This window comes from Dipodomys merriami, unplaced genomic scaffold (assembly GCF_024711535.1).
Source record: "Dipodomys merriami isolate MVZ:Mamm:240054 unplaced genomic scaffold, mDipMer1.0.p SCAF_1, whole genome shotgun sequence".
NCBI lineage: Eukaryota > Metazoa > Chordata > Mammalia > Rodentia > Heteromyidae > Dipodomys > Dipodomys merriami.
The window spans coordinates 27,019,862-27,308,219 of record NW_027202270.1 but is presented as its reverse complement, the minus strand read 5'-3'; the positions used below and the strand labels follow the sequence as shown (position 1 = coordinate 27,308,219).

Here is a 288,358-nt window from a genome sequence, read left to right as displayed (position 1 = left end):
AAAACAGAAGTGAAGATGTGGCTCAAGTGATAGAGCACCAGACTTGAGAGAAAAGGCCAATCAAGAACACAAGACCTCCAGGAGATGGAACCAAGAGGTTTCTTTTTACTTTTTTGCTGTTTTTGTTTTCTTTTCTTTTTGTCTTGTTTGTTTATCTGTCTTTGGGAATATAAAGGCAGACATAGAAATGGAGTGACAAAGGATACAGCAATGGTACTCACTAGATACTATGTTGACATAGAATTATACAACTTGTGGGGAGGGACAGGAGGGAAAAACTGGGAGAGAATGAAGAGGTGACATTGACAAAGAAAAATGTACTCTTTACCTGAGTTATATAACTGTAACCACTGTATATCACCTTTATAAATACAATTTTTAAAAATTATTCAATAAACATGCCAGGTGCTGGTGGCTCATACCTGTAATCCTACGTACTCAAGAGGCTGAGATCTGAGGATTGCAGTTCAAAGCCAGTCCAGACAAGTCTGTGAGACTCATCTCGAATTCAACACCAGAAAACCAGAAGTGGTGCTGTGGCTCAGCGTGGTAGAACACTAGTCTTGAGTGAAAAAGCTTAGGGACAGCACCCAGGCCCTGAGTTCAAGCCCCATGAGTGACAAAAATATACCTAAATCTCAAATATACTTAGAACTCAAAAAACTAGATCCCTCAACAACAAATCCTCAAAGAAACAACTGTGTAATAAATAAGTGGGCTAAAGAAGCTTCTCTGAAGAGGAAATAAGAATGGCCAATAGGCCCGGTGCTGGTGGCTCATGCCTGTAATCCTAGCTACTCAGGAGGCTGAGATCTGAGGATCGAAGCCAGCCCAGGCAGGAAAGACTGTGAGACTCTTATCTCCAATAAACCACCAGAAAACCGGAAGCGGCGTTGTAGCTCAAGTGGTAGAGCCCTCGCCTTGAGCTGAAGAGCTGAGGGACAGCACCCAGGCCCAGAGTTCAAGCACCACGACCGACCAAAAAAAAGAATGGCCAATAGACACAGACACATGAAGAAATGCTCAACTTCTCTAGCCATAAAAGAAATGCAAATCAATCTCTGCCCATGAGATGTGAAGAAGCACAAGAGACCCAGGAAGAAATGACTCCCAACACTGATAGTCTGAAAACTGAAATGTCAATTAAAATCGTTTTCCAGGCTTCCCCTTCCCACAGAAATGGTGGGACAAAAGGTGAACCAATTCAACAGTGAGACCCACTAGAAACTACATTGAAAATGAACTAGACACTGTATTTGATGTCAGTGCCCTGCATCTTATATGTACATTTTTCTAATTTGGGGAGGGGAAGGGAAATAACAAAATGCTGAAACAAGGATACAGGTTGACTCATTGTAACAATGAGATGTACAAGATACTATGTAGAAAAGGAACTTGGGGGGGGGAGGAGTTAGGGAGGGAAGGGATAGTAGGGGAAAAACAAAGGAAGGGGTAATGCTGGATAGGAAATGTACTCATTACCTTACTCATGTAACTGTAATGCCTATGTGCAGTATTTTTACAATGAAAAATATAAAAAATAAAAAATAAATGGAAGGAAACAAAAAAAAAAAAAAACTGTTCGCCACAGTTCCAAACCTATTTCTTATTTCCTGGGGCAAATAAAATGGTTTTTTAGGGAAAAACAACAACAACAAAAATAAGAACACAAGACCCTGGGTTCAATCCCCAGGACCTGCACAAAAAGAAAAGAGGAAAAAGAAGAAATGTGTAGGGATTGCAGAAGACCCTAAATTTAGAGGCAAGTCAAAGCAGATCCTCAAGGGTTAGAGCATTTAGGGATGAACCAGCAACTGTTTGAGCAATTCGATGTGTTGAACTTCTCAAAGGAAAGATAAACACTAAAAGGAGAAAGTGGAGGTCTTTTGTGTTTCTGACCAGCCAAGCTTCCAAGCTGGGCGCTCTGCGTTGTGTGCATCATCTTCGCACCATCGATCATAGCAGTCGGCGCATTTTCTGAAACCATCCTCTGTGTCTGTGGGTGAAATTGTTCCCCCAAGAAAAGTGGCCCAAACTCCATCACAGGAGCCCCATAGCAAGATGAGAAAAGACCCTCGAGGGAACTCTCTGTGGAGGGGGAGGGAGGACAAGGTCGCCTGGGAGCCTTGCACCCTTCCAGCCTCACCTCTGTGATTCGGCTTGGAGGAGACATGTCTCCTGGCAGGTGTGCGGGTGAAGCAGCCCCCCTCCCACGGCCCTGGCATGGGGGCATCCCGCGAGGACACACGGGCCTCCGCCCCAGGTTTCTGACCGGTGCATCAGGGTGACCCTGAGCAGCCTGAGCCCAGCCTTCGGCAGGCCCCTCGGCTGATGGATTGCATCCTGTCACGGTATTGATCCTGATGAACTAGGGGACCCCTGGCTATGATTAAATGAACCTGAGCATAAAGAAAAGTCGTGAGCTGTAGATGATTCCACGTCACTTGGGACCTGTGGCCAGAAGATCAACTCCAAACGGCGCTAATGGAACGTGATGGCGGCCCGAGGCCCACAGGCCACGACTCCATCATCCTGAAGAAGTCGCATTCACTGGGTCGCCAGCGAGGACTCTCGGTGTCCGTGCATCGAAAAAGGACAGCTATGGTCAGTCGTGGGGCTTGAACTCTGGGCCTGGGCGCTGTTCCTCAGCTCTTCAGCTCAAGGTGAGCACTCTACCACTTGAGCTACAGCATCACTTCTGGTTTTCTGGTGGTTTATTAGAGCTAAGAGTCTCATGGACTTTTCCTGCCCAGGCTGGCTTTGAACCTCGATCCTCAGATCTCAGCCTCCTGAGTAGCTAGGATTACAGGTGTGAGCCACAGGCAGGTGGCAGGAACTCCACTTAAATCACAGCAGGATTGGAAGTAACACCATCACATGCACATTCTAGAAAGTCCTTTCGTACTGCCGGCATGGAGAAGGCTGGAGGCAGGGTGAGCAGGTAGGAGAGGGTGCCCCACTTACAGGGATGCACTGGGAGGTGAGAAGAGACACAGCTGGAGAGAAACCCCCAGTTCTCTGGGAGTAGAAAAGGCGCAGGGTGGTTCCCAGGTCAGACCTTTGAAAACTTCTACTTCTCAGGGGCAAAATCAAAAGTGTAGAGAGGCAAAAGAACTCTGTCCAATGTCAGAGCAAAGGGCAGAGCCGGGCAAGTGCCCAAGGCTGATTTATTCTAGACTCCCTGAGCCATTCTGCAACTCTGCTTCTTGAATACAAGGCACAGGGATCATTCCTCCCCCATGACACTCTCCTGGTGATTGTAGACTCATTCCTCTATTTCATTGTGATCTCACTGAAGGAATTAAAATTTCATAAAGCAAAACTCAAACCTAGTTCTATACGCCTTGCTATCTAAATGCCATCTAGCAAGTCATCCAGTCTTTCAGGGTCTGAATTCACCAAAGGCTCCGTTTGTGAGTAAAACACAAGAGCGAGGGATTAGAGAAGGAAATCACAGAGATCAAACTAAGAAATTGGGAGTGGGGAAGTGTGCAACACTTTCATGTTGATCTTCTGAAGCATTCTAAAGGGCTGAAGGCAAAACCAACATTTGCTTTTTAAAAAACATTTTATATATACACATATATACATGTGTACACATATATACATGTGTATCACATATACATATATATACATATACACACATACATACATATATATATATACATATATGTATGATGTCACATATACCCCTTCTCTTTTCTTGTCAGTTGTGGGGCTTGAACTCTGGGCCTGAGTGTACTCCCTGAGCTTTTCATCTCAAGGCGAGTGCTGTACCACTTGTGCCACAGCGCCTTCCCACCTTATCTCCTTAATAGGCCACAAAAGGAAAAGTCTGAGAGGGGGGAAAAAAGTATCCAGTGAGACACTCAGACTCCATGTGCCCTGTATGGGTTGGTGGTGGCCAGGACTAGATGTTTTCCTGGACACTATAAGCCCTTTCCAAAGCCTGCTGGTGAAGGCCTTTTCGCCTCCCTCCAGTGCACAGGCCTGGAGCGCCACCTAGTGCCTATCACCAGCATTAACACTCTCCAGGAAGTACAGCTGGCTGGGCTACGGGTGTGTTTGCTCCATAGTGTTTGATAGGACTGACGCTAGAGTACTCTCAAACCTTTGTTTCTCTCCCATCTTCACTGTGGTCAGTTCAGAGGATCTGAAGTCTTTTTCAAAAAGATCGTCGGTGGTCTAAGCACATTCCCAGAGAATAAGGACTACAACATACAAAAACGACTCCAAGAGTGAGCAAAAACCCCTTAAAAAGCTGCACAGACCTGGAAAGAAATCCAGTGTCTCAGGAAGAGCTAAGCAAAGGACATTCAGAGAGAGAGAAAACTGAAACTCACTGACCTTAAATACCCCATCCATCCCAGCCTTGCTGAGAGAGAACATTCAATGAACTAATATTTTCCCATTGCAGGGCAAAAAGGCAAAAGGAAAGGAGAGGAAAGGAAAAGGCCTACGTGTGCCCGTTGGGAATACTGAAGAGGGTAATAAAAACATGGAAAGAGAATTGTGTAGGATCCTTCGTGGAAATGGTAGAGGGCAGTGCTTGACTTGAGATTCAGTTGAGACGGGAATGATAGAATTTCCCTCGGTACCCAGCTTAAGAGTAAATCAGTCCTGCAATGCACTAGAGAAAGCAACAAACACAACATTGCCTTCTCCCACATCTCTCATGCAAAGTGTCCCAAAGAGGCTGGCAGAATGGAACTGAGCTGAGTCGTAGTGAGAAAGCATATACGCTATAAAGGAACACTCGATATAGAAGCAATCAATCCAAGGTGATTCATGCAATCAGTCAGTCAGAGGTGTAAATCCCACGGGAGGCATGAGGTATGCGGCTGGCCTGGATGCCTATTTTCTAAGGACGATGAATGAATGGATTTCTCCCTCCTTCCCAGGCTCCAATGCTTTTAGCAATTGGCACTGTGGCAGGATTTATACCATGGTTCTTGTAAATTGTACCTTCTCCCTCTCTCTTTTTCAAAGGTTCCTTTCAATAAAATGCAGATGGAATTGTTTGAGAGCTGCTTTTCATGTGTTTATAGGTTACTTCTGCTCGGCTGCTTATGCAGGTGTGTGTCTCTAGGCCTCTTTGTTTTTTATTTTCTCTGCCTATTAGGGAAATGGAAACATATGGATTCATTGTTTGGGCCCAGTAGACCTTCTAGAATAGTATCCCTGTCGCTTTCCTCACACTTCTTCCTGTAATCATATGGCTCTGAATTAGCCTCTTAATCCCTCAGTGGAAAAGCCATAATAGAGGGAAATTCAATAAAATGTATATGCGTTCTGAATACCAAAGTCTTTACAGAGTAGATGGGAGCAAGCATGGTCATCTATGCAATGGTGTGAGGGATGTCATTGCTGGTAGTGGTCACCAGACAGGCTCAGCAGCAGATCTTCAAAATGGGACCTGTGTCTGGTATTTGGCAAAGTAGGATTTTTAAAGTCCAGTCAGGAAAAAAAATGGGGGGCTTGGATATAGATCTGAGCCTCCAACATTAAATGTTTCCAGGTTGCATGAGTCGTTTGATAGAGAGATTCTGCAAATGTTCTTTACCTGAAATTCTGAAGAAGAATCTAGAAAGATATGTATGTTCTCAGAAATTCAGGGACAATTCATCAGGAATGCCTCCTATAGGTAATATCTCCATATGATGACTTTTGTTGTAAACAAATATTTACCAGTGGTGTGTGTGTTTAATTAAAATGCCCCACTCCAACCTTCTTGGGAGAGGAAGTAAGTAAATGTTTTACCCAGGTCCATCGGTCCCAGTGGAGAGCTTATTACAACTAATGGGAATACATAATGTCTGCATCACTAAAAATTTCTAAAGAGGCTGGAGATCATTGTTTTGCAGACCTTGGTCCATGCTGCCAAGGGACTCCTAGCCTCCTTAGCAGGAAGGCAAAGAGGTGAAGTAGACAGATGTGAGACTCGCCCACACCTGGACAGAAAGATAAATGCATCCTGTGAGGGTTAAGCTTACAGAGCTGCACAAGTGATCCCAAATGATGTTTCAGGGCTTCAGCCAACACTGGATGGGTTCCGTGAGCTTCCCTGAGCCCTAGGGAATGATGACCAAATGACAGTCTCGATCTAGTCACATCATGAAGCCCTATAGGCCAGGGCCTCCAACTATACTCCCAAAACAATGGCTGTGTGCTCATCTGGATGGAGCAATTAGATTGGAGAGAACCGTGACTTTCTTTCTTTCTTTCTTTCTTTTTGATCAGTCATGGGGCTTGAACTCTGGGCTTGGGCACTGTCCCTGCACTCTTCAGCTCAAGGCAAGCACTCTACTGCTTGAGCCACAGCGCCACTTACGGTTTTCTAGTGGTTTATTGGAGATCAGAGTCTCACAGACTTTCTGCCTGGGCTGGCTTTGAACCGCGATCCTCAGATCTCAGCCTCCTGAATAGCTTGGGTTATAGGCATGAGCTACCGGCGCCTGGCTGTGACTTTCAAACCTCATAAACCCTTCCCCAGACAAGATAGGAAGATAGGGCCCTTGAGAACAGATGCCAAGCTAACTCCCTCTGGTGGAAAATCTTGGTAATGAGCTATGTTCTTGATTCAATGGTCTTTTTCCACTGAACAGAATGAATGGAGTTGGAAAAAAGCATCTGTATAGCAAACCTTGACAGATGATTTGCATGCCTGCAAGTTGGTTTTATTCCTCTTAAATTCCAGAGTCTGGTTCTCTACCATCTCCTTAATCCAAAGAGGGTAAACAGAGTTTAGCTGTAGGGGCCCTGACTAGCAGATTGACATGCCCCAGCTCAGCTTTAAATGTATTATCTTAAGCAAACTGTACAGCATCTGAAGCCTCAGTTTCTAAATCTGCAAAATGAGAAAGTGGGCCAAGCGCTTTCTGAAATCACTTCCAGTCTTAACATTCTAGGATTCTTCATATTACAATTCATGTTTGAAGGACTTGCCTCTCCCCTCTTCGCGCAATCTTTTGATGTATCTAAAGATGGAATATGAAGAGTTGATTCCTGCCTTATTCCCCCAGGTCAAGCAAGACACCAGGTGCACACAAACAGGTTTGACCACATGCCTGTCTGCAGATAGGTTATTCCAATAGGCCTAGCCAAGGACACACCCTTGTCCCCCAAGAGACCATAACCCTCACCCCATGTAGAGCATTCTACTCTGGGCCTGGCCGAGGACACTGACCTTAGTTCCCAGGAGACCATAGCCCTTTTTTAAAATTTTCTGCTTCCTTGTTAAGACCTATAGAAGCCCCCTCCAAAATCTGGTCCCTTACACAACAAGTCCAGCCTATTCCTCTTCTGTTCTCCTCCATTTTCCTAACAATGTTGACTATTAAAACATGTTATCATGTCACACAAATAGGATGCTCATGCCAGGTGAGCTCACAAGTGATTTTCCAACACACAGTACAATTTTTACCTCTACCCTTGTATGGATTCCTTCTGTCCCTCTGTATTCACTGAGGGAAAAATAAATGAAGATAAAGAAGGCGCCTGTAATCCTAGCTACTATGCAGGAGGATGAGTCCGAGGATCATGGTTCAAAGCCTGCAAGAGCATGAAAGTACGTGAGACTCTTATCACCAATAAACTACTCAGAAAAAACCAGAAGTAGTGCTGTGGCTCAAGTGGTAGAGCACTAGCCTTGACCACAGAGAGGCTTAGGGACAGTGACCAGGACTGAGTTCAAGCTCCAGGACCAGCAAAAGAAGGAGGAGGAGGAGGATTTCAAGCTGGATGTGGTAACACACATCTGTAATCTCAGTAACTTGGGAGGCAGAGGGAGGAGAATCAAAGTCAAAGCTGGTGTGGGGGAAAAAAAAAAAAAACACCCTGAGATACTGTCAGGCTCTGGTAGCTCACATCTGTAATTGTAGCTACTCAGGAGGCTGAGATGTGAGGATTACAGTTCAAAGCCAGCCCAGGCAGGAAAGTCTGAGATTCTTATCTCCAATTAACCATCTGAAAACTACAAGTACAGTTGTGCTCAAAGTGGTAGAGTGCTAAGCTTGAGCAAAAAAGCCCAAGGACAGTTCTCAGACTCTGAATTCAAGCCCCACAACCAACAACAACAACAACAACAAATAATGAGATCCTATCAGAAAAATAGTAAAGCACCGAGCACCAGTGGCTCATGCCTATAATCCTAGCGACTCAGGAGGCTGAGATATGAGGATCGCAGTTCAAAGCCAGCCCAGGCAGGAAAGCCTATGAGACTCTTATCTCCAATAAACCACCAGAAAACCGGAAGTGGTGCTGTTGCTCAAGTGGTAGAGCCTTTGCCTTGAGCTGAAGAGCTCAGGGACAATACCCAGGCCCAGAGTTCAAGCCCTATGACCAACAAAAAGAAAAAAAAAAAAATGGTAAAGCAAAATGGGCTAGGGATAGAGGAACAAACCTGAGTTCAAACCCCAAAACAAAACAAAACAAAAAATCCACAAAGACTTCATATGCTTTGGCCCTGGAAGTATTTTTTCATCTGTTGTTTTTTATTTTTTAATCGCTAGTAAGAAGCTATAATAAATACTAATTAAAATAGTCTGATGTGGCATATTCCCTCTTCACAAATAGTGAAGCCTGTGGCTCATACCTATAACCTGTGCTACTCAGGAATGTGAGATCTTTGGATCTTTGAGTCTAGTCTAGGTGGGAAAGTCTGCAAGATTCTTATCGCCAGTTAACCAGCAAGAAGCAGAAAGTAGGAAGTAGATGTATAGCTCAAGTGGTAGAACATCAGCTTTGAGCCGACAAATCAATTGAGAATACAAGGCCCTGAGTTCAAGGCCTAGTACCAACCCCTCCCCACTCCAGCCACACACACACACACACACACACACACAAAGACACACACATTTCATCCCCCATCCTTTTTTTTTTTTTTTTTTTTTGTCCATTTGGGGCTTGATCTCTAGGCTTGGGGACTGTCCCTCAGCTCTTCAGCTCAAGGCTAGCACTCTACCACTTGAGCCATAGAAGCCACTTCTGCTTTTCTGATGGTTTATTGGAGATAAGAGTCTCATGGCCCAGCACTGGTGGCTCACATTGTAATCCTAGCTACTCAGGAGGCTGAGATCTGAGAATCACAGTTCAAAGCCAGCCCGGGCAGAAAAGTCTATAAGACTCTTATCTCCAAATAACCACCAGAAAACCAGAAGTGGTGCTGTAGCTCAAGTGGTAGAGCACTAGCCTTGAGCTGAAGAGTTCTGGAACAGTGACCAGGCCCAGAGTTCAAGCCCCACCACTGCCTTTATACCCCCCAAAAAGAGTCTCAAGGACTTTCCTGCTAAGCTGAATGGCAATCCTCAGATCTCAGCCTCCTGAGTAGTTAGGATTACAGGCGTGAGCCACTGGTATCCAGCTCATCCCCCATCTTTACATAAGAAAGATTTTAAATCATATGAAGTAGAGTTGCCCTGCGCCCTTAGTATATGCCACAAGTTATATCATGCGTGACTGTGATTGCAGATATTTCAAATGTAATTACCTCAGTCACCCCCCACTGGGCAGGGACTCTTAAGGTCTGCTCAGCTTCTACTGCATGGCTCTGCTCAATAAATGACAAATGCAATTATAATAATTAATAATTCATATATTAATAACGCAATCCTTTCCTCTCACTCAGTAATTGCCCACCAACATGCCATGCATACACAGGAATGAGGCTGCCAGGCGCCAGGGAATTTCTCTCTACTTCCATAAAGCCAGGTCCAAAGGTCACCTTGAAGAGGTGATCACAGCTGTTTGTGAGTCCAGTGAAGACCTGTAGTGTAAGTGCTTCATTTTCTTCCTATCTCTGTCTCATTTCAAATATTTGCAAGTGTCTTTGAGACCTGGAGAGTGAAATAAATGGCCTGTTGCTGCAGTTCACAGCCGTTTAGCAACCCCTGGCACTCAGGATTGCTAGCCCATCACAAGCACCTCCTCCCTTGTCTCCAAACTGCAGAATGCTCTAGAATCTTTCCGATCGCAACCAGCAACACAGGGCTCTGCTTCGCTGTGGGCTTGGAGCCCCTTATCAAGGGTGAACTCAGTTTAGAATTCCACATCCCACCGCGAACAGATTGCCCATTTCAGGGACAGTCACAAAAGTCAAAAGCTCAAGCAGGTTATTAAAATCCTAGCAAGTCTTTCTTAAGAAAGGGCTAACATTGACCTCTTTACCTCCTCTCTGTTTTCTTCCTTCCTGGCATTCTTTGATATCCTCCCCCCACCCTCCACCCTGAAATGCAGGTAATTCTGTTTGATCAGAACTCATTCAAGTTGCCTAATGAATTTCCAATGACCAGTTAGTTTCTTTTGTTTTTCCAACTGGTCTCTCCTCTGTGGACATTGCAAACTGAGACTGAAATTCCAGGGCATTTCTGAGGGCCTCCGTCCCATCCCCCCATCTGTCTGCTCTTCCTCCAGACTTGCCATTTTCTGTCATAATAAGGCTGAGGTCGGCAGGAAGGAGAGAGGCTGATGTCATCAGACAACTCTCGAATCCTTCCGGAGCCCAGAAATGACTGGCCTTTTGTTATGCATAAAATTCACCCTTATATTCTCACTGGGGGGGTACCGGAAGGCAAAAGAGCCCTTAAAATGGAGCATCTTGCTTCTTCAAGTCGTGTTTTCTCACTTTTTCTCTCCTTTTTTTGTTTAGCTTTTCTTCTTTCAGGTTCCATGTCAACCTTAAAAATATATTTCCTGCTTTCACTCTTACAGGATCAAGTCCACCGGAAGCCAACTCTCAGATATGATTTGCATGTATCAAGATACTGTTTAATTAGAGAGCTCTGCTCAGCATCTCCTTTGCACAGAAACACCCTAAACAGCTGCTGGGAACAAGCCTCAGTTCCCACATCTGCATGCATCTGCCTCACTTCCGGCTTCCATGCTGGGGGCTGGGGGGGCGGGGGGAGAAATGCGGAAGTTCGGAAGGGCTCCCATTATGCAATGTGAGCTTGTCTCTGTCCTGTGTAAGGTACTAGTTCAGAACCAGGGTCAACAATCTCTACGTTATCACTCTCCACCCAACCATTAGACTTGCTCTATTCTTTGTTTTACCAAATTGGATATTTCTCATTCAGCAAGCTATTGCTTTGATGACTCATCTATAGATTCACAAGTCCAATACAACAAATCCATCATCTTTTCCTACAAATCTGTTCTTCTCATATTCTTACCAGGAACACCACTGTTCCATTCTCCTAGTCCAGTGTTAGCAAACCAGGTAAAGGAATATTAATATTTTAGGTTCTTGGACTGTCTGGGTCCCATGACCCCAAAGGCTCCGACGTGCAGTTCTTCTATAGAGACAGTGTTGGACAATACCTAAATGAATTCACGTGTCAGCATTCCAGGAAAGCATTGTTCACAAAAGCAAGTATGCAATGGAGGTGAGGATATGAATAGGTGGGACCCTGAGCCCTGAACAGGCCCTGAGGGTTTACAATGGTGCCCCTGGGAAAACATACTCTTCCTACATCTCTTCCATGCTAAGAGGACTTGTTTCCTGGTTCCAGGAAACAAGTCTTCACCAGACACCAAATCCACCAAAGGTTTATGTTGGGTAATTTATGAAGAACAAAGATTTCTGCAAGTGTCTGGTGAGGGTCTTCACAGAGTCATCACACAAGTGAGTTCATGCAGAAGAGATAAAGCACACAGCAACCTGTGCCCTCCTAACTAATCACATCCTGGAAGAGGAGAACTTATTTTTGCCAGAAAAGAGCTCATCTGGGCTGGGAAGGTGGCTCAGTGGTAGAGCGCTTGCCTTGCATGCCTGAAGCCCTGGGTTCTATTCCTCAGCACCACATAAGCAAAAAGAAAAAAAAAGCTGGAAGTGGCACTGTGGCTCAAGTGGTAGAGTGCTAGCCTTGAGCTGAATTGCTGAGGGACAGCGCCCAGGCCCAGAGTTCAGGCCCCATGACCGGACCCAAAAAAAAAAAAGAAAAGAAAAGAGCTCATCTGCTGTGTGCTGATGGCTCACACCTGTAATCCTAAGAATTCAAGAGGCTGAGATCAGAAGATCCAGTTCAAAACCAGCCCCAGCAGGAATGTCCTTGAGATTCTTATCTCCAATTAACCACCGGAAAACAGGAGTGGTGTTGTGGCTCAAAGTGGTAGAGCCCTAGTCTTGAGCACAAAAGCTCAGTGACAGGGCCCAGGGCCTGAGTTCAAGACCTTACCTCCCAACACTCCCATGATTACCATCCACAGTCCACAGGAGTTCTAGAGGGGACAAAGCATACTGAAGCCAAAGTAGAGCCAGTCTGAGTTTCTGCAGAGCCCTTTTAGGGCATATCTAGCAGACTGCCCTGACCACAAGGGCCTGAGGGCTTTCCCATGAGACTGAGCACTTTCCTTTTGAAACATGCATCCCACAGACTTCCCTAATTTGAGGTGATGGGCTAATAATGTTTGGACTAGAAGAATCTGGGCTAAGACTTTTCTCATTCTGTCATCATGGCTGTGTCTTTTCAACCCAAATGAGAAGGAGAACAAGGATTGTTCAGAGGCATGAGGGGAGTCATGGGAAGAAAAATAAATTTTTCCCAGGTGCTAGTGGCTCATGCCTATAATCCTAGCTACTTAGGAGGCTGAGATCTGACTATTGCAGTTCAAAGCCAGCCAGGCAGGAGAGTCCATGTGACTATCATCTCTAATAAACTACTCAGAAAAGGCCGGAAGTAATGCTATGGCTCAAGTGGTAGAGTGCTTAGCCTTGAGCAAAAAGAAGCTCAGGGACAGCTCCCAGGCCCTGAGTTCAAGCCCCAGGACAGACAGACACAGAATTTCTTTTTTCTTTTATTTACCAGAAGAGGTGCTGGTAAGACAACCTAATATTGTAGTGATGTGACGTGCTGGTGATACACATATCTGTAGAGAGCTGCACAAGCCCCAGCTCGCTAATGATGTCCACACATCCTATCCACTCCCAGGACTCACAAGCTCTGCTCTTTCTTCCTTCTTTTCTTCTTTCTTTTTGTCCTCTCTCTCCTTTCTCTCCTTTCTCTCCCCCCTCTCTCTCTCTTCTCTCCTCTTTTCTCTCTCCTCTTCCTCCTTCTCCTCCTCTCCTTCACCTTCTTCCTCACCTCCATTGTTGCCGTTCCTGGGGCTTGAACTCAGGGCCTAGCACTACCCCTGAGCTTTTTTATTTTTTCTCAACTTGACCACTTGAGCCACAGTTCCACTTCTGCCCTCTTTTTTGTTTTTGTTTTTGTAATTTATTAGCGATAACAGTCTCACCAGGGCTGGGAAGGTGGCTCAGTGGTAGAGTGCTTGCCTTGCATGCATGAAGCCCTGGGTTTGATTCCTCAGCACCACATAAGCAAAAAGAAAAAAAAGCCAAAAGTGGCGCTGTGGCTCAAAGTGGTAGAGTGCTAGCCTTGAGCTGAAGAGCTGAGGGACAGCGCCCAGGCCCAGAGTTCAGGCCCCACGACCGGACCCAAAAAAAAAACAAAAACAGTCTCACCAACATTTTACCAGTACAAGGGCTTGAACTCTTAGATTTGTCTGCCAAGGCTCACTTCAAAACTTGATCCCCAGATCTCAGCCTCCTGACTAAGATTATAGGCATGAGATAACAGTGCCAAGCTTTTACAGTTATACGAACCTTAAAAAAAAATAACAGTTCTTTATCATCAGTGTCTACCAGGCAAAGTTTAAGATGTCATCATCATTGTCAGCATGGGCATCTTAGCCAATTCCCAATACATTTGGCTTTTTTTTTCCAGTGCTAAGAATTGAACCCAGGGTCTGCACATGCTAGCAAGTATTCTATTGCTGAGCTATATCCTAAATTCCCATTGGGTTTTTTTTGTTGTTTTTTTGTTTTGGTTTTGTTTTGTCAGTCATGGGGCTTGAACTTTAGGCCTGGGTGCTGTTCCTCAGCACTTCAGCTCAAGGCTAGCACTTGAGCCACAGCTCCACTTCCAGCCTTTTCTGTTTATGTGGTGCTGAGGAATTGAACCCAGGGCCTCATGCATGTGAGACAAGCACTCTACTACTGAGCCACCTTCCCAGCCCCATAAACTCCCATTGTTTAGTAGCCATAAACCAGTAAAAGATTTTTTGTAGAAAGACTCTGAATCCTGGGCAAATGTCCTGTTGACACTTTGCAGTAAGACCAGAGATAGCACAAAACAAGAGCACCAAAATTTGATGGCTGTTAGGTTTAGGATAGGGAAGGTTCTAGGAAATAACTGTGGAGTTTTATTTTGGGTTTTTGTTTTGTTTTTTTTGTTGTTGTTGTTTTTTGTTTTTTGTCATGGGCTTGAACTCTGGGCCTGGGCGCTGTCCCTGTGCTCTTTAGCTCAAGGCTAGTGCTCTACCACTTGAGCCACAGCACCACTTCTGGTTTTCTGGTGGTTAATTGGAGATAAGAGGCTCACAGACTTTTCTGCCCAGGCTGGCTTTGAACTGTGATCCTCAGATCTCAACCTCCTGATTAGCTAGGATTACAGGCATGGAACATTCTTAAGAAGTGTTCATTATGCACTGGAGAGGCTGAGGCCAGCCTGGGCTACATATGTGACCATGTCTCAAAAGAAACAAAGGAAGAAAAAAAAAGAACAAAGGAAGAAAAGAAGGAAGGCAGGAGGGAGGGAAAGAGGCAGGAAAGAAGGAAAAAGGAAGGAAGGAGGGAGGAAAAGTGGGAGAGGGGAAGAAAGGAAGAAAAAGATATGAAAGATATGAGAAAAGATATGAGAAAAAGATATGAAGGGAAAGAAGGAGGAAGGAAAGACTGCATTAACATTTCCCTAGCTAGAGTACTGAAAGATAGATTTCCATAACAAGAAGAAAAATGAGGTATGAACTAGACTCTGAAGTTTTAGCAATATGTTAACCAATTTATATATTATGCATAGACTACCAACAAAAATCAATGTTTTTCTATGTCTAAAATAGTTCTTTCAAGAATTATAAAATAATTCTAAGTGATAAGAAAGCTTTGATTATAGTCTTGGCTGCATTTTTCTTTCTTAGTGGTATGCATAAAATAATGCTCATCTTCTAATCAATAGAATCTTAAATTTGATGAAATTCAGTAAGCATATTTTTTTCTCCAATCCTTTAATATATGTGCAATTTTCTGGGAACATTGGCTGTTTTCCCCATTGTCTTGTATCTTCTATAACTTACAATCACATTTTTTTTCAATAGACTTAAAGATGGCAATGGAGGGCAGATTTCAGGAATATTTAGGAAAGGTATGCTGACTCATCTGTTAGTTGGATATAGGAGGTAAAAGAGTCAAGGAAACCTGGAAAGTTCTCCGGTTTCTGGTCACAAAGATTAACAAATTATAATTGTAGAACCAAATGTAGCCCACCACCTTGTCTCTGTTTATATGCACAGCTATAACAAAATACTATGTGCTTTATAAATTACCCAACATAAACCTCTGTTCTTCATAAATTACCCAGTTTGGTATATTCTGTTTTAACAATGGAAAACAGACTAAGCACCAGTTTCTTCCTAGAATTTTAGTTGTGGTTATCCACTGAATACAGAAACAGTACTGCTTACATACTTGGGGAGTTAGTTAGAAGGGCACGCAGAGAAACAATCCCCTAAATGTACCGTCAGAGTAGAGAAAGATGGGCTCTCCTGTGAGATCACTCCTGCTCAACTGTGACAACTGATAATAAAATCCTTCAATTCTTCAGTAAGACAATTTAGGGGAGAGGCGCTACTGGTACTGTGGATTGAACTCAGGGCTTGGGCAATGTCCCCTCCCTTTTTACCCAAGCTGGCCCTCTACCACTTGAACCACACCTCCACTTCTAGATTTTTGTTGCTTAATTGGAGATAGAGTCTCACAAGGTGGGAATGTGGCTTAGTGGTAGAGTGCTAGCCTAGTATGCATGAAGACCTGGGTTCGATTCCTCAGTACCACATAAACACAAGAAGCCAGAGTAGCGCTGTGGTTCAAGTGGTAGAATGCTAGCCTTGAGCAAAAGAAGCTCAGTGATAGTGCTCAAGCCTTGAGTTCAAGCCCAAGGACCAGCACACATTTGCAAATTGTCTTATGTTAGGCACTTATGGCTCACACTTGTAATTGTAGCTACTCAGCTACTGAGATATGAGGACTATGGTCCAAACTCAACCTGGGAAGGAAAGCCTGTGAGATTTTATTTATTTATTTATGTATTTATGTATTTATTTATTTATTGCCAGTCCTGACACTGTCCCTGAGTTGTTTTTTTGTTTGTTTGTTTGGTTGGTTTTGGTCGGTTGTGAGTCTTGAACTCTGGGCCTGGGTTCTGTCCCTGAGCCCTTCAGCTCAAGTTATCAGTCTACCACTTGAGCCACAGTGGCCACTTCCAGTTGTCTGGTGGTTAATTGGAAATAAGAGTCTCACAGATTTTCCTGCCAGGGCTGGCTTTGAATCAGGATCATCAGAACTCAGCCTCCTTAGTAGGTAGGATTATAGGTATGAACCACCAGCACCTGGCATTGGACAATTTTTTGATTGTTAAAATACCAATCACTCAAAACTCTGGAATAGGAAGTCATCTATTTTTTTTCCTCTCTTTGAAATGTGGGTGCGAGTCAGACTGTCAAAAATTTGCTAAGACCTCTTCTTTTAGCTTCAAGTGAAATTACTTAACACAGTTGAATAATAAATACTACTGTTTTATTGTCTTGTGCTTCTCAAGTATAAGACTGAGATCTTTCCAATGAAAGGCAGCTCAGCCAGACCATGGGTGGATGAGGCAATAGCTTCCAACGCTAAACATTCAGCTGTGGAAACAGTCCTGATAAAATGCACAACAAACAACAAAGCATGAGCACACACCACCGTTTTGTCTGAGCTTACATAACCCTGAGCTGAATGACTTTCCTGTGCCCAAGAGACTTGCCAATAGATAGGTGTAAAGTGACAGGGGTGGGCACAAGCAGGGATGAGGAAGGTGGGGGGTGGCTTTCTCTGTCTTCAGCTGTAAATTTCCTAGGCTATACAACCGTGACAATTGATTTATTTTTCATTTAATACAGATTTATTCTGTGAAGCTTTGAACATTCACTGACTCAGAAGGGAGAATTTTCAGTTTAGCCAAGCAAACGCTCGATAAGTATTATTGGATATGAAATTTGTTAATCTGTACTTTCCTGTTTGAAGATAACCATATTTTCTGCGGCCCCATTTAACAGATCTCCAACCTCAAGCATTTCAATGTTCCTCCGAAATGATAAGTGATCAAAGCTTATGACTTGTTTTCTTTTCAGACAAGGCTGACATTTCTTTAAAAAAAAATCATATTCCTAAAGTCACCCAAAGTATAAGTCAAGAATCCCCAGGGGGGGTTCTAATCATATCTATTATGTTAAGTAGGGAGATACCCCTGCCCCCAACCCCTAGAGAAAAGATTTCAAGGAAGTAGAAATTAAATTGCCACGTCTAATGGATTCCCCGTGTGACTAACTCATTGTATTGTTTCTCATGTTTGAGGAGATGCACAGATTTCACGGACAGGCTTAGATACTCCTGCTTGAACAGCTGCTGCCTTGCTCCTGTGTCTGAGGTCAGGTTCACTGGGGGTGAAGCCCAGCAGTTCTTACTCAAGTGAGCTGAATTCATGAAAGAGTTTTCTGTTGACATTATTCTGGCGCTTTCAGAAGACCCCTTCCCACCCAGTCTAAGAGAAGATTCTACCCCTTGCTGGTGGGAGGTAGATACAATTAAAGGAATGAGGCAGATGAAAGTGCTTTCATCTGAGAGTCTGAATAGCCTTGAGTGGTTCAAGGTCACCCACAAGTGCCAAATCTGCCCTGTCCCTTAGGAATTCCTGCCCTCACCTTTATTTTCAACAATTTGCTTTCTTTGGGGGGTTGCCATTTCTTATGCAAAATCCAAAGAGCAAAGGAAATGAACTATCTTAAATCCTATTGGGGAAAAGGGTGGGCTAAATACATTCTCCAGATTAAAAACAGCTTTTGACCTTCCACTTTCTTTTCTGGTATTCTCACATTGATCTTGCCTTCCAACTGCACGGGCAGTAGTGAAAATCTCAAGTGGCCTTTAAGACTGTGAGCATAATGTTTCATTTCTTTACGCTTCAACTCCACTGACTGTATTTTAATATTTTCAAATACACACATTTTTAGAAATCATCATTTAAAGTATATTGAATGATGAGGCAAATATAATTATACAGTCCTCTAATTGCACATGTTTATATGTATAATCTTAATAGTACAATACAGAATTTAATCTTTTCAAGTGGGCTATAGATAATAAGATTTTTTTTTTTTTTTTTAGAAATATAGCAGTAGATTTTGGTCAGAATTCAAGGATCATGTTCTCTCTTTCCTTTTTAGGAAGCCTAATGAGAGAGAAAGGAGACTATTGGGTCAGCAGAGATAAAAAGAGGCAACATAACATATGGCAAGTACCATGTGTCCTACCTTGGTACTTCTTGTTCCCATACAGACTCGGGCTCCTGCTCAACTGCTTCTCCTTCCCATAATGCTCTGGGTGCCCGCTCAGCCAATGAAAAGAACTGGGGTGGCACATACACAAGCCATCAAGCAATTGCCACAATGCCCAGAGGTGATGGTACTAGTGTCCTCCTCCCCTATTTGTTGGGAAAATGGGGGAGAAGGGAAAAGGAATAGGCCAGATTGGATTGTCAAAAGGCAAGGACTGTTTATTGAGGAACAGAGCGGGGCACAGACCTTCCCACAGGTTTGGAGTTGGTGCAAGGGACTGGATTTTTTCAGGTGGGCTTATATGGGGTTTAACAAGGAAGCAGAAAATAAAAAATGGGCTATGGTCTCTTGGAGGCCAAGGGCAGAGTCCTTGGCCAGGCCCACTGTGTGTGTGGGGGGGGGGGGGGGGGCTGGGGGTGGAAGCTGGGGCCAAGGTCAGAGTAACCTGCCTGCAGATAAGCACGTGAGCACACCTCAGTGCCTTCCTTGACCCTTGGGAATAAGGCAGGACTCAAATCTTTCATATTCCATCTGTAGATATATAAAAAGATTGGGCCAAGTGGGGACAGGCAGATCCTTCACTATTAAACTGAAGAAAACTCCATTAGATGCTTCCTTAAGACCCCACTCCACACACAGATACTTTCTTTCCTGGCTTTCCTTTCATTTTCAAATAAACTTAGCTCTGTTTACCTTAAGCACTTTCCTGAAGGGCATCACTAAGCCTAGTAAACTCTAAAAATGATGCTCGGCCTAGAGTCTTCATTGTTTTGCAGTGCTAGCGGTAGAATGCCAGGCAAGATGTCTCCCTCCAACTGAGCGGCACCCTACACTGATACCTAAGGTTTAAAGCTGTTCTGATCACTTTTAGTTCTGTTTAAATAGGAATTTATGTATGTAAATGTGTAAACATATGTTTACACACACACACACACACACACACACACACACACACACACACACACACACTCACAACTACCCGAGGTAGCAACGGAAAGAAAAAATCTTAAATCTCTGTAGGCTGATGGAAATACGGTAGCAGAACATCAGATGATTACTCACAAACAAAATCGTTCAAAACCAGGTGGAACCAACATAACCCATTGAGATAACCGTTGACTGCCCTTACCTCATTGTAATGGCATCTCCATAGCATTAACCTTGCAGACTTGACTTTTCCCATTAATATGATGCCAGGGAAATAAGGATACTGGGTCTAACCAGCACCATCTTTGCAAAGTGGTGGATGGTAGGGAATTGGGTTTACCTGACACCATCTTGTTGTCTTCAAGGTAGAGGAAGGTGAAGTCCTACCCCCAGATGATGGGCATGCCTGAATTCCTAGACCAGGGGGCGGGGACTTGGACAATGGACCTGCCAGTCCTGAGCCTTGAACTTGTGAGACTGTATAGCTCCCTGTGACCCTGTACCCTGACAGGAGACTCTATTTAGGCCCTGAGCAGCTCAATTGCCATTTGGTACCATGCCTTGTGTCTCCTAACTCTCCTTGGGCCACCATGGTGCCTCACTTTGGCTCTCCATTGGAATTGATCTGGTCTGTTGGTATAGTTTTTCTGCTTTTTCTTTGCTTTACTTCCTCATAGCTGTTTTCTAACAGTGTTAGGTGTATTTGAGGCTGCAAGTTTTCTGAAAATATGTGGCCCATCTGCAGGCACTGGCTTTCTAATAAAGACTCCTGATTCAACCTCTCAAAACGTGGCTTCTCAGCTTTGTAGATTAGATAATGATGATTATCCTTGGGAAGGTTAAAAGATGTGTGTGACTGTAAGTATAACCATGCCACTGTACTGTGAAATGCATGTAATCATTTAATCTCAGTAAAGAAATATTTGGCTGGGTGCCAGTGGCTTACCTGTCATCCTAGCTATTCAGGAGGCTGAGATCTGAGGATTCACGAGGCTGAGATCTGAGGATCGCAGTTCAAAGCTGGTCCAGGCAGGAAACTCCATGAGACTCTTGTCTCCACTAAACTACCAGAAAACTGAAAATAGCACTGTGGCTCAAGTGGTAGAGCGCTAGCCTTGAGCTGAGGAACAGTGCCCAGGCCCAGAGTTCAAGCCTCATGACCAACACACACACACACACACACACACAATGGAGGGGGAAAAATGGCTTCTCTGTATCTCACGACTGACTTCCCATATAACACCAGGTCCATCCAAAAACTTCATAAATGGACAGAACAGGAAGAACCAACCCTAACCCAGGAAAATCCCAACCCATTCCTGGAATTCTCCCACATCCTACTCCCTGTCCTGTCTTAAGCCATGAATAATCCTCCCCTCCATTGAAGTTTGCTCAGGAGACCATTCAAGATCCCTGGCAAAGTGACTCTGTCTTGAGAAGTCTACCCTCATATTCCTTGAGTAACTTTCTAAGTACACTTCCTCCCAATTCCTCACTCTGACTTTTCTCAATTCTTTCTTTCATGGTGACAAAAATATAGACAGACCAGGCAGAGGTCTCAATCTGGTCTCTACTCTGGGAGCTCCCTAGCTTCCACCCACTGACATACTTAACAGAAAACAAAGTCAAAAAATATAGGCCAAGCTGGGTGCCAGTGGCTGAGATCTGAAGAACTATGAGACTCTTACCTCCAATAAACCACTCTGAAAACCAGAAGTGGCGCTGTGGCACTAGTAGTAGAGCACCACTGAGCTGAAGAGCTGAGGGACAGCGACCAGGCCCAGAGTTCAAGTCCCATGACTGACCCCAAAAAAAAAAAAAAAATACAGGGTCATTATTCCTAACCCAAATATCTAAAATCTGAAATGCTCCAAAGTCTGAAACTTTCTGAGTGTAAAAAAGTCAGATTTTTCATTTTTTGAATGTTCAATTTGTAAAGTCTATTCAAATATTTCAGAACCAAAAAAAAAAAAAATCCAAAATCTAAAACACTTCAGATCCTGAGCATTTCAGAAAAAGGGATATTAAGCCTGTACTATGATTATATCTCAAATTCCTCTTTTTTCTGTCGTTACCGTTTGAAATGGGCAAATGAAATAAATATAGTTCTGAGTTGAAAATGAGATAGGTAGCAGTTTCAGAGGCAATGAGAGAAATGCTCAGAAGGCAGGCATGCCCTGCATACAAACGGCAGGCGTGTGTGAGCAAGACCAGCCTCGGCCTAGAGGACATGAACAAGGAGAGGACACTAGAAAGACTTAGAAGGAAGGAAAAGGGAATTGCAAACGTTCATATAGGCATGCATAAAAAGGACTAAGGGAGATTGGGCATAGTAGCTCATGCCTACAATCCCAGGAAATTAAAGCAGGAAAATTGAGAATTTGAAACGAGCATAGGCTACATAGTAAGACCTGCTTCATATATGGATTTTCATATCGATTTATATTTATTTAGATATAATATACAATAATGCATTGTGTTATATTTTATGCATTATATATAATATTAATATATTATATTATATTTTAGATACACATGGTTAAGAAGATAAATAAAATGTCGAAAGAACACCAGACTCAAGTGAGTTTTCTAGGGCCTAATCTTTACTCAACCCAAACAAGGGTCCTCTATTGCTCCCTGAATTCGTCTGTTTTAGCTGCCATAATAAAATACCACAGGCTAAGAGGCTTAAACCACAGAAATTCACTTTCCATAGTTCTACAGAGGGTCACCCTCCTGACTCTCTGTGTCACGTGGCTTCCACTAGTGCTAAAGAATGAAAATAAGCCCTCTGATTGCTTCTTCTGTAGGCACTAGTTCTCCAGCACATTCTCTTGATCTCATCTAACCAGAATTATCCTCCAAACCCAGTCTTCAAATGCCATCATACAGGAGTTAAAGCTCCATGGAGGGCAGTCCATAATACAATCATATGCATAATACAACCAGCACAAAGCCTCAGTGTTAACTGACAACAAAGAGTCCATGTCTCACACATTGCTTGCTCACTCAGCTCATCTGGACTCGCTTGTGCATATGTGCTCAGCTGGGGCTCAGCTCATCTGGTCTGACTCAACAGGGACCATTCACCTCCTTGAAGTGTGTCACCCTCCTCTAGACCTGATTTGTTGTAGCTACAGTGGAGGACCAAGAGGGAAGGAACCCTTACCAAGCATCTAATTGTGTCACACTGGGTCATTTCCCTCTGACCAACACTGATTTAGCTAGGAGAACATCCTGATAATCCATCACAGCTCTGATGGCTCAGATGGCTTCTGCTTTCTGTAGAATCTTTCTTCTCTGAGGAACATTGGGAAATATAAGACTTACCAGCTTTATTGTTCTGGAATAATTGTCCTAATGCATTACTTCATGTATGATTTCATTCTACTAATGTAACAGCTAGAGTACTTTGGCCCTAGTTAAAACAATACTTGCCATATGGGTGGAAAAAGATTCCAAGACTATAATATTCAATTAAATCAAGACTTCTGAAAGGCTGGTGGTGTAGCTTGGTGGTAGAATACTTGCCTAGCATGAAGAAGGCAGTGGATTCAAGTTCTAGCACACAAAGGGAGGGAGAGGAAGAACAGGAGAGACAGAGATCTCATGACAAAGATAACATTACATTCTGAAAAGCTACAAAGTGTGGGGAAGGAAGAAGACAAAGGACAAAAGTGCTATTGTGCCTGAAAATTTTTCTTAAACCTAGACAGAGATTTAAACAGAAAATCTAGGGCTATGAGCTTCTGAGTTGTCAGGATAATTGAAAAGAGACAATTCCCTACATGATAATGAACTAATATAGAAGAAATGCATTTTTTTCAACACCAGAAACAGATTGTACCAAAATATCAAATTTAGGGAGGTCCCAGAGGGACCTGTGACACATGTCACTCTGACGGTGAAGAGCCCTGCAGATCAGGGCTTATGGACAGCATTCTTCCCTGAGACAGAAAGGTCCCAGCCCAACCTTCCTCCAGGGGGAGCCCAGAGACAGCCCAGAAGGAGCCCCAGGCACCAAGCAGGCAAGCCTCAGACATAGGTCTCTCACTGGGAAAGATACACCTCATTGCTCCTTCCGGGATCCCCTCTAGCGTGACTCTGCTGAGGTCAGCCTGGGCCCTGCTTTAACTATGGGCAAACTGTAGGACTTCATAGAGATCTTTGACTCCCTTTCTCCATCTGTAAAATGGGACCATTCAAGTCAGGCTAACTGAGGCTAGCTGCCCTTCCTGCCCACTGACAGACTGTGTCAGTGAGTTCTCCCAGCCAGGAGAGAACTCACAAGCTGAACCATGGTAAAGAGGATGGAGCACAATCAGCAGACTCCGTGTCTTAGGGTAGGATGTGGTACCCTGTTAGGGAGCACTTCTCCTGGGTCCCCCAATCCTCCAGGCCAGCCACCCCATCACCAACTCCTGCCCTCAGCCCAGCCTAGTGCAGATCCCTGTGGAGCTCCATATTTGGCCTTCACCAGGACAGATATTGTGAGCACAGGGTGTCACACAGGTCCAGTACTCGATGGCATCCTAACACCCCTCCTCACACCTGTGGCGACCATCCCGCGTGACCGCAGTGGAAGGCGTGGAGAAGACAAAGCAACTGATGTGAAGTCACTTTGTCCTCAATAGATAGGATCAGAAGCAAAACTTAAAATGAGGCATCGGCTGCCAGACATTCACAGTTTGATTCCACACCTGGATTTCTGAATCAAATGGTGAGGAAATGAAGGGTGTTCTCCAAAAGCAGCCAAACAAAGCTGCTGCCAGGCTACGTTCATCCAGTCGCTTTTTTTTTTTCTTTTCACTTAGTTGATTATTAACCTGAGGTGATTCACAAAAAAGTAATAAGAAACTTAGAAGACACTCTTTGGCTGTATCAGAAAATCACTCCAACATATAGAAACACACACACACGCACATACACATGCACACAAAAGGAAGCCAAGACAGAATAGAGATGCAGTTAGTGGCCCTCACTTAGAAAGTAATAACCTCTCCACCTCTATCCAGCGTGGTCAATTCTGTCCTTTATCTGCCTCCAGCTCCTCAGGGTTCACTTCATGCCTTCTATCAGCAGATGGACATTGTAGTGAACACTACAAAATAGGCTGCTTTTCTACTAAAAGGAATTCAATAAACGTGAAATACACAAAAGCTTGGTGCTTATAGATTTTTATTATGATTCTTTACAACCAGGCTTTAAAAAAAAAAAAAAGAAATTCTCTGATGTTGGGAATATAACCAATATGTCTTACAGGATGAGATAAGGTGCCAGGAAAAATACAGATGCTGTGTCTACAGGAAAACAATTCCTTCTGAACATAAAATGCCCACCTTTCAAAGGAAACACATTCAAGTGTGCCCTGGCCTCCCTGTGCTCAGGACAGTGACAAAACCCTCAATGGCAGAAGCTGCCATGGGGGTGGTCCCCCGAAAGTTGCATCTTTTATGAATGTTGTATGAGAGTATTGCGTGTGTTAAGCAGTGGTAATCTGTGCGATGCACACAGAGATGGATGAGAGGCCTTGGGTGTCAGCGGAGAAGCAGACAGATGGCAGCTGTGACAATAAATAATTATAATGCTTTTTGCTTTTCATGGCCTTGACAATGCAAGGGTCTCAAAACACAACAGAAACTCAGAATTATTGAGAAAGGGCCACTTGTTCATCCTTCTATTGTCTGGCCCTGAGCTTGCTCATAAACCCTTGGCCCCCAAGTATGGTGGAGATTGCTGGCCTCCACAGGAAGAACACACATTCACACCACACACCTATACACTCAGGGTACAGAGTTGGGACATGTGGCTTCTTTGTCACCCCAAGAAGAATGGAGACTTTAAGATTCAAGAGCAGTGGATATAATACATTCCAGAAGCCCTTGCAGGGAGATGGGGAAAGCTGAAGAGAAGTTGGCAGCCATGGGCAGGAGGAGGTTCTGAGCTCTCAGAGCGCAGCCTGGCAATGAGCAGATGAACGACCTACTCCTAACTCAGGTGGGTCACAGTATATTCCCCCCTCAGCTGTCCAGTAATTACCTAGAACCCACGTCCCCGTGGCATATCTCTTTGAAGGTCAAAGAGATGCTAAGATGCTAGTTAGATGCTAAGAGGGGATCTGGCCGTGATGGTGAGTGGGCCATTCATCATCATCCACCTTCTGGTCATGTGACAGAGAGCATAGTACACAGCAGTGGGTGAGAACTTCTGGATGTGGGTAGAGACAGAGAGAGGACTCAGATGGCAGTGCTGGGCAGAAAGGATAGATGAGCAGGGAGGGGGGGAAGTGCCTGCCATTCTCCTTTCAGGACCCTCATGCTGCCAATTTCAATCCTCCAGCACCAGCTTTAGGTGAAGGTCGATCTTGCAAACCAATTACAGACGCATTCTTTGACTTTTCCTCATCTCACAGAGTTCTGGGCCCCCTACAACTTCCATCCAAACCGCACAGAGAAACTCCTGGCTTAGTTGGTCTGTTTGTTTCTTTTCAGCAGTACTGGGGTCTGAATTCAGGGCCTCCTTCATGCTAGACAAGCACTCTATTACTAGACCCACACTCCCAGCCCTTTTTGCTTCTTTTGTCCTTCAGATAGGGTCTCCCACTTTTTCTTGGGACTGGACTTTGACTATGATTCTACTTCTACCTACTTCTACCTCCCAAACTAGGATTACAGGGACATACCACAATACTTGTCTTACTTTCTAAGGGGAGGGGACTCTCATATTTTTGTCCTGGCTGCCCACACAATTATCCTCTGATCTCCAGCAGCCAACAGGCTTGAGTTATAGATATGCACAACCACACTCAGCCTAAGACTTTTGTTTTGTTGTCCCTGCATGTCTCCCTTGAATTTTACTTGAATCTTCTTTCATTCTAAACTTTGAGTCTTTGACTTAGAATAGCTGAAGCTCTTCCATCTGTAATGATTTTTTAAATCCTTTCTTTTCCAGTAGTGAGGCTTGAAACCAAAGCCCAATAGGTTTTTTTTCCCACTCACACCTGGCATCCTACTACTTGAGCCATACTTCTAGTCTAGCAGTTTGCTAGTTAATTGGAGATAAAGTCTCTTGAACTTTCCTGACAGGGTTGACTTTGAACTTTGGTCTTCAGTTCTCAACCTCCTGAGTAGTTTAGAATTATAGGTATGAGCTCCCATCAAGATTCTTACTAATATCATTCTTGATACTATTATCTAAATTAAAAGGGGGCAGATGTTTCTAGAACTTGTCACTGCATCCAAAACAAGCAACCTCAACTGAAGGAGTTTCAAAACCAGACACATTTCTTCACTTGCTCTTTCAAATTAAATAAGGAGTAGTTATACAACTGGAAACTCATCTTGAGACAATCAAATGCTGACAAGAAGCAGCAGCCAACAAAGCAGCAGCTAACAAACAATTCAGAATAAATGGAGCACTTTCTATAAAAGTCCCATTTGTGGCTTAGCTATACATCCTAAATATATATAGAGAAGTAAATCTAGATATGATTAAAATGAGGTGAATGGCTAGGTTTAGGAGGCTGAGACAGGAGGATCATGAGTTGAAGACCAACTAGGTAACATTGTGAGAACCTGTTTCCATAAACCTAAACAAAACAAGATAGAACAATCTAAAGCCCAAAATATTTCTAACCTGCACCTGATCCTCAAAGGCCCCCAGAACTATTCATGCAATTACCTGTATATACCCACCAAGAGAAAAAAAAAAAAAAAAAAAAATCCAAGCATCAGAAAAATCCAAACACAGCAGTGTTCTGCCATCTGGTGGCCAAAAGTGAAATGCTCAGTCAAAAACTAAAAATAGGTGAGTTGCAGATTAAGTACAGCAATCATTATCAAAGCAGTTTTGTCAAGTCTGCTGCCAATGAACAATGAAAGTTAGAATCCAGAAAAAAAAAAAACAGAACAAATCTAGCTTTGATTCATGCCCATTAAGTTGTACAGGCATGAATGAAAGCTCTTACATTGCTTGCGTAGATGAGTCTGCCAGGTGCCAGATACATAAAAACAGTAGGTACTAAGAATGCAAACCTCTTTGTCATGGAAGACTGACCACCGTTCCATACTACGCAGATTTCTCCTGGTCATATAATTAAAGATGAGAACAGGAAGTGTCCAGGACTTTGTGAGATCACTTGTACACATATTGAAATTACACCTGCAAATGTGGTCACAGGAAAGCCAGGTGCTGGTGGCTCATGCCTGTAATCCTAGCTACTTAGGAGGCTGAGATCTGAGGATCATGGTTCAAAGCCAGCCTGGGTAGGAAAGTCCATGAGAGTCTTATCTCCAATTAATCACTAGAAAACTGGAAGTGGCACTGTGGCTCTAGTGGTAGAGCGCTAGCCTTGAGCTGAAGAGCTGAGGGACAGCGCCCATGACTGACAAAAAAAAATGTAGCCACAGGAGGGTGGGAAATCAAATCTCCCTTGCCTAGCAAGCAGATCTTTTCATTTCTCCCACTTTGGAGAATTAAAATGCACTTCAGGATATTAGTTACCTGAAGTAAAGAAAGTGGCCAGCTGGGTGCCAGTGGCTCATGCCTGTAATCCTAGCTACTCAGGAGGCTGAGAGCTGAAGATCACTATCCAAAGCCAGCCTGGGCAGTCTATGAGACTCTTATCTCCAATGCACCACCAGAAAACCAAAAATTGTGCTGTGGCTCAAGTGGTAGAGCACTAGCCTTGAGTTGAAGAGCTGAGGGACAGAGCTCAGGTACAGAGTTTAAGCCCCACAACCTGTAAGGTCCACTCCTGGATGGGGAGCAGACTCCACCCTCCTCGCAGCAAAGTCTCCACCCAGTACCTGCGTTACCTAGGCAACTGGCACACCTGGAAGAGTTCACATCTGCATCCGCTGAGGTCACCTCTGAATTTGATGTGGCCATACCTTTCTCTGCCCATACCCTAGATAAGGCCTAGCCCTGGCCCAGATGCTCTTTTCCCAGCTCTTCTCAGCTCTCTTAGCTCTTTCCCAGCTCTCTCTCTTTCCCACCGCTTTCCCATCTCTTTTCCCAGCTCTCTCTCTTTCTCAGGTCTTTTTCCCAGGCCTTTCCCAGCCACGTGGAGTGTCAACCTGGCCTAGTCCCAGCAGGTCTACTGAATAAACCTACCCCTTACCTGAATACCACGTGCATGGTGCTGTTACTCGGCTACCTCTTTTTAAAAACCTAACACAACTGACCCCCCCCCCAAAAAAAAAGTGGCCTAACTTTGCTTAATTCAGTATCAAACCAATTTCTTTGACCTCTGAATAGATTGTTTGATGCTTTTGGTTTGGGCTGATATTTGGGTTTGGGGTTGTTTCTTTTGCTCTCACTTGATATTTTAAAAGTCAAGGCTGGAAATCTACTACTTGAGTCACTTTTCAGTTTTAACCATTTTCAGCATTTTTTGTTGGCTAATTGAAAATTAGAGTTTCTTGAATTTCTCTGTCCATGATTGCTTTGAACTGTGAGCCTCAGATCTCGGATCTTATGATTGCTTTGAACCACAAACCTCAGATCTCTTGAGTAGCTGAGATTATAAATATGAGCCACTGGCACCCGGCTTTGTTTTGTCTTGACACTAGGTCTTGCTATATAGCCCAAACTGGCCTCATACTCATGAGCCTTTTCCCAAATTTGAGGTTACTGAAGTATGCTGCCATACCTGACAGAGAACCTGTGAAGTACAAATTTAGACATAAATGTAGTCTTAGTTCTCAGAAACCTGGATGAACTAATTTCTTCAGATGTAAGCCAAGAGAAAAAAGTACAGAGCCCAGTGACCGTGGCTCATGCTTGTAATCCTAGCTACTCAGGAAGCTGTGATTTTAGGATCATGTTTGAAGCCAATCCAGGCAGGAAAGTCTGTGAGACTCTTATCTCCAACTAACCGCCAAAAAGCTGGAAATAGAAACATATATAGTGCTCAAGCACTCACCTTGATTAGGGTCAGCACACAGGCCCTGAGATCAAACTCTAGGACCTGTACCAAAAACCAAAATGAGACAAACAAACAAAAAACCATGACAGAGAGTTAGTACCCTATATCAGCCATTTCTAAGCTCTGCCATTGTTCCTCTTACCCAGTTTTCAAAAACTTTGCACTGTAGGTGATCTGAGACCACTCATCTCAAAAATAGTCAACTGATAACACACATTCATCTCCCACCTTCCTCAAACCAATGGGGCTGTGAAGAAATAATGAATGAAAATTAACTAGTAAGGACCAAAAAGAACAGGAGAAGAAACTGACAGAGATAAGTAAACTTCAAAAAAAAATGTTGGAAGACAAAGTAGGCAGAAATAGCTCAGCATAACAGAATGAAGGAAGTTACAAAGTGGGACAGATTGTATCTTCCAAAAATGGCCAGAACACTTCCTCCCATCTGCGTTCTTCTGTGATATAACTTTGATATTCTCCCATCAAAAAAGCATAGTCCACTTCCTCTCTCCTTGAATCCAAGGTGGCCTTAATGACTTTCCTATAACCAATAGAAGTCTTGTAGCTCGGCCTTGGGTCTTGGAAACCTTGTCCTCAGAACATTCTGTCTTAGACACCTGCTGCCATGTTGTGAGGAAGCCCAAGCCATGTGAAGCAGCTGTGGACAGGCACTCATCCACATGCCTGGCTGTGTCTAGGTACTCATCTATATGCCTGATTGTGCATAGGCACTTGTCCTTATGCCTGGCTGGAAATAGCCTTTGAGATATTTCAGCCTGGGAAGTAGAGAGGAGTTTTAAAAAAAGCTTCATACAGGGATTTCTTTCCTGAATACTTTATTAAAACAATATCCACATTCTGCTGTACTTTGCTCCTAGTCATGATTTATTTCTTAGCTTTCTTTGTTAGAATATAATATAAAGGCAAATAATTTTACCTATGTACTGCTGCATGTATTCCCAACACCTAGAATTTAACACCTGGCACATAGAAAGAACTATATGTAGTTGCATGGGACTATAGCTACAGCTACATGGTAAGCAGAGGCAGAAAGACTGCATGCTCAAGGCCAGCCGAAACAAAGTTGGCCAGACCTTATCTCAACTACAAAATACAAACTTTGTATCAGTAATCCTGTTATCCTACTCCAGAGACTGAGATCAAAGGATTGCAGTTCCAAGCCAACCCAGGCAGAAAAGCCCTTGAGATGTTTATCTCCAATTAACTACCCCAAAACCAGAAGTGGAGCTGTGGCTCAAGGTAGGGGAACACTTGCCTTGAGCACAAAAGCTCAGGGACAGCACCTAAGCCCTGAGTTCAAGACCCATGACTATCAAAAACAAACAAACAAAAAAGGTTATAAGAAGAAACTCTTACGAACTAAAAATATGGCAGCAGAAATTAAAGTTTCAATAGAAAAGTTTGTCAGAACAAGCTGACAAAACTGTTCCAGAAAATTGAACTGAGAGAAAATACAACCAAAAAAAAGGGAGGGGGTAGAGGGGAAGGATAAAATTAGAGGAATAATCTAGGAGGTCTCCCATTTAATGCAAATTCCAGAAAACAAGGTCAGAAAAATAAAAGGAAGATAGATAAGCAGTGAAGCGAAATCACTGTGAGCTGTGTGAACAGGTAAGATGGGTAAGCAGGGAGCCGGAAAGCAGCGATCAGCAGAGACAGAAGGGGTAGGCCCGGGCACAGCAGGTCTCAAGGGTAGCCTAGGGCTGGTGGCTTGTGGGATTTGAATATTTGGAAGATCATCCCAAGATATTTCATTGGAAAGCTCTACTGACATATTTACAATAAAGATGTATTTTTGCATAGCAGGTCAAGCTAAATAACAAAGAGAGGGAGATTTTTTTTTTTTTTTTTTGCAATGATATGGAGAATGTAGTCAAGAATGGCCATTGAGTGTGCCATAAGAATTTGCATGTTCCAGGAGGTTGGGTCAAAGGGAAGTTTTTTGGTTTTGTTTTTTGTTAGTTGTTGGGCTTGAACTCTGGGCCTGAGCACTGTCCCTTAGCTCTTCAGCTTAAGGCTAGTGCTCTACCACTTGCGCCACAGCGCCACTTCCAGCTTTTTCTGCTTATGTGGTACTGAGGAATCAAACCCAGGGCCTCATGCATGCAAGGCAAGCACTCTACCACTGAGTCACCTTCCCATCCCCAAGGGGAAGTTTTTAAAAGCAAAATGAAGAAGATGGTGTAAACTGTTTTCAAACAATAACCCTTGGCGATGAGGAAGCCTCTGGCTAAGAGACTCATTGGGCAGGTGCCATGGCTAAAGTATTTTCTGAACAAGATGAGGTATTGTTTGTGCAAGTGTGCCTGCCTCAGAGCCTTCTGGGATAGTTCTTGTTATCAGATATATGCACAAAGATTTTCTCCTTCACAACCTCCTCACTATTATTAGTAGTAATATTGTTACTATTTTGTTCCTCTATGCGGGTTTTTGTTTTGTTTTGTTCTGGTCTTAGGGCTTGAATTCTGGGCCTATGCACTGTCCCTGAACCTCTTCGTGTGCAAGGCTAGTACTCTACCACTTGAGCCACAGTGCCTCTTCTAGCTTTTTCTGAGTAGTCTATTGGCGATAGGAGTGTCACCTTCCTACCCAGGCTGGCTTCAAACTGTGATCTTCATATCTCAAGCCTCCTGAGTAGCTAGGATTACAGGCATGAGACACCAGCATCCAGCTTTGTTAAGGTGTAATACAGAGGATTCCATTTTGATTCTGACAACTTTCACAATTGGTTGGTCTATAGAAAACTACAATAACAAAAAAAATGATATAATTATCAACTCCAGGAAAAGCATTTGATTTAGCACTAGCAAAACATAATTATCATTTAACTCTCATCATGTTGGAAGGATGTGGAAGAGATACAGAGGAACTAAATCCTCAACTACAATGGAAAACCAAGAGATTGGGTGGAAAAAGAATAACAAGATGTTATTTATGGAGTAAATATAAAAGGCAACAAATATAGCATCCTACCACTTCAGCCATACTTCCAGACTCTTTTTGTACTGGTTGTATTCAAATTTTTATGCATGAGCCAGCCTGGCCTTCAGTTCTCCTACGTGTGTTTCCCCATGTCATCCTGCCATTTCTGGACCTTCAGCAAGAATCACAAGTCACTGTGAAGATGGAGTCTCATGAACTTCTTTTAAGCAATGCTGGTCTCAAACCACAATACCCCAATCTCTGCCTCCCAAGTAGCTAGGAACCACAGAGTTCTAAACACGGGCCTGAACTGAAGAGAATAGAGAAGTGGGAGAGGAGACTAATATTTTCTTTTATAAGCTTTTTGTTATTTATTGATTTCACAGTCATAGGTGTGTGTGTATGTAATTTTTTTTTAGTGAAAATAAGTTTAGAGAGGAAAGAAAATAGACTAAAATGAAAGACATACTTGTGACAGTCTTGGGTCATAAGATCTTCATTATTGTCTTGCCTTCCTTCTCCTTACTCACATTGTTCAAATTTCCTCTAATAAAAAAATAATATAGCCAAGAACCTGTAGCCACTCAGGAGGCTGAAGTCTGAGGATGGTGGTTCAAAGCCAGCCTAGGAAGGAAAGTCTATGAGACTCTTATCTTCAATTAACCAAGAAAAAGCTGCAAGTGGAGCAGTGGCTCAAGTGGTAGAGTGCTAGCCCTGAGAAAAAAAAAAGCCCAGGCCCTGAGATCAAGCCCCAAGACTGGCACAAATAACTAAGATAGATAGATAGATAGATAGATAGATAGATAGATAGATAGATAGATAGACAGACAGACAGACAGACAGACAGACAGACAGACAGATGATAGATAGATAGATAGATAGATAGATAGATAGATAGATAGATAGATAGATAGATAGATAGATAGATAAACAGTCTTCTCCTGACTGATTCTGATCTATTTCCAAGTTAACCAGCAGAAGCCTGAAATGGATATATGGCCAGCCTTGAGTGAAAAAGCTAAGGGACAGCTTCCCAGGCCTGAGTTCAAGCCCCAACAGCATTAAACAAAATGAAATGAAAAACAAACAAATAAACAAACCCCTCACAAGTGACAGAAAAGAACAGATGCTAACAGTGAGTTTTTACTAAAACCATACAACCCTATCGAGTTTCTAATACTTGTATCGGGGCTGGGAATGTGGCCTAGTGGTAGAATGCTTACCTTGCATGCATGAAGCCCTGGGTTCAATTCCTCAGTACCACATCAACAGAAAAAGCTGGAAGTGGCGCTGTGGCTCAAGAATGCTAGCCTTGGAGGTTCCTCAAAAGACTTCACATAGAACTCCCCTATGACTCAGCAATCCCACTTTTGGGCATTTACCCAAATGTTTACAAACAAGACCACACTAAAGCTACCAGCACAACTATGTTTATTGCAGCATTATTTACCATAGCTAAGATATGGAACCAACCCAGATGCCCCTCAGTAGATGAATGGATCAAGAAAATGTGGTATATATACACAATGGAATTCTATGCCTCCATCAGAAAGAATGACATTGCCCCATTTGTTAGGAAATGGAAAAACTTGGAAAAAATTATATTAAGTGAAGTAAGCCAGGCCCAAACAAACATAGGTCTCATGGTTTCCCTTATTTGTAATATCTAGTATATGTATGAGTCAAGCGGAAAAGGTCAGATAATGTGATGTCAGGAAAATCAACCCTTAGATGTGTATTTTAATGTTTTTTTCTTTCATGCATGTGTTTCTAACGCATTTATAAGATTATCTCTTTGTTGCTTTGTATGTCCCTCCCCCACAGTATAACCCCTGCTTTCACTATATTTGATGTCAGTATAACTTGTGGAGGAGATGGGGAAAAACCAGTTGTTTAAGGATACAGGTGGACCTGTTGCAACAATGAGAAGTACAAGTTGTCATGTCCAAAACGAGCTTTACAACGTCGGTGCGGGGGGGGGGGGGGGGGAGGGAAGGGGGGGAAGGAGAAGGATTGGGATTGGGGGGGAGGGGGGAGGCTGGGAAGGGATGTGAAGGGTAAACAAAGGAGGAGGCTGCAATGCTTGGTAAGAAATGTACGCATTATCCTGCCCATGTAATTGTAACTCCTCTGTACAGTATGTTCACAAATAAAATAAAATAAAATTAAAAAAAAAAAAAAAAAGAATGCTAGCCTTGAGCAAATGAAGCTCAGGGACAGTGCCAAGGCCCTGAGTTTAAGCCTCAGGACTGGCCAAAAAACAAAAACAAATACTTGTATTTCCATGAAGCACATGGAAAATAAATAACTAGATGGTACTAAGATTCACTTCCAGCTCAAATGTCTATACCCTAACAGCTGTGCCCTGCTGCTGGCAAAGAGAGCCCAAACAGGGGACAGAGAAAACCAGAAAATCCTATCCTTCATGAACCCCATTGCCAGACCTTTTGGTAAGTAAGTACCCCCCACTTGTAAGTTAGTTTGTTTGGGAAAGAAGGTGAAGCCCTTTACCAGGGTGCCATAAATAATAGAATTGACTAGTCACAGTTCCAGAGGCCTTAAGATCAAGGTGAGCTAGGCGTCCACGCCCTCTGTTGGTGGAGAGGAGGACTGCATTCCATGCCGCTGTCCCAGGTCCTGGTAGTGGCTGGGAATCTGGGATTTCTCAGCTGGTAGATACATCATCTTCGTCGGCTTGATTTTGTCTATTTGGCTAAGCTTTATTCAGGACTCAGCCTTTCTCAAAGTCAGACTATGTAATTTCTTGTAAAATTCAGTGTTCACAAGAACCTTACATGAGCCACCGGCACCCAGCCCCCATGAGAATCTTACCTCCAATTAACCACTCAAAAACCAGAAGTGGCGCCGGAGTACTAGCCAGGAGCATAGAGAGGCTCAGGGACAGGCCCAGGCCCTGAGCTCAAACCCACAACCGACCAAAAAACAAACAAACAAAAAACCCCACACCCTCAGATCTGATCACCAATATCTGTTCAGATTTCCCCCTCTCCACCATCCATCCCCCAGGTCATCTAGCCTGTCTTCATTAAGAAACCTGTTTGGTTGGTTATTCAAAATTCCCTAGACCTTGAATGTATAGGGAATACCTTCATTTTGGTAATTTTCCATCCCCTGCCCTAATCATCTTCTTGGCTATGAATTCTCACTCCTAGTTGAACCCAGTCTCTCTCCCATAGTGCAAGATTCTATTTCAGGTAGTTCCTAACCTTTGCACGAGGCCTCCTTCAAACAAAGTCTAATGAATCCTACTTAAGCAGGTGTCATGGAGTAATTTTTGTCTAGTATCTCCCTGTGTACATGTCTGTTCTATGTCTAAATTTTTCTTTTTCTTTCTTTCTTTTTTTTTTTTTTTTTTTTTTGTCGGTCATGGGGCTTGAACTCTGGGCTTGGGTGCTGTCCCTCAGCTCTTCGGCTCCAGGCAAGTTCTCTACCGCTTGAGCCACAGCGCCACTTACGGTTTTCTAGTGGTTTATTGGAGATTAGAGCCTCACAGACCTTCTTGCCCAGGCTGGCTTTAAACTGCGATCCTCAGATCTCAGCCTCCTGAGTAGCTAGGATTACAGGCGTGAGCCACCGGCACTCGGATAAATTTTCCCTTTTTATAGAGGGACTACTCATGCTGGAGTAAGGGCCTACTCAACTACATTGCTACTTACAAGTACATCTGTAATGACCTCACTTCCAAATACAGTCATTCTAAGGGACTGGAAGTATTATTGGTACTTATTAGAATTTGAATGTATCAATTTGGTCAGATGGGGGCACAAGCCAACTCATAATAATAAGTTACAAAAAATCTTCCTTGAGCCAGGTGTTGGTGGCTCTCACCTGTCATCCTAGCTACTCAGGAGGCTGAGATCTGAGGATCACTGTTCAAAGCCAGCCCAGGCAGGAAAGTCCCCATGAGACTCTTACCTCCAATTAATTGCCAGAAAACCAGAAGTAGTGCTATGGCACAAATTGGTAGAGAGCTAGCCTTGAGCTGAAGAGCTCAGAGACAGTACTCAGGCTCAAGTACTCAGTTTAAGACCTGAAACAGTCATAAAAATAAAAAAAAAAAAACCTTCCTGGAACAAACTAAAAATATAAAAAAAATCCCTCCTTGGACAAGACCAGCATGCTATATACATACACTAAACAAGAAGCCCTATTATCATACTGGAGTTCAGAAGACATCACCTCGAAACATAGGAGCACATTAAGAGACTTTCTTTCTTTCTTTCTTTCTTTCCTTCTTTCTTTCTTTCCTTCCTTCTTCCTTCCTTCCTTCCTTCCTTCCTTTCTTTCTTTCTCTTTCTTTCTCTTTCTTTTTTTTTGCTGGTCGTGGGGCCTGAACTCTGGGCCTGGGCACTGTTCCTCAGCTCTTCAGCTCAAGGCTAGCGCTCTACCACTTGAGCCACAGCACCACTTCCAGCTTTTTTTGCTTATGCGGTGCTAAGGAATCGAACCCAGGGCCTCATGCATGCAAAGCAAGCAATCTACCACTAAGCCACCTTCCCAGCCCCTAAGAGAATTTCTATAGTAGAATTCTCCTTGTTTTCTAGCACTTCACTTTCGCCTGTCATCTAGTTGTCATCAGGAGAAAATGGTATATGGGACCCTCCACTTAGCGGTGTGTGAAACTTTTCTCTTTAAACAATAGCTGAATAAAGACTTTGGTTCATTTTTGGAATTTTTTTTTTGGCTGTGGGGGTTGATCTCTGGGCCTGGGCGCTCTCCCTCAGCTCTTCAGCTCAAGGCTAGCACTCTACCACTTGAGCCACAATGCCACTTCCAGCTTTTTCTGCTTATGTGGTGCTGAGGAATCGAACCCAGGGCCTCATGCATGCAAGGCAAGCACTCTACCACTGATCCACCTCCCCAGCCCCTGGAATCATTTTTGAAATCAAAAATACATGTAAAGATTTCTCTGGACATAAATCCAAGAAGTAAGGGGACCTGATATCTGTATCAAACTGTCCAGGAAAGATATAATAATCTACTAGTTTCATTACTCAAGATATTTCCATGCTTCCTCGTGGAACAGGCCAAATACTGAAAGATGCACCATCTGAATCATGCAAGAAGACCTTGTGGTTAGAGCTAGGAAGCACTACCATCTCTTGAGGTATCAAATACAGCATCCTAAATAATTAGAGACAATAGCTAAGTGCATTCACACTCACTGCAGAGTTCAATTTGGTTTAGTGTATATTATACTTGTTCAGGGAAGGGATGCTAAAGAAACTTCATTCCAATCTTAGCTGCAAATACTTCATTCACTCTGCATTCACTGCTAATTGAATAATGCTAGGCATTATGAAAGCAATGGTTAGTAAGTCAAATTTGTCTTGTTTTTCTCCCAGTGCAACTCTGCAACCTTAAACAACTTTGCTTTTTTTTTTTTTTTTTTTTTTTTTTTGCTAGTTGTGGGGGCTTGAACTCAGGGCCTGGCACTGGCTTCAAGATCAGTGCTCCAGTGGTAATCCCTCAGACAAAGAAGGGATTATCCAGAGTACTCAGGAAGAACTGGAGAAGGCCCCAACCAGGTGATGTGAGTCCTATTAACCCTGGTCCTTAAAGGAAGAATCATTTTTTGGTTAAAAAAAAATACTGGGGGGCTGGGAAGGTGCTCAGTGGAAGAGTACTTGCCTTGCAAGCATGAGGCCCTGGGTTCAATTCCTCAGCACCACATAAATAGAAAAATCCAGAAGTGGTGCTGTGGCTCAAGTGGTAGAGTGCTAGCCTTGAGCTGAAGAGCTGAGGGACAGTGTCCAGGCCCAGAGTTCAAGCCCCACGACCAACCAAAAAAAAAAAAAAATACTGGGCTAGGAATGTGGCTCAGTGGTAGAGTACTTGCCTAGCATGCATGAAGCCCTGGGTTCAATTCCTCAGTACAACATAAACAGAAATAAAGCCAGAAGTGGCACTATGGCTGAATTGATAGAGTGCTAGCCTTGAGCAAAAGCAGCTCAGGGACAGTGTCCAGGCCCTGAGTTCAAGCCCCAGGACTGGTTTAAAAAAAAAATAGATTTCATTTCCTTTACCATACTTACCACCAAACATCCAATTTCTAGGTTTTTGTTTTTTCAATTTTACATACTATTTTCAACCAGGAACCACTGGCTCAGGCCTGCAATCTTAGCTACTCAGGGGGCTACGATCTGAGGCACACAGTTCAAAGCCAGGATAGTCTGGGAGACTCTTATTTCTAAGTAATCACCAGAACTCCAAAAGTAGAGCTGTGGGTCAAGTGGCAGAGTGCTAACCTTGAGTGAAAAAAGCAAAAAGCTCAGAGCCCAGACCCACAACTGACAAAAAAAAATAGCTAGACGTGGCACTGTGGCTCAAGTGGTAGCTTTGAGCACAAAGAGGCTCAAAGACAGTGCCCAGGCCCTAAGTTTGAGTCCTAGGACCAGGAAAAATAAATAAATAAAACACCTCAATAGCTGTGAATATTTTGTTACTAGTGATTAAAAATATATGCTGGAAAAAAAAAAGTTCATTTAGAAAGAAGAACTGAGATAAAGGTTAAAGGTGTAGCTCAAGTGTTAGAAAAGAGTGCCTGCTTTTCAAGCACAAGACCCTGAATTCAGCACTGAGGAAGGGGCAGTCAAGGTAAAAAGTAGAGCATAAGGGAAAGTCCCAAAGCCCGGTGCTGGGGTGTGAGAGAAGATCTTTGATAGGTGCACTTCTCAAAGGCTCAGCTCCTGCCTGGGATGGTGTCCACGCTGCACTCAAGAATTCATATCTGCAGTTCAGCAGGGAGTTAGGGAATAGCTGGACTCCAAAGCCACCCAGACAACACAGATAAATTAATAACTGAAAACTGTGACTCCTTTACTTGGGCACATATATTAATCCCAAACAGAAGAACCTGCACATATCTGCTCTGTGCCATTCACCGTGCAGCCATCTTGGAATCCATGGAGGACAACACTGGTTGATAACACGTTTACAAGGAAGGATGGAGGAAACTGCCCCAAGAGAAGGAACACTAAGTAGAGTGTCTTCAGGACAGACAACCTGCCAGAGCAATGACTTGTTTATCCTAACCAGATTGCTTCCCTCAAATGAGAACAGTGATAACTTTTCAGGGGAGCCCCTTCCAAAACTCCTGAGGACTGAGATAAAGACCAACCTATGGCTGGGGCTGCTTACCCGTGCCTTTCACCTCCTGCCCCAAATTCTGTTTCTATTTAAGCGTCACGTCTATATCCAAAGATGGACAGAAGGGTTTTGTTCCTGAAGCCTTCCATGCCCATGGAGAAGAATCTCCTTTCTCTGCCCTTCACTATTACAGTGTCTTTATTTGGCATGTTGGGTGAGTATCTGGACTTGTCTTGAGCCTGTGGCCTAAAACTCTGCTTTCAAAATACTAGCCCAGGTAAGAGTAGTAGCAAGAATTTAAGGCCTAAGTCTGTCTGTTACTCAATGAAAGAAGATAAAAATTTGTGGGAAATAATCAGATGTATTCAAGAACAAGAAATCTTGAGAAAATAGAAAGCTACTACCTCAAAGCTCCATCTTGATGAACTCATGAATGCCAAAGGCTTTTTGACAGGGAGGAAAAGGAGGTATAGCAAGAAGGCAGTAAGGCTACCAGCTTGGGGTGGAATGGGAGGATCCTCCTCATCCTGAGCATGTTTCTTTTTTTCTTCTATTCCAGAACACCAGTGTGATGTGGATCCAAACACCTTGGGGCTAGCTTCAGCAGATCTTTAAAGACAGCCACATTCATTGAACTATAGATTAATGAGCGATATTTCTGGGTTCTTTGAATCTGAAGAAAAATTTAACAGTTAATTTCTTTTTTCTTTTTTCTTCTTTTGTTCCAGTCCTAGGGCTTGAACTTGATTGAGGCCAAGCACTATCCTTGAGCCTTCTTACGCAAGACTAGTGGTCTACTACCTAAGCCATAGCTCTACTTCTGGCTTTTGGGTGGTTAATTGGAGATAAGAGTCTCACAGACTTTCCAGACCAGCTTTGAACTGTGAGCCTCAGATCTCAGCCTCCTGAGTAGCCAGGGTTACAAGTGTGAGCCTTCAACACTTGGCTAGCAATTGACCTTTCAATCATCTAGGTGGTGCTTCCCTTCAGCCAAAGAATTAGGGAAGCTAACCACCTTGCAAGTCCCAACAAAGGACCATGATGTGACCTTCCACTAACAGTGAGGAACCCAGAAGGATGAAGGGATTAAATGTAACAGCACCTGTCTTCACCTGCCCTTAACTTCTCAAAAGCAAGCACTTGCCTTACATATAGGGATAGCTACTGCTGTTATCAAGCCATTTGGGCCAGAGCCACATGGGAAGGGCTCTAATTTTCTACTACCTGCCAACCTCACCCTAATGGATAATAAAACCCCCAGCCCTCACAGCTTCCTGGCAGTTGGACCTTATCAGAACTCCTAGTAAATCATCTCTTGCTATCTTTCTACTCTTTGTTCTTGTTTTGCTACACCTGGGATACAGGAGTTCTGCAGGAAAGAGGAAAAGGGAGGTGGGAAGGTACAAAGAAGAAAAAAGGGTCAGTAATCTAGGGTCAGGAGACTAACAGACTACATTTAAATGATTAGGCAAAATCCACATGCGCTGACATCCAAAGGCTGACAGGAACGTGTGGCAACAGTTAAATACCCTGGTACCAAAAGCAACTAGAGAAATAAAAAATTTTCATTTTGATAGAAAATGAAAATTCTCGGGGCCACAGCAACTGCAGGCATTAAATTCTAATAGGTTAGTAGGGCTCATCAATGGTGGCTTCAAGTGGTAAAATGAAAACTTATTACCAATTAAAGGGAAACGCTAACCTGCCCAAAAGGAACCTGAAATGAGACCCAGAATCCATTCCCAGCTCTTCCTACCAGCCCTGATTTCTCTCTATCAATAATTGAAACATCCTCCAGGCATATTAAAGAATCCAGAAGTGGAGCTGTGCCCAGCGGGGCGCCACAGGTGAACATTTGCATATGTCAAAGTAAAGAGCGTTTCCACCCAGACTCCTTCTATTCTCCAGAGAAAACCCTGGGGCCTTGCGGCTCTGCAGATGTCCCCCAACCTTGTGCCCAGGCAAAAGGTGAGATGGCACCTCCACTGTGGGATGGGTGTGTGTGTGTGTGTGTGTGTGTGTGTGTGTGTGTGTGTGTGTGTGTGTGTGTGTACCTCCACTGTGGTATGGGTGTGTGTGTGTGTGTGTGTGTGTGTGTGTGTGTGTGACCACTTGAGTTTCTAGTACAGGCAGTGAAGCAAGGAGAGGAAAGAGGTAGAGAAAAAAGAAAAGGAATGTTAAGAGAAAGGAAAATGGAGATTTCTCTTACATGCCGTCCTTTGATTACATTTATTTTTTCCTTTTCTTTTTTTTTTTTTTTTGTCAGTCATGGGGCCTGAACTCTGGGCCTGCTCACTGTCCCTGCGCTCTTCAGCTCAAGGTAAGCACTCTACCACTTAAGCCACAGTGGCCACTTCTGGTTTTCTTGGAGATCGGAGTCTCATAGACTTTCCTGTCAGGCTGGCTTTGAACAGCAATTCTCAGATCTCAGCCTCCTGAGTAGCTAGGATTACAGGCATGAGCCACCAGTGCCTGGCTCAATTAAATTTCTTTTTGCCAAAACCATCCAGCTAGCTACTGAATGACACAGCTATTCTTGGGTTTCACCTTAAGAGGAATCTTTTTAATTGAAAAAATATATTTTCTTTTCAAGAATCAAAAGAAAATCCATCTTATTTGGATGCATGATACAAAGCCATTAATGCTAAAGACACAGCAGGACCCATCTTATTGAGAATGAAGGTGCTGGAAAAGCTAGTCATTGTCAACTCTTTACAATAATTATTCATATCCTTAGTGATTTCAATGAAAATGAAGCCCAGGGGCTGGGAAGGTGGCTCAGAGGTCTAGAGCCCTTACCTTGCATGCATGAGGCCCTGGGTTTGATTCCTCAGCACCACATAAGCAAAAAGAAAAAAGCCGGAAGTGGCGCTGTGGCTCAAGTGGTAGAGCGCTAGCCTTGAGCTGAAGAGCTGAGGGACAGCGCCCAGGCCCAGAGTTCCGGCCCCACAACTGGACTCCCTCCCCCCCAAAAAATGAAGCCCAAAGGGTTATTTGGGTCTACTCATAAAAGCCACCATGCAAACCTCTGTGAATCAGACCAGTAGATACCAGGTGGTCAGGGGCTTCCTGGACTAGCTTCATGGAGGATTAAAAGGGAATTGAATCAGTCTTGAATTAGTCTTCAGTATTTATGAAAGGAGAATCATAAGAATCTGCAAAGTCTCCTGCACAATCTTCTACAGGTTTCCTCTTCTACAAATGATCAGCTCCAAAGGTTGAGCTGTAGGAAATTAAAACCAACAAGCCTTCATTCAAAGCAGTTCTCTGGCAGGGAAAAGGTTAGAAGGGATGAAGCTTTTGGCCCAAAGGGAAAACTAAAGCACTATATGTGGTCCCATGTGCATGAGAGAGTATTTTCATGCAGTCTAGGCTCAAAAATGTTTTTCCCCCTAGATTTCTGTGCTTTTTCATTCCACTTTCTTAAACACATTATTTCTGCCAGGCACAGGTGGCTCATGCTTATAATGTTAGCTACTCAGGAAGCTGAGATTTAAAGATTGCAGTTGGAAGCCAGCCCAGGCAGGAAAGCCCATGAAGCTCTTCTCTCCAATTAACTGCCAAAATGCCAAAAGTGGAGTTGTGGCTCAAGTGGTAAATTCCAATCTCGAGTGAAAAAGCTAGGAACAGCACCCAGACCCTGAGTTCAAGCCCCAGTGCCAACACACACACACACACACACACACACACACACACACACACACACACACACACACACACACACACACACACACACACACACAGAGCATATGTTGCATTATTGTGTTTCAAATAAATTGAGCATGGAAAATAAAAGTGTTAAGTCACATTTCACTTTCCATTTGAAGTGAACCATGTGCAAAAAGTATGGGTATGTTTCTCCATGCTTATTAATTTTCTATCTGCATTTGCATCTATTTCTATTTGCATTTCTGGGGGTTTGGGGCATGTTTTCTTATAAGAATAACCATTCTATACACAGCAAAACATCTGTCTTTAATTCTTTATGTTTCTTTTTTCAGCAGAGGAAGCGGTGAGCAGTATAGGCCTTGAACTCAGGGCCTAGAAGCTGTCTTTTAGCTTTGTTTGCTCAAGACTAGCACTCTACCACTTCAGCCACAACTCCCCTTCCAGCTTTTTTGGTGGTTAATTGGACATAAGAATCCCACAGACTTTCCTGCCTGTGCTGCCTTCCAACCCAGATCATCAGATCTCAGCTTCCTGAATAGTTTAGGATTACAAGAGTGATGAAAAACACATTTTCAAATGAAAAGTACACTTTGAAAAGAATTGTTTGGAAAAATTAAAGCATGAAACCTAGGTGAGATTTGTATAAGGTATCCTCTACTAGAGTTTATTTTGAGGAAGACAGAAAATATAAAATAGTAACCAAAAACTTCTCTGGCAAAATCTGTTCTGAAAGAATGTTTAAAAAATAATAATAGGGCTGGGAAGGTGGCTCAGTGGTAGAGTGCTTGTCTTGCATGCATGAGGCCCTGGGTTCGATTCCTCAGCACCACATAAACAAAAAGAAAAAAGCCGGAAGTGGCGCTGTGTCTCAAGTGGTAGAGCGCTAGCCTTGAGCTGAAGAGCTGAGGGACAGCGCCTAGGCCCAGAGTTCCAGCCCCACTACCGGACCCCCCAAAAAACAACAAAAAAAACAGTAAAATAATAATAATATAACAAGCCTGGCACTGGAGCCTCATGCCTACAATCCTAGCTACTTAGGAGGCTAAGAGCTGAGGATCTTGGTTTGAAGCCAGCCTGGGTAGGAAAGTCTGTGAAACGCTTATGTCTAATAAACTACTCAGAAAAAGCCAGCTGTGGAGCTGTGGCTCAAGTGGTAGAGCACTAGCCTTGAGCTCAGAGACAGCACCCACACTCTGAGTTCAAGCCTCAGCACTGGCCAAAAAAAGAAAAAAGAGCCAGGGTCCAATGGCTCACCCCTGTAATCCTAGCTACTCAGGAGGCTGAGATCTGAGCATCATGGTTTAAAGGCAGCCTGGCAGGAAAGTCTATGAAACTCTTATCTCCAATAAACCACCAGAAAACCGGAAGTGGCGTTGCAGCTCAAGTGGTAGAGCACTCACCTGAGCTGAAGAGCTGAGGGACAGCGCCCAGGCCCAGAGTTCAAGCCCCATAACCAAAAAAAAAAAAAAAAAAAAGATAAAGCTGAATTACAGTATGAGTCAAAACAGATAAACATTTGCAACTTCTTTTTAAAATTTTTTATTGTTATTATAAAGGTGATATACAGAGGGGTTATATTTACATAAGTCAAGTAAAAAATATATTTCTTTCTTTTTGGACAATGTCACCTAACATCTGCAATTCCATGTAACTCAAATATATTCAAGGGGACTAAGAAAGTAGCATTACTTTTCTACTTGGTTAAAATAAAAATTCTACTCAAAATTGCACAATTTTAAGTATGCAATATTATGAGTTTTATGGCATGCAAAATATAACTCAACAAAACTGTTAAGTATTCTACCCAAGTCATTTATTCATTACTATTTTCAAAACATGAATCCATAATTTATAAGTGAGCTATCTTATTGCATTTCTGTGAAGCTAAACAACTCATCTAGTTACCCAGGAAAGGGGAGAGAAACCAATCATAAATGAAAGGCTCAGACCTATCTCTAATTTCTTTATGAAGCTAGGGGTCTAAAAGAGATGAATCTCTTCCTAATGTCTGCAACTTTCCAAAACAGGAAGATAATTAAATCAAGTCCATATGATGGCTGGGTGGGGAGTGGGGACAGAAACTAAAGACTATAATATCAACATTTGTTTCTCCCCATAAAGTTAACTATTAACTTGTACAAACAAGGACTTTGACTTTTTCATGGACACTTCCCTGTCTGGGGTGACACACCTCCCAATCCAACCCAGTTAATGCAATCAGATGCCAACCTTCCTCAGGAAATTCACCTCAACCCAAATAATTGACGCTGGGAGATAGAAAAAGAAAAATTCCTGGGGCTGGGAAGGTGGCTCAGTGGTAGAGCGCTTGCCTTGCATGCATGAGACCCTGGTTTCCATTCCTCAGCACCACATAAGCAAAAAGAAAAAAGCCGGAAGTGGTGCTGTGGCTCAAGTGGTAGAGCACTAGCCTTGAGCTGAAGAGCTGAGGGACAGCGCCCAGGCCCAGAGTCCAGGCTCCACGACTGGACCCCCCCCAAAAAAAAAATTCCTGCACCAACATTTCAAAAATCCTTTTCTATTGATTAGCAGGTCATTGTGCAGTGAGCACAAATAAGCTATTTTCATTTAACCCCAAAATGTTATCATTTCAATATAAAACTTTGTTCACACTATTTGAAATCTGCCATGTATTTTTACCCTTACTGGGCTTCTCGGTTTCAACAAGCCCTGTTCTAAGCTTATTGTCCCCTACCTAGAGGACAATAGTCAAGTAGAAGGACACCCTTCTTCAATGACTTTGGAACACCCAAAGCAGCCAACGCCCAGAGGAATTGTTCTTGTTCATTCCCATTGAGTCTGCCAGGAGGTCACAGAGACTCAGAAAGGAAAATGAAGAACATGTTTTTTGAGGGCTACCTATAAGAAACAGATGGATCAGGATTTCAAGAGGGGAAGGAAGGAAAGAAGTGTAGTGTAGTTACCACTGGAAGAGAGAGATGACCAAGTACTGTGGGATGAGAGAAAGACAGTTCAACAAAGAGACTCCAAGAGCTCTTCCATGGCTTCCCCATACCTGATTCCCCATAGCCATATTCTAATCCCAACCACTATCACAGAGGTGGAGAATTCTCATGTAGAGCTTACAAACGACTGATCTTGCTAATTCTCTTAGTTTATGGATGAAGAAACTAAGGCCCAGAAAGAGAGGTCATCCCTCCAAAATTTGATGGCCTTTAATTTTTTTGGGGTCCGGTCGTGGGGCCTGAACTCTGGGCCTGGGCGCTGTCCCTCAGCTCTTCAGCTCAAGGCTAGCGCTCTACCACTTGAGCCACAGCACCACTTCCAGCTTTTTTCTGTTTGCTTATGTGGTGCTGAGGAATCGAATCCAGGGCCTCGAGCATGCAAGGCAAGCGCTCTACCACTGAGCCACCTTCCCAGCCCCATCCCTCCAAAATTTGATTCAGAGAAAGAACCTGAACTCCTGAGTGCTTTTTCACAGTCCAGTGCTGTTTCTAGAAGACTATTCTTTTTTTTTTTTTTTTTTTTTTTTTTGGGTCCGGTCGTAGGGCCTGAACTCTGGGCCTGGGCGCTGTCCCTCAGCTCTTCAGCTCAAGGCTAGCGCTCTACCACTTGAGCCACAGCGCCACTTCCGGCATTTTTTCTTTTTGCTTATGTGGTGCTCAGGAATCGAACCCAGGGCCTCAGACATGCCAGGCAAGCGCTCTACCACTGAGCCACCTTCCCAGCCCCCTATACATGAATTTTTATGCCTTACTTTTTTTGTCGGTCATGGAGGTTGAACTCTGGGCCTGAACACTGTCCCTTGGCTCTTCAGCTCAAGGCAAGCGCTCTACCACTGAGCCACCTTCCCAGCCCCCTAGAAGACTATTCTTTTCTGAATGTTTTAACAATGTGTCCCAAAATAAAAGCTGATATTTCTACCAAAAGACTGAAATTAGTAGAGCGCCAGTGGCTCAGGTCTGTAAGCCTAGCTACTCAGGAGTCTGAGATCTGAGGATTGTAGTTCAAAGCCAATTTGGATAGGAAAGCCCCAGGAGACTCTTATCTCCAATAAACCATCAGAAGGCCAGAAGTAGAGCTGTGGCTCAAGTGGTAGAGCACTAGCTATAAGGACAAAAGCTCAGAGATAGTACCCAAGCCCTGAGATCAAGCCCCAGGTAGGATCAGAATACATACATACATACATACATACAAACATACATACATACATACTGAAATTATGCTTTAAAAATTATTATTCTTCCTACTAGATGTTTAGTGGCCTTAAGAATGGTTTGCAAGCTGGGTGCAGTGGCTCATGGCTGTAATCCTAGCTACTCAGGAGACTGAGATCTGAAGATTGTCCTTCAAAGCCAGCTGAGGCAGGAAAGTCCCTGAGACACTTATCTCCAATTAACCACCAGAACACTGGAAGTGACACTGTGGCTCAAGTGGTAGAGTGCTTGCCTTGAGCAACAGAAGCTCAGGGACAGTGCCCAAGCCCTGAATTCAAGACCCAGGGCTGGCAAATAAATTAAATAAATAAGAAATAAGAAGAAATTCAAGAATCAGTGGTTTTAGTATTTCATTGCATTTTCAAGAAACACTGTTTATTCTTTTCTTTTCTTTCTTTCTTTCTTTCTTTTTTTTTTTGTCGGTCGTAAGCTTGAACTTGGCCTGGGCACTGTCCCTGCACTCTTCAGCTCAAGGTGAGCGCTCTACTACTTGAGCCACAGCACCACTTCCGGTTTTCTAGTAGTTAATTGGAGATAAGAGTCTCACTGACTTTTCTGCCCAGGCTGGTTTTGAACTGTGATCCTCAGATCTCAGCCTCCTCTGTAGCTAGGATTACAGGTGTGAGCCACCAGCGCCTGGCTCTGTTTATGCTTAAAACCAAAGCATTTCCCCAAAGAGAGCATCTCTAACTGGTAATTTCAATATGTCAATAAGAAAATATGACTAACCAATATCAGGCTTACTACCAACTTTTGGGGAGTGAATCTATTTTGTCAAGTAGCCTGTTAGGAAAGGAAATATTATAAGTGAACCATATGATACCATACATAAGTTCAGACCCCAAGCTTCTTGTTTTCAGAGAGAAATATAATTGAGTACAAAAGAAAATTATATTTTAATATCAAAATTCAAATGCAATTACCCTATCAGTATATAAGAATTTAGAAGAAAAATGAGACACTGGATGCACACTCTCCCCAGCTTCTTTTTCTTTGGTGTAATCCAGGGGCTTGAACTCTGCTTTATGCTCAAGGCTAGCACTCTACCACTTGAGCCATGGCTCCACTTTTGTTTTTGTGGTGGTTAATTGGAGAAAAGAGTCTCACAAACTTTTCTGCTCAGGCTGGCTTCAAACTGTCAGTCTCAGAATTTAGTCTTCCAAGTAGATAGGATTACAGGCTTGAGCCACAAGTACCCAGCTTCCCCCCCCCCCCCCCCGCCACTTTTTTTGAGATAGGGTCTTGCTGTCTAGCCCAAGCTTGTCTTGGATTCATAATCCTCCTGCCCCAGCCTCTCCAGTGCTGGGATTATAGTTCTCTCCCAGCAGACTTGGCTAAATGAATGCACAATCTTTGAAATTATTAGATTTTGGGGAAATGATCTAACAGAAGTGTTCATAAGGAATTTGAGGGAAGAAAGATTAGAAGCAGGGATATCAGGAAAGTTTGTTCTGATTTAGTCAGCAAATGATGAAAATCAAGAACACTAGAAAAAAATCAAGATGACTAACAGTATCTCACAAATGACCAGGAAGGAGTCTTCATATTTGCTGAAAGAATGAATGAATGAACAAAAGGACAAGTGAATAAGGGCAAAAATTCACAGTGAGAACTGGTTTACATTAGAAATTTTCTAAATTTGGGTTGAGACAAGCTAAATTCATAGCGATGGACACAAATGGAAGTAGGGTTTTTCAGGAAGCAACAGAAGTCTTAGAGCAGTCAATACAGGCGGGGAGCCGATCTCCAGGGGCCGACATTTAAACCAAAGCAGAATAACCCAAAACTGGAAACTCATAAGCAAAGGGAAAACAAAAGAGAAAGCTGAAGAAAAAATAAATTAGGAATTCAGACTAAAAGACCCCAGAGAGCTATAACATGGGAATCAGGAAGACGGAAAAAAAAAAAAAAGAGGCCATACAATGTTATGAATGCTGATTGGTTCAGCAGAGGTTAGGGTTAAGGATGTCCTGAGCAAGAATAGTTGAGGGACAAGCTGAAAGGTAAAAAACCACTGGTAAGGAGTAGTGGAAGGAGCAAGTATGGTGTTTAGCAGTACAAGAAAGGACAATTGCAGGAATAAGAAGAGAAATGGCTTTAGTCTTAAGATTACATACAGCACACAAAGTATTGTGGGGTACCATATTGGATCTCTGTGTATTGTGGAGGTGATAATTTGTTCTAGTGCCACAGTTTCCTACTTTCTAGTTTAGCAAATGACATGCCTATCTCTGGATAAAAGATCACCTAGTAATTTTTTCTTCCTAGTACTAGTGTTGTGAGGATTGAAGTCAGGGCCTTGCACATGCTAGGAAAATGTTCCACTGAGCTGCATCCCTAGCCCTTCACCCACTAATTCTTCATACTTATAGTTGTTTTTTATGTGTTTAAAAACTGGGGCTGGGAATGTGGCTTAGCGGTAGCATGCTTGTCTGGCCTGCATGAAGCCCTGGGTTCAATTCCTCAACACCAGATAAACAGAAAAAGCCAAAATTGGTGCTGTGGCACAAGTGGTAAAGTGCTAGCCTTAAGTAGAAAGCTCAGGGACAGTACTCAGGCCCTGAGTTCAAGCTCCAGAATTGGCATATATATTATCCTAGTTATCCAGGAGGCTATGATCTGAGGCTCATGGTCAAAGCCAGCCCAAGCAGAAAAGTCCCAGTGAATTTTTTTTTTTTTTGATTCATCGTGGGGTTTGAACTCTGGGCCTTGGCACTATCCCTGAGTTCACCTCAAGGCAAGTGCTCTACCACTTGAGCCACAGCTCAAGTGGTTTATTGGAGATCAGAGTCTCATGGACTTTCCTACCCACACTGGCATTGAACTTTGATCCTGAGATCTCAGCCTCTTGAGTAGCTATGATTACAGGCATGAGCCACTGACCTCTGGCGAAAGTAATTTTTTTTCCGCCAGTTCTGGGGCTTGAACTCAGGGCCTGGACACTGTCCCTGAGCTCTGTTATTCAAGACTAATGCTCTACCACTTTGAGCCACAGCACCACTTCCAGGTTTTCAGTGCTTAATTGAGTCTCTTCAGGGCTTTTCTGCCTAGGTAGCTTTTTATGGTGATCTTCAGATATTAGCCTCCGGAGTAGCTAGGATTACAGGTGTGAGCCACCCTTACCCAGTTTGCTTCCTTGCTTGCTTGTTTATTTATTTATTTATTTATGTGCTAGTCCTGGGGTCTGAAGTCAGGACCTTTGCTCTGTCCCTGATTTTGTTTTTGCTAAAGGTGACACTCTACCTCTTGAACCACAACACTACTTTTGGCTTTTTTGGTAGTTTAGTGAAGATAAGAGCTCACAGTCTTTCTGGTGGTTTATTGGAGATAAGAGTCCCATGGATTTTCTTGCCCGGGCTGGCTTTGAACTTTGATCTTCAGATCTCAGTCTCCTCAGTAGCTAGGATTACAGGCATGAAACACTGACTCCTGGCTTGTATTTTATTTTTTTTAACTAATATTCAAATCAGGCTACAGTAATGATAAGATTTTGTTCCCACTAAATTCTGCTTTGTATTATATATACATATATATATATATATATATATATATATATAATATGTTCATCCCCTCCACAGCTCCTTTGCCTCTTTGTCTTAGACATTTGCTTAGAAATCAGTTTCTGTTATCATCCATCTTTCACTCTTGTCATAAAATGAACAAAACTACAATGTTATCCTAAGAGCTTTACAAGTTCTGCCACATAACATTCCCAAGCATCTTACAGATGAGAACAATAAAACAGAGACACGTGAAATAGACTCACTGAGATCCCGCAGCCTGAAAGTAATACAGTCAAAGGTAAAATCAAGGCTGAAAGCTGATGGCTCACATCTATAATTCTAGCTAATAGCAAGATTTCAGAGGATCGAGATTCCAAGCCAGGCCCAGCACAATGCCAGACTGAAGATTCTTTAGGTCCTGCATTAAAGTTCCAACACTGGCAACAACAACAACAAGGAGATTAGAAACAAAGACACCTTCCTCCAATGTCCATAACCTTACCAATTATTACTTGTGTGTGTTACTCTGCTCACCACTGGGAGAAAGCCAGTTTTCTTTACCATCTCCATTCCTAGTGGCACTCTGGTCTTTTGAGCTCCTCCAAATTTGCCCATTAAGTTCTGCTTACCTCACCCAAATCTTTTCCTACACTGCTTCTTCACGCCTTTTCAACTTCCTTCCACAAACCAATTCTAAAAGCTTGTAAAGTCGGGCACTGGTGGCTCACACCTGTAATCTTAGCTACACAGGTGGCTGAGATCCGAGGATTGCAAAGCCAGCCAGGGCAGGAAAGTCTGTGAGACTCTTATTTCCAATAAACCACTGAAGAAAACCAGAATTGGCGCTGTGGCTCAAGTGGTAGAGTGCTAGCCTTGAGCTGAAGAGCTGAGGGACAGCGCCCAGGCCCAGAGTTCAAGCCCCACAACCAGAAAAAAAAAAAGCTTGTAAACTACCTTGTCAATCAGTCAAGGCAACAGCCCACACACTCTACTAACTTTCAGTAGCGTTACTTCTGCATGGCAGTGACCAAAATCTCTGTAAGAAGAAGTTAAGGAAAGAATGGTTTATTTTTGCTCACCGTTTCAGAGGGTTCAATCCATAGTTGCCTGACGCCATACATTTGGGCAGGACATCAAGGTGCTGAGAGCTTGTGGAAGGTGATGTTTCACTTCATAGCAGACAGAAGAGTACAAGGTAAGTAACTGGAATGAGGTTACACCATTTGAGACCTACTTCCTTTGGCTAGGCTCCACCTCCTAGAGTAGAACTTCCTAAGACAGCACCATCAGCTGGAGACCAAGTTTTCATCATACAAACCTGTGGGGGGGAGGATTGGGGGAAGGGGCATTTCCTATTCAAACCATTCTATCAGACTGCCTGTCTTTTCAAATCTGCATTGTTTCTATTCCCCAGATTCCTCAGGGTGCTAATTTAGTACAGTAATGCTTATTGTGCACTGATGATGGGCCCGCACACCACATTACAGACTGAGATTTCAGGAGTTAGTGATGACACTAGAGAATCAACAAGAGGTCATTGCAATAAAGCTTGGTTGTTGTTGTTGTTTTGTTGTTGGTAGTGGTGGTGGTGGTTGTAGTGTCCATTCCCAGATCTTTATTAGGTAAGGATTAGAGGAAGAGATGCTAGCTTGGAAAAAGATTCAAGCGTTCTTTTTAGGCCTATAAATAAATTAAACAAATAAAATAAGGCAGACATTCCCTATTTGCTGTCCTTATCTTCCTTCTTCAATTACTTACAGCCAACTTCAGCGTTCAACTCTGTGCCCATCCCTTCCCTATGTACATCTTCAGCATGGGCCTCCCTTCTAAGACACATAACCAGTTGTCCTGCTCTCAGCTAAAACTGTGTCCTCAAAATCCACTAGCTCCCATAACTTTAGTGTTCAGGTTACTGCTGTCTATTTCTGCTGCTGGCATCAATACTCTTGCAGAAATTCAAGGTCAAAATACCTCTTGAAGGCTGGAAATGTAGCTTAGTGGTAGAGTACTTGCCTTGCATGCATGAAGCCTTGGGTTCCATCCCTCAGTACCACATAAAGAAAAAAAAATGGAAGTGGCACCGTGGCTCCAGTGATAGAGTGCTAGCCTTGAGCTAAAGAATCTCAGATTATTTCTTTGTTGCTTTGTATGTCCCTCCCCCACGGTATAACCCCTGCTTTCACTGTATTTGATGTTGGTATAATTTGTGGAGGGGAAGGGAAAAAACAAATTGTTTAAATAGGGATACAGGTGGACCCATTGCAACAATGAGACATACAAGTCGTTATGTCAAAAATGAACCTTACAACTTTGGTGGGGGGAAGGGGGGAGGAGGATTGGGTGAGGGGGGGAAGGGGGGAGGAGGATTGGGTGGGGGAGAGGGGAGAAGATGATTGGGTGGGGGGAAGGGGGAGGAGGATTGGGTGGGGGGGGAGGATGGGAAGGGATGGGAAGGGGAAACAAAGGAAGAGGCTACAATGCTTGATAAGAAATGTACTCATTATCTTGCCCATGTAATTGTAACCCCTCTGTACAGTATTTTCACAATAAAAATTATATATATATATATATATATATATTTTTTTTTTTTTTTAAAGCAGCTCAGAGACAGTGCTCAGGCCCTGAGGTCAAGCCCCGGGAATAGCCAAACCAAACAAACAAGAAAACAAAAACAAAAAAACAAAAAAAACACTTTTTTTTTTTTTTTTGGTTACGGAGCTTGAACTCTGGCCCTGGGCACTGTCCCTCAGCTCTTCAGCTCAAGGATAGATAGAGCTCTACCACTTCAGCCACAGCACCACTTCTGGTTTTCTGGTAGTTTATTGGAGTTAAGAGTTTCACAGACTTTCCTGCCCTGGCTGGCTTTGAATCACAATCCTCAGATCTCAGCCTCCTGAATAGCTAGAATTACAGGTGTGAGCCACCAGCGCCCAGCTACAAAAAAACTTTTAAAAGTGCCTCTTTTTGTCCCCACCTATTACGAGTTGTATGCAAATCCTTTTTTGTTGTTTTTGTTTTTGAGACCGTCTATGTATTGCAAGCTGGCCTCAAACTGGATATCCCCTTGCCTCTACCTCCAAAGAGTTGAGATTATAAGAGTGAGCCATGCCAGGCACCCGTGGCTCACGCCTGTAATCCTAGTTACTCAGGAGGCTGAGATCTGAGGATCGCGGTTCAAAGCCAGCCCAGGCACGAAAGTGGCTGAAACTCTTCTCTCCAATAAACCACCAGAAAACCAGAAGTGGCGCTATAGCTCAAGTGGTAGAGTGTTAGCGTTGAGCTGAAGAGCTGAGGGACAGCACCCAGGCCCAGAGTTCAAGGCTCACGGCTGACAAAAAAAAAAAAAAAAAAAAAGAGTGAGCCACCACACTCAAATCTCAGATCTTTTTGAACTCCTTTTTGTACTTCTATGTCCCAGTCCACTATTGAGCCTATTGCAGTGGCCTCTTCCTGTCTCATCTCTCGGCAACGAACCTTCTCTGTTTGTTCTGGGGCTTCAACTCAGTGTCTGGGCTCTGTTCCTTGAGCTCTTTTGCTCAAAGCACTCTACCATTTTGAGCCACAGAGCTACTTCCTATTTTCCAGTGGTTAATTGGAGCTAAGTCTCATGGACTTTTTCTACGTAGCCTGTATATGAACTATAATCCTCAGATCTCAGCCTCCTGAGTAGCTAGGATTACCGCATGAGCCACCAGCACCCAGCTTACTGACCATTTTTGAATGCTCTGTTCAGACAAGCTCATCTCAAATGCACCCATCCTATGGTGGAACTCATCTCCTGACATGAACAGTCCAGTGTCATTCCCCTAACCACCTGACAATTTGTATAACTTAGGCAGCTCTGCACTCCCAGTGGGAGTCTTCTGAGTGTAGAATCCAATTTTGATCCATCATATGCCTCACTACCCTCCCCCCCCCCACTGCATTACCACAAATTGCTGAAGAATACAAATATATATATATATATATATGTATGTATAAACAAATGGAGGACCAGAAAGACAGAAAACTGGAAAGACTGCAACAGAATGCTACTAATGGACTTGACTGACTCTCAGAGCCAAGTATTAGACATCTGTCACAGGGATTTCAAATAGGAAATTTTAAATAAAACTACAAAGAAACAGGACTAAAGAGAAATTTTCTAGAAAGATAGTTCTGAGAAAGGGATAAAATTACACCACCTAACATTTATTTATGTATTTATTTTGGGTCCTTGGGGCCTGAACTCTGGGCCTGGGCACTATCCCTCAGCTCTTCAGCTCAAGGCTAGCGCTCTACCACTTGAGCCACAGCGCCACTTCCGGCTTTTTTTCTTTTTGCTTATGTGGTGCTGAGGATCGAACCCAGGGCCTCATGCATGCAAGGCAAGCACTCTACCACTGAGCCACCTTCCCAGCCCCACCACCTAACATTTAGATCTACATTTAAAGTACAAACCAAGAAAATAAGTAGGTTTCTTAAGAATAATGGCTTATCAGTGAAGTCAAGGCAATGTAAATGAAATTTTATCATCTTCTAAACTATTTTATTTATTTTTTTGTCAGTTGTGGGCTTGGATTCTGGGCCTGGGTACTGTCCCTCAGATCTTCAGCACAAGGCTAGTGTTCTACCACTTGAGCCACAGTACCACTCCCAGTTTTCTGGTGGTTTATTGGGAGATGAGTCTCACAGACATTCCTGCCTGGGCTGGTTTTGAACCATGATCCTCAGATCCCAGCCACCTGAGTAGCTAGGATTACAAATGTGAGCCACCAGCACCAGCTATTTTTTTTTTCTTTTTTTGGTCAGTTGTGGGCCTGAATTCTGGGCCTGCGCGCTGTCCCTCAGCTCTTCAGCTCAAGGCTAGCACTCTACCACTTGAGCCACACCACCACTTTGGGCTTTTTCTGCTTACGTGGTGCTGAGGAATCAAACCCAGGGCTTCATGCATGCAAGGCAAGCACTCTACTACTGAGCCACCTTCTCAGCCCATATTTTTTTCTTTTTTGAGTCAGTGTTTCACTACACATCTCAGGTTGTGTGCTCAATACACAATCCTCCTGGGATTGTAACATGCACCAACACACCTACCTACACTAGTTTTTGCCTTCGTGTGTCAATCCACAGGATCCCAGCACTACCCTTCTAAAGATGTCCACTCAGTTCAATTTCAACCCCCGCTTTCACTATATTTGATGTCAGTATAACATGTGGAGGAGATGGGGACAAACAAGTCGTTTAAGGATTCAGGTGGACCTGTTGCAACAATGAGAAGTACAAAATGTCATGTCAAAACCAGCTTTACAATGTCGGTGTGGGGGGAGGGGGGTATGATTGGGGGGGGGGAGGCTGGGAAGGGAGGTGAAGGGTAAACAAAGGAGGAGGCTGCAATGCTTGGTAAGAAATGTATGCATTATCCTGCCCATGTAATTGTAACCCCTCTGTACAGTATGTTCTCAAATAAAATAAAATAAAATATTAAAAAAAAAAAAGCAGAGAGAACGATGGAGCTATGTTAGTGATGACCATTTTCCTAGTACTTATAGATATATCTGCTTCTGGTCTCAAATTCATTTCTTTTAGGGAAGCAAAACCATTTCAGAATATCTTAAATACACTAGAAACCAAGGAAAACAAATTTAAATACCACACACACACATATCCCACTCTATGAGATGAACATGTAACTGGGTAGCTGCAATTTTTGTTTGGAAATTTTTTATAGTCTTTATGTATATCACAAGAGTTTACACTAAGGATTTTCTTGGCAACAGGAAAGTTCTAATCTATATTAAAATAAGAATTCCCAGTGATGACAGGTTTTGCAGGCTTTGTTTGTTTTTGATGGAGCTGGGGATCAAACCAGTGCCAGTAACCTAATTCCAATTTATGCCCTGAGCCCAGCGTTAACTGGGAGAGAGTGAGGGGAAGGGTCGACAGTGTCCAAAAAGAAATGCACTCATTACCTCACTTATACAACTGTAACCCCTCTGTATATCACCTTTTTAATAAGGTTTTTTAAAAGGGAAAAAAATCCTTCAGTTGTATAACATAAAATTGTTCTATAAAGACAGAAGAGCTTTTGGTGAAATAAAAAATTTCCATTAAAACACATAATTTCGGGGCTGGGAAGGTGGCTTAGTGGTAGAGTGCTTGCCTTGCATGCATGAGGCCCTGGGTTCGATTCCTCAGCACCCCATAAACAGAAAAAGCCGGAAGTGGTGCTGTGGCTCAAGTGGTAGAGTGCTAGCCTTGAGCTGAAGAGCTGAGGGACAGCGCCAGGCCCAGAGTTCAAGCCCCACAATCAACCAAAAAAATAAAAAAATAAAACACATAATTTCAAAAACAAGTTCTGTTGAGCTTGGATGTCACCTTAGATACCATTTGGTTGAGCTACAGCTACAATAACTTAAAATCACTGTTAATGCATAAATGTGTCGGCTTTAAGAGTTATTGATAAAATGTAAGATTTGCTGGGTGCCAGTGGCTCACCCTGTAATTCTAGCTACTCAGGAGGCTACGATTTTAGGATTGTGGTTCAAAGCCAGCCTGGACAGGAAAGTCCATGAGACCTAACTCCAATCAACTACCAGAAAATTTGAAGTGGCTCTGTGGCTTAAGTGGTAGAGCACTCCCCTTGAACTGAAGAGCTCAGGGACTGTGCCCACGCCCAGAGTTCAAGCCCCATGACCCAAACCAAAACAAAACAAAAAGCAAAATGAAAAAGTACTTTATTTAAATAAAAGGTAAAATACCTACCCTGGATTAGCATCCTCCACGAAAACCCAGGCAAAAGAAATGATACAAGAAGGATACTTCACAGCAAGATTTATTAATACATCCAAAAGAAAGAAAGAAAAATCGTTTTGTCACACTATATACAGATAATACATACAGTGTTTTATACACATATTACATCCGTTTTTACACAAGAAAAATATACATAAAAATGTAAACTTTTGTATACAAAAACCCTTAAACAAATTAAACAAGGACCAGATAACAAAAGGAGACCAATCCATTATTATTTCATCAAATTTTTTTAAAACAGTAATACAGTACATTCATTGAGAGATATATGGAAAATGCGAGCTATCTTTTTGTTTAAAGGGAAATTACAAACCAAAAGTCCATCCTTGATATTCTTTCTAGCAACAAACACCACACCCAATGTCTTAAGACAGGTTGCCCGTCACCTGTTCCACTGTGTGCAGAAACAAGTGGCTCCCAGTTTTTGTGCATATAACTAAATATGAACAGAGGAGAAAGGTGTTGGTTTGTAAGTTTCCTTTAAGCAACGATGTAGTTTTAATGTATGGCATGTACTCAACACACTCTTGTGCCAAGGTGAATGAGAACACTGAAAAAGAAGGGCTTTGAGAACTGCTAGTCCTTGCTACCGTGCAGTTACTTTGTTAGAAGACATTTTTAAAGCTGTCCAATCTGTCTGTCATTTGTGGTTCCAAATAAGCTACCTCACCTTCGATTTCCCACTGTAACTTGGTTTCAACTTACTCTTTAGTACTCTAATTAGTCCCACACAATTGCCAAAGGCTTTTTGTAAAAGGCTGCTTCTGATATCAAGTTCCAGCTAAGGTGCTCGGTAAAACCATTCTAACCCCAGCCTCTGTTTTAGTCTTTAGGACTACCCTCATTCCATGGTTTCCCCTATCAGCTTACAGTTTAGGGGAATCCATACCTTGTTCCCCTCTCTGCCAAGTTCCTCATGCAATCTGCTGCCACCTCATCATAAAGTCAAAGCTAATAGTTCTCCTCCTCCACCTGCTTAATGTTCTTGCATTCAGCATGTCAAACTGATATACTAATGAAAATCACCTGAAGCTCAGGGAATCAAACTTTTGTCAAGTATATGCAATTTGAAATTGTCTTTTAAAAATGATTGGGAAGACCTTTAACTAAATAAATGCAAAATGTGCTCAAGACAGCTTCATGAGAGCTGTCTTCTTTCAAAGTTGAATTTTGAACAAGGCAGAATAACAATTAGGTGATGTATTTCCCTGCAGCAAGAGAGTAGTTAACTTCCCCCAGGCAAAATGATCTCAATGATCATTATTTATTAATGAAAGGAAGAGGCAAATTGGTGAATTGCTGGGGTTGAGAAGATAGTGGATGACACTTACTAATGGAAGTATTTAGACCACGTTATGGCTGAAATAAACAGGCTGGGTGGTGGCACACGCCTCCATTTCAGAGGAAAAATGCAAAAAAAATTCCTCAATGAATCTGTTCCTCACAAATGGCATTTAAAAAAATGACAGTCTCCCTTTCAGCTAAACAAAGGTAACAATAAAGGGAAAAGAAAGATAAATAAATAATGTATGGATGTCTTTAGATGACACTTTTATATGTTCTTTAAATAAATTTTGATAATGTATCTTTAAATCATTACATACAGCTGCTGTTGCAGTGAATATTCCAGTAGGGGGCAGCATTTTGCTAAATGTAAAAGATTGCCATTTAGAACTCATCCATATACACGTGTATATACAGGTATATCAACACTATTTATATACATAGATATCTAGAGGGCAACCTTTCATTGCCTTTGAGTATCTGTATGTCCACTCCCACAATATATACTGGAGACATACTGTGTGAGTACATACGACAAGTATATGTACACATGCTGTCACATGTATATATACACTTCTGTCTGTGTGTGCATAAGAGCTTTAAAGGCACAATATATAGGGATGCAAGTTTTCTAGAGCTGCAGCAAAGTTAAAAACTTACAACTGAGAAAAGTCAAAATGAAATATAGCAGAATTCACTTCACAAGAATTAGTTTCATTGTGACTAAAATGACTCAGTTACAGGATTCAAGAGGCTTTCATGTGACTTGGTATGCTTTTCATTAAAATGTGGCTCAACCACAGAACAAATCAAGCTAGCTAAGTGAGAATTTAATGGCAATAAGTGTGAAAATCAATCTAACACTATCACAAAATCCTAATTTCAATTATATGTTCAATTTAAGTAAATGTCCAAAAATTAGGGAACATTTTTCAAAATTAATAGTTTGGATGTTTGCATTCCTTTTGCTTAAAATTACTACCCAATTTTCAGGATAGTTATTTAAAAAATATTACTGAGGGCTGGGAATGTGGCTCAGTGGTAGAGTGCCTGCCTAGCATACATGAAGCCCTGGGTTTGATTCCTCAGTACCACATAAACAGAAAAAGCTGGAAGTGGTGCTGTGGCTCAAGTGGTAGAGCACAGAGAGGCTCAGGGACAGCCCAGGCCCTGAGTTCAAACCCCAGGACTGGCAAAAATAAAAATAATTTTAAAATATTACTGATACATATTTTCTGGAAAAATCTCAGAGACAAATCATCTTTCGAAGAAACAAATGAAAAGTAAATGTCCTTTAAGCCAAATACTTCTACATAGAAAGCATAATAGGTGTGAAAAAATATAATGCAGAGCTGGTGGTGTAGCTCAGCAGTAGAGTACTTCGCCATCATGTACAAGGCCTGGGTTTAATCCTCAGCACCTCAAAACAAAGGGCAACTCTGCAGTGATGTTTCTGTTTTTGTTTAAGTGAGAGAGAGTAACCATAGATGGACAGTAGTGGAACTGATGGGTAAGAATAGACAGGTATTCATTTATGATAGCAGTAAATAAGAGAATGCAAAAGGGCTTTCCGTATGCTCCAATGATGTACTCTAGACCCTCACCTCCTCCTCTGCTTACAGAAGAATCCAGAATTTTCCATAGGCATATAATCTTGCTTAACAAAGGTTGTTTACCTATTACACACACACATTTTTAGGGAAATATATGTATATAGCTTTATCTATACACACATATGCATACGTGTATATATAGACTTATACAAATGTATAAATAAACATAATACTTTTCAATCTTTCCATTGACAAGGCAAGTTCACATTCAGCAAAGTGCCACCACATCCCATATACACATCTCTGTACAGATTTACACAAAGGGGTCAGTTTCCACCCTCCAATCAGGGGGAATATATTCTAGCACATCCCACTAACCAGCCACTGAAGGGAGAAATGGCACCAATACAGACTCCCTTCTTTCATTTGCATGCATATGTACAAGAAATATGCAGATTTCTTAAAATCCAAAAGCAAAAGTGTATGAAACTGGGAGGTGCTTCAAAAATACAAGTGTAAAAAAGAACAACATACAAAGCTTTCCTAGGTTTTGACTATATCTAAGATGCAGTAAATGAGACCTCAATGACAATTTCAGATTTTCTGATTATCAGAAAATATTATTATCAGATGTTCTGATGTATCAAAGCATATGGTTTTTATATTGAAAAAATGTGATTAGAGCACTTAACTCTATAGTTTGACTGTATTAAGCAACCTGATAATCCAGTAATGCAGGTAGAGCAAAATGGCAACTGAAAACTCAAAATATAGGAATGTTCTGTTTGTTTGTTTGCTTAATTCCACATGAATTGGATCAAAGTCAAGGGTAGTCTTAATTTTTCCTACAGCCAAAAGATGGGAGCAGGAGCATTCTAGCTTTATAACTAATGGCACAACTGAGTAAAATTTATTAAAATGTGTTTTGGAACCTCAGCTTTGAAATATGCATGGTGAAATGATCCCCACCAACTCCTTAAACAAAGCAGCCCCTTCAAAGTTTCTTTATAAAAGGCCTATAACTTTTCTTACCTTTACCCAGATCAATAGCACTTATTATTTAGAATATGAAGAAAATTATTATTAGCATAAAAAAGGGTCAACAGATCTCTGGTCCCATCACCCAAACGGATAAACATTGTTCCTGTTCGGATCTGTTTGTTCTGTCTCTCCCTCTCCCATTTTAATGCTCAAAATGGAGAGGCTGGTCTTAGAATCTGCTATTTTTCATGTCACTTTAAAAACAGAATAAGTTAACCCAAAGATTAAAATAAAATGCACATGATATCAGAACTAGCCTTTTAACATAACATAATGAAAAATTTGGTGTAGTTATACAAGAGACTATGAGAAAGAAACTCTCATATCCTCAACTAAATAAATCATATTTCTACAATACATTCGGTCCCATTCCTCTACTTTTACATAAGCACACATTCATATCTCTCACACACGTGCCCCCAATGTATATTTTTGCATGTGTATAAAAAAACACAGACATCTACATGCACACAAGTAATTTAATTCTATTTTTAAGTCACAGTGGGAATTCCTTAGTGAGGAGGGATAAAAAAGTTCCTGAATAAGACACTGAGAACATCTAGACTTCTTATTTTCTCTATTTTACTTCCCAACTTACAGAATAAACTGTAAATTAAAGAATAAATCCATAGGAAATAAAAGAGGTCTTAAAAACTTAGTTTACAAATTCCAGCTACAGTAGTTGGAGTTTTACTTGATCTATGTAATTCTACTTACCCTGTAACTAAGCTTCTAGCCATCTTAAGTGTAAACCACAGATCATTTACTAAAGAACATGATTCTCAACAGTTCTATGGACAATAATAAATGGTCTAAAGGTGTTCTACATTTTGAGGCCCCAGGATATCCTTTTATTTTATATATCTGCAAGGTAGCAAAGGATAGCTATGCACCTTGACACGGCAGAGATCCAGTGTAAAAAGGTGCTTCACTAGTTTGTTTTGTTAAAAGAAAAAAGCAAAACAAACAAAAAGCTCATATATAATTTTTTTAGCTATTAAACACATAGGCAACATAATTCATTACACTCAATACAGCTTTAGTATAAAACTTATAATTTATGAGGTGATGTTAATAGCATAAATTAATATACCTTTTCTCTTAAAATCTACAATAAGTATTCTGAAAGCTCATTGGGGAAGGAAATTCTTAAATAAAAGTTTTAAAGCTGTGCGTGATGGGAAAGGATTCTGCACACTGAAGCTGAGATGAGAGCCTGAAGTAGAAAGGAAAAAAGTCCTAGGCGAGACACTGCAGGCTACAAAACCGAAATGTTTTCTCTTCTTACGCTCTCTTCAATGATGAGTCACCTTTAGTTTCTTTGAAAACTATTTTTTTTTTAATTTTAAAAACTGCCCTAATTTCCGCAAGGAATCCCTGAGACATACTCAATACTATACAGTGAAGAGCTATCACTGCTTAGAAGAATGCAAACAATGTCATCAAGTGTCAAGCTTTCCACCATGTTCACTCTAACCCACTGGAACCAACTGTACCTTAACCAAATGGGTCGGTTGGAGTCATTCTGGGGGAAATCGGTCTGTTCCCCAAGAAAAAGAAATGGTGTGGCCTTTGTCTGCATTGGAGCCTTCTGCACTGCACATTGGAAAGTTTTCCATGGGGAACTTTGGGTGCATATAGAGCTTACTTCAGTGGTCCCCAGCTTTAAACAAACAAACAAACAAACAAACAAAAAGTGAACGCAGGGGATTCTATTAATCCTCAGCCATAGTCAGTACAGATCATGTGTGTGCTCACACATGCCTCAGTACTGGGTGGACAAGAGCACGCAGGTAGGGGGAGGAAGGAGAGCTGTGCTAACTATAAGTCAGATAGAGTTTTTCTTTTAGAATACCTAAACTTGAGATTGCTCAAAGATTCTTAGATATATGCTCAAATTACCCAAACATTTCTGATATTCAAGAACAGAAGATAAAGTTATATCAAATTTGCTCCCTCTCTGAAATGCCACAGCTCCTTTTATTAGCTCTATATCACAGTGCTGAGGGGAAAGCTAACTAAATAAACATGAAAGGATCCCTATGACCCACAATTATAGCAGTAATGACACTGGTTATTAGAGATTTAATTGTTCATATGTGTTGTTTTCTCTCCTGTACTGGGAAAAAAAAGTTTAAATATGTATGTGTTCTTCACAGGTAGTCTATTACAAAGCTTTTGAAGACAGAATTTAAAATGTTTATTTAATCTATTCAACATGATTTTAGTTCTCTCCAATTAAGATAGAACAAAGTTTAAAAGATCAAGATATTATCAAATTATTTTACTTTTCTACAGAATGCCAATGAAGATCCCATTACTTTTAATTTATTGAGGGGGAAAAACATCTATAGTCATTTGTGAATTAATAAAAATATGTGCATACACATATATAATCTATTAAATATATTTGGAAAAAAATCCTTAGAACAATGTATTTGTGATGAAAGAGATTCAAATTAAGACTATTCAGAATGACTATTTTCTTTCAAGGAATTGTCTAAACTGTCTCATTAAACTGGAAGGTTCTGTTGGCCATTCAGCAAAAGATTCTATTATTCTACATAGACCAAATTAAGAATAGAACTTAATTTAAAGAAAGTTAGGCAAAAAAAAAAAAAAAAAAGGATGCAGTTGGAAACTTGACATCTACAATGTTTTAATGAATCTCAAATCTATTAAATAGTATTAATATCCTTCTGGTTTTGCAGTATCACCCCACAACAACTTTTTAAACCTTTTGAAGTTAGAGAAAAGGCATCACTCTCCTTCAGACATTCTAACGAAGCCCATCAACCATTCCCTAGATGCTAGAACACAGGAGAGGGCAGACAGGACCAATGAACTGACAGTCAGCGATTCACCTCCATGTGCTCGAATTCTAGTGCCAAATTTATGGAAGTAAATGCTGCTACAGGTCAACAGAAGTGTTAAAAAAAAAAAAAAAAGTTGTGAGCAGCACAGACTGGTGTCCTTCCTAAAGAACTATCTTTTTCACTATAAACTGTAATCATGAATTGAAGACAAACTCTGTTAAAGCCTTTGTATAAGTTACAGAAAATGATGATTTCCCTAACTTCTAGGTAAAAGATTGGGCTGACATATAAATCTTGGGCTGGAGGCATGGCTCAAGTGGTAGAGCACCTGATGGCAAGCCAAGGCCCTGAGTTCAAACCCCAGTACCGCCAAAACAGAAAAGAAAATCTTACAGTTATTTGGCAAAACTAAAGGATTAGCATTCTCAAGTCTTATCATAAAATTGGTAACATCACTTTTAAAGAAAATAAATCACTTTCCAACTTGCTACCTGCTATTTGCTTTTCATAAAATAATAATCTCAAAAGAGGACCACCAGATACACTACAATGTCTGCCAACATGGAACTGCTCAGGAAGTCATTTATAAAGCAGGTGTGTTCTCTAGTCTTATTATAGAAAATCATCTTTTGCTGTATAAGCTTTGTAATGACAATTAGAAATATTTCCATTGCATAGCCTGTCACTTGGTGGGTTAAGTGTAATTGCTATTTACTGTCCTGAATTGTTTACTAGCTAGATAAACCTACTCAGAAGTGAAAATTGCTAAACCATTTGTACAGAGGGCAAAACAATGTCTTAAGTACTTTTATTAAAGTAGCATTAACAGTTAAGGGAGAGAAAGCCCATCTTTTCTTCGGATGCTATCGATCACAGTCCACAAATATCAGATCCTAAGAGCACAGAAAACATCCGTTAACTGCAGCAACTTTGAAAAATAAATCACAGTAACACGATCTAACTGGCCTTTATCTATGGTCCCAAAGAACTGCAGAAACAGAATGAGCCTTCTCTGCAACTGTTTCTCACGCACTGAACACTAGAATAAAAACTAGTTTTTACTAGTTTTAGGACCTCATACAAGATTTGTTTTTGATTCCAGTATTGCCTTACAATAACATAAGTGCTATTTTAAAGGACACTAATTTTCATATTTTTGGAGTAAAATACACTTTGTTCCTTTCTTTGCAGATAATAGCCCACCCAATACTAACAGATCAGAACTGCCCCCAATAACTGGAAGAAAAACATAATGATATCTCTGGGTTTATAAAATGTTTCTTCTCTCTTCCAACAAGGACTCACAGGAACAGCAAGGGCAGAGCACACTGCAAGTTTGGATACTTGTCTTGAAGCAGTTGAAAAGAGGAAAGTGTGTTTCTGCGAATTTCTCAACCCTAGGCTGGCTGGTACTTCCTAAGATGGCCCCTTGCTCAACTGTCATCATGGGCATCTAAACGAAAGGGATTTAATCAACATTTTTGGTGTGAAGCTGTAACTGGCAACATTCCTGATCACTTCGTGCCTCCTTACTAGAAAGCAGAGAAGGGCTTTTAAATGCACATCAAACAGAAAATTGCAAACAATAAAATGTGCAACTTACTGCAAACTCAGTTTTGACACCTAAGGAATTTTAAACAGCTAACATGAGAGACAAATACCCAGAAAAAGTTCAAATAAACTACCCATGACCTTCCCTTCGCTGTCAAAGAAGAGCTGATTAGGAAGTGCATGTGCTGCTCTGCTACAACCTTTAATTAGTACACAGTGGAAACAAAACAAAATCACTGGGAATGCAGCTCAGCAGAGGAAAGGACACTAGAGCAGAGGCAACTATTCATCATCATTTTACTGACAAAGGTTCACAGGTGAGAAATATTCAAATGAGCTGTTTTTACTATTCAGAATAGAAATTTATGGTGATACCAAATATAATTTTGCTTTGTGACATAATTTAGAAATTTATCAATCTGCAAAAGGCAAAGCTATTAAAAATAAATCTTCCAATTAATTATCATGATTTAAAAAAAAGTAAATATATTACAAACGTATTTTTGGCCCTCCCCCCAAAAAAACTTCAATAAATACAAAATAGGGAGTATTATGATTTCATACAGTCATGTGACATTCCCTCCAATATCTTAGGCACGAGGTATCTGCATAGTGCCTGCTGATTACCATCATTCCTTAAAAAAGCAGAGGAGAAAACCTTTGAAAAGAAGAAACTGGTTACAACTAGCATGAGCATAAAGAATACACACAGGAAAATGGAAAGCATTCAAACCTTTACCTATTAGAAAGGAATTGAGAGCAAATCATCCCTGATAAATGAGTTACTATACCACATCATTTACTCATCTTTTAAAACATGTATTTAAATTAGAACAGACTCAGGTATGAATAGCCAGCTAATGGTATCTTACACGACAGTGAACTTCTCAGGAAAAGCAGAGCAGAGATGCTTTTAAAATCTAGCACAATCCTTCTTGTGAGGGCAAGGCAGACAGAAAGAAACCTCACATATATTATCTCATAGCCATCGGCTTACTAAACTCCCAATAGGATTTTTAACCCTAAAATCTTGATTCTTTAAAATAATTTTTTTTTTCAAAGCCGTTTCCAGATTGACTTAAGCCTAACTTAGATTCTTTAAAAAAATACCAAAGGTAGGTAAAATTTACGTCAATTTCCACATTCTGCTTTGAGAGAAACTTTAAAATGTGTATCCTTCAGATATTATACATCACTCCACAACTGGCACACTGAATCTACAAGTGTCTTCAACATTTTACAAATCTTACCAAAGAATCACTACTGTAAACATGAATTTCGAACGCAAAAGATGGACCAAGGAGTTCACAGATATCGTCTTTCAAACCTATCTGACCTATCCTGCTTTTTCACATCAAAATAGTTTCTTCAATTACACCTTGCAAATGTGTTCCATGAGCAAGGGACATAGAAACGAATGCACATCTGAAAAGGCAAAATGACCCCTAGACCCCCCCAAACCTCGAGAGCCCTGAAGTCACTGCAGGTGAGCTTTCCACGGCATTCCCAGACAGGGACATGACTGCAGCTTCTCCTGTCTCATTTCTTCACAACTACCTTTGAGCAGAAAAGGGTTGTGCTATTTATTCACATGACCAGACCCTCCCTATTAGGAAACTTGAATGAACTCAGTGGGAAAGCATGACCAACCTTATGAAGGTGGTGTGAGATGTAGGGAAGAAAAGAGCCTTATGCTCATTTCAGGGGTAAACAAACAACAAAGCAAGGGGACAGTTACTTCCTGCACTGCACAAAACACACACATGGGTGCACACACACTCACAGGCGGTCAATGACGTCTCTTTTTCTTCTTAACCACTTCACAAATTAGGAATGGCATCCTGGCCTCACTGTGGTGTTTGGCAGTTGCTGCTAGGTCAGGCCTTGAGCTGCCTCCACCACCCGCTACCTCCTACACAGGAACTCAGTTAACAGGATCATTCTCTGGAGAGCCACCTATGTAAAAACCTGGCTACAGAATGGAAAGCACTGATCTGCACACTAGGAAATAGTAAAGGGCACTGGTAATCTGAGGTATCTTCCACTTCTAGGACTTGCTGCAAAAAAATCCATCCTATCCAGTCACTGTGCTGAACCACCACGGAAACCACCGGCCGAGAGGACCTGCCAGGAGGGAATGAGCACCAGTGCTAAGGAGCACATGTGAACACTGAAGTGAGGTCCACTGCACGGCCACGTGTTGAGCTGGAACGGGGAGCCCCTCTAATCCCCATCCGTCTCTTTTAAATCTTCTTTAGGAAAAGGGGGGAGGGGCAAAGGAGGAAACGAAGATAGAAAACAGGCTCCCCACCTTCCTGCCTGCACAGATGCACTCAGTTGGGAGAAGGGAAGGGAGGAGATGCGTTATTGGTACTTGTCGCCGTGGCACCTGTTACTGTGAAGCCTGTAGGAGGGGCTATGGAGCTGTGGCTGGGCTGCAGGTCCTTAGGAATGCCACTGTGAGAACTCAGCTGGTGGCCGAAGGCTGCGCTGAACTGAGGGAGTTGCTGCTTCGGAGAGGTGGAGGCCATGAGTTCAGCGGAAGGCTCCATGCCACTGAAGCTGGTCTGCGGTAACCCCGGAAGCACACTGGAGCTACTGGGGGTCACGGTGGCGAAGGCAGGCTGTGTGGTCTCTGAGTTCGATGTGGTGGGTGGTGTGGAGAGGGAAGTGGAAAGAAGATGTCCATCTGCGCCGAGAAGGTTGCTAAAGGGAGAGGGATCTCCAAGGTTGACAGGGAGATTACCCCAGTGAGTTCTGGGGTTTACCACTCCTCCAAGTGGCACCTCGAGTTGGGTTGGGAGCAAGTGCTGTGCCATGATGGGCATCTCTGCTGAAAAGGTAGCTGCCATAGTATCACCAGAGTACGATGTTGTATGGGGAGAGGTGATATGGTCACTGTAGGGAGACGGCACGTGCTCACTGTCATAATGGCTTCCATGGGGCGAGGAGTGTGAATGATCACTGCTGTATTGCTGTCGTGAGGTGATTAGGTCATCTGCCTTGCTCAGCAGCTGGGCAGGATGTGGCCTCTGTGAGGCATGGCTGCCATCATGAAGTCCATGAAACTGTCCTGGGAAGGCTCTCTCCCCAAGTGCACTCTGGCTGATCAGAGTGGCAGAAGTAAGGCCAACACTGGCAGGGGCAGAAAACTGCCCCTGGATCTGCCCTGCCAGGGGTGTAGGTGGGTTAGACAAGGTAGCAGAACGGAGCAGGTTCTCATCCAGCTCTAGACTAGAAAAATTATCAGGTACTATTCGCCCATTCAATAGCTCCCCTAGGTCTGTGTTCACTTCTCGGCTCAAGGACTGGATTCCTGAAGCTCCAGTACCTGTGGAGAACACTCCCAGTCCTCGGTCAGACAACTCCTGGACTGGCACACCATCTGACTGGGTAAGTACCCCAATGGTACTCAGGCACTCAAGAGAAGTTACAGCCTGCAAAGCCCGTTCAAGCTCCTCGGCCTCTTCAGTTGTTGGGAGGAGGTCTCCATTCTTTCCTGGGTCAACAAAAGCCAGCAAGAATGATGCATGATGTATATTACAAAAAAAACAAAACAAAAACATACATTTGAATTATTTCAAATAACTGATCAGATAAAAGTCTCTTGAAAAATTTCTAAGAACTGTACTAAAAGGAAAAGTAAACAAAATATTAATCTTCAGAACATGTATCTGTGCTAAAACTTGAACCACCACTATTAGTTTATTGAAGATATTCTCAAAACTATCTTATCAACTGATAAATTCCTAGGAAGTCTAAAGCTTACCAACTTAAAAACTCATGTTGATTATATCTGACTATACCTGTTTGTACCTAAAATACTAATGTCACTGAGATAGAAAACAAGGCTGTATAGGACAGGTACACCTAACTTTGTCTATACCTAGACTTCCCAGCTAGAGGTCAATTAGGGAACACTTGAACATACCACCACCAAATACACTGTTCTGGTTGTGACTTATCTTTCAAAATGCTTATGTTATACCTTACTCTCTAATCCTTCCCTTCCAGCCTAATTTCCATAAAATAGAAGCCCATGAACTGACTTTGATTTCATCTCCATTATTAAAAAAACATTAGTTATTAGAGCCAGGTACTGGTGGCTTACGCCTATAATCCCAGCCATTCAGGAGGCTGAGATCGAACTATCATGAATATCTCCAAATAAGCAGCAAAAAGCCGGAAGTGGAGACACAGCAAGTGGTAGAATACCAGTGTAAGTGAAAAAGCCAAGTGGGAGTATGAAGCCCTGAGTTCAAGCACCAGTAGTGGCCCCACCCTGAAAAAAGGCAACCAGGGTACAGTGGCACATACCTGTAATCCCAGGTACTCACCAGCTCGAGGAGGAAATTCTCCCATCTCAACCAATAAGCTGGGTAAGGTGGTATGTGCCTCTAATCCTAGCTAAGCAGGAGGCGTAACTGAGAAAATCAGAGTCTGGGCTAACCAGGGCCCAAACTCAAGATTTTATTTAAAAAAATAACTACAACTGGAAGGATTGGGAAGTTGGCTCAAGTGGTAGAGCAAGCGCCAAGCTTAGCAAGCATGAAGTCCTGAGTTCAAACCTCAAGGTGCTCCCTTCCCAATTTTTCTTTGTAACTAAAGAAACTACGTTTTTTGTTTAAAAAAAAAAAAGAGTTAGGGGGACTGGGAGTTAGTGGCTCAGTGGTAGAGCGCTTGCCTTGCATGCAAGAGGCCCTGGGTTCAATTCCTCAGCACCACATAAGCAAAAAGAAAAAAGCCGGAAGTGGCGCTGTGGCTCAAGTGGTAGAGCGCTAGCCTTGAGCTGAAGAGCTGAGGGACAGCGCCCAGGCCCAGAGTTCAGGCCCCATGACCAGACCCGCCCCCCCCCCCAAAAAAAGTTAGGTACTGGTGGTAATCCTAGCTACTCAGGAGGCTGAAATCTGGGGATGGCAGTTTAAAGCCAGATGGAGCAAGAAAATTAAGCTGTGGCTTGAGTAGTAGAGCATTAGCCTTGACCAAAAGAAGCTCAGGGACAGTGCCCAAGCCCTGAGTTCAAGCCCAGGAGTGGGGGGGAAAAATTACTCCTTACCATTTGAAAAAGTTAAAATAACTTTGCTCATGAATATTTTCTATTTATAATGAAAGACATACATTTATTTATTTATTTAGTCAATCAAGGGCTTGAACTCAGGGTCTGGGTATTCTCCCTGAGCTCTTTTGCTCAAAGCTGGTACTCTACCACTTTGAGCCATAGCTCCACTTCTGGTGGTTAATTGGAGGAGATAAGAGTCTCACAATGACTTTCAGCCCGCTGGCTTTGAACCATGATTCTCACATCTCAGCCTCCTGAATAGCTAGGATTACAGGCGTGAGCCACTGGAGCCAGGCAAAAGACATTATATTTGGGAGGAACATTGTAGAAATGTTTCAAAAAGATTATTTCCCAGGATAGGGATGGCGGTACATACTCCTATTTCCAGTACCATAAAAACACAGGAAGCTAAAGCAAGGTGAAGAGTTCAGGGCCATCCTAGGCCACATATTGAGACCCTGCCTGAAACAAAATAAACAACTATTTTTCTATAAATTGAAGTGACCATACCTTCAAAGAAATCAAAATCTTGCAAGTCATCAGGTAGCCGGGGCAGGACATCTGAAAAGTCCTCCTGGTTCAATTCCAAGTCGTGTGGAATGTCAGTGATCTCATTGGCAATGTCATCCGGCAACTCATCAGCACTCAGCTCTGGCGTGGATGGGCTCCTGGAAGACAATGCAGTTGGTATCAAGACTCCCCTTTTACTTCCACATCAATGTTGCCAAGACAAGGTTATTCACCATGAATAGAAGAATCCAGTGTCTTTTGACATGGGAACCCCTAACTGGAAATAGCTCTTTCACTACTTTATGAGAAGGAAATCTGAAAGCAACACATTACAAAAATAGCTTGCCATATGTAGTCATGTTTCTGCAACTATTACTCACAATGCAAGCTAAGCCCAGGTGGCCCATACCAGTAATAATAGTTACCCAGGAAGCTGAGACATGAGGATTGCAGCTGAAAGCCAACCATGGCAGCAAAGTCCATGAGATTCTTATCTCTAATAAACCACTAAAAAAGCCAGAAGTGGAGCAGTGGCTTAAGTGGTAGAGCACTAGCCTTGAGCAAAAAAGCTCAGAGGTAGTGTCCAGGCCCTGAGTTCAAGGACAAGTATGCATGCATGCGCACACGCGCACATGCATGCACGCACGCACACACACACACAATATGCAATCATTACTAGGCAACATCTGTACTTAAAATTAGGATGAACCAGAAGCTGGTGTATTCACCGCGTCCTTTATGCTTTTTAGTAAAAGTTCAAATCTTGATCAAAATAATTATTAGCTAAAACTGAAGCTTCATTCATCTGGTCAAAAATGCTTAAGTCTGCTAAAATAAATATATATATATATATATATATATATATATATATATGATATTTCTATGACAACATCTATGAAATTTCTATTACAACACAAAAAATGGCCAGGTGCTGGTGGCTCAGGCCTGCAATCCTAGGTACTCAGGAGGCTGAGATCTGAGGATCACAATTTAAAGCCAGTCTGGGCAGATTTTTTTCTTTTCTTTCTTTTTTTTTGGTCTGGTAGCGGGGCCTGAACTCTGGACCTGGGTGCTGTCCCTCAACTCTTCAGCTCAAGGCTAGTGCTCTACCACTTGAGCCACAGCGCCACTTCTGGCTTTTTTCTTTTTGCTTATGTGGTACTGAGGAATCGAACCCAGGGCCTCATGCATGCAAGGCAAGCACTCTACCACTGAGCCACCTTCCTAGCCCCTCTGGGCAGATTTTTAAAAGCTGTAAGACTCCAAAATAAAAAGCCAGAAGTGGCGCTGTGGCTCAAGTGGTAGAGTGCTAGCCTTGAGCAAAAAGGAATTCAGAGATAGTACCCCAGCCCCAGAGTTCAAGCCCCAGGACTGGCAAAAAACCCAAAAAAAAACAAAAGCACAAAAATTGGGCAGGGCATGGTGGTATACAGCTGTAATCCCAACACTCACAAGACCCTGGAAGAAAATTTACAACTTTTGAGGCCAGTCTAGGAAATTCCAAGCCAGTCTAGATTTACAAAGCAATAGTCTCAAAACAAAAGCAAAAACAAAAAAACCAACCAAAAAAAATCTCACAAAAATTTAACAGCATACAATTTTTAAATTTTAGCATTTCCTCTCTGCTATAACCAATAAGTGCTGATATCAGCAAAATCTGTTATTAAAAGAAAGTTAGTTCTAGGGTGACACCTGACTAGCTTCTGAAGGAACTGCACAACAAGCACTTGGAAACAGGTGATCTGAGAGTGACTGGCCAGAAGCATAAAGGAAAAGCAAAACCCAGAATCAGACTGACCGGATGTGTGAGGCCTCCACTGGCAGTGAGACGCTGGTGGGCATGCTGAGGTTCCCTTGGGGGACGGCGGGGGGAATGGGTTTTTGGGGTCGGCGAGGTCCACGCCTTCTCTTCTTCTTGTGTTTTTTGGTAAGTGCAGGAGGCTTGGTTTTTTTCCTGGGTTTCCTCTGCTGCTGGTGCTGAACTTTACGGGAGTTATCTCCTCTCAAGAAATTATCCTTTGGAATGAATGAGTTTTTTAAAACTGAGATTATTCATTGGTCAAATTACTTCCCCTCCCCTCTTTAGGGGTTATCACAACATAAAGCGATTCTAGATAGCATTTATTTTGGTTACATCAAAAATATAAAACCAGGGCTGGGAAGATGGCTCAGTGGTAGAGCGCTTGCCTTGCATGCATGAGGCCCTGGGTTCGATTCCTCAGCACCACATAAGCAAAAAGAAAAAAGCCGGAAGTGGCGCTGTGGCTCAAGTGGTAGAGCGCTAGCCTTGAGCTGAAGAGCTGAGGGACAGCACCCAGGCCCAGAGTTCAGGCCCCACGACCGGACCCAAAAAAAAAAAAAAAAATATATATATATATATATATATATATATATATATATATATATATATATATATATATATATATATATATAAAACCAGAACAAAAGATTTTAAAAGCTTTACCATAAGGAAATGACTTAAATATATGAGGAAACAGATTTAAACTGCTATAAATTCTTTTTTTTGGGGGGGGGGTTCCGGTCGTGGGGCCTGAACTCTGTGCCTGGGCGCTGTCCCCCAGCTCTTCAGCTCAAGGCTAGTGCTCTACTACTTGAGCCACAGCGCCACTTCTGGCTTTTTTTTTCCTTTTTGCTTATGTGGTGCTGAGGAATCGAACCAAGGGCCTCAGGCATGCAAGGCAAGCGCTCTACCACTGAGCCACCTTTTCAGCCCCTAAACTGCTATAAATTCTATACAAAAAATATATGTATTAAAACATCACTTTATACCATAATATGAAAATATCTTATGGTTTTATTTCGTTAATTTCATCATAAAAACCTGAGATAATCTGTCAAAAATTTAGTTACCTAAGTATTTAGACCTATTATAGATTTTTTTTTTTTTTAAGTGAGTTGTGGGGCTTGAACTCTGGGTCTGGGCACTATCCCTCAGCTCTTCAGCTCAAGGAGAACACTCTACCACTTGAGCCACAGTGCCACTTCCAGTTTTCTGAGTAGTTTATTGGAGATAAAAGTCTCAGTACTTTCATGCCCAATTGGCTTTGAACTGTGATCCTCAGATCTCAGCCTCCTGAGATCTGATTACAGGCATGAGCCACCAGCGTCCAGCCTATAGATTTAAAGCTATTTATAATGACAGTTGAATAGGCAAGAGATTAATTTATCCCATATCAATTCAACATATGTATGTTTGTATACATATGTATACTGTCAATCATGCATTTAAAGACACTGTGAGAGCTGATTGGCTGTGTAGCTCAGTGGCAGAATGCTTGCCTAGCAAGTACAACACCTCAGCTTCCATCTCCACCACTGGGAAGAAAAAATACTGTACACAATTTGTGCTATCAAAGGACTTATACTCTCCTATGAGAAAAACATGTATACATTACAGAATATAGAAAACTGAACAGTGATGATATAAATACTTCCTATGGATACAGAAAAGCAAAATTAGTTATCTTCAGTTTTGTTAGAGTAAAGGGTAACAAGATTTTATGTGATTGGGAAGGAAGATAATCATTTTAAGGTAAATGAAAAAGCACAAATGAGAAAAAAGAACACCTAAGAAGTTTGGGACCAGAGCATGTTATAACCTTGGCAATAAAGCGTCACTTTTGCTCAACAAGTATTTTTGTTTTGTTTTAAATTTATTTATTGTTATTATAAAGGTGATATTCAGAGGGATTACATTTACATGTGTCATGTAATAAGTACATTTCCTTTTGTACAGTGTCACCTGTTCCCTCACTCAATTCCTTCCTTCCCATCTCCACACACAAGTTGTATAGTTCACTTTCATCAATGTCCACTGTGCTCCACTGCTGCTTTTCAGCCCCCTTCACTCAGATTCTGTGCCTTCCTCCCACAGATATGCATTTGAATATACCACATTATTATTTTGTCTGGCAGATATACATTTGAATACACCACATTATTATTTTGTCTGGCATGGAGCTTCAACTCCGTACCTGGGCACTGCCCCTGAGTTCTTTTACTTAAGGCTGGTGCTCAACCACTTTGAGCCACAGTGCCACTTTCAGTTCTCTGGTGATTAACTGTAGAAGAGTCTCATGGACTTTCTTGCCCCAGCTGGCTTTGAACTGTGATCCTCAGATCTCAGCGTTCTGAGTAGCTAGGATTACAGGCATGAGCTACCAGTGCCTGGCTTCAAAAGATACCTAGCTCACAATAACTGTAAAAAACAATATTAAAGGGGCTGGGAAGGTAGCTCAGTGGTAGAGCACTTGCCTTGCAATGCATGAGGCCCTGGGTTCGATTCCTCAGCACCACATAAGCAAAAAAAAAAAAAAAAAAAAAAAAAAAAAAAAAAAAAAAAAAAAACAATATTAAAAATGTCATCTCTTGCCTACCACTCCCATGCTGAGGAATCATCCTGAAATTTTTGAATATCGTAGCACCTTGGAACCTCATGGATTTGGGATGTTCAGATTAAGGGTATTTAACCTACACTAAAAATCTTCTAAAGCAATGTTTTGGGTTAGTTGTTTAGTGAGGATCTAAAATTAATTCCATAAGTCATCATTAGGATTTTTTTTTAATTAGGTAAAAAAAACTCACTGGAAAACTTCAAGTAATAAAAACAGTTTTTGCAAAACTTGTTTCAGTGATGCATACCCAACAGTTTGTACTGTATCACAAGGTATTTCCTACTGGGAAGAAATGTCACAGGTTTGAAAACTTTTACTGCAGGAAATAAAATCTGAACTTACCATTTTTTTGGCATGTTCTTCACACAGAGGTGTCTGGTGGGTAATGTCAAAAACTGGCACAGAGCACTGCTGCCCATCTGCGAACTTGGCAGTGCAGCTGGAGAAGAGCTGCTGAGAGCGGTTCAAGAGGATATCTAGAGTTTGCAAGTTAGGAGTAAAATATACCATGATTCTTTGCTTCCATATCTGGATAAAATTTGCTACTTTCCTTACTTATAGTGCATATCTATGAATTTTATTATTTGTAACAGGTAATATCCCAATCAATCTGCTGGTACAGGAAAATGACAGCACCTGAATTTACCATTTAGTAGATATTTCTGCAGGAGTCTGTTTTGCTAATAATGGGCTCCTAAGGCAAATCTCTATTAATAATACTATTCTGAACCAATTTCAGATATTTTGAGGAGGATCATTTCTTCTTAATACAGTCCTCAAATCTCCACCAGAAAGATTTTCTTTAGCCAGGCCCTGCTGGCTCACACCTGTAATCCTAGATACTCAGTAGGCTAAGATATGAGGATCACAGTTTGAAGCCAGCCTGGGCAGGAAAAAAAAGGCTCTTATATCCAATTAACCACCCCAAAGCCAAGGTAGAGCTGTGGCTCACAATGGCCAGGTAAGAGTTCAAGCCCTAGGACTGGCACCAAAAATAAAATGAAATAAAAAGTGACATACATAGCCAGGAGTTCAAGCCCCACAACCACTACCACCACCACCACCAACAACAACAAAAGATTTTCTGGTGATTTGCTGGTGATTCATTCTATAATCCTAGTTACTCAAGAGTCTGAGATCTGAAGGACTGTGGTTAGATAGTAACCCTATCTCAAAAACAAAAGAGGGGAAAAATGTAAACATGGGAAAAAATGTAAACATGGGATTGAAATGCAGCCACCTTCAGTGAATTTGCCTAGCATGTCCTACCTTCAATCCCTAGGACCTCATTATTAGAAAAAAGAAATAGGCAGCCCCAAACAATAAATGCTTTTCCAATGCCTGTTCAGTTTAGCTAAAGGATACGTTGGAAACAATGTCTAGTGAATGGAAGGACTTTGTTAGTGCACTGTTCACCCTTCACCATTCCACTGCATGCTGCTGACTCCATCTCCTTCAACTTGGTCCGCCTGATGCTAAGGAAAGAAAACCAGAATTAATGTTCTTTAAATGCTCAAATGGTGTGCCATTATGTTTCAACATTATGAACACCCACACTGTAACTATCTATAATACCTACTAGTCATTAAAATGCAAAGATGAGCTAAAGAAAGCAGGTATTATAATTACCAACTGTATATTTCTCTAATCTACCAGCATTCAAAGCAAATAACTAAGCAGGACCCTGGTATCTCACACCTGTAATCCTAGCTACTCAGAAGACTGAGATCTGAGGATTGTGGTTCAAAGAGCCTGGGCAGGAAAATCCATGAGACTCTTATCTCCAGTTATCCACCAGAAAACCAGAACTGGTGCTGTGGTTCAAATGGTAGATTGCTACCCTTGAGCTAAAGAGCTCAGGGACAGCACCCAGGCCCAGAGTTCAAGCCCAACACTGACAAAAAAAAGAAGAAAAAAAAGCAAATAACTACATCATAATATCTTTAAATATATCCATCTGGTTTTTTTTGGTTTTTTTTTTTTTGCTTTTTAGTTTCCTTTGGGTTGTAATTTCATAAGACAAGGCCCAAGCTGGCCTTAAACTAATTACATAGTCTAGGTTAGCTTTGAACTTGTTAGCCTCCAGCCTCAACCTTCTGAGAGCATACTGGCTTGCTTTTGGTTTTCAAGTGGTATTTAGGAACTACTTTTAGAGACTAGAGAGCAAAGTGATGCAAAAAACCTGAGACTACGGGCTGGGAAGGTGGCTCAGTGGTAGAGTGCTTGCCTTGCATGCATGAGGCCCTGGGTTTGATTCCTCAGCATCACATAGGCAGAAAAAGCCAAAAGTGGCACTGTGGCTCAAGTGGTAGAGTGCTAGCCTTGAGCTGAAGAGCTGAGAGACAGCGCCCAGGCCCAGAGTTCAGGCCCATGACTGACCAAAACAAAAAAACACACCCAAAAAAACCTGAGACTAGAATCACCAAGCGTAGTTCTGAATTTCATCTCTGCCTCTTACTAGCTAGGTGTACACACATTACTGAGACTTCCTAAAGCCTCAACAGTCTCATTTGTTTAGAGGGGGTCAGGCAGGTTGTTGTGAGCATGAAAAGATATAACACATCCAAACATCTGACTAAATATATACAATGGCAAACAGGAAATAGTCAGGAGTTACTGGTCTATTATCACCACTAGGAGTTTATCACCTAGGTGTTATATCTTTTCAAGCTTGACTTTTAACAGGGAATGGAGACACTACGTGAAATGGCTGAACTAATCTCGTCCTTCAAAATCTACTTACCCGGCACATATTTTTAAAATGAGTACAACTTCAAGTTTTGGTATTTAAATGTTATTTCTGCTCTGTTTACTTAATATTAAACATAACACCTTTTTTTGTTTACATATATAAACCAAAAATGTATTTGTTTATTAAGCACTGACTTCAAGGTATTAAAAAACTATTTTAAAAATCTTGAGTTGTGGGGTTGGGAAGTTGGCTCAGTGGTAGAGTGCTTGCCTCACATGCTTGAGGCCCTGGGTTTGATTCCTCAGCACCATATAAACAGGGAAAAAAAGCCAGAAGTGGTGCTGTGGCTCAGGTGGTAGGGCACTAGCTTTGAGCTGAAGAGCTGAGGGACAGTGCCCAGAGTTCAGCCCCCACAACTGACAAAATAATAATAATAATAAATAAAAATAAATAAACATTGAGTTGTCACTGATATCTTTTTTCAGCACAACAGGGAGATTATATAGCAAGGCCCTGCCTCAAATCATCAATGATTCTAATATAACTTTGGCAAAAATTCATGATGTTTTTAGTTTTATTGCCAATACATGTCAGCCTTCTTTTGCCACGTGTGTAGGGTAGAACTTTTTCTCAGCAACAAAACAAACTACAATGCTTAACAATATGGGGCTTAAATGTATATCATACATGGTGCCTTAACAATCTGCTCCAAACCAAAATGACACAAGGCCCACAGATGGGGTGACTGTGGGTGGCTCTAACCTGGTTCGACTGCACGCAGCTCTCCGTAGTTCATGTATTAGCTGCCCAGTACACTCAGGCTCCTTACTGGCTGCCTGCAGCAATGCTTTCCTAAATGTATGCCGGCATTTCTTCTGACGAGACTCTGCCCGCTCCAAGCGGCAGAGGTGCTTGTATTTCTGCTGAAAGTAAGTGCAAAGTTGGGTCACCCTGGAGCTCCTACTGTCCGCATCATCATCATCCGACCTGGAAGTACAAGGAGAGGGGTGAAAACTGATTACAGGTGAAGCTCTAGAAATGGGAAAGTGGTACTGTGGCTCAAGCAGTAGAGTGCTCGCTTTGAGCTGATGAGCTGAGGGATCACGCCCAAGCCTAGAGTTTAAGCCCCATGACCAATAAAAAACCAAACAAATAAAACAGAAATGGGAAATGAGGATGAAGAAGGTGGTTGGATGCACAGGTTTAAAATTTCTGCAGCATGTGAGCACACACTTAAGAAAACCAGTGGAGATTATAATAGAGCTGAAAATAAGCACAGTATTTCAACTGAAAGCAAGGCAGCAATGTTTTTAGCTTAGCGTTCTAAGTATGTCACTATTAGAGACTCAATGTACCATAGTCTTCTAAACTTTAAATGCGCCTAGACTCTTGGAGAGAAAAATCTTTTATTTACCCTTATTAAAAACTGAGTAAATGACAGTTGTAAGAAAACACATCTTTTCATAATGCACAAGCTATATATAGAGCAGTGAATTCTGACAGCATCAAACTAACAGCTGTCCTCTTCACATTCTGGTTTTTAACTACACTTTTCTTGTTAAGCACTTTGTAGGGCTTACATTAATTCTGCCAATTGTTATTTTGTTTGAATTAGTGACCTCTGAAACAGCATTTTGGCAATGGGCAGTTACAAGTGCTGTGTGCAGAGGATGCTATTTATGATTAGTGAGCATTTTCTATCATCACCAAGGTTAAAATGTCCATTAAGAATCACATTTATTGTTAGGAATAAGGTTTTATTTACATCTTATTATTCTGTTAGGAATAATGCACATAACTTTTTTTTTTTTTTGGGTCCGGTCGTGGGGCCTGAACTCTGGACCTGGGCGCTGTCCCTCAGCTCTTCAGCTCAAGGCTAGCGCTCTACCACTTGAGCCACAGTGCCACTTCCAACTTTTTTCTTTTTGCTTATGTGGTGCTGAGGAATGGAACCCAGGGCCTCAGGCATGCAAGGCAAGCGCTCTACCACAGAGCCACCTTCCCAGCCCCTAATGCACATAACTTGAAAGCTAACAATATTTTCTTCCTTCCTTTCTACTGTAACATATAAATACCACAATTATAACACCACAAACTACATATTCTCTCATTAATCTTCTATAAATTATTGACTGGTCCCTCTTTCTTCCAGTAGACTGCAAACTGTTCAGAATCTCTTCCAGAAACAGGTACAAAGCTCTTGTTTCGAATTGTTAATATATTCAAAGCAGTTACAAAGTTTTAAATTGCAATGTAATTTAGATAGATAAAACACATTCCTAAACTATTCAAAAGAGAACAAAATCAATGACTAAGTGTATACAGAGAGACTGATGATTAAATTATCTGGACACAAACTAGAAATGCCTATGAACACTAGGACCCACCTTAGACCTACTGAACCAGAATCTCTGTTAGGTAGGTGGGGCATGGGAATGGTTTACACTTGGGAGTTCCAGTAATTCCAGTTAAGCACTATAAATACCTTTAATAAACAAGATAGGGGCTGAGAAGGTGGCTCAGTGGTAGAGTGCTTGCCTTGCATGCATGAGGCCCTGGATTCGATTCCTTAGCACCACATAAACAGACAAACCTGGAAGTGGTGGTGTGGCTCAAGTGGTAGAGCACTAGCCTTGAGCTGAAGAGCTGAGGACAGTGCCCAGGCCTAGAGTTCAGGCCCCATGACCAACAAACAAAATAAAACCAAAAACCAAACAAAATGACTAGTAGTTTGCATGTGAAAATTATAGTCAGCAAATTACAGAATCAACACTAGGCTAAAGAAAATAGTTAGAAAACTATTAGAAAGTTCCAGGTAAGAGATAATATACACTCATGCTGGGAAAAGCAGCAGGAATGGAAAATATGGGACATAATGAGCATGTATAAAATACAAACTTTGTCAGTTGAGGAAGTGGAAGGGGTAATAACTGCTTAGCAGAGACTAGGCATAGACAGCAGCACAATTTATAAACAAGGCATCCCACCCCCGAGAACCCACACATGCTCCATAGGCACTCTACCCGAGCTGTACCCCAGTGCCAAAGGGGACTCTCTAAATAAACTGTTGGAAATGATAAACTGAAGCCTACTTAGGGGAGATATAAACATTTCAGGGTTAAGAACAAACAAATGAACAGCAGTGGAGTGTTTAAGAAGTCACAGAGATAATAGAAGAGCTAATACATAGAAGGGCCATTATCATGAAAGAATTAACTCTATTTGGCAAGTGGATCCAAAGGATAAGATGATTAAATGACTCCATGGCCCTGTAGTTGCATATCTAGGATGAGGTAATATTCAGTGGAAAGGAGAGGGGAGGATGACAGGGAAAATAAAAGATAATCACAGGGGAGATAATCACAGGTCAAAACTGTAATTGGAAAGATTCTGCTTTAGAGAGGAGGGACTATATCAGTGCGTCCCAAGCTAACTGTGAAAGAACATAGTAGATGCAGCTTATAAAAGTTTCTGAAGTTGGGGGGGAGGGGGGAGGCTGGGAAGGGAGGTGAAGGGTAAACAAAGGAGGAGGCTGCAATGCTTGGTAAGAAATGTATGCATTATCCTGCCAATGTAATTGTAACCCCTCTGTACAGTATGTTCTCAAATAAAATAAAATTAAAAAAAAAAGTTTCTGAAGTTTATTCATAATTCAAATGCTGTCAGACTGACAGCAAAATGAATGCATGCTGGCCTGGACCACAGACATTACTGACATGAACCTAATACAGAAAATCTGCAAACTTCGGGCTAGGAAGGTGGCTCAGTGGTAGAGCGCTTGCCTTGCATGCATGAGGCCCTGGGTTCGATTCCTCAGCACCACATAAGCAAAAAAGAAAAAAGCCGGAAGTGACGCTGTGGCTCAAGTGGTAGAGTGCTAGCCTTGAGCTGAAGAGCTGAGGGACAGCACCCAGGCCCAGAGTTCAGGCCCCATAACCGGAAAAAAAAAAAAAAAAAAAAAAAAGATAAATAGAAAATCTGCAAACTTCTTCCCTAGTCATGGGGCTTGAACTCAGAGCCTGGGTGCTGTCCCTGAATTTTTTCACTCAAGACTAGTGCTCTACCACTTTGAGTCACAGTGCCACTTCCGGTTTTCTGGCAGTTCATTAAAGATAAGAATCTCAAGGACAGGCTGGGAAGGTGGCTCAGTGGTAGAGCGCTTGCCTTGCATGCTCAAGGCCCTGGGTTCGATTCCTCAGCACCACATAAGCAAAAAGAAAAAAGCCGGAAGTGGCACTGTGGCTCAAGTGGTAGAGCACTAGCCTTGAGCTGAAGAGCTGAGGGACAGTGCCCAGGCCCAGAGTTCAGGCCCCACGACTGGACCAAAAAATAAAATACTAAAAAAAAAAAAAAGAATCTCAAGGACTTTCCTGCCTGGGCTGGCTTTGAACTTTGATCCTAAGATCTCAGCCTCTTGAGTAGTTAGGATTACAGGCATGAACCACCAGTACTTAATGCTTCTTACTTCTAACTACAACCTGTGACATTATCTTTTCACACTTGGTTGCTAAGGAAGAGCAGTGACCTGGAACAGAAAGGCTAGTTTTGGCTCATTTCCTCTCGGCAACAGTGGTCATGACCCTTAGTGCATCTCAGTATGTACTAATTTTCTTCTTTAACTTTCCTCATCTGGGCTGGGAATGTGGCTCAGTGGTAGAGCGCTTGCCTTGCATGCATGAGGCCCTGGGTTCGATTCCCCAGCACCACATAAGCAAAAAGAAAAAAGCCGGAAGTGGCGCTGTGGCTCAAGTGGTAGAGTGCTAGCCTTGAGCTGAAGAGCTGAGGGACAGCACCCAGGCCCAGAGTTCAGGCCCCACGACCGGACCCAAAAAAATAACAAAAAACAAAAACAAAAACAAAAAAACTTTCCTCATCTGTGACAAGTGCATCTCAGTATGTACTAGTTTTCTCCTTTAACTTTCATCATCTGTGACATGAGAAACAAAGCTGACTCTCTTCCTAGATTCTAAAGAAAGAGAATGAAATGATGTGTAGGTGTTATTAGCAGTAAAAATTATTGATAATTCCAAATACAGTGCAACATATCCTAAACTTGTTATCTAAGACCCCAGGTTTGTTTATATTTCAAGGCATGGCATGAAATTCTCCAAATAAAACTCATTTTCAATTTACTTTAGTAAGACAACAAAACAGCAACACTTTTCATAAAATAGGGGAATCAGAAAGATTAACTACATGTTAAATAGTTTAATTCTAGAATTCAAGGTATATAGACAATATTTGGTGAGAAATGGTTGATAGGCAGATCAAACCTGGAATCATGGTCTGAAGTCACATATTATGTGTACAACTGTAATCATAACACTTGGGAAGTAGCCTGAGCTACAAAACTAGAACTTAGGAAGGAAGGAAAGAAGGAAGGAAGGAAGGAAGGAACTAAGGAAGGAAGGAAGGAAGGAAGGAAGGGAGGGAGGGAGGGAGGAAGGGAGGGAGGGAAGGAGGGAGGCAGGGAGGGAGGCAGGGAGGGAAAAAAAATGAACGATCAGCTGAGCAGTGGTGTCTCTTATACTTGTAAACCCAGCTACTAAGGAGGCTGAGAGCCAGCTAAGACAGGAAAATCCCTAAGACTCTAATTTCCAATTAAACACCAAAAAAGCTGGAAATGGATTGTGGCTCAAGGGATACAGCCTTGAGCAAAAATATCTGAGGGACAGCACCCAGGCACAAAAACAAAGAATTTTTTACCTTCAAACACACACACACAAAGAATGGACCAGACTGGATAAAGACATGTGAGGTAAAAAGCATTATTTCTAGTAGGTGCAGCTGGCTCATTCTGAGGCTGAGATCTAAGGACTGCAGTTTGAAGCCAGACCAGGCAAGAAAGTCGTTGAGACTCTTAACTCCAATTAACCACCCAAAACAAACAAACAAACAAAAAAAGCCAGAAGTAGCTGTGGCTCAAGGGGTAGAGTTCTAGCTCTGGCTGGGTCTGCATTTCCCTCTTATAAGATAAGGAAATGGCACCAGCTTATCTTTAAGGTCCTTTCAACTCTCAGTTGTTACAGTTGGGTTCTTCAGTGATGAATGGAAAAGGTATACAACAAATGGACCAAGAAAACTTAAGAATATTTCTGCTTTGTTCAAACAACATGGTCCATATATTCACAAATAGAACCTACTTCGCTTTCCTTACAAAAAAATTGATCTACAAAAATAAAAACATAACACCAATAGGGAAAAAGGTAATCTACTACAGATTTAAGATAAAAGCAAAAAAGGCTTACATGTGTCTTTCATATCTCAGGGTTTCTCGGATGGACCATGCAACCTGGTATGGTGAGGCCTGCTCTGAATCCTCCTGCTCCTCTCCGCTTTCTTCAGACCAGTCCAACCCTGCAGCACACAAGGGATATTAAGTTAGGAAAAATTTACCTTGAAAAGCTATTCAAGATACTGATCCACCACTCACAGCAAGTACTATCATAGCCTGTGAAGAAATGCCTCCCAAGGAGTCTCTTTTCAACTCTCGCAAAGGTAATGTACACCACACACACACTCAGATTTAAAACAGACTACATTGTACAATAAGACTATGCTACATTCTAAGGATGAACTTTTGTCAGACTCTTTACTAACAGAATGCAAACAGCACAAGCAAAGAGTGCAGGACAAATAAAGGAATGTTCAGACTGGAGGTATAGGTAAGTGGTAGAGTACTTTGGGAAGGGGAAGTGGGACAGGATAGCAATTTCAATTGCTAATGAGGTTTGAGATCAATATTAATTCTTTTTTGGGGTGCTGGTCCTGGGGCTTGAACTCAGGGTCTAGGCGCTGTCCCTGGGCCTCTTTGTGCTCAAGGCTAGCATTCTACTACTTGAGCCACAGAGACAATTTTGGCTTTTCTGAGAAGTTTATTGGAGATTGGAGTCTCAAGGGGACTTTTCTGCCCAGGCTGGCTTCGAGCCTCAATCCTCAGATCTCAGCCTCCTGAGTAGTTAATATTACAGAGGTGAGCCACTGGCACCCAGCTAGCATAATGTTCTTTTTTTTTGGGGGGGTCCGGTCGTGGGGCCTGAACTCTGGGCCTGGGCGCTGTCCCTCAGCTCTTCAGCTCAAGGCTAGCACTCTACCACTTGAGCCACAGCGCCACTTCCAGCTTTTTTTCTTTTTGCTTACGTGGTGCTGAGGAATCGAACCCAGGGCCTCAGGCATGCAAGGCAAGTGCTTTACCACTGAGCCAGCTTCCCAGCCCCTCTTTCTCACAGACTTTCCTGCCCAGGCTGGCTTTGAACTGTGATCTTCAGATCTCAGCCTCCTGAATAACTAGGATTACAGGTATAAGCCACCGGCGCCCAGCACATAATGGTAATTCTTTTAAGGAAAACCTACAACATTTTGTACTCCATTTTCCAAAAACAAAATTAGAGGGGAAAGTGTAGAAATATAATATAAACACCAATTAGTTCATTAAACTTTTTCATTGTGTGTGTGTGTGGGGGGGTCAGTTGTGGGACCTAGGCACTGTCCCTGAGCTCTTTTGCTTAAGGCTTGTGCTCTATGCAGGAAAATCACCAAAAAGTTGAAAGTGGAGCTGTGACTCAAATGGTAGAGCACTGGCCTTGAGCAAAAAGGCTCAGGGTCAGTGCCCAGGCTATAGTTTAAGCTCTAGAACTGGCACACACACACACACACACACACACACACACACACACACACACTGGCACACACACAGGCACACACACAGGCACACACGCACACACACACACACACACACCAGGCTATAGTTTAAGCTCTAGAACTGGCACACACACACACACACACACACACACACACACACTGGCACACACACACACACACAGGCACACACAGGCACACACACAGGCACACACACAGGCACACACACAGGCACACACACACACACACACACACACACACACACACACACACACACACACACACACACACACACACACACACACACACACACACACACACACACACCAAGAGGCATGGGTCAAATGGTAGGTCATCCTAGCAAACAAATAAAGCACGCACAAGGGAAAAAAAGTTTATGTCCTGAAAAGATGATCATAAGCAGATGTGACACAGAATCTTGAATAGAAAGTGTAACAGCATGTGAGACCACATAAATTTAGCATAAGCTTTAATATCACATAAAACTTGATAGACTCTTTGATAATACCATTTTATTTATATCTTCCCGTCCTGAAAGCCTCAAAAACCTAAAGACCAACTTCATTAGACAGAATTATATTTAAATGAAACACATAGATTTCTTCCAAGATTTAAATGAGTTTACATGTGCCAAATGATGAAATTAAGAAAGGTTAATTGAAATGTAAATTGTAAATGCGTAAATTACATATTACCACTGTCATAAGAAAACTTCAAATAGTGTCAGGTCACCTTAAAAAGTGAATACCTTTTCTCAAAGTAAAAATTTATATAGAGAGGAAAAAAAAGCAAGAAACAAACTGGTCGGTCACAATAACAATATGTTGAAGGTGAGGTACTTCAAAATGATACTTAGGTTACCTTTAAAATGACATAAATTATCTTAATTATTTTGTAGAAATAATTTCTATTAAGACACTTGTATTTCCTCTGAACATGTCAAGCTCTAAGTTAGAAGAACTAAGATGGAAACATTTCTCATACTATGAAATTAATTGCCCATCCACACAAACCTCTGATCTCAACTTCATTATCACCAATTCTAATGTAAGTAACTGAGATGACCAGCTCAGATAGGACTCCCACAAATAATTGCTAGACTGAATGTTTCTTTTAAATAATCTTTGTGTGAATATGCTTAGTCCTAAGAGTGCATTTCAATTCCTGAGTTCTCAAAATTAACCTTGGTAGCAAATACATTTTGATTAAAAAAAAATAACAACGTGTGGTAACTGACGTTGAAGAATTGAGAGTTCAAGATCAAAGGCTGGGATCAGGGCTGGAATTCAGTTAGCAGAGGGCTTGCTGTTATAACAAGCAGGCTGGAGGTGTGGGTTCCAAACCTTAGACACCCCAAAGAAAAAAGAAAGAAAAGAAAGAACATGTAAGGATAGCCTTGGCTTCGTAAGAAAATCCTGACTCAAACAAAAACTGAATGGGTTTTCTCCCAAGCTTTTCATTTGTTGGGAAAATGGTTAAAAAAAAAAAAAATCAGGGCCAGGAATGTGACTCAGTGGTAGAGCGCTTGCTTTGCATGCATGAGGCCCTGGGTTTGATTCCTCAGCACCACATAAACAGAAAAATCGGGAAGTGGCACAGTAGCTCAAATGGTAGACCGCTAGCCTTGAGCTGAAGAGCTGAGGGACAGTGCTCAGGCCCTACAACCGAACAAAAAAAATAAAAAATAAAAAAATCAGCCAGGTACCAGTGCTCATAGCTGGGGCCTGAACTCTGGGACTGGGCCCCATCCCTCAGTTCTTCAGCTCAAGGCTAGCACTCTACCACACAGTGCCACTTTTGGCCTTTTCTGCTTATGTGGTGCTGAGGAATCGAACCCAGGGCCTCATGCATACAAGGCAAGCACTCTATCACTGAGCCACCTTCCCAACCCCATCAATCACTTTTTTTTCCTGCTGATCCCAGGGCTTAAACTTAAGATTTGGGCTCTGTTGTTGAGCCTCTCTGTGCTCAAGGCTACTGCTCTACTACTTGAACCACAGTGCCACTTCCATTTTTTTGGTGAACTGGAAATAAGAGTCTCACAGCCAGCCCAAGCTGGCTTCAAACTGAGCAAAAAGAGAAAAAGGAAAGAAAAGTCCCTGTGAGACACCTACCTCCAATTAACCACTTAAAACCAGAAGTGACGCTGTGGCTCAAAGTGAACAGCACATAGGCCCTGAGTTCAAGCCTCACAACCAACAAAAAAAGCTCAGGACCACTGTGGGCTATATAATAAAACTGCCTCCAAAAAAACAAAACAAAAAAAAAAAATGCCAAGGGGGCTGGGATCTGTAGCTCAATGGTAGAAAACTACATATCACAGGCAAGGCCTGATTTTCCCAGCACTACAAAAAATAATCAAATAAAAAAAGCAAAGGCTTGAAATTGGCAATTCCACTTCTAATTATCTACTTGAAGAAAAACAATTAAAGATGAGACAGTAATTTACTTTGCTGCAAGGCTATGTATCTGCAACAATTTATAATGATAGAAATAAAAAATGACAAATTAGAGGCTGAATTCAGCCATGAAAAAATAAGCTGCATATGAAACTAATTATTACCTTGAAAATACATCACTATAAAAATTTTGAACAGGTAACAAATCAGCATGTATAATAGGAAGTCAATTTTATGTCTTTGAAAAGTATACCAAGGTATGAATAAATTAGTACGTACTATGGTTAATAATCTGATAGTTACTTATATTTTTTAAAATTTTTTATTAACTTTTAAAAATAGTCAAAAGAAGCCAGGCGCTGGTGGCTCACACCTATAATCCTAGCAACTTAGGAGGCTGAGAGCTAAGGATTGCGGTTCAAAGGCAGCCGAAGGCAGCCTGGGCAGGAAAAGTCCATGAGACTCTTATCTTCAGTTAACCACCAGAAAACCAGAAGTGGTACTGTGGCTCAAGTGGTAGAGCGCTCACCTTGAGCTGAAGAGCTCAGGGACAGCACTCAGGCCCAGAGTTCAAGCCCCACAACTGACAAAAAAAAACAAAAAATAAATTGTCAAAAGTTAAACAGCTTCACAGTAGGTGAAAAAAATATAAAACACATCCTCTGTCTTTAATTCCATTCTCACTGATAGTTATATCCCTTATGTCTACTCTGATACTCAGTTACCAAACAAGCAAAGTTCACCCACATAAGTAATCAATTATGCAGAGGTTCTGATCATTTAAAATTTACAATACAACAGGGCGACGGCAGCTTATACTGTAATCCTAGCTACTTAGAAAGCTGAGCTCTAATGATCACAGTTCGAAAAGAGCCTACCTAGGCCATAAAGTCCATTAGACTCTTTTTAAAAAAATTATTATTATCTTAATTAATAAGCTTTTTATTGTGAAAATACTGTACAGAGGGGTTACAATTACATGAGCAAGGTTATGAGTACATTTCTTTTTTTTTTTGGTCCGGTCGTGGGGCCTGAACTCTGGGCCTGGGCACTGTCCCTCAGCTCTTCAGCTCAAGGCTAGTGCTCTACCACTTGAGCCACAGTGCCACTTCCGGCTTTTTTCTTTTTGCTTATGTGGTGCTGAGGAATCGAACCCAGGGCTTCATGCATGCAAGGCAAGCACTTTACCACTGAGCCACCTTCCCAGCCCCATGAGTACATTTCTTATCAAGCATTGTTGCCTCCTCCTTTGTTTCTCCCTTTACCATCCCTGCCCTCCTATCTCCCCCCCTACCCCCACCTGAGAATTATTTTTGAGTTATTCTAATAGATTGTGACCAATGTGACCATGTGTTATGTTAGGTCTACATGTTAGACTCTTATCTCTATAATAAAGTACATAGAAAAAGCCAGAAGTGGCCCATGTGGTACATTGCTAGCCTTGAGAAAAAGAATTTCAGGAAGTGCCCAGGACCAGAAAAAAAAAAAAGAAAAAATTGATAATACCTTTTGATTTTCCTACCTGTTAAATCATGAGCACATTTAAGCCAAAAGATTTCTTTCTTTCTTTTTTTGTTGGTCATGGGGCTTGAACTCTAAATCTGGGCGCTGACCCTCAGCTCTTCAGCTCAAGGTGAGTGCTCTACCACTTGAGCCACAGCACCACTTCTGGTTTTCTGGTGGTTAATTGGAGATAAGAGTCTCATGGACTTTCCTGCCCAGGCTGGTTTTGAACTGTGATCCTCAGATCTCAGCCTCCTGAGTGGCTAGGATTACAGGTGTGAGCCAGCGCCTGGCTTTCCTTCATTCTTCCTAATAGCTATATACTACTTTATAAAACATGTAAAAGAAAAATAAAGTTTGTTTGCAGGCTGTGTGTGTGTGTGTGTGTGTGTGTGTGTGTGTGTGTGTGTGTGTGTGTGTGTGTGTGTGTGTGTGTGTGAAAGAGACTGCTACCTACTAAACAGCATTGTATGAAATATAACTTCTCCAAGAGTGCATATAATTTTAACCAATCTAGCAACTTACTGTTGTTTTCATTGCTATTTCCTGTTGTCTATACTGAGATTTGCATTGTTATTGCCCAGTTACTACTGTTGATATGCTTTGCTTGATTATCATGCATGTAAGTATATGCATCTTGCATGTAAGTAATTGTTTCTAAGTCCAACACTGGTGGCTCACTCCTATAATCCTCAAGGTCTGAAGCAAAAAGTTCAATGAAAAAAGTTCAATGAAAGCAAAAAGCAGTGGTAGAAAAACAAAAAGCAAAAAGCAGTGGCTTCAGTGGTAGAATGCCAGCCTTAGTCAAAAAATCCAAGTTAGAGGCCTTGAAAGCTTGAGACTCTGAGTTCCAGCTTAGTACTGGTGAGCATGCACATATGTGTGCACATGCACACACACATATACACACACCTCCCTGAGAGAAGAAACATAGCTAATATCAAATCACATCACAAATAACCTTTAAATGAATTAACAATTTAAGTGATCAAAACCAAAACAAGCTGGGCATAGTTGTAATGCCTATAATCAAGCACTCAAAGGCGAACACAAATGTGATGCCAGCCTGGGCTACATAACAAGATCCTAGGCACGTGCCCCCCCACCCCCAAAGATTAATAGCAAGTATAGAAACTCAAGAGGATAAATTTGGGATTCAGAAGCAACATAAGAAAGATATATGATTATATTGAAACATTTATCTGTATTTTTTTCTTGGTCTTCAATCATGAATAGAAGTTGCCTTGAGAAATTGTTATTTATTTATTTATTTACTTACTTACTTTTTTTGGTAGGAATCCTGGGTCTTTAACTCAGTCCTGGGCATTGTCTCTGAGCTTTTGTGCTCAAACCAAGTGTTCTACCACTTGAGCCACAGCCGCACTTATGGCTCTATGGTGATTAATCGGAGATAAGAGCCTCAGACTTTCCTGCTGGCTTTGAACTTTGATCCTCAGAACTTGGCCTTCTGAATAGCTAGGATTACAGGTGCTTGACTTGAGATTTTTTTTTTTTGGTCAGTCGTGGGGCTTGAACTCTGGGCTTGGGCGCTGTCCCTCAGCTCTTCAGCTCAAGGTGAGCACTCTACCGCTTGAGCCACAGCGCAACCTATTACTACTAACAAAAGCTAACAGTGGGGACTGGGATGGTGGCTCAGTGGTAGAGCGCTTGCCTTGCATGCGTGAGGCCCTGGGTTCGAGTCCTCAGCACCACATAAGCAGGGAAAAAAAAGCCGGAAGTGATGCTGTGGTCAAGTGGTAGAATGCTAGCCTTGAGCTGAAGAGCTGAGGGATAGTGCCCAGGCCCAGAGTTCAGGCCCCATGACCAAAAAAAAAAAAAAGACATAAATACTCTTGCTCCGTACTTTTTACAGACATCCTACCATAGCAGGTAGGTAGACAGTAGTTGTGAGAGTAAAATGTCATGTGACAGAACACATTCCACACTGCACCATGTAGAGTGAACAAATGATAACTCACCTAAATGGGGAAACAGATCAGTGTCCAACTGATGTTTCTGAGTGCACAGTTTCACCAACCTCTGCAGCTGACTTATACAGGAGAAGTGTGGAGAGAAGGTGGTGGCTTTCATGAGGACCCGGTCAGTCCTGGGTGGATCAGTGCCAGGAGCCCTACTGGATGGCAGGAGGGGCAGAGGCCTCTTGTGAGTCAACTGCCTTGCTTGTGCTATAGTGTGTGTGGTGGGGGCCACTCCCTGCAGTGGTAGGCTGGTGTTCTGAGGTTGAGGTGACTTGCAGACTGAACCCTGCAGTGGCGCTGGAGGTTTTAAAGAAGTCGAGGAAGGTGACGGGCGGGAGTGCTGGAGAGGCTGCCGGGAAGGTGCAGGAGGGGGACTAAAGTGCTCTTGCCGAACTTTCAAAATCTCGGTCTCTCTCTGGCGCTGCCGATTCTGGGCCAGCTTGCTCTGCAACTTCTTTCTGACAGTTGCCCCTTTCTTTAGGTCGTCATCTTCCTCGTTGAAAGCAAATGGGTCTTCCAGCTCTGTTTCCAGGTAGTGGAGAGGAACCCTTGCCCCAGGTGGAGAGAGGGACATGCCATCCAGTCCATTGGGCATCTTCAAGGCCAATGTGGGCACTGTCAGGCTAAAGGCCATGGTGTCCACCGGGTGCCTGACCTTCACCTCATCTATAGGGTCACTCTTTTTCTTCCTCTCTTTTTTCGGGATAAAGCCAAGTACCTGCAGATGGCTGTTGCAGTACCTGTAAAAGAACACACATACATGAACAGTCAGTACAAATTATAAAACACAAATCCTAATACACTAAAAATTGACCTGTGTAGAGCACTTATCTACCAAGTACTCAGAACCTTAAGGTTCAATATTCAGTAGTGTCTTAGTAATTCTTGGCATTGGTTAATTCTGCATGCAACTTCCATGCTGGGCATGGTGGTACACACTCAGGAAACTTTCATTACTCTGAAGTAATCCCAAGTCTGTGTAATTTTGCGGAGGCAAATGTAGGACCTGAGAAGCCAGTCAGGGCCAGAGGTCCTAGACAATGGTTTCACTGTTGTTTTCCATCATGTGACTACCCTCTATTCAAACATAGCACACAAAGTTAGCTCATCAAGGGTCTGAAGAATCACTTAAAATTCCTATCAGTGCCAGGTGCTGGTGGCTCATACCTGTAATCCTAGCTACTCAGGGGGCTGAGATCTAAAGATCCTAGTTTAAAGCCAGTTCAGGCAGGAAAGTCAGTCAATTTAACTATCCCTCAAATGCCAGAAGTGGACCTGTGGCTCAAGTGGCAGAATGCTAGCCCTGAGCAAAAAAAGCTCCAGGGCAGCATCCAAGCCCTACGACCACAAAACAAAAAACAAAAAACAAAAACAAAACAAACAACAACAAAATGAGTAGCTTCCCCTAGTTTGGATTCCACACTTTTTTTTTTTTTTTTTGTCGGGCATAGGGTTTGAACTCTGGCTAGTGTTGTATCACTTGAGCTACAGCACCACTTCTGGTTTTCCAGTGGTTTGTTGGAGATAAAGAATTTCACGGAGCTGGGCACCGGTGGCTCACGCCAGTAATCCTAGCTACTCAGGCAGCTGAGATCTGAGGATCACAGTTCAAAGCCAGCCCGGGCAAGGAAAGTCTGTGAGACTCTTATCTCCAATAAACCACTAGGAAACCGGTGCTGTGGCTCAAGAGGTAGAGCGCTCGCCTTGAGCTGAAGAGCTGAGGGATAGCGCCCAAGCCCAGAGTTCAAGCCCCATGACCAACCAAAAAAAAAAAAAGAAGAGTTTTACAGACTTTCCTATCCTGGCTGGCTTTGAACCATGACCCTCAGATCTCAGCCTCCTGAGTAGCTAGGATTACAGGCATAAGCCACTGGCTCCCGGCTTCCACACTTGTTAAATAACCTCATTCAACCTGGTTCTCCATGTAACTGCCTTAAGGAAGAAAATGTGCTCTTCATGCTGAGCTGACATAGATGCTTTAGTCTGCATGGTAAAAGTTTTCTTTTCTTTTCTTTCTTTTTTTTTTTTTTTGGGGGGGGGGGGTCCGGCCTGAACTCCGGGCCTGGCCGTTGTCCCTCAGCTCTTCAGCTCAAGGCTAGCGCTCTACCACTTGAGCCACAGTGCCAGTTATGGCTTTTTTCTTTTTACTTATGTGGTGCTGAGGAATCGAACCCAGGGCCTCATGCATGCAAGGCAAGCACTCTACCACTGAGCCACCTTCCCAGCCCTGCATGATAAAAGTTTTACACATATTATTCAATAAACTGGCTGGTTTAACCTACGAAAAAAGTATAATTCATGGGAAAATGTATATTCCTTTAGGAGGTTCAAAGATCTTATCATATAACCTTAAGCAATGTCAAGTGTCTACAGTATGCGCCATACACAAGAGTGGGGATTACAGGCAGAATGGAAGGAGAAAGTAAAAGAATAAACCTGATGAGAAGAACTCTAAATGGAATGAGTTTCTCAACAACGTGAGATACAAAGACATGGACTATCTCATCCAGTACCAGCATGGAATAGTGCTGAAATTATGCCCTTTATCAGATAAGAAAACTGTTCTACAAAACAGAACCTGCCCAAACATTGTTGATGTGCAAAGTGACAGAATTGGCTGAGACTGGTATAAAAAAATCAAAGCTCTTTGCAATGTGAAGGCTCTTATAAAAGGCTAGTGTTGGAAGTGGCGCTGTGGCTGAAGCAGTAGAGCGCTCGCTTTGAGCTGAAGAGCTGAGAGACAGCACCCAAGCCCAGAGTTCAGGCCCCATGACCGACAAAAAAAAGAAAAAAGAAAAAAGGCTAGTGTTTTCTCACAGAGCAAGAATATCTGGTATGCCAATTAACCACAGTGAAATCTGTGGAGGTTTTCACCAGTAGAAGAGTCTCCAAACTCAGGCTCTTCCTTCATTCTGTTCCACAGGATAACAAGAATGCCAGAAAAACAGTACAAAGTGCTTCAATAAACTTGGGAAATTCTGCCTCAGCAAAACTATGTCATAATTTTGTTTTTGCTTGTTTCTGCTGAAAAACTTGAAGCATTTTTGAAGATAATGTGCATTATGAAGTTTCCCTTCAGTGTTTCCCTAAGTTATCTGAAAACAGACACTATTACTATAGCACACAATTGACATCTGCAGACCATATCTAGCAGTTTTGAGGTAGGTCTCATACACTAAGGAATGGGATATTGGTAATAACTAGACTTTCCAACAAATTAACAATAATAAAGAGTAAATAGAGTTGAGCATAAAAGCCTGATTCTACCTCTGCTTAACCAGTAAAACATAATTAAATCCAAGATGTGATTCCAAATAACCAGCCAAAAGCTATAACTGGAGCACAGCTCCAATGGTAGTTTGCTAGCTGTAAGCAAGCAGGCTGAGCAACAATGCTCAGTTCAAATCCCTGAACCAGCAAAATAATGAAACAGAACAAAAAACAGCCAAGTCTGATGATACAGGACTATAGTCCCAGCTACTGGTAAAAGCTGAGGCAGGAAGACCGACCGAAGATGGCCAGCCTAGGTGAGTTAGCAAGATGCTGTCAGAAAATGAAATTTAAAATGGCTGGAGATGTAGCTCAATGGTGTAGCACTTGCCTACCATGTGTGAGGCCTAGGTTCAGTCCCTAGTATGCCAAAAAATAAGTATTTTTGCTATTGCTTTTAACTTCTTAATGTCTTTCTTTCTTTCCTTCCTTCTCTTTTTTCTTTCTTTCTTTCCTTTCTTCTTTATTTCTTGCTTTTTTTCTTCTTTTGCCAGTCCTGGGACTTGAACTCAGGGTCAGGGCACTGTCCCTGAGCTTCTTTTGCTCTAGGTTAGCACTCTACTAATTGAGCCACAGCACTACTTCCAGCCTTTTCTGTTTATATGGTACTGAGGAATTGAACCCAGGGCTTCATGCATACTAGCAAGTACTCTAAGTCTAAGCCACATTCCCAGCCCAACTTTTCTTTCTTTTTTAAAAAAATGTTATTGTAAAGGTTGTAGAGAGAGAGAGGATCCAGTTACATGATTGAGGTAATGCATATACTTCCTTTTGAACAGTGTCATCCCCTCCCTAATTTTCTCTTTTCTTTTTCTCTTTTATTAGTTGTGGGGCTTGAACTCTGGGCCTAGGCGCTGTCCCTCAGCTATTCAGCTCAAAGCAAGGGCTCTACCACTTGAGCCACAGTGCCACCCCTTCCTAATTTTTTAAGTAAAAAAAAGAATTTGTTTCCTTAGTAGGGAAAAGTGTGGCTTCGTGTCTTTAATTTAGAAATCAAGCTTGTCTGCAAGGCAGCAGGCTGATTTGTATATGCAACCTCCCTCACCTCTTTAGTCACTGAATCAGCAAGGCACAACATGTTGTCTCAATTCCTAAAAGATTCTTTCTGTTGGCATGGTAGGACAAACCTATAATCCCAGCACTCCTCTCTAGAGGCTAATGCAGACGGAATAACAAATTTAAGAGCAACCTAGGCTACATAGTAGATTCTAGACCACACTGTGCTAGAGTGAAACTATCTCAAAAACCAAAAAAGAAAAATGAGACAAGATGAGATGAGACAAGACATTACTTCTAATAGGAAAATTCTTCATAACTATATTCTGATGGCTTATTAACAGCATTTAAAATACATATACCAGGGCTGGGAAGGTGGCTCAGTGTAGAGTGCTTGCCTCGCTTGCATGAGGCCCTGGGGTTGATTCCTCAGCACCACATAAGCAGAAAAAGCCAGCAGTGGTGCTGTGGCACAAGTGGTAAATTGCTAGTCTTGAGCTGAAGAGCTGAGGGATACTGCCCAAGCCCAGAGTTCAGGCCCCAAGATTGACAAAAAAACAAACAAACAAACAACAAAAAAAACCCTCTATATACAAAAATGTGCACTTCTACTCTAAAAAAAAACAAATATAGAATTGGGCACTGGTGGCTCATGCCTGTAATCCTAGCTACTCAGGAGGCTGAGATCTGAGGATCAAGATTCAAAACCAACCTGGTCAGGAAAAGTCTGTAAGACTCTAATCTTCAATAAACCACCAGAAAACCAGAAGTGGCGCTGTGGCTTAATTGATAGAGCGCTAGCCTTAAGCTTTATAAAGAGCTGAGGGACAGCACCCAGGCCCAGAGTTCAAGCCCACAACTGATCGATTTATCGATCGATAGATAGAATAACTGCTAGATAAGTACAGGGTTTCACTAGGAAGGATGAAAATATTCTAAAATTAGATTGTGGTGAGGACTGCATAATTTTGTGAAACAGTAAAAAAAAAAATACCAGATGATATGCTTTAAAGGGATTAGTTATATGGTATGTGAATCATACCTCAAGATGCTTTAAAAAAAAAAAAAAAGAATGTAGGAAACAAGAAAATTTCTTGGCAGATATACACTATTAACTGTGTGTGTGTGGACATATACCTGCATAATCACAGCAAACTTAAATATCAAATGGTATTATACAGGAAGCATGATGGCACACACCTGCAATATCTCAGCCCAAGAGTCTAGGCAGGCTTCACAGCAAGTCTGAAGCCAGCTTGATCTATATAGCAAGAGAATGCTCATATACTTTTTTGCACAAGAACATAAAAAATGGATTTTGCCAGTCCTTCCATTAAGCATACCACTTTATTGACTGATTGATTTAATGATTAACTAATTTATTTGCCTGGGTGCTGTCTCTTAAGGAGCATTTTTGCTCAAGAGTAGCATTTTACCACTTGAGCCATTCCTTTTTGGTAGTTAACTGGAGTTAAGCATCTGATGCTTTCCCACCCAGGCTAGCTTCAGCTCTATAACTATCTTTTTTTTTTTTTTTTGTCGGTCATGGGGCTTGAACTCTGGGCCTGGGCGCTGTCCCTTAGCTCTTCAGCTCAAGGCGAGCGCTCTACCACTTGAGCTACAGCGCCACTTCCAGTTTTCTAGTGGTATATTGGAGATAGGAGTCTCACAGTCTTTCCTGCCTGGGCTGGCTTTGAACCTCGATTCTCAGATCTCAGCCTCCTGAGTAGCTAGGATTACAGGCGTGAGCCACCGGCGTCTATAACTATCTTAAAAAGTTGGAAAGCATGGCCATTGGTGGCTCTGGCCTATAACCCTAGCTACTTACAAGTCTGAGATCTGAGTATGGAGCTTTAAAACAATCCTAGGCAGACAAATCTTAACTCATCTCCAAATGATGAGCAAAAGCTACAGAGGAGCTAGGCGCTGGTGGCTCATGCCTGTAATCCTAGCTACTCAGGAGGCTGAGATCTGAGGATCACAGTTCAGAGCCAGCCAGGGCAAGAAAGTACTAGAAAGCCCATGAGACTCTTATCTCCAATTAACCACCAGAAAACTGGAAGTGGTGATGTGGCTCAAGTAGTAGAATGCTCAACTTGATCTGAAATGCTCAGCAAAAGCACCCAAGCCCAGAGTTCAAGAACTATGACCTACAGGAAAACAAAACAAAACAAAACAAAAAACCCTTAAATTTCTTAATCTTATAAAAATTCAGTTAACAATAGATTATTGTATGTAATCCAGCATGGACCTGAACTTTTAATCCTCCTGCCTCTACCTCCAGAGTGCTAGAATTACAACCATGCCCAGACAATTTAGTAACTACGAAAGTTTCTATTAAATAATGGGGCTGGGAAGGTGGCTCAGTGGTAAAGTGCTTGCCTTGCATGCTTGAGGCCCTGGGTCAATTCCTCAGCACCCATAAGCAAAACAAAAAACAAAAAAACAAAAAAAAAAGCCCGGAAGTGGCCCTGTGGCTCAAGTGGTAGAGCGCTAGCCTTGAGCTGAAGAGCTGAGGGGCAGCGCCCAGGCTCAGAGTTCAGGCCCATGACCGGACCCCAAAAAAACAAAAAAACAAAAAAAAAAAAAAAAGAAAGTTTGTATTAAATGAGAAACACGAAAGTTCGTCTGCTTTTCCTGTCTTATTCTAATGAGGAAGTTACTAAAGACAAATAAGATAGATGCTTAGGACCAAGGCCAGTGGCTCACACCTGTAACCTAGGTAACCCAGGAGGCTAAGATCTGAGGATCACAGTTCAAGCCAGACTGGGCAGGAAAGTCCATGAGACTCTTATCTCCAATTAACAACCAGAAAACTGGAAGTGGCGCTATGGCACAAATGGTAGAACACTGGCCTTGAGCTGAAGAGCTAAGGGACAGCGCCCAGGCCCAGAGTTCAAGACCCACAACCAACAAAAAAAGAAAAAAAAAAAAAAGATGCTTAAGAGAATATTTTAAGAAATTGAGAAAGAAATTCAGTTCTTCATATTAACTTAATATATAATTTTATATAATATATAATATTTGCTTTACTTCAAATGAAAAAAATCCAAGGTTTATAACCACAACCGTGATAAATCCAATTTAAGATAAAACTACAGACAAGCTCTGGTTGTTCACATCTGTAATCCTATCTACTCATGAGGCTATCTGGAGGACCAAAGTTCAAGGCCAGCCCACACAGAAAAGTCTAGGAGACTCCTTCAAAATAACAGGCAAAAAGCCAGGCTAAAGGTGTGGCTCAAGTTGGTGGAGCTCCAGCCAAGCAAGCAAGCTGTTTACTTAGAAAACCCTGGGTTCAACAATGGTATCAGCAAATTTTTTAAAAAAAGAAAACAATAATAATAATAACAACAACAAAAAACCCTATAGTGATGTAGTTGCAGTAAGACTGAAAGTAAAATCCTTCATCTTAAAAAAGTCAAGGGTAAAAAAATTATTTTTCCGTCTGTTAAAGTCAACTAGCCTGGACAGATAGGTTTAACTTAATACACAGGTCCCTTTCTCACCTGAGATTAAAGTTTTATTCTCTGCCTCATCAAGCAGCTGTTTCTAACTTTCAGGTATTGTAATTTGAAACTTAAGTGTTAGTTGGAAATTCTAAGAGAGCACTCCCAAATCACCATATTGAATGTACTCATTTAGTGGGATCTCTACCAAACAAATTATTTATTTCACACAAAAGTGAAAAAAGAGCTCATCAAGACAAAAGACACATGACATCTTTTGAGCCAATATATTCAGGTGATATGTGCTTCTATACAGGAACATGGTTGCAGGACATGGAACAGCCCTGCATCTCTCTGCAATGTCCCCTAACGATCAATATGGTTTCTGGAGAACTAAAGAACAAGATACATGAAGAGATGAGACGTAAAAGTAGTACTTCTCCTATGGATATTATAGCCTCCTTTAAAAACACAATATAAAATCACATTTCTAGGGAAAATATAGTCTCTAAATTACAATCTATTTGGAACTGTTTTTAATCAAACAAGGCAAGATTATAAGATAGTGCTAAACACTAAGACATCTGTCAGAAAGTGCACCTTATAAATGATTTAAATATTTTAAACTATTTCCAATTGAATATATATCCTTTATATGCTTTCAAGCATAAACTTTAAAAACACAAATTATTATCAATCCTAACATTTATGACTTCTCTTGCAAGGCAGATACTAAACAGAAGTCAAGAACTATTTTAAGTGGCCATAAATCAAACAAATCAGTACCAAGGGTATGAGCAGCATTTTTTAGGAAAAAACTTTTTTTGTAAAAACCCAGGATGCTATAAAATTAAATAAAAAGAAAACACTTAAACATACTTTAACATAATACCTTAAGGTTACCACTCTATTTAAAAGAAATTGCCATATTAAAGTACATTTTGTTTATGTATGAAAACAGCATAATGGAGCCTATTAATAACTTCGAATAGACTAGGTACTGATGGCTCCAGCCTGTAATTCTAGCTACTCAGGAAGCTGAAATCTTAAGATCAAGGTTTAACAGCATCCTAGGTAGGAAAGTCCATGGAACTCTTATCTCCAATTAACCACCACAAAACCAGTAGTGTTGTGGCTCAAAGTAGTAGAGTGCCAGCCTTGAGTGAAAAAGCTCAGGGACAGCACCCAAGCCTTGAGTTCAAGCCCCACAACTGACCAAAAAAAAAAAGGGGGGGGGGAGAAGGAGACAGAAAAAGAACAATAGAAACAGTGAAACTATCTTATAAAATTAATATTAATATGTCATAAAATTAATATACACTAAAAAAGAATTTTTTTCGTGCTACACTTGGACTTGAACTCAGGGCCTTGGCACTGTCCCTGAGATTATGTCAAGGCTAGAGCTCTACCACTGTAGCCCTAGGTACATTTCCAGTTTCTTTTGGCAGCTAGTTGTAGATAAGAGTCTAGGCTTTCCTGCTTGAGCTGGCTCTGAACCACAAACCTTAGATCTCAGAATCTTAAGTAGCTAGGACTGCATGCATGAGCCATTGGAACCTGGCTTACAAAAAGTTTTTAAAAAGAAATTGCATCTCTCACCTTTAGAATGATTCCAAACTTTCTTAGAACTCAACATTTAAATTCACCACACTGAAAGAGAGAAGGAAGGGGGAGGGAGAAGAGGAGGGTAGAGGAGGGAGAAGTGCATAACTAATACCAGAATGCTCTTACCTGCGATCCTCTGATTTGGGGATGGGGTTGGTGCAGCGCTGGCTGTTATACTTCGCCACATATTCACATTGCTTGAAGGGGGCAGTCTTGTCCTCCAGAACGTGTCTGATACAGAAAGCGTAGCCGTTGAGACGCCGCTGCTTGCAGAGTTTGGGGCTATATGAGCACAAGGGCTTATTGTCAACCTCAGAGAAGTGTATATGTTTCCCTTCATACATCACGTGACTCTATTCCTTGTGAACATCAGCTAAAAGGCCATGGGGGAGGAAGGGGAGAAAAAGAAACACAAGTGATACATCAAGAGAGTATAAGAAAGATTCAAGTTGAGGATTTCACTGAGGGACTTCTGGTCCCACAGCCATACCTGATTTTAAATCTTCTGCACCATAGCAATGTTAAGAGAACCCCAAGGATACCACAGTTTGGAATGCTGCTGAATCAAGATGAAGCAGATTGTCTACAAAAATATCAAAAGGCCTTGTTATAAAAAAGTAAAAGGCAGCCCACCCAGAACATAAAATATGTGTTTTAATATTCTGATGTCAACTTTTCTAATGTTATAGATCTGTTTTTATCCAACATCCCAATAATGAGGTCAAACATGAATGAGATGCATTATAAAATGCTACCTTATCTCCATTCCCAACTGAGTGAAGTCATATTTGCTATGGTTAGGCTACTGAATACAACAAAGAAACAGAGCTCTTCTCTCAAAAGAATGAAAAGTTAGAGGTGCAGGTTTTTAAAATTCACTACTCATGTGTTGAGTGCACACTACATATCCTCAGATTCTAAATCTATTTATTATACCAATGGGATAATAAATGGATTTATTTTACTTTTTTCAGCCATGTGCTAGTGGTTTACTCCTGTAATACTAGCTATTCAGGAAGCTGAGATTGAAAGAATCTAGGTTCCAGGCCAACCTGGGCATAAAAGTTCACTACACAGGGGCTGGGAAGGTAGCTCAGCGGTAGAGTGCATGCCTTGCAAGCATGAGGCCCTGGGTTCGATTCCTCAGCACCACATAAACAGAAAAATGCCGGAAGTGGAGCTGAAGAGCTGAGGGACAGCGCCCAGGCCCAGAGTTCAGGCCCCATGACGGGAGAAAAAAAAAAAAAAAGTTCACTACACAGGCTGGGAAGGTGGCTCAGTGGTAGAGTGCTTGCCTTGAATGCATGAGGCCCTGGATTCAATTCCTCAGCACCACATAAGCAGAAAAAGCTGGACATGGCGCTGTGGCTCAAGCGGTAGAGCACTAGCCTTGAGCTGAAGAGCTGAGGGACAGCACCCAGGCTCAGAGTTCAGGCCTCACCACCAGCAAAAAAAAGTTCACTACACTATATTTCTAAACCAGCAAAAAGCTGGATTGGAGGTATGGTTCAAGTACTAGAGTGCCAGCCAAGTAAGAAAGCCAAGCAAACATAAGGCCCTGAGTTCAAACCCTCATGGTGTGTGAAAAAATTCTACATTTTTGGTTCTGTTGATAAGGTATTTGCCTATTTGCAATAAATGTTCAATTAACATAGAGCAAATTCCTGCTTTGAAAAAAATAACAGCACATAGTCCACCATAGTAAACTGCATCTATTTTAGGCTCATAGTGAACTCATATAAGCCTATCCCACCCTCCCAAAGTCACTTAGATGACAAATGAAACAGCTTAAATATCAACTACTACACTCAAAAAACGTTATCCTGGGGCTGGGAAGGTGGCTCAGTGGTAGAGTGCTTGCCTTGCATGTATGAGGCCCTGAGTTGGATTCCTCAGCACCACATAAACAGAAAAAGACAGAAGTGGCACAGTGGCTCCAAGTGGTAGAGCAGTAGCCTGGATCTGAAGGGCTGAGGGACAACACCCAGGCTCAGAGTTTAAGCCCCACAACAGACAAAAAACAAAAAACAAAAACAAAAACACCTCATCCTTCAAGAGTGGGGTTGGAAGTGTGGCTCAAGGATATGGTGCATGATTAGGAAATCTAGAAGGCACCAAGAGGAAGGCAAAAATAAAATGAATATTAATTTCCTTACACCAAATTAATGACAACATATTTAAATGCTTGAAGAGTCAGAAGATGTGATGATTCCAAAATCAGACACTTACTGTGTTATCCTGAACAAATCATTTAACCTTTCTGAATCTCAGTTTTCTCATCTGCAAAATAGAAATAATAGGAGCTAAGTTATCACCATGTTGTTGTCAGGATCAAATGAGATAAAACAGGCAACACACTGAGCATCATGTCTTACAAATGGAGCCCTAGATGAGTGAAAATTATTATTATTATTTTTGACGGTCATGGGGCTTGAACTCGGGGCTTGGGCACTGTTCCTGAACTCTTCAGCTCAAGGCTAGTGCTCTACCGCCTGAGCCACAGTACCTCCTCCAATTTATTGTAGATAAAAGCTTTCCTGCTCAGGTTGGCTTTGAACTGCAATCCTCAGATCTCAAGTCTCCTGAGTAGCTAGGATTACAGGCATGAGCCACCAGTGCTTGCCAAATTTTCTTTATTCATGGATCAGTGGCACTGTGGCTCAAAGTGATAGAACACTAACCTTGAGTGAAACAGCTCAGTGACGGCATTCAGGCCCTGAGTTCAAGCCCCTTGACCAACAACAAAAAAAGTTGCTAAGGCTGGGAATGTGGCTTAGTGGTGGAGTGCTTGCCTAGCATGCATGAAGTCCTGGGTACCACATAAACAGAAAAAGCCGGAAGTTCAAACCCCCACGAACACCCCCCCCACGAACACCCCCCCCACGAACACACACACACACACACACACACACACACACACACACACACACACACACACACACACACACACACACACACACACACACACACACACACACACACACACACACACACACACACACACACACACACGGGGAAAAAAAGCAGCTCAGGAATAGTGACCAGGCCCTGAGTTCAAACCCCAGGACTGGCAAAAAGCAAAAGCAAAAACAAAAAAAACACTTATTAGGTCCTATCATTTTTATAGTACCCGTGATGGTTATATTTCTCTCTCTCTCTTTCTTTCTTTCTTTCTTTCTCTCTCTCTTTCCTTCCTTCCTTCCTTCCTTCCTCTCTCTCTCTCTCTCTCTTTCTTTCTTAAGACTAGCACTCTACCATTTGAGCCATAGCATCACTTCTGGCTTTTTCTCCTTATGTGGTGCTGAGGAATCAAACCCAGGGCCTCACACATGCAAGGCAAACACTCTACCACTGAGCCACCTTTTCCAGCCCGATGATTATAAATAATTCTTGCCCTTAGAAAATTATAATCTACAAAACATTCAAAATGCATTCAAAATAAAGGAATATTATTCACAGATCTAAAAAGCAGTCTAAAAGCAGACTGCTACTCTGCCCAGAAAAATAGACCTCTCCCTCCTTTTCTTTTTGGTCAGTCATGGGTCTTGAACTCTGGTTCTGGGTTCTGTCCTGAGCTCTTCAGCTCAAGGCAAAAGCGCTCTACCACTTCAGCCAACGTGCCTCTTCTGGGTTCCTGGTGGAAATGGACTCAGCCTCCTGAGTAGGTAGGATTACAAGTGAGACCACTCCCTCTTTACAACCTAGTGCCCTACTACTCTTAAGCAGCCTTTGTCTAATGCTTAGAAATATAGTTTAGTAACTACCACATACAGACCCCCAAAAGCTGAGTTGGTTCCACATTCCTCTGAGGTACAATGTGCATTTCCCCATTTGGTCTCTCATCACACTATACTCCTGCTGCCTGTTCAGTTCTTCTCCCTTAGAAAATGGGCTCTCACCGGGACCAACCATTTTCTGTGCATTATTATACTCCAAGGACTCCGAAGTTAAAGGCACACAGAAAATACATACTGAAAACAAACTAATTTTGTGACAGTAACTCTTCATTTCATATCATCTATTCACATGCCAATGCACATACCTTTGATAATTAAACCTCTTCCCCCATCCCCTGACCCTCCACCAGTGCCGGGAACTGAAAGTACCTCATCCATGATGAGCAAGCACTCTACTTAGCTACTGAGTTATACCCTCAGCTCTTAAGATAATCCCTTAAAAATCAGTAAATTGAGCAATCCATAATATTATTTCTAATAGCTGTAGTCATGTATAAAGAGAAGTTAATGTAATTTAGAAGCTTGAAAATGTTTGAAGCTTAGTGGGAGACCCCTTGCCTAGCATGTTCCAGACCTGGGGTCATTTCCCAACATTACATAAACAAAGCAATAAACAAAACTTATAAATATCTGGAACATTTGATGAAGTAACACCCAATATGCCATCACAGATGTCATAGAATTTGCCACTCAGCATTTACTTAGCAAGTGATGTTCATTAAAATAATGTGCCTATTTAATTTTTCTTATAAACTCACTAATTTACTCAACTGTATTCTTTCACTAGTTACCCAATAAAGCCAATGCTCTCACTAATTACCTCTATGTCTATGTTATTACATTAAAGTATATTTCAGCATCTTACAATTTCTCTTCAGCCTTGTTTTACCTAAGACTAATTTCCAAATTTATTTGTGATTAATTTTTCCTTTCTCTTTCTTCTTTCAATTTTTTTTTTTTGGTCAGTTGTGGGGCCTGAACTCTGGGCCTGGGTGCTGTCCCTCAGCTCAAGGCTCAAGGCTAGTGCACTACCACTTGAGCCACAGCATCACGTCTGGCTTTTTCTTCTTATGTGGTGCTGAGGAATCGAACCCAGGGCCTCACGCATGTAAGGCAAGCACTCTACCACTGAACCACCTTCCCAGCCCCCCCCCCACACTTTTTTTGGTCAGTTGTGGGGCTTGACCTCTGGGCCTGGGCACTGCCCCTGAGCTTTTCAGATCAAGGCAAGCACTCTACCACTTGAACCACAGTGCCACTTCCAGTTTTCTGGTGGTTAACTGGAGATAAGAGTCTCAGACTTTCCTGTCCTGGCTGGTTTTGAACCGCAATCCTCAGAGCTCAGCCTCCTGAGGTAGCTAGTATTAGGGCATGAACCACCAGTGTTCGGCTCTTTCCTTGCATGCAAGAGGCCCTGGGTTCGATTCCTCAGCACCACATAAGCAAAAAGAAAAAAGCCGGAAGTGGTGTTGTGGCTCAAGTGGTAGAGCGCTAGCCTTGAGCTGAAGAGCTGAGGGACAGCGCCCAGGCCCAGAGTGCAGGTCCTATGACCGGACCCCCCCCCAAAAAAAAGACCTATTAAAAGATCATTTTACACCCTATCACTCTTTGTATCTATTTTCCTAAAACAGTCAAGTGTTCTCTATTTTCAAATATCTCTGCTACATGTGGGGATACATACCTACAATTCTAGGAGGCAGAGACAGGAGACATGAGTTCAAGTCCAACCTGAGCTACAGAGCCAAACCCTGAAAAATTGAGAGAGAGGAATGGTACTGTGCTGTTTTGAAATCTAACTTCTTTTATTTTTATTTTCTAGGGCTGAGGACCGAACCCAGGGCCTTGCACGTGCCAGGCAGGCGCCCTTCCGCTGGGCTAAACCCCCAACCCCCTAACTTCTTTTAAATGAGTATTATTTTACTTTGTGGCCAAGTGCTGGTAGCTCATTCCTGTAATGCTAGCTACTGAGAAAGTTGAGATCTGAAGACTTCAGTTTAAAGTCAGCTGAAACAAGGAAGTCCATGAGAGTCAACTCCAATTAACCTCCAAAAAGCAGGACACAAGAGCCATGACTTAAGTGGTAGAGCAGTAGCCTTGAGCAAAAAAGCTCAGGGACAGCACCTAGACCTTGAATTCAAGCCCAAGACCAACAGCACACACACACACACACACACATACACACACACACACACACATACACACACACACACACACACACACACACATGTTTAAATTGGAAACAACTACTCATTTGATCTTTTCTACATTAATTAATAAATAGGTTGGGTTTTTTTTTCCTTTTGAAGTAAAGAAGAAATGCTGACAAAAAGCACTCAGGTAGTTCTCAGGGAAAGAAACTTCTTCATTCTTTTTTTTTGTTGCTCATGGTGCTTGAACTCTGGACCTGGACACTGTCCCTGCACTTTTCAGCTCAAGGTGAGCACTCTACCACTTGAGCCACACTGCTACTTCTGGTTTTCTGGTGGTTTATTGGAGATAAGAGTCTCACAGACTTTCCTGACCGTATTTCCTATTTTGAGTTTAGTACATGGATGTGTTTGCTGTTAAAATATCCTTTCTATGAGCCTTAAATACTGTCTGTTCTAACTAATAGCTATTTCTGTATTTTGGTAATAAGTAAGAGTATATATTCTGCTGTTGCTGTTAAGTGCTTAATTGCCTACATTCTCCCCTTTAAGGATAAGCAAGTTGTCTCCACAGCGAAAGATGATAGCTATTAGAGATGTTAGTAAATTCAGTCTAAGATTTTCTTTCATTTGTTTTGGTGATCCTGAGGTTTGAACTCATATATCCTGTTTGCTACCATTTGAATCACACCTTGAACACTCTTCCTTTTTTAGGTGATATCCATTGTATGTTAGAAGTTAGAGCTTAGTTTTAGCTGCATGTCAAAGGAATTAGAAAATACAATAATATTTTCCCTTAAATGGTTTTTTAATAAATTTTAGTTTGGGGATGAAATTCAGGATCTTGAAAGTTCTAGGCAAGCATTCTACCACTAAGCTACATTCCTAACCAGAAAATGTGATAACATTTAAGCCTTAGGGTCTATTAGATATTTGTTGAAGGTTATGTATTTCCTTCCTCATACCTCCTTGCCAGTAGGGATAAAGAAGTCCAGTTGTGGGGCTGAGAAGGTAGCTCAGTGGTAGAGCGCTTGCCTTGCATGCATGAGGCCCTGAGTTCGATTCCTCAGCACCAAATAAGCAAAAAGAAAAAAGCTGGAAGTGGTGCTATGGCTCACGTGGTAGCACGCTAGCCTTGAGCCTTGAGCCTTGAGCTGAGGGACAGCGCCCAGGCCCAGAGTTCCGGACCCAAAAAAAAAAAAAAGAGAGAGAGAAAAGTCCAGTTGTGGAAGGCTGGAGGTAAGAATGAAAAGAAAAGCTGGGCGCCAGAGGCTCACGCCTGTAATCCTAGCTACTCAGGAGGCTGAGATCTGAGGATCACAGTTCAAAGCCAGCCCAGGCAGGAAAATCCATGAGACTCTTATCTCCAATTAACCACCAGAAAACTGGAAGTGGTGCTGTGGCTCCAGTGGTAGAGTGCTGGCCTTGAGCTGACAAGCTGAGGGACAGCTCTCAGGCCCAGAGTTCAAGCCCCACGACCCACAAAAACATAAATTTTTTAAAAATCCACTAATCCTAAAAGTTGCTATTATTATTACAAACACATTCAAAATCTTGTATTTTAAAGTCAACTTTAAAAATCAACTTGAAGAAGTGGTACTGTGACTCAAGTGGTAGAGCGCTCGCCTTGAACTGAAGAGCTGAGGGACAGCGCCCAGGCCCAGAGTTCAGGACCCACGACTGACAAAAAAAAAAAAAAAAAAAATCAACTTGATACAGCAAAAGGTAAATGTATTTATCTAGACAGAAGACTAAATTGATTTTAAAAACCTAACATCCAGCCAGACACTGATAGCTCATGCCTGTAATCCTACTCAGGAGGCTGGTATTTTAGGACCATGGTTCAAAGCCAGCCTTGGCAGAAAAGTCCATGACACTTATTTCCAATAAATTACCCCCAAAAAAGCTGCAAATGAGCTGTGACTCAAGTAGTAGAGAGCTAGTCTTGAGCAAAAAAAGCTCAGGGACAGAGCCCAGGCCCCAAATCCAAGCCCCAGAATCAGCACAACAAGGTTGGGGGTGGGGGGAGGTGCGCGGAACAACTACAATGTACACATCAATCAAAGTAGTAAACTCTGAAGCAGGGTGCTGGTGGCTGAAGCCTGTAATGCTAGTTATTCAAGAGGCTGAGATCAGAGGACTGTAGTTCAAAGCCAGCCAGGGGCAAATCCCAAGGACTCTTAAAGTGAAGGTGTATAGCTCAAGTGGTAGAGAGCTAGCCTTAAGCTAAAAAGCCAAGTATGAATACTAAGCACTGAGCTCAAGTCCTTGTACCAGCACCAAAAAATAAAAATAAAAAAATTCAAAAAATAAAAATGGACAATTCATGAACTGAAAGACAAAGAAAAACAATGAAAACTATCACTGCTAATCATACTCAAGAGGCTGAGCTCTGAGGATTGAGGTTCAGAGCCAACCCAGGCAGGAAAGTCTATGAAACTCTTACTCAGTTAACCACTAAAAAGATGGAAGTAGAACTGTGGCTCAAGTGGTAGAATGCCAGCCTTGAGGAGGGAAAAAGGTCAGAGAGACTGCCCAGGCCCTGAGTTCAAGCTTCAGTACTGGCACCAAAAATAAATAACTAAAGTGAAAAACACCTGCCCACCACCCAAAAATATTAGTAATATTCAGAATACTGTTCAAACTAAAATACGTAAAAGTAGAATATGCTTTTTAAATCTCTGTTACATTCTAAAGACTGTGCTTCAAACAGCACTGGACAAATAAAAGTTGCATTATGAACTTAAATGACAGTAATTTAAAGTTTCTTACCTGATTTATTCGAAAGGTACAGATAGTTCATGCAGCAGTAGAGATCACTCATTGGCTCTGGTAGAAATCAGATGGGACTCAAGTCTGGTAAATTTTCTCATCTGTGAAGGGAAGATTATAACTGTATGCACCTCATTTACTTGCTTAGGAGCATTAAATTAGGTATTTCATGAATTGAACTTAGCATGGTACCCAGCATGTAATAATCACTCCATTCACTACTATTAGAAAAAGTAAGTTGCAGCTTATTAGTATTATCATTTTAATCTAAACTCTACAGGGCTAAAAACACACTCTGCTAGTGGTTGTCTGAATGGTACAATGTAATCTCCATTAATTGAGGGGCTCCACCTTCTTAGGCCTAGCTACAGAACTCCCAGAGAATTCTTTCCTCCAATCTACATTAAAAATGTTTTCGGGCTGGGAAGGTGGCTCAGTGGTGGAGCGCTTGCCTTGCATGCATGAGGCCCTGGGTTCGATTCCTCAGCACCACATAAGCAAAAAGAAAAAAGCCGGAAGTGGCACTGTGGCTCAATGGTAGAGTGCTAGCCTTGAGCTGAAGAGCTGAGGGACAGCGCCCAGGCCCAGAGTTCAGGCCCACGACTGGACCCAAAAAAAAAAACAAAAACAAAAAATGTTTTCTATACTCTATAGAAGTTATATACTGAAGTTTGTTGTTTTTTTTTTTTTGGTCAGTCGTGGGGCTTGAACTCTGGGCCTGAGCACTATCCCTCAGCTCTTCACCTCAAGGCTAGTGCTCTACTACTTGAGCTACAGTGCCACTTTCGGTTTTCTGGTGGCTTATTGGAGAGAAGAGTTCCACGGACTTTCCTGCCTGGTATGGCTCTGAACCTCCATCCTCAGATCTCAACCTCCTGAGTAGCTAGGATTACAGGCGTGAGCCACCAACGCCTGGCTTTCTTTCTTTCTTATTTTTGTCAGTCATATGGCCTGAACTCTGGGCCTGGGCTCTGTCCCTCAGCTCTTCAGCTCAAGGCGAGATCTCTACCACTTGAGCCACAACGCCACTTTCAGTTTTCTGGTGGTTTATTGGCGATAAGAGTCTCACAGACTTTCCTGCCTCGGCTGGCTTTGAACCGTGATCCTCAAATCCCAGCCTCCTGAGTAGCTAGGATTATAGCCAATAGACACCGTCATCCGGACTGATGTTCTTATGATGGAAAATATACTAGTAAAACTGGGGTAGGTATGATTTGGTGGTGGACAGCTTTCATAGCCTTTATGAGGCCATTAGACTTGAACCCCACCAACACCAACACGTAGAAGAATAGTATTTGATTTGAACATTTATTACCTCAAGTTAACATCCTTTTCAACCAAATGCTCTCTCAATTCATCCAGCCAGACCCTACTATCACAAAACAGTACCTTGGCCGGGCGCTGGTGGCTCACGCCTGTAATCCTAGCTACTCAGGAGGCTGAGATCTGAGGATCGCGGTTCAAAGCCAGCCCGGGCAAGACGGGCAAGACAGACCGTGAGACTCTTATCTCCAATAAACCACCAGAAAACCGGAAGTGGTGCTGTAGCTCAAGTGGTAGAGCGCTCGCCTTGAGCTGAAGAGCTGAGGGACAACGCCCAGGCCCAGAGTTCAAGCCCCACGACTGACAAAAAAAAAAAAAAACAGTACCTTGCTTGACACAAAAGAAGAAAAACTAAGTTGTAGGTCATAATCCTCAAAGTTCTTTTGTTCTAAAAATCTGAAACTAATGGTGTCTTTGTTATTAAATTCCTGAATACACTTTTCCCCCCTGGCTTCCAGACCTTGTAGCAAGGCAACTGTAGACAACTTTCTCTACTTGAAAATCCCTTCTTCCCCACAGCTCAATCATTGGTGTCTTTTTTCCTTCTCTCTCTCTCCATTTTTTGATGGAACTGAGGATTGAACTCAAGGCAGGCCTTCCACTATTTAAGACAGGCCCCTAACCCAGCTCTCTAGGACTCACACTGGTCAAGTTTCCTTCAAGGTTCTTCTAATTGTGCTTTACAGGGGCACCAGATGAAATGCCTACAGGAATAGGAGCCACAGGAGTAGGCCAGGGACAGACCTTTATAAATTTTGTTCATCTAAAAGCGGTGACTCCAACAAGTTTAAGCAAGTCATTGTAATTAAAATTTTTTAAAGGAAAGAAAGACCTAAGATTTCCAGACTCCAAAGTTCCAAAAGATTTAAAAATCCAAAACTTGACACAGAATCCCTTAACATTTTCACATCAGCAGCCGAATGAAGTTTCTAAACAAGATCAAATTATGAGACAGCAGCAATTAAATCACATACAAACACTGAATGTCAAAGATAACATCTCCATGGGCTTTCTTGTCATTATTACTCTGTTCACCCTAAAGGTTACTATTCAGGATTTGAACAATGTTTGAAAATGTTGAGAGAAGTGAGGCTATGGCCCAAGAGGTTAGAGTGCTAGCCTGAAGCCAAAAAGCTCAGGGACGGCAAGCAGGCCTTAAGTCCACACACACACAGACACAGACACACACACACCTCTCCCTCCATCCCAGTCCTTAAGTCCACACACAGACACAGACACACACACACACCTCTCCCTCCATCCCAGTCCTTAAGTCCACAGACACACAGACAGACACACACAGACACACACACACACAGACACATACACACAGACACACACAGACACACACACACAGACACAGACACACACACACACACACACACACACACACCTCTCCCTCCTCTGTCCATCCGTCCCTCCCTCCCTCCCTCTCGAGCACTGGTGGCTCACGCCTGTAATCCTAGCCACTCAGGAAGCTGAGATATGAGGATCAAGGGTGGAGGCCAACTTGGGCAGAAATGTCTGTGAAACTATCTCCAATAAACTGGGGGGTAGGGTGGGGGGGAGGCTGGAAATGGAGATGTGGCTCAAGTGGTAGAGCGCCAACCTTAAGTGGAAAAAGCTGAAAAGTGACTAGGCATTGAGTTCCAGCCCCTGTACTGAGACCAAAAAAAGTCAAAAAGAAAGAAAAAAAATTGCCAGTGTTCATTAAGTGCCACCCCACATCTCCACGTGGCCAACCTAAGGCCTGCTTACCTTCTCCACCAGCCTCTTCTCTTCCTCTCCACCTCAGTCAAACCCTCCTCACTCTCACTAGCAGCCTCACAGCAGACTCCAGTTCTGATCTCCTTTATTCCACCTTTTATAAAATTCAAATCCTCTAAATTTTAAATAATTTACCTGGCCAAAGGCCTTAAAGGTCTCCTCATAAATTCTGAACAAATCTAAGATCTAGTGCAAAAACATGTGGTCCGGCAGGCTTCAAAACTCAAAAACTGCCCCTAACCAAGGCCACCCAGAATCACAATTTGCAACACAGAACACTCTTTTGTCCCTAGGTATTTATTCGTACAAGCAGGTCCCACCTCCAGGAATACCTAACTCCTCCCATCTGCTTAGGGCAGAATCCTCCTTAGCAAAGCCCTGCCTTAGGGCCTGTCCCCAGGCCAGAGTGAAAAAATAGGTTTCTTCCCCTAGGCTAACCCACCCCTTAAAATCACTAAACTAAAAACTCTACAGGGTAGAGAAAGTGTCTCAGCATTGATAGGAGAAAGAATGGATCAACTCTAACTCAAAGGTCCCTACCACCTTCTCAAGTAGGTTCTCAAGTGAGCCTACCAAGGCCACAAACTACTCACCCTTTCAGAGTCTTAAAAGGTAGCCAAGGCATTGTAGTTCAGGCCTATAATCCCAGGCTGGGATATTTCTCACAAGTAGAGCTACTTGCTATGAGTGGAAAGCCCTGAGTTCAGTCCTCAATATTTTATTTTATTTTATTTATTTTTGTCAGTCGTGGGGCTTGAACTCTGGACTTGGGCGCTGTCCCTGTGCCCTTCAGCTCAAGGTAAGCACTCTACCACTTGAGCCACAGCACCACTTCTGGTTTTCTAGTGGTTTACTGGAGATAAGAGTCTCACAGACTTTCCTGCCTCGGCTGGCTTTGAACCAGGATCCTAAGATCTCAGACTCCTGAGTAGCTAGGATTACAGGCGTGAGCCACCGGCGCCTGGCTAGTCCTCAATATATATATATATATATATATATATATATATATATATATATATATATATATATATTTTTTTTTTTTTTTTTTTTTTTTTTTTTTTTGGTTCGGTCATGGGGCCTGAACTCTGGGCCTGGGCCCTGTCCCTCAGCTCTTCAGCTCAAGGCTCAGGCTCTACCACTTGAGCCACAGCACCACTTCCGGGTTTTTTCTTTTTGCTTATGTGGTGCTGAGGAATCAAACCCAGGGCCTCATGCATGCAAGGCAAGCGCTCTACCACTGAGCCACCTTCCCAGCGCCTAGTCCTCTATTTTAATCAACAACAGATACTAGGTTAACTTCAAGCTGCTAAAAATGAACATGCTGTACAATTTTTTACCAGCATAAAAATATCTGCCTTATGAAAAGAATTACATTGTTTTATCTATAGTCAAATACTGCAAGTATTATTAATATATATATCCCCATCAAAGACTAATTAAAAATTCATATCAAGAATATTTGTTTTATTTTGGGTCCGGTCGTGGGCCTGAACTCTGAGCCTGGGAGCTGCCCCTCAGCTCTTCAGCTCAAGGCTAGCGCTCTACCACTTGAGCCACAGCACCACTTCTGGCTTTTTTTTTTTTTTGCTATGGATGCTGAGGAATCAAACCCAGGGCCTCAAGCAAGCAAAGCAAGCGCTTTACCACTGAGCCACCTTCCCAGCCCCTCATATGAAGAATATTAAAAATTAGTCAGGCACTGGTGGCTCACGCCTTCATCTTAGCTACTGAGGAGGTATAGATCTGAGAATTGAGATTCAAAGCCAGCCTGGGCAGGAAAGTCTTTGAGACTTTTATCTCCAATTAACTACTAGAAAACCAGAAGTGGGCTGGGCACTAGTGGCTCATGCCTGTAATCCTAGCTACTTAGGAGGCTGAGATTCTGAGGATCTCGGTTCAAAGCCAGCCCAGGCAGGAAAGTCCGTGAAACTCTTATCTCCAATAAACCACTGAGAAAACCCAGAAGTGGCGCCTTGAGCTGAAGAGATGAGAGACAGCACCCAGGCCCAGAGTTCAAGCCCCATGACCGACCCCCAAAAAAGAAAGGAAAACCAGAAGTGGTACTGGGACTCAAAGTGGTAGAGCAAAAAAGTTCAGGGACAGTGCCTAGGTCCTGAGTTCAAGACCACGACTAACAACAACAACAAAAAAGAATATAAATCAAGCTAGGCACTGGCAACTCATGTCTGTAATCTTAGTTACTCAGGAGGCTGAAATCTGAGGATTCAAACCAGCCAGGGCAGTCAAGTCCTAGACTCTTGAAAAAGCCAGATGTAGAGGTGTGGCTCAAGTGGTAGGGTCTATCCTTGAGAAAAAGATGTTCAGGAACAGTGCCTAGGCTCTGAGTTTAAACTCCAGTCCAGCACATACAAAAAACTGATCAGAACTAACCCATTGCTGGTGGCCCCGGCTTGTAATTCTAGCTAATCAGGAAGCTGAAATCTGAGGATTATGGCTCAAAGCCAGCCAGGGCAGGAAAATCCATGAGACTCTAATCTCCAGAAAAAGCCCTAAGTGGTACTGTAGTTCTAGTGGATTGCTAGCCTTGAGTCAAAGAAGCTCAGGGACAGCTCTCAGGCCCACAGTTCAAGTCCCAGGACTGGCGTGCACGCATGCGCACACATGCGCACGCGCGTGCACACACACACACATACACACACATCAGAGCTAAAGGTGTGACTAAAATGGCAGAAAGCAAATTGAGTGTGGCTCTGAGTTCTTGTACCAGTACTAGCAACAAAATAAGCTGGGCGCCAGAGGCTCATACCTGTAATCCTAGCTACTCAGGAGACTGAGATATGAGGATTGAGGTTTGAAGCCAGCTTAGGCAGGAAAAGTCTGTGAGGCACTATCTCCACTAAATTGCCCAAAAAGATGGAGTGGCACTGTGGCTCAAATGGCAGAGCTCTAGCCTTGAGCAAAAAGCAGCTCAGGAACAGTGCACAGGCCCTGAGTTCAAGCCCCAGGATGAGTACCTTAATAAATAAATAAATACATACATAAATAAAAGTTTAGCTATCACTGGTGGCTCATGTCTGTAATCCTAGCTATTCAGAATGCTGAGATCCTAGAAGAGGATCAGTTCTGTTCAAAGCCATCCTTGCCAGACAAATCTTAGAGACTCCAGCAAAATGTCAGAAATACAGGTGTGGCTCAAGTTGCAGAGCACCAGCAAGAGTAGAGGAGGGAGCTAAGCCAAAGGAATGCAGAGAAGACAGTTATATACCTGGAAACATTCTAAAGGCTTGATATACAATCCTCATTTAAGTTCCCAGCAACTCCATGAAGTAGACATTGATATCAATCTCCTTCACAGATGAATAAACAGATGCTTAATTAGATTAATTTTAATTGTCCAATGTCATGTAACTAGGATCCAAGACCAGTATGAATCCAGAGCCCCTGCTTTTAACCAGTTAAAACCTATAAAACTATAGTTACAGAGGGAAGTGTTAGCTTGTTTGTGCTGTATACATATATTCACACAAACACAAACCAAACTGAAAAATTAACAGTATCCTGAGTGAGATAAACAGGTCTAGTCTCAAAAGATAGTATGAGCCTATATTATTTTTAGTTACAAAAAAAAGCAGACAAATTGTATTTTCATGGTGCTATTACAAATGGAGAAATATGCTAGGGGAATTAACATTTTCTACCCACTTAGGGCTTACATCAAAGACTTCTATCTCCATTTCCAGATAAAGAAAGTAAAAATTAAGCAAAATGCCCTGTGGAGGTCTGGAATCGGACCCCAAGGCCTGATGGGAATGTGATGACAGATATTTCATCAAAACTCAGTTCTAGCCAGGAGCTGATGGCTCACATCTGTAATCCTAGCTACTCAGGAGGTTGAGATCTGAGGATCATGGTTCAAAGCCAGTCCAGGCAGAAAAGTCTGTGAGACTCTTATCTCCAAATAACTACCAGAAATCTAGAAGTGGCACTGTGGTTCAAAGTGATAGAGTGCTAGCCTTGAGCAAAAGAGCTCAGGGACAGGGCTCAAACCTGAGTTCAAGCACCTCTACCAATTCTAGGCTGGGAATGTAGCTCAATGGCAAAACACTTGCTACACATGCCCAAGGCCCTGGGTTAAAGCTTCAACATTATTAAAAACAAAAAACAAAAACAAAAACAGAAGAAGGAAAGAACCAAGTAGTCTCTAACCCTAAGTGAAAGAGGGAAAAGAAAAAGGCCTAAATATTTAAATTGGGTTTATCCTCAAATATCTCAAAATGGTTAGTTAGGATAATTGTCTAAAAGAGACTGTAAAGTCAGGGACACACTCACACTGTCTGTATACAGTGGGAAGTGGGGAAGTAGCTCTATTACAGTGTGAGGACACAGTTCTATTAGCATAAATGGACATGGCTACAATATCTGCAGTGGAGTGTCTGCTTTGTGGCTTCCAAAGATCATCTGTTCACTCACTGCCTTACCAGTTTAAAGACCAACTGTACACAGACAGAAATAGCCAACAGCCTTTCATTAGCCTTGGTACCGCTATTCCAAACCAGGGTAGTGAGAGCTAGAATTCTGAGGTGCATTTCAGGTCTAAGAATGAATGGAAAAGCATTTATTTTTAAATGGCATTTTCAACTTTGAGTGTTCACAGTTCAAAATTTTTTTCTACATAAAGTTTTATTCCTCTAAAAATGGTAGCAAAGCCGGGCGCTGGTGGCTCACGCCTGTAATCCTAGCTACTCAGGAGGCTGAGATCTGAGGATCGCAGTTCAAAGCCAGCCCGGGCAGGAAAGACTGTGAGACTCCTATCTCCAATAAACCACCAGAAAACCGGAAGTGGCGCTGTAGCTCAAGTGGTAGAGCGCTTGCCTTGAGCTGAAGAGCTGAGGGACAGCACCCAGGCCCAGAGTTCAAGCCCCATGACCGACAAAAAAAATAAATAAATAAAAATGGTAGCAATATGACCAGGTAGCAGTGGCTCACGCCTCCTAGCTACTGGGGAGCCTAAGATCTGATGATGGACATTGGTAGAGTAACAAGCCTTGAGCAGAAAAAATAAGGGACAACACCCAGGTACTGAGTTCAAGTCCTAATACAGGCATGCACATACATACACACATATACACACACACTCAAAAGGTCACACTGTAACTTACAAACTTCTTTCATAGGAAAGGAAACTTGATTATTTTAGATTCATCAACACCTATTTTAAAATTTGGTACTAAAAAAGTATATACCCTCAGAAATTTACTTCACTTTTTTTTTTTTTTTTTTTTTTGCCAGTCCTGAGGCTTGAACTCAGGGTCTGAACACTGTCCCTGAGCTTCTTTTGCTCAAGGCTAGTACTTGAGCACCACTTCTGGCTTTTTCTGTGTCTATGTGGTACTGAGGAATCAAACGCAGGGCTTCATGAATGCTAGGTAAGCTAGTGCTAGGCTTACAGGCCTAAACTGCCATGCCCAGGCATTGTACATATGTAGTTTTTGAAAGTTTAAGAATATGAAGTTAACAAAGTACCTTAAAATACCAAACTATGAGGTAATGATACAATTTCTTTCCATTCTTAAAACATTATTGGAAAAGAGACTCGGAATGATGTAATTTCTGTTTAGCATCCCTTAAAATATAAGGACCAACTATAACAGAAGTAAGCCTGTTTATATTTTTTAAAAAGCAACATCAATAAGCAATTTCAATTCATCAATAAAGTACATCTTTTGCATTTTGAAATAAATCCATACAACCTTCAATACCAATATTTCTGAAACAAAATGCTAAACGTCCTGTTATCTATCATAGTAGAGAAACAGTTTTATTTTAAATAGACAGAAGGAAAAGACAGACACACTTGGTAAGCAGTCTCTTAAGGGACCTCAGACAAGACAGAAGTCAGCATTGACCAGCTACTGGGTTACACACAGCTCTGCAAGTGACAGGATTTTCAGTTCACAGTACACTGCAGGCTGAGTGGTCAGTGTGTAACTCCCCTTTAATCTCCAACCCTGAGAGGAGCAGGACATACGGACATACACACATATAAACATACATACACATACACACACACAACATACAGGACCTCAAGCTTACTAAAGAGAAATGGGGGGAAAAAAAAAAAAGAGAAATGGGGGGGGGGAGGAAATGATAAAGATTAATAGCTTCTCTCAACAGGCCACCCTGGTGCTGGGGGGTCGCACAGTCTATTAACATTTCAACTTCAACCTTAAAGAATCACCAGGAGGAGGTTAAGTTATAGCCACAGGAAATATCCTGTCCAGAAGTGGGTAATCTAGATTAAGAAATTTTAAGTTTACTACATATGAAACAAGAAAGAAAGGAAAAAAAAAGAAAATGAAAAAAGAAACTTTTCAGAGCTCATGACATCAGAAAAGCACAGCAACAACAAAATGAATTCTTGTCCATGGGGTGGGGGGCAGGGGAAGCAAACCCCCCAATCAAAACATAGTTCGGTTCCAGTTCTCAGAAAGCTTTTCCCACACAGACCCATCTGAGCTGTAACAATCCCAAGTTTAAGTGTCCTTTAAATCCCCCCCTTTTTCTTTCTATTTCTAGGGTGCAACGTGAGACTAGAACGCAAACCTAAATAACTAGCATTAGAATGAAAAGAAAGCCCCTGACCCTCCCTCACGCCAGGCTGGGGCTGCCCTGCCCACCTGTCCCCCCTCCCTCCCTCCCTCCGAAGGCTTTCCTGGTATCCTGACAACCGAGGTGTCCCCGTGGGGTTGATTTAGTTCCTGGGTCGGGTTTCCCGGACAGTGACCCAACAAGAGGGGGAACCCTCCTCCGTGGGGGGGGGGGGGGGGCTGCTGCCGCGAAGCGGCCGGGCCGGCCCCTCGCCAGGCGGCCCCGCTGCTCCCCACGTCGGCGCTATCCGAGGGGGGGGGCGGGTAAAAGAATCCGGGGGTTTGAGTTGGGGGAGGAGGGGGAGGGGGGGAGGGAAAGGGACGCGAGGATCCGAAAACACCGCACCCCGGTTTGTGAGAGAAAAGGCAAAACATAACAAGCGAGGGGCCGAGACCGGGTAGGAGCAGCCGCACCTGGGCCACCTCCTCCTCACCCCCCCACCCCACCCCCAAAAGCCCAGGCACTAACTCGGACCGCTGAGGGAAAGAGAAAAGAAATCCCCGGAAAACTTTTCCAACCCGGAAGAGAAGGCTTTTCCCCGGGCCTGGGGCTTTCGGGGGAACCGGGCTGGAGTTTGCAACCCCGAAAGGGGCTCCGGGGAGCCGGGGTGGGGCGCGGGCGCGGGGCGCAGGGGCGGAGTACCTTCCACGGGCAGGAACTGGTAAAGAGTTTCAAAATAGCCGAGTGCTCGCCCCCCGTGCCCTCGGGGGGGGGGTCCCGGGCGCTGGGAACCGGGCTCCTCCAAGAGAGGACAGCCCCCAATTCAGGCCTAAAAGGAAACTTTCCGGGCCGCGGCTGCACCTGACTCCTCACCGCCCCTCCACCCCACCCCACGCCCGCCAGGCCTCCCGCCCGCCCCGCCCCGGCCCGGCCGCCCCGAGCGCCAAACCAGTGGGGGGGGGGTCATAAATTCAACTGTTACCAGAATCCGGGGGGCGTTTGCGAGACACCCACGGGAACGGGGGGCGGCCGCCCATGCCCCGCTCCTAGGCCTGACGCCCCTGTCCCGGCAGCCCGGGCCTGCCGCCCCGCGGGAGAGCCTCGGGGTCAGCGCACGATCCGGCCCCGCAGCGCCGCCGTCCCGCCCTAAGGCCCCGGGAGACCCCAGGCGGCGCGGGAGGCCCAGGGTGCGGAGTGGGGGGGGGCAGGGCGCGGCCGCCGCGGGGCCCGCCGGCCCGAGGCCTAGCCCGGCGCCCCCCTTCCCGCCGCACACCCCCTCACCCCGGCCCGCGCAGGCCGCGCCGTTCACCCCCCTCCAACCCCCGCACACACATACACTCCCGCCCCGCTGGACCCCCCGCCGTGGCTGCCGGCGGACGCCCCTCAGGCCCCCAGGTCCCCGGGCCCCCGCCACCCCAGCGCCGGCCCCACTCACCCTTTCATTCTCCGCCCCAGGCCTGGCGTGGGCCGGCGAATCCCCGGCCTCACGTAAGCGCGCTCGCCGCCCGCCCTGCTTGCGCGGCCCAGCCCGCCGCCCTACGGGAGCCCGGGGATGTGGGCCGGGCCTGGGGCCGCCTCTGCTTACCTTTCAGCTGCTTTTTTTTTTTTTTCCTCCCCTCCCTCCTTCCCCCCTTTTCCCTCGGCTGGGCTGACAGATCAGAGTGAGAGGCGCTGGCAGTGAACTAGGAAGCCCGGCTCCTGCTGCTACCGCTTCCCCCTGGGCTGCGGCGAGAGCCTTTCCCTGTCAAGTAAGAGGGGTGAGGATCATATTTTTATTTTGGAAACTAAAAAGTGCTCCCGGGGTCGGTGATTATTAAGGGGAAATCCCTGAATATACTCTCCAGCCAAGAAGGCAGGGCTGCCGGGCTGCCCAAGAAGAGGAGCAGCCTCCTACAGCACCACTACCGGCACCGCGGGGACATAACACCAGAGAGCCGCTCCTCGGCCTGCGGAACGACAACCTGCCTACCATCTTGGAGGCACCGGAGAGGGGGGCCGGGGGGAGGAGAGTGCACGCGCCCCCCGAAGAAAGTGCACCTTCCCACTTCTGGTCGCTGGAGCAGCCTTCGCCGGCGCCCAGGGGACCCGCAGGAAAGAAATTGGGGTGTGCATGAGAAACTGGGGTGTGCATTTGCACCAAATTGGGGGAGGGGGCGGTGGGTGTTTTCTCTGCATCTTCTGATGAAATCTTCACAAGACAGGTCTAACGGTACTGCTGTTTTGTTGTTGTTTTCCCCCATGTTGGTATCTCGGGTGGGTTTCCTTTTTTCAGGTTAATAATCATCTAATTATTACTATTTGTCCATTCCATGTCTGAGTTCTGGGTCTGGCGGTCAGTTTGTAGATCTCGACTTCAAGAGAGTTTCTCAGTCACTTTGTCTACTTATTTAGGTTGTTGGACGTGGAAGTTCGGCTTTCATTTCATTTTAAAGTTTTCTGTTGCTTCTTATCCTCCAAATTGAGATTGCAGCGAGTCCATTGTGAAGAGCTGTCTTTTGTCTTCTTTTCTCAAAGCAATGTAAATAAAACCTATTGACTGTCCTGAAAGGCATCTTACAAGCTGTTCATTTTTCAGTGTGCAAATAAAAGCACTGTGTGTTTAGACTCCCTGTCAGTAGCTGACCACGTTTCTGAAAATAACTTTAATTCTGTTAATGGTCTACCCATGTGGAAAGGATGCTGTAAACAGATTGAAAAGATGCTTTGGGTTTTCTATAAGTAAAATGGCTTATTAAGAATTGCACGTAGGCATTTATGCACTTTTAAATAAGTTTATTTATATAGCTTCTTTAAGGTTTGGATCTCTGGTACATAACATGTGTTGTTGTTTTGGCTTCCTGTGACACAGAATTAGGAAGTGTTTATTTTTGCTAGAGGTTTCATTAGTTCAGTTTCCAATGTACTGCCAGCCTGTTAAATTACTTTTCATAGAGTGCAGTGAGTGTCATGGTTTACTTTTTTGTTTTTTACTTTTTTAAATGAGGATTTGCTTTTCTTAATGAGATAAATGGGATTAAACTGAGAAGTGACAGCAGTTCTAAGTATTGGAGGAGAATAACTGCACAGACATTTTTCTATGTTATAATGAAAGAGAAGAATATTAGACTTACTTTATATTGCTCAAGGAAGGAGGAGTTGAACCTTGTACTGCAAGTTATTTTTTGATGGAAATTGGCTAAGCTAGTGGGAATGGATTTGTAATATTAGTGTGTTGATTCCTTAGACTCATTTAAAATTTATTATAAAGCATTTAGAAGGTGATTCCACTTTTTAAAAAAGTCTCTTTTGAGTTTCTAATTTAGAAGTTGTCATAATGTTTAAGGTGAATTTATGTCATTTACGTGTCAGATGCAACGTTAGGAGATAAAGGCAGTAGAAATCACTTTCCATGATTTAATTCTCTAGAGGTCTTGAAAACTGTTGCTGTCAACTTGTTTTTCCTTGTAGATGACATAACAATATGGATATGTTTTAGATGTTTCCAGAAATTAAGATGCATTTGTGTGCAATTTGTGTGAATTAATTAAGTGACTGAATCTTTTGATTCAGTCCCTCTTGTCGCCAAAACAACTTGTTTGCATGATGTCTGGGGATACGGCTAAGCTGCAGTTATTTCAGTGCTTTTCTCTACTTACAGAGCTTCACACGGAAGCTTCATAAGTATATATTTATATAATACCTAATGTATCTTGGTGAACTTGCTAGATATTTTATGCGTGTTTTCTCATTAGCCCCCAATTTTCTTCCTTCTTTTTGTTTTTGTTTTCTTTCTCATGCTGGTATTGGGCTTGAACTTAAGGTCTGGGCATTATCTCAGCTTTTTCACTCAAGGCTGGTGCTCTATCATGTTGCCACAGCCCCTTCTAACTTTTTGCTTGTTAATTGGAGATAAGCATCTCACAGACTTTCTTTTTTGGTCGGTGGTGGGGCCTGAATGCTGGGCCTGGGCACTGTCCCTCAGCTCTTCAGCTCAAGGCTAGCACTCTACCACTTGAGCCACAGCACCACTTTTGGCTTTTTCTGCTTATGTGGTGCTGAGGAATCGAACCCAGAGCCTCATGCATGCAAAGCAAGCCTCTACCACTGAGCCACCTTCCCAGCCTCATCACAGACTTTTTTTGACTGAGCTGGTTTCTAATCTTGATCCACAGAGCTCAGTCTTCTGAGTAGCTGGGATTACAGCCATGAGCCACCAGTGCCCAGTTTCTTCTTTCTTTCAATACACTTAAGGTAGTTGTCTTCCCTAGTTGAGTGAAATTTATTAACCCAAAATTTTGCCAGCCAGATTTTGAGTTCTTCTGCTGAGTAGTTTTTGGAGTGCCTGCCACAGTGCTGTTCTGTTGTATGTCCACAGGTGCTAGGGTCTGTTATTTGTAGCATTTCTAGGAATTGAATCCGGAGCATCCAGCTTGCTAGGCATATGAGCTAAATTCCCCTTCCTCCGATAAAGCAAATTGTGATAGCCAGCTATTGGAGCTCTCGTCATTCATTATTGGTATCTGGACTTGCTTTCAAATCTATCATGTGTTTGGGAGAAAACAAATATAAATAAATTTGTCTGTTGAAATGCACTCTGATTAATAGTCTTTTCCTCATAGTGAATGTGAGTGGTAGTGTCAATAGCTTGTTTATTCTATTATGCTTTAATGTTGTAAATAGTGGTTTGGTCTTTAGTTAAAATAGGAAATATTTGAATTTTTTTAATTTTATTTTTGTGCTGGTCTTGGGGCTTGAACTCAAGGCCTGCGCACTGATCCTGAGTTTTTGTGCTCAAGGCTAGCACAACTCTATCTCTGGCTTTTTTGGTATTTAACTGGAGATGAAAAGTCTCATGGGCTTTCTGCCTAGGTTGGCTTCAAACGACAATCCTCAATCTCAGCCTCCTGAATAACTAGGATTATAGGCATGAGCCACTGGCACCCAGCATATTTGCCTTTTTTGGGGGGTAGGGGGGGTCCAGTCGTGGGACCTGAACTCTGGGCCTGGGTGCTGTCCCTCAGCTCTTCAGCTCAAGGCTAGCACTCTACCACTTGAGCCACAGCACCACTTCTGGCTTTTTTCTTTTTGCTTATGTGGTGCTGAGGAATCGAACCAGGCCTCATGCATGCAAGGCAAGCGCTCTACCACTGAGCCACCTTCCCAGCCCTGCCTATTTTTTTACTATCCCCAATTTTAATTGATTTACCTTTATTGGTGGGGTTTTGTTTTTGTTTTTGTTTTTTTGTCGGTCATGGGGCTTGAACTCTGGGCCTGAACGCGGTCCCTGTGCTCTTCAGCTCAAGGCAAACGCTCTACCACTTGAGCCAGAGTGCCACTTCTGGTTTTCTAGTGGTTTATTGGAGATAAGAGTCTCATGGACTTTCCTGCCTTGGCTGGCTTTGAACCATGATCCTCAGATTTCAGCTAGGATTACAGGTGTGAGCCACCAGTGCCTGGCTTCTTATAAATATGCTTAATGAAGTTATTAGGAGAATACTATATGTATCCTTTATTCAAAAACTCTCATTCGGGGGCTGGGAAGGTGGCTCAGTGGTAGAGTGCTTGCCTTGCATGCATGAGGCCCTGGGTTCGATTCCTCAGCACCACATAAACAAAAAAAAAAAGCCGGAAGTGGCGCTGTGGCTCATGTGGTAGAGCGCTAGCCTTGAGCTGAAGAGCTGAGGGACAGCGCCCAAGCCCAGAGTTCAGGCCCCACGACCAGACCCCCCAAAAAAAACAAAAACAAAAAGTCTCATTCATGGATTGTGAAAGATACATGTATATATACTAAGAACGCCCAGCTTTGTTTTTGTTTTGAGTGAGGCAAAGTCTCACTATGTATGTAGCTCAGGCTGGCTTTCAACTCCTGTCTCACCTGCCAAATGCTGAGATTTACAGGTCTCCACCTCTTCAACTGAGTGGATCTTAGATAATAATGATATTAGTTTTGTGCAAAGTGACCACCTACTTATAAATATTCTTTATGTGTGTGTGTCAGTTATGGGGCTTGAACTCTGGGCCTGAGTGCTGTCCCTCAGCTCTTCAGCTCAAGGCTAGTGCTCTAACACTTAAGCCACAGCCCCATTTCCGGTTATCTGGTGGTTAATTGAAGATCAAGGTCTCACAGACTTTCCTGCCCAGACTGGCTTTGAATTGTGATCCTCAGATCTCAGCCTACTGAGTAGCTAGGATTACAGGTGTGAGCCACCAGTGCCTGGCTTCTTTTTTGTTGTTGTTGGTCATGGGGCTTGAATTCTGGTCTTGGGAGCTGTCCCTGTGCTCTTCAGCTCAAGGCAAGTGGCTGTTTGAGCCACAGCACCACTTCTGGTTTTCTAGTGGTTTATTGGAGATAAGAGTCTCACGAACTTTCCTGCCTGGGCGTACTTTGAACCTCGATCCTCAGATCTCAGCCTCCTGAGTAGCTAGGATTACAGGTGTGAGCCACTGGCGCCCAGCTTTGCCTGGCTTCTTATAACTATTCTTAATGAAGTTGTTAGGAGAATACTATATTTATCCTTTATTCAAAAAGTCTCATTCATGGATTGTGAAAGATACATGTATACATACTAAGAGCCCCTGCTAGTATAAAAACTCTCAAGGAACCATCTGCAATGACAGGCACTTATAGTCCCAGCTGCAGGGGAGGTTGAAGCAGGAAGATTGCTTGAGCCTAGGAGCTTGCTGCTGATCCCTTCAGCATCAATGTGGAGACTCCCTGAAGCAAGAGTTCCAGGTTACGTGTGCTAGTCAATAGTGGGACTCTACCCGTGATTGTCCAGCCTGAGCAACAGACCCAAAGAGTGAGCAAGGCCAGGCCACAAGTTTTCAAAACTATATTATCACACTGGCTTTGGACAATTTTTTTTTCACTTTCATAAGTATTTGTTTTGAAAACATTCATTGGTAGTGTTTCTACTTGAAACGAAGGGTTGAGTTTTATTGTGATTACTGTGTTCTGAAAAAAAGAAAAACTTTCTGAGATAATCATTGTATTTGACTTTCAGTTATTTTAATATGAAATTTCTGTAAAGATTTAACTAAAATCAAGAGATACAAGAAATGTTGACCAAGTTATCTCCTAAATCCTAACACCTAACCCTGGGTACTCAGATCTAGGAACTGATCTAATTACATGCCAAAATCTAAGCAAGGAATTTGGGAGTTTAAATCTCCATAAAAGCCAAAAGAGGGGCTGGGAAGGTGGCTCAGTGGTAGAGCACTTGCCTTGCATGCACGAGGCCCTGGGTTTGATTCCTCAGCACCACATAAGCAAAAAAGAAAAAAAACAGAAGTGGCGCTGTGGCTCAAGTGGTAGAGCACTAGTCTTGAGCTGACGAGCTGAGGAACAGCGCCCAGGCCCAGAGTTCAGGCCCCATGACGGGACCAAAAAAAAAAAAAAAAAAGCCAAAGGATTACTCTCCAAGAACTAGATAGTCAGATAGGTGGGCTCACAACTATAATCCCAGCTACTCAGGAGGCTAAAATCTGAGGATCTCGATTCAAAGCTGGCCCTAGCAGGAAAGTCCATGAGACTCTTATCTCCAATTAACCAGTTTAAAAAGAGCCAGAAGTAGACCTGTGACTGTAGAGTGCTAGCCTTGAGTGAAAAAGCTCAGGAACAAGGTAGGCCATGGGGGCTCATGCCTGTAATCCTAGCTACTCAGGAGGCTGAGATCTGAGGGTCCCAGTTCAAACCCAGCCAGGGCAGAAAGTCCATGAGACTCTTATCTCCAATTAACCACCAGAAAACTGGAAGTGGCGCTGTGACTTGAAGTGATAGAGCACTGGCCTTGAACAAAATAGCTCAGAGACAACACTCAGGTCCTAAGTTCAAGCCCCATAAGACTGACAAAAAAAGTTAAGCAACAGCACCAAGCCTCTGAGGTACCCAAAAGAAAAAAAAGAGATGGTCTGAGTGGGGCAGAGGCAGGACATACGCCCCTCATACCCACTGCCTCTCTCATTGCCTACCAGCAGGCACTGCAAGGTAGTCTAAGCAGAAGGCATTTTGCAGTTACTACATTGCCACCACTACATTGATGTTAGGAAAGTCAAATAATTCTCAAAGTCTTTTGTCAGTCAGTCAGTCAGTTGTGGGACTTGAACTCTGGGCCTGGGTGCTGCTGTTCCCTGAGCTCTTCAGCTCAAGGTGAGCACTCTACCACTTGAGCCATAGCACCACTTCCAGTTTTCTGGTGGTTAATTGGAGATAAAAGTCTCATGGACTTTCCCTGTCCCAGCTGGCTTTGAACCACAATCCTCAGATCTCAGCCTCCTGAGTAGCTAAGATTATAGGCATGAGCCACTGGCGCCCAACTGTTTATTTTTGGGCTTGAACTCAGGGCTTAGGTGCTGTCCCTTAGAATTTTGGCTGAAGGCTAGCGTACTGCACTTGAGCCACAGCTCTACTTCTGGATTTTTTGGTGGTTAATTGGAGATAAGTCTCATAGACTTTCCTGCCTGGGCAGGCTCCAAACCATGATCCTCAGATCTCAGCCTCTCAAGTAGCTAGGATTACAGACATGAGCCACCAAGAAGTCTCTTTCCCCCTCCCCCACCAAGTCATTTTTTAAAGTAATGATTAGTAAACACAAATACCCCAAAGTAGTATTCAGGACTGTATTTAGGTGGAATTACAAATGATAGTGTTTTGTTTTGTTTTGTTTTTTGGGTCCAGTCGTGGGGCCTGAACTCTGGGCCTGGGCACTGTCCCTCAGCTCTTCAGCTCAAGGCTAGCGCTCTACCACTTGAGCCACAGTACCACTTCCGGCTTTTTTCTTTTTGCTTATGTGGTGCTGAGGAATCAAACCCAGGGCCTCGAACATGCAAGGCAAGTGCTCTACCACTGAGCCACCTTCCCAGCCCCCAAATGATAGTGTTTTATGTAATCTATAGTGAAAAAAAAATGTCCCCAAAGTGGTGGTTAGAGAAACGTTGTAGTAAGAAGAGAAATCCATAGAGACCTGAGCATCATAATAAGCAGAGGTTAGCATAAAGGTAACAGTGTTCATTTCTGTGACATCTCTGGTTAAACAAGCTTTTGTAGCCCCTCAGGGAGTATAACCACTATTTTCATGGGAAAATAAATTCAGGTTTCAAACAAGTAATTTCCAGTAATGTTATGGAACATGGCCCACTAATAAGTTTGGGCTTCCTGTGCTTAAACATCTGGCCATATCATTGTTACAGATGATAAGAATTCTTAAGAGCAGGGAAAGAAGGGAGGAAATCATGTTCAGGTAAAATAAGAGATACCTATTTAAGTAGGAAAGATTACAAAAGATAAATCATGGTAAAGATAATTGTAGTATACAGGATAGAGAAAAAGAAAAACCTCAGTAAATGAAAATTATATTATCTTTGTTTGCATTGTAGTTTCTGTTAATGCATACCTGCATGCCATATGACTTTATTATAGATGTTTACATATATATGTGTGTGTGTGTGTGTGTGTGTATATATATATATATATATATATATGTGCTGTTCTATTTTTTCTTTGAAGGAACAAGGCAGGTGCTCTACCACTTAAGCTGCTCCTCCACTCAGTTTCTGCTTTGGTTAATTTTGAAATAGGATCTTGTTTTTCCATGCTGGCTTGGGCTTCAGTCTGCTATGTTTGCTTCCCTGTGTCAGGAGGGACAACAGGCATGCTGTTGTGCTTCCCTTGTGGCTGGAATAAAAGGTACACCACCATGCCCAAACAGATTGAGATGATGCCTGAGAACATTATTCAGGTCAGCTTCTAACCTGTATCCTCTGTTTTCCACATGCCAAGTAGCTAAGATTCTGTGCTTTAGCCACTGTACACAGCACACATTCCGTGTTGTTCTTATATACCAGAAACAGAAGCACAGTCACAAAAGCAGATGCAGGGGCTGGGAAGGTGGCTCAGTGGTAGAGTGCTTGCCTTTCATGCCTGAGGCCCTGGGTTCAATTCCTAAGCACCATATAAGCAAAAAGAAAAAAGCCGGAAGCGGCGCTGTGGCTCAAGTGGTAGAGCACTAGCCTTGAGCTGAAGAGCTGAGGGACAGTGCCCAGGCCCAGAGTTTAGGCCCCACAACCGGACCAAAAACAAAACAAAACAAAAGCAGATTCAAATTCCATTAAAACTTACTGAGCCTCATGGGGTGCTGGTGGCTCATGTCTGCAATCTTAGCTACTCAGGAGACTAAGATCAGAGGGTCACGATTCAAATCCAGTCCAGGCAGGAAAGTCCATGAGACTCATTACCAGTTAACTAACAGCAAACCAGAAGTGGAGCTATGGCTCATAGTGGTAGAGTGCTAGCCTTGAGCTAGAGTTCAGGGACAGTGCCCAGGCTTTGCCTGATTTTTTATTTTTTATTAGAAAGAGAGAGAGAGAGAGAGAGAGAGAGAGAGAGAGAGAGAGAGAGTGTCTGTGTGTGTGTGTGTGTGTGTGTGTGTGAGAGAGAGAGAGAGAGAGAGTCATCATGGGGCTTGAACTCAGGACCTGGGTGCTGTCTCTTAGCTTTTTTTGCACAAGGCTAGCACCCTACCACTTGAGACACAGCTCCAATTGGAGAAAAGAGTCCCACAGACTTTTCTGCTCCAACTGGCTTAGAACAGTGATCCTACTCAGCCTCCTGAATAGCCAGAATTAAAGGTATGAGCCACAGCACCTGGCTTGTTGTTTTTAAGTGGAGATAATTCTCACAGACTTTGCCCAGGCTAGAAAACCATGACAATTCTCAGATCTCAGATTCCTGAGTAGCTAGGATTATAGGCATGAGCCACTGGCAGCTGGATCAAGTTGTTTAGTCTCCATGGGCACAGGTAGGTCATGCCTGTATTCCTGGTTACTCAAGAGGCTGAAATCTGAGGATCAAGGTTGGCAGCCAGCCAGGTAGAAAAGTCCCCATGAGACTCTTATCTCCACTTAACCACTCAAAAACCAGGAGGTGCTGTGGCTCCAAGGGGAAGAGCACTAGCCTTGAGCAAAAGAGCTCAGGGACACAGGTCAGGCCCTAGGTTTAAGCCCCAGGACCAACAAAAAAAAGTTTCACAAACTTTCTTGCCCAGGTTGGCTTTGAGTCTTAAATAAGATTTCAGATGCGAGCCTCCAGTTCCTAGCACCAATTTATTTATTTTTTTTGGTCAGCTTAAGGGGAGCACTCTACCACGTGAGCCACAGCACCACTTCCAGTTTTCTGGTAGTTAACTGGAGATAAGAGTTTCATGGACTTGGGAGCTGGGAAGGTGGCTCAGCAGTAGAATGCTTGTCTAGCATGCATGAGGCTCTGAGTTCAGTTCCTCAGCACCACATATTCAGGAAAAGCCAGAAGTGGTGCTATGGCTCAAGTGGTAGAGCGCTAGCCTTGAGCTGAAGAGCTGAGGGACAGCGCCCAGGCCCAGAATTCAGGCCCCATGACCAACAACAAAAAAAAGAGTTTCATGGACTTTCCTGTCAGAGCTGGCTTTGAGCTGTGATTCTCAGATCTCAGCCTTCTGAGTAGCTAGGATTACAGGCGTGAGCCACCAGCACCTGGTGCACCAAATTTGTTTTTATATCTCTGGGTTTTTGTTGTTGTTGTTTTTTGTTTTGTTTTGTTATATATCTGTGCTCTCAGTAGTGCCACTCTGCATCCATGCCTTTACTCAAAATCTTATTCCTGAAATCTGGTGTCAACTCTATTCTACAATGACCTTCTTTTTTTTATGCCTTGGGAGGTTCCTCTCCCCCTTTCCTCCCGCCCCCCCCCCCCCCCGCCACCCCTTCCAAGATTTTTGGGATTTGGATCTCTTGATTTTGTTCCATACTACCCCCGCTACCTCCACCACATACATGCAACATGGGTTACAGAGGTTCAATCAAATTATCTGGCTTAGAAACTTGGCTCCATTTTCTCCTCTGTGACTCTGCTCAAACACTTTAACTTCTCAGTTATGTGAAAATAGAATAATTATACTTGGTACTTTGAGTTAGATGGCAGAATGAGTAGAAAGCACAGGGCAGAGTCCCCAGCACATAGTCAGTTCTAAGAAAAAAAAAACAGCTTCTGTTTTACCAACAAACAGCCACAGATAGTACTCCTCAAGGTCAGGCAGTACTAGTTTTGTTTTTTATATCTTTAAACAGTACCTAGACAGTTGACTTAGCAGCAGCAGTTACAAGTCTAATTCAACACACGAAGACATAGCAAATACCTGCATTAAACACCAAGTCTATTAGTGTTTTTTGTTGTTGTTTTCCTGCTGCTAGTCCTGGGGTTTGAACTCAGTGCTCAAAGCACTGTCCCTGAGCTATTTTGCTCGAGGCTAGTGCTCTACCCCTTGACAATCTACTTGCAGCTTTTCAGTATTTACTTGGACATAAGAGCCCCAAGGACTTTCCTGCCTGGGTGGCTTTGAACTATGATTCTCAGATTTCAGTCTCCTGAGTAGCTAGGATTACAGGCATGAGCCACTGGTGCCCAGCTTTTTAACATATTTTTCAATACCCAGACAGCTTATAGTGTACAACAAAGAATCTTAAATTTAGTTGAGGGCTGGGAATGTGGCTTAGGGTTCGATTCCTCAGTACCACATTAAAAAAAAAAACAGAAGTGGCACTGTGGCTCAAGTGGTAGAGTGCTAACCTTGAGCAAAAGAAGCTCAGGAGGTGGGAATGTGGCTTAGTAGTAAAGTGCTTACCTAGCATGTATGAAGCCCTGGGTTCTATTCTTCACTACCGTATAAACAGAAAAGATTAGAAGTAGTGCTATGGCTCAAGTGGTAGAGTGCTAACCTTGAGCAAAAGAAGCTCAGGGATAGTGCCCAGGCCCTGAGTTCAAGCCCCAGGATTGGCAAAATTAATTAAGAGAAGTGTGGAGTGCCCTTTTAACCACGTTGTTAGGCCTGGTAGTACATGAGGAGTCTGAGGTAGGAAGGGTCATGAGTTTGAGGCGTGGGCTACACAATAAAATCCTATCAGATTTTCAAGGCATAAAAGGTATAGAAAGTACCTCTTTTGCATACAAAATATGCAAGGACTATTGTTACCCTTCTACTACATATTCTAAACCCTTCTACATATTCTAAAAAGAGAAATGCACTTAGATCATAACACCAAATACAGCAGATAAAAAAATTTCTGACCATGAGACATAAAAAAAATTATGAAATATGCTCAGAAATAGCCATCCCACAGTGGGAAGAATGGAAGTTTGACACTTTTGCAATTGACAGTTACAGAGTAGCTGTTAGATTAACCCAGTAGGAACTGACAGTTACAGAGTAGCTGCTCTATATTATGATTATATTTCACATGGCCCAGTAAATCCTCTTGTTCAAGCAGTACATGTTAGGAATGAGGGCACCAGGGTTGACAGGCTAGAGAAAATGTCCTGCTTTGTACAGCAAGTAAGTATATGTTAGCTCTTAGATTCACACACATTTATGACCTCTATTACCTAATGCTATATGTGCATTTTAAAATAATAAACTAGTACTTTAGTGTTGGAACTAGGCAAAATCACAAGAAATAGAGAGGCCCTCAGTTCAAACCCCCATTATATTTGTATGTGTGTATTTGTATTGTTTTTATGCAGTTGGTTTTCTAACTGCTGGCCAAGTTCAATATGTCTGGGAAATTGCTGACTACTGAGAGTTCATGGTCCTGGCTAAAGCTTCTCAGCAGAACGTGCATGCAGTTTAGGCCACAATACTTCACAGATACAAATGAGCCAGACAATAGCCAAAAGCCCTAGGAACATTGTGTGGTCAAAAAGATGAAAGAAAAGCTGGGTGCTGGTGGCTCATACCTATATTCCTAGCTACCCAGGAGGCTAAGATCTGAGGACTGTGTTCAAAGCCAACCAAGCAGGAAAGTCCAGGGACTCTTTATCTCCAATTAACCACTAAAAAGCCAGAAGTGAAGCTGTGACTCAAGTGGTGGAGTGCTAACCTTGCCCAAAAAAGTTCAGCTGCAGTGCCCAAGCCCAGCACTGGAAAAAAAAAAAAAAAACTGAGAATACTAGGATCTTTCTGTGTGGAAAATAACCCAAATGATGATTTGGTTTTGAAATGCCCCTTACAGGTTTGTGTCCTGGGGGCTTGGTTGCTGGTAATGAATGGGCTCTGAGGAAATCATTTTGTTCAGGAGGGCCTTGACTTCCTGAACGGATTAATCTAGAATGGAATCTTTCTTTGATGGCATTGTTGGGAGGCAATGAAATGTTAGGAGGTGGGCCTCTTTGAGGAAGTAGGTCACTGGAAACTGGTCTCTGAGGATGTTTTTTGGTTTTGGTTTTGGTTTTTTTCATTGGTTGTGGGCCGGAGCTGAGCCTGGGCGCTGTCCCTGAGCTCTTCAACTTAAGACTAGTGCTCTGCCACTTGAGCCACAGCGCCACTTCCGGCTTTTTCTGCTTATGTGATACTGAGGAATTGAACCCAGGGGCTCATGCATACAAGGCAAGCACTCTACCACTGAGCCACCTTCCCAGCTCCTTAAGGATGTTTTTGTCACCTGTTCCATCCCACCTCTATCTGCTTTCTGGTTACCATGTGGTGAGCAACTTTACTCCCTCCTGCCCTTCTGCCATGATGCTCTGCCTCGAGGTCTGCCTCACTGTCGTCCTGAAATGATGGAGCCAGTGGGCCTTGACTGAAACCAGGAGCTACAAAAAAATCTTTCAGTCCATTCAGTTGTTTCTCATGGGAATATTTCACAGCAGAAGTCTTTATACAACAAGGTTGTGATCAAAGTCAATAAAAGGAGTAGATCCTTAGAACATTACATTGTTTATAAGTCAAAGATTAAAAAAAAAACCAAATAATAAAAGAACTTTTTCACACAAGTTCTGACCATTGTTACAGATTAACTTTATTTCAAAATGTAACTTTTATTTTTCTTTTTGGTGCCAGTCCTGGGGCTTGAACTTAGGGAGTGGCCCTATCCCTGAGTTTTTGTTTTTGTTTTTGTTTTTTTTTTTTGGTCGTGGGGCCTGAACTCTGGGCCTGGGCGCTGTCCCTCAGCTCTTCAGCTCAAGGCTAGCCCTCTACCACTTGGGCCACAGCACCACTTCTGGCTTTTTTCTTTTTTGCTTATGTGCTACTGAGGAATCGAACCCAGGGCCTCATGCATGCAAGGCAAGTGCTCTACCACTGAGCCACCTTCCCAGCCCCTCCCTTAGCTTTTGTGTTCAAAACTAATACTCTACCACTTGAGCTATAGCTCCACTTCTGGCATGCACATTTGTGTGTGTGTGTGTGTGTGTGTATTTAATTGAGGATAAGAGTCTTATGAACGTGCTGGGCACCTGTGGCCTCATGCCTGTAAGCCTAGCTACTCAGGAGGCTGAGATCTGAGGATTGCGGTTCAAAGCCAGCCCGGGCAGAAATGTCGAAATGTCTGTGATACACTCCAATTAACCACTAGAAAACTGGAAGTGGCTCAAGCAGTATCGCACTCGCCTTGAGCTGAAGAGCGCTGGGATAGTGCCTAAGCCCAGAAGCCCCGAGTTAAATGATCGACAAAAAAAAAAAAAAAAAAAAAAAGTCTTGGGCTGGGAAGGTGGCTCAGTGATAGAGCGCTTGCCTTGCATGCATGAGGCCCTGGGTTCGATTCCTCAGCACCACATAAGCAAAAAGAAAAAAGCCGGAAGTGTGCTGTGGCTCAAGTGGTAGAGCGCTAGCCTTGAGCTGAAGAGCTGAGGGACAGCGCCCAGGCCCAGAGTTCAGGCCCCATGACCAGACCCCCCCCAAAAAAAAAGAAGTCTTATGAATGTTCCTGCCCTGACTGGCTTCAAACCACAATCTTCAGACCTGTGCCTCCTCCTCCTGAGTATGTAGGATTACAGACGTGAGCCACTAGCACCTGGCTCAAGGTTACCTTTTTTTTTTTTTTGGTTGGTCTTGGGGCTTGAACTCTGAGCTTTTTTGCCCAGGGCTAGTGCTCTACAACTTTGAACCACAACTCCACTTCCTCAAGTTTAACTTTTTAACAAATAAAAAGACAACTTCTACTCAAGTGGGGGAAAAAAAAAAAAAGGGAAAGAATATGAACCAGCTTGGTAAAAGATAATTCCATTGTCATAAATCATGTCCCTTTTTTTTTTCAGAAGATCTTACTATATGTCTAAATATTTTAAACATAGGAAAAGCAATTAAGTAATTTTATAGGAACAAAATGTATAATTCAAGTGGGAGAAGAATAGATGGCCTCCGTTTGTGGTAGGAGACACAGATGCTTCCTGTTGCCCTGTCCGGAATGATGTTCACATCAACCTCAAGGAGGCCGTTAGGCCAGCCTAGGCTAATGGTGACCATTACATATCTCTCTATTGAGGTAGGAGCAGTAACTGAGTACCTACACAGTGCCCACTGATGAATGGGATAAATTATTATTAAATTCCTGCATTGTACATCTATCTTTCTGTGGTCCCAGTACTCAGGAGCCTGAGACCAGAAGGGTCACCTGAGCCCAAAGGTAGCAACTGTGCAAAATTAAACCTACCTCAAAATAAGTAGGTCAATAGAATTTCAGGGAACACAGAATCCCAGTATTGTTCATAGAAAATCCATGTCAATACCTTATACAGGTCACTGGTCATTATTTTCTCCATTAGACGGAAGTTTCAATTTTATCTGATTTAAACATGTATGAGCACACACAGAATCTGTATTCTCTGTTGGAATAATATGTCACTGAGTTCTCTTGACTGAATTTAGAAACATAACATTCTTTTTAGTTTAACATCATGATTCTTATATTTTATCTCAGTCTTAAAAAACCAGGCACTGAGCTGGGTGCCAGTGGCTCAGGCCTCTAATCCTAGCTACTCAAGAGGTTGAGATCTGAGGATCGTGGTTCAGAGCTAGCCCTGGCAGGAAAGTCTGTGAAACTTTTATCTCCAGTAAACCACCAGAAAACAGGAAGTGACGCTGTGGCTCAAGTGGTACAGCACTAGTCTTGGGCTGAAGAGCTGACAGACAGCACCCAGGCCCAGAGTTCAAGCCCCATGACCATTGACAAAAAAACAAAAACAAAAAAACAGGCACTGGTGGCTCAGGCCTGTAATCCTAACTACTCAGGAGGCTTAGATCTGAGAATCATGGTTCAAAGCCAGCCTGGACAGGAAAGACTGTCTTATCTCCAGTTAACTACCAAAAAGCTGAAGTGGAGCTGGGCTCAAGTGGTAGAACACTATCCTTGAGCAAAAAAGCTCCATTAGGCTGGGCACCAGTGGCTCACACCTGTAATCCTAGCTACTCTGCACGCTAAGATCTGAGGATGGGGCTCTGAAGCCAGCCTAGGCAGGGAAGTTCCTGAGACTGACATCGCTAATGAACTACTCAGAAGAAGCAGGAAGTTGTGGCTCTAGTGGTAGAAAGCTAGCTTTGAGCACAAAGAAGCTCGGGGACACAGTCCATGCTCTGAGTACAAGCCCCACGACTGACCAAAAAGCCTGATTTAGGTATTTTCCTCTCCATAGAGTCCGACTACAAAAAAAAAAAAAAGTTCATTTTTAAGCAGTGTGGAAGGTTTTTTTTTGGGGGGGGCAGGGGGGGGCCAATCGTGGGGCTTGAACTCTAGCCTGGGCACTAGTTAGCACCAGACTGACTCCAGCTCAGATGCCAGTCACAAGTGTCAGGTTCCTGGGTTTCTCCCTCTTTCTGCACCCCCGCCCCCTTACCTACAAAGTCAGGAAGTTCCCACAAGCCTCTAGTTTGATGATTTTTCTAGAGGGACTCAGAATTTAGAGACCACTTTTACTAGTTTATACAGTGGATACAATTGAGGAAAGCTGAGCAGGGCTGAAGAGATGCACAGGGACAGGGCACTTACGTGAGCTCTCTGGACCCTCCCCTGTGTGTTCACCTTGGAAGCTGTCTGAACCCTGTTATTTACAGGAGGTTATGGAGGCTTAGTCACATGGATGTGATAGATTACTGACTCAGTCTCCAGCCCCTCTTCCTTCCAAGGAGGGTGGGCTGCTGCTGCTGCTGGGTTTAAGCTTTCGGTCACCAGCCCCCATTCTGAAGCTATCCCTGGGACTGCCGAGAGTCCAGTTGCTCCTACCACCCAGGAAATTCCTAGGGATTCAGGAACTCTATGTCAGGAACTGGGAACAAAGACCAGATATTAGAACAACAAAAGACACTTTCTTCCAGGAAATTACGAGTATTAGGAGCTTTGTATCAGGGACAAAAACCCATAAATACATCTTTCTTTTTATGCTATATGCACATACTGCTTTCTTTGAAACAAAGCAAAGGGCAACTATCAAAGCAACAAAAAAATTCTCCTCAAATGTCCTAAGTTATCTAAATTTTCACTTTTGGATTGCCTTTTTTTTGGCGGGGGTGGGGGGGGGGGTTGGGGGGGAGGGAGGCTGGTCTTGGGCTTGAACTCAGAGCCTGAGCGCTATCCCTGTTGCTCAAGGCTAACACTCTACCCCTTAGGCAACAGCTCCACTTCTGGCCTTTTGGGTAGTTAATGGGAGATAAGAATTTCATGGAATTCCCTGCCCAGGCTTGCTTGGAATCATGATCTCAGATCTCAGTCTGCTCAGTAGCTAGGATTACAAGCATGAGCCACTGGAGCCCAGCTTGGATTGGATCATTTAATACGTTATTTTCATTAACTTATACAGTTGGATCAAAATCATTATAATGTGAGGCCATCTTAGAGGAAAATAAAACTACTAAAATAATATGCAACCTAACTATTGGTATTTCAGCTAAAAACCCTAAAGCTCATTACAAACACTTCATCTCAACAACTGGAAAAAAAAAGACTATGTCAACTCTAGGAAGAAATAACAGCAGGCACGTTTTGTTGTGATTTTGTCAACAAAACTGCAGATTTCACCGAATTCCCACTTTTCCAGATACTGAGTTTCCTGTCCTTTGCGACCTGGACACATTACAGGAGTACTGCTCTTAATTTCATAGACTGTCTCACTTTGGTTTTGTCCAATATTTTCTCATGATTAGAAGGAAGTCTTGTTTGGGACAGGAATATCAATGGTGATGGCCTGTCACCTGTCATGGGGCAATGATGTCAGCATATTATTACTAATTGTCTGCTTTTTTATTGCTGCCATAACACATTTTCTTTTTTGTTTGTTTGTTTTTCAGTCCGGTTGTGGGGCCTGAATTCTGGGCCTGGGCACTGTCCCTCAGCTCTTCAGCTCAAGGCTAGTGCTCTACCACTTGAGCCACAGCGCCACTTCCAGCTTTTTTCTTTTTTCTTATGTGGTGCTGAGGAATCAAACCCAGGGCCTCATGCATGCAAGGCAAGCACTCTTCCACCGAGCCCCAAATTTTCATAAATTTAGCAGCTTGAAACACCACTCAGGGCTGAAAGTGTGGTTCAAGTGGTAGAGCACCAGTGTGAGCAAGAGAGCTAAGCAAATGCAGGGCCCCAAGGTCAACCCTGATATAGCAGTACCACATACCAGACAAGTAAGCATGCATAAAGTCCTGAGTTCAAACTCCAGTACTTTCAAAATGGCTCCCTGGTTCTGTCAGGGCCTCACAAGGCCAAAGTCAAGATGGAGGCTGGGCTACCATCTCATATGGTATTGGGCTCATCTTCCTGGTATAGTCAAGTTGTTGGCAGTACTCAGTTTCTTGAGGTTATAGACTGAATGGCTTTTTTTTTTTTTTAAGGAATATAAAACTACTGTCCACTATACACCATTATTTCCAAAAATACATGCAATACAATTGTTTCTCCTGGTTTCTGCTTAGTCATAAACCCAAATACTGAGAAGTCTGAGTTAGGATAGAGAAAAAGCATTGAGGTCCATGAATTTTTTTTTAATTAATTCAATAATTTAATTACAAAATTATGTTCCCACACTTATTGCCAACATCTCTAACCAGCTGATTACATTTCCATGAGCCAAGACTTAGATTTATATCATGATTCATGACACTGTTTTAAACTTACCTTTAAATATCCACTTAGTTTTGCTTACTAAGTAAAACAAACTAGGATTAATTATTAAGTTTACTCAAAACATAGGAATCTCCCTATCTGGAGAGGGAGATCGTTAATAACAATGAAATATTTCCTCTCAGGGAACTTATAAATGAACTATTGCATTTAAATGTCCACAGAAAACCAAAACAAGCTAGCTGTGGTGGTAAATGCCTGTAATCCCAACATTTGGGGAACAGTAGGACTGCAAATTATAGGCTATCCTGAGCCATCCAATCTCCAAAAAGAGACCTTATTTCAAAAACAATGAAATGAACAAGGTCTTGATAGAATGCTTGATGAGGCCTGATGGTTCAATCCTCAACACCTCAAAAAAAAACTTACATGAGTCCAAATGCACCAGTGGCTCCTGAGATCTGAGATTAAGGTTCAAAGCCAGCCTGGAGAAAGAAAGTCTGTGAGACTCTTATCTCCAATTAACCACCCAAAGAGCTGAAAGTGAAGTGGTAGAACACTACCTTTAAGCAAAAACAAAAAAAACAACAACAACAACAAAAAACCCTTAAGGATAGCACCCAGGCCCTGAGTTCAAGCCCCAGGACCAAGAAAAAACATGGTGAACTGGGTGCGGGTGGCTCACGCCTGTAATCCTAGCTACTCAGGAGGCTGAGATCTGAGGATCACTGTTCAAAGCCAGCCCCAGGAGGAAAGTCCATGAGCCTCCAATCTCCAATAAACCACCAGAAAACTGGAAGTGGTGCAGTGGCTCAAGTGGTAGAGTGCTAGCCTTGAGCTGAAGAGCTCAGGGTCAGAGCCCAGGCCCAGAGTTCAAGCCCCATGATCAACCGAAAACAAACAAAAAAAGGTATTTTATGTATATACATGAAAAATATACCACAGAGGGGGATACTCTTAGGGAAGGAATGTGAAGGCACCAAGCCTATTTGCCTCTGATCATAAAATAATATTTATCAAAACAACTTCCAGGAAATGGAAACAAAAAAAGAAATATACTATAGACTCAAATACTCTTCCAATAAAAGAGGTAATCACAGAAAGCTTTTATTTGTTCAAAGTAACCAAAACTATTGATACTAAACCAAAACAACCCAACTCTGCTTAGTACTATCTTCTAAACAAATACATCAAACTTGACTCTTATTAGAATGTAGTTATCTTTCACACTAGTAGTTAAAAAAATCTCAGATTATATGTATATATACATATAAATATATGTGCGCATATTTACACATATATGCACATATATACACATACATACCATACAAATAACTATTGAGCTTCTGGGCAAGAAGGCCAAGTTAGTCTCTTCATAAAAAGCGGTAACAACTTGTCACTTTGTATTCACTTTTGTCAGCACCAAGTGAGCCACACAGGAACCTTCCCATAGCACCGGAGACTTCAGTATCTGGGCAGGATCCAGATTCCTGATCCTCAATAGCATCTCTTTTGATTTGTCAGAATCAGATTCACTTTTTTTTTTTTGGTCCCGTCCTGGGGCCTGAACTCTGGGCCTGGGCGCTGACCCTCAGCTCTTCAGCTCAAGGCTAGCACTCTACCACTTGAGCCACAGTGCCACTTCTGGCTTTTTTCTTTTTGCTTATGTGGTGCTGAGGAATCGAACCCAGGACCTCTGGCATGCAAGGCAAGCGCTCTACCACTGAGCCACCTTCCCAGCCCCACATTTTTTTTTTTTCAGGCAGGAAAAAAAAGTTATTGGGGGAAAGAAAACTCCCAGCCCACATGAGGTGCAGGCATGCAGAGAGAAGAGAAAAAAGACTTTGTGTGTATGTGCCTCTTTTTCTTTCTTTTGTTCTTGTTGGTCCTAGGGCTAAAACCCTGGGGCTAGTTGCTAACCTTGGCTTCTTTTTGCTCAAGGGTAGCATTCCACCACTTGTGCCACAATGCCACTTCCGACTTTTTTGAATAATTTACTGGAGATGGAAGTCTTACGGGAGGGGGAGGCTGGAAAGTTGGCTAAGTGGTAGAGTGCTTGCCTTGCATGCATGAGGCCCTGGGTTCAATTCCTCAGCACCACATAAGCAGAAAAAAAGCCAGAGTGGTGCTGTGGCTCACGTGGTAGGGCTCTAGCCTTGAGCTGAAGAGCTGAGGGACAGCGCCCAGGCCCAGAGTTCAGGCCCCACAACTAACAACAACAAAAGAAGTCTTAGGGCCAGCCACCAGTAGCCCACACCTGTGATCCTAGTTACTCAGGAAGCTGGGATCTGAGTATCAAGAAACTACTCAGAAGAAGCAGAAGTAGCCCTGTGGCTCAAGTGGTAGAGCACTGGTCTTGAGCACAGCCTCAGGGAGAGTGCCAAGGCCCTGAGTTCAAGCCCCAGGATTGGCAAAACAACAACAACAAAAAGCTTCACATTCTCTCCCCCCCCCCCCCCCTCCTTGCGGATTACAAGCATAAGCCACCAGTGCCTAGCTGCTATCTTTTTTCTTCGCAGCTTGTTGAGAATTAAAAAATGCTTCAGTGGGGGTGGGGGGTGCAAGTTAGACAAGAAGTGTAATCACTACCTTACTTATGTAACTGTAACCCCTCTGTACATCACCTTGACAATAAAATTAAAATAAAAAAAGTAAAAAAAAAAATGTTACAATAAATTCAGGGTAATCTGAGTTTTCTTCAGGTTCAAGTATTGTCAGTATCTGTAAAATCCATTCACTATGCATCAACATAGTAATTTTGTTTTGGGGGGGGGGGGTCCGGTCATGGGGCCTGAACTCTGGGCATGGGCGCTGTCCCTCAGCTCTTCAGCTCAAGGCTAGCACTCTACCACTTGAGCCACAGCACCACTTCCGGCTTTTTTTTCTTTTTGCTTATGTGGTGCTGAGGAATCGAACCCAGGGCCTCATGCATGCAAGGCAGGCACTCTACCATTGAGCCACCTTCCCAGCCCCCAACATAGTCCTTTTTCCACAACAAATCTTCAGGTTCTGCCTCTTCAAGTTTTTTACTTTTTCCGTTCTGTTTCTTTCCCATTTTTGCAACATAGTTTTTTTATTAGTGGACTTTTTTTTTTTTTTTCTGGTACTCTACCACTTGAGCCTTAGCTACACTTCTAGCTTTTGGTGTTTAATTGGAGATAAAAGTCTCAAACTGGGCTGGGAAGGTGGCTCAGTGGTAGAGCGCTTGCCTTGCATGCCTGAGGCACTGGGTTCTATTCGTCAGTACCACATAAGCAAAAAGAAAAAAGCTGGAAGTGGCACTGTGGCTCAAGTGGTAGAGTGCTGGCATTGAGCTGAAGAGCTGAGGGACAGCGCCCAGGCCCAGAGTTCAGGCCCCACGACCGGACGCCCCCAAAAATAAAGTCTCACAAACTTTCTTGACTGGGCTGGTTTTGAAATCTGATCCTCAGATCTCAGCCTCCAGAGAAGCTAAGATTACAGGCATGAGCCACCAGCACCCAGCTTGGTAGAAAATTTTAATCACATATTTGAAACACTTCTATTTAGCATTTATGATACTCAGGTTGTGGATCCTGCAGTCTTGGGCCTGCATATCTTGAACTCTGGTCAGGGTTTGAACTCAAGACCTGAGTTCTATCCCTTAGCTTTCTCCACTCAAAGCAGGTGTCCTACCACTTGAGCCACAGCACCACTTTTGCTAGCTAACTGGAGGTAAGTGTCTCAGCCTGTGCAGGCTGGCTTTGAACTGCAATCCTCAGATCTCAGCCTCTTGAGTAGCTAGAATCACAGCAGGAGCCACCAGCATCTGGCTATCTGAACAGTTTTCTTGCTGAATGGCAACTAAAGATCTCTCTCAGCTCCCATATGCCATGCCCAAATTCTAGCAACTTGGCACAAAAGCAACAGAACTTTCTTTTACTGCAGTCCTCATACTTCAACCCTCCACCCACTTCTACACTCACATTTAAAAGGCTCATATGGTTAGACCAGGCCCAAACTGACAGTTTCACTTTCTTACATTCACCTGAACCATATAATATAACCTAATCACAGGCAAAGTTCATCATTATTATGCAGGGCATAGATAACACAGTGGGAGGGAGTAGGTGTCTCAGAACTTTTAACTGGAAACAGGTGATACCAACATTGATTACTGGTTAACATGTTGTCTTCTGGATTTCTCCACTATAAATCACTGTTTTCCCACTCATACCTTGAGGGAAACACTTTGAAACTATGCAAATATTCAGCTATCCTCAACTTGTTGTTTTTTTTTTTATTGTTTCATTTGGTGTGTGTGTGTGTGTGTGTGTGTGTGTGTGTGTGTGTGTGTGTGTGTGTGTGTGTGTGTGTGTGTGTGTGTGTGTGTGTGTGTGTGTGTGTGTGTGTGTGTGTGTGTGTGTGTGTGTGTGTGTGTGTGTGTGTGTTTTATTCAGAAAAGGGGTAGATTTATTCAGTAGACCTGCTGGGACCAGGCAAGGTTGGCACTCCACGTGGCTGGGAAAGGGCTGGGAATGAGAGAGAACTGGGAAAGAGAGGAAAGAGAGAGGAAAGAGCTAGAAAAGAGCAGCAAGAGAGCAGAGAGAGCTAGAAAAGAACAGAGAGAGAGGTAGCCGAGTAAGAACAGCAGCACTCACGTGGTATTCAGGTAAGGGGTAGGTTTATTCAGTAGACCTATTGGGAAAGGCCTGGGAATGAGAGAGCTGGGAAAGAGAGAAAAGAGCTAGAGCAGAGAGAGAGAGCAGAGAGAGCTAGAAAAGAGCAGCGAGAGAGCAGAGAGCTAGAAAAGAACAGAGAAAGAGCTAGGTAGCAGAGAGAGCTAGAATAGAACAGAGAGAGTCATTTGTTTGTTTTTTTAAACAGGATTTCAAAGCCCAGGCTGGCCTTGAACTTATGTTCTTTGTGCCTCTGCCTCCCAGGTGTTGGGTAGTAAAATACTGTGTCTGGCCCTATATTAATTTTGACACTTATCATTGTAACTATACATGCTTCATTAGTTATATCACTATGGATTCTTTTTTTTTTTTTGGGTCCGGTCATGGGGCCTGAACTCTGGGCCTGGGCGCTGTCCCTCAGCTCTTCAGCTCAAAGCTAGCGCTCTACCACTTGAGCCACAGCGCCACTTCCGGCTTTTTTCTTTTTGCTTATGTGGTGCTGAGGAATCGAACCCAGGGCCTCAGGCATGCAAGGCAAGCGCTCTACCACTGAGCCACCTTCCCAGCCCTCACTATGGATTCTTGAGTAAACATTTTATTTAGGGAGATAATTTAATGCTATCCTTATTTTCTTCCTTTTTTTTTTTTTGCTGGTTGTGGGGCCTGAACTGTGGGCCTGGGCACTGTCCCTCAGCTCTTCAGCTCAAGGCTAGTGCTCTACCACTTGAGCCACAGCACCACTTCCGGCTTTTTTCATTTTGCTTATATGGTGCTGAGGAATCGAATCCAGGGCCTCGAGCATGCAAGGCAAGCGCTCTACCACTGAGCCATCTTCCCAGCCCCTATCCTTATTTTCTTGTTCACAATAGGCCACTAAATGGAGTTCTTTGTTGTTTTCTATCTTTTTGGCTATACTAGTGTTTGAATTCAGGGCCTCATGCTTCTGATGCAGATACTCTTACCATTTGAGCCATGCCTCCAAACATGCTTTAGTTATGTTTTTAGGAGGGTTCTCGCATTTTTGTCCAGGATTTGCCTCAGAAAAAAAAATTCCTCCTTACCATGCCTCCCAGTAGCTGAGATCACAGGCGCATGCCACTATGCTCAACTTACTGAGATGGAGGGGTTCTTGCTTTTTGCCCAGGCTGGCCTCAAACTGATCTTCCTAATCCCTCCCTCCCTCATAGCTGGAATTACTGACTGAGTGACCATGCCTGGCAAATGGAGTTCTTTCATATTAGTTTTTGGTTCTTTCACATGTTCTCCAAGCCTCTCTTTACTTCCTGGCCCATAAAATGTTCAGAATTAATGTTGTATTTTTTTCTTCCCTAGTCTCAGAATAGATCCCGTTTCTAAGGATAACTCTAGTTTTACACTGAAAAAACTCAAGTAGCTTCTACTTGCTACAAAGTACTTGCTCCATTGGTTAAGTACAGATTAATGAAGGTATAGTTCTCATTTGCTGTCCTGATAAATTACAAAGTTAGTGGCCTAAAACAACACAAATGTATTATCTTACCATTCTGGAGACTAAGCATCTAAAATTGAGTTTACTGAGCTACAATTAAAAGGCCGTGTTCCTCCTGAAGGCTGTGGGAATTACATCTTTGCTTTTCCCAGCTCCTAGAGGTTACCTGCATTCCTCGGCTTAGGTCCTTTGCTTCATCTTCAAAGGCTGCAGAACAGAATCTTTCAATCTCTAACTCTAATCCTCTGCCCTTGCTCTTACAACTATCCTGATAATGAGGTCCACCTGGATGACCCAAGAGTATCGTCTTCCTTTAAGATTTTTAACTTAATCACAGCCACAAACTCCCTTTCGCTATGTAGGTAACCTATTCACAGGTTCCAGGATGAAGACACATATTTGAGAACCATTCTGCCTTGTACCTGAATGGATCTGGACTAATAGCTCTATAATTATGTCAAAGGAAAATATCTACTCCTGCCTTTTTTCTTTTTTGAGATAATCTCATGTGGACCTTAAACAGAAGATCCTCCTACTGAATGCTAGGATCCCAGGCAAGTGCTATCATACCTGGCTAAACTTTCCCGGGGGAGGGGGTCAGTGGGGATCCCAGCCACAGCTGCATGGATGTGGGACTATAACTGGAGTTTAGCTATGTCTCTAGCCCATAAAATATTCCTTTAATAGCGTGCTCTTTTGCTTCTTAGTTCAATGAGTAGCATTTTAAAATATACTGGTACATTTGTCTTAATCCTTCATAAAAAGTAAATGTCATGAATCATCTTGGCGAATTAATGTCCACAGGACATTGCTTTTGAAGTTAAAAACTTCTGTTGATCCATCTGTCTGTCCTCCTTCACATTTGTCACCAGCAGACTCTTTCCCAGTTGCATGGTGCTTTATACTCTGTTGTTATATGATCCATATTCATGTTGTTTGGTTGGGAATTCCTAGAGCCAAATGAAAAATTACCGGTGTTCTAAACCAGATACAGGGCTGCCTATACTTCCAGCTACTCAGGGAACCTGAGGCAGGGTTCACTTGAGCTCAGACATTTATGGTCAGATTGAGTGACCTACTGAAACCCTGTCTCAAAAAAATAAATAACTGTTCTTTTTGAACCCATCTTTTTCTTGCAGTACTGAGGATGGAACTAAAGGTTTTGCACTTGCTAGGCTGGTGCTAAATGCTGACTCCTGCCTCCAGCCCCGTTTTGTTTTGCAGGCTATATTTCAGAAAGGGTGTTGCTTCCTGCCGGGATGTACACCTAGACCACAGTCTGCCTATTTTTCAGGAGCAAGCCGTAGCATACAACTTTCCTCTCTATAAAGACAGAATCTTTTTTTTTTTTTTTTTTTTTTTAATTTGCCAGTCCTCAGGCTTGAACTCAGTCCCTGAGTTTTTTTGCTCAAGGTTAGTGCTCTACCACTTGAGCCACAGCACCACTTCTGGCTTTTTCTGTTTATGTGGTACTGAGGAATCAAACCCATGGCTTCATGCATGCTAGGTAAGCACTCTACCACTGAGCCACATTCCCAGCCCCTAGAGAGAATTTTAGGTACTTTACTACCTCAGCTGGTCTGAAACTGGTCCTCCCAATCTCAGCCTCTCATGTAGTTTAGGGTGAAAAGTATATGCTACTGTGCCCAGCTATGTGTCAAGAAAGGGTCTTACAAACTTTTCTTCCTAACCTGGCCTGGAATTGTGATTCTCCCAATATGTCTTCCAAGTCGCTAGGATAATAGGTATGAACCACTAGCACCTGGCCTTATACTCTTGGTTTTATGTTCTATTCATGTATTCAGTAAATAAATATTCATTGAGTATCTGACTTTGCAAGGTTCTACAATAGATATTGGTGACAATAAGATGCAATGAATTATAATTCAAAATATGGACACTGCTTTTAGTAGTTATCTTAGGGAATAATTCAAGTATCTCATTCATTCATTTATGACTAGCAAGTAGTTTCTAAAGCTAAAGACTTCCCATTCTTCTTCTTCTTCTTTTTTTGTCCATCGTGGCGCTTGAACTCTGGGCCTGGGCACTGTCCCTCAGCTCTTCAGCTCAAGGCAGGCGCTCTACCTCTTGAGCCACAGCACCACTTCCAGTTTTCTAGTGGTTTATTGGAGATCAGAGTCTCATGGTCTTTCCTGCCTGGGCTGGCTTTGAACTGCGATCCTCAGATCTCAGCTTCCTGAGTAGCTAGGATTACAGGCGTGAGCCACCGGCGCCCAGCTTAAGACTTCCCATTCTTATTACTTTCAACTGACTAAAAATAAAATGATCAGAAGGGGCTGGGAAGTTGGCTCAGTGGTAGAGTGCTTGCCTTGCATGCCTGAGGTCCTGGGTTCGATTCCTTAGCACCACATAAGCAAAAAGAAAAAAAAGCCGGAAGTGGCGCTGTGGCTCAAGTGGTAGGGCACTAGCCTTGAGGTGAAGAGCTGAGGGACAGTGCTCAGGCCCAGAGTTCAGGCCCCACAACCGGACCAAAACAAAAAAATAATAAACAATGAAATGATCAGCAAGTGGCGCTGTAACTTAAGTGGTAGAGTGCTTGCCTTGAGCTGAAGAGCTGAGGGACAGTGCTCAGGCCCAAAGTTCAAGCCCCACGACCGACAAAAAAAGAAAAAGAAAAAAAAGATCAATATAAAGCATTGTGTGTAAAAGACCATGTAAATTGGACATGGTAGTACACAGCAGTCAGGAGGCTGAGGCAGGAAGACAGAGTTCAAAGTTAGCCTGAGCTATCTACCTTAGGAGACTCAGTCTCAACTGAAAGACTTCTATTTATTCACTTTTGTACCGGGACTAAGGCATAAACTCTCATTTGGGTCTTTCTTTTCCTTCCTTCCTTTCCTTTCTTCCTCCCTCCCTCCCTTTTTTTTTTTTTTTTTGGCAGTCCTGGGGCCTGAACTCTTGGCCTGGGCACTGTCCCTCAGCTCTTTAGCTCAAGGCTAGTGCCCTACCACTTGAGCCACAGCAACACTTCCAGCTTTTTTCTGCTTATGTGGTGTGGAGGAATCGAACCCAGGGGCTCAGGCATGCAAGACAAGCGCTCTACCACTGAGCCACCTTCCCAGCCCTCACTTGGGTTTTTCATCTAACCACTCAGCCACACCTCCAGTCTAGTTTTTATATTTGTTTATTTACATATTGCTGGTCTAGCATAATAAATAGATTGCTTAAGACTGAACCAAACACTCTGGCAGTCAGAGTGGCTAACAAGGGCTAACTCGCAGGAGTCACCAGGATGATGATGATGATGAAGAAGAAATAGGATACTTCATGGTCACTTTTCCAGGAGAAGGAAAGGATAAGGCATAGTACAGTTAATTGAATTTAAGGGCAAGCCTACTTCATAATTAAAGAAGTTCTAATTGACAGTGACATCACTTAGAGTGATAAGGGGACTAACACCTTAGATGTTGCTTTGTTTGGTGGGGAGTTCAAGAGAAAGACTAAGGAAAGAACTACGGGCTGTATGGAAATGATAGGAAATGGATGGCTGATATCTTTTTGGTCGTAATGTGAACAGATGCAATACTGCATCAGACTCCAGCAGAAACAATAACTTCAACCATTTATTGTGTGTGATCATGCTGAGTCAGAGGGTGAGTCAACCCTACTCTGCAAAGAAAATGCTCCCAAGGAGAAAGGAATGACCTCTTCCTGAGCAGAAGGGTCTGCTTAGAAAAATCTTTTGCTCAATCCCTTAATCAAGATTTTGTTGCCTGGGGAGAATTATCTGTTATTCCCAGGGGTAAGCTGTTGACTTGTTCTATTCAACACTGGTATAGGACATAATAATTAGAGTTAACATCTGAATGTTCACATTTAAGAGCATGTTGGATACTGCCCAGTGTATAATATTGAGTACACTCAGTTCTTATCTTGTAGCCTTAATTGTAAAGCTGCTAAGGGTAATAGCGTGTTGTTGTATTAGAAGCATAAAAGCCCCTAATGGTCCATTTGCTGTCTCATCTAGCTGAAAGGGTCCTGAGCCTTTTGAGTATTTTTCATTTTTCTCCCTGAAAATTATTTCTCTTACAATGTACTTACTGGATTAAACCACAAATATGAGTAGAGAAACTAATCAAAACATTTGAGACTTTCAAGAATCAAATATATTATTTAAAATGATTACAGCCAGGTACTGGTGGTTCACACCTATAATACTATTCAGGAGCCTGAGATCTGAGAACTGTGGCTTGAAGTCAGCCTGGGCAGGAAAAGTCTGAGACTTTTTTTTTTTCTTTTGTTGGTCGTAGGGTCGGAACTCTGGGCCTGGGCACTGTCCCTCAGCTCTTCAGCTCAAGGTGAGCACTCTACCAGGTAGAGTTTTCAGGTAGTTAATTGGAGTCTCATGGACTTTTCTGCCTTGGGTAGCTTTGAACTGCGATCCTCAGATCTCAACCTCCTGAGTAGCTAGGATTTCAGGTGTGAGCCACCAGTGCCCATCTAGTCTGTGAGGCTTTTATCTCATTAACCAACAAAAAAGCCAAACTGGGGCTGTGACTCAAGTTGTAGAGTACTATCATTGAGTAAAAAAGCTCAAGGACAGCACCCAGGTCCTGAGTTCAAGCCCCAGGACCAGCATTAAAAAAATAAAAAAAATTATTCATTTTTGGCACTCAATAGGGGATTTAAAGTCACTCCATGATATTTGTCCTAATATCCCATTTTTGGATGAGAATCATTCCAGTTTCACTAAAGAGAAATATATTTGGTAAGCCAAGTCAGAGTAAAGGACAGAAAAGGTGGATGTGATGTGTACAGGTGTTAGTGGCTTGGCCTCTAATCCTAACTACTCAAGAGGCTGAGATCTGATGATCATAGTTGAATGCTGGTATAGGCAAGAAAGTAGAGCTGTGGTTCAAGTGGTAGAGCACTAGCCTTGAGGGGAAAAAAAAACCTCTGGGACATCACTCAGGCCCTGAATTAAGCCCCAGTACTGGCAGGCACACATGTGCACGTGCGCACCCACACCCACCCCTACACCCCTACACAGATATGTAATCATTTCAGTTTTCATGACATGACAGTAACATCTGGAAATGCACTTGATTAGGAATGATGCGAGAGGAACATATTGAAGCAAGCCACTGGAAACAGATGATAGACTTAGAAGTCCATTCTGCAAAGAGATGGACACACACACTTGGAGAACAAAGTGAAGGATAAACAAGGAGAAGACACACAAGAGCTACTGAAGAATAACCCACTGCTCCAGGGAGTGGTGCTACCCAGGATACTTTTCCCCAGCCCTTTCCCTCTGGGTTTGTACATACAAAACAACCCAGTCCATGAAGAGATGCGGTGGTTTAATTCTTGCTAAGTAAACAAGAAAATTCCAGTTTATACTGTAAGGGAATTATAGTTTGTGAAGCTACAGGCAGGTCTTTGTTCTATTATTTAATTTTATCTATGCAGTGATACACTTCAAAGACCAGGTTACTTTCGTTATTAAAAGGGAAAAGGGGAGCTTTTTTTTTTTTTTTTGCTTTCCTTTTTAAGTCTCACTTCACTATAACTTTTCTTTGTTGTTGGTTTGTGAGCCTTGAACTCAGCCTGAATGCTGTCCCTAAGCTCTTAGGCTCAAAGCTAGTGCTTTACCACTTTGAGCCACAGCTCCACTTCAGGTTTCTGGTGGTTAATTGGAGATGAGTCTCACAGACCTTCCTGCCCCAGCTGGCTTCAAACTGCAGTCCTCAGATATCAGCCTCCTGAGTAGCTAGGATTACCGGCATGAGCCACTAGCACTGGGCTTGCTATACCTTTTTCTTTTTTTTCCTTTGGTTGTGGGGCCTGAACTTGGCCTAGGCACTGTCCCTCAGCTCTTCAGCTCTGGGCTAGCACCCTACCACTTGAGCCATAGCACCACTTCCGGCTCTTGCTGCTTATGTGGTACTCAGGAATTGAACTGAGGGCCTTATGTGTGTAAGACAAGCACTCTACCATTGAGCCATCTTCCCAGCCCTCGCTATACCTTTTTGATTTCAGATGATCCCCGAGCTTCTTACCAGCAAATTATGTTTCTATTCTAGACCAATGGGGGCAAGTTACTACCAACAGGAACAGAAAGCAAATTTTGTCTTGGGAGAGTTAAAACATTTTTCAATAGCCTGATCAGTTGTCCCATGACTTTTTTTTAATTCAGAAAATATATTTATGATAATATAATGTTCCATTGTTTGGCAGGGAGGTTGCTTATCTTGCTAAAAAATACAGTAAACCTCATGCAGCAGAAGTAGAGAAGAGGCTATAAAAACACTTTGCATTCAGACACAAATTGTAGTTTGTGAATATTACTTCATCTTAACCTCTAACAACCTAACAAAGAACCAATTCTGCCTATGAAAGCTTAACCTCAGAAAGAGCATTTCAGAGCAGGGCGCCGGAGGCTCGCACCTCTAGTCTTAGCTACTAAGGAGGCTGAGATCTGAGGTTCAAAGCCAGCCCAGGCAGAAAAATCCATGAGACTCTCATCTCCAGAAAACCACCAGAAACCCAGAAGTGGCATTGTGGCTCAAGTGGTAGAGAACTAGCCTTGAGCTGAAGAGCTCAAGGACAGCGCCCAGGCTGAGTTCAAGCCCCATAACCAACCAAAAAAACCAAACCAAAACCAAAACAAAAACAGAAAACCACAAAGAGCATTTCAGTTGTTTATGCATAAGTTCTTGAACTACATTATAAAGCTTAAAGGGGCTGGGTTATGTTCAGTCTAGCACACACAAAAAAAATCTGTATGCTAAGTCATAGGTATTATTCTATGTATAACATGTGATCTGCCAGCTCTGTACTGGATAATAAGAGTTTTGTATGTAGCAAGTGATGAAAAAATGTATTATGGTCTCTATATGTCTACATTATTATGGTATACATTACAGGGCTTATGGGAAAATCTAAGTATCCCCCAGTATCTGTTCTTTTCTTGTGTTCTTTTTTTTTGTTTGCTTGTCTGTTTTGAGTCTCCCTATGTAGCCCTGGATGGCCTCAAAATCAAGGTCTTACCTCTGCCTCCTGGGATTATAAGCATGAGCCAACATCTGGCTGGTTTTTTTTTTTTTTTTTGTCATTTGTGGGGCTTGAACTCTAGGCTTGGGCGCTGTCCCTGTGCTCTTCAGCTCAAGGCTAGCACTCTACCACTTGAGCCACAGCGCCACTTCTGGTTTTCTAGTGATTTATTGGAGATAAAAGTCTCATGGAGTTTCTTGCCCAGGCTCGCTTTGAACCACAGTCCTCAGATCTCAGCCTCTCGAGTAGCTAGGGTTATAGGCGTGAGCCACTGACGCCCAGCTTTTTTTTTTTGGGGGGGGGGGAGTCCGGTCGTGGGACCTGAACTCTGGGCCTGGGCGCTGTCCCTCAGCTCTTCAGCTCAAGGCTAGCGCTCTACCACTTGAGCCACAGCACCACTTCTGGCTTTTTTCTTTTTGCTTATGTGGTGCTGAGGAATCAAACCCAGGGCCTCATGCATGCAAGGCAAGCGGTCTACCACTAAGCCACCTTCCTAGCCGCTTGTTTTTACTTCTTTAACAATCTTTCCATAAAGAAGCAAGATGTAGGGGCTGGGAAGGTGGCTCAGTGGTAGAGTGCTTGCCTTGCATGCATGAGGCCCTGGGTTCGATTCCTCTGCACCACGTAAGCAAAAAGAAAAAAGCCGGAAGTGGCACTGTGGCTCAAGTGGTAGAGCGCTAGCCTTGAGCTGAAGAGCTGAGGGACAGCGCCCAGGCCCAGAGTTCAGGCCCCACGACTGGAACCCCCCCCCCCAAAAAAAAAGAAGCAAGGTGCAGCTGTGTGTGGTGATACATACCTGTAATCTTGGCACCCAGGAGACTGAGGCAAGAGGATGGGGAGTTTGAGGCCATGTCTCAGAAAACACACATGCACATACACAGGATAAAAAGGAAGAGAGATGGGGAAGAATTCCTGAGTTTTAAGACTGATTTTACCAATAAAATGCAATGGAAACGATGCTATGTAACTTCTAGTCATAATAAGTCTCCTTGATCTCTAATAAAATAATTTTAAAAGACCTGAGCTACCCTTTAGAAAGTCAATCACCCCAGACTGCCATGTTGGTGGATATTTAGAAGCCGTGGAAAACAATCCCATTTGAACATGTCAATCCAGTGAAGGAGCAAACATGTGAGTGAAGATGCCAGCTGGGAGCTAAATCCTTCCACTGCAGCTGTTCCAACTATTCCAGCTCCAGCTCCTAAGCTATCCCTTTAATGTACCTATCAGGGCCCCAGCCTTGTGGAAAAAGAAGGGTTGTTCTCTTCTCTGCTGTGTCCCTTCTGTATTCTGAACCCACAGAATCTTACAAGCATAATCAAATGGCTGTTTTCTACCATTATTTTTAGACAGTTTGTTGCACAGAAAGACCTAGAATGCCCTCTTAGAATCTCCTTTTAGTTTGGTAGATGGCTTCCTGGCTAGATTTCTTTTCCTTTTTCTTTTCTTTTTTTGGTTGTGAGGCTGAAACTCTGGGCCTGAGCGCTGTCCCTCAGCTCTTCAGCTAGTACTCTAGCACTCTGAGCCACAGTAGCACTTCTGGGTGTTTCTATTTATATGGTGCTGAGGAATCGAACCCAGGGCCTCAAGCATGCAAGAGCAAGCACTCTACCACTGAGCCACCTTCCTAGCCCCCTGGCTACATTTCTTAACCTCCTTTATCTTTATCTCCTGTATCTTTAAGTCCTTGGCATGTGAGTGAAAAATAATACAATTCTAAATCATATCAATACAACATTAAGTGTTAGCCCTCTATTGCTTTCCTCTTATCACTTCTTACTGGCTGATTTAGTGATGTCTAGAGCAGCTATCTGGGATCCCATAGATAGACAGTGGATGTCATGGATTGGATTCTCCAGACTTTGAGCAGCATTTAATGTGTACAATATTTACTAAGGAGCTCCCTGAGGGTCAACACCTAGGTGAGAAGAATAAAGCAAGCAAGAGTGTGCAAAAGAAAAAGTTGTGCAGTAATGCATATTCAACAACACTTTAGCCAGGCTCAGGGACTAAAACTGTTCTCTTTGGGCTGAGGTGGCTAGACCCTTTTTTTTGCCGGGGGGAGGGGGGGCAGAGAAGCTGGGGTGCCTGTTCTGGGGCTTTAATGCTTAGGCACTGTCTCTGAGCTTTTTTTGCTCTATAACTAGGCCTTTACATCAACCACCTCTTCACTGGTTATGGGGTATCCTAACATATACTTTTATAGCTAATATAATCAGTTTATTAGGTATCTATTACTATATAACAAAACAACCCAGAACTTTAAAATGGCTAAGAACACAATACATTTATCTCACACAATTGCTGCGTGTGGGAATCCAGAAGCACAAGGCTCCAGGCTTCAGGCTCAAGCTATTTCATGAGGTTACAGCCTAGGGTGGCAATTATCCCAACTCTACTATGGCCAGTGGAGTTATCTTACCACCAGGGTTGCTGGCAAGCTGCTTCTTACATGGAACCTCCCCAAGAGTTAGTATTCCTAGAGACCAAGGGCTAAGCTGCCCAAATGTTCTCACAATGTATTTGATTTGAGGAGTGATTTAGGAGTTGAGTAAACCTGAGGGGAAACAACAGTCCTTTCAAAACATAACATCTGCAATGATACATGTTCAGTAGCAGTGATTAAGTCCCATTCACTCAAGGGGAGGGGATTACAAACACAACATGGATCCCAGCAGGCAAGGTTGGCTAGGGTCATCTTACAGGCTGACTACCACTGTAGCATGCACATAATTTTGCATCCTCTTATTTTTCTTTGCTTTATTGAGGTAGGGTCTCCCTAGTTTTCCAGGCAGGCCTCAAACCTGCCTCTGCCTCCTGAGTCATAGGCTTACAGGCATGTGCAATCATGCATGGCTCAATGTTAGTGTTTTTAAAAAACAAACAAACAAAAAACATATTACCACTGCTTTGGCTGTTAAACCTGCTATATTTCCCTGGGGAGCTTGAATAATAGTTGGGTAATTCTGATCCAGTTAGCTGACAGTTTACATTATCCTAGTGTTTTTTTGTTTTTGTTTTTTGGACTTTCCAACCCAGGCTGACTTTTAACCTGGATTACATGCATGAGTCACCTGGCTACCATTTTTTGTTGTTGTTTGGGTCATTGTGGGGCTTGCAACTCAGGCATGGGCGCTGTCCTTGTGCTTTCCTACTCAAGGCTAGGTCTCTACCATTTTGAGCCACAGTGCCACTTGCAGTTTTCTGGTGGTTAATTGGAGATATGAGTCTCACAGACTTTCCTGCCTGGGCTGGATCTGAACCATGATCCTCAGGTCTTAGCCTCCTGAGTAACCAGGATTGCAGGTGTACATACCAGCACCCAGCCACTGTTTCCTCTTTTTTTTTTTTTTTTTTTTTTTGTCGGTCATTGGGCTTGAACTCTGGGCCTGGGCACTGTCCCTCAGCTCTTCAGCTCAAGGCAAGCGCTCTACCACTTGAGCTACAGCGCCACTTCCGGTTTTCTGGTGGTTTATTGGAGATAGGAGTCTCACGGTCTCTCCTGACCTGGCTGGCTTTGAACCGCGATCCTCAGATCTCAGCCTCCTGAGTAGCTAGGATTACAGGCGTGAGCCACCAGCGCCCGGCTCACTGTTTCCTCTTTTGACAATGTTACTTTTGCTCTTAGAAGCAACTCAGTAAATCTTACTGCAACTGGCAAAAGTTCCATCAAAATAAAGAGAGTTCTACATAATAAATTTATTTTCATTAGTCTCATGGTCTGTAGTAGCACTAGGTTAACCTCGGACAACTTATTAAGTTTTTCTGAGTCTAAAAGGAATGCATTTCTTTAGGAAAACGTAAACTGGAGGTTATACAAGGGACTTTCCCTCACAATCGAGTTTTTCACTTCGTTTTAAGTTTTAGGATCAATGACATACACACAAGGGCTTTCACTACGAACTCCTAAAATTGTCAGCAGCATTTTGAATATGCATTTTCAAATAATGATAGTACTCAATTATTAAGTATACCATTATATTTGCTGTCAGTCAGGAACTAGGTTAAGGTTTGTTTGTCTGTTAATTTTGTTTTTGGTACCTGGAGCTTTGTCCCTATGGACAACGTCCTCAGTGCCCTCTTCCCCCTACCCATCACCCCCATAGCTAGGATTACAGGCATGAGCCAGCAGCACCAGGCAGGTTAACGTTTTTATAAGCTTTCTAATTTAATTTTCATTAACAACTCTTATGTTAGAAGTAGTACAATGATGAAGAAACAGCTTTCCAACAAGGAACAATCAGTAATAAATAATTGTAGGCAAGCATGGTGGCACTCCTATAATTCTAGCACTATGAAGCAAGCCTAGAGGATTATAAATTCAAGGCTGGCCTGAGTTACATGGTTGAACCCTGTCTCAAAAATCAAGCACTGGGGAAAAAAAAAAGTGCTGGGATTGTAGCTTGGTAGTAGAGTACTTGCCTAGCATTTGTAAGGCCTTGGATTAATCTCCCACACCATCAGAAAATAAAAATAAGTTAGCACCATTGGCTCATCCTTGTAATCCTAGCTAATCAGGAAGCTGAGATCTAAGGATCTCGATCCAAGCCAGCCTGGGTAGGGAAACCCAGGAGATTCTTATCAAATACCAAAAAGTGTAAATGGGGGCTGGGAATGCGGCTTAGTGGTACAGTGCTTACCTAGCGTGCATGAAGCCCTGGTACCACATAAACAGAAAAAGCCTGAAATAAGACTGTGGCTCAAGTGGTAGTGTGCTGGTCTTGAGCAAAAGAAGCTCAGGGATAGTGCCCAGTCCCTGAGTTTAAGCCCCAGAACTAGCAAATATAAAAATAAAAAAATAAAATAAAAAAAAAATCCATAAATGGAGCTGTGGCTCAAAGTGATAAAGCACTTGGGCACAAAAGCTCAGGGACAGTGCCCAGGTTCTGAGTTCAAGCTCACAGACTGGCACACACACACAAAAATAATAAGGTTGAAAATTGGTTATCAAGAGGTATGACACTAATATACTCTTGCCACTCTTGCCCTAAGACCAAACACATTCTCCTGTATTCCTAGCTACTCAAGAGGCTGAGGCAGAGGGATCACCTTAGACCTTAGCCCAGAAGTTCAAAATCAGCCAGGGCAACGTAACAAGTAAAAGGCTCTTAACAACATCAACAATCTCACTCTAGACACTAGTCTCTAGTTCTGTAATTATATCAAAATAGCTAGACGCTGATGGCTCACTCTTGTAACCTAGATACTCAGGAGGCTAAGACCCAAGGATCACGGTTCAAATCTAGCCTAGGCAGGAAGGTTCATGAGATTCTTTCTTATCTGCATTAATCACCAAAAAACCAGAAGTGGAGCTGTGGTTCAAAGTGGTACAGGGCTAGCTTTGAGCAAAAGTGCTCAGGGACAGTGCCCAGGCCCTGAACTCAAGCCCTGTGAGTGACCCCAATCTCCCCTAAAAAGGAGGATCACAGTCTAAGTTGGCCTGGGCAATACTACTTCAAAATAACCAGAGCAAAATAACCATAGCTCAAGTAGTACCTACTTGTCTAGCAAATATGAAACCCTGAATTCAAACTATAATACTGCCAAAAGGGGTAAAAATAGAGCAAAACAATAGTGAACATATATTAAAAAAAAAAAAGAAAGAAAGAAAATCTACCTTTAGATTATCTCCATTACTAATGGTAAAATTTTATTTATTTTTTCCTGGCAGTTCTGGGGCTGGAACTCAGAACCTAGGCGCTACCCCTCAGCTGCTTTTGCTTAAGGCTAGCACTCTACTACTTGAGCCACAGTGCCACTTCCAGCTTTCTCTATGTATGTGGTACAGAGAAATTGAACCCTGAGCCAGCTTCCCAGCCCTTCACTTCCTTTTTGTTTTGACAAATGGAAAGTATAAAAGCTCCTAGTTTCGGGGCTGGGAAGGTGGCTCAGTGGTAGAGCACTTGCCTTTGCATGCCTGAGGCCCTGGGTTTGATTCCTCAGCATCACATAAGCAAAAAGAAAAAAGCTGAAGTGGTGCTATGGCTCAAGTGGTAGAGTGCTAGCCTTGAGCTGAAGAGCTGAGGAACAGTGCCCAGGCCCAGAGTTCAGGCCCCACGACTGGACCCCCCCCCCCCCACAAAAAAAAAAAAGGGAAAAAAAAAAAGAAAAAAGCTCCTAGTTTTGTCTTCAAAGCAGGAGAAATGTCCTGCTTTTGGGGCTATTTAAGAGCCTCAGACATTTGGTCTGGCCTTTCCAAGGCAACCACAGTCAGTACTTGAAATTCAAGAAACATTATTATTTTTGCCAGTCCTGGGGCTTGAACTCAGGGCCTGGGCACTGTCCCTGAGCTTCTTTTGCTGAAGGCTAGCACTCTACCACTTGAGCACAGTGCCACTTCCAGCTTTTTCTGTGAATGTGGTACTGAGGAATCGAACCCAGGGGTTCATGCATGTACGCAAGCACTGTACCACTAAGCAAAAGCCCAAGAAACATTATTTTTAAGTTGGTAATTTTATATAGCCTATAAATGATGGTATATCTATCTATCTATCAATATCTATCTATCTATCTCTATATATATTCAAATCATCCTTGGCAGAAAAAAGGTTCTCCACCTATCTAAAATAATCTAGTTGACCCTACACTGCATATGGCGTTAATACAGAACACTGAAAGTCAGGACTCTTGCCTGGCATACTGAAGGCCCTGGGTTTGATCCCACATATCATAAAGCAAATAAATAATGATATAAATTATATTTCTTTAGAATTCCCTCATTCTAAGGATGTGTATGTGTTCTATTTTTTTTTTGGGGGGGGTTTCCAGTTGTGGGGCCTGAACTCTGGGCCTGGGTGCTGTCCCTCAGCTCTTCAGCTCAAGGCTAGCGCTCTACCACTTGAGCCACAGCGCCACTTTCGGCTTTCTTCTTTTTGCTTGTGTGGTGCTGAGGAATCGAACCTAAGGCCTCATGCATGCAAGGCAAGCACTCTACCACTGAGCCACCTTCCCAGCCTCAATGTATGTGCTCTATTATACAAAGAAAAATGCTACATAAATGGTGAAATTACAGAAACAGAATCAAGAGAGAATAAAAAAAGTGTTACCATTAAGCTCCTTAACAATCCTTAGAAATAATCTATAGAATCTGTGTTAATGAAAGGGAATTATGTACAGCAGGGAAGAACAATGGACTCTGGAGTAAAACGAGCAAAATCTTGCTGGTAACTTTTTGTTGTGTGGCCTTGGACAAGCTACTTCTCACTGAGCTTTAGTTTCTTCATTTATAAATAAAATAATACTGTCTCAAGGGTTGTTGCAAGGACAAAAAAAAAAAAAAATGTATGTCAAACCAGAGTGCAAATCACATAGAAAAGACTGAATAATTACCAGTTATTATGATGACATTATAACCGTCCATGACATATATTCACATATACATACTGTATATATGTATATGGCACATGCATGTATACATATGCATATGGCATGTATGTATGTATGCATATGATTATTTGGTATGTGCCCACTTTGTGTGTGCTGTGGTGCTTGAACTCAGGGCTTGGGCACTATCCTTAAGTGTTTTTGTCCAAGGCTTACATTCTACCACTTGAGCCACAGCTCCACTTCTGGCTTTATTGGTGCTTAACTAGAGATAAGAGTCTCAGACTTTGCTGCCTGGGATGGTTCTGAAGTGAGTTCCTCAGACCTCAGCTTGCTGAATAGCTTGATTATAGGCGTGAGCAAACTGAACCAGGCCTATTTGCCCAGTAAGATAGAATGCTTTAATCTTTTCTTTGGCATTAGAAAAATGTGAGCCTTAATGAAAGCCTTCTGTATCTTTTTCTGCAGTGCTGGGGCCTTCTATCAGACACTCACCCTACCATATTATGGTATGTCTCCAGTCCTGGAAGATTTCTTCGTCTCATCCATTCAACAGGCTTAAATGATATATGAAAATAAACAAGATGATTCACATTTTAAGGTTTTCTTTGTATTTATCACAAAGCTTATCACCACTTTTACAGGAAAGAGTAAATGTATACAGATTTTTTCAGTGCTGGGGATTAAACCCAGGGCCTCATATGCATGCTAGGCAAATACTCTACCACTGAATTGGCCTACATCTCCAGCCCCTACACTTAAGTTTTATCAAACATTTACACACAATATACAAATTTGAAGCTGACAAGTTCTTTGATAACTGCAATATTATTTTCAAACAAGCAAGGTATGCATAACCTTAAATATTATGTCATTTTTTTGAAAGAGATAAGGTTTATGAGATACTCCAATATAATTGTCCATTCGGTATCTGTACCAAAGCTGGGTTCCAAAAGATCTTTCAGCATATGGATGGCTCCTCTACTGCCTGGGCACCCTCTGTGACAGCTTTGACACACTTGGCCATTGTCTGTGAGGCTCTGCTAATTGAATCTGAAAAATAATTAAGAGAATGTTTTTGGTTTTTTTTTTTTTAATTTTTTGTCAGTTGTAGGCCTTGAACTCTGGGCCTAAGTGCTGTCCCTCAGCTCTTCAGCTCAAGGCTAGCGCTCTACCACTTGAGCCACAGTGCCAGTTCCGGATTTTTCTGCTAAGTGGTGCTGAGGAATCAAACCCAGGGGCTCATGCATGCAAGGCAAGCACTCTAACACTGAGCCACCTTCCCAGCCCCAAGAATGTTTATTTTTTAATATAACTTTTTAAAAAGCACACAGTAAAACTTAATGTTGCACTTACTCAAAAAAGGACTATTAAGACTCTGTAATTATATGTAACCAACAAATTCTAAAGATAAGTTCCATATTGGCTTAATGCTTTTAGTAACTACCTCTAGCAATAATCAATCATTGAACAGATGGACAACATACAACTTTATAAAAAAAAATATAGAGCCAGGCACTGGTGGCTCACCTGTAATCCTAGCTACTCAGGAGGCTGAGATCTGAAGATCACGGTTCAAAGCAGCCTGGGCAGAGTCTGTGGGCAGAGTCTGTGAGACTCTGATCTCCAATAAACCACTAGAAAACCGGAAGTGGCGCTGTGGTTCAAGTGAGAGCGCTCGCCTTAAGTTGAAGAGCTCAGGGATAGCACCCAGGCCCAGAGTTCAAGCCCCAAGACTGACAAAAACAAAGTCAGCCTAGACATGAAAGTCTGTGACTCTTATCTCCAATTAACCAGCAAAAAACTGAAAGTAGACCTGTGGCTCAAGTAGTAGAGCAATACTAGCCTTGAACAAAAGAGCTTAAAAACAAAACCCAGTGCCTAAATTCAAGCCCCACAACTGCCCACAAAAAAAAAGGTCATAATACCATTATAAAAATGCCTTAAAAATCCTAACTTTAACTGAATAGTCCTACTTTTTGGGTAAATAAAAAAAAATAATATGCCTGGATACAAAAGGCTCATGCCTGTAATCCTAGAGAGAATCAAACTTCAAAGCCATCCTAGGCAGACAACCCTGAGACACTTATCTCCAATTAACCAACAAAATATCAGAAGTGGAGGTGTGGCTTAAATGACAGAGTGCCAGCCTTGATTTCAGAAAAGCTAAGTGAAAGTGTGAGGCCCAGAATTCAAGTCCTATCCCTGAAAGATGAATGAAAAAAATGTATTTTTCTAATTTACACTTTATTGTTGTTTAGAGGTGATATTCAGCAGGGTTACCTTTACATACGTCAGGTATTAAGTACATTTCCTTTCACATAATGTCATCTATTCCCTCATTTTCTCCCATTCTTTCCTTTCCATCTCTACCCACGAGTTGCACAGTTCACTCTCATTAATGTCCAGTGTGCTCCACTACTGCATTTTGAAAAAAATGTTTTTAAAAATTGTAGTAGTTTTGTGTAAGTAGAGTCATAATGATTTTTCATTGTATTAGGCTAAGGAATACATTCTAAAACAAATCTACCTTATCGGTTCAACAAAAAGAAAACAAAATTATTAAAACCAATCTTACATACAAACTACATTGATTTTTTTTTTTTTTTAAAAGCCAGTACTGAGGTATAAATTCAGGGCCTTGCACTTGCTTATTAGCTTATTTGCTCAGCCAGCATTGTACTACCCGAGCTGAGCCATGCCCCTAATCTGGTAACTGCTAGTTATTTTGGAGATGGGAGTTTCACGGACTTTCCTGCTCCTGCTGACTCTGAACTATGATCCTCAGATTTTCAGCTTCCTGTGTAGCTAGAATTCAGGAATTAGTCACCAGTATTCTGCCTGCCAAAAATTATATATATATAGATAGATAGATAGATACATAGATAGATAGGGGCTGGGAAGGTGGCTCAGCGGTAGAGTGCATGCCTTGCATGCATGAGGCCCTGGGTTCGATTCCTCAGCACCACATAAACAGAAAAAGCCGGAAGTAGCGCTGTGGCTCCAGTGGTAGAGCGCTAGCCTTGAGCTGAAGAGCTGAGGGACAGCACCCAGACCCAGAATTCAGGCCCTATGACCGGGAAGGAAAAAAAAAAAATTAAATAGATAGATAGATAGATAGCTAAAGAGACAGAGAGAGAGAGAGAGACAGAGAGAGAGACAGAGAGAGAGAGAGAGAGAGAGAGAGACAGAGAGAGAGAAGCAGAGAGAGAGAGAGGCAGAGAGAGAGAGAGAGAGAGTGTGTGTGTGTGTATGTCCTGGAGCTGAGGCCATACCTCAGTAGTATAGCAATTGCTTTAATATATATTTGCCACCCTACATCATTTGATGTCCATCATAGAAAAATGGATAATAAACAAAATGATATGTAGTCTTATGTCCTATTTTTTTTTCTTTTAGCAAGACTAGCATTTGAACTCAGGACCTTAAGCTTGCTAGACAGGTGTTATACCACTTCAGCCACATACCCCAGCCCTTTTTTGCTTCAGTTATTTTTTTTAGATAAAGTCATTTTTGTGTAGACTGGCCTCTGTCTGCGACCCTCTAACTCTCTGCCTATACCTTCCAGTAGCTGGGACTACAGGCCTATTTAATTGGTTAAGATAGGTTCTAACTTTTTTTTTTTTCTACCTAGTCTAAATCCAAAGTCCTTCTAATCTCTACCTCCCTAATAGCAGGTATATACCACCACCCCTTCTATATGATCTCAGGTAGGAAACTATCCTAAAAATTAAATCATTATTTTAAATATTTTAACAACAGAAAAAAATTTTCCTAGCAATTTACATCAGAGGCACTTACTAGCCCACATTTAAAAATTTGACCATTTTTTTTCTTATTGGTTGTGGCCTGGGTACTGTTGTCCTTGAGCTTTTTTGCACTAGGCTAATACTCTACCACTTTGAGCCACAGTGCCACTTCCTGTTTCCTTGTAGTTAATTGGAGATAAGTCTCATGGACTTTCCTGTGTAGGTAGGCCTCTGAGCTAAAATCCTCAGATCGTAGCCTCCTGAATAGCTGGCACCAAGCTAATACTTGATTTTTCTATCTATAATTCTCAAAAAAATAAATCTTTGCTGATGTTTACCATTCAATAATTCTTCCAGACTACTGACTACTACATAAACTAATTTTATTCACAGTAGTAAAATCTAAAATCTACTAAATCTTTCTGGATTTTCTTTTTTTTTGGTCCAGTCGTGGGGCCTGAACTCTGGGCCTGGGCGCTGTCCCTCAGCTCTTCAGCTCAAGGCTAGCGCTCTACCACTTGAGCCACAGCGCCACTTCCGGCTTTTTTCTTTTTGCTATGTGGTGCTGAGGAATCGAACCCAGGGCCTCAGGCATGCAAGGCAAGCGCTCTACCACTGAGCCACCTTCCCAGCCCCTCTTTCTGGATTTTCAAACTTTGGCTACATCCAGAAACAAGTAATAGTGCTGGAATGTAGCTAAGTGGTAGAGCCAATGCCAAGAATGTACAAGGCTCTGGGTTTAATCCACAGACTGGAAAACAACAACAAATAACAAACAGTCCAATCAGATTGTATTAGTTCTGATGTTTGAAAATCTTCAGATTAAAAGTAGTAAATGCTGGGTGCTAGTGGCTCATGCCCCTAGCTACTCAGAAGGCTAAGATTTGAAGATCGAGGTTTGAAGCCACCTGGGAGGAAAAGTCCACAAGACTCTTGTCTTCAATTAACCACCAAGAAGCTAGAAGTGGAGCTGTGGCTCAAGTGGCAGAATGCTAATCTTGAGTAAAAAAGCTTAGAAACAGTACCCAGGCCCTAAGTTCAAGCCCAGGACCAGACCAAAAATAAAGCCCAACTTGTAAATACTAACTACCAGCTAGTTATTTTTAATACTAAATGAAGTTCTTCAATTCCTTCTCATATTTCATATTTGGCAGTCAAGTTGATAGTTACCTGTCATGTAGAAGTCTTTTATAGTTAGCTGAGGTGGAACCAGGGGATCAGCAAGCAGTTGCTGGTTCACTAGCTGCAAAACAACCATAAGAGACCAATAGTATTACTGAAAACAAGTACTATTACATTGGTAAACATACCATTATGAATACTGCAAATAAACAAGCTTTTACCTTGGAGAGCTCATTTGCTTGCTGAAAGTAATTAGCTCCTTCAACATCATCATATCGAACAAGATTTGGAGAGACCTCTTCCAATCGGCTCCTCACTTGATCCAGAGTCTCATAAGGAAGAGTCATACCAGCAATCTACAACAGAACAGATCCATAAAAATGACACAAAGCTTTACTACTAAAAAATGTTAGAGATGGGAATGTGGCTTAGTGGTAGAGCGCTTGCCTTGCAAGCACAAAGCCCTGGTTTCGATTTCTCAGTACCACATAAACAGAAAAAGCCAGCTTTGGTGCTATGGCTCAAGGGATAGAATGCTAGCTTTGAACAAAAGAAGCTCAGGAACAGTGCCCAAGCCCTAAGTTCAAGCCCCAGGACTGACTCAAAAAAAAAAAAAAATGTTATAGCAGAACTGGGAGGTACATTCCTGCAATCCTAATTCCTTTGGGGGTTGAGGCCTAGATGATCACATTTTAAAGCCAGCCTAAGCAAAATAGCCTGTGCAACTCCATCTCCAAAAGCTAAACTAGATGTGTGGTTCAAGTGGTAGAACACCAGCTACAAGCAAGAAGACTGAGCAAAAGTGAGGGCTTGATTTCATGTCCCAATACTGACATTGGTGGGCTCATGCCTATTAATCTTAGCTAATGAGGAGTCTGAGATCTGAGGATTATAGTTCAAAGCCAGCCTAGGCAGAAAAGAAATCTAGCTGTGGCTCAAGTGGCAGAGTGCTAGTCTTGAGCAAACAAGCTCAGAAACAGTGCCCAGGACTGCAGCCTCAGGACTAGTGCCAAAAAAAGAAAAATATAATAATAAAAATAAAAATACCAGGGGAGAGCCAGCAGTGTATTCAATCCCCTTCCCCAACGAACATATAAACAAACAAAAAATGCTTAAACTAGCCAGGTGCCAGTAGCTCATGCTTGTAATCCTGCTTAGGAAGCTGAAATCTGAGGATCACAGTATTGAAGCAAGCAAAGGCAAGGAAGTTCATGAGACTGTTATGTCCAATAAACTCCTCAGAAAAAGCCAGAAGTGACATGTGGCTCAAGAGGTAGAATGCCAGCCTTGAGCAAAAGAAGCTCAGCGCAACACTTATGCCAAGTTCAAACCCTAGGACCAGCACACACACTGAAAAAAATGATTAAAATATTTTTTCATTTTGTATAGTTTACTTGTTTTATATATATTATCCATACAAACTTATGTGCGTTTTTATATTTATGCATTATTAATATTACTAATAAATCTAAAATCAACTATCAACTGGTACCTGGTAGCAGGTATTGAATTTTTAAGGAACCATCAAGTGAGAAACACAAATGTCAAAAATTCTACTTCAGGCCATACACTTGTAGCTTATGCCTGTAATCCTAGTCATTCAGGCCATACACTTGTAGCTTATGCCTGTAATCCTAGTCATTCAGGAGGCTGAGATCTGAGAATCTCAAGATTCAAAGCCAGACTGGGGAGGAAACTCTATGAGTTTGTTTTTTTTTTTTTTTTGCCAGCCTGGAATCTATTCAGATCCTCTTTGCAGTTCAGACAATATATAATTTTTTTTTAGTTTGAAGATTATTTTATTATTTTTTGGAATGTTTTTATTATCTTTAAGCAGTTTAACAAAGGCTTTCAACACAGCAGTTTCTTTGTTAGTCATGGTGCTTGAACTTGGGGCCTGGATGCTATCCTTGAGGTCTTTTTCCTCGAGGCTAGTGCTCTACCACTTTGAGCCACAGCTCCCCTTCCAGTTTTGTGATGGTTAACTGGAGAGAAAAGTCTCATGGACTTTCCTGCCTGGGCTGGCTTTAAATCATGATCCTCAGATCTCAGCCTCCTGAGTAGCTAGGATTAGAGGTGTAAACCACTAGCTTGGTTATGAATTTTAATAAGCTAATATGGCCAATATTCCTTAAGCAACACTACTAAGAAATGTCTCAAAAATAATACCTCAGAGAGAGCTCTTAGGATTTTCCAGTCTTCTCTAGCCAAGCCGGGTGGTGTCACTGCTACTTTAGTCTGCTGAGCTCTGCCCTCAGTATTAACGTATGTAGCAGACTTCTCTGTGTAAGCAGCTCCTGGGAAAATAACATCCGCTATAGGTGCTCCAACATCACCATGATGTCCTATGAAAAGAAAAAAAAAAAGATGCGTTGGATTTTACTAAAAATAATGATTAGTAAGCAGGTAAGTGGTCCACATCTATAATGAAAACACTTGGGAGTTTGAGGAAGGAGGCTCTTCAGTTTAAGGTCATACTAATACTATGTCTCAAAAAAGTTTTAAAGTATAAAACTTAAAAAATTCCAATTTTATAACTGACTCTAAAGAAGAAATTCAGAGCTTTATATGCAATCAATCTACCACTGAACTATATATATGCCCCTTATTTTCCACTTTTTTTTTTTGTCAGTTGTGAGGCTTGAACTCTGGGCCTGCGTGCTGTCCCTGAGCTGTTCAGCTCAAGGCAAGCGCTCTACCATTTGAGCCACAGTGTCACTTCAAGTTTTCTGGTGGTTTATTGGAGATAAAAGTCTCACGGACTTTCCTGCCTGGAGTAGCTTTGAATTGCGATCCTCATATCTGTCTCCTAAGTAGCTAGGATTACAGGTGTGAGCCACCAACACCCAGCATTTTCCACTTTTATAATTACAAAATTATTTTTTAAATTAAAACAATACAGTACTAGATGAGTACTTAAAGTCCATCTCATCACCAACAGTGTAAATACAAAAATAAGTATTTTGTATAAATACAAAAATACGTATTTCACACATATATAGTAGACAAATATACAACATGCGTGTAAGAGGAATACTACTTACAAAATGGTAATGACCAGATATACCAGTTAGTGGAGGTATGTGAAATTTAAGACAGGATTCTGAGTAATAACAATAAAAACAGCCTAAAGAAAAAATGTAGAATATTCTAAAAGACTATCATCCACTAATATTTTTATAGAACCAATGAAAGAAAAGGTTACTCAAAAGAGAAACAGTGGCTTATGCCTATAAATTCTACTTATTCAGGAGGCTAAGATCTGAGAATCACAGTTTGAAACCAGCCTGAACAGAAAAGTCTGTGATGGGCTGGGAAGGTGGCTCAGTGGTAGAGTGCTTGCCTGGCATGCCTGAGGCCCTGGGTTCGATTCCTCAGCACCACATAAGCAAAAAGAAAAAAGCCGGAAGTGGCACTGTGGCTCAAGTGGTAGAACGCTAGCCTTGAGCTGAAGAGCTGAGGGACAGCGCCCAGACCCAGAGTTCAGGCACCACAACCAGACCCCCCAAAAAAAAAAAAAAAAAAAAAAAAAAAAAGAAAAGTCTGTGAGATTTTTTTTTTTTGGGTCCGGTGGTGGGGCCTGAACTCTGGGCCTGGATGCTGTCCCTCAGCTCGTCAGCTCAAGGCTAGCGCTCTACTACTTGTGACACAGCACCACTTCCGGCTTTTTTCTTTTTGCTTATGTGGTGCTGAGGAATTGAACCCAGGACCTCATGCATGCAAGGCAAGCGCTCTACCTCTGAGCCACCCTCCCTGCCCCTTCCATGAGACTCTTAACCACCAGAAAACTGGATGTGGTGCTGGCCTTGAGCTCAAGAGATCAGGGAGTGCCCAGGCCTCAAGTTCAAGCACCATGATGAAAAAAAAAAAAAAAAAAAGGTTGCACAATATAGATAGGTCTTGTTACTCTAATTTTATTTTTCTTTTGGTGCCACTGGGATTTGAGATACTACTGAGTATTATCATTTTATTGGAATTGTTGTCCTTTGTGCCAGTATTCAGGCCTGAACAGGGTCTTACATTCTTATTTTTTTCCACTTGAAGCTGATGACCTACTACTTGAGCCACACTTCCACTTCCAGCATTTTGCTGAGTCTCTTGGATTTGTCTGACCCGGCCAGCTTTGAACCTTGTAACCTTGTAACTTTGTAAATAACTAGGATTACAAGCATGAGCCACTGGCACCCAGCAAGAACAAGATTTTTGTGTATCCATTTTGGTGTAACTACATCAAACTGAAGCTTTAAAATATTCTATAAGACATTTCATGCCAATGAAAGCCTATTATAAATTATGCTTTTCATGTATAATTACTGTAGAAATTTATGCAACACTGTTATCTGTATAATATTTAGGCAGGCTACACAACAATTCATCTATTCCAGGAGAACTTAATTACATCTACAATAAGTAGAACTCAAAAATATGGACCAAATCTCAAAAACCACAGATTTGTTTTTTTGTGCTGGTACCAAGGCCTGAACTCAGGACCAAGGCACTGTCCCTTAGCTTTTTTGCTCAAGGTTGGTGCTCTACTACCTGAGCCACAGTTCCATTTCCAGCTTTTTGCTAGTTAAGTGGAGATAAGATTCTCGGCCTTTCCTGCCTGAGCTAGCTTCAAACCACAATTCTCTGATTTCAGTCTCCTGAGTAAGCTAGACATGAAGTACCAGTGCCCTGCCCAATCCACACATTTCTATATTAAATGTAATTCACTAAAGTAACTATACATGGTTACATCCCAGCAATGGAGAGGTGAAAGCAAAAGGATGGACATTTGAAATCCCGCTTGGACTACAAAGTAAGTTCAAGCCAGCCTGAGCTACATACAGACTTTGTCCCAAAAAAAGACTGGGAATATAGCTCAGTGGTAGAAAAGTTGCCTAATATGCCCAGGCCCTGGGTTTGATCTCCACACAATGAAAGGTTAATTCACTAAATGTCCTCTTAATGAAGGACTTAAATAACTTCACACTGCTTGTATAAAAGTGATTTCTCTTAATAACAATGTAAATATTCTTTATTTGACACAGGGTGTTTTACTATGTAGTCCATGTTAGCCTTGAATTTACAATCCTCAGGATTATAAGTGTGTACTTTATAAGATATAATTTAACTAATCCTATGAACATTAGGATTGCTTCTAATTTTCTAATTCTTAGTTCTTTTTTTTTTTTGGTCAGTTGTGGGGCTTGAACACTGGGCCTGGGCAATGTCCCTGAGCATTTCAGCTCAAGGCTAGCGCTCTACCACTTGAGCCACAGTGCCACTTCTGGCTTTTTCTGTTTACGTGGTGCTGAGGAATCGAACCCAGGGCCTCATGTATGCCAGGCAAGCACTCTACTACTGAGCTGCCTTTCCAGCCCTAATTCTTAGTTCTTAAGTAACAGAAGGTAATTATTCTTAGTGATGTGAACTATGACATTATGACAATACTTGTGGATTGTCTTCAAGAATTGGTTGGGGGAGGCAAATCTCATATGCAAAACATTCAGTCCACCAAATAGTTTTTGTGATTACTCCATAAGCACGCACACGCATACGCACACGCACGCGCACATACACACACACACACACAAATGTAGGCTCACCTCATAGGCATGTGCTACAACTCCTAGTGCTAAACAGTTTACTATATACAATGAATCAAGATGTTGTGGCACAACGTGGGCATGGTGGTGCATATTTTGAATCCCAGCGCTTAGGAAGCTGAGGCAGGCAGGGGGAGTTCAAGGCTAGCCTGGGCTACGTAATAAGACCATTAAAAAAAAAAAACCCAAAAAAACAGTATACGCACACACACACACAAATTCTCTTCTGTTTTGGGGGTCATGGGTGCTATTTACCTTGATAAACAATGAAGCAATCTTTTGGTAAGTCCTGTCGCGTGATACAACCTCCATCTGCTCCCAGCAAAAACAGCATTTTGGGAGGGTGCTTGCGAATTGCTTCTACCCCAGGTTTATAACCAAGGTCTAAAGCAGCTACCTGGCTCGCAATCCTGTTAAAGAGTTAAAGAGTTTTAGAATGCAACAGTATTGTTAGTATAAAAAATTCAATGTGTTGTGGGCAGTGATGGAGTGGGAAACGGTAATAGTAAAGGAAGGGAAAAATTGTCATAAGAAAGAAATATACTCATTACCTGTTTTATGAAATGGTAACCTCTCTGTATAATAACATCTTAATAATAACAAAATGAGCAGGGCTCATGCCTGTAACCCTAGCTACTCAGGAGGCTGAGATTTGAGGATCTTTGTTTGAAACCAGCCCAGGCAGAAAAGCCCATAAGACTGTTTATCTCCAATTAACAATGTTAGCCTTGAGCAAAAGAAGCCCAGGCCCTGAGCAAAAGCCCCAGGACTGGTACAAAACAATGAAGGACTGGGAAAGGTGGCTCAGTGGTAGAACGCTTGCCTTGCATGCCTGAGGCCCTGGGTTCGATTCCTCAGCACCACATAAGCAAAAAGAAAAAAGCTGGAAGTGGTGCTGTGGTTCAAGTGGTAGAGCGCTAGCCTTGAGCTGAAGAGCTGAGGGACAGCGCCCAGGCCCAGAGTTCAGGCCCCATGACCGGACCCAAAAAAAAAAAACATTTGGTACTAGCTCATAACAGAGACAGAGCCAGGTATAATGCACATCTGTAATCTCAAAATTCTATAACCAAGGCTAGCCCAGGCTACATAGCAAGGCACCCTTTATTATAAAACAACAACAAAAAACAGTCAACTTTTCAAAGAATGTTTAACATTGTTATATTATCAGGAGAAATAACTTTTATACAAACTGTAAAATTATTTAAGTCCTAATATAGGACATTCAGTGAGCTGCTTTTCCTCTTTTTGTTGTATGGGGATAAAACCTAGGGCCTGGACATACCAGTGCTGGGCATAACGACTGCTCTACTACTGAGCTACATTCCCAGGCCTCGGGCCACTTATAGGGCACATTCCCGGATACATTCCCAGGCCTCGGGCCACTTATATGGTGCATTCCCGGCTACATTCCCAGTCCTCAAGCTGGCCTGAACTCCCTTTGTAGCCCATCCAAGCCTTGAAATCTCTATCCTTCTGTTTTCATTTCCCAATTCCCAAGTGTTGGGATCTGATTAAATCATGCTCTACTCTTAATGAATTACAATTGAAAACAGAAATAATATGTATCTGAGTATGACAGTGGATAAGAACAAGTATGTAGAAAGTTATTTGAAATTTTAGTATATAAAACAGGCAACAAACCTATGAAGGATATTCATAACTTTCCAATCAGCTGTAACACCACTGGTCACCCGAATCTTCTGTGCAATGTTAGAAACAGTGGCAAAAATAGCTGCTCCATCATTTCTCTGGAGTGCAGAACTGCCTAAAACCACCATTGGTTTTTTAGCTTCCTTTAAGACCTATTAAACAAAGAACTTTGAGATAAAAGTATTGCAAGTGAACTAAACTCTAACTATATAGCTGCCCACAATGAAAAGAACTGGCATATAGCTAGGCATGATGATGTACACCTGTAATTTTAGCACTGAGAAGTCTGAGGCAGGATGACTGTGAGTTCAAGGTCAGCTTGGGCTACTTAGCAAGACTTTGTCTCCCAAACAACAGATAAAAGAAATCAGAGAATTAAACTGGGTGCCAGTAGCTCACGTCTGTAATCCTAGCTACGCAGGAGGCCGAGATCTGAGGATTGTGGCTCAAAACCTGCCTGGGCAGGAAAATCTGTGAGACTTTTTTTTTTGTGGTTTTTTTTTGGGAGGGGGTCCTGTCGTGGGGCCTGAACTCTGGGCCTGGGTGCTGCCCCTCAGCTCTTCAACTCAAGGCTAGCACTCTACCACTTGAGCCACAGCGCCACTTCCGGCTTTTTTCTTTTTGTTTATGTGGTGGAGGAATAGAACCCAGGGCCTCATGCATGCAAGGCAAGAGCTCTACCACTGAGCCACCTTCCCAGCCCCATCCGTGAGACTCTTATCTCCAATTAACCACCAGAAATCTGGAAGTGGTGCTAGCCTTGAGCTGAAGAGCTCAGGGACAGTGCCCAGGCCCAGAGTTCAAGACCCATGATCAAAAAAATAAAAAGATAAAAAAAATCAGAGAACTAGTTTCTATTAGCATCAAGGAAAATAAAAAAAGTAGCATAGTTGCATCAGGCACTGGTGGCTCCACTTGTAATCCTAGCTACTCAGGAGGCTGAGATCTCAGGATGCTAGTACAAAGCTAGGAAGTCCATGAGATTCTCATCTCCAATTAGCTACCCCAAAACTGGAAGTGGAAAATGATAGAGTATTAGCCTTGAACAAAAATAAGCTCATGGACAGCATCTAGGTGCTGAGTTCAAGTCCAAGAACTGACTCTGTCTGACACACACACACACGCACGCACGCACGCACGCACGCACGCGCGCACGCACATGCGCACGCGCATACTCTTTCTCACTTCAAAAAATGAAAGAGCAGCCGGGTGCTGGTGGCTCATGCCTAATAATCCTAGCTACTCAGGAGGCTGAAATCCAGAAGACAAGTTTGAAGTCAGCCAGAGCAAAGTCCACAAGGTTCTTCAAAATATACAGCAAAAAGCTAGCAAGCAATCCAATCAAGCATGAAGTCCCAAGTTCAAACAAGCAATGGCAATTAGAAAACAAAAGGAAAAAGGAAAATAGTATGACAAGTATGATCAAAGTATTATTTTAGACTGTAACAAACGGAGCTGGGAAGGTGGCTCAGTGGTAGAGTGCTTGCCTTGAATGCATAAGGCCCTGGGTTCGATTCCTCAGCACCACATAAGCAGAAAAAGCCGGAAGTGGGGCTGAGGCTCAAGTGGTAGAGCGCTAGTCTACAGCTGAAGAGCTCAGGGATAGCGTTCAGGCCCCACGACTGACCAACAACAACAACAAAAAAAATAGACTGTAACAAACTATTTCAACAGGAATATAATAGACATTCTCAGGAAACAAGATCTCAAGAAATTAGAAAACTAATTTTAAAAAAAGATAAATTAATGAGTTACATAAAGAACAGAGAAGAAAAAAAACATAGAACCAAGTGCCAGTATCTCAAATCTATAATCATACCTATTCGGGGAGTTGAGAGCTGAAGGATAGCAGTTTGAGTCCAGCCCAAGCAGAAAAATTCTTGATACCCTACTCAAATACAGACAGCAAAAAAACAAGGCTAGCCAGCCTAGACAGAGTAAGTCTCTGAGTTCAAACACCAATGCTGCCACGAAACAGGCAAAAATATACAGGATGAGATTTCTTTGAAGAATCACATGGAAGAGGCAAGAGATGATCTACCAGTGAGTTATATTCCCAGCCCCATGCTGTACTTTCTTCCATGTCCTTTTGTGTTACTGCTAAAACTTCTAATCATAACCATTCTGTTATTACAAAGCTAGTAAACTTAAAAAATAGCAATATTTTTAAAATAAAGAACAATAATGGTAGACACATATAACTTGAGATCACCTGGCTGAATGAATGGCTGCCCGAAGCAATGTCCTGCAGAATTTGGGGGGAGTCTCCCAGGTGATCATATGTATAAGTGAGGTCCACTGGACTGCCTATGAGGGCCACTTTTAAATCATTATGAAGCCAGCTGAAATAAAAACATTGTTTTTAGAGCTAAATAAGTAAAATACAAGTTTGTCTCAACAACGTAAGATCCTACCTCTACTTACAATTACAAAATGTTAAGTACAGAAGAACTCAGAGTAATTAACCTTACCAGACATAATTTATGTAATAGTTACAAAAATACATGCCAAAGCAATTCAATGCACTAATTTGGTACACAGGGATGCTAACTGTAAATGCTAACAAAGACTCAGAATAACTAATCTGAAGTTTTAAGTTTACAGTATTTGCATAGCAATTATCTTTTTAATTATTAATGGCAACACAGGTCATGTAAATAAACTTATGTATATATTATTTGCACTCAACAACTATGGATCTACTTACTTCATGAAGTTGTAAGTGTGACCACATATTGTGGTTTGTTGACAGTACTAGTTTTTATCTGTTAGCAGGAAATAATAAACAGCTACCTCTTTTTAGTTTCCCAATGTAGACATTAAATTACATGGTTTTAGTAAGTCTCAAAAAAAAAAAATATTGGGGCCAGGCACTGGTGGCTCATGTATCTATAATCCTAACTACTATGGAGGCTGAGGTCTGAAGAACACAGTTTGAAGAACAGCAGGGAAGGAAAGCCTGTGAGGCTCTTACCTCCAATGAACTACCAAAAAGAAAAAAAACTGCTGGGAGTAGATCTGTGGCTCAAGTGATAAAAGTGATAAAGCACTAACATTAAGGGGGGGGGGGGGGGGGCTCAGGGATAGAATCCAGCCCCAAGTTCAAGGCCCAGTACTGACACTGATAAACATGTAGGTGCATACATGCAAAGCCTGCAAACAAAACGGGGCTCTGAAAAGTCATGTCACTGCTTGCAAAGTGTAACTTTAGAATGGATGCTGAACAGAAAATATTAAATTGTTATATCAGAAATTATGGAAAACTTTTTGCAAGGCAAGTGCTCTATCACTGAGCCACGTTCCCAGCCCAAGGGTTGGGTTTTTTTTTTTTTTTGGGGGGGGGGGGTTTGGGTTTTTTTTAAACTGTATTTTTTTTTGTCTTTTCTTTTTTGGTACTGGGTATGGTGGCATCTGCCTGTCACTTCAACTGTGGGAAACTTAAAATAGGAGTATGGTCCAGGCATACACTAGAAAGATGGTTCAGCAATAGAGCACCTGACCAGTCAGCCAGTATAAGGCTCTGAGTTCCAACTGTAGTACTGACACTCTCCAAAAACAAAGCTACCAAAACGTAAGCCCTGAGCATTCAGGAGGCTGAACCAGATCCAGAGGATCATGGTTCAAACGCATTAGAAAGAACTAGCTCAAGACAGCATATAGGCCCTGAATTCAACCCAGGCACAAAACAAAACAAACAAAAAAATTAAGGCCAATTGTTTCTAAGTCTATAATCACAAAATAAATACTTGCATTTTTAGAGAGAGTGAGAAAGGAGGAGAAAAGGAGAGGAGGAAAGGAGGGAGGAAGGGAGGGAAGGAGGGAGAGAGGGAAGGAGGGAAGGAAGTGGGTTAGTTACTTAGTTCAAGGCCAGCCTGGGAAAAAATAGTGAGACTCTATTTTGAAAACAAAATGGGGCATAGTTCCAGTGGTAATACATTTAATTAGCAAGCGTGAGGCCCTGGGTCAAACCCCAATATTAAGAATACTCAATGGTAGAGTGTGCCTGACATGCATGAGGCCCTGGGTTGAATTCCTCAGCACCACATAAGTAGAAAAAGCTAGAAGTGGCACTGTGGCTCAAGTGGTAGAACGCTAGCCCAGAGCTAAAGAGCTGAGGGACAGCACTCAGACCAAGTTCAGGCCCCATGACCAGCAAAAAAAAAAAAAGAAAAAAAGTATATAAATATATATTACTATATATTTAATAAAAAATAAATTAATTAAAGAGATGGTATGGTGGTAGGTAGTCAGACAGACCTGTTTAAAACTGTCCTTCAATTACCTTTAGTAATTATTTAGTCTGACTACAATGAATACTAGGAATCAACTAAAATATATATCAAACCAAAAAAAAAATCACATACTTAAAAAAAACTATATATATTACTAACCTCTTTCGAATTCTAGCATTAAATAGTGGTGCTTCAAAACGTGGATTTGTACCAACCAGAAGGATTACATCTGCTTCTTCCACACCAGCAATTGTTGTATTTAGGAGGTAATTGGAACGCAAATCCGTACTAGAAATACAATATTTAAAATATAAGTTTTCTTTAAAGCTGAAAACACCTGGCACTCCCCCAAAATTTCATGAAACACGTCTAAATTAAAACAAAGTTCTAATACTTATTATTAACTAAATCTCCTAAATTCTCCTTTAGCTCTTGGTTTCATTTTGGTCTATAAGTAAAATGGCACTGGTGACTATTTTGGAGAATACACTGTATACCACAAATGTCTTTTACACATAACTGTAACTGAAAGGAATAATGTGAACCTGGACCATAGCTTCCTATTTCTTACCCAGCTCCTGCAGTGGGGAAGATCTCTTCAGTACATAAGATGTCAGAATCCACTCTATTCAGTATATCTTTCAGAGCTACCAGGGCTTCAGCATCCACCAAACCACCTGCAATTGCTGCCACCTCTTTACCTTGAAAGCTCTGCAACTAGAAATGGATAATAAGCAAATCAATGACAAACATATAGTAAGCAATGGGTTGCTCAGAAAAAAGAATAATTTGGGGCTGGGAAGGTGGCTCAGTGGTAGAGCGCTTGCCTTGCAAGCCTGAGGCCCTGGGTTCGATTCCTCAGCACCATATAAACAAAAAGAAAAAAAGCCGGAAGTGGTGCTGTGGCTCAAGTGGTAGAGCGCTAGCCTTGAGCTGAAGAGCTGAGGGACAGCGCCCAGGCCCAGAGTTCAGGCCCCACAACCGGACCCAAAAGAAAAAAAAGAATAATTTTTTTTTTTTTTCTCGGTCATGGGGCTTGAACTCTAGGCTTGGGCACTGTCCCTGCACTCTTCAGCTCAAGGCGAGCGCTCTACCGCTTGAGCCACAGCGCCACTTCTGGTTTTCTAGTGGTTTATTGGAGATAAGTGTCTCACAGACAGCTGGGTGCCCATGGCTCACGCCCGTAATCCTAGCTACTCAGGAGGCTGAGATCTGGGGATCACGGTTCAAAGCCAGCCCAGGCAGGAAAAGTCCCTGAAACTCTTACCTCCAATAAACTACTCAGAAAATCGGAAGTGGAGCTGGGCTCAAGTGGTAGAGCACTAGCCTTGAGCTGAAGAGCTGAGGGACAGACAGCGCCCAGGCCCAGAGTTCAAGCCCCACAACAGACAAAAAAAAAAAAAAAAAGAAGAGTCTCATAGACTTTCCTGCTCAGGCTGGCTTTGAACCATGATCCTCAGATCTCAGCTTCCTGAGTAGCTATGATTACAGGTGTGAGCCACCGGCGCCCAGCAATAATAATCATTTTTATGTACCAAGAAAGTAACACACTTTTAGTTTTATTATCTAATCTAAAAGTGCAAACAGTAGAGGTGCGTGTTTATCATCTTAGAGGGAAGTCTTCTAGTTAGGAACAAAGGAGCTGAAAAATAAAGTCTAGAGAATGAAGAATATGGAATCAGTTACTGGAAATGTGACCACTTCTGAAGTACTATCCCTCTAGGCCTTAATTCTGTGTCTACCTTGACTTTTCTATCCAGAAAACTATTCCTTCTGCTTTTTTTCTTCTTTGAAATGAAACACAAGGCTTCACTCATGCTAAGCACACATAAACCACTGGGTATGACCCAATTCTCTTCTTCTTCTTTTTTTTTGTAGGTCATGGGGCCTGAACTCTGGCCCTGGGCACTGTCCCTCAGCTCTTCAGCTCAAGGCTAACACTCTACCACTTGACCACAGCACCACTTCCAGCTTTTCCTGCTTATGTGGTGCTGAGGAATCAAACCCAGAGCCTCATGCATGCAAGGCAAGCACTCTACCACTGAGCCACCTTCCCCGCCCCCCAATTCTCTTCTTATGCTGACAAGATCACATTTATTTTCAGGATTTACTAAAACAAACAAACAACATCTTATAGGAAGGCATCTTGGTACTCTTGTTTTAGTTAGGTCTCTTATTCGTATGTGCTTTCTCTCAAATCAGTCCACAAATTGTACCTACTTAGTATGTTTCTTTTTAAACTATAGCATTCTGGTAGGTAAAGATTTTGTGTTCGTGGTCTTTACATTCCCATATTTAGCATAACATCTAATATACAGCTCTCAAAAACTATCAAATGGAAGATTAATTGTATTATAAAATACAAGACAGAAAGGAAGAGACCCATTCATTAACTTATGGCAAAACTATTTCTTAAAAGTTACACACTAATTATTTTATATTTCTTTCCTTTTCTCTCTCTTCACTCCTTTTCTTTAATATTTAAAAATTTTACCATTCCAGCTACACGAGAGAGTGCATCCTCCCAGGAGGTATAGGTTAAAAGCCCTTTTTCATTTCTGACCATTGGCTCAGTAAGTCTTTGACGTTTCAGCCCATCATAGGCAAATCTAGACAAAAGAAACACATCGTTTATAGAATCTCAGTAAAGAAGCAATTATAATTTTTTGTTGTTGGTCATGGGGTTTGAACTCAGGGCCTGGACATTGTCCCTGAGCTTTTTTTTGCTCAAGACTAGCACTCTACCACTTAAGCCACAATATCACTTCCAGTTTTTTCTAAGTAGTAAGTCTCACAGCCTTTTCTGGGCTGGCTTTGAACTGCAACCCTCAGATCTCAGCCTCCTGAGTAGCTAGGATTACAGGTGTGAGCCATCAGCACCCAGCCAGCAACTATAATTTTCAGGTTTAAAATCTATAAATATACAATTAAATATACAATTGGTTAAAGTGACAACTAGAATAAATCTCTAGATATTACTATCCCACAATTTTTTGTGGGATAGTAAAGATTATTTTATGAGCAATTCTTAAAACCAAACTACTATCTAATAAGGTATGATTTGAAGCTAGAGGTGCATCTTGAATTTTGAGTGATAAGAGCATTTCCTATCATGTGCAAAGTCCCAGACTGAATCCTCTGCATACCAAAAAAAAAAAAAAAAGTTTCTTAAATTTCTAATCTGAGTAATCTTAAAACTTACAACAACAACAAAAAGATATGATCAGGAGGCACAGTGGCTCAAGCTCACAATTCTAATTACTTAGGAAATGAGATAGGGGCTGGGAAGGTGGCTCAATGGTAGAGTGCTTGCCTCCCATGCTTGAAGCCCTGAGTTTGAGTCCTCAACATCAGCAGAAAAAAGCCGGAAGTAGTGCCGTGGCTCAAGCGGTCAGAGTGCTTGCCTTGAGCTGAAGAGACCCAGAGTTCAAGCCCACCCACAACTGACCAAAAAAAAAAAAGCATCTAAGAAGTGAGATAAAGGGAATCAGACTCTTGTGACCATGAACAACAATAACAAACACCAACCAAAAAAGCAGTGCGTGTGCACGGACACGAACAAAAACACCTCCATATCCCACCCATGGTGAAAGAACAGGTAGACTGCAGTCCAGGTCATAAAGTAAGACCTATTGCAAAAATAACCAACATAAAAGGACTGGCAGGGTAGTTCAAGTGATAGAGAGTATTGCTTAGTAAGTGTGAGCCCCTGTGTTCAAACCTAAGAACTACCAAAAAAATATCTCCCAAAACCAAAAGACATAGCTGAAAATCATAGTACTTGAGTACTGCTACTTTACTGAGATTATGTTGTGCAAATTCCTATATTTAACGTAAATTTCTCTACTTTAAATTCTCTAGATGGGAGGAAAATTCTTTACATCCAATTTAATATGAAAACTAGCAATAGATCGATCCAGAATTGTTTTTTCCCATTTGTATATAAAATCTCAGACTTAGCCAGTGCTAGTGGCTTATACCTTTAATTGCAGCTATTCAGGAGGCTAAGACCTACAGCATCACATTTTGAAGCCAGCCTGCACAGAAAAGTCTCCGAAAGTCTATCGCCAATTAGCAAACATAATGCAAGTCTGGAAATATGGTTCAAGGGTTGACTGCCAGCCATAAGCAAGAAAGTCATCCTAGAGTACAAAACCTGGAGTTCAAGCCCCAGTACTGGCAATAATAAAATGAATAAATCTCTCAGACTTCCATAGTATTATTTTCATTAACTAATTTGCAAATGAAAAATTATAAAAATTATTATGTAATGATTTCTCATCAAATTCAAAAGTTCAGTAAAACAATACCGGGTTTTATCAGAGATCCATTCTTCATTGATGTCCTCATGCATCCGCGGCAAAATCCTCATCACCTCTCCAGTTCTTGTGCTCACTATAATATTACTTCCAATTGCATCCATTACATCAATGGATTCTGTCTTTCTGAGAAAATATACGCACATACTATGTTGTGAGAATAAAGTTTCTAATAGCTGATTTATAAAAAAAAGATTAACAATTCTTATTCTCAATTTCAGAAAAAATAGTACTAAAAATCTTCATATTGTAAATCATCACCTAAATTCTTTTTTTTTTTTTTTTTGGTCCAGTCGTGGGGCCTGAACTCTGGGCCTGGGTGCTGTCCCTCAGCTCTTCAGCTCAAGGCTAGTGCTCTACCACTTTAGCCACAGCACCACTTTCAGCTTTTTTCTTTTTGCTTATGTGGGGCTGAGGAATCGAACCCAGGGCCTCATGCATGCAAGGCAAGCGCTCTACCACTGAGCCACCTTCCCAGCCCTATCACCTAAATTCTTAATGCGGTATAACCTTTAAAACTATTTTTCTTCAATTTGAAGGAATCCAACTAGTTAAATATGGGACGATTTTTTGGGGGTGGGGTGGGTGTCAGTTGTGGGGCTTGAACTCAGGCCCTGGGTACTGTTTCTGAGCTTTTCTGCTCAAGGGTAATGCTCTATTGCTTTGAGCCACAGCTCCACTTCCCGAGATAATTGGAGATAAGTCTCAAAGACTTTCCTTCCCAGGCAGGCTTTGAACCTCGATCCTCAAATCTCAGCCTCCTGAGTAGCTAGGATTACAGGGGCAAGTGACCAGCACCCAGTTTGTTATTTATGTTGACAATCAGATTGCCACAGCAGGATACAGGTGGCTCACGCCTGTAATCCTAGGTACTCAGAGAGGCTGAGTTCTGATGATCACAGTTTAAAGCCAGCCCAGACAGGAAAGTCTGTGAAACTCTTATCTCCAATTAATCACCAGAAAACCAGTAGTGGAGCTGTAGATCAAAGTGGTAGAGCGCTAGCCTGGAGCAAAAGAGCTCAGGGACAGTGCCCACACCCCAAGTTCAAGCCTCACAACCAAAAAGCTCACACACAAAAAAGGGGAACTAGTTAAATAAAGTCTAACTTTATTTGAAACTTCATACACAGTAAGAGACGAGACTATAAAAGGATCAATACTTTTTATTTTTTTGGTCGTGGGGCTTGAACTCTGGGCTTGGGCGCTGTCCCTGTGCTCTTCAGCTCCAGACGAGCACTCTAAGGCTAGAGCCACAGTGCCACTTCGGGTTTTCTAGTGGTTTATTGGCGATAAGAGTCTCACGGACTTTCCTGCCCAGGCTGGCTTTGAATTGAGATCCTCAGATCTCAGCCTCCTGAGTAGTTAGGATTACAGGTATGAGCCACCGGGCGCCTGGCTCATCAAGACCTTTTTTACTCCTTAGAACAGGTTAAAAAAAAGTGGTTAGGGGGGCTGGGAAGGTGGCTCAGTGGTAGAGTGCTTGCCTTGCATGCATGAGGCCCTGGGTTCGATTCCTCAGCACCACATAAGCAGAAAAAGCTGGAAATGGTGCTGTGGCTCAAGTGGTAGGGCGCTAGCCTTGAGCTGAAGAGCTGAGGGACAGCGCCCAGGCCCAGAGTTCAGGCCCCACAACCAGACCCAAAAAAAAAAAAAAGTGGTTAGGTACTTAAACATAGTCTCCTAGAAAACTACAATTTATTTGTACAAGTTCATCATATCCTTTAATCTAATTACTTATCTTCAAATAAAAGAATGTTTACAGATCAAACCAATTAAAATTTAGGAAGACAATGACACAGAACCTTTTGAATAGCAGTCAAAATTAAAAAAAAAAAAACAAGCTGACCCAAAATGAAAGATAAATACCTTGTTTCCCAAGGTCGGGCAGTAAAGGCATAGGGCTTAGAGGTTAGGGCACCCACGGGACAGATATCAATGACATTCCCAGATAATTCAGACATAAACATCTTCTCTACGTATGTTCCAACTTGCATTTCATTTCCTCTGCCTGTTGTTCCCAAATCATCTACTCCTGCAATCTCACTCGCAAACCTAGAATATAAAAATTTATCCTCAAATGGTTGGGTCTAGTAAAGTTATTTCCTAGTCATAAGGCATTAGTAATTTTCAATAGCAATAGTCCTTGAATTAAAAAATTCAACCAATGTTTGCTTTTAATTTAAGGTATAATATACAAACAGAAAATTGTACAAACCATATGTATAAGCTTGGCAAATTATCACAGAATGTTTATAGATTATTAATTTAAAAATCAAACTGAAAGTTTATACTAAAAGTGAAGAACTCCTCCCCCCGCCCCAACAATCCATTAAAAACAGCTCATTCTCCTACTGAACTTGTCATTCTTCCCAGATGTGTTATTCACTAAATTTTAGGGCTAGTAAGGTCCCCATAATATTCTGGAAGACAGAAGGAGAAAAAGTACCTGATGCACCGGGTACACTGAATGCACCTAGTCATAATGGTCTTTACCAATGGCCCGATGTTCTTGTCTTCTACTGCACGTTTCCCCTCTAAAAACCGGCTTCGATCACTTCCAAACATCATGGACTGGTCCTTAAGTAGTTAGGAAATAGTTAAATCTACTGCTGCTAATAAAATTAAAACAAGAAAATCAAAAAGATTTACAAAGGTCTATCAGATACCTGCAGATCACATTCTCCACCCTGGTCACAAATAGGACAGTCCAAAGGATGATTTGCTAGTAAGAACTCCATCACACCTTCTCTGTATGAAAAATTGTAATATATATAATATATAATAATATAAAATGATACAAATACCTATCACTCAAAAAATTTATTTATATAGGCTATTTAAATAATCTTCACAGTAAGCCGGGCACCGGTGGCTCATGCCTGTAATCCTAGCTACTAAGGAGGCTGAGATCTGAGGATTGCGGTTCAAAGCCAGCCTGGGCAGGAAAGACCATGAAACTCTTGTCTTCAATAAACCACCAGAAAAAAACGGAAGTGGCACTGTAGCTCAAGTGGTAGAGTGCTAGCCTTGAGCTGACGAGCTGAGGGACAGTGCTCAGGCTCAGAGTTCAAACCCCATGACGGACAAAAAAAAAAAAAAAGATTAAAAAAAAAAACTTCAGATACTTTATTAGAGTTACTATTAGTTTTATATTTGTTATAGAAATGGCAATATATCATTCAAGTAGGATTAAGAGCACAATGTAGAAAATGTTTATAAGCGTTAAGAATAAAATAGTATACATTCTAGGAAACTATGATTTTTTCAGTGTTGAGGATCAAGCCCAAGGCCACTGCATGCTAGGAAAGTGCTCTACCATTGAGCTACATCTCCGATCTGAAATAGTTTATTTTTTTATTAGCTGTACAAGGGGTGCTGTTTAAACATTTCTATACATATATATAAAATGTACCCCAATCAAACTCACTGTATCATTCTCCTGTAACTCCCAGGCTTCCTTCTTAGAAGGATTTCAATAAATTTTATTATTCTATTTTTACACATACAAATTCTGACTACATTCATCCTTATTAAATCTTCAGTAGTCCCACCCTCCTACGGCTAATCCACTCCCAACAAAGTCTGTTTCAACTTTCCTATCTTTTTCTTTTTGTCGATCTCGGGGCTTGAACTCTGGGCCTGGGCACTGTCCCTGAGCTCTCCAGCTTAAGCTAAGTGCTCTACCACTTGAGCCATAGTGCCACTTCTGGTTTTCTGATGGTTAATTGGAGATAAAGTGTCTCATGGACTTTCCTGCCCAGGCTGGACTTAAACCACGATCCTCAGATCTCAGCCTCCTGAGTAGCTAGGATTATAGGCATGACCACCAGCACTTGGTAATTTTCCTGTCTTTTGTTTTATTTTAGTGTAAATTAATTGCACCAAAATATGCATATTACATTTTTTCAGAATATCCCCCTCCATTACTTTCTCAGTACCCACTCTCAAAACCTCCTATTCAGATTCTTTGTCATCATCATACATAGTTGCTATATATTTAAAAATTATTCATCCTCTTCCGTTTCTCTCTTTCCTCTCATCCTCATTCATTTCTTCCCCCTGGTTCTGAGGCTTGAATTCAGAGCCTGGGTGCTGTCCCTCAGCTCTTTGGTTCAAGGCTTGCCCTCTACCATTTGAGCCATACCTCCACATCCAGCTTTTTTTGGTGGTTAACTGGAAGTAAGAGTCTCATGGACTTTCCTGCCTAGGCTGGCTTCAAATCATTACCCTCAGATCTCAGCCTCCTGAGCAGGTAAAATTACAGGCCATCAGTGTCTTTTTTTCTATTTTTCCCCAGAGCTAAGGACTGAATTCAGTGCTATGCACTTGCCAGGCAAGTGCTCTTCCACTGAGCTAAATCTCTAACTGTAGATAATAACTTCTAACAATATATAATTACCAAAGTTGCTGAGCCAGTGGTGTATGCCTGTAATCAGTTACTCAGGAGGCTGAAATCTGAGATTCACAGTTGAAGCCAGCAGGCAGGAAAGTCAAAGAGACTCTTTACTCCACTTTAACCAGCCAAAATGCTGGAAGTTGAGGTGTGACTCATGTAATCGAGTGTCAGATATGAACAAAACCGCTAAGGACCAATGCCCAACACCTGAGTTCAAACTCAGTGGCACACATCAACACACACACGTGTGTGCGCACACATAAACCAAAAAAACTGCTGAAAATCTTCATACTAATTCAAAATGAAAATGAAGAGAAGCTCACTGTATGACTAATATGCACAAATCCCTGGGTTTGACTATCAGTATCATAACATAAAAAGTTAATAATAACAAGTCACAGCAGCTGGTAATATGTAACTGAAACAATTCTGCTCAGGCTGAAATTCTAGGAGCTTCATCACAAGTTGAGTAAATTAAGGGATTTTAATGGTGATCCCATACCAAACTGAATACCAAAATGTCTCAATTGACCACTTCTGCTGTGTACTCCTTTTTGCTGCTCTTAAAAGTAAAGCAGCCAGGCGCCCGTGGCACACGCCTGTAATCCTAGCTACTCAGGAGGCTGAGATATGAGGATCACGGTTCAAAGCCAGCCCAGGCAGTAAAGTCTGTAAGACTCTTATCTCCAGTTAACCACCAGAAACCAGAAGTGGTGCTATAGCTCAAGTGGTAGAGTGCTCACCTTAAGCTGAAGAGCTGAGGGACAGTACCCAAGCCCAGAGTTCAAGCCCTATGATCACCATCACCAACAAAAGGAGTAAAGCACATCAGCCAGGCAGCTGGCGACTCACACTTGTAATCCTTGCTACTCAAGAGGCTGATGAGGATCACAGTTGGAAGCCAGTCCTGGTACAAAGTCCCTGTGAGACTATTATCGCCAATTAACCACTCAAAAACTGGAAGTGGCACTGTGGCTCAAATGATAGAGCGCTAGCCTTGAACACAAAGAAGCTTAGAGACAGCACCCAGGCCCACAATCAACCCTTCCCCCAAATAAATAAGTAAAGCAACTTCTTTTTAGTTTGACACTAAACTCCACAACTGTAAGATACTTCTAAACATCATGCTAAGAAGGTCTGCTATATACAGACATGGTGGTACAGTCCTTTAATTCCAGCTCCAGAAGTGGAAGCAGGATTGTTGAGTTTTTCTAGGCTAGCTTAGACAAAGGTAGAAAGACCCTATCTCAAACATGAAATAAAAACTAAAGGTCTGGGAGTATAGCTCAAGCAATAGGAGTGCCTGTCAAACATGTAAAAAGCCTAAGATTCAATCTTTAATACTGAGAAAAAAAAATAGCAAGAAAGAAAATCAACTACATTAGTAAATACCTGGCTTTCTTAGTTTTTTCTGAGTTTGTCAGGATATTCCAACCTTTCATTACTGGCATAGCACAAGCAGCTACAACCTAGAATTTCAAGGGGAAAAACAAAAACTTGTATTTATAAGCAATCTTGTAAATATAAGCAACCTAGTGTGCAAAGCATTAAATTACATAAAAACATTAAATTATATATACTTTAAAAACACAGAAAGTATTTTTTTAGAATTTTTTTAAGTTTCCATAATCATAATGTGCTAATCTGACCTTTCAACCTTCCTCTAACAAACAAATAAGACATTGCTATGTTGTCATTATGGCCTATTCCCCAAAGATCCATGTGTTGGAAAGTCCATATCCATCTAATAACATTGAAAGATAGAGGGATGGGACTTTTAGGAGATGGGGTCTAATGAAAGGTTAACTGGACTATAAAAATTAATTCTCATTTCTCAGAGCAGTTAGGTCCTTTAGGAGTTAAGTTCAAGTCCCATGACCAACCAAAAAAAGAAAAAAAAGAGCTGAGAATGTAGAGTGCTTTCCTAGCATGGATGAAGCTCTCATTTCAATTCCTCAGTACCACATACACAACAAAAGTCAGAAGGGGCACTGTGGCTCAAGTGGTAGAATGCTAACCTTGAGCAAAAGAAGCTCAAAAACTCTTGCCCATGTAATTGTAACCCCTCTGTATGGTATTTTCACAATAAAAGAAGCTCAAGGACAATGTCCAGGCCCTGAGTTCAGCCCCAGATCTGGCAAAAAAAAAAAAAGTTCTCATAAAAGTAGACTTTCATGAAGCTAGAGGCCCTCAACAGAGGCCAGCTACACGTGTCAGTTAGTTTATAAAATAATCTCTCTGGTATTTAATTATTGCAACACAACAAAGACAGTCAATACAATTTCTCACTCTGCTCTAAAACAGAACATTAAAAAACTGTGCTTCATCTATAATCCTAGCTACTGAGAAGGCTAAGATCTGAGGATCACAGTTCAAAGCCTGCCAGGACAGGAAAATACGTAAGACTTTTATCTCTAATTAACCACTAAAAAGCCAAAAGTGAAGCTGTGGCTCAAGTGGTACAGCACAAGCCTTGAACAACAAAGCTTAGGGACAGTGCTCAGGCCTGATGTTCAAGTCCTAGGACTGGTAAAAAACAAAAACAAAGAAATATACTGTTACACCACTAGCTCACGTCTGTAATCCTTGCTACCCAGAAGATTGGGATCAGAGGACAACAGTTCAATGCTGGCTGAGCAGGAAAGTCTGTGAGACTCTTATCTCCAAAACAAGTTAAAAATGGAGCTGTAGCTCAAGCGGTAGAATACTAGCCTTGATCAAAAGATGCTCAGAGACAATGCCCGTAGCTCAAGCGGTAGAATACTAGCCTTGATCAAAAGATGCTCAGAGACAATGCCCAAGCCCTGAGTTTAAGCCCCAGGACAGAAAGAAAGAAAGAAAGAAGGAAAGAAAGAAAGAAAGAAAAAGAAAGAAAGAAAGAAAGAAGGAAGGAAGGAAGGAAGGAAAGAAAGAAAGAAAGAAAGAAAGAAAGGAAGGAAGGAAGAAAGGAAGGAAGGAAGGAAAAGGTGGCTCATACCTGTGTTAATTCTAGCTGCTCTCAGGAGATTGAGATGTAAGAATCATAATTCAAAGCCAGACCAGGCAGTTGAATCTGAAACTCTTATCTCCAAATAACCAGAAAAAAATCTAGAGGTGAAGGTGTAGCTCAAATGGTAGAGCACTAGCCTTGAGTTAAACAAGAGTGTGAGACCCTGAACTCAAGCCCTTGTACCAATGCTTGTGTACATGTGCATGCACACATATACACCCCTCCATGATCTTTAATTTCTAGACCTGTTACAATTATATGACACATATGTTCAGAAAGCCTATCTATAAATATGGTTTGTTTTGAAATGAATTCCACAAAAAAAATACTCAATTCACAGACAAATAAACAGGACGATGATATCCTCTACAACAATATCGATATGGTTTGCTACAAGATTTAAAGTCTTCTACCTTCTACAGTATGGTGTGGAATTCTAGGTATCAGGTACCTTGGGAGCCTTCTCAATTTCAACCAGGCACATCCGGCAGTTTCCAGCAACAGATAACCTTTCATGATAGCAGAATCGAGGGATCTGCATGCCAACCTTCTCACAAGCCTAGAAGATAAAGGAAAAACATGGTTTTGTAGTATAATAACTTGACATTACCTTGTTCTTGATTAGTTAGAAGGGGGGGAAAAAGAGGCCATCTTACTGTTTGTTTTTTTTTTGTTTTTTTTTTGTCAGACAGGGACCCAGAACTCTGGGCCTGGACACTATCCTTCAGCTCAAGGCTAGCGCTCTACCACTTGAACCACAGTGCCACTTCCAGCCTTTTCTGCTTATTTGGTGCTGAAGAATCAAACCCAGGGCCTCATGCCGCATGCAAAGAAAGCATTCTACCACTGAGCCACCTTCCCAGCCCACGTCTCATTGCTTTTATCCATAAATATTTCTTGATCTGTTTTAACTTCAATTTTTGAAGAGATTTATCATCTTTGCTTTTGATCTCAACCTATCAGTTCTAAAGGTGCCTCAGAAAATTGAAGGTTAAAGTTCTCCAGCATGCTTTCATCTTTTTTGGAAGAAAGTACTAATCTGTGCTAAATGCTTTACTTCCTATGTCTGTTTTCAACCACTGTCCACAAAGGCTTCCTCTTCAAACTCTGATCTTGTGGTTTCATACCTGGACTTCCTCCTTGCTTCTTTTGGGCTCCCTTCCTTTCCCACACTAGATGACTAGCATCTAGTTCTATCTTTGGTATGACATACTCCACTTACTACTTACATTCTCTCTTGCCCAGTCTCTTCCCAGTATCTGTTTTCCCAAATAAGGAAAGTTAAGTCTGTTCCACCAATTATAACTCCTCCTTTTCTGTTAATTCCTTTCTTTTAGTCTATGTTTATATTCTAGTTAGGTCTTCAACCTTCAGCTTTTACTCTGAAGTAATTTTATAGCTTCCAGTGTTTTACCTTTTAGTCAGCAAAAATGTATTAAGTTTTCATGTGCTAGACACAGCAGGCATAAAGGTAAACAAGACAAAATCATCATCTTAAACTTCTTCACATAGTGTATGATTACATCTAGGCCTTCACTTACAGCTACAGTCCCCTTCTCTAAGCTTCAGACTTAAATAGGCATTTACACATGTACATTCAACAGTTTAAATTTAACCTATTTTTCCCAACCTACATCCCCAAATAAGCTAAAACAACAATAAAAACCACATTGTTTTCTCAGTCTCCATCATTCCAAAGGCCTGTTTATCTATATCCTTAGTCTCTCCATCTTGTATTCACTTACATTACTACAATGGATTTTTTAAATTTCCTTCTCTGAAAATATGACATACTCTTTCCTTACCTTCTTCAGTTTTCCTTCTTTTCAGTTATCAATTGCTATAGTCACAGTCACATTACTAAGTAGCTATTAAATTTTCTGATGGATCTATTGAGTTCTCTAGCAACTATTTTATTTCATGACCAGAACTTCTCGGCCTCAATTACTTGATATACTGTCACCTCATCTTTTATTTGTGCTATGACATCAAATTTTGAAGCTTCCTGAACACAAAGCATCTGTTTTAGCTAATTACTTTCTCCATAGGAAATGTGTGAGCCTCTTCTTCTCATATAAATATACCTTTTCATTGTTGGGATCAACTGAGATACCACTGAAAACTTGTCCTACCAACTCTTTTTTTTTTATTTTTATTTATTTATTTATTTTTTGTGAACACACTGTACAGAGGGGTTACAATTACATGGGCAGGTTAATGCGTACATTTCTTATCAAGCATTGCAGCCTCCTCCTTTGTTTACCCTTCACATCCCTTCCCAGCCTCCCCCCCACCCAATCCTCCCCGCTTCCCCCCATCCCCGCCCCCTGCACCAACATTGTAAAGCTCGTTTTTGACATGACAACTTGTACTTCTCATTGTTGCAACAGGTCCACCTGTATCCTTAAACGACTTGTTTTTCCCCATCTCCTCTACAAGTTATACTGACATCAAATATAGTGAAAGCAGGGGTTATACTGTGGGGGAGGGACATACAAAGCTACAAAGAGATAATCTTATAAATGCATTAGAAACAAATGCATGAAAGGAAAAAAACAATAAATACATATCTAAGGATTCATTTTCCTAACATCACATTATCTGACCTTTTCTGCTTGACTCATACATATACTAGATATTGCAAATAAGGGAAACCATGGCATCTATGTTTGTTTGGGCCTGGCTTACTTCACTTAATATAATTTTTTCCAAGTTTTTCCATTTCCTAACAAATGGGGCAATGTCATTCTTTCTGATGGAGGCATAGAATTCCATTGTGTATATATACCACATTTTCTTGATCCATTCATCTACTGAGGGGCATCTGGGCTGGTTCCATATCTTAGCTATGGTAAATAATGCTGCAATAAACATAGTTGTGCTGGTAGCTTTAGTGTTTTCTACCAACTCTTATTCATGTCAAAATACTTTCCATTGTACCTTGAACACAGTTTTCTTATATATTTAGTACTTTCATGTGTATTCCTGGGTGAGAGCCCAGAAATGAATGCTAAAATGAACAACATTTGGCTCTGTGATAACCTGCAGATGGAATGAAGCATCACTTCTCCATGACTAAATTTGTTACTTCTATAGAAACTAAATATTTAAGGTATGAATTCAATAACAGAATACCCTTCATATACCTGCTTTATAGAGCACATTCATAGAAATGTCATTAAAGCCAGGCACTGGTGGCTCACACCTGTAGTCCTAGCAACTCAGGAGGCTGAGATTGAGGATCGCGGTTCAAAGCCAGCACTAGCAGGAAAGTCCCTGAGACTCTTATCTCCATTTAACCACCAGAAAACCAGAAGTGGCACTGTGGCTCAAGTGGTAGAACACTCACCTTTAGCTGAAGAGCTCAGGGACAGTGCCCAGGCCCAGAATTCAAGCCCCACAATCAAAAAAAAAAAGTCATTAAGAAAAGCATATGAAAATGAAAAGGACTAAGCAGGCTCAAAACAAATTAATGTTACTCTTTCACAAACTGACGTATGGCAAATAGCAATAAATAGCAATTTATTTATGGTCATTTCAAGTTTCTTAATGGATATCACTTGGAAGATAAAAATAAAAACCAAAAAAAGTTCCATGGTATATAAATGATGGATCACTTTGAAATGTCAAGACTGAAAAATCAAAACATTGTCATGTAGTTTTACTATCTATGGTTCTTTTTAGAAATAAAAGGTGTATGGGCTGAGAAGGTGGCTCAGTGGTAGAGCGCTTGCCTTGCATGCCTGAGGCCCTGGGTTCGATTCCCCAGCACCACATAAGCAAAAAGAAAAAAGCCAGAAGTGGCGCTGTGGCTCAAGTGGTAGAACGCTAGCCTTGAGCTGAAGAGCTGAGGGACAGCGCCCAGGCCCAGAGTTCAGGCCCACTACTGGACCCCCCCCCCCCCAAAAAAAAAAAGAAATAAAAGGTGTAAAGAATTTTTTTTAAATCAGAAAAGAACACATATACTCACAAGAATAATTAAAACATGTGCTTACTTGAAGGACAGTAGTTCCAGGTTCTACCATCACAGACTGACCATCAACAAATACTTCAATCAAGTTGCTTGCTGCTGTTGCAGTTGTTCGAACTGACCCTAAAAGTAAAGAGGTACAAAACAAATTAATAAAGCTGGGCTTCTTAGAGCAGAGGTTAGTAGAATAACTATATATAGAATTTTCTTCAGCTTATAGTCTTTCTCTAGATCCATACTTTAAAAATATTGAATCATGAAAAAAGCATTTTCAGTCTTGAGTATTAGAATATGGTTATCAAAACTGAGAATAAAAGTAGTATAAACTGAGACTTTTAATACCACTTTTCAAAACAAAATGAGCATTGGTATTGACATACACATCTATACAGATTTTTGTAACTAAGGTAAAGTTTTATTTTGAAAATTATTCTGATAACTTATAGGTTTAGAATTTGTGAAGAAATATTCCATGGACCTAGAAATTTTCAAAGATAAAGTCTAGTAATCATTAATGTTAAAAAACAAACTCACCATATCCTTTCGGAGAATTGGAAAGGCCCACTAAGGCCCTTCTGACCGGTATCCGTAACATATTGCTAAAAATAAAACAAAGAAGTCATATTATTGTTAAGAAAACCTCCACCTTATTACAAACTTTTTGGTAGTTTTATGTTTGGGGGTTGTTTAGTTATATGGGGTTTTATAGTACTTCAAATATATTGACATTGAACATTTTTCCATATTCTAATATTTTCCCTCAAATTCAGTAGTTGAGAATACTCAGTCAGAGACATTACCTTGTGCTCTATCATCAGCTAAGAAGCAGTACCTAATGTATAAATTGTGCTTTTAATGCAATGGATTGGGAAGGGTTGTTTTATAATTGTAAGAAAACTTAAAAATACTATAATATAGTCAGCACTTGACTAAATCCTAGTACTCGGAAGGTAGAGCAATAAGATTTTGTGTTTTAGGCCAACTTGTGGAAGATAGTAAGCACTTGTCTCACAAACAAACAAACAAACAAACAAAAAACTGATGTTATACAATAAAATAGCTGAATTCCTGAAAGAAGGAAGAGATTCAAAATCAGCAACTGATGGGCTGAGGATGCTGCTCAGTGGTGGAATGCCTGCCTAGCATGTACAAGGCCCTGAAGGTCAAAACTCAGCGCCCCTAAATTAATAAATCAACAACCAGCATTTTAGACTAATTTAGATCTGAGGATCGTGGTTCAAAGCCAACCCCTGCAGGAAAAGTCCGTGAGACTCTTATCTCTGATAAACCACTAGAAAACCAGAAGTTGCACTATGGCTCAAGCGGTAGAGCACTCACCTTGAGCTGAAGAGCACAGGACCGTGCCCAAGCCCAGAGACCAACCAAAAACAAAAAAAACAAAAAACCAAAAAAAAAAACAAAACCAAAAAACTTTAATATTCCTGCCTCTAATAAAATATAGAAGTAGTGCTCATGTTAGACAACCAACATATTTAGGTTATTTGTTCAACATACAGTATGAAATGGAACTACTTAGCTCCAACATAAAAAATCGATTTGCAACGCTAAAGAGCTGTCTCATCAGAGGCCTAAATAGGGTATGTGAACAAGTGAATATACCTGGAGGTGAAGAATAAGGATCATGCAATGGCAGGAGGATACATATAGCAGGGGTATACCTACAATTCATTTCATCCTACTGTGTTCAGCTTTGTGCTTGGTGTGCAGCAAATTCAGGTTCTGCTTTTGAGAAAGTTTTAATTTTTTTTTTCTGTAGTATTTTTTATCTGAAATTCATTCTGAATCTAAGGTTGTGACACCTGCAGACCTAGAGAACAACTGTATCTTTATTAGATGGAAAATGTTAATAACCACTTATAAAACTAGACAACCCTTTTCCACGCTAGAGTATGCCCACCCATGTTCTACACCATACATCTTTCCTTCAAATTAATTACCTTGAAATAGATACCACCCAAGTCCAAGTCACCATCACCTCCTGCCTGGACTCTAACCGTTTCCTCCCTTCCACAGCTTCTACACCAGTTCTCCTCCCGGCAGCCACTCAGGCTGAAAGGTTCTTCCTTCTTGGCCTCTCTCTGTCCTTCAAATCTTGACTTAAAACCTTTTCTTCACTCTTTCCTTAACAAAGATTTCCGACTTCCCAGTCACATTATTCAATTTTATCCTTCTTTATGTTTTTTGGGATTCTAGTACAAGCTCAATAACTAATTGCTAAATCAATTACATATCCAATCCTTTCGGTAATCCCCGGAATTAAAAGCTGGCAGGTGCTCTTGCAGCCTTTTAATGATACACAAATCAATGGGGGGGGGGGAGGAGAGGGGGAGAACATGGGGGAGGGGAAGAGAAACGATGTATATTCACCAGAAACGGGCGTCTCGTCTTTTTCATACTCTGAATTCGTGCGTGAACGGTTAAGTGTGATGCATGATCTTATTGCCTATGAACTGGATCTCTAGAACCTGTAAACAACGTAGCTGTACGATGCGTAGTGTGAACTTTGGGCAAACTTTTCAAATGTCTTTTTTTTTTTTTTCGGTTTTCTGGTCAATGAAATGAGCAAAAGGGACCAAATAAGAGGTCTGGGCGATGGCCACAGGTATAGCAACTAAGATGCCTTATTCTAGGAGCAGCAGGTAGAGAGCTGGAGGAAGCGCTCAGGGGTCAAGCCGGAGGCAGTCGTGAGAGGGGTGACGATGCTCCTCCTCACAGGCCATCCTGCCTCCCCCACGCGGACAGGCTGAGGCCCCTCGGCGGCCCGCACTCGCGGCGGAGTGGCCGGAGGGGGCGGGAGGCGGGGCCCGTCAAGGGCAAATGAGTCGCGCGGGCCCGGAGAAAACGGCCCAACTCAGAAAGAAAACCCTAAGCCGAGGCAGCTCAACCTTCCCGCCTAAATACCACCTCACCTTCTCCCCGGAGGAGTCGAGGCTGCTCGGCAGACGCTTTGGGCTCACGTTGACCCCTCTCAGACACCCGGCCACTTATTCAATATGGCGGCCTCGGCTTCTTCCGTCAGCCGGAAACCGGCGGAACGGAAAGCCAAAAGGGACCAGAAACTCCAGGCTCGACGAGTCGACAACTTCAGTCCGTCCGAGGGAAAGTGGGCGGGGAGACGGCGAGGAGGAAGTCTAGGACCCGCAGTTCCGCCGGAAGTGGCTGAGACCTGGCGGCCGAGCGTCTTCGGTCATCTCCGGCACTTCGTGGGGGCGGGACCCTCAACTTTTCGGAATCCCGGAGGCACGAATTCTTGTTTTAAAGACATGCCGCTTTTTATGAGTTTACTTCTGGACGGACGGCGAGGGCGGATGCGGACGGTTTGTGGGTCACGGAGTCCCGAACTCCCAATTTTTACTGGAAGGAAGTAGTGACGCTCCTTGACCTTTAACCTCCCGCCGGCACGGCGAGGGAAACGCCTCCGTCTCTATATAAGGAATTTTCCGGCCGGCTTGAACCCTTTTTTTTTTTCCACCCCCCGTGTGTGGACGCCGGGCGCGGGCTTGTGCTCCTTCCCTTAGCCGCTGCTCAGCTCCCGGGTACGGCCGCCGTTATGGGCTTCGGAGACCTCAAGAGCCCCGCGGGCCTCCAGGTGCTCAATGATTACCTGGCAGACAAGAGTTACATCGAGGGGTGAGCGGACGCGGCGGCGGCCGGCGCGGGCCGGGCGGACGGGGCCACGTGGCGCGGGCCGGGCCGGCGCCCGGGAAGGCAGGCCGGCCGGCCCGGCCGACTCGGGGGCCTGGGAGGCCGACGTGCCCCTCCAGTGTGGCCTGCGGGGAGGGGAGGGGGCCGCGAAGGAGAACAGGTCGACTGCGCTTCCTTTTCCCGTCCCTTGGGTTCCGTCGGGTTTTGCCGCGTCTTTGCCTATTTGGTCAGTGGTAACCTGCAGCCAGGCCTTTCAAGATGAGAGATTGCAACCGGAGAGGGACACGCATTCCTCGAGGTGGCCCCTCGACCCAGATTAGACGGTCTCTGATCTCAAGCAGCTTCTAATTAAATACATCTAAGGAGGCTTAGGCCGCCTGGTAACCAATAGGTGTGGTCCCATGAATGCGCTTGGCGAGCTTGGGATGTGCCCAGGTTTACTGGCTGATGTAAAGGTGTGTGTAATTGTGCTTCTGCCACCCGCAGGTATGTGCCATCGCAAGCAGATGTTGCAGTATTTGAAGCAGTCTCGGGCCCACCCCCTGCCGACTTGTGTCACGCCCTTCGTTGGTATAATCATATCAAATCCTATGAAAAAGAAAAGGGCAGGTAAAAGTATCTTTGCATTCACTTAAAGAAATAAGGGAACTTTCTAAGCTTAAGGTTTTCACACAAAATTGTACCCACAGTATTTTTAGCCTCATTAGAGGGTTGTAAATTTCTTTGTGGTCTTAGAAGGTCAAGTGACTGAAATCTCAGGGACAACAGCAGTTCAGGTTTTCCCCACACTGCTTTGCCACTGTGCTTCGAACCTGGTGGGGGGAGGCGCGGAATGAGAATGTGGCTCATTCATTTCAGTCCTTGGCCATTCTTCCGAAACTGCCAACAAGGGTGGAAAGTTTTGGGGGTGCCCACTAAGACTGGAATTGAGCATACTTAATGAGATCTCAAACAGAAATGTTGATACTGAGTTACTTGTAGTGGGTATTGATTATAATGTCTCATGTGCTACTAATGTTTTTGGGTAGAGTTGGACATGAGCCGGTTGCTGGTGGCTCACGCCTGTAATCCTAGCTGCTCAGGAGGAAAAAGAGTTGGGCATGAATTACTTACCTGGGATTGTAAAGAGTATTAATTACTAGTACAAGAGGAAGTGAGCATAGTGATAAAGTTCTCTTCCTTTGACCAGTAAAAGATGTTACACCAACCTAGAGGTGGTCATTCAACAGAACTTTTTTTAAGCCTGCCAGGAGTGAAGAAACCTTTGGGCAAGTATGGCCCTGCCAACGTGGAAGATACCACTGGAAGTGGAGCTGTGGAGAGTAAAGATGATGATGACATTGACCTCTTTGGGTCTGATGATGAGGAGGTATGTACCTTTTTATCTAAGAAAGTAAATTGAGAGGCAGTTTGTCTTTGCATAATAAGCATAGGCGCTAGCCATGTTATTTGGACTTGAACCCTGGCTTCACTTAATCATTTGCCTTTTAAATTCCCACTGGTTACATGATGAATAAAATCAAATCACCATCTTTCGGCTGAGCCTCATGATGGATTTGCTTGTTTCTGATAAAGTTGGTCATTTTTGTGATGGCTCTTCTACCAACAGTAAGCAAAGAAACCAGCTTTGTTGAAGTCTATTCTATTTTTTCTGCACAGGAGAGTGAAGAAGCAAAGAAGCTAAGGGAAGAACGTCTTGCACAGTACGAGTCAAAGAAAGCCAAAAGTAGGTCATTTGACAATTAAGTAATTTTTTTCTCTTCATATCATAATAATGTGAGTAATCTTTCAAGCATATTTTTATTAATAGATCAAATCTTCTATGAAGTTTTTTTTGGGGGGTTGGGTTTTTCTTGTTTTTTCGGTCAGTTGTGGGGCTTGAACTATGGGCCTGGACGCTGTCCCTAAGCTCTTCATCTCAAAGGGAATGCTCTACCGCTTGAGCCACAAGCGCCACTTCCAGTTTTCAAGTGGTTTATTAGAGATAAGAGTCTCACTGACGCCGGGCGCTGGTGGCTCACGCCTGTAATCCTAGCTACACAGGAGGCTGAGATCTGAGGATCGCGGTTCAAAGCCAGCCCGGGCAGGAGAGACCGTGAGACTCCTATCTCCAATAAACCACCAGAAAACCGGAAGTGGCACTGTAGCTCAAGTGGTAGAGCGCTCGCCTTGAGCTGAAGAGCTGAGGGACAGCGCCCAGGCCCAGAGTTCAAGCCCCACGACCAACAAAAAAAAAAAGAGTCTCACTGACTTTTCTGCCCGCGCTGGCTTTGAACTGTGATCCTCATATCTCAGCCTCCTGAGTAGCTAGGATTACAGGCATGAGCCACCGGCGCCTGGCTTGGGGGGCGGCGGGGAGGTTGTTTTTAAATAAAACCTCCACAGCTACTGGTCTGCAGCTGTTCTTAATAACAGTTGTGGCATTCCTCTGTGGGAAAGAAACTGTTACACAGTTAAACACCACTTTCTTAACCAAACAGAAAGAGGGCACACAGTGTGACAGACACAAGATGTATTCTCAAATTTCGTTTGAAGAGATCTATTCCAAAACAGGTCATTTTGGATTATGGTGGGGGAAAAAATTTACTACATAAATAATGCTGTTTTTACTCTTCTAGAACCTGCGCTTGTTGCCAAGTCTTCCATCTTACTAGATGTGAAGCCCTGGGATGATGAGACAGATATGGCAAAATTAGAGGAGTGTGTCCGAAGCATTCAAGCAGATGGCTTGGTCTGGGGGTCCTGTGAGTTTAGTCTTTGTATTTTGAAATAAGTATTGAATTTGTGTACATTTTCAGCCTTTGTCCATCAAGACTTTTCTGAGCTTTTTCTTAATCTTTTTAGCTAAACTTGTTCCAGTGGGATATGGAATTAAGAAGCTTCAAATACAATGTGTAGTGGAAGATGATAAAGTAGGAACAGACATGCTGGAGGAACAGATCACTGCTTTTGAGGACTACGTGCAGTCCATGGACGTGGCTGCTTTTAACAAGATCTAAGATCACCCTGATCATTGCATTTAAATAAAAGTTTGAAGGATAAGCCTTGCTTCTCCTGCCAGTTAAATAAAGGGTGTTGTATATTTTTCTTTCGGTATGTAGGTGCAATTGGGCTCCCAGCCCAAATGTCCTTTTACGGAAATGAGTCTGATTCTTTTTTTTTTTCCCCAGGTAAGGGGTAGGTTTATTCAGTAGACCTGCTGGGACCAGGCAAGGTTGGCACTCCATGTGGCTGGGAAAGGCCTAGGAATGAGAGAGAGCTGGGAAAGAGAGAGGAAAGAGCAGAGAGAGGAAAGAGCAGAGAAAGCAGAGAGAGCTAGAAAAGAGCAGCGAGAGAGGAGAGAGAGAGCTGAGCAGGGAGAGCTAGAAAAGAACAGAGAGAGGTGAATCTAATTCTTATCTGAATTATTTTAGTTGGATGCCTGATGACCGATCTTCGTTCAGCATTAATAGTAAACATTTAGCACTTGTGCAGTCCGGTCTTTAGCAGAGCATGAGAAGGATGCAGTTTGTTTGAGCTCAGCATTTTCAAGTTGGAATTCAGAGATGAAAAATTAACAAGTTTCATCCAAAAATAATGTTCTTGGATTTTAGTAGATGTACAAGAGTATCCAGATACCTAACCAGCCCAGGGTTTTGGCTTCTCAGAATTGGCAGTAACTTATAACCGCTTAAACATGTTATAACTCCTGCGTTGTGGTTTGGGGTTGTTATCCTGGGAGGAACGTTTATCAGATTCACAAGATGCTTAACTATTGAATATTTCACTTGGACAGGGGAATCCAAAGATAGATACTGGGTACAATAGTGTTATACAGGAATAGTTTTGTTGTAATGCTACTAGGATTGTACCGAGGGACTTGTGCTGACAATACAAGTGCTCTACTGTTGAGTTACATCCTCAGTCCTTTCAGAGACAGTAGGTTTTTGCAAATTTAGAGCTTGAAAAGGTGGTTTTTTATGAAGGTTTATTTGATAATTTTGTTTTGGGTTAGCGTTTCCGTTCAGCCAGTCAATATATTAGTGAAACATACGAAGCAGAAAGCTTGCAGGTTGCTGCAGAAGCCAGCAGAGGGCAGCATTTGTTTTTCTTTTAGGAAAGCCAGAAAGCTGCTTAGGAATACTGGAAATATAATCAGGAATGTAAGTAAGGTCTTAGTCTTCCTTACATCAGTGTCTATAAACATAGCAACAAAAGTTAGAGCTCTGTCTTTACACACATGTATTCTGTCTGAAATTCTGAGACTGCCCAGCCTGTAAGCCATCTGGACCTTATGTTAGAATTCTCCAATACACAGCACCTAGCCAGGATTTTCCAAACAGTGCTATCATAAGTGAATAAAGATGGGCACAAATGTTTTGATACTTACCTCAAGAGATAGGGTTTTATGTACCTTCCCCGAAAGCCAGCCTAGGCCTGTGTTAGGTAATATAAATCGGTTGTATAGAAATGCCATTTGTAGCCTTGAGAAGTATTGGAAATTGGTATCTTGAAGCTCAGGCCACCCTGAAGCACATTGAGACAGCCACTTAGCTAGCCTTGTTACCACCCCCACCCCCACCTCAGGCCTCTGCTGTTTGCATTGTTAAACTCCAGCTGGGGCTTCACACAAAGAAGCTGAGGTAATATCCTCTCCTCCCCCATCCCCTTGTTTGAGCTTCTAACTCAGAATTGTGAAGAACGGTATGGCTTCTTTAATTAAGGTCTTTATTAGCATATATGGGTTCTACAAGGGGGACTTCATTGTGACATTTTTCATACATGCATACAATGTACCCTATTAACCTCCCCCCATCACTTCTTATTTTCTCTTAAAACAATTTCATCAGGCTTCATTGTTCTATTTTCATATATGCAAATAAAATACTTCAACTTAATTCGCCTGCTTCTGCTGATACCCATCTCAACAACTCATTTTGCCTTTCTATCATCCATTTAGTGTATATTAGTAAATTATTATTTTAAGCAACTAGATTTGTGGGCTGTTAATCAGTTAACTAGAAATTCTAAACTAATATAACCAACTAATTCATAAAGGTATATACATAGATTGAATATATATATATATATATTAGGAATAATTCTTGTGGGGCTGGGAAGGTGGCTCAGTGGTAGAGCACTTGCCTTGCATCCATGAGGCCCTGGGTTCAATTCTTCAGCACCATATAAGGAGAAAAAAGGCTGGAAGTGATGCTGTGGCTCAAGTGGTAGAGCGCTAGCCTTGAGTTGAAGAGCTGAGGGACAGCGCCTAGGCCCAGAGTTCAAGCCTATGACCAGACCCAAAAATCCCCCCGCAGGGCTGGGAAGGTGGCTCAGTGGTAGAGTGCTTGCCTTGCATGCCTGAGGCCCTGGGTCGATTCCTCAGCACCACATAAGAAAAAAGCCAGAAGTGGTGCTGTGGCTCAAGTGGTAGAGTGCTAGCCTTGAGCTGAATGCTGAGGGACAGCGCCCAGGCCCAGAGTTCAGGACCCCCCCCCCCCACAAAAACAAGAATAATTCTCACTGTCCTGTTATGAATAGTTCACACCTATAATGTTAGCCACTCAGGAGGCTGAGATCTAAGCCAACCCAGGATTAAAAGCCAGAGTTAGAGGTGTGGCTCCAGTGATAAAGTTCTCCCTGTGAGCCAAGTTTCAAGCCCCACTAATAGTATACACATATAAAATAAGGGTTACTTGTGCAAAATTAAAATTTTAAGCAAATATACTTTAACATTTTTGAAATTATGTCTTTTTTTGGGCAGAATATATTTGAACTGAGGCTTTTGTTTTTTCTAGACAGCCTACCACTTGAGCCATGATCCTCACTCCCTTATTTTAGTTTTTTTAATGGGGCCTCAGTTTTTGCCATAGATGGCCTTGGACCAAGATCTCTTACCTGTGCCTCCTGTGTAGGATTATGACATGCATCACTGTGCCTAGGTTTGTTTTGAGGGGTGTGTGTGTGTGTATGTGCCTTGAAATGGAGGTCTTTAGCATTATAGTCAGGATGCCCTTAAACTGCCATCTTTCTGATCTCAGCCTTCTCAGTAGTAGTAGTAGTTAAGCCTAGTTATCTATATTACAACTTAGAGCTTTTAAAATTGATGGTTAAGGGCTGGAAGTGTGGCTTAGTGGTAGAGTGCTTACCTGGCATGCATGAAGCCATTGGTTCAATTCCTCAGTACCACATAAACAGAAAAGCCAGAAGTGCTATGGTTCAAGTGGTAGCGTGCTGACTTTGAGCAAAATGAAGCTCAGTGACAGTGCCTAAGCCCTAGAAGTCCCAGGACCGGCAAAAAAAAAAAAAAAAAAAAAAGGTTAACCAGGGATAGGGTAAATGTAATCCCAGTTATGTGGGAGGCTGAGGCAGGAGTATCACTTAAGGCCAACCTGGGCTACATAATAAGACTTAAAAAAAAATTACATGTGTGTTTTGTGTGTGTGTGTGTGTGTGTGTGTGTGTGCATGTGTGTTTTGTGTATGATTGAAAAGACAAATGTCGAAAGAAAACAACCAGAAAGGAAAAACTACTACAACAGTGATTAATCCATTGTGATAAATTTTATATAAAGGATATAGTTTATCAGATGCATATGCTATTGAATAAAATCTTCATTATGCACGATTTAGTTGAACACACAGCTTAAAATTGTAGAAATGTACAGGTTGTCATTGTTACAAGAGCCAGCAGAGGGCAGCTGGAAAGACATCATTAAGCAGCACAAGGAAAAAATAAAAGGAAGATCTTTCTAGCACAAAAAAATACGAAGGCAATAAACTGACCAAAACCAAAAACTCGGTCAGTTCTAAATCTTAGAACTAAATTTAATCTGGAAGCATCTGCCAAGAGACCCACATGAAAACATTACATTGATTTTTTTTTTTTTGAAAAGTAATGTTACTGGGTTGTTTCCAGGAGAGGCAGATTCTTGATTTCAGAGTTCCTGAGCTGTTCACTGACTGTGCCAGAACAGCTGACTTCCCACAGCGTATGCTTTAGCATCTCAGCAACAGAGGCCCTGAAGCGGGCTTGGAACTTTTTACTAATTAGGACATAAAGGATGGGGTTCAAGCAACTGTGGAGGAATGCCAGACCAGTGGAGAGGGGGATTCCAGCCTGCAGCACTGGGTGGAAATAGCTATTGTGGTGAATGGTGAGCTCCAAAATGTTAAAAAGGTGGTAAGGAGTCCAGCAAATCAAGAAGGCCATGACCACAGCTAGGATTGTCCAGAAATGTATACTGGAGATTAAGATGCTTCGCTTCTTCACTTTGCAGATGAGACACAGGTAACAAATGCTCATTGTTAGCAAAGGGAAGAGGTAGCCAACAATAAATTTCACCCAGGTAAAAACATGGTGTCTCATCAAGGTCAGATCAGTGTCATGTTCATGGAATTTATTATAGCAAAGAGTGCCATTATTGAACTCCACCGTGTCCCGGAAATATAGGGCAGGACCACTAATTAGAGAGGCTAAAAGCCAGATGAATATAATAACAACCAGGCAATTCTTCAGGGTTCGGTACCGTTGAGATAAAGCAGGATGGATTAAATGAATGTAGCGGTCCAGGTTGATGGCTGTCAGGAAAAAAACACTAGAAAGCATGTTCAACTGGGCAATGAAAGAATTGGCCTTGCATAACCAAATGCCAAAGGGCCAATGGAAATTCATGGCTACGTAGGAAATGTACAGAGGCAGGAAGAGAACAAATATGAAATCTGCAACTGCCAGATTAAGGAACCAGAGAGTGGTGACTGTCTTCTTCCACTTGAATCCTGTGAGCCAAATGACCATGGCATTTCCTGGAATTCCCAGAACAAATGCTAAGCCACACAACACCAGGGAGACCCAATGAACAGCACCCAGGTAGACTTTCTCCTCCAAATAAGGCTCTGGAGAGGAATATTCCGGGTAATAGGAATAGTACTCATAGTCTTCCATTGTTTCTTCTAGATGTTCCATAACTTGATTGGTGCAGAAATAGGAAATCTATAGAAGCAAATTTAAAGAGAAAAAATAAGTTCAAGGAATGATAACAAGAATAAAAAGTTATTTCATCTTTTGAACAAGTTATGGTACACATATATGTGTATATATATAATTTTGATGTAACTATTTACTTAGTACCAGTATTGGAACATGAACTCAGAGCCCAGGAGCTGTCCCCTAGCTATTTTGCCCAGGGCTGATGCTCTACCACTTGAGCCACAGCTCTACTTCCAGCTTTTTGGTGGTTAATTGGAGGTAAAAGTCTCATGGACTTTTCCTGCCCAGGCTAGCTTTGCAGAGATATGAGTCACCATGACCCAGAGGAATCAACTTTTTTTTTTTTTTCCCAAATGGGAAAATAGTCTGGTAGAATAGTCGGCTTAAGAAGCACCAGTTCAACCAAATCTGAAAGAAAAAAAAATCCTCTGGCACTGGTACCTCACTTGTAATATTAACTGCTCTGGAGGCTAACATACAGAGGATTGCAGTTTGAGGAAAGCATAGGCAGAAAGTCCTGTGAGACTCTATCTCCAAAATAACGACCAAAATGTTGAGATGGATGCTTGATTTAAGAGGTAGAGCACCAGCCTATCAAGCTCAAGGTGCCTAGGGCAAACTGCAGCATGGCCAAAAAGAAAACCCTCAAAACCTATACATACATGTTATTTCTGTAATATTCAAAATAAAGTAAAATAGATGAACAATTATATTCATTTCATGCAGCTACAATCATTTTTAATCAGCAAACACATAGTAAAAATTGGTTTAGAGAAGAGGTCAAAACACATTGTGTTGCTCACAGGCTTCTTGAACTCAACTATCACTGAATTCATTATCTTAACTAAAAGTCTTTTGAGGAATCTATCAATGCATAATTACAAAATCAAAAGCAATTCAAAGCTTTTTTCTGGACTCAGGCAACATGGTTTTGTTCTTCAACATTCAACACAAATGCCACCTTTCCTTGGAATCATTTCATGATATTACCTTCTTAAAGATAATTATGATCATAGCTGTAATTGTTATAAATAATTGTGTTATTGTGAATTTAGTAGCCACTAGGCATGGATAGTCTAATTTGATCCACATAGAGATGTTATGCATTAAGTACTATGTTTATTCTCAATTTCAAGAAAGGATGTGAAAGCTCAGAGAAGCTTGGTGGTTTATCTAGGCAGGATCACACAACCTGCAGTGCAGAGTTAGGCTTTGGAATCACATCTGCTGGACTCAGAGCCTGAGCTGGTAATGACTGTAGCGTCTCTCTCTTCTCTCCCCCATCCTCCTAAGCACTAGCCTCATGCTTCTCTCATCACACTTAACACTCTATATTGACATTGATGTATTTTTAATTTCCCCCCTACCAGGCTGTGAACTTCTTGGAAATAATGGCTATTATCTTTGTGCCCCACAGGGCCTCATACAAGTCAGAATATATCACAGATACTTAACGTTTGCTTAACAACTGATTGGCTCTGAAAGGATCCTATTCAGAACCAAAGATAATTTAAAAGCTTCAGGAACGTATTTGAGAGTTTACCCCAAGTCTGTGCTGCTGTTAGAGCTCTGTAACCTCGACCCACAGTTCTACGCCTTGTGTTATTCTGTTTGACACAAATGCTCTCTCTACGCGAGCAAGAATTGGCTTATTATTGTTACTATTATTTGGATAGGGTCTTACATCCTAGGTTTTTCTTAAATTCATGATCCTCCTGCTGAAATTATGGGCAGATATCATGTGCCCATAACTGGCTTCTGTCTTGCTTCTCCCTGGATTTCACCCTACTTCTAATTCCATCTGGTCTCTGACCCTCCCCAATATCAAATCCTTCGAAGTTTAGATTCAAACTCCTCTGTCTTGGTTTTCTACCTGCATACTAAAACACCTTTACCCTCCTGGTGCTTAGGTTCTTTTAGGCTATTAGTAATTGTGTAACCAAATGACCCAGGTGCTAAAATTCTCACCGGTGAACAGAAGGAATCTCATTCCCCATGCAAAGAAGAGCCACGGAAAAACCCTAAGAGCTCATACCACTCTCCTCATGAACGTCCAGCACCTCCCTCTTCCAGTGTCAATTCCAATTCAGCTTGGGGAGAATGCAAATGGCAAGACCTGATGAAGGACACCAAACTCCTCTCCTAATTGGTGTGTGTGTGTGTGTTTGTGTGTGTGTGTGTGTGTGTGTGTGCACGCGCGCGCGCATGTGTGTGCATGCGCATGCATGTGCTGGTACTGGGGGTTTAAACTCAGGGCCAGGGAGTTGTCCTTTAGCTTTTTCACTCAAGGCTGGTACAGCTTCCTTTTCAGCTTTTTCCTGGTTAATTTTAGAAACGTCTCCCAGGCTGGCTTTGAACTATGATTCTCAGATCTCAGCCTTCCAGGTCGTTAGGATTACAGGTGTGAACCACTGGTGCACAGCTTCTGGTTCTCTTCCCCCCCCCCCCGCCCCCCCCCCCCAAGCTTCTTTGGCTCCAAGCTAGCACTCTACCACTTGAGCCACAGCACCACTTCCAGCTTTTTCTCTTTATGGTACTGAGGAATCAAACCAATGGCTTTATGCATGCTAGGCAAGCATTCTACCACTAACCCTAGCCCTAATTCTTGTACTGCTAATTCCTAGCCCTCTGGTTCTCTTGAGATGAGCCGAGGGAACACCTTGAGGATGGATAAGTGATTTTTTTGAACAGAATTCCTTCAAACAGAAACTAAAGAGGTCCCTAATCTTCTAGAAAACAGATAAATAGACCCAGAGACCAGTTCAGGCTTGAAGAAAAACTTCAGGAGTTGTTGGATACTACTCAGCTGAATCGTGAAAGGTGAATACAAGCTGGGAATTCTATGACTCAGAGACAATGTGTTTGTAAGGTTTTGATGGTGAGGGCAGAGACATGATGAAGAGAAAAGAAAGGCAGAGTTCAACAACTAGCTACAAATGTGTAAGGAGTCACAATTAACCCTGGAGGGCATATTCTTATTGAATTATTATACCTTGTTTATATATTGCTTTACAGTGTCCAGGTTCTTGCAGATCTAATTAAGTTTCCAAACCTCACTTAGACTTACCCAAGTATCTAGAGACTATCCGTTTCCTAGGTAACAAGGCACCATAAAATATGCGACTGTGCAGTAGAAGATAACAGTCTTATTGTCTCAGTCAGAAGGTTAGAAATATGAAATCAAGGCTGTTTCATATTCTGCAGTTGTGAGAAAAATCAGCATAGGGCCTCTTGCCTATCTTCTGCTGGTCTGGTGGAGAACTGCCATTCCCTGATTTGTATATGCATTTTCCCAGTCCCTGGCCCCTCTCTCTCCACTTTCTTCTTGGTGCTTGTATTAGGGCTTGAACTCAGAGATTGGGCTATGACCCTTAGATTTTTCACTCATGGCTAGCACTCTACAACTTGAGCTACAGCTTTTTGCTGGTTACTTAAAGATAATTTCCTGCTAGGGCTGGCTTTGAACCTGTATCCGCAGACCTCAGCTTCCTAAGTAGCTAGGATGACAGGCATGAGCCACAAGCACCTAGCTTATTTATGCCTCATATTTGTGTGACATTCTTCCATGTGTTGTATGGTCTGTGAGTCCAAATTTTCTCCTGTACTAACCAAGGTGACCACAACTTCTGAATTGTTTTTTCCCTATTATTGTTTTTGTTTTTTTGAGATAGAATCCCACTATATAGCTGAGGCTAGCTTTGAATTAGCGGTCCTTGTCTCAGCCCTTGAATGATGGGATTATAGGTATGTGCACAATGCTTGGTACCATGTCTGAATCTGGATCACTCATTCATTCAGCAAATATTTAAATGTCAGACACTATTCTAGCTGATTGGGACTCTTCATTAAATAAGACAAATATTTTTTCTCTTTTAAATTTTAGATTGCAGCAGTCGGAGATAGTAAAAAAAAAAACCCAAACACAATAAGAGACATAAATTAAAAGATGTTGTAGAAAAAAATTAAAAATATTAGGCTGTGTTGGGAATGTGGCTTAGAGGTAGAGTGCTTGCCTAGCATGCATGAAGTTCTGGGTTTGATTCCTCAGTACCACATAAACAGAAGAAGCCAGAGTGGCACTGTGGCTCAAGTGGTAGAGTGCTAGCTTGGAGCAAAAGAAGCTCAGGGACATGCCCAGGCCCTGAGTTCAAGCCCCCAGACCAGCAAAGTAAACAAACAAATGAATGAATAAATAAAGTAATAGGGCAGGATGAAGAGGACATTCATTCATTTAGTGCCAATACTAGGCTTGAACTAAGTATCTGGGCTCAGTCCCTTAGCTTCTCCCTCCCCCAAGGCTGTACAAGCTCTACAAGCTCTAGCTTTTTGCTAGACAATAAGATTGGAAGATTGAAGATAAAAGTCACAGGTGTCTAGGCTTTGAACCACGATTCTCAGATCTCAGCCTCCTGAGTAGCAGGGATTACATGTGTGAGTTACCAGCACCCAGCTTCTCATCCCTTATTACATCAAAAGCTATACCAGTGGTTCTCAACTCAAGTCCATTTTGCCTTTCAAAATCTGGAGACCAGTTGTCACCACCAGGAATGGAGGGTATGTGCTACTGCCATCTAGTGGGCAGAGGTCAGGACTGTTCCTAAATGGCCTATAATAGCCAAGCGATAAGAATGAATTAGCTAGTTTTAAAATGTCAATGAGGCAAGGCTAAGAAACCTTGATTTATGCATATTGAGCTCAGTTTGTACTCCTTGCTTTTATTTGTAAGAGCAGAATCTGCTCTTTTCCAGTGGGTGCTCTCACTTTGGAGTCCTCCTGGCTCAGTCTAGTCTGGTCCATCCAACTACCTAGCAACCATGCTTCATAGATGGTGTGAACTGTTGGTTTGTGTGTTTAACTTGGCAGAAATAGTATTCCAAATGTTTGATGTAAATGCTAATATTTAAACATTGGGAAAGTTCACAAAAAGATTTTTTAGTGTCTCCTGGTGCTTTATATTATCTGGGTGTAAATTTCCTCTGGCAGCGTTTGAATTCCATTTTAGACAAGCTATACATGTAATCTCGTATTTGCTCTAGTCAGCTCTAGGTCTGAACCACTTATAATATCTTCAAAGATGCTGTAAGCTATTGAATTTGCAATCTGTGAAGCACTGTGCCTTGTATACAGTTAAGAAATAAAGTTGTGAAAAAATAAGGAAGACCGAGCAGGGCACCCCTCAGACACCCCTCACCTCTGGTGCCTTTTGCCAGTAATTCTAGCTATTCAGAAAGCCGAGATTTGAAGATTATGGTTCTAAACCAGTCTAGGCAGAAAACTCCATGAGATACTTGTCTCCAATTAACCAGCAAAAATCCAAAAGTGAACTGTGGCTCAAGTGGTAGAGGCTAACCTTGAGCAAAAAAGCTCAGGTACAGTGTCCTTGCCCTAAGTTCAGAATAGACACACACACACACACACACACACACACACACACACACACACACACACACACACACACACACACACACACACACACACACACACACACACACACACACACACACACACACACACACACACACACACACACACACACAGAGTACATGTATGAGAAACTTCAATTTCACTGTACTATTTGTAGCCTCCAAGCGAACATGGAATTGACAAAGAAATCTCTCCATTTTATGCATTTCTGTAATTGAATTATAGACGGGTCTTTTAAAACTATTAAAAATAGAAAATAAGCTAGGTGCTGGTGGTTTATGCCTGTTATTTTAGCTACTCAGGAAGCTGAGATCTGAGAATCAAGGTTCAAAGCCAGCCCAGGAAAAAAAGTCTGTGAGACTCTTATCTCCAATTAACCATCACCAGGCCTTAAGTGGAGGTGTGATTCAAGGGGTAAAGCATCAGCCTTGATAAAAAAGCAAAGCAAAATTATATATGAGACCCAGCGAGGTGCTGGTGGCTCTCGCATGTAATCCTAGCTATGTAGGAGGTTTAGATATGAAGATCATGGTTCAATGCCAGCGGGGCAGAAAGGCCATGAGACTTTTTTTTTTTTTTTAATTGTGAGAATACGGTACAGAGGAATTACAAGTACATGGACAAGATAATGAGTACATTTCTCATCAAACATTGTTGCCTCCTCATTGTTTCCCCTTCCCATCCCTTCCCATACTCCTCTCCTTCCCCCAGCCATGAGACTCTTATCTCCAATAAGCTACTCAGAAAAATCGAGAAGTGGTGCTGTGGTAGAGTGCTAGCCTTGAGCCAAAGAAGCTCAGGGACAGTGCCCAGGCCCTGAATTCAAGCCTCACAACCAGTGCATGTGTGCATATATACACACACACACACAAACACATATATACACACATACACGCACACGCACACACTTAACACACAAAGGAGTATGAGACTCTTAAGTTCAAGCCCCACTACTGGCACACAACAACAATAACAAAAATCCTTGGAAACTGGACATAATGTTACACATCTATAATTTTAGCACTACAGAGGATAATGCAGGCGGAACATACATTCAAGGCCAGCTTGGGCTATATAGTAAGATATTGTCTCAAAAAAGCCAAAAAAGGGCTGGGAAGGTGGCTCAGTGCTAGAGTGCTTGCCTCACATGCATGAGGCCTTGGGTTCCATTCCTCAGCACCACATAAACAAAAAAAGCCAGAAGTGGCGCTGTGGCTCAAGTGGTAGAGTGCTAGCCTTAAGCTGAAGAGCTGAGGGACAGTGCCCAGGCCCACAGTTCAAGCCCCAGGACAGACTCCCCCCCCCCAAAAAAAAAGCCAAAAAAACCCTCTATTACCTGACGTATGCAACCATAACCCCTCTGTACATTATCCTTACAATAACAATAAATTTGTTAAACTCAAAAATGCACAAAAATTGGGAGTTGCCAAGATATAGCTCATTGGTAGTGCACTTGCCTAGCATGTGTTGAGGTCCTAGGTTTTATCCACAAGTCCAAAAGAGACAACAAAACCCTAAAACAAACAAACAAATAATAATGGATATAGTAGCTCTTGCCTGTAATCCTAGTTACTCAGAAGGGTGCTATGTGGAGGACTGTAGTTCAAGGAAAGAAAGAAGGAAGGAAGGGAGAGAGAGGGGACTAAGGGAGGGAGGGAAAGGGGGAAAAAGGAGTGGGATGAGAGGAAATCTTCAAACCCCTTTTTTACTAATAAAAATGTTGGGCCCAGGTGTGCACATCAACAGATGCAGGAAGTATAAATAGGAGGATCACAATCTGCGCTGGTCCAGGCAAAAGGTAAGAATTTAAAATGACAAGAACAATGAAGAGGGCTGATGGCATGGGGCAAACATTTAGTGCTTGCCTAGGCAAACGGTCCTAAGGTCAAGTCCCACTACCAACAAAATAAATGAGTGAATTAATATTTGATTTTTGTTAATGTAATGGGGCTGTAGCCCCAAGTACTCAGGAGGCTGAGGCAGGAGGATCACTTGAACCCAAAAGTTCAATGCCAGCCTGAACAACATAGTGAAACTCCTATGTCCAAATAAATGAAAGAAATATTATTCTATATAACCAATCATGTTGTATTATACTTGTTATATTATACTTCTCTACTTTATTTTTGGTGCAATCAAAAGGCACAAATGACATAAGAAAATGGAAATTTTTTTCTTTAATTTAACCAATTGGAGATAGATAGATAGATAGATAGATAGATAGATAGATAGATAGATAGAATACACACATACATTTGCACATACATGAATAAAGCTTTTTTTTTTTTTTGGCAGTCCTGGGCCTTGAACTCAGGGCCTGGGCCCTATTAATGAGCTTCTTTTGCTCAAGGCTAGTACTCTACCACTTGAGCCACAGTGCCACTTCTGGCTTTTTCTCTGTATGTGGTACTGGGGAATTGAACCCAGGGCTTCATGCATGCTAGGTAAGCACTCTACCACTAAGCCACCTTCCCGGCTGTATAAAGCTTTTTATATGGTACTAGGGTTTGAACTTGGGCCCTTCAACATTCTTGAGCCAGGTAAGTATTCTACTACTATTCCAATCCTGCATGTCCATATTATTTGGGAGGTGGTGGGAGGTGTGAATGAAGTCTCAGAGTTGGATGAAAGGGATTTGATATATGGGCAATAGAAAGCAGCCGTGTTGAACAGTAACCAGCAAAGAAGATGGTTAATGGGCAGATATTAGCTCTTTAAGCTTTGGTTTAGAGGAAGTCTTATCACTAATTAACCAGGGTCAAGTGGTCTTGGCTGACAGTGACTTTTCCTCAAAATATCAATTTTCTGAGTTCAGAAGAGCATAATAACAATGTTGGGATGAGGCTTTAGTTGACTGAGCTCGGAAATAGCTGCTGTGTTTGTCTTAAACCACATGTCCTTCTGAAAGGCAAATAAGTAATTCTGACTAAAATAAAGACTAATAAAGCTATGCCTACTCATAAAATCTAAGAGTAGTCACTCAAATAACTGACAGGCTGCACTGTCAACATGAATATATGTAGGAACATCCAAATCTATTGCTTTCGATAATATGAGCTAAGTTCGGGGAACCAGCCATGAAGTCAGTGGTTTAGTTCCCTAAGAATACAAAGTGGATATTTACTTCAGGGACGCAGCTGCTGTGAGGACCCACGTTCTCACATACCTGGCTTACATTTATTTAGATACTCAGAATGTCTGGTTTTGGTGTACATATGTATTTATTGAACTAAACAAGTTTGACTTCTGATCTACTCCAAGTTAATAGTTGGTAAAGCTGAAGTGCTTGTCTGAACAAATAAATTTTATTGCAAGAGTCCTGGCAGAAATAGTAGTAACAAATAGTCTATAAAATCCAGATGATTTGGGGGGAAGGACATCTGGTACAAATGTGTATCATTATACTTTTAGACAAGGCTTGACTATAGAGGGAAACATTTTTATTCATCTACCTCAACAAAACACGAAGATCCTTCTGGCAGGACATTTGGTGAATGCAGAGATTTAATTTAGTTCCATAACATTGAGTTAGATGGGTTTTCATGAATGATTGCAAAAATGTGTAACTAACAGAATCTTAAAGGAGCTTAAGTTTTAACCTACTTCAACAGAGGAAGATTGCTGCTGCTGGCCTTTTTCTATGTACATTGTCTGAATAGCACTCCCCATATCAAGAGTAGAATATATTTCCTAATATAGTCACTTGGAAGTACGTGTGTTTTGCCTTTGATGGAATAAGAGGAAGGAATGGAATCTATTTTCATGAGAAATTCTGATAACCATAAATCTATGATCCATCAAACATATATGGTCAATAGTTTTAAAGGGCCATTTTCTTTAGGAAGGAAAGATTTTTTTGGGGGGGGGGTCCAGTCGTGGGGCCTGAACTCTGGGCCTGGGCGCTGTCCCTCGGCTCTTCAGCTCAAGGCTAGCACTCTACCACTTGAGCCACAGCACCACTTCTGGCTTTTTTTTTCTTTTTCCTTATGTGGTGCTGAGGAATCGAACCCAGGGCCTCATGCTTGCAAGGCGAGCGCTCTACCACTGAGCCATCTTCCCAGCCCAGGAAGGAAAGATTTTTGGGAATATGTGTAAATATGGTTGTGAAGTAGCGGGGAGGTATTTGAGACATGGTTCAATGTTCTCTACTAATTAGGAGACATAAACCAGATGCCACATCCCAGAATGCACTCAAGATGTTTGGCACCAGCAGAGCATTGTGCTACCCTTTGGATGAACAATCTCTGCCAATCTCTGCTTACAAGGAGTTCAGGTGTAGCAATCTTTTCTTTTTGGTTGTTTTGTTTTTGGCCAGTCCTGGGGCTTGAACTCAGGGCCTGGGCACTGTCCCTGAGCTTCTTTTATTCAAGGATAGCACTTTACCACTTGAACCACAGTGTCACTTCTGGCTTTTTCTGTTTCTGTGCAACTAAGGAATTAAACCCAGGGCATGCTAGGCAAGCACTCTACCACTAAGCCACATTCCCACATTATAAAACATTGCCACATAGCAGTGTTTTATACTGTTTATTTACCCAAAGAGATTTCATTTTTCCCAATGTGGAAGAGCAAAACTACTGCCTCCCACATGCTAAACAACAATGGTAGTTAAATTGAAATGAAAGATTAGGTGGTAAGATGATAACCTCTCCTGCTTGGAAGGTAGTAGCATAGTGATTGTCAAATTTCACCCTCCCAAACAGGGCACTGGTGGCTCATGCCTGAAATTCTAGCTAGAGGCTGAAATATGAGGATTATGGTTCAAAGACAGCCTGGACAGGGAAGTCCAGGAGGCTCTTATCTCCAAAAAACCACCAAAAAGCCAGAGGTGGGACTCAAGTGGTAGAGCACTAGGCTAGGGCAAAAAAGCTAAGGGAAAGGGCTGGGAAGGTGGCTCAGTGGTAGAGCGCTTGCATTGCTATGTATGAGGACCTGGGTTCGATTCCTCAGCACCACATAAGCAAAAAGAAAAAAGCCGGAAGTAGCACTGTAGCTCAAGTGGTAGAGTACTAGCCTTGAGCTGAAGAGGTGAAGGACAGCACCCAGGCTCAGAGTTCAGGCCCCACGACCGGAACCCCCCCCCCAAAAAAAAAAAACAACACTAAGGGAAAGTGCCCAAGGCCTGAGTTCAAGTGGGAGGGGAAGGGAAGGGAAGGGGAAGGGAGGGGAGAGGAGAGGAAAGACTAGGAGAGACACCGCACCCTCCCTTTCCTTGCCTTTTTGTTGTTCCCAAGTCATTTATTGCTTAATGCCAGGCACAAAAACAAATGAAAATATTCTTTGGTATACTACAAAGAACGAAATGGAATTATTTTCATTTGGCTAGAAAATAGATAACACAAAAGGGAGTGTTCTAATGATGAAGACTTTTCAATTGGTGGTTAAGGATTTAGATTTTATCCATGGTCAGTTGGGAGTAAGTAAAAAATGTTTGATGAGGGAGTGACATGACTGGAACTTTGTTTTTGAGAAAAATAAATCATCTGGGCTCAGTTTAGAAGATAGGTTCAAAAAGGATTTCAATGGCAATAAGATAAAGAGACAACAGCATAGAGACTATTAATACAATTGAATATAAAAATAGAGGGAGACAGATACTAAGAGTTAGAACTGAGGGACATATTTGAAAAACATTGATTTAGCAAATGAATTTATAATCAGGAAGCTTAGCTGAACCAATTATAACCTTTAGACTACTGTTTTCTTTTGAGTTGGTATTGGAAATCTACCTTGGACAGAAAAGTTAGTTGATTTTAGGCATGTAAATGTTTTACTCAATCTAAAGGCTGTGAGGTTGGGAGAACATTTTTCTTTTTTTGCGGGTGGGGGGGGCGGTCCGGTGGTGGGGTCTGAACTCTGGGCCTGGGCGCTGTCCCTCAGCTCTTCAGCTCAAGGCTAGCGCTCTACCTCTTAAGCCACAGTGCCACTTCTGGCTTTTTCTTTATACATTACATTTTATTTATTTATTTATTTATTTTTGGGGTCCGTTCGTGGGGCCTGAACTCTGGGCCTGGGCGCTGTCCCTCAGCTCTTCAGCTCAAGGCTAGCGCTCTACCACTTGAGCCACAGCACCACTTCCGGCTTTTTTCTTTTTGCTTATGTGGTGCTGAGGAGTTGAACCCAGGGCCTTATGCATGCAAGGCAAGCGCTCTACCACTGAGCCACCTTAAAAAATACAATAGGCAGGGCTGGGAAGGTGGCTCAGTGGTAGAGCGCTTGCCTTGCATGCCAGAGTCCCTGGGTTCCACTCCTTAGCACCACATAAGCAAAAAGAAAAAAAGCCGGAAGTGGGGCTGTGGCTCAAGTGGTAGAGCGCTAGCCTTGAGCTGAAGAGCTGAGGGACAGCACCCACACCCAGAGTTCAGGCCCCACAACAGGGCCCCCCCCCCAAAAAAAAATGCAACAAGCTGGGAGCTGGTGGCTCATGCTTGTAATCCTAGTTACTCAGGAGGCTGAGATCTGAGGATCATGGTTCAAAGCCAGCCCAGGTAAGCAAGTCCCCGAAACTCCTATCTCCAATAAACCACTAGAAAACCATAAGTGGTGCTGTGGCTCAAGCGGTAGAGTGCTAGCCTTGAGCTGAAGAGCTGAGGGACAGTGCCCAGGTCGAGTTCAAGCCCTAGGACCAACAACAACAACAAAACCCAAAAACCAAAACACCAGAAAGCCAGGCACTGGTTGCTCATGCCAGGAACCTCAGGAGGCTGAGATCTGAGGATGGCAGGTTGAAGCCAGCCCAGACAAAGACATGAGACTCTCATCTCCAATTAACTACCAAAAGGCCCAAAGTGGAGCTGTAGCTAACTAAACTGGTAGAGTGCTAGCCTTGAGCACATCAGCTCACAGACTGCTTAGGCCTAGAGTTCAAGCCCCAGGACCAGGGGAAAAAAATTGAACCAAGTAGAATTAAAATGAAACCTAGTTTTCACTATGCTGGGGTTAAATCCTTTACTTGAAAAGAACTTGCAAGTTGATCTGCATGTCTAACTCCCATATTTCAGTCAGATTGTTGGAGAAAAAGAAGAGCACATTAGCAACATCAAGACCTACTTATACACCAGTTATTTTAATGCTACATTCAGAAATTGGGGTCCCTCGCTAGGCACCAGTGGCTCATGCCTGTAATTCTAGCTACTTAGAAAGCTGAGATTTGAGGATCCTGATATAAAGCCTGCCTGGGCAAGAAAATCTGTAAGACTCTTATCTCCAATTAACCAGCAAAAAGCCAAATGTATAGCTATGGCTCAAAGGGTAGAATACCAGCCTTGAGCAAAAATGCTAAAGGAGAACACAAGACCCTGTTTTCTAGCCCCAGTACTGCCACTGAAATTCCAACTTGTACAATCTTGTCTTTAAGATAATTATCACCAGGTATAATATAAATACCAACCTATATAGTGTCTATGTAGGTTCTGAAATCAGAAAATCTGCTTTCAAATACCAGTCTTACCTCTTCCTGGCTGCAGAATCTTAGACAAACCACCTGCTACTTTGAAATCTCATTTTCCTCACTTGAATAGTAATAGAGGCTAATTCATAAAGTTGCTGTGATGATCACAGGAAAAAATCTTCAAAATGTGCTTAGCTCTGTGCTGACACAGAAAGCATGCTCAGTAATTCTAAGTACTGATCATTACTGGTTTCAGCGGGTAAGCAGTAGGGAACAGAGAGGAGTGGAGAGGGTGGAATATCTTTGAGTTACCTCGAGAGATGGGTAAGAAAAATTTAAGTATACTTAGTCCTGTAAATGTGTATAGAGCTCACGTATTGCTAGATTCCTGCCATTGCCCAGTCCTAAAATGTCACATTTATCCCCATACTTAGCTGCATGTACAGAAAAAATGAATGGCACTTTATTTTCCTTCTTTCTCTCATTTCTTTCTTCCTTTCTGTGCCCTCCTTCCTTCCTTCCTTCTGGTTACAGTCCTGGGACTTGAACTGGGGCCTTGTGTTCTCCCTTAGCTCTTCCACTCAAGGCTAGACTTCTATTACTTGAGCCATACCTCCACTTCCTGCTTTTTGCTGGTTAATTGAGGATGAGTCACTTAGATTTCTCTGCCTATGCTGGAAAACCAGATCCTCAGATTTCATCCTCCTGAGTAGCTAGGATTACAAGTATGAGGCACTGGCATCCAGCGAAGATATGTTTTAGATCTATATCTTACTCCGTTGCAAATTTTATTTACAGTGGAAAGGAATCAACATCAAATGCCAGGTACTGGTTGCTTGTGCCTCTAATTCTAGCTACTCAGGAGGCTGAGATCAGAGGTTCAAAATTCAAAGCCCTCCTGGGATGAAAAGTCTATGAGATTCTATCTCCAATTAACTAATCAAAAACTAGGGTGGAGGCACAGATCATGTGGTAAAATGCCAGCTGTGATTATGTAAGCTCAGCAAAAGTTCAAATCCTAGTATGGGCACATACTCAAAATAAAGTCACCACCCATCAATAATAAAATATTTCAAAGTTCTGTTCTGCTTGGAGAAAAGATAAACAAATCACCACTTTCTTGCAAAGGGATTTTAAAAATATTTATTATTATTATTATTATTATTATTTTGTCAGTCCTGGGGCTTGAACTCAGGCCCAGGCACTGTCCCTGGGCTTTTTTGCTCAAGGATAGCACTCTACCACTTGAGCCACTTTTCTGTTTATGTGGTACTATGGAATTGAGTCCGGGCTTCATGTATGCTAGCTAGGCATGCACTCTACCACTAAGCCACATTCCCAACATCTGCAAAGGGATTTCTATGGAGACAATTAACTTTTTGTTTGTTTGTTTTGTGTCAATCCTGGGTCTAAACCTTGGGACCTGAGCGCTGTCCCTGAACTTTTTCTGTTCAAGGCTGTGCTCTACCACTTGAGCCACAACTCCACTTCTGGCTTTCTGGTGCTTAATCGGATATAAGAGTCTCATGGACTTCCTGCTCAGGGTAGCTTTGAACCCAGATCATCAAAGCTTAGTTTCTTCCTCCTCATCTAGTAGCTAATATTACAGGCATGAGGCACCAGCACCTGGCTACAATGAACATTTTTATTTTTTCCGGTTCTGAGGATTGAATCCAGGGCCTTGTGCATTGTAGGGAAGTGTTCTACCACTACCCACTTCCCCAGCCCTACAAGGAAGTTGCATTAGGAAGAATGTAGACACTGAGTTCAGAAACCTAAAGCCAGGCAATGGTGGCTGATGCCTGCTAATAGTAAGTACTCAGGAGGCTGACATCTGAGGATTGCGGTTCAAAGACAGCCCATGCAGGAAAGTCCCTGAGACTCTTACCTCCAATTAACCACCAGAAACCAGAAGTGGCACTGTGGCTCAAGTAGTAGAGCACTAGTGAGCTGAAGAGCCGAGGGACATTGCCCAGGCCCATGACCAACAAAAAAAGAAAAGAAAAGAAACCTCATGACACAGGAACTCTGAAAAGTTAGTTTGGTAGGACTTATTCCTGAAACTACTAGAGATCAGAACTGCTTAAGTTATTTGCAGGTATGTTAATCCATTTAAGGAAAGATAATATTTGAATTCTTTTTTATTTTCTTCTTGGAAATGTTGCTGAGGCATTCTTTTTTTTTTGTTTTGTTTTCAGGTCGTGGGGCCTGAACCCTGGGCCTGGGCCCTGTCCCTCAGCTCTTCAGCTCAAGGCTAGCGCTCTACCACTTGAGCCACAGCGCCACTTCCAGCTTTTTCTGCTTATGTGGTGCTGAGGAATCAAACCCAGGGCCTCATGCATGCAAGGCAAGCACTCTACCACTGAGCCACCTTCCTAGACTCTGTTGAAGCACTCTTTTCTTTTTTTGTCGGTCGTAGGGCTTGAACTATGGGCCTGAGCGCTGTCCCTCAGCTCTTCAGCTCAAGGCTAGTGCTCTACCATTTGAGCTATAGCACCACCTCCGGTTTTCTGGTGGTTTATTGGAAATAAGAGTTTCATGGGCTTTCCTGCCCAGGCTGGCTTTGAACCACGATCCTCAGATCTTAGTCTCCTGAGTAGCTAGGATTACAGGCATGAGCCACTGGTGCCCAGAGTGTTGAAGCATTCTTTTTTTTTTTTTGGTCAGTCATGGGGCTTGAACTCTGGGTTTGGGCGCTGTCCCTTAGCTCTTCAGCTCAAGGCGAGCACTCTACCACTTGAGCTACAGCGCCACTTCCAGTTTTCTAGTGGTTTATTGGAGATAGGAGTCTCACGGTCTTTCCTGCCCGGGCTGGCTTTGAACCGCGATTCTCAGATCTCAGCCTCCTGAGTAGCTAGGATTACAGGCGTGAGCCACCAGCGCCCGGCTGTTGAAGCATTCTTAAGCCTGTATACCTAACAGATTATTGAACTTCTCACAAATACAGAAAAGATTTAAGAAACAATTAAAGGCAAAATAGGGGTGGGGCATATAACTCAGTGGGAGAGTGTTTGTCTGCCATGTGCAAAGCCCTGGGTTCAATCTCTAGCACATCAAAAATTACAAAGTTAAAATGACAGAGCTAAACATGACTGGGCTTGTCTAAGTTTGGAACCTTTAACCATGACCTGAAATCTCTGCAGAGCAAGATAAAACTTGGGAACAACCAGAAGCACACAGTAGGGGTTTGCACTGCTATATCTCCTGCTTTCTATTTCTTTCTTGTTTGGCACTGAAGATGTTTTGATTCTCAGTCACACATTGTCAGGGAAATTTATAGAAGTCCAGAGGGGATACCAGGTTTAGGGTAGAAACTAAATTGGCAGCCCTTATATTCTTATTTTAATTTACATCAAGACATTTCCTGTAAAGAAAAAGGAGGCTCTGCTAAAGGAAGAGGAACAATGCTTAGGGAACCTGCAGAATAAATCGAGTTGAAGTCACTTCAGAGAACAATACTCTTTAGCATCCAGAGGTAAAACTTGAGCTTGATGAAGGGGGTGGAAAGGAAATTTGTTTGGGTAGTAACAATAATTCTATTTCACCACCACAACAAATGGGGAGGGGAGTGGGAAGAACAACAATTTAAAACTTCCTTTCATTCATACAAGGCTATGCTTAGACACTTGCCTTTTTCCTCCTAGAAGATCACAAGGAGTGGGGGATAGAAGGTAGAAATGAAAGATAAAAGAAAGCACAAATTGGAAAACTTGTCCATAGTAATGGACAAGCAGACAGTGTGGATGCCTGATTCATGATTTGGATGGTTTAGAGATAGTCATCACATACCCTTCACATTATTTTATGGGAATGAACCAGGTCCAGGTATTGAGATATTATATCAGGGTCAACATATCATAACAAGACTTTGAAAAGACCCTGGAAGGAGTGTGGGTAAAGACATGCGAGTGAAATGGGGACTGTTTGGGAAGAAATCAGTGAGGGAGATGTGGTGATGAGATGGAGTAACAACAGGGTGAATATGATCACAGGATACTACATACATGTACCACAAAGAAACAATGAACCTGTTAAAAATGTTTTACAAAGAGAAGGAAGGAAAGTGTCAGTGGCTCAAGCCTAGCTACTCAAAAGGCTGAGACTGAAATTTGTGGTTCAAAGCCAGCTGGGGAAGGAAAAATCCATGAGACTCTTATATCCAATCAACCAGCAAAACATTGGAGATGGAATGCTGCCAGCTTTGAGCAAAAAAATCTAAGGTAGAGTGCTCAGGCCCTCAGTCTAGTCACTAACATTGGCACAAAAAGAGGAGGAGGGTAAAGAAAGAGTAATAGATGGAATGAATTTGACCAAAATATTTTGTATGTGTATGTATGGAACTATCACAATGAAACTTTAGTGTAATTAATATATGCTAATAAAAACAAAATGAAATAAAATCAAGCTGTGGGTACAAAAAAAAAAGGAAATACCAGAAAACAAGTAATATAAAAGAAATGACTCAGGAGTGAGGGAAAGGAGTTAAAACAATGGGTTTGATGAAGAGAAAGGAAGATGTAGGGATTTAGCTAATTTTCTCAGAATCATAAAGTTGAGGAAAAAGTACTATTATTTCGAGTGGTTTGGATTTGGGGACCAGAGCTAAAACTGTTAGTGTAATAGCTAAGAAAAAAAATTGACTTAGAGAATAAAAAATTTCCATCTTTTCAAACTGAGATCAGATTCCACCAATCAATAAATCAAAGAGAGGTATTACATTAGGTGAGCAGAACAGGAGTTGACACAGCTTCAACATGGACATACTCTGAAAAATGCTGAAGCTTACAGTAAAGGGCTTTTATTTATTGTTTGTTGGTTAGTCGTGGGGCCTGAACTCTGGAGGCCTAGGCGCTGTCCTCAGCTCTTTTAGCTCAAGGCAAGCGCTCTACCACTTGAGTCACAGGGCCATTTCCGGCTTTTTCTGCTTATGTGGTGCTGAGGAATCAAACCCAGGGCCTTGTGCATGCAAGGCAAGCACTCTACCACTAAGTCACCTTCCCAGCCTTAAGGGGGCTTTTTAATATCCCTCTTTAAGGGCAAGGATCTAAGAGAGTATATATGATAAATTGACATGGCTAGATTTTTTTTTTTTTTGTAGGTCATGGGGCCTGACAGCCTAGGTGCTGTCCCTCAGCTCTTCAGCTCAAGGGTACATTCTACCACTGGAGCCACAGTGCTACTTCCAGCTTTTCTGCTTATATGGTGCTGAAGACTTGAACCCAGGGCCTCATACATGCAAGGCAAGCACTCTACCTCTGAGACACCTTCCCAGCCATGGCTAGAATTCTCACTCCCCAAAAATCTTAATAAAAAATTCTTATCTAAATTGGTAAACAACTATATTCATATCTTCTTGACTTATGGAAGACAAGAAGCCTATAAGCATGCTTGGAGGATTCCAGAGTTTACTTATTTATTTATACTTCCCAGGGCCTGGGAAGCACTTACTCTACTACTGATCTACATCTAGCACTCATCCTAAACTTTGATGATTCTATCCTAAATGAGAAGCTCAAAGATGGCAGAACAATGAAAGTATTCTACCTCTCCTTTAAAATAGTTTTATTATTATTATGTTTTGTTTGTGTGGTACTGAGGAACTGAATCCATGCATGCTAGGTAAGTACTCTGCCATTAAGGCACATTCCCAGCCCTCCCCTGCCTCTTTTTATTTTTGTTGGTCATGGGACTTTGAACTTTGGGCCTAAGCTCTTCAGCTCAAGGTGAGTGCTATACCACTTGAACCATAGCACCACTTCCAGTTTTCTGGAGGTTAATTAGAGACAAGAATCTTATAGGCTTTCCTGCTTGGGCTGGCTTTGAACTGCGATCCTCAGATCTCAGCCTCCTGAGTAGCTAGGATTATAGGTGTGAGCCACCGACTCCCAGCCCCCATTTTTTTTTTTTAAACTCTCTATGCCCAGGCCCTGCGTTCAAGTCCCAGGACTGGCAAAAAAAAAAAAAAAAAAAAAAAAAAAAAAAAAGAAAAAGAAAAAGAAAAAAGATGGAGCAGCCATAACAGGTGTGGGCATGGAAGCAAACACCAACACATGTTCCCTGGTAGCAGGTTGTTGCTGGCTCAATGCCTATTGACCTCGAAGAGAAAGATGGACTAGAAGACAAAGATGATGGATATGAAAATTGACAATCAAGAAATAACTATCAGTGGGAAACTGGTGCAAAGTGGAGGAACGGGTAACATTGTCCAAAAGAAGAAATATCCTCACTTCCTGATTTATAAAATGGTAACCCTCCATACCACACTTTAATATTAACAATAAAATGATCTGCCTATCTATCTATCCATCCATCTATGACTATCTTCATATGAAAATGATGTCAGAACTCCAGAAAGGTTCAGATTGCATCTAGAGCCAAACAAGAAACTGAGTGTAGTGCATGTGATCACTATAGTGCAGGTGATCCCAGATCTCCAGATGCTGACTCAGACTGGTAACCTCAAGACCTCCCTGAGCTAGATAGATACTAAGATAGGAAGGCTGAGTTGAGTGCTGGTGGCTCAAGCCTACAATCCTAGCTACTCAAGAGGCTGAGATCTGAGGACTATAATTCAAAGTGAGTCTTGACAGGAAACTCCAAAGTTCAATCTCTAGGATGGCAAAAATAAAGAAATGAATCATAGGAGATTATTCAATCTATTATGCACAAGATTCTATAAACAGACATTCTTCAAGAAGATGTCTCTCCTGAGTATAACTAATGTAAGAACTGCTCATTTGTTCAACTTGTGAAAAGGCTCTTATTTACAATATATTCTGATTCTTGAAGTTTTCCTTTTATATAACTGAATGTGCTGGATATATCAGTTGTCAATGTCTTTCCCACCTGTTTCAATGCATTCATCACTATTAGTTTTGAACAGATTAAAAAATGTTAGGAAGTGGCGCTGTAGCTCAAGTGGTAGAGCGCTCGCCTTGAACTGAAGAGCTGAGGGACAGCGCCCAGGCCCAGAGTTCAAGCCCCACGACCGACAAAAAAAAAAAATGTTAATGTCAAAATTAGAACAATAACTGTATTTTCTCTATTGAATTTTATAGCTTAATGTTATTTTGTAGTTTTGGGTGTATGGGCATGCATATGTGCATGCACACACACACCTGTGAGTGTATACACACGTACACACACCAGTATTGGGGCTTGAACTCAGGGCTCAGGCACTGTCCCTTAGCTTTTTACCCAAGGCTGGTGCTCTATTACTTGAGTCATACTTCTACTTTGGCTCTTTTTTTTTTTTTTTTTTTACTTTAAAATCTGCAATCAGGGGCTGGGAAGGTGGCTTAGTGGTAAAGCACTTGCCTTGCATGCTCGAGGCCCTGGGTTCAATTCCTCAGCACCACATAAGAAAAAAGCTGGAAGTGGCGCTGTGGCTCAAGTGGTTGAGCACTAGCCTTGAGCTGAAGAGCTGAGGGACAGCGCCCAGGCCCAGAGTTCAGGCCCCATGACCGGACCCCCCCACACACACACAAAAAAAAAGAAAAAAAAAAAGAAAGAAAGTGAAATCTGCAATCAGCAGGGCTGGAAATGTAGCTTAGTGGTAGAGTGCTTGTCTAGCATGCCTGAAGTCCTGAGTTCAATTCCTCAGTACCATTTAAACAGAAAAAAACTGGAAGTGACACTGTGGCTTAAGTAGTAGAGTGCTAACCTTGAGCAAAAAAGCTCAAGCCCTGAGTTCAAGCCCCAGGACTGGCAAAATAAATAAATAAATCTTTAATAGGCTCTTTTAAATTTTTTTAAAATTGTTATTATAAAGGTGACATACAAAAGGATTAATGTATATATTTCTTTTAACAATGTCATCCCCTTCCTCGCTTTCTCCCAGTTTTTCCTTCCTATCCCCACAAGTTGTATAGTTCATTTTCAACATTGTGTCTAGTGAGTACCACTGCTGCATTTGTTCACCCTGTGTCCCTCTATTTCTTTTCTTTTCTTTTTCTTTTTTTTTTGTCAGTCATGGGGCTTGAACTCTGGGCCTGGGCATTGTCCCTCAGCTCTTCAGCTTAAAGCAAGTACTCTACCACCTGAACTACAGCAACACTTCCGGTTTTCTAATGGTTTATTGGAGATAAGATTCTCATGGAGGGCTGGGAAGGTGGCTCAGTGGTAGAGCGCTTGCCTTGCATGCATGAGGTCCTGGGTTCGATTCCTTAGCACCACATAAGCAAAAAGAAAAAAGCCAGAAGTGGAGATGTGGCTCAAGTGGTAGAGTGCTAGCCTTGAGCTGAAGAGCTGAGGGACAGTGCCCAGGCCCAGAGTTCAGGCCCCACGACCGACCCACCCCCCCCCCAAAAAAAAAAAGAAAAAAGAAAAGAAAAAGTCTCTCATGGACATTCTTGCCTGGACTGGCTTTGAACCACAATCTTCAGATCTCAGCCTCCTGAGTAGCTAGGATTACAGGCGTGAGCCACTGGCACCCAGCCTGTCCCTCTATTTCTGTGCTCCCTTTGAACCTCCCAACGACAGATAAATGAGCAAACAAGACAAAAAGAAAAAAAAAACAGCAACAATAAAAAATCCTCTTGTTTGGCTCAGTGGTAGAGTGCTTGCCTTGCATGCATGAGGCCCTGAGTTCAATTCCTCAGTACCACATAAGCAGAAAAAGCCAGAAGTGGCGCTACGGCTCAAGTGGTAGAGAGCTAGCCTTGAGCTGAAGAGCTAAGGGACAGTACCTAGGCCCAGAGTTCAGGCCCCACAACCACCACCACCACCACCAACGAGAGAGAGAGAGAGAGAGAGAGAGAGAGAGAGAGAGAGAGAGAGAGAGAGAGAGAGAGAGAGAGAGAGAGAGAGAGAGAGAGAGAGAGAGAGAGAGAGAGAGAGAATCCTCTTGTTTCTATTTCCTGGAGTTCATTTCAATAAATATGATTTTATATGATCAGAGGCCACTTCTGGCTTTTTGCTGGCCAATTGGAGATAAGAATCTCATGGGCTGCCTGGGCTGACTTTGATCTCAGTCTCCTGAGTAGCTAGAATAACAGGCTTGAGTCACTGGCACCACACTTACTATGTAGTTGTACGATTTTTGTTGTTGTTGATTGTGACTCAGGACCTGGGCGCTGTACCTGATCTCTTTTGCTAAAGGTTAGTGCTCTAGCACTTTGAGCCACAGAGCCACTTCTGGTTTTTGAGTGGTTAATTGGAGATAAAAGTCTGATTTTTCTGCCTACGCTGACTTCCAACTGCAATCCTCAGATCTCAGCCTCTGAGTAGCTAGGATTACAGGCATGAGCCACTGGCATCTCACAAGGAATATTTTTTTTAATTAAGTTTGATTTTAAGTAGTTGTACAAGAGGATTGTATTCAATAAGTCAGATTATGAGTACAGTGCATCGGGATCAATGTCACCCATAAAGGAATACTTTTTACATGGGAAAGTTTGTAAAAGTTAACAAAGAAATTTTATGAAATGGTAAAATATTGACCATGATTTTTAGTTCCACCATTTTTTTGGTAAGTAGGATGAATTATGAAGATAGTCTCAATCTCCTAAAATTGTGTTTTGATTATTTTGTTAGGAGCAAAATCAATATTTACCAGAAACTACTGATTTTTAATACTTGGAAGATTAAACAGGATGACTGACCATATGCCACTGATTATTACAAAATGTTCCATAGTGAAACCCTAATAATAAACATGAAATGAAAAGCCTTTTTAAAAATTTAAAATTAAAAAAAATCATTCACAATTGTAACAAAAGATGGGCCAATGTCCAAGAGAAAAAACCTACTCAAATGAAAAACATTTGGTAAATGAAAACAAAATCTCCCCAAATAAAAACATACTTTCCTTCCTTTATTGGTACTATAGAAATCTGCAATGATTGGTCTTTCTGTTTCATTTCAACAGGACAGAGTCTTGTTGTCTTTTTTATTTTTCCAGGAAATAGTCTACCAGACTTTCAGGTTGTGATTGAAGATGGCTTATGCAATCACTCAGCCCTCTGGGATTTCTTCCCATCTGAGGATCCACGTACCACCCCAATGAGTCACATTTCATAAAATGTAACATCTGTGAGAGAATGTTATAAACATTACAGTGCCCAAAACAGCTGTAGAACTTTAGGAGAAACAGAATCTCTACTTCTCAACAAGTTCTTCATATTTCAATTTGCAAAATTAAAATGAAGACAACACTCAATTCCATGTCACCCACATACCTTTCCTTTTCTCTTTTTTTTTTTTTTTTTTTGGTTTGAGAAAGAGAAATATGGGAGAAGAAAAGGAATGGTAGACCAAAAAGAGAGAAGATCTAGGTTCAAGGATAAATATATGTTTAATATTTTGAGGTCTTTGTAAAACTATTAGCTTATGTCATATACATATTATCTGAGACTCCTTGACAATGATTATATATAAATTGTTTCTGGGGCTGGGAAGGTGGCTCAGTGGTAGAGTGCTTGCCTTGCATGCATGAGGCCCTGGATTTGATTCCTCAGCACCACATAAGCAGAAAAAGCCAGAAATGGCACTATCCTTGAGTGGTAGAGCACTAGCCTTGCGCTGAAGAGGTGAGGGACAGTGCCCAGGCCCAGAGTTCAGGCCCCACAACCGGACCCCAAAAAAAACCCCAAAAAACAAATAAATTGTTTCTGAACACTAAGGGCATATAGCCATTATGTATATAGTAGATTATTTGTTTTATTTGTGTGTTTTTGGTCAGTCATGGGGCTTAAACTTAGAACCTGGGTGATATCCCTTTTCACTCAAGGCTAGTGCTCTACCACTTTGAGACACAGCTTCATTTCCAGTTTTCTGGTGGTTAATTGGAGAAAAGAGTCTTACAGACTTTCCTACCTGGGTGGGCTTCAAACTAGGATCCTTGGACCTCAGCCTTCTGAGTAGCTAGCATTATAGGTGTGAGCTACCAGTGTTCAGCTCATGATTTAAGTTTATTTTGAACTTTCTTCCACATTTGTTCAGCTCATGATTTAAGTTTATTTTGAACTTTCTTCCACATTTAAAATACTTTGTCCTAGAAACAAAGGTTTAGTATTTGAGAGTAGCAAAATGGATCTTTGTTATTAAGTATGGTGGCTCATACAAAAATGGATACAGGCACACACTTGCATTGTCCCTGTGGTGACAAGGACTTAGATAACTGAACACAATTGTGTCACCAAGTACTCAAGTTCAAGAACCTACTGAGAAAATATTGGAGTTCCTATACAACTAATATAATACACTTTCATTGAAACATAATGAAAGTGGTTTATTTCCTGACAAGGAACTCAGCAGGTATTCAGTTAATAAACAAGCTGACACAATACAATTTCTTTGTAAGGACTCTACTTTCAGAATAGATTCTTATATCTTTTCTCCACACTCACAGATTTTTTTCTCAAAGGCAGTGTCAAATAGACAAACTGTCTTCAAGCGAAAACTTGATTTTCTGAAAACGAACTGAAAATGTGTGTGCCAATGTATTAAAACACACATACATACATACACACACAAGTTCCCCCTAGAGCAACTTGAAGTCCATTTTAAGACTCAATGGGACAGATATATCAATAGCATATGTATCATCAGTGTAAGAAATTTTGATTTTTCCTGCATTCAAGACAGTTACAAGGTTCCAAAAGGAAATCGGAGTGGTCAATTCCAATATTTCTTAAAGTATCTAATTCTACTATACTAACCTAGAAATTGTAAGGAACAAGCAGTGCTCAAAGAGAACAGTAGAATTATGTCATCTTTCATTTCAACAGTCCCTTACTGAGCAACACCAACACTGAATTTTATGCTCTGTAGTACTTAAGTGAACCACCATTTCAACAGGTTTTCTTAGCTGCTAATGTGCTCTGGCCGCAGGTACAGGCCAGAATTTTCTCTAAGATGGATTTGGTAAGCCTACATGAAAAATATACATAATATTGGCTAACAGAATGTTCAGGTCCGCCATAAACCATTAGAGAATGGGACCTTTCCATTTACAAACCAGTTTCTAGTCTTCAATCTTCTTGAAAACGCAGGCTTCCCAGTGGAGCAAGGTAAGTCAATGTTGATCATGTCGAGAAGGATAAAAAGCCACTGGCCCGTGGCACCTGTGTCCCCACACCTGGGTCAGCGTTCAATTCACTTTGTTTAGAATGTGGGTCTCGGCCCATGACTCGCGCACACCAGATGCTGTTCCATGGCTCCAAAGGATCAAGTCTCACTGTGCCAAGTCGCCAAGCCCCATTCTTCATTTTCTAACCCCATGTGCATCGTCCCATGGTTCCAACAGACCGAGTTCCAGCCGCTGCGCCATGTCGCCAAGCCCCATGCGCCATTTCCCACCGTGCCACGTCCCATCCCTCCAACAGACCAAGTTCCAGCTGCTGCGCCATGTCGCCAAGCCCCATGCGCCATTTCCCACCGTGCCACGTCCCATGGCTCCAACAGACCGAGTCCCAGCCGCTGCGCCATGTCGCCAAGGCCCATCCGCCATTTCACACTGTGCCACGTCCCATGGCTCCAACAGACTGAGTTCTAGCCGCTGCGCCATGTCGCCAAGCCCCATCCGCCATTTTCCACCATGCCACGTCCCATCCCTCTAACAGACCGAGTCCCAGCCGTGGCATGTCGCCAAGCCCCATCCGTCATTTCCCACCGTGCCACGTCCCAAGGCTCCAACAGACCGAGTCCCAGCTGCTGCGCCATGTCGCCAAGCCCCGTCCGCCATTTCCCACCGTGCCACGTCCCATGACTCCAATAGACCGAGTCCCAGCTGCTGCGCCATGTCGCCAAGCCCCATCTGCCGTGCCACATCCCATGGCTCCAACAGACTGAGTTCTAGCCGCTGCGCCATGTCGCCAAGGCCCATCTGCCATTTCCCACCGTGCCACGTCCCATGGCTCCAGCAGACTGAGTTCTAGCCGCTGCGCCACGTCGCCAAGGCCCATCCGCCATTTTCCACCATGCCACGTCCCATCCCTCTAACAGACCGAGTCCCAGCCACGGCATGTCGCCAAGCCCCATCCGTCATTTCCCACCGTGCCGCGTCCCATGGCTCCAACAGACCGAGTCCCAGCTGCTGCGCCATGTCGCCAAGCCCCATCCTCCGTGCCACGTCCCATGGCTCCAACAGACTGAGTCCCAGCTGCTGCGCCATGTCGCCAAGCCCCATCCGCCATTTCCCACCGTGCCACGTCCCATGACTCCAACAGACCGAGTCCCAGCTGCTGCGCCATGTCGCCAAGCCCCATCTGCCGTGCCACGTCCCATGGCTCCAACAGACTGAGTTCTAGCCGCTGCGCCATGTCGCCAAGGCCCATCCGCCATTTCCCACCGTGCCACGTCCCATGGCTCCAGCAGACTGAGTTCTAGCCGCTGCGCCACGTCGCCAAGGCCCATCCGCCATTTTCCACCATGCCACGTCCCATCCCTCTAACAGACCGAATCCCAGCCGCGGCATGTCGCCAAGCCCCATCCGTCATTTCCCACCATGCCACGTCCCATGGCTCCAACAGACAGAGTCCCAGCTGCTGCGCCATGTCGCCAAGCCCCGTCCTCCGTGCCACGTCCCATGGCTCCAACAGACTGAGTTCTAGCGGCTGCGCCATGTCGCCAAGCCCCATCCGCCATTTCCCACCGTGCCACGTCCCATGGCTCCAACAGACCGAGTCCCAGCTGCTGCGCCATGTCGCCAAGCCCCGTCCGCCATTTCCCACCGTGCCACGTCCCATGGCTCCAGCAGACCGAGTCCCAGCTGCTGCGCCATGTCGCCAAGCCCCGTCCGCCATTTCCCACCGTGCCACGTCCCATGGCTCCAGCAGACTGAGTTCTAGCCGCTGCGCCACGTCGCCAAGCCCCATCCGCCATTTTCCACCATGCCACGTCCCATCCCTCTAACAGACCGAGTCCCAGCCACGGCATGTCGCCAAGCCCCATCCGTCATTTCCCACCGTGCCACGTCCCATGGCTCCAACAGACCAAGTCCCAGCTGCTGCGCCATGTCGCCAAGCCCCATCCTCCGTGCCACGTCCCATGGCTCCAACAGACTGAGTTCTAGCCGCTGCGCCATGTCGCCAAGCCCCATCCGCCATTTCCCACCGTGCCATGTCCCATCCCTCTAACAGACCGAATCCCAGCCGCGGCATGTCGCCAAGCCCCATCCGCCGTGCCACGTCCCATGGCTCCAACAGACCGAGTCCTAGCCGCACCACGTCGCCAAGCTCCATCAACCATTTCACACTGTGCCAGGCCCCATCCCTCCAAGGGTCCATGTCCCGCCGTTCCACGTCGCTGGGCCCCATCCTCCATTTCCTACCATCCTGTCTCACCCTGCCACGTTCCATCACTCCAAGAGAGAACCCCCCAGCCAGCATTTCCTCTCACCATTTCTCCAAGAGGCTAAGTCCCACCGCGCCATGTCGCCAAGCCCCATCTCCTGCCATTTCCCACCACAGTGTCCCACCGTGCCACGTCCCATCTCTCCAACGTGCTACTGCGCCACTTCGCCAAGCCCATCCACCATTTCCCACCTTGCTAGGTCCCACTGATCCCGCAGATACAAGTCCCACGGCGCCATATCACCAAACTCCATCCCCATTCCCTACCAAGCAGTTCCACCGGACCACGTCTCACTGCTGTGAGTGCCACCGTGCCACGTCCTCCCATCACGGCCCGACCTGCCATGGCCCATCTCAGGCATGGTCTGTCGTGCCATGTTACCTTGTCTGTCCATTCTTGCTTCCCTTAAAACTCAACCCACATTGGTGTTTCTCTCCATCAAACCTCCCTCCCCACGCAACGGCCCATTCATTCACCTGGCGCTTGCTTTGAAGAGTGAAATGGGATTATCTTGCACAACGTTGTACACAGTCTGGTCACCACACTGATCCAATCCCCTTTGTTGGGGTCGGGATTAGGGGTTGAAGAGGGACTCAATTACTAATGGCCAATGGTTGAATCTTGCATCCATTACATCTCTACAACTTCCGGGTTGGTGAATACTTAAGAGGTTCCGAAATCGTGGTGAGTCCAGAGCAGCACCGCTTGCGTCTTTACCATCAGCCAGTTCCGGAGTCTTGTAAGTAAACTGTTTTGCTGGTTACTTCAAGCTATTTTTGGTAAACCATGAAACAGAAGGATGGGTATGAAAACTTCTGGTTTTATATTTGGTTATTGTATAGGTAAAGACCTAGGTTTAGCTGGCATTTCTGTTTGGATGGTGGGCAGTCGGGGATCTGAACTCTCAACCTGTGGGGGGTGGTGCTGTTTCCAGGTAGATAGGCTAAGAGCTGAATTAATTTGTACAATAATTAGTAAGAGAAACTCCCCCAATGTTGCCAGAAGTGAAGCACTGAGAATATTATGAATATAGGACAGTAATAGTAACCTATTACTGAAACATTCTATTTCCTCTCTCCTATTTCCATTTATTTGTTTATTTACTTATTTATTATTTTGTGCAAGTCCTGGAGCTTGAATTCAGGGCCTGGGTGTTGTCCCTGAGTTTTTATGTTCAAGGCTAGTGCTCTACCACTTGAGCCACAGTTCCACTTCTGGTTTTTTAGCAGTTGGTTGGAGAAGTAAGGGTCTCATTGACTTTGAACTGAGATCATCAGATCTCAACCTCTTGAGTAGTTAGGATTACAAGCATGAGTCTGTGTCTGGTTCATAACTTCCTTTTCTATTTTAGTAATTTATCGTTATTATAAAAGTGATGTATGGAGGAATTACAATTACATGAGTCATACAATGAGTACTATTTCTTCTGTACAGTATCTTCCATTCCCTCACTCTCTCCCAGTCCCTACCTCTACTCAATGAGTTGTATAGTTCACTTTCATGTGTATCAAGTGAGTGTCACAGCTGTATTTTTCTCCACCCCTTTTCCCTCAAGTTCTGTACCTTCCTCCTCCACCCTCTCAAAGATACTTGAACAAACCATACATAAAGAAAACAGGACAGAATCATCAAAGAAAAATTTCTTGTTTCCATATCTGTGAGTTCATTTTGAGATACTACATATAAGCAGTATATATTATATAATTATTTATTATAGATTACATAAATTATTAATTATACATATTTTATATAACTCTGAAGAGGGGCATAGACATTGTGTCTTTTTGTTTCTGGCATAGAGTATCCTCTTTTGGTCTCACTGTGTCTATCTAGATGTAATTTCTGTGTATCAGAGAGAATGTGTCATTTGTCTCTCTGAGCTTGGCTCACCTCTCTTAACATGAGTTGTTCTAGTTCCATCCATTTTCCTGAAAATGACATTGTTTTATTCTTTCTAATGAATGTATAAAATTCCATTGTACATAGGTACCACATTTTTTTAGATCTACTCATCTATTGTGGGGCATCTGGGCTGTTTCCATATCTTGGCTATTGTGAACAGTGCAGCAATAAGCACGGAGGTGTAGGTGTCGGTGTCTTCATCATGTCCTGACTCATGGGTAGATGCCCAGGAGTGGTATGGCTGGGTTGAAGGGAATAAATATATTTAGTTTTTTGAGGAACCTGCAGACTGTTGTCCAAAGTGGTTGTACTAGTTTACATTCCTATCAACAGTGCAGCTGGGTTCCTTTTCCCCCACATCCCTGCCAACATTTGTTGTTGGAATTCACAATATTGACCCATAAGATGGAATCTCAGGGTTCTTTTGATTTGCATTTCCTTTATGGCAAGGGATGATAAGCATCATAACTTCCTTTTTGCTGGTATGTCCTTATTACTTTTTTATTGCAGATTGGGGATAAAAATCAAGGTCTGAGCTTACTAGACAAACACTCTACCACTAAGTTACATCTTCAGTCCTTGTTTTTTATTTGAGACTGGGTGTCAGTATAAAATCCAAGGTATCGGGGCTGGGAAGGTGGCTCAGTGGTAGAGTGCTTGCCTTGCATGCATGAGGCTCTGGGTTCAATTCCTCAGCACCACATAAGCAGAAAAAGCTGGAAGTGGCACTTTGGCTCAAGTGGTAGGGCGATAGCCTTGAGCTAAAGAGCTGAGGGACAGTGCTCAGGCCCAGAGTTCAGGCCCCATGACTGACAAAAATAAATAACTAAATAAAGAAAAATAAAATAAAATCCAAGGTAGCTTTTTTTTTGTCGTTGTTGTTGGCTGTAGGGCTTGAATTCAGGGCCTGGGCACTGTCTCTGAGCTTTTCAATTCAAGGCTAGTGCTCTACCACTTTGAGCCACAGCACCACTTCAGGTTTTCTGGTGGTTAATTGGAGATTAGAGCGTCAGGGACTTTCTTGCCTCAACTGGCTTTAAACCTTAATCTTCAGATCTCAGCCTCCTGAGTAGCTAGGATTACAGGTGTGAGCTACCAGTGCCTGGCTTCCAAGGTAGCTTTGAACTCTAAATTTCCTGCCCCAGTTTTTCAAGTGTTTGAATTTCTAGCATGTATCACCACTCCTGGCTATATATTTTTTTGTTTGTGGTTTGTTTTGCCAGTCCTGGGGCTTGAACTCAGGGTCTGGAAGCTGTCTCAGGAGTCTCTTTGTGCTCAAGGCTAGTGCTCTACCACTTGAGCCACAGAGCACTTTGAGCTTTTTCTGAGTAGTTTATTGGAGATAAGAGTCTCACAGACTTTCTTGCCTGGGCTGGCTTTGAACTGTGATCCTCAGTTTCCTGAGTAGCTAGGATTATAGGCATGAGTGAGCCACTGGCTCCAGCTTACTTTTTTTTGTTGTTGTTGTTACAGTCCATTCATATGTTTGTGATCTGGGAAGAAAATTTATAAGTAAACCATTCTGTTTGTTCTAAGAATTATATGAGATATTATACCTAAGTTTGAAGCATAGTGCCTGACTCAAAATGACAACTCAATAAATGTAATAGCTTCTTATGACTTTGTTCAATTAATCCTTTCATTAAAGGGATGAATTACAAAATAATTCATGTGACTAACATACAACTTTGTGGAAAGGAAGCAGCAAATTTGGGGGCTTCTAGAGAATTTTTAATGGCTCCTTTGGGGATATTGTTATTAGGGTTATGTTTTTGTTGGTTTATTTGTGGCATTAAGGATTGAACCCAAAGCCTCAAGCATGCTGGGAAAATGGTCTATCATTTTACTATATCTCTTCAGCCTTGTTTGTTGTTAGTTTGATAAAAATTTTGGATCTATATTTAATCCAAAGGGGAAATAACAGAAACCACCACAAACAACAAGAAAACTATTACCGTAAGACTACTTTGAGCTCATTTCTTTTTTAAAAAATTTCCCCCCAATCGGGACATTCTGATCCTGTGATAATGTTCTAGAGTAAAGGAGTTTGTTTATTTCGCATCAAATCATCCCATAGATGAGTTCATTTGTGGTGATGAATATCTGGAAAACACAGCCGAGCTTCTAGCTATGGTGTCACTGACCCGCTGTAATCCAACTAGCTTGAGAGCTAATCAATTATCTCCCTCAGCAAGACAGAAATTCTGTCTGGGCACTCTCTGGTTTGATGAATATATTACATACTGATTGCCTGAGAAAAAATGTAAAAAGCAAGAGATGGTCATTCTGTAGAAAATTACTGAAGAGTGCCCAATCAATTTTAGCAATTTCGTTTATAATAGCTAGAAAACAGGTTTGTTCTTTTTTTTAAAAAATCAAGCTTTTATTTATTTTAGTCTGAAACAAATGAATATGGATACTCTTGTAAATATTCCAGTAAAAACATCAAATGGCCATATATTCTATAAATTATTTTCTTTCCTCTCTGTCTTTTGGGAGATAGAATACATATCTGAGTACATCTAAAAACACCACATTGATATTTCTCTACTGTATTATAATCCTTATGGAACAAGCAGTCATACCCATGGGCTGAAATTTTCCAAGTTCAATAAATTTCCTCCAAGAAAAAGGTGTGTGTGGGGGGGATGCTTATAGTAGCTTTTGAGAGCAAGTATGTTATCTTTCTTAGAAGGAAAAAATGAATTTATCTAGTGTGCTTTTATCATCCTTTAAATTGTTCCTACTTCTTTGGTTTGTGAATATAAGAAATTGTAACTAATTAAATATCCAGTAAACTTGCCTTATTCCTGGGTACATTATGCATGGTTTGAAAAAAGCATGATGAAATCATGATGAAAAAAAAGTAATTCTGAATAAAAATACTCAAAAATTTTCTTCCTCTCCTCTTTTGGGGGGCAATACTGGGGCTTAAACTCAGGATCATATGCTGTTCTAGTACTTGAGTCATTTACTCTCCCAAAAGAGGTTTCAAAAATTTTAAATTTAAATTTCCACATGCATTGTGCTGTTGGTGCAGAGACTCTCTCATTCAAGCTCTGTTGTTATCAGTTGTGTTTAAATCATTGTGTGATCAGCTGAGCATTTTTCTATCTGTGGTTTTGAGAAAATTCACCCTCCCCCCCCCCAAAAAAAAGCAAATGGATCCCAAAGACAAGATTAAAGTGAATATGCTTAATTTAAGTGGTAAAGCAAAAACTTTTGATTTGCTGAAAGGTGGCATGTCTGTAGTGGTAATTATCCATGTTATGGGAAAAAATTGGGTCAGAGATCACAGTGCAATATTGAACATGAACATTGCTCAATTTTTCCTTCACTGCAGTTAGTCTCCTTGGAACCATAGTCCTGTGGATAGCAAAGTTTCACTGACCGTGTGTGTGTGTGTGTGTGTGTGTGTGTGTGTGTGTGTGTGTGTGTGTGTGTGTGTGTGTGTGTGTGTGTGTGTGTGTGTGTGTGTGTGTGTGTGTGTGTGTATGTGAGAGGGGGGGGAGAGAGAACGGGAAAGAGAGAGAAAGAGAGGGAGGGAGATATGAGAAAACCATTCAAGAGATTAATAATTTTAACTACAGTTAACAAATAAGAAACAATATAGAACACAATGATAAATGAAAAGGTCATGTTTAAGATTAAAAACACAAAAGGGAACTGGAGGTGTGGCTCAGGTATCAGAGTACCACCTGTGAGGGGGGATGGGCTAGAGTGCAAGGGTTTAAGTTCAAGCCTTAATACATACATACATACATACATACATACACATACACTCACACTCACACTCTCTACAATTTGGTGATAGAATAATTTCTATTAGCTTATATTTTCCATAAGTTAACCATACAGTTGATTGGACTTTTATTTTATCTTGCTGATGGTGTTGAAATTGAGTTACTTTCCTAAATAAATTCTCCTCAGACCTCCAGAAACCTATGTCCCAGTCTAAATGAAGGTCCTTGGTCTATACCCTTCCTCAGAATATTGTTAGCTATGTATCTGAAAGCTTTTCTGATGAATTCTACCATGCTCTAGTTTAGCTCACTGGTATACCACGGAACTTCTGAGTAAACAAGAGAGCTCACAAGAGAAGAAAGGCACTCATGCCTGTGGACATCTCTCAGCTATCAGAGAAAAGGGGGAATGAGAGGAAATCAAAGTCTTACTAATCAAGTCCTTTACATCAGTTTTTATGTTCACTTCCTTTTTCTTCTAAAAGGATTAAAATATTGAGTATCAAATCTGCCTTCATCTCCATAGCTATTCCTTTAAACTGATAATAGGTCCCATCTCCTGAAAAAGAGGATGAGATTTTTCCCCAACTATTATCAAAAGCAATGTTCATCAGAGGACCTAGTCAGTGCTTACCAAGTACACTGGCAGTGACCAAAACTGTGTTAGCAACTGGATGTGGAGGACCCAACTGTAGTCCCAGTATTAGGAAGACTAAGGAAGGAGGTTTGTGAGTTTGAAGCCAGCCAAAGCTACATAATGACACCCTATCTCTAAAGCAAACCAACAAAACAGAACCACATTGTTTAGTACTATTATTTCTACCCATACTATGTAGAAATAAAGAATACAAATTAAATGTTTATAGAATCAAACCCATGATTAGATATATCTAATTTTTATTAAAATGAACACTGTTGTTGTTTTTGTTTTATTTGATGATTTCTAGGATTATAAGCATGAGCCACCATACCTGGCTTAATCTATACTTTATTTTGGAGCACATGGAAACAAACTGCCATTATGTTAGGTCAGACATAGTCTGATAATATTATAGTATGGTACATGTAATAAATAGAAACCAATGTGAATTCTTATACAATTATCAGAATGCTCCAAAATGAGATTTTTTTTTCCTCTCAGAAGTTCATTATTGCACACTAGTAAAACAAATTTTATAATAAGCATGTTCTATCTATATATACATGTTCTAGGTTCAGTGATCAACTTGTAGCCTTATATTTTATATATTTCATACCATTGGGGACACTAGTTCTCATAGAAATTCAACCAGCATGTATAGTATTAGACTTGCTTGGATACTCTATCTTTTCCATGCTGCCAGGTTGCATAATTCTTTTCAAAATCCACCTCAGGCCTAGCCTTTTTAGTATTAGCTGCCTTTATCCCAGGTCTTAATCTATATTCTAGTCTTCCTCAGGTAATTTGATTTTTGTTTGGTGCTGGAACTGGGGCTTGAACTGAGGGCTTGGGTACTGTTCTCTAGCTTTTTCAGTCAATGCTGGTACTCTACCACCTGAACTACATTTTTACTTCTGGCTTTTTTTGCGGTTACTTGAAGTCTCACATAGACTGGCTCTGAACCAGGATCCTCATATCTCAGCTGCTTAAGTAGCTGCGATTATAGACATGAGTCACTGGTACCTAGATCTTCTAGTACTTTTGTAGTGGTTCGATTACGTGTGTTTATAGTGATCACATTTATAGCTGATTTTTTTCTCTTCTTCCAGTACTTCAACTTAGTCCTTCAAGCTCTCCACTCATAGCTGGCAGTCTACCACTTGAGCCATGTTGCCAGTTTGGCATTTAGCTGATTAAGACTGGCTTTTAACCATAATACTTAGATCTCATCTTTCTACCTAGCTAGGATTAGAGAAGTGAGCTACCAGTAACCAGCCTGAATATTTGTCTAATTGTAGCTGATTGTATAAAGCATTTGTAATGGAACAACCATTTACAATGAAAGAACTATATATAACTCATTTTTATTTGTTAGGTGATTGGTTGACTATGGATAATTAATAACTTTTTTTGCATTATAAAATCAGAAAATTAGTACCTCAGGGAGTCAATGTGGATGCCATAAGAATCCCCTGTGAGGTCTACTCTGTTTCCATTAGATTCCTGAGAACACTATGACTTTTTTATTAAATATCCTCTGTGCCAAACTTTGAAATGAATTATTTTGTTTCACCTTGCTTGGAACTTTGACATCTAGAAATTACCTGTTTTTTTAGTGGTATAAGAATATCCATATAATCCATTGGTGACTCTGAAACCTTTTCCTCCTCTATAGACTTTAATTTCAAACTCCACTTAAAATCTGCTTGGAAATTTCCTGGTCCCAATTTGGGTTGGCCTGGCTTTGATCACTGCCAAGGTCATCTGTTACCTTGATTACTTCTGAAACACATATGTAGAAAGTAACACAGATAACATTTTTTTTTTTTTGATACTGAATTCAGAGCCTCATACTGTTAGGCTGGTACTCCACTACGTGTATGGTAAAGGGGACTCCAACCAGCCTTTGCTTTTGGCTGGTTGTTTTGGAAATTGATTTCTTTTTCCTTTCCCCCCCCCTTTAAATTGTTATTATAACGGTGACATATAAAGTGGTTACAGTTGCATAAGTCAGGTAATGATTACATTTCTTTTTGGACAATGTCATTCCTTCCCTTGCTCTCTCCCAGTTTGGAAATGGATTTTATCAAACTTTTCTGCCAGAGCTGGTTTGAAGTATAATCCTCCAGACCTCAGCCTCATAAATAGTAGGATTATAGACATGAGCCACCAGGGCCAGGCTAGATAACAGGTTTGGAGAACTCAAATTAAGTCTGTATTATCCATAAAATGGATAATACTCTCCAGTGATATAGAGATTTGCACAGTGAAAAGTATAAACTGCTATGTAAATATATTTTTGTTGAAACCTGAAAGTTATCTTACAGGGAATACAAATGGAATATTATTTAGCTTTAACTTAGGGTGCATTAGTGTGCTATTTCATCTGTGTACTGTGTTGGCCCAATGGATAGATTACATTTGAGAAGACTTGTGTGTGCCTGCACATACACATGCCAGTTCTAAGGCTTAAATTCAAGGCCTGGGCACCGTCCCTGAGTTTTTTGTTTTGTTTTTTTGCTTAAGGCTATTGCTCTACCACTTGAGCTGCAGCTCCACTTCTGGGTTTTTGGTGGTTAATTGGAGACAAGAGTCTCATGGATTTTTCCTGCCCTGGCTGGCTTTGAACCACAATCCTCAGATTGCAGCCTCTCCTGAGTGTTGAGTAGCTAAGATTACAGGCGTGAGCCACTGGTGCCAGGCTTAGAAGGGTTTTTGTAAAAGAACCATGTCCCTATATACAGGGAATTGTTTTTGTTTCTAGGCCTCCTGTGGATATTAACATTGGTGGAAGCTTAATTTGTTTATGTAAAGTGGTGTCCACTGGCACCCAGGATGTGGGTGTTCACTACTAGATGCTGGTAGGGGAACATCTGCAGCGCTCAAGGGCAGTGGGGAAGTACCCGGGAGATTGGTGAGTGTCTCCGCTGAATCTATTCCTACCAACCTGAGCATGAAGCTAATGCTGTCGGCAGAAAAAGACAAATCTTCAAACAACAACAACAAAAATGCATGTAAAAGGGAGACAGAGATTAAGGGAAGAAAGACTGAACTGGCTAGTTAATAAAAACAAAACAAAAAAAGCAGAAGCACAAAGAGAAAACGAGAAACTAAGAACAAGGATGTGAAACAAGGAGTGAAAGAGATCAAATCTGATGGATACCATTCAGAACCCCGTGGATGTTCATCCTGTCCCCCTTCCCGCCGTCCCCGATCTCCCTTCTGGTACAAACAGAGGAATCATTTCATCAACTGCTTGCCAAATATACACGTAGCCCTGGAATTTTATTTTATTTTATTTATTTTTAAATGGAAGCTGTCCTACTTTATCCCATTTAAAAATATCAAAGCTTGTCTTTTAAAAGCAAAATCATTGGTTGGTGGAGGGGTTTTGTGCGTTGGGATTTTTTTTTTCAGTAAAACCAGGAAATAGTGAATTAATGAATTATTGGGGGGGATTTGCCTAGCTTGGGGGTCTGCTTACCATTTTCAGGGTGTGCAAGGTAGCAGTGGAAATGTTCTATATGTCCTATCATACACATTTGTGGTAAATTGTTACATTTCATGTCGCTCCGGCATCTATTTTCAATTAAGTTGGACTTAGTCATAGCAAAAGCAAGGCTTAGTCACCCTTGACACTTTCCAATTTTCCCCGGTACTCAAGGTGATGGATACAGATTTCTACCTTACACAGCTGTCTCTAGGAGACAGCCAGCTCGCCTCGCCACTGACGCCCACACCGTTTATGGACAGTGCAGATCTGCCACACTAGTCACTTCTCAGACACAAAGTGTCTGTGCAGAATTAGTTCCCATTTGCTGTAAGCCCAGGAGCAAATTACAACTCCCCCATGGGAAACCTGCCTGGAGACATCTTGAACCCAATAACCTGGGGGCCTGTCATGTTCTTTTCCCCACTCCTGGCACTCGCAGCAGCTTCCCTCTTCCTGAGCTCTGCAAAGCTTGCTCCCTTCCCCCTAAGGCTCTGCAAAGCTTGCTCCCTTCTTCTCGCTGGCTCTGTAATTAATTATAACAGGGCTTGTCGTGTTTCACACTCTGTCTCCCCTGACCTACACACTTGAACTCTTCTCCTGATCAATGCAGTCTTACAGAGTGGCTATCTTCATAAGAACAAACTGGACAGAAGACAGACAAAAGCTGTAGGATTCTGCCAAGATAGACAAACCCAACTGAAGATTTTCTACTTTGAGTTTGCTTGGAAAGTGACAGGCATTCAGTGGATATCGTACTTCATAATTTGAGTTCTGATTTTTTTGGGGGGCTAGCAATATTCAGCCATATACACTCTTCAGATGCTGGGCAGGGCACGCAGCCACAGCTCTCAATCAGCCATGCAATCATGAGGAGGGGTGGGGGAAAAAAAACACATACTCTGAAGTGCACTGTGTTGCTAAGCAACGATGTTCAGAAGGTTACACACATTCAATCTGTTTTCAATTGAAAATATTTTCAGCTTACAATGGTTTTATCGAGGTGTAACCCTCTCATAAATCCTAGAACATCTGTCTAAACAAATTTTCTCCGTGAGGGACACCTGGTCACAGGTCAGACACTTAACTATTAGGTCAGTCTAAAGAAGTACTCAGAGAAAGGCCTGGTAACACCCATGACCATGTCCACTACAGCCCTTCCAGAGAAAAGGTGGGTCCTGCTCTTTCTCTTAGTACCAAATTAGGGGAGATGCAGTGCAGGAGAGCAGCGTGTGTGGCTGTGACCACGAAGGGTACAACAGAATACCCTTGTCCTTCCCTCAGCCTCTGGTGTGGGGCTCCTACACATAAGCACAAACACAAGGCTTGTTAAACACACACACGCACACAGACACACACACACACAGCAAAATTGCAGGTTTGCACTGAAGGCCTGTTTTCCTTCTATATGTGCTGCACAATGCCTGTTGCCTGCCTTTTCTTCCCCAAAGTATTGCTGTTGCCAGTATCAGCAAAAAGTCCTTCCAGGAGAACGCTGGTGGCTCACACCTGTAATCCTAGCTACACAGGGAGCTGAGATCTGAGGATCAAGGTTCAAAGCCAGGGGCAGCAAACTCTGTAAGTTTCTTTCTCTCTAATTAACCACCAGAAAACTAGAAGTGGGGCTATGGTTTGAAATGGTAGGGCGCTAGCCTTGAGCAGAAGAGTTCAGGAATAGTGCCTAGGCTGCATGACTGACAAAAAGACAAAGAATAAAAAGCCCTTTGGAAGAGGGCAAAATGACCCTCACCCCTGCTCTATCCTGGAGAATACACCACACAGACAGCCCAGACTCGCGCTAAAAGACACACAGACAGTTTTCTACTTTGGGCCAAGAAGAGTCATTACCTCTAACCAAGGCGAGGCCATTCCCCCAGCAAGGAAACCAGGAAGATGCCCCTGTCACCAGGCAGCTAGAGTCATAGCAGGACCTCCCATCTTAAATAAGAAGAGTAAGCTAGTGACAAGAAGCCAATGGCAGCGCCACAGGGGAAATAAAGCTGAAGCCTAGGGTTTCTTTGGGGCCTTTCTTTGCTTCTGTGTTGTCCTTCTACCTTAGCAAGAAAGTGAGGGGGCAGGCAGCGGGTAGTGAACCCAGCCAGAGACAATGAAAAATGAGGCTGCTGATTCAGCAGGGGCAACTTGATACGACCAGAAGCCTGGCACAGTGAGGAAAAAGAATACTTCAGACCCATAGAAATACAAATCTTTCTCTAGATGACAGGTTTTACTTGAGAGAGAGAGAAAAAAGGCTGAGAATGGCGATGAGCCTTAGAGGTAAAATGATATCCTAATACCCGCAAAACCTAGGCTTGAGCCACAACACTGTTAAAAAAAAAAATGTAATGGGAGGGGAGACTGTTAATTATGTTACAGTTAGGGCTTGGAGCACCAGGTCTATTCTTATTGCCTTATTTCCTCTTACCAACCAGAGACACAATCTAAGAACTACTGCAGATGGATAAAAGGCTAAAAATCGAACACGATGACAGCAATAACAACAAAAATGTAGGGGAGGGAGGGAAAGGCATCAGTCAGGTGACCTAACAATCAAATTGGAAAGAATTTATATTTACAAAACAAAAACCTTACTAACTGGCACTTTGGAATCATCATCTTGTAATTAACATGTCTTGAATTAATTGTTCTCCGATATTGTTTTTAGGAGAATTGTTTGCTAAGGAAAATCTCTCCTGATCAAAGCACACTGTCCCTGGAAATATAATTAAAGCCCTTTGTACAATTAATGTGTGCTAATGAAAACAAAAATCTCTCCTTGCTCTGGGCTCTGTTGGGCACTGTTCTATCTTTCTTGTGAGAGTCCAGTTTTTCTAATAAGCTTGTGTTAAAAGACTGAACAGGCTGAACAGTTCCCTGTGTCACTTGTGATATTAAATTGTGAATTAACAGCTTTCTGACACTTGGAGACACTGACACTTGATATCCCCTTTAAGGAAACCTTTAGGCTGAAAAGAATCACAACTACATGCTGGTTTAAATTTTCAGAGCAGTATACTAAAAATTAGAGACAAATAGAAATGTATCTATCCTAAGGATCTACAGCACATACTGGAAAATCTCAGCTGTGCACAAAAACAAGGGCAAAACATGGCATGCAGGCAGGCTCCCATGGCCCACGCCTGTAATCCCAGCTATTCAGGAGGCAGAGATCTGAGGGTGGAGGTTTGAAGTCAGCCCGGGGAGGGAAAGTCCGGGAGACTTAGCTCCCATTAACCGGAAGTGGCGCTGGTGGCTCCAAGAAGTAAAGGCGTTAACCTTGAGGGGCAAAGCTCAACCAACACAAAGAAAAGAAAGAAAACGCAGGAAGCGGAGGCATGGCACAGGTAGTAGAGCGCCAGCCTTGAGTGGGAAAAAGCCAAGCCAAGAGCGCTCTGGCCCCCGGAATTCAAGACCTAGAACTAATGCGCATGTGTGTAGCACACACACACACACACACACACACACACACACACACACACACACACGCGTGCGTGCATACGTGCACACCCGCGCGCGTCCGCACACACATACACACAAAAGGAATATGGACAGCGGTAGCCGGACACCAGTGGCTCACGCCTGTAATCCTAGCTACTCAGGAGGCTGAAAGCTGAGGATCGCGGTTCAAAGCCAGCCCAGGCAGGAAAGTCCATGAGACTCTGATCTCCAATAAACTGTTAGAAAACCGGAAGTGGCGCTGTGGCTCAAGCGGTAGAGCGCTCGCCTAGAGCTGAAGAGCTGAGGGACAGCGCCCAGGCCCAGAGTTCAAGCCCCATGACCTTCCGCCCCCCCCCCAAAAAAAGTTCCAATTTGCAGGATGAACAAATTGTGTGGGGGGGGGCGGTCCTGCCACGAGCATGTGAGGTCCACACCCGAACAGGACACGCGTACAAGCCTCGAAAGGCCAACTTCAATGTACATTTTACTACAAGGAACCGAAAATAAAGGAAGGCTCCGAAGGTGCACGCCACGGGAGCGATCGCACCCAGCCCTCACCCTTCCCACTGTCCACCTCCCGCCTCCCACTTCCCAGTCCACCTCCCGCCTCCCACCTCACTTCCGCTGGCCCTGGGCTGGGAATCCCCGTGCACTCGGCACCCGCATCCAGGGGAGGTGAGTACAACGCAGCAGGCCTCTGCCTTCCTGCTGGTCGTGTTCGTGTCCATGTAGTACTCTACCTGCTCCAAAGAGTGACGGGGACGTGGGGTGGGCCATTCTTGCTGCGGGCACGGGAAGAAGGAAGTCCCCGGGCGTTTAGTAACTACCCGGGCGGTGCAGGCCCGCACTGGTGGCTCGCGTGGTGACCAGAGGGGTGTGTGCGTGCGTGTGTATGTGCGTGTGTGCGCGCCCCACGCGCCGCTTGTGTTGTTTCTGGTCTGATTTTGGGGGGGTCAGGCTTTCTCGGCCTCTGATGTACGGCCTAGGAGAGCTGACTCATCTCGGAGCGCACACCGGCCTGGGAGGACCTCAGGGTAATCTCCGTGCCTCGGGGTGTCACGTGGGCGATCCCCGCCACCCCCAGCCACGTGGTTGGCCGCACAGACCGCCACACCCCGGGCCTCGTCGGGGAGAGGCGGGAGTGCCACGGACAAGTTTGTTCCGCGCCACGGAGCGTGGCCCGTGGCCCGGCACCGCGGCACGCGCGTGGCGCACTTTGCCGCAAAGTGACTGACCCCCACGCAGGAACCGAGGGGCGGACGGTGCCCCCAGAGTTCTCAGACGGGACGGGGGCAGCGGGTCAAGGGTGGGGGGTACAGATCCCAAAGAGCTCCCAGACAAGAGCGTCTGTTGTAGGCGTGATCCTTACAACCCTGACTGTTCTGTTCGGGGAGTGGTCGGCCGTGATCGGCTGTGAAGTTTCGGAACGCGGCCCGAACTAGGAAACCCGAGAGTAAAGAGGCAGGGAGCCACTTTTCTGTTTTGTTTTGTTTTTCCCTGCCTGGTGATCTTTAAAAAAACAAAACAAAACAATAGTTTAACTGAGTTTTCTTTTTCCTAGTTCTTCTACAGTGAACCTTCCATAGCTAATTTTTAGCTTTCTGGATCACGGCAACTCACAGCCCAAATTTATGGGTTGTTATAAACTAGGTAAAGACTGAGAAAATTACTGAACATTCTTCATCCTCCCCCTCCCCAGCCCAGCAACGTGCTCTTTTTCTGTCCTTTTTCTTGATCCATTAGCAGCTGTAGTCAATCCTGGACAATCGTCCCTAAATACCTTAGACCGGGCCAGAAGATAGGCATTTTGGAAACTATGAGAAGTGGTCTCTCCCTCCCCCTCTTTTTTCTTTTTCTTTTTTTTGCTACCTGGCAGCAAGTCCAAATGCTATTTTGTTAAATAAATCATGTTCAAGAATCCTCACCAGGTCAGTTGAATTTATGTCATTTTGAGGAAAACAAATATGCAAACTACTTACCAGTTAATGTTCTGTGAAGAGAGAAGCTATTGTGATTTCTGGGTGTAACCGCCCGGCTCCAGCATGAAATGGAGAATGTTTTTCCAACAGCTAAGTTGAACACTCGTTCTAGCTTCCTGATGCTGTTTTTATCTGGCTCTGGAAATGACACTGTAGGGAAGAATGATGCTAGGTCTTAAATGTGGTTCTTCCCTGCCTCCACCACCCTTTTATGGTGGTGGTGGTGGTGGGGGGAAACCACATGTACTCCAGGAACTAAGTACCCGGTGAACATACTGTACAGATTATACTTCCTTCACTCCAAGTGTTGTGTCACAGGACTGTCCTTTAGAAATCATTGCTTTTTGCTACTCTGCTTTAGGCAAAAAATGAAGGAAAAAAAAAAAAACTAAAAGAGAGTGATTGAAACTTCCTCCTCCCTTCCTCCCCTCTCCTCCTCCATCTGAGGAGCTTTGCTTCTGAAAAGTTATGTTGTATTAGCAGCAATTGAATGAAAAGAAGCCTTAGAAAGTCAAGGAAACTTATTCAATATTCAACTATAGAACTCATTACAAGAGGTTTTATTTTGGGGGGTGGGGAATGGTCCTGGAGTTTGAACTCAGGGTCTGGGCTAGCATTCTACCACTTGAGTCATAGTTCTACCTCTGGCTTATTTGGCAGTTTAGTGGAGATAAGAGTCTTATGGACTTTCCTTCCAGGGCTGGCTTTGAACCGTGATCCTCAGATGTCAGCCTACTGAGTAACTAGGATTATAGGTGTGAGTTACTGGTGTCTGGCTGGGTGGTTGTTTTTTGTCAATTGTGGGGCTAGAACTCAGCTATCTCTGAGCTCTTTTGCTCAAGGCTAGGGATCCACCACTTTGAGCCACAGCTCTACTTCCAGGTTTTGGTGCTTCAGTGGAAATAGAAGATTCATTGAGGGGCTGGGAAGGTGGCTCAGTGGTAGAGCGCTTGTCATGCATGCCTGAGGCCCTGGGTTCGATTCCTCAGCACCACATAAGCAAAAAGAAAAAAGCCGGTAGTGGCGCTGTGGCTCAAGTGGTAGAGCGCTAGCCTTGAGCTGAAGAGCTGAGGGACAGCGCCCAGGCCCTGAGTTCAGGCCCCATGACTGGACCCCCCCCCCCAAAAAAAAAGACCTCACTGAGTGGGCTGGGGAGGTGGCTCAGTGGTAGAGCGCTTGCCTTGCATGCCTGAGGCCCTGGGTTGGATTCCTCAGCACCATATAAGCAAAAAAGAAAAAAGCTGGAAGTGGCACTGTGGCTCAAATGGTAGAGCGCTAGCCTTGAGCTGAGTGACAGTGCCCAGGCCCAGAGTTCAGGCCCACGACTGGACCCAAAAAGAGAAAAAGGAAGACTCATTGAGTTTCCCACCTGGGCGGGTTTTAACCACCATCCTCAGATCTCAGTCTCCTGAGTAGCTGGAATTACAGGCATGAGCCATCAGCACCCAACTAATTTTGTTTTGTTTTTGTTTTTTTATTCAATAGACAGTGAAGAATGGAACCAACTTTTTTTTTAATTCAACAGATGTTGAAGAATGGAATCATGTAATATTAAGAGATTTTTTTTTTCTTTTTTGGCCAGTCCTGGGGCTGGAACCCCGGGGCTTGGGTGCCTTTGAGCTTCTTCTTGCTCAAGGCTAGTACTCTACCACTTGAGCCACAGCCTCACTTCAGGCCTTTTCTGGTAATTTATTGGAGATAAGAGTCTCATGGACTTTCCTGATTGGGTTGGCTTTGAACTGTGACCCTCAGATCTTAGCCTCCTTAGTAGCTAGGATTACAGGCATGAGCCACAGGCGCCTGGCACTGTGGGTCACACCTATATTAATTCTGTAATTTGTCTGTTCAGGCTGTCTTGGAACTACAGCCCTCCACTCTCAGATCCAGATGTAGGGATTGTGGTTGGAAGCCAGTCTGGACATTTGAATCCATGAGATTCTTTATCTCCAATTGACCAGTAAGAAGTAAGAAGTGAAGAAGTTGCTCAAGAAGTGCAGCCATGAGCAAAAAAGCCAAATGAGAGTGTAAGCCTCTGATTTCAAGCCCCAGTACCATCACACATAGATTAAAAAAAAAAAAAAAAGGAAGTTATTTTGCTGGGGGGCTAGTAGCTCACGCCTATAATCCTAGCTACTCCGGAAGTTGAGATCTGAAGATGGGATCTGGGTTTGAAGCCAGCTTCCAATTAACCACTAGAAAACCAGAAGTAGTGCTGTGGCTCAAAGTGGTAGAATGCTAGCCTTGAGCACAAAAGCTCAAGGACAGCACCCAGGCCTCCAAACTGACTTCAGAAAAAAAAAAAAAAAAAAAAGGCTGGTGCTTGTGTCTCTTGCCTGTAATCGTAGCTACTCAGGATACTGATATCTGAGGACTGTGGTTCAAAGCCAGCCTGGGCAGGAAAGTCCATGAGACTCATCTCCAATTCCAGAAAACCGGAAGTGGCTGTAGCTCAAGTGGTAGAGTGCTCGCCTTGAGCTGAATTGCTGAGGGACAGCACCTGGGCTCAGAGTTCAAACCCCATGACCAACAAAAGAGACGGGGGGGGGGGGGGGGGGCGGAGAGAGGGGAGGGGGAGAGAGAATCTTGATTTTCTATTGTCATAGGTGGTTTGAAAGAGAACTGTACTCATTCTGATGAAATTAGAGGTTTGATTTTTATCCCTTATGACCTATCTTCTGGGACCCCTGCAGATGTGAACATTTCTATGAACGAGAGGCAGGACTCAGAGGTGAGAAAATCCAGGGATGAGGGCTCTGGGGACCACAGGTAAGCAAACCAGGGTGCTCTTAGCTTTCCTCGCCAGAACTGTCTTACCTTTTTTTTGGGGGGGTCCGGTCGTGGGGCCTGAACTCTGGGCCTGGGCGCTGTCCCTCAGCTCTTCAGCTCAAGGCTAGCGCTCTACCACTTGAGCCACAGCGCCACTTCCGGCTTTTCTCTTTTTGCTTATGTGGTGCTGAGGAATCAAACCCAGGGCCTCAGGCATGCAAGGCAAGTGCTCTACCACTGAACCACCTTCCCAGCCCCTTACCTTTTTTTTTCAGTGTAAGGGTAACATCACCTTAATTGTGTGAAATTTGAACCTGAAATTCTTGGTCATAAAAGGTCAGTTGCGAGAGAAAGCACATGATTTTGTGTTTGCCTGCTGTCAGTACCAAATTTAGAAACATTGAAAGAAAGAATTCTCATGGTGGCAGTGGGATGGGGTGGATACACTTTTTCAAACCACCCTTGTTTCTGGGTTATGGAAGACATGTATACTCCCACACTGGCCTTCCTAGAGATTGGCAAGCACTCTTCAGGAGTTTGGATAGATCTTTCTCTTCCTGTTATCTCCTTATTCCCATTCCTTTCCATCAACAGTGTTAGCGTTTACCCATAGTGCCTACTGTATTTAGTAAGAGTGTTAATCACACCAAAGCACAATTACATTCACAAGAGGCATTTCTGAGTATTTCTAGAAGTTTTGGTTACTTCACATGGTTTTGAAGTTTTATGGGGTAATGCAGGAAATAATAACAAAGGAGAAAACAGCAAGAGAAAATTCTTGGCCATATATATATATATATATATTCTACATATATATATGTAGAATATACTCTGTGCATTATAATATAATGTGGGATATAGTATGGGCTTTTTCTTTTTCTTTTTTTTTTTTTGTCAGTCGTGGGGCTTGAACTCTGGGCCTGGGTGCTGTCCCTGAGCTCTTCAGCTCAAGGCGAGCGCTCTACCACTTGAGCTACAGCGCCACTTCCGGTTTTCTGGTGGTTTATTGGAGATAGGAGTCTCACGGTCTCTCCTGCCCGGGCTGGCTTTGAACCGCGATCCTCAGATCTCAGCCTCCTGAGTAGCTAGGATTACAGGCGTGAGCCACTAGCACCCGGCTTCTTTTTCTTTTTTTTTTTTTCCTGCCAGTCCTAGGGCTTGAACTTGGGGCCTGGGCACTGTCCCTGAGCTTCTTTTCCTCAAGGCTAGTGCTCTACCACTTGAGCCACAGTGCCATTTTTAGCTTTTTCTGTGTATGTGGTACTGAGGAATCGAACCCAGGGCTTCATGCATGCAAGGCAAGCACTCTACCACCGAGCCACCTTCCCACCTGGGCTTTTGTTTTTATGGTGAGCAATCACTTAATACTATGGAGTTGAGCTGGGATATAGTGGCTTACTTCTGAAATCCTGGGTACTTAAGGAGGCTGAGACCTGAGGACTGGTTCGAGGCCAGCACAGGGAAGGAAGTATGTAAGACTCTTCTTACCTCCAGTTAACTACCAAAAAGCTGGAAGTGGAGTTGTGACTCAAGTGATAGAGTGCTAGCCTTGAGCAGAAAAGCTCAGGGACAGTGCCCAGGTCCTCAGTTCAAGCCCCAGTCACAGGGGGCTCAGACCTGTAATCCTAGCTACTCAGATGGCTGCCCTGATGATTGTGGTTAAAAGCCAGCTCCAGCAGGAGAGTTTGTGAGACTTTTATTTCCAATTAGCTAAACCGCTCCTGTCCATCTCTCCCTCTCCCCCCCCCCCAAAAAAAGCTAGAAGTTGAGGTATGGCTCAAGTGGTAGAATGCTAGCTTTTGTACAAAATAGCTCAGGGACAATGCTCAGTCTGCTCTGGAACCAGCACCAAAAAAAAAAAAAAAAAAAAAAAAAGAAGAAGAAGAAGAAGAAGAAGAAGAAAAAAGGAAAAAAGAAAGAGAGAGAGAGAGAGAGAGAGAAATTGGTCCAAGAGACAGTAAGCAAAATTATATAGTAAATAAAATCTTGTAAATAAGCACTATTTTGTTTGTTACAGTGTTTGAAGAGCAATTTTTTTTTTGCTATTGTTCCCAGCTGGCCTAGGTAAATCCCCTAATCTCCATGGGTGTTCTCCACCTGTGCCCACCTTTGAAAAGCCCTCCCTGCCAGTCTAAGAAAGCTTGCTTGCAGTTAATGAGATTTGCAAATGTAGGTGCTTAGGTGTACTAGATAATCTGTCTGGCACCCCTGAGCATTAAGGCTGCAACAGATAATACATAATAGATCAGCCAGGCTGTTTGGACATTGGTTAAGCTGGTAAATCAGTTAATTGGAGAGCCTAGTACAGCCTGTACCAAAAAGGATAAGATTGCGGTTTGGTCTCTTTAAAGAGATTTACCCTTTAGGTTATCCATCCCCTTATGGAAAATATGTTTACAGAATTGAGTGAATAGAAGAAAGGAGTAGCAGTAACTTTTACCAGATAAAAGAGTTCATGACAGGTCACCATTAAGCCATTTGCAAATTCCCTGAAACCTGTTGAGGGTAGTGCTTCAAAGAGTTGAATGTATGATTCATGTCTAGAAGTCCATCTGGCCCCAGCTGGGCAAGATAAACAGTGCCCCTGTCATATCTTCGGCAAAACAGGATTATCCATAACATAAAGATAGCTTTTTTTCTCCACTGTGTCATAAAAATAGCGTAAAAGAAAGATTTGTAGGAATTTAATGGAGTTCTAATACTTAGAAATAGTTGGGTGATTTTAAGTGAGTCATTGCTTCTATCTGTTTTAAGCCCCATCTGCATAAAAAAAATTGGGGTTAACAATTTAACTTAGCTTCCCATTTTGTTTTTTATATTTTATTTTATGTTCTATGTGTGTCAGTACAAGGGCTTGAACTGAGGGCCTTGCACTGTTGTGTGGCTTTTTCCACTTAAGGCTAGTGTTCAGCTGCTTGACCACAGCTACTCTTGTGGCTTTTTGGTGGTTAATTGTGAGTCTTATGGATATGTCTGCCTGCCTGGCTTTTCACCCTGATCCTCAAATCTCAGCCCTCAAAGTAGTTAGGATTATAGATGCATGCCACCAGCATTAGACTGGCTTCCCCTCTCTGATAGGATCAAGAATAACATTTTTTTTTCATTCTTGTCTGATGTTAAAACACCAGTGTTGCCCTAGGATGCCTAAATGATGCTAGGAATTTTAAGGATATAAACATTTGGGAAGCTACTATTGGTCTTGTTCATTTTTATCAATCATCATGCCTAATCTTGTTGTTTCAAAAGAAAAATGAGTCCAAATAGAAATACTGGAATAGATAAACAAAGGGACTTTTTTTCCCCACAAAGGAGTTGATTTGTGAAAAATGGATCCATGTTTAGATTTTCTTTTCATAAAAGATGATCACTACACATATAAAATCCCCTTTTGGGCCTGCTTCTTCTTCAAGGTAGGCATGGTTAGAGATGGGTCTTTGTGACCTTTCTTCTATTTAGTTGGAATTGGGAAAGCTTTCTTCAGCTAGAAATGGCTTCACAGTACAGACTCTGTGGCCCTGCAACTTTACATGGTAACTCTGCCACACAGGGTCATTTTTACACCACTTAAACCAGAGAATTCTTAAGGGCCACTGAGGACAAAAAACTTACCCGCATTTCAGCTTTTTAAATCCTGTATAACCTCCTGCAGGAACTGAGCCTTGAGAGTATTAGGGAACAAAGGGGTGGAGAGCAGATCTGTGAAGAGACAGCTTCTACATCTTTTTCACTATGATACATGAAGTTCTGAGTCTCTGAGGAAATAAGAGGAATGGCTCCTATTTTCTCTCTAATTTGAATAAACCTTCACAATCTACCAAATGTCAATTCAAATGAGATCTAGATAAAAGGCTTTAAGTTGATTTTTTTTTTCTTACCTACACTCTACTGACTCACCTGCACAGCAGTGTTGGAGTGGGAGGGTAAAGCTTTTAAGAATCAAATAAATACTCACCTCTGGAAGGTGCCTGTGCAGTGGGCTGTGAGAGGGCCAGAAGGCAGGCGCGGAGCCAGGACTCCTGCTCTGTATCCTTCAGATTTAATGCTTCTTTCTGGGAGAACTAGTTGCAGCTGCCTTGAGTCAATCAAGGAAGAAGTATTTTCTCCCTTTGGAACCAAGGGAGGTAAATAATCTTTTAACTTTTTGCCCTCGAAAAGGAAATGTGGTTTGCCAGCAGTTAAATAAATCTGTTGTCCATCAGTTAGTCCACAGGCGTCTGATGACAGCATCCTTGGCCCAGGCTCGAGAGAAAGGACTGCTCTGGGAGTTCAAGCCACTCCCAACTACCTACTCTAATTACACAACTTTTCTCCTTAAACTGCACATAATTACAAACATGATGTAAGGGTATCTATGGAGGTTTTGTAAAATGTCTCAGTTTTAGGGAAGGAAAAGGGTCAGAGAATAAAGCATTTTTTCTCTTTGAGCTGCTTCAGCTTCTAGTTCTGCATGTTTCATTAGGATATTGGTAGCCTAGGGACATAACTTCAGCTGTGGGTATATTTTGTTTATATTGCAGTGTTTGCTAGAATTTGAATTAACTTCTTTTTTATTTTCTTTTATTTTTAGTCTGGGGCTTGAACTCAGAGTGTGGGCACTGTCCCTGAGCCTCTCTGTGTTCAAGGTGAGTGCTCTACCACTTGACACACAGCACCATTTCCAGCTTTTTCTGAGTAGTTTATTTGAGTCTTACAGACTTTTCTGCCAGGCCTGGCTTTGAACTGTGATCCTAAGGTCTCAGCCTCCTGAGTAGTTAAGATTATAGGCATGAGCCACTGTCAACTGGCTTTGAGTTAGCTTCTAACACTACTACTACTACTACTACTAATAATAATAATCAAGGGCTGGGAAGATGGCTCAGTGGTAGAGTGCTTGCCTTGCATGCATGAGGCCCTGGGTTCCATTCCTTAGCACCACATAAGCAAAAAAAAAAAAAAAAAAAAAAAGCCAGAAGTGGCACTGTGGCTCCAGTGTCAGAGCGCTAGCCTCGAGCTGAAGAGCTGAGGGACAGCACCCAGGCCTAGAGTTCAGGCCCCATGATGGACATAAATAAATAAATAAAATAAAAAATCAAGAACTATTAAATGGTCACCTAGATTATTGACTCGTCATGAAAACATGTGGCAATTGTGAGAACACTGGAGCAGTATCCCATGAAGAAGATGTAGGTGGCTGAGTAGCAGGGGTTCTTAGAGCCACCTGTCCACCTAGGTCGGCATTGCTTCTCAACCCCACACCTGTCTACCCTGCTCTCCTCACTCCTGGACACCATCTGTTTACATTTTCCAGCATTTTGCTGTGAAAGTCCTGTTGAGTTTCTCTATTTTAAGAAAGTTGAATACACAGGATGAAAAGTACATTAGGTAATCATTTTTATTACATAATGGATTTTAGGTGTTTTACTTGTTTTGCTGGTACCCAGGCTTGAACTCAGGGCCTTGTGCTTTCTCAGCCCATGCTCTACCAGTTGAACCTCAAGGTCAGTTTATCTTTTTTTTTTTTTTTTGGTCATGGGGCTTATACTCAGGGCCTGAGCTTTTTCCCTCAAGACTAGTGCTCTACCATTTTGAGCTACAGCTCTACTTCCAGTTTTCAGGTGGTTAATTGGAGATAAGAATCTTACAGACTTTCCTGCCTGGGCTGGCTTCAAACCATGATCCTCAGATCTTAGCCTTCTGAGTAGCTAGGATTATAGGCATGAGCCAACAGTGCCTGGCTCAGGTCAGCTTTTTGCTGCTTGATTTAGAGATGGAATCTATATATTTTTCTGTCAAGGCTGTCTTTGAGCTTTGGTTCACTGGATCTCAGCTTTGTGAGTAGCTAGGATTACAGGTGTGAGCCACCAGTGGTCAGCAGGTTTTTCCATTTTAAAAAAGTGAACCTTTGCACTCAGGAAGATGAGACAGTAGAATCTGGAGTTCTAGGCCAGCCTGGGCTACCTAGCAAAATATTGTCTCAAGACAACAAGAAACCAATGCATTCAGGTATTTTCCTAGTAAAACCCGAATGCATTACAAAGGGTGAAGATATTAACATAATAAGCTTGAGTGAAATTAGAATGATCTGATGGTTTTTGGTTTTGTTTGTTGCAGTGCTGGGGATTGAACTCAGAGCCTGGTGCTTGCTGAGCATGCCCTTCCAGAACTTAAAAAGCAGAGGTACAGGGCTGGGAAGGTGGCTCAGTGGTAGAGTGCTTGCCTTGCATGCATGAGGCCCTGGGTTCAATTCCTCAGCACCACATAAGCAGAAAAAGCTGGAAGTGGTGCTGTGGCTCAAGTGGTAGAGTGCTAGCCTTGAGTTGAAGAGCTGAGGGACAGTGCCCAGGCCCAGAGTTCAGGCCCCACGACCGGCAAAAAACCAACAAGGACATCCCCAGCCTTTCAAAGGATGTGTAACAGAAGCAACCCACACAGATATAGGCAATAAGGGGTGCACTGTATAGGGAATTGAAAAGCAACAACAAAACTACAATTTATCACTAGTAAGCAAATCTAAACACGATCAGGGGTAAAATATTCTTCCTTTCAAACACTCTTTTATTAAGTGAGATTCCCTAAGTTCAATCCTCACTTCGACCAAAAATAGAGAAACAGAATATAAAAAAACATAAAATGATTATTAAAACCATTCTTCGAAATTCTTTATTGTCATAAATTAATTGTTCAAGAGAGTTATCTTTATACAAATGAATATAAATATGCATTTTAATGAAATTCATCTGATCTGTATTACTCATTTTTCTTTTTTTTTTTTTTGTCGGTCGTGGGGCTTGAACTCTGGGCCTGGGCACTGTCCCTCAGCTCTTCAGCTCAAGGCGAGCGCTCTACCACTTGAGCTACAGCGCCACTTCCGGTTTTCTGGTGGTTTATTGGAGATAGGAGTCTCACGGTCTCTCCTGCCCGCGCTGGCTTTGAACCGCGATCCTCAGATCTCAGCCTCCTGAGTAGCTAGGATTACAGGCGTGAGCCACCAGCGCCCGGCTGTATTACTCATTTTTCAACCTCTCCTAAATCATATTTAATTACACCGTTTAGAGAAGCCAGTCTTGACTGATATATATAGTATTTTAAATATCTAAGTGGGATTGAGTTGTACAGAGATTTTCATTACCCACCTAGTTTACTGATACCATGAGCATTTTTTCAGTGCCATTAGATATTACTAAAAAAAATATTGGTTGTAGCAAGGGAAGGGGTGACATTATCCAAAAAGAGATGCACTTTTTTCCTGACTTATGTAACTGTCACCCCTCTGTACATCGCCTTTATAATAACATTCAAAAAATTTTAAAAATTGCTTGTAGCCATGGCTCTTGCCTGTAATTCTAGCTATTTGGGAGGCTGAGGTCTGAGGTTTGATATTTGAAGTGAGCTAGAAAACTTAATGAAACTCTTAATTCCAATTAGCCACCCAAAAGCTAGAAGTTGAACTGTTGCTCAAGTGGTAGAGTGTGCAGGCCCTGAGTTCAAGCCCCCGGACCAGCACACATACACATTCACACAAAAATTGCTTGCAATAACTTTATTATATTAGACTCTGCAGATGTTCTTCAAGGCATTTTAAAAAGTGAGAACTTAGCTGGGTACTGGAGCCTCATACCTAGAGCCTGGAGCCGCATACCTAGCTACTCAGGAATCTGAGATTTGAGGATCACAATTAGCAGAAAAGTCTAAGGAAATCTTAGCCTGAGCAGAAAAAACCATGACTTATCCCCCAACAGCTATAAATGCAAAAGCTGAGCAAGAGTGCAAGGCTCTGAGTTCAAGCCCTATACACACACACACACACACACACACAGAGTAGAAACTTGATTGCTACCTACCCTTGAAAGTTTTGATGCTGTCAAATCATCTTTCTAAGCTATTACAGGTTGATCTTATGCAGAAATAAAAGTTGGCTTCTAACAGATAAGCAAATTTTAAGAAATATTAAAGTGAAATATAAAATCCTAGCACAGGCTACAATTTAGGTAAACTAGAAACAGATTCTGGTATTATCTGTCAACAAACAATTTAGGAAGCTATTTTATAAAATTAAATAATGTGATGTGTTATACGCTGTACTTATAGCAGAGTAATTACCATAATGAGACATCTTTAATATAATAAGACTATTTTTAAAATGCTGTCACACAGAGCATGCTCAGGGCAGCACCATTGAAGTTTTATGAGACCTAGGAAGCAAAAAGGACAAATTTGTGTTGTATTATAAAACATGTAAGAATGGGGCTGGGCCCAGTAGCTCCCATCTGTATATCTAGCTACTCAGGAGGCTGGGATCTGATGATTACAATTCAAAGCCAGCCTAGGCAGAAAAGTCCATGAGACTCTTATCTCCAATTAGTCAACAAAAACCTGGAATTAGAGGTATGGCTCAAGTAGTAGAGCACTACCCTTGAGCAAAAAAAGCTCAGGGACAGAGCCTAGGCCCTGAGTTCAAGTCTCAGTAACTGGCACAAAAACTAACTGCAAAAACATATGGGAATTGAAAAATGAAAATTGCCTGCATCCTCCAGCAAAGGTTAGCAGCAGAACTGCATATTTCTAGCTTCAGCTGGAGCTTGCCAACCCCTGAATGATGATCACAAATTTAGAGCATAATAAAAGAGCATACTTGGTATTTTATTTCCTATTCTCTTGTTCTGTCAAAAAGTTGCAAAAGCTGGGCGCTGGTGGCTCACGCCTGTAATCCTAGCTACTCAGGAGGCTGAGATCTGAGAATTGAGGTTCAAAGCCAGCCTGGGCAGGAGAGACCGTGAGACTCCTATCTCCAATAAAAAACCACCAGAAAACCGGAAGTGGCGCTGTAGCTCAAGTGGTAGAGCGCTCGCCTTGAGCTGAAGAGCTGAGGGACAGCGCCCAAGCCCAGAGTTCAAGCCCCACGACTGACCAAAAAAAAAAAAAAAAGTTGCAAAAATAATCATCAGGGAAATACAAATCAAAACCACAATGAGATATTACCTTACTCAACCAGGCTCAGTGGCATGCATCTGTAGTGAAAGCTAGAGGGGAGGCTGATGAGGGAGGATCACTTAAACCCAGAAGTTCAAATCTAGCTGGGCAATATAGGGAGACTCCATCTCAACAACAGAGAAACCTATTTAAAAACCAAACCAAACCAAACAAATACTCCAGAAAGAATAGCTGTTGTCAAAAAGACAAAAGATTGCAAGTGCCGATGAGGATGTGTGGGGACAAGATAAACCTTGCAAACTGTTGATAGGAATGTAAATGAGTGCATCCATTCTGCAAAATAATATGGAGGTTCCTGTAAAAATTAAAAATGGAGCTACCATATCATCCAGCAATCTCACTTTGTGGGTATGTATTCAAAGGAAATGAAATCAGTTTGTCAAAGAGACAGCCACACTCCTGTGTTTATTGCGGCATTATTCACAATAGCCAAGGAATGGAAACAATCTCAGTGTCCATCAAGTGATGAATGGATAAAGAAAATGTAGTACATGTGCGTGTGAAATACCACTCAGCCATAAGAAGGGATGAAATATTGTCATTTGTAACAACATAGATGGAACTATGAACTGCAGATCATCATGCAAAGGGAAATAAGACAAGTATAGAAAATCAAATTTCACATGATCTCACTCACATTAGGAATCTAAAAAAAAGTTAATCTCATAGAAGTTGAGTAGAATGTTGGGTGTGAGAGGATTGGAGGAGTAGGGAGGAAAGAGTGGAAAAGGGCAATTAACTGGTAACTCAGGTAAGTTCTAGTGTGCAATTGCCAAGTAAGAGGACTGTAGATTGTGTGTGTGTGTGTGTGTGTGTGTGTGTGTGTGTGTGTGTGTGTGTGTGTGTGTGTATTTCAGAATGCTAGAGGGCAGGATTTGGAATTTTTGTTATTGTTTTGTTTTTGTCAGTTGTGGGACTTGATCTCTGGGCTTGGGTGCTGTCCTTGAGCTCTTCAGCTCAAGGGGGAGCGCTCTACCACTTGAGCCACAGCACCACTTCCAGTTTTCTGGCGGTTTATTGGAGATAAGAGTCTCATAGACTTTCCTGCCCCTGCTGGCTTTGACCACTGGTCCTCAGATCTCAGCCTCCTGAGTAGTTAGGATTAAAGGCGTGAGCCATGGGTATCTGGCTTGTTGTTGTTGTTATTTTTTACTAAAAAGAAGTGTTGCTGGGTGCAGTGATTCACACCTGTATTCATAGCTACTCAGAAGGCTAAGATGAGGATCATAGTTCGAAGTCCAAACAGAAAAGTCCATAAGACTCTTACATATAATTATGAAAAAGATGTGGAGCTGGGGTCAAGTACTAAAAAGCCAAGTAAGAGCACCCAGTCCCTGACTACAATCCCTAGTATGGGCACAAAATTTAAAAAATAAACAGCAAACTGAAGTATAGGTATGTTTAACTTCATTTAACTTTATTTAAATATTACCTAGTGTATATGTCTAAGGAAATGTCACATGGTATCCCATAAATATGTGCAATTTTCATGTGTTTTTGTTTTACTCCCAGTTCTGTGTCTTGAACTCAGGGCCTAGGCACTGTCCTTGAGCTTCTTTTGCTCAAGGCTAGCACCCTACCACTTGAGCCACAGCACCACTTCCAGCTTTTTCTGTGAATGTGGTTCTGAGAAATCAAACCTAGGGCTTCATGCATGCTAGGCAAGCACTCTATCACTAAGCTACATTCCCAGCCCTAATTTTTATGTTTTAAGTATTAGTTTCAAAGTTGTTATTGTTGTTACTGCTGCTGCTGCTGTTGCTTTTTTTTTTTTGTCAGTTGTGGGTCTTGAACTTTGGGCCTGGGCGCTGTCCCTGAGCTCTTCAGCTAAAGGCTAGCGCTCTACCACTTGAGCCACAGAACTACTTCCAGCTTTTTCTGTTTATGTGGTACTGAGGAATTGAACCCAGGGCCTCATGCATGCAAGGCAAGCACTCTACCACTGAGCCACCTTACCAGCCCCTGCTTGTTTTTTTGTTTTCAGTTTTGTATCTGTCCTGGGTACTCAATGCCTGAGTGCTGTCCCTGAACTTTTGTGCTACAGGCTAGTGCTCTACCACTTGAGTCGCAGCTCTACTTCTGGCTTTTTTGGTAGTTAATTGGAGATAGGAGTCTCCTGAATTTTTCTGCTCTGGCTGGCTCAATGAGCAACTGGCATCCAGCAGTTTAAAGTATTTTTTTTTATTGTGAAAATACTGTACAGAGGGATTACAATTACATGGGCAAGATAATGAGTACATTTCTTATCAAGCATTGTAGCCTCCTCCTTTGTTTCCCCTTTCCATCCCTTCCCATCCTTCCCTCCCACCCCCCTAAAGTATTTTTTTAAGAACAAAAGATTATTATTAGCAATTATTTGTTTGTTAAGATTATCTTTTATAGAGTTTCTCCCCAAAGAATCAGTAAATGAAGATCAAACATTTAATTCAAGCTGGACACCAGTGCCTCACACCTGTAATCCTAGCTACTCAGGAGGCTGAGATCTGAGGATCACCGTTCAAAGCCAGCCTGGGCAGGAAAATCCGTGAAACTCTTATCTCCAATAAACCACCAGAAAACTGGCAGTAGCACCGTAGTTCAAGTTGTAGAGTGCTAGCCTTGATCTGAAGAGCTGAGGGACAGCACTCAGGCCCAGATTTCAAGCTCCACAACTGACAAAAAATAAAATAAAAATGAACCAGGTATCAGTAGCTCATATCTGTAATCCTAGCTACTCAGGAGGTTGAGATTTGGAGGATCACAGTTCTAAGCCAACCTGCGTAGAAAAGTCTATAAGACTCCATCTCCAAAATAACTAGCAGAAAGCCAGTGGAGGTGTGGCTCAAGAAATAGACCATTTGTTAGCAAGCCAAACAAGGAAGGGTAAGGTCAGGAGTTCAACCTTCAATACTATGAAACAAAACCCTCAATCTCCCCTCTAAAATAAAAACCAGAATGTTACTCCATGTTCACGTGGTTAATGCTATTGATAGCTATTAATATTAATTGATATTAATACTATTATTTCTTGCATGAATTTCCCAAGGTGCTTTCTAGTTATATGTCCTACTAATCAAGTGCTTTTAACTTTGCCTTGCAACAGGGATCACAATTGTCTGCACAAAATGTAGTCTCAACTTTTTGCTTAACCATCTCAGTCATTATTTCATTATTTCAACAACATATATAGACAAAACACTGCATTTCCTAGGTTTCACTGATACTGCCAATGGACCGCTGAGATTTATTTTATTTTAATAATGGGGTTTGAATTCAGGGCCCTCTGCTGGCTAGGCAGGTCCTCTGTGTGTGTGTGTGTGTGTGTGTGTGTGTGTGTGTGTCCATGTGTGCACATATACATCCTCACTTCCCCACACTTTCACACTGTGATTTAAGCAGCAAATATTGGCTAGGTTTCACTGGACTCATCTCTTGAAAGATGGCTTCAGTGGCTGGCAATGTAGCTCAGTAGGTAGAGTGCTTGCCTAGCATGCATGAAGCCCTGAGTTCAGTTCCTCAGTACCACATAAACAGAAAAAGGCAGAAGTGGTGCTCTGTCCCAAGTGGTAGAGTGCTAGCCTATAGCATAAGAAGCCCAGGAACAGTGCCCAGACCCTAAGTTTAAGCTCTAGGACTAGCAAAAAAAAAAAAGTAGTTTCAGCAGAACTAAAAGGAAGGACAAGTAAGAGTGGAAGCAGGGGAAAAGTTATTTAAAAATCTAAAATCCTAAACATCAACCTTGAGTTCTTAGGAAACAAGGTGTCACGGAATAGTTCAAACTGGCCTTGACCTCCCCAACCTGTGGCACAGGCCACTGTTTCCATCTTCAGCCTGGCAATTGTGAGGCACCAAAGTATGTCAGCAGCAACCTTCCACCCCAAAACTTATTTGGAGGGAGGTCTGAGCCCTTATGTAAATTGGTCACTCTTCCTTTGAATTTATGATTTTATGTTGTCAAAAGTTTGATAACTTGATACATCATGCTGTGTCAAATCCCTTGAAAAATGATGACCAGGTATCATTACATGAGGCTGAGTACATGTTTAGTTGTAATTTATTGGCAGTACTGGGGTTTGAATTCAGAGACTCATACTTGCTTGACTGGTGTTGTTATACTTAAGCCACTCTTGATGGTTATTTTGGAGATAGACTCTGGCTAACTTTTCTGCCTCAACTGGCCTCAAACTTGATCCTCCGATCTCAGCCTCATGAGTAGCTAGGATTACAGGCCTCAGCTACCAGCACCAGGGGGTACAGTTGTTTTTAAAGCAACCAACAACAACAACAAAAACTTAACTGAATAACTCTGCCATATAGAATTGTTATAAGGATAGAATGAAAAGAAAGAACCTAAGTTGGTTTGCCTAACACAGTCTCTGGCACATTGTATTTACTCAATTCATTGTTGTTAAAATTCTAAGGCTACTTCTAAAGTAAGTAGAGCTCTTCTTTGTTCTTGGAGTAGAGAGCAGGTGCAATTGCTTTTATGGTTCATCAAAATGAACTTGTGGGTGGACTTGACGGTCATGATGTTAAGGGCAATAAGCAAGTCCCACAGAGACAAGTGGCATTTGTTTTCTCTTATTTGTGGAAGTTAAGGGAATAAATTCAAAAACAAGGTCAAGGAGAATGGATGGAGAAGGAAGAGAGAAATGGGGAAAGAGAAAGGAATAAGAAGGGGTGAATTTATCCAAGTACATTGTGCACATGTATGGAAACTTGATGGAACTCATTACTATGTACTTAAGGAACTTGATTAATGGATTCATTCTTCAGGAGGACTTCAGCTCAGAAGTGACTGAAAAGATAAGGTTTAAGGGAGAGTCGGTGGATTTCACCAGATGTGAAGCAAATTGTGTCCTGGCATTCTGTACAAGTAGAGAATGTGTAATGCAAACTCTTGCTCTTCTGTTTCTAGAGGTGACAGATCTTGTACCCGAGATCTGACCTGCCAGTGTGACTGTCCAACAGGATTTAGGATCAGTAGCATTTATGCCTGTGCTGAGAGGTCACCTTCTCCTGATTCTGCTGCTCATTCCATCCAGGCATCACAGCACAGAGTAGGAAAGAACTCCGAGGCTCTTGGTGAACTTTGTGGATGATTTTGAGATCTGCAAGGACCGCCTCAATCTGTGGTGGTCAATGTGACTGTTGACTAATAGGTAACTATAAAATTTCCCTAGGGACATTACTCTCTACATGCCAAGGGGGATTTTTTTTATTGGCTTAGTATGTTTTAACATCATCTGATGTTTTTAAGCTGTTAAAGAGCAATAAAATGGAAGAGACAGTTTCCAGATGATGTGTGTTTATCTCATCTTAAGTTTATTCTCCCCCAACGTAGGAGACATTTGTGTGAACTTTGCTGGTGGTGTCCTGAGAGGCTGGTATCAGATACGGCATCCTGTTGGACACCAGTGTACTCCACAAGGAGAAAAACACACAAAAGGTAAAATTACTGCTTCCTATAATTCCACCTTGCTTATATAAACCATGACCTAATTTAAGTGGAAGGGAACATTTTTCTGTGATAGCCATTCACAGATATGTCGTGCAAGCTGTATTTCAGATAATATCAGTAATTACGTTATAAAATTACAAACCTTTTTGGGATAATAGAAAACAAGGTAATTCAACTCTGTGCTGTTATAAAAGAGGTATGTCTAAATCAAAGATTATGGTACATGTACACAACAGATTCTGTTGTATATGACAAAGGAATAAAGACTCTATTTTCTAATATTCAGTAATAACCAAGCTATGTTTTAGGAGAAAAGAACTGACTCAGAATATATATTATGCTACTGTTTGAATAAGAAAGAATGTGTGTTTGAGCATGGATGTATAATTCATAATAATAAAATGATTATTTTTAGATGGGGTAGGATAAGAGCTAGACTTTTTTAAGAGTTAGACTTTTCTAAATGTACCTTTACACAAAATTTTTGCCTTGGCAACCATGTTTTTTTTTATTATTAAAAGAACAAAATTGAATCAACAGAAGCAGTCAGTCATTAAAAACTGAAAACAAGGCCTGACAAAGGAACTCATGTCTATAATACTAGCTACTTCAGAGGTACAGATTGGGAGAATCATGGTTTGAGGCCAGCCAAGGCAAAAAGTTAGCAGGAACCCATCTCAATCAGTATGCTGAGTGTGCTGGATCCTGCTTGTCATCACCAGCTATCCCAGGGGGCTGTAGATAAGACTGATCCTGGACAGAAATTGAAGGTCTTACCTGAAAAATAATGCAAGCAAGCTGGGCTTTAGTGACTCACTCTGTAATCCTCTCTAGTCATGAGGCTGAGATCTGAAGATTATGGTTCTAAGTCAACCCAGGCAAGAAAGTCTAATTAACCACTAAAAGGAGAGAAGTGGAGCTGGGGCTCACATGGTAGAGCACCAGTTTTGAATAAAAAAGGCTAAAAAACAGTGCTCAGGCTTGGGCTTAGTTCATACCCCAGTACTAGTGAACACACACACACCATAATAGATAAATTAAGAAAAGAAACAACTAAAGCAAACAGAGAAGGGCACTTGGTTGGGCACAAGTTTTAAAATATTGCCTAGCAAGTGTGAGGTTGTAAATTCAAACTCAGTACTGCCAAAAAACATTAAATTAAAAACAAGCTAAAAGGGGCTGGGAAGGTGGCTCAGTGGTAGAGCGCTTGCCTTGCTCTGGGTTTGATTCCTCAGCACTACATAAGCAGAAAAAGCCGGAAGTGGCGCTGTGTCTCAATGGTAGAGCGCTAGCCTTGAGCTGAAGAGCTGAGACGCTCAGGCCTAGAGTTCAGGCCCACGACCACCACCAACAACAAAAAAAAACAAGCTAAAAATAACGAATCTAATACGTACGAAGTTGGTAACATATCTATGTGGGGGGGGGGGAAGTACTTCAAATGAGTTTAAAACATTTTACCTACATAGCCCTATGGAACTGAAGAATTGTGAATAACTTTAGTGTTAGGAGGTGATATTGGCAGAATTATTTTGAAACTATTATAGATCTACTGAAATATTAACTGAGATTAAAGTTCATCAATATTCTTCAGCATGAAAATATTCAAATACATTGAAATCTTAAATTTGAACTGTGAATATATGAATGAACTCAAAATTATTTTCCTGACTTAAAAAAGGTACATTCTATCTCTGCTCTTTCTCCAAGACACCTAGAAGCAACAAAAAGCCAGTAGCAATCAGCACCAACATTGACCAGATGGTAGGCTCTAAAACCCCTTGGTGCTCCCTTGGGAAGTGACAGGAAAAGTGTAATAGGAGGTCAGTGCCCTTGTGCTGGAAAACAAAGATGCCTGAGTCATTCCAGAAGGGCTCCCCTCTGGTCTGCAAAGAGGCACTAGGGGCAAGAGTCACGATAAATCATGACTGCAACTCATCAAATACATTAAAGGTCTATGACTTCATAATGATGTTTAAGGAAAAATTCCTTAGAGGTTGTTAAGACGTCATTACTCATTTACTCTGATTACCCTGGAAATAAGGAAGCATTTTCTGTGGATTTCCTGCAGACACTGTATTCCAAGATAGCCAAATAGTTGGGAAGGGAAAGTTCTTTACATAAAAAGTCCATCTAATAATAAAAGTAGAAATTCACCATTTTGCAGCCTTTGTTTTTCTTTCGTTCTTTTTCTCTAGCTCTCTTCCCCCCCCACTTTTTCGTATTTGGGATTGAATTCAGGGCTTCATCCTTGCTAGTATTCAACCATGTGAGCCACGCTCAAGCCCTTTTTTACTTTAGTTATTTTTTGGATAAAATCTTGAGTTTTTTGCCCAGGGCCCTAGGCCTCCCATGTAACTGGGATTACAGGAGTGCAAGCCCCAGCACCTGTGCTTCCCATTTCATAACTCTTAAGGACATAATAGATCTAGGCAATGATCTTCAGTAGATGCTAAAATAACTAGATTAAAGGTTAATGTGGGGGTAGAGTTTACAATTGAGGAATCAGATTGTTAGTATCTGAACCCATGGATCAATCTTAGACTCATTTAAAGTGGGATGACCAGACATTCTGTGCCTCTTGATGTGCTATAATCAAAAGGGCAAAGCATTATCTGTGAAGTTATTGCCTAAAATAAGCTGAACTAAATCTGATCAAGTCTCTAAATCTAATTACCATTTTATAGAAGCTGCAGGGGATGGAGATGTTAAATGACCTGAGAGAGAAACATGCTGGATACATGCTCTCAAAGGAGCTACCTTCAGCCCCCAGAGACAAGTTAATATGTGCAGGGGTATTAAATAAGACAGGTAAAAAAATTTTTTTAATCTTGGAACATTCTAAAGGATGAATAATATGCCAGCAAATCTATGGTATGAGGATAATAGTATTTAAGGGGAGAGACTATTATGAAGTAAAAGAGATTTAAGGGATATCATAATCAGATAAGATGTGTAAACCTTGTTAGAGTCATTGCTTTTTAGACAATCAGGGAATATTTTTTTTTAATTGGGGACCTAAATATAGGTTCTTCCACTAAGCTACACTTCCTGCTCCCAGGGAAATTTTAATGTGCAATGATGGCTTTTTTTTTTTTTTTTTTTTTTTTGCCAGTCCTGGGGCTTGGGTGCTGTTCCTGAGCTTCTTTGTGCTCAAGGCTAGCGCTCTACCTCTTAAGCCACAGTGCCACTTCTGGCTTTTTCTTTATACATTACATTTTATTTATTTATTTATTTATTTTTGGGGTCCGGTCGTGGGGCCTGAACTCTGGGCCTGGGCGCTGTCCCTCAGCTCTTCAGCTCAAGGCTAGCGCTCTACCACTTGAGCCACAGCCCCACTTCCGGCTTTTTTCTTTTTGCTTATGTGGTGCTGAGGAACTGAACCGAGGGCCTCATGCATTCAAGGCAAGCGGTCTACCACTGAGCCACCTTCCCAGCCCCACTTCTGGCTTTTTCTGAGTAGGTTTTTATTTGTTTTATTTTTAAATTGAAAATGAGAGTCTTACAGACTTTGTTACGAGGGTGGCTTTGAACTATGATCCTCAGATCTCAGTCTCCTAAGTAGCCATTTGTGAGCCACTGGCACCTGGCTTGCAATGGCATTTTAAGTAAGATAGGTAAGCCAGGCTTACCTGATGGCTCTTGCCTATAATCCTAGCTACTTAGGAGACTGAAACATGAGAATTGAGGTTCAAAGCCAGCCCTGGCAGGAAAGCCTTTGAGACTCTTATCTCTAAACTACCAAAAAAAGCTACAAATGAAGCTGTGGCTCAAGTGATAGAGTGCTGGCCTTGAACAAAAAACTCAGTGTTAGTGCTCAGGCCCTAAGTTCAAGCCTTAGGATTGGCACACACACACAAAAGGCAGGTAAAGGACTTTTTGCTCTTGTTGTTTTTGTTACTTTGGTGCTTATGTCTTGAGACACTGTCTTGCTATTCAATGCAGGCAGGTCTTGAACTCAAGGTCTTTTGGCCTCAATTTCTTGAATGCTGGTATATCCTGAACCAAAGCATATACCACCACACTTGATGTTAATTTTGATCATGGAAAGATGGTTCTATGTTTTTTAAAATTCTTGGTACTTAACAGTGAATACTGATATATTTATGGGTTCAATCATATGATACTTCCGTTTTTAAAATATTCTCATGCTCTAATGCTAAACAAAAAGACTTGAAGAAGGGTATGGTCACTAGACTCAAATCTTTCAGAGATGTCCAATAGCCTAGATGGGGAAAAGGATTCCTTGATTGAAGCAAAAAGTCATTGGTGATTTTGACAGAGGCATATGCAATTGGATCATTGAAGAAGCTAGAACAAATGGTTTGGGAGTAAACAGAGGAACAAGGCAGCTGAGTGGAGACAATGAGTATTTTGAAGGCTGGAAAGAAACCATTAGTAATAGTAATAGTGAACTGATGGGTTTGAGAAAGTTTGACTTGCTGGCTTTTTGATCTATCTATCTATCTATCTATCTATCTATCTATCTATCTATCTATCTATCTATCTATCTATCTATCATCTATCTATCTATCTTTTGTGCTAGTATTAGGGCTTGAACTCAGGACCTGGACACTGTCCTTGAGCTTTTTTGCTCAAGGCTAGTGCATTTCTACTTGAGACACAGCTTCATTTCCAGCTTTTTTGATGATTGGTTGGAAATAAGAGTCTCACAGACTTCCTGTCCTGGCTGGCTTCAAACCAAGATCCTCAGACCTTAGCTGGGATTATAGGTATGAGCCACTGGTATTGGGCTTGACTTTGTGTTTCAAATGGAGAGATCTGTCCAGAGGAAAGGGATAAAAAGGGCATCTTTTGTATTTTTTTTTTTCTCCCCCAGTCAGGCGATATTCAGGGAGTGCCTTTTTCTTCCTTCTCCCTGGGCTAAATTGGACTGAATAAACTCAGAACAGAGCCTCCAGCCACTGTGAGATGGATATACAGTTACAGTGAGAATATACCTTGGTTGTCATAAGCAACTGATATTTGGGGATTGTTTGTTATTGCAACTTAACTTAGCCTATATAATTTGGGGCTACTTTTTTTTTTTTTTTTGGTCAGTCATGGGGCTTGAACTCTGGTCCTGGGACTGTCCCTGAGCTTTTCAGCTCAAGGCCAGTGCTCTACCACTTGAGCCACAGTGCCACTTCCAGTTTTCTAGTGGTTTATTGGAGATAAGAGTCTCACAGAGTTTCCTGCCCAGACTGGCTTTGAACTGTGATCCTCAGATTTCAGCCTCCTGAGTAGCTAGGATTATAGGCATGAGCCACCCGTGCCCGGCTTTTTTTTTGTTGTTGTTGTTGGTTGTGGATCTTGAATTCAGGACCTGGGCACTATCCCCAAGCTTATCTGCTCAAGGGAGTATCATTTGAAGCCACTGCACTACTTCTGGTTTTCTGGTGGCTAATTGAAGATAAGAGTCTTATTGAATTTCTTACCTGGGCAGGCTTTGAACCTCGATCCTCAAATCTCAGCCTCCTGAGTAACTAAGATTAAAGGCAGGCATGAGCCACCAGAGCCCAGCTGGGCTCACTTTTTTAATATAATAAACTATGACAACTATTTTATAGGTTTTTGATGGTAGCTTTCATTCAGCACCACACTGGTGTTAATACTTTCCACTGTGAGCAAAGAATACGTTAATGATGCCCAGTGCATATTCCCCATCTCTGGGTACTTATAGATTTCTGGGTCTCATTCAGGTAAGTGTTAGCTTTTGCTTACTGACTCTAGGAATAGCTGTGTTTATTCATTGAGCACTAGTCTCTGCCTCTTTGGTCTCAGCTCTTTTACTCATCTTTTTGCAGTAGTACGCTCCTTTTGACATCATGATGCCATGTTAAGCATCATGCTGGCCCTTCTTTGCAGTTAAAATGGCTTCCCAAGCAATACATGGCCCTAAAAACATACCAGGAAGGTCTGGGGCTGCAATTGCTTTGTAGGACGAAACACTCAAAATCTCTAAAAGTCTGGAAAGCATGCACAGAACACTATGAAGCCAGTGGTTGGAAACTTGCCCTGCCCTGGGAACTCTGAAACACTAGCCGAAGAGCATATTAAGAACTCCTTCCCCATCTTCAGGCAGGATCTGGAATTTGTTGCATGCCTTCTTAGTCTTTTCATTGCTCTCTAGCTTCCCTCCTAGAAGTTCTCTGTTTCCTTCCATGGAGCCCCACTGTTGAGGAACGGGATTAATTTTCCCATGGCCTAAAACTCTGCCTAATGCTTCTTAGGCTTTGTTTTACCACTTTCCAGTGGACAGAAAAACAGCTTGTTGTGGCTCCGTCAGGATTTGGCTGAGTACTGGTGGTAGAGCTGTGAGGCAGTGATTAGCCAGCTGCCCTGAGGGATGATACTATCTACCTTGCCTGCAGCTTTATAGCAGGGATTCCTGCTTGATGGCCTAAGTCCACTTCATCCCAGGATTCAGGCTTGAGCACAGTCTGCAAGGCTGATGTGTGTCTAGGATTAGTCGTTTTGTACTATGAGACTTATGGAAAATGAATCATCTTAAGGGGAGAAAGAATTAAAGGTCACGGTTTGGCGCAGAGGCAGTGAGAGGGCAAGATTCTGAGGACATTGTGACAGTGTATGGTTTGTTTTTTATCTTGCCCTTTGGGCTGTTCCCTTGCTGCCCTGTTATATCTTAGGAGAAGGAGCTGCAATAAACATCAAGAAAGTTATATATATATATATTGACTTGGAGCTGGTAGCTCCAGTCTGCAATTCTAGCTACTCAGGAGGCTGAGATCTGAGGATCATGGTTTAAAGCCAGCCCAGGTAGGAAAGCCCATGAGACTTTTTATCTTCAATTAACCACCAGAAAATCAGAAGTGGAGCTGTGGCTCAAGTGGTAGAGCACTATCCTTGAACATAAAAACTAAGGAGCAGCACCTAGGTCCTCAGTTCAAGGCCTAGGATTGGCACAAAAAGAATAAAAAAATAAAAAAGAGAAAGAAAGAGAGAGGGGGGAGAGAAAGAACAAATGAAAGGAAGAAAAGGAAAGAAGGAAGGAAGGAATTATTATGCTGTTTGCTTCTATGTACTTGTCTGATTTGAAAGCACCTGTTTTGTCTTGTCCCCTCTTGGTCCCATTGACTTATCCATCTTCCCTTCATTCATCCCTTTTTTTTTTTTTTTTGGCGTTGTGGGGCTTGAACTCTGGACCTGGGTACTATCCCTCAGCTCTTTAGCTCAAGGCTAGCGCTCTTACCACTTGAGCCACAATGCCACTTCCAGTTTTTTTTTTTTCTGTTTATGTGGTGCTGAGGAATCGAACCCAGGGCCTCATGCATGTGAGGCAAACACTACCACTGAGCAACCTTCCCAGCCCCCCTTCATCCTCTTGTTTCTTTTCTTTTGTAGAAGTCCGTATATACTTACTTTATTTTATTTTTTAATTTTTTCTTGATCGTGGAGCTTGAACTCTGGGCTTGGGCTCTGTCCCTAGGCTCTTCAGTTCAAGGGCAGCGCTGTACCATTTGAGCCACAACACCATGTCTGGTATTCTGGTGGTTAATTAGAGATAAGAGTCTCAGGGACTTTCCTGCCTGGGCTGGCTTTAAACTGAGATCCTCAGATCTCAGTCTCCTGAGTAGCTAGGATTATAGGCGTGAGCCACTGGCGCCCGGCAGGAGCCCATATTTGAGATACAGTAAAAATATTTACCAAAATAGCTTTTCTTTCCTCTTTCGAAGATGCCCCCCAATAATTTTTTTACTAAACTAGTCCTGGGGCTTGAAATCTGAGTCTGGGTGCTGTCTAAGCACTCTACCACTTGAGCCACAGCACCACTTCTGGCTTTTTCTATGATTAAGGGAAGAAGGAATTAAAGGTCATGGTTTGGTGCAGAGGCAGTTAGAGGGCAAGATTCTGAGGACATTGTGACAGTGGATTTTTTTTAAATCTTGCCCTTTGGGCTGTTCCCTTGCTGCCCTGATAAATCTTAGGAGAAGGAGTTTACATACAGACTTTCCTGCCTGGGCTGACTTTGAACCATGATCCTCAGATCTCAGCTTCTCAAGTAGCTAGGATTACAGCTGTGAGACAATCCAATAAGTTATTTCTATAGACATGTGACAGATTTGACCGAATATTTAGAGCCCAGAAATTGTTTTCTGTCACCAATACTGCTCTATCATTTCCGGAGAGTCTTTCATCTCCTCCCAGAGCAAGCTCTCAGGCTAGTCACCTGCCACTTTGGTGGCATGATATCAGGCACGTTGATCTTTGCTTACCTCAAGACCCAAGTGCTTTGTTACCTAAGAACTGTCTCAGACGATAAGCCAATGACCAGGAGTACCAGCCATCAACCAATAAGGGTTGCAAATAAGCAGATAAATGTCCTACTTTGCCAGTCTCTCAATGGGAGTTTGGTAGCTTGTACTGTCGCCTTTCCACAGGACTGAGCCATATTTGCTCACAGCAGGAATCCCCTTACTAACATCCTTGCTAAATTCTCTTCCTTACCTTGCTTCTGCTTCCTGATAATACCTCCCAAACCAACTGCTGCACATACTGCCTCACAAATACACCAAAATCAAGACATTTAGTTCCTGTATGTTTCTTGTGTGGCTACCAATTTAAATTTCTCTATGCTCTTTTCATCAGCTCTTGCAACTTTCAGCTGAAGTCTCATTACCTCTGCAAAAGTGAGTCTTCTACTCTTATCACACACAGTTTAGGAACACAAAAGAACTGTGTGGGTGGAGATGGCCATATTTCATTCCTCCTCTTCCAGGGACTGTAGAGGAAATAGTGAAGAACTGTCTTCCTCTGGACATAAATGTGTATCACTGTGGCCCTTGAAAGGCAAAAGTGACTGCGATAAACTTGCTTTATAGTATTTTCACTTCCATCCGAAGGGTATTTTCCTCTTTGGATGCTCTTGGAACAGGAAATGGATATGGTAACTCATGGAGCGAAAGCAAAAAGGCTATCAGGCCTTCTTGCAACACTATATTGGGCCCCAATCAGAATTGGTCAGTAAGTAAGGCAAATGGAACTTTGCTTCAAGATGTGTGTGTGTGTGTGTGTGTGTGTGTGTGTGTGTGTGTGTGTGTGTGTGTGTGTGTGTGTGTGTGTGTGTGTGTGTGTGTGTGTGTGTTTGAGAGACTCAGCAGAGATAAATGATGTCATTTGAGGGAGAATTAAGTTTTCCACTTATGAATGAGAATGAAATCTAGGCCATCCATTTAGGTACTATTTTGATTTTTTTTTTAACCAGCAGGCTTATGAGATCCGGAGGATATGTGTTGCATTAGGATAGCTATGATTATTTCCTACATTCTCTATTGCTTGAGTCAACTGAGTATGTATACTAAAACAATTTTAGATGAACTAGACACCAAGGGGTATTTTCCTGCAAAACTAAAGCATACTGGTAGATACTGGAGAATACTTTATATTCAACATAGGTGGAACATTGATAGAGATAAAAGCATCTTGAAACATTGAAGGAAATCTTGAATTGAACATGATTTGAAGGCATGAATCTGCTAAAAGCTCACTAGGAAGATTATGTGACTGGATTCTTGGGAAAAACAAAACTTAGGGTTTAGTGAAGCTCAAAGTAATACTTATTGATTGTGTGTGTGTGTGTGTGTGTGTGTGTGTGTGTGTATGTGTGTGTGTGTGTTGGTACCAGTGTTCAACCCTAGGACCTTGTGTGTATGAGGCAAATGCTATACTGCTATGCTACTTAAGCAGTTCTGTACTGAATATGTTCTAAACTTGGGTATATAAATGCCCTAAACTATGAACTTCTCTTTCCTTTCCCTTCTTTTCCCTCCCCTTTTTTTCTCCCCCTTCCTCTATCTCCCTGCCCCTTCTCTTTGTCCTTTCCCCTTCTGTCCCTTTCTCTCTCTCTTTCTCTCTCTCTCTGTTTTTTGATTAATTGTTTTTGAATCAGAATTTCCTTATGTAGTTTAACCTCAGTTCTCTTGTCTCAGCCTCCAAAATGCTGGAATTACAGATGTGCACCAACATAGCCAGCTGGGAAAAAAACATTTTCTGGAGAAAAGATTTGTTTGTTTTTCTTTTTCTTTTGTGCTGGTTTGGGCTTAAACTTGGGGCCTTGGCTTTTCCACAAGGAGAAAAGACTTACAGCTTCTATCAGATTCTCAGAGAAGTTTTTACTTTTTCCAAAATATGAAAACTATGCTGTTTTTTGTTTGCTTTTTTCCCTTTGGAGCTGGGGTTTGAACTCAGGCAAGTGCTCTATCACTCAGCCATACCGTGTGTGTGTGTGTGTGTGTGTGTGTGTGTGTGTGTGTGTGTGTGTGTGTGTGTGTGTGTGTGTGTGTGTGTGTGTGTGTGTGTGTGTGTGTGTGTGTGTGTGTGTGTGTGTGTGTGTGTGTGTGTGTGTGTGTGTGTGTGTGTCCTGGGTCTTAAATTAAGGGCAGTTGGGGGGGGGGAATTATTCTCCCTGGGTTTTTTTTTTTACTCCAGGCTAGCCCTCTGCGTGTGTGTGTGTGTGTGTGTGTGTGTGTGTGTGTGTGTGTGTGTGTGTCCTGGGTCTTAAATTAAGGGCAGTTGGTGGGGGGGGGGATTATTCTCCCTGGTTTTTTTTTTTACTCCAGGCTAGCCCTCTGCCACTTGAACCCTAGCTCCACTTCCAGCTTTGTGGTAGTTAACTGGAGATAAGAATCTCATAGATTTTCCTGCCTTGGCTGGCTATAAACTGTGATCCTTAGATCTCAGTTTCCTGAATAGCTAGGATTATAGGCATAAGCCACTGACACCCAGCACTATGGTGTTTTTCTTTTGTTTTGTTTTGTCAGTCATGGGGCTTGAACTCTGGGCCTGGGCACTGTCCCTCAGCTTTTCAGCTCAAGGCTAGCGTTCTACCATTTGAACCACAGTGCCACTTCTGGTTTTCTGATGGTTTATTGGAGATAAGAGTCTAGGATTACAGGCGTGAGCCACTGGTGCCCAGCAGCTATGGTGTTTTTTTTGTTTTTGTTTTTGTTTTTGTTTTTGTTTTTGTTTTTTTGGGGGTCCGGTTGTGGGGCCTGAACTCTGGGCCTGGGCGCTGTCCCCCAGCTCTTCAGCTCAAGGCTAGCGCTCTACCACTTGAGCCACAGCGCCACTCCCGGCTTTTTTCTTTTTGCTTATGTGGTGCTGGGAATAGAACCCAGGGCCTCATGCATGCAAGGCAAGCGCTCTACCACTGAGCCAACTTCCCAACCCCAGCTATGGTGTTTTTTAAGAAGAAAAATGCTGGGGTCACAAAGCTACTGACATGAACTCTGTCTTATGGATTGTTTAAAAAAATTCATACCTCAGCTGGGTGCTGGTGGCTCACACCTGTAAATAATAGCCACTCAGGAGGCTGAGATCTAAGGATCATGGTTCAAAGCCAGCCTGGGCAGGAAAGACCATGAGACTCTTATCTCCAATTAACCACCAGAAAACTGGAAGTGGCGCTGTAGCTGAAGTGGTAAAGCACTTAGCTTTGAGCTGAGGGACAGTGCTTAGACCCAGAGTTCAAGCCCCATGACTGACTATATATCTATATAATTCACACCTCTATTCCTGTGTGGATTTTTACCTAAAAACTAATGATAAGAACAATGACCATAACTAATATCTCTAAAAACAGCCTGAGAGGGGCTGGGAAGGTGGCTCAGTGGTAGAGCACTTGCCTTGCATGCCTGAGCTCTGGGTTCGATTCCTCAGCACCACATAAGCAAAAAGAAAAAGCTGGAAGTGGCACTGTGGCTCAAGTGGTAGAGCGCTAGCCTTGATCTGAAGAGCTGAGGGACAGCACCCAGCCCAGAGTTCAGGCCTCACTACCGGACCCCCCCCCTCCCCCCCCCCCAAAAAAAAAACAGCCTGAGAATCATGGTTAAGCTGACATATGCTTTTGGTATTTGTGGAAGACAATACAGTTGGGACTGGGGTTCAAGTCTCACATCTATTTAATAATCATACAACCTTAACCTAGAATGTCATCTCATTTAGCTTAGTTTTTCTCCTTTAAAGCAAGAAGCCTATCCTCACATGTTGCTCTAAGGATTGGAAAGCATGTATTTGACCTTGGACTTCCCTCTTCATGCTGGTAACCCTCTGTTTTAGGACTGAAATAGGTTACTATGTTGATTGCGGTTCATTTATAGAGCACTGAGTCTACTCAAGGTGATGTAAGTAGTAAAGTAGGCACAATTTGGAGGCCTGAGTGCTCAGGAGTGAATGTCAAAGTTACACGGCACGCTCTGGACGCCAAGGAAGTGGCTGCATGTTCTATTTTCAGGAAGCCATTTGCTACATTGGGACACTGCCACAACAGTTGTTGGCCATGTTCAGCCCGCCACTGATCCTGTCAGGGAGCCATCCTGAGTGGAGACTTGCCTCCACCCGTTTCAGAGCCAAGCCACAGCTGCCACAGCCTGCCCTGCCTTTTGGCAGGAGAGCAAGTACTCCAGGGCTGTTAAGAGAAAACTTCTATCAAAAAAAAAAGGCCATTTTTCTGTGACCATCTTAAAAGCAGAGGAAAGAAGCAAAGGAAAGAAGGAATGAACAAATAAGCAAATGGAAAAATAAAAACAAACTAAGCAGAGATTTTCCTGCCTTATCATGTCTGTTAAGAAGTTTACATGATATCTAGAGCTGTAATTACAGTGGAAAAATGTAGACTTTTTTTCCCCTTAAATTTCCATCCTCTCTAATAGAAGGGGGCACAAATTAAAAAGAGATGAGGAAGGAAGGATATTGTATGCATGTGCCATATGTACTTCACTAGCTTCTATCAGAATATTATTACAACTTTTTATTATTTAAAGACCTAAAAGTAACATTCTTTTTTTTTTAACATAATATTCTTTGCAGAAGATAAGAACAAAGCAGAAGTTTGTAGAGTAGAAAGGGAATGTCCTCCGCTAATCCGGCCCTGTTCCTGCATTGCTCCTCAGAGAAAATTCCTAGCAGCAACTTACAGGCCATTTGTTCAGTAGTTGAGCATGTGTATGAGTCTCTGAGTACCCACATTTCTAAGAGGCTTTAAAAACATAAATAGAACAGCTTGGAAATATTTTCCTATCAGAACATAAAGATCTAAAAGGGGTCAGGGAACTTTCTGTAACAAGCCAGAAGTAAATATTTCAGGCTCTGCTGACCAAATATAATCTCCATGATATATTCTTCTATTTTTGTGTTACATATTCATATGTGTATCTCTATCTACAGTTTATCAGCCATTTGAAGATATGAAAGACACTCTTAACTATGTTGTCCTATTTAGCAGGATTTCCTTATCACATCCTCTTTGAGTTGATTTTGGCATAGGATGAGAGATAGGGTCCTGTTTAAATATGGATATCCAATTTTATCAGTATCGTTTATTGAAGTAGTCTTTAACATTTCTCTTGACAGTCCATTGACCATAAACATGCATATTTATTTCTGCGTCTTTTCTTCACGTCTGCTTGTCTATTTGTCTTGTTTATGCCAATACTATACTGTTGCTATAGCTTTGTAGTATATATTAAAGTCAAATACTGTGTCACCACCAGCTATGTTCTTTTTGTTCAAAATTAAATTAGCTCTTCAGGGTCTTTTGTGGTTTCATGTAAATTTGTTTTCTAGTTTTGTAAGGAATAGCCTTGAAATTTTGATCAAGTTTTCATGGAATCTATAGAGTGCTTTGGGAACTAAGGATTTCCTATTTTATTTATTTATTATTTACTTACTTTTTATGGTGCCAGAGATTAAATCCAGGGCATTGCACATACTGCCCTGGGTTTGCTTTTTTTTTTTCCCCTGGTGCTTACAAGGTGCCCTATGTCTTGAACCACTCCACTAGCCTTTCTTTGCTTTGTGTTAGTTATCTTCCAGATAGGATCATGCTTTGTGCCCTGGCTGGCTTGGATCCCTGGCTTGGTCCCTCTATGTTTTTCTTTGTCACGAAGATGGAGGGTGTATCCACTCTGCTTTGTGCCTTATCCATAGCTTGGGATGACAGATATGAACTACCATACTAACCACTGGTTACAGTGGGATTTCACAACCTTTTTGTTTGTGCACAGGCTGGTCTTAAACCTCAACCCCCAATCTCTTTCTCCCAAGCAGCTAGGATTATAGGCTTGAACTATTTCCTGCCCCACTGGATTTACTCTTTTCTTGGGGGGGGAGGGTCACGGGGCCTGAACTCTGGGCCTGGGCACTGTCCCTCAGCTCTTCACCTCAAGGCTAGCACTCTACTACTTGAGCCACAGCTCCAATTCCGACTTTTTTTTTTTTTTTTTTTGCTTATGTGGTGCTGAGGAATTGAACCTAGAGCCTCATGCATGCAAGGCAAGCGCTCTACCACTGAGCCACCTTCCCAGCCCTGGATTTACTCTTTAATGCTGAATTTTATTTCATTGTATGTACACATCAGTTTCTATATGTGTTCATCTTTCATTGGACGCAAAATTTTTAATAACCATTTTGGCATCAGGCACCAGTGGGCTCACACCTGTAATTCTAGCTACTCAGGAAGCTGAGATCTGAGGATCATGATTCAAAGCCAGCCTGAGCAGAAAAATCCATGAGACTCTTTTTTTTTTGGGGGGGGGTCAGTTATGGGGGCTGAACTCTGGGCCTGGGCACTGTCCCTCAGCTCTTCAGCTCAAGGCTAGCACTCTACCACTTAGCCACAGCACCACTTCCAGCTTTTTTCTGCTTATGTGGTGCTGAGGAATCGAACCCAGGGCCTCCTGCATGCGAGGCCAGCACTCTGCCACTGATCCACCTTCCCAGCCCCATGCTATTCTTATATCCAATAAACTACTCAGAAAAAGGTGGAAGTAGAGCTGTGGCTCAAGTAGTAGAATACTAGTCTTGAGCACAAAGATGCTCAAGGACAGCACCAAGGCCCTGAATTCAAGCCCTAGGATCGGCAAAAGTAAGTAAATAAAAATAACCATTTTGGCAATTGTAAATGATGATGCAATGGACATGGCATATACATAGAGAGGATGACTGTCGTTCTTTTGGATATATAAGGCGGAAATGGGGTTGCTAGTTCATATTGCAGTTCAACTTTGTGTGTGTGTGTGTGTGTGTGTGTGTGTGTGTGTGTGTGTGTGTGTGTGTGTATACCTATTCTGAGTCTTGAAGTCAGGATCTGGACATTGTCTGTAGGCTTTTGTTCTCAAAGCTAGTGTTCTATAACTTGAGCCACAGCACTACTTCTGGCTTTTTGGTGATTACTTGGAGGTAAGAGTCTTATAGACTTTTTTGCTTGGCCTGGCTTTGAACCCCAATCCTCAGATCTTAGCTTCCTGAGTAGGTAGGCTTGCAGGCATGAACCACCACTGGCCTGGCCCACTTTCCACTTTTTGCTGGTTAATTGGAAATAAGAGTCTCACAGTCTTTTCTGCCTTGTCTGGCTTCAAAATCCTCAGATCTTATCCTCCTGAGTAGCTAGCTTGCAGATACAAGAGGAAATGGTGCTGTGGCTCAAAGTGGTAGAGTGCTAGCCTTGAGCAAAAGAGCTCAGGGACAGTTCCCAAGCTCTGAGTTCAAGCCCTGTGACTGACAAAAAAAAAAAAAAAAGGTTTCACAGGTGTAAGTCACTGGCAACTTTTAATTTTTTGAGGAAACACTATATTATTTACATAGTGGCTACACAGTTTCATGTTCCTGCCAGTAGTATGTAGGTACTCCAATGTCTCACTTTCCCCACACTTATTTTATTTTATTTTTAAATAATAGCCAACCTGACAGATGCGAGGTGCTATTTATTTTCCACCTTCTCATCATCCTTAAAAACTACACCTGGAAAATGGCTGAAGTGAACTCATAAGTCAACAGGAACAACAAAAATATGTTGGATATATTTTACATTAGTTTCTTTCTGAAATAAGACAGAACAATTCAGGATGAGATTAGGGATTCTAAAAATGACTGTAGGCTACTTCAAATTCTGAAGCAGGGTGAACTCTCCATCATTATTAAATGAAATATATCTAATTTTGTACTTTCAAATCCTAGAGGGAGGATATTAAACATTATCCTGAGAAGACACTCTTAATCTCAGTTTACAAACTAGAAGTCATGATATGTTTATTTACCACATATTGTGGGCAGTACTAGCCAGTGGAGACACTCCAACAAATCCTGTAAAACTCTAAATGTTACTAAATTTGTGCCAACTGTCAAGGAGGAAATCTTTAGGTTAAAACAGAAATATACAGGACTAGCCAGGCGCCGATGGCTCACGCTTGTAATCCTAGCTACTCAAGAGGCTGTGATATGAGGATCTCGGTTCAAAGCCAACCCAGGCAGAAAAGTCTGTGAGACTTTTATCTCCAATAAACCACTAGAAAACCGGAAGTGATGCTGTGGCTCAAGTGGTAGAATGCTTGCCTTGAGTTGAAGAGCTGAGGGACAACGTGCAGGCCCAGACTGACTCAAGCCCCACGACTGACCAAAAAAGAAAAGAAAAGAAAAGAAATATATAGGGTTTTCCAGTTTTCATGATGTTCTTCTCAAACAATCCTGCTGACACCTGTTCTCTAAGAAATCCACATCTGGGCTGGGAAGGTGGCTCAATGGTAGAGTGCTTGCCTTGCATGCATGAGGCCCTGGGTTCGATTCCTCAGTACGACATAAGCAAAAAAGAAAAAAAGCCTGAAGTGGCTCTGTGGCTCAAGTGGTAGAGCGCTAGCCTTAAGCTGAAGAGCTGAGGGACAGTGCCCAGGCCCAGAGTTCAGGCCCCATGACCGGACCCCAAAAAAAAAGAAAAAAAAAAGAAATCCACATCTAACTCAAATCACCAATAAAGATTTTTCCAATAACTCCTCAAATCCTGTAATTCCAGTGTGCTGATATATATATATATATATATATATATATATACATATATATATGTGTGTATACACATATAAATATATATACATGGATAGAGAATGAGAGAGAGAGAGAGAGTATTTCACAATATACTTCAAGTCAGAAAATACAACAGTGCCTAAAATACAAAAAATATTCTTTTTTTTTTTTTTTGGTCGGCCGTGGGGCTTGAACTCTGGGCCTGGGCGCTGTCCCTCAGCTCTTCAGCTCAAGGCAAGTGCTCTACCACTTGAGCTACAGCGCCACTTCCGGTTTTCTGGTGGTTTATTGGAGATAGGAGTCTCACGGTCTCTCCTGCCCGGGCTGGCTTTGAACCGCGATCCTCAGATCTCAGCCTCCTGAGTAGCTAGGATTACAGGCGTGAGCCACCAGCACCCGGCCAGATAAATATTCTTGGGACACCAAAAGACAGACAGCTTGTTGGTATTACTGCAAAAAGGCAATCATAGGTGGTAATGTTACAAGCAGGGTGAAGCAAGAGAATTTGTTCCCCACGACTGACAAAAAAAGAGAGAGAGAGAGATCTTTCATGCGATTGTTTCTAATATATTTATAAGATTATGTCTTTGTTGCCTTGTATGTCCCTCCCCCGTGGTACAACCCCTGCTTTCACTATATATGATGTTGGTATATGTGGAGGGGAAGGGAAAAAACAAATTGTTAAAACAGGGACACAGGAGGACCCATTGCAACAATTAGATGTACAAGTCGTTATGTTGAAAAACTTTACAACTTTGGTGGGGGGGTTGGGAGGGGGGAGGATACGAAGGGAGGGGAAGGGGAAACAAAGCAGGAGGCTACAAAGCTTGATAAGAAATGTGCTCATTATCTTACCCATGTAATTGTAACCCCTCTGTACAGTATTTTCCCAATAAAAATATATTTTAAAAAAGTACACAATTGCAAACATTTTGCTAAATTTTGTATTAAGTTGGTAAATATTAGAAATTTAAAATTTTTTATTTTTTTCAGTTTTAACTTGTACTACAAACTATTCTAGAATATGGATGTTGATCAGCACATGAGATTATTGAAAAAAGAGAAAATATATTATTATAATTTATGTCCTACTAAATATATATATGTAACATATAAAAAAAAGAGAATTTGTTTTCTAAACTTTAGTACAACTTAGTATAGAGAAGCCACCATCTTCTCTTAGGAATCACAGAAAAAGCAAAGTAGCTCTCACATGGACATTTATTTTCTTTCATTTTCTTTCAGTACTGGGCTTCTGCTTGTCAGACAGGCACTCTACCACCTCATGGGCCTTTTTTGCTTTGGTTAAGTTTGAGATAGAGTTTCTCTGCAGAGTTGGCCTGGACTTCAGTCCTTCTATTTATATTTCCCATTTTAGCTGGGATGACAGGTGCATGCCACCACACCCAGCTTTTTCTGTTGAGATAGTCTCTTGAAATTTTAGTCCATAGAGTGGCTTGGAACTATGATCCTCACCATCTCAGTCTCCCAAATAGCTACCATTACAGTTGTCAGCCATGAGATCTACATGGGCTTTAAATGGCATCCAAGTACCTTACTTTCTGGAGTGACAATTTTGCATTATTCTATGCAAAAACAAAAAGTAATTAACTGACCCTAATCTACCTGTCACCTAGCATAATAACTGAATGAGGTAGGTTTAGTTTCTCCATTACAAGTGCTTTATATAATCAGAGCTAATAAAGCATGCCAATTTCCCAATTTCTCTTGTCCTGATGGAAATAATAACAGTTCCTCACAAAACTGTTAGAATTATGAGAATTAACTGTGAAAATGCATGTAAAGTTACTCAGCAGTGTACTGTATGGAAGTTGTACCCAGGAAATATTAGGTATTACCAAATGTGTTAAAGCGATATTTATATCATTAGACATGGTTGTTACTTGCTTACCTTCATGTGTAGTTTGATAAACTGGTTTTCATTATAAGCACCTTCTGATTGAATAACTTTAAGAGTTTGAGATTGTTTGTTCTTGGTGATAGTTTGAGGGGGAACAATACCACTTTCCTAAGAGATAGGACCTGTGGCCAATCTCTAGTATACTGAACTAAATAGAATAGATTTATCATACCTGTGAAGAAGGAGGCTGGATTTCCTAAGTATTTGACGTTCTTTTAACCCTTGAGAAAGAGGAACTGAACCCACACTGAAACTAAAGTACTTGATGGTCAGTAAGAACTCTGATTCTCATCCCCTTTGCTTTATCAGATAGCTGACCAGGATGTCTGTGAGGATGAGTGCCTTATGTCAAAACCTATCTACTCTGCTGGGAATGTGGCTCAGTGGTAGCGTGCTTGCTTAGCATGCATGAAGCCCTGGGTTCGATTCCTTAGTACCATATAAACAGAAAAAGCTGGAAATGGCGCCATAGCTCAAGTGGTAGAGACTATCAAGTCTTGAGCTGAAGAGCTCAGGGACAGCACCCAGGCCCAGAGTTCAAGCCCCATGGCTGGAAAAAAACAAAAACAAAAACACCTGCTATTCTCTTGGTCAGTCATTGGGCAGTAGTGAGTGTTCCAAACAGGCACTGTGAGTGGCTCTGGGGGAATGGCTCATTTGTGAGCTAAACTAGAATCTGGTTGGGGAGACAAATGTTTGTCAAATAACCTTTCAAATACTTAACTAACAATTCTCTGAGAAAGAGTGTAACGTTGGAGACCTTGATTGAGACTGGGACATAGGTTGCTAGAGACCAGGGAAGAGTTTATTTAGGAAAGTACCATAATTTCAACACTGTCAGCAAGATTGGTAAATAAAAGCTTAGTCAAATCAATTGTATGGTTAATTTTATTATTTTTTGTTGTTGTTGGTCTTAGGTCCTGGGCTTGAACTCAGGGCCTGTGCACTGTTGTCTTTTTTTGAGTAGTTTATTGGAGAGAAGAGTCTTATAGACTTTCCTTTCCAGGCTGGCTTCAAAATGTGATCCTCAGATCTCAGCCTCCTGAGTAGCTAGGATGACAGATGTGAGCCACCAGCTCCTGGCTTGTATGATTAACTTATAGAAGATGTTAAGTCAATAGAAATTATTCTTCCACCTAATTGTATTTTTTTTTTGGTTGGTTGTGGGGCCTGAACTCTGGGCCTGCGCTCTGTCCTTCAGCTCAAGGCTAGTGCTCTACCATTTGAGCCACGGCGCCACTTCAGTTTTTTTCTGCTAATGAGGTGCTGAGAAATCAAACCCAGGGCCTCATACATGCAAGGCAAGCACTCTACCACTGAGCCACCTTCCCAGCTCCCTAATTGTATTTTTAACCTCACTGTTTGATTGTGACTCTGCTCCTTACAGGTTTTCATTTAACTAACCATATTCAAATTACAATTGTTTAACTCTAGAGTGGTTTTTCGTTGTTAACACACATATACTTAATTATCGGTCCTTATATTTACTAACCAAGAAGTTGAAAATTTTGTGGAAGATGCCAACCAGACTCCTGGAAGAACATCTTGCTTTTGAAAGATATTTCACATGTACACACAGGGTTTCTGCCTTCTCTGCCTTTTGTTTTGTGAGAATTGAATTTCAGCACATATTAAAGCTGTTTGGCTTTAGGAAAGATTATAATACACCAAACACTGATGTGGCTTCAGATTTCCTCAGAAATACATTGTATTTCCCCAGGAAAGAAAAGAATGAAAATAATTGTAGAATAAAATATTTATAAGAATATTCATACTATTTGTTTCAGGTTTTAAGTAAATAAAGATTTTGATTTGAAAGACAAATGAACAAAAACCACTGAGGCTGTATGGTGGCATATACTTATAATCCCAGTACTTCAGGGGCTGAGGCAGGGGGATTACAAGATCAGCCTGGTCGACATGTGGCAAGACTTGATCTGAAAAAATGAACCCCACTTGAAAAAAAAAAAGAAGACTGTTTCCTAGCTATTGTAAGTGCAATTGCTAAAACTGATTGGGTACTCTTCAGTAATTTCCTACAGAATGGCAGCTTTTGCTTTTTACATTTTTGTCAGGCAATCAGTATGTAATATATTCATCAAATTTGAGAGTGCCCAGACAGGATTTCTGTCTTTGCTGAGGCAGATAATTGATCAGTTCTCAAGCTAGTTAGATTACAAAAGGTCAGAGACATCGTAGCTAGAAGCTCAGCTATGTTGTCCAGATACTCATCACTAGAAATGAATTCATCTATGGAATGATTTGTTGCAAAATAAACCCCTTTACTAGAACATTATCTGTCACAGAATGAGAATGTCCTAATATAGGGGGAAAAGGAATGAATACAACCCAGTTTATTTTAACAGCTAAATCACATTACCTAGTTATTTGCAATAGAATCTTTTCAGCTGGTGTTTTCTCTTAAGAGTAAACATAAGCCCAAAATGTCCGTTTGGGATTGATGGAGCACTTGCCTAACAAGGTCAAGTCCCTAAATTCAGATCCCAGCATTTGCAAGAACAAACAAAACTCCCAAAATGTTAGCTTATCAAAACTAACTTCAATGGGCTGTGTGTGTGTGTGTGTGTGTGTGTGTGTGTATGTGTGTGTTTGTGTGTTTGTGTGTTTGTGTCTGTAACTTCCAGCCCATGGTTGGATGGAGCACTTAGCATGCACAAGCTCTTGGTTCCTTTTCCTAATACTTCAAAATATACACACACACACACACACCACCACCACCACCACCACCACCACCACCACCACCACCACCAGACATGCATGCAATCTAACCACAAATAATATCACCAAATGAGCTCTGTAGTCAGAGCCACTAGCCGGAAGCCCAAGAACCTTTCTATCTTTCAACAAAGTCACTTGCTAGTTATGTACATTATTTCATAATATGTGTAGATGATTAGTAGAATATTATCAGCACACACTATGTGTGTGAGTGTGTGCGCACATGCTGCAAGTGCGCACGCGTAGGCAGATCCTGGAGCTTGAACACTCAAGGACCAGATGCAATTTCTGAGTTTTTTTGTTTTTTTTTTTTTTTTTTGGCTCAAGGCTAGTTCTCTACCACTTGAGCCATAGCTCAAAAGTCTTGTGGATTTGTCTGTCCTGACTGGCTTTGAACTTTGATCCTTAGATCTTAGCCTCCTGAGTAGCAGGATTACAGGTGTGAACCACTGGTGTCTCACCACACACATATTTAAAATCTGACTACCACCAGCCAGGCACTGCAAGGTGCTTATACATACTCTCTTGTTTAATTCTTACAAGCAACACAGAATGATGTATGTTTGGGTTTTATCTCCATATTATAGAGATGGGAATGGATTGTAATAACAAATGTGCATGTTAGGTAGCCGATGTTATATTACAGTATTTGATTTGGTATCTGTGTTGAGGTAGAGGTGAGGGGCATAGTCATACCTACAACTAAGATAACAGGAAATACAAGGAGAGTACAATTAGAGAAAATTGGGAAATTGGAGTGGAAATAGAATTGAGAATTATAGTAATAGATTGCTTGCTGTGTCTAACCCTGAGGGTATGATAGTGTTATTGAACCAGGCTTGTCACTGCTGGTAGCCTAGAAAAAACCTATGCCTGAGTTTTGCAGAAGAGAATTTAATTCAACAGGCCGCAGGCATTGACAGGCAGGAGGAGTCTCTGGCTTCAAATTTGCCTTCCTGAGGTAGGGTCTAAGAGTGTTTATGGGATGGAAAAACGGTGGTCTGAGGTGTGGAAAAAGATGATTGGAGGAAAGGCATGCTGAAGTAATCGGTGGTCTGTGTCTGCGTACACAAACTTCAGGACTCTTCATAAGTCTCCTGATCAGAAAATGGCTTCAATCGCATGACCTGAGGGTGGAGTTTTTGGCCCTCTGACGTCAAAAGGATGTCTATACCCAGCAGACATTCTGTAGCTGAGGTGGGAGGGGGGGGCGGGTAGAGGGTGGCTCGTTGTGGTTTCAACCAGTTTAAGCCAGTCAAGACTCTTCCTCTAAATTCCTTTAAAAAAAAAAAAAAAGGCTTAAGACAATCGTTACCAAGGTGACTGAGCATCAGAGGCTTTTTTTTTTTTCCTGTAGTGATGCTAGCAGGGGGCCATTCAGGTTTTCCCTGCTTGAATTTCTAAAGCCAGGATGTGCTCTTTTGGTTTTTAAATCTTAACTGAGAACAAGCAGGACCAGCTTCTTCAAGAGAAAACAGTTAATTTCACTAGGGGGGGACTGGTAATAGGAAAGGCAGTTTTCTTTCCGTATCATCTGAATATGTTCAATTTTCCACTTTTGCCACCAGATTTTGGGGAGTTTATCTGGTGCTAGGCAAGTCTCTTAATTCTCTATGGCCATTAGCTAGTTGTCATACAAATTAACTGAATTGCGACCCAATCTGTCTGGAGATGGCATCAACTACCTAGGCTGACAGATCAGTCTCCCAAGACTGCCTATCCCCAGCACCCCACTGCAGACGCCAGCCGCTGGTTGTTACCTGTGCATGTGACCAGGTTATAAATCAGAGGTTTCCATGACTACCCCTCAGGTTCCATAATTTACTAAAATAGCTTGAAGTAATCAGGGAAACAGTTTACTTACAATGTTACAGAGGTTTATTACAGAGGACAGGGACTCAGGAACAGACAGCTGGGAGAGATGCACCACGGTAAGATTTGCTTAAGGTGGCATGGAGCTTCCCGTGACCTGTCTAGGCTCCATAGGACTTGCACCTGCTCATTCGTTTACCAACCTGAAAGTTTCAGAGTTATTAACTGATGCATGATCGAGTCATTGATCATTAGTAATGAAGTCACTCTCCAGCCCCTAGACCCTTTTTCTGATGGGATAAGTATGATGAGTAGGTTGTGGGCATGATTTTTCATTAGTGCAAGATAACTGCATTTTGCTCTAACTTGTCACATAGATGTCATGGTAGCAAGGTTGTGCCTAGATAGGTGAATTAATAAAGGATCATGTAGGGAGGGAGACAGGTTTAAGGAAAGGAAACGTAGTGCAAGTTGAATTTTAGAGGAAGTAGGGACATCCAGAGCCAGATGGGACTTTGCAATGTGGTGGAATGTGGTGCATGAGGGTGAGTGTTAAGTTGATAAGACATGGCACAATTGGCCCTGCGCATGATTGGATCCATCCATTAAGTCTGGTGTGGATCTAGTTATGGAAGATTTAATTAGGAAAGCTAAGCAACCCGGGCTAAAATAACTAAAATGAGCTGGATGTTGGGACCACTGCACTGAAGCCTCTGTGTATTGCGGGGACGCAGGTACCATGGGACAGCAGCTTCAGATCACTTCTTCCCAAGTTATCAAAGCTACATCCTCTAATCTCACTCCACTGGGAAACATGCATTTTCAAAAAGATTAAACACTGGAAATTGGTTTGTAAAGGGAGAAGGTCCCCTTCTCCAATGGAGAATGTCGGACCTGAATACACCATTAGCCACTATTACATGTCCTTTAATGGCAGGCTTACCAAATCCATTTTAGAGAAATAATTCTGGCCTGTTTCTGCTGCCAGGAGCACATTATCAGCTAGGGAAACCTGTTGAAATGCTGGTACTATAGCACATAAAGTTCATTGTTGGTGTCGTTCAATAAAGGTCTGCTGAAATCAAAACAAGAAATTGTAGGCACTACATTTCAGTTCCCTCCCCCCTTTTATTTTCGTTTCGATAGTTGGTTTAGTTGTTTCGCAGAGACCCGGGGATTGCTAGGCAACTGTCTAGCACTAAGCCACATACCAATCTCATGTAATTAGATTTGTTTCCTTTTCTATTAGAAATAATTGAAGGGCCATTCTGACGTTCACTTCGAAAACCTTTTAAATTTCATTTTATTTATTTAATTTTTTTTTGTATTGCTGTGGATGGACCCCAGAGCCTTTTGTTTGCTGAGCAGGAGCTTTCCCACCAAGATACATCTGAAATTTTTGTTATTTTTGAATGCTAGCAAAAATCAAAATGTCTTCATCTTACCTTTGACTAGTAAAAACAACGATTTTTCTGTGATTTTAAAGATGAACTTAAGGTTGCCATTTCTCCCTATTTGAACAAGTAATTTCAGCAGATATTCAACATGGTTTCTGGGAATCGAGCTTAAAAGAGGACTTTTCTGACATTGCCTTTAAGAAAAACCTGTGATGAACAGAAAGATATAGGGAAAACTCTTCTAAAAGTAGGATCTTTAAAAAGAAATTGCACTGTATCAATTGATTTGTTACTGAATTCCTGCTGAGTTTCTTGTCAGGAAATAAGCCACTTGCATTACGTTTCAGTGAAGGTGTATTATATTACTTGTATAGGAGCTAAGATTATTTTCTGACTAGGTTCTTGAACTTAAGTACCTGGTGACGCATTTGGCTACAGGCCTGATTTGCGCCTGTTCTATCAGCCACCATACTTAATGACCTTTAGAAGATCAGCTGCATTTAAAATAAATATAGATGTTTGTTTCTTTAATAGTGTATTAGTTTAACAAATATGGAAGATTTTATACAAAACTTTCTTCTTGTGTATAGAAGATTTTTGTATCTGATGATTTCTCTCCAAATGAATCTGGGGACACGGTGAGAATGATTGGCATAGAGAGCTGTGTAGTTGGAACCAAACAGAGATACTGGTCTCTTGACCATTCTGGGATTAG

The 288,358-nt window shown here is 42.3% G+C and overlaps 5 protein-coding genes and 3 non-coding genes across 14 annotated transcripts; 5 read left to right on the top strand and 3 right to left on the bottom strand.

The window, feature by feature from the left end:
• Nucleotides 1-57,395: 57,395 nt before the first annotated feature.
• Ino80d (INO80 complex subunit D) lies at nucleotides 57,396-121,238 on the bottom strand. Of its 6 annotated transcripts, none has more exons than XR_011371151.1 (14): nucleotides 121,153-121,238; nucleotides 109,929-110,029; nucleotides 103,502-103,552; nucleotides 101,763-101,855; nucleotides 101,399-101,645; nucleotides 91,953-92,692; nucleotides 84,661-84,769; nucleotides 79,175-79,399; nucleotides 77,086-77,195; nucleotides 76,063-76,196; nucleotides 73,104-73,321; nucleotides 71,306-71,463; nucleotides 65,491-69,235; nucleotides 57,396-65,078 (listed from the first exon to the last, which is right to left on the bottom strand). XR_011371151.1 is itself a non-coding variant. In XM_070018653.1 (14 exons), exons 6-14 carry the CDS (start codon nucleotides 101,614-101,616, stop codon nucleotides 68,070-68,072), a joined length of 3,078 nt encoding a protein of 1,025 aa, XP_069874754.1. In that variant the 5' UTR covers nucleotides 101,617-101,645; nucleotides 101,763-101,855; nucleotides 103,502-103,552; nucleotides 106,691-106,757; nucleotides 109,929-110,029; nucleotides 121,153-121,238; the 3' UTR covers nucleotides 57,396-68,069. The 6 variants fall into 6 exon arrangements, 5 of the variants coding, with proteins under 5 accessions (XP_069874754.1, XP_069874734.1, XP_069874743.1 ...); XM_070018653.1 differs by adding an exon at nucleotides 106,691-106,757 and having other exon boundaries at nucleotides 57,396-69,235; XM_070018633.1 differs by having other exon boundaries at nucleotides 57,396-69,235.
• On the top strand, nucleotides 83,046-83,126 carry Trnaa-ugc (transfer RNA alanine (anticodon UGC)). The gene has a single exon. It is a non-coding gene; the product is annotated as a tRNA-Ala (tRNA).
• Nucleotides 118,485-160,430, top strand: LOC138822421 (basic salivary proline-rich protein 1-like). The gene is made up of 7 exons (XM_070015475.1): nucleotides 118,485-118,523; nucleotides 119,556-119,563; nucleotides 120,641-121,055; nucleotides 121,223-121,315; nucleotides 121,412-121,671; nucleotides 149,768-149,815; nucleotides 160,305-160,430. Exons 1-7 carry the CDS (start codon nucleotides 118,485-118,487, stop codon nucleotides 160,396-160,398), a joined length of 957 nt encoding a protein of 318 aa, XP_069871576.1. The 3' UTR covers nucleotides 160,399-160,430.
• Nucleotides 160,425-194,941, bottom strand: Ndufs1 (NADH:ubiquinone oxidoreductase core subunit S1). 2 transcript variants are annotated; one of them, XM_070018689.1, is made up of 19 exons: nucleotides 194,780-194,941; nucleotides 192,389-192,453; nucleotides 191,880-191,977; nucleotides 188,336-188,443; nucleotides 186,288-186,364; nucleotides 183,166-183,247; nucleotides 182,946-183,076; nucleotides 182,366-182,551; nucleotides 180,491-180,625; nucleotides 178,675-178,789; nucleotides 176,752-176,897; nucleotides 176,340-176,468; nucleotides 174,161-174,290; nucleotides 171,940-172,100; nucleotides 170,554-170,708; nucleotides 166,877-167,052; nucleotides 164,929-165,063; nucleotides 164,756-164,828; nucleotides 160,425-160,889 (listed from the first exon to the last, which is right to left on the bottom strand). In XM_070018689.1, exons 2-19 carry the CDS (start codon nucleotides 192,447-192,449, stop codon nucleotides 160,798-160,800), a joined length of 2,190 nt encoding a protein of 729 aa, XP_069874790.1. In that variant the 5' UTR covers nucleotides 192,450-192,453; nucleotides 194,780-194,941; the 3' UTR covers nucleotides 160,425-160,797. The 2 variants fall into 2 exon arrangements, with proteins under 2 accessions (XP_069874790.1, XP_069874783.1); XM_070018682.1 differs by having other exon boundaries at nucleotides 194,785-194,941.
• Nucleotides 194,942-195,087: 146 nt separating this feature from the next.
• On the top strand, nucleotides 195,088-198,590 carry Eef1b2 (eukaryotic translation elongation factor 1 beta 2). The gene is made up of 6 exons (XM_070018703.1): nucleotides 195,088-195,505; nucleotides 196,007-196,129; nucleotides 196,763-196,889; nucleotides 197,180-197,246; nucleotides 198,139-198,264; nucleotides 198,365-198,590. Exons 1-6 carry the CDS (start codon nucleotides 195,426-195,428, stop codon nucleotides 198,517-198,519), a joined length of 678 nt encoding a protein of 225 aa, XP_069874804.1. The 5' UTR covers nucleotides 195,088-195,425; the 3' UTR covers nucleotides 198,520-198,590.
• Nucleotides 197,019-197,098, top strand: LOC138835119 (small nucleolar RNA SNORD51). Its single transcript, XR_011374452.1, has one exon. It is a non-coding gene; the product is annotated as a small nucleolar RNA SNORD51 (small nucleolar RNA).
• On the top strand, nucleotides 197,898-198,029 carry LOC138835161 (small nucleolar RNA SNORA41). Its single transcript, XR_011374483.1, has one exon. It is a non-coding gene; the product is annotated as a small nucleolar RNA SNORA41 (small nucleolar RNA).
• A 3,478-nt stretch (nucleotides 198,591-202,068) lies between the features above and the next one.
• On the bottom strand, nucleotides 202,069-245,983 carry Cmklr2 (chemerin chemokine-like receptor 2). Its single transcript, XM_070029985.1, has 2 exons — nucleotides 245,790-245,983; nucleotides 202,069-203,491 (listed from the first exon to the last, which is right to left on the bottom strand). The coding sequence occupies exon 2, from the start codon at nucleotides 203,462-203,464 to the stop codon at nucleotides 202,400-202,402; it is 1,065 nt and encodes a 354-aa protein (XP_069886086.1). The 5' UTR covers nucleotides 203,465-203,491; nucleotides 245,790-245,983; the 3' UTR covers nucleotides 202,069-202,399.
• Nucleotides 245,984-288,358: the final 42,375 nt, after the last annotated feature.

Bases quoted from the DNA above. Each gene is read 5' to 3' on its own strand.
- Ino80d (XM_070018653.1), bottom strand. From the start codon at position 101,616: ATGTATGAAGGGAAACATATACACTTCTCTGAGGTTGACAATAAGCCC. The intron at 92,693-101,398 runs GTAAGAGCATTC...GTTCTTTTACAG, and splicing joins CCCAAATCAGAGGATCGCAG to GTACTGCAACAGCCATCTGC. The intron at 69,236-71,305 runs GTATGGTCACTT...TTGTTGACCCAG, and splicing joins AGATTTTGATTTCTTTGAAG to GAAAGAATGGAGACCTCCTC.
- LOC138822421 (XM_070015475.1), top strand. From the start codon at position 118,485: ATGAAGTTAACAAAGTACCTTAAAATACCAAACTATGAG. The intron at 121,056-121,222 runs GTAAGCGCGCTC...CTGGGCTGACAG, and splicing joins CGGCGAATCCCCGGCCTCAC to ATCAGAGTGAGAGGCGCTGG. The intron at 121,672-149,767 runs GTGTGCATGAGA...TGTTGGTCGTAG, and splicing joins CCCGCAGGAAAGAAATTGGG to GGTCGGAACTCTGGGCCTGG.
- Ndufs1 (XM_070018689.1), bottom strand. From the start codon at position 192,449: ATGTTACGGATACCGGTCAGAAGGGCCTTAGTGGGCCTTTCCAATTCT. The intron at 182,552-182,945 runs GTACTTTTTCTC...TTTATATTCTAG, and splicing joins CAGTGTACCCGGTGCATCAG to GTTTGCGAGTGAGATTGCAG. The intron at 172,101-174,160 runs GTGATCTCAAGT...TTTGTTTAATAG, and splicing joins GCAGCCATTCATTCAGCCAG to GTCTTAAAGGAAGCTAAAAA.
- Eef1b2 (XM_070018703.1), top strand. From the start codon at position 195,426: ATGGGCTTCGGAGACCTCAAGAGCCCCGCGGGCCTCCAGGTGCTCAAT. The intron at 196,130-196,762 runs GTAAAAGTATCT...ACTTTTTTTAAG, and splicing joins TATGAAAAAGAAAAGGGCAG to CCTGCCAGGAGTGAAGAAAC. The intron at 197,247-198,138 runs GTAGGTCATTTG...TTACTCTTCTAG, and splicing joins CGAGTCAAAGAAAGCCAAAA to AACCTGCGCTTGTTGCCAAG.
- Cmklr2 (XM_070029985.1), bottom strand. From the start codon at position 203,464: ATGGAACATCTAGAAGAAACAATGGAAGACTATGAGTACTATTCCTAT.